The following is a 288,358-nucleotide window of genomic DNA, read 5'->3' as shown; positions in this document are numbered from 1 at the left end:
CACACACAGACAGACAGAGATGCATGCACACACACATACACAAACAGAAACAGACAGAGATGCATGTACACACACACACAGACAGACAGACAGACAGACAGACAGACACACACACACACTCACACAAACAGACACATGCAGACACACACAAACAGACAGACAGAGATGCATGCATGCATACACACGCACATACACAAACAGAAACATACAGACAGACACATTCACACGCACAAATGCACACACACAGAGACACACACACACACACACACACACACACACCTGATCCAATCACATGTCAAAGTTCAGGAGAAATGCTTGCATCCAAGTCTTTAACCCAATAAACTCTCCTCTTCGGGAATTGTGTGCTCGTTAACTGATTGATTGTCTACACTGGTTTTGCAAATTATATGAGTTTGTAAATTAAGATGAAAGAAAATAACACATTAATTCATCTCATGTTTAGGACTTATAGTTTAATGTAGGAGCAGGATAAAGTTTTAATTTGATTGCAAAAAAAAAAAAAAGATCTCTCTCTATATGTAATTTGTTTATTTTTAAATAAGTGCACACAAAATAAAACTAATATAAAGTATTAGAGGATAAAATTAAACTTGAAAAATAACAGCTAAATATAAACAAACTAGTTAAGATGCCAAAAGCACATAACAATTAGCAAAAAGGTAACTAAAATTCAATTTGAAAATAAAAGTCAACTCTAAATATTATCAACATGATAAAAATACAGCACATAAATAAACCACAAAACAGTTATACTGTATGTATCGCTCAAATAGATAGAAGAAAAAAGAAAAAAGCAAAGAAAGAAAAAAACACTTCCAGAAGCACAAATCACTCCATTTTTGCATGAATATATATTTTTTTCTTTTATTCTGCTATTTATTTTGCATGGTTTCTTTTTCTGTCTCATGGTGTGTTCTGCTTTTAGAAATAATCCAATTCATTTTTAGGACTCGTTTAGTAAAAAAACAAACAATATTAATGTGTCACTCAAATCAGAGACTTGATAAGCGTGAAATAACATGTGAAATGTGTGAGACGACAGAAGTGTTAAAGACCCACTAAACTCCCCTCTCGTGCCATAAACAGGTTTAAAAGAGCTTTGTTCTGTGAGTCTGCAGTTTGAGTGAAAGCTAATCGACAGAAAGATGATTGACACTGAAAAACCAGATCAAGCTTTGAACTCCTGTGAGAAAAAACTGCATCAAAGAACCTCACAAAGTTTACCGTTTTCTTGCAGTCAACAGGAAGATTAATCGGCTATCAATCATCAGCACATGAGAAAAAAAGACAACTGTTATAAAAGTGAATAAAAGAAAAGTGGAGCATCAGCGTGATGAGAGATGGACAGACCTGGACGAGCCGTGGCTTTGGTCAGAGGTTTGATCAGATCCACGAGTCTGTTCCCCGCTGCGATGTCCACACCGCTGTCCTTATACGACAGTCCCCTGACGACAGATATTATAAACACTGCACTTCAAGCTCGCTGAAATAACATACGTTCAAGTTGAAGAACTAAATACACGAAAAAACACGATGCCTAAAACTTTCAAAATGAATAGCTAAAATTCATGCAAAATTTACATATAACAAGTAATTTATCATAAAAAATGAAGTATTAAATCTAAATATTAGTAATAATGAAAAAACCAGCATGCAAAAATAAAAGTATTAATTATGTATGAAGGATAAAAGAAAAAACAATCACTCATTAAAAAAAAAATAGCATATATAAAAAAAACTATGGATTTTAATAAAGTATTAAAATTATATTAAAATTGATAGGTAAAACCTGATAGCCTGAATGCACTGTAAGTCGCTTTGGATAAAAGTGTCTGCTAAATGCATGAATTTAATTTTAAATTAAATTAAATTAAATTAAATTAAATTAAATTAAATTAAATTAAATTAAATTAAATTAAATTAAATTTAAAGAAGAATATAAGTAATTAAAATATTTTTTTATATTAGAATAAAAGTGTGGAATTTCAATAAGTACTAAATAAAAATATCAGTAATTAAAATAAAGAAATGAGCATATACAATATAAGTATTAAATTAAAATGTTAGAAATTATAATAAAAAATACATAAGGTAGGGTGTTCTATGCAGTTGCTATGGAAGGGTGTGCCGGGTGGTTGCTATGGTGGAGTGTTCTGGGCGGTTGCTAGGGTAGTGAGTTCTATGTAGTTGCTAGGGTAGGGCGTTATGAGCGGTTGCTAGGGTGGTGTGTTCTATGTAGTTGCTAGGGTAGGGTGTTCTGGGCAGTTGCTAGGGTAGTGTGTTCTATGTAGTTGCTATGGTAGGGTGTGCCGGGTGGTTGCTATGGTGGAGTGTTCTGGGCAGTTGCTAGGGTAGTGTGTTCTATGTAGTTGCTAGGGTAGGGCGTTATGAGCGTTTGCTAGGGTGGTGTGTTCTATGTAGTTGCTAGGGTAGGGTGTTCTGGGCAGTTTCTAGGGTAGCGTGTTTATGTAGTTGCTAGGGTAGGGTGTTCTTTGTAGTTGTTAGAGTAGGGTGTTCTGGGCAGTTGCTAGGGTGGTGTGTTCTATGTAGTTGCTAGGGTAGGGTGTTATGAGCGGTTGCTAGGGTGGTGTGTTCTATGTAGTTGTTAGGGTAGGGTGTTCTGGGCAGTTTCTAGGGTAGCGTGTTCTATGTAGTTGCTAGGGTAGGATGTTCTATGTAGTTGCTAGGGTAGGGCGTTATGAGCAGTTGCTAGGGTGGTGTGTTCTATGTAGTTGCTAGGGTAGGATGTTCTATGTAGTTGCTAGGGTAGGGCGTTATGAGCAGTTGCTAGGGTGGTGTGTTCTATGTAGTTGTTAGGGTAGGGTGTTCTGGGCAGTTTCTAGGGTAGCGTGTTCTATGTAGTTGCTAGGGTAGGATGTTCTATGTAGTTGCTAGGGTAGGGCGTTATGAGCAGTTGCTAGGGTGGTGTGTTCTATGTAGTTGCTAGGGTAGGGCGTTATGAGCAGTTGCTAGGGTGGTGTGTTCTATGTAGTTGCTAGGGTAGGGCGTTATGAGCAGTTGCTAGGGTGGTGTGTTCTATGTAGTTGCTAGGGTAGGGTGTTATGAACAGTTGCTAGGGTGTTGTGTTCTTGGTGATTGTGAGACAAAAGTTATCTGAACAAACTCCTAACTCTAAACCAGAGCAGTAGTACTAGAGATGCTTGACTCGCAGACAGTGCTACTACATGAAGCCAGAATACTGTATATATGACTTTGTTAGAAATATAAAAAAAAAAATCAGAAATAACACTGATATCAAAGGTGAATTGTTTAGTAAACATCAGCATTCAAATTATATAGTTAATTGGTGTTCTGTGGTGTTAGCGCTAACACACCTGCTGCAGCTCACTCCTTCATTAGTGATACGTAAGGCACTCTCGAGGGTGGGCCGGACAGCAGTCACTCTCAGGACACGCCCACCACTCGTCATAACCCCGCCCCTTCCTTCAGCACAGTGCCAGCGTGAAACACCTGAATGCCCATCTCTGACACCTGAGACAAATATATATATATATAATAAATGCTGGATTTTTAAATAGCAATGCTTTATTTCGAGCTGCTCATTCAAAGAAATGATAATTACAATTTTGTTATACCATTCATTATACTCAAGACTATTTGTAACCTTAAAATTTATGAAGCTGATATATTTATATTTATGTAGATATATTTCTAATGTGAATGCACCGGTGATCTCCAGACCCTTCTCATATGAGGCCGGATACCCTGCGCTGACCACAACCACCGTCACAGCAGCTCTGTCACACACTCAGCTCCGTCAGCAGCATCTTCATCAACACCTCGTACAAACCAGACTCCAGCAGCAGCATCAGCACCTGAGAGACACACAGCCACCTGAGAACTGATCCGGATCACCGAGTCAAACCCAGAACTGAATCAGTGAATCAATCCTGCTTTTGAATCAGTTCAGTACAACGAACAGCAGATTCAGATTCAGCGTCTCAGGGTTTTCAGTCTGGTCTTCACAATATATTTTTGAAAATAATTATAATAAATTGTAAAATATTTACACACACACACACACACACACACACACACACACACACACACACACACACACACACACACATATATATATATATATATATATATATATAATTTAAATACAATATTTTGGAATACATTTTATTTTAATTAATTTTTTTTTAAATATTTTTTTAACAAAAAAAGAAAACATAATATATTATATAAACGTATCTTAAATCTTAAAATTATAACTATTTGACAAAAAATACAAATAAATAAATAATAATAATATTTATATATATAGAAATATATAGCATAAATAGCATTGTTTAAAATAGAAATATTTTGTAACAAATATAAAATATGCAGAAGCTTAGGGTCAATATTCTCCCCCTTTTTTTTCTGAAATAAATGAATACTTTTAATTAGCAGGGATGTGTTAAATTGATAAAAATGCTAGAAAATACTTCTATTGTTAGAATATATTTCAATTTTGAATATTTTGAATAAATGCTGCTCATTTTAACTTTTTGTATTCATCAAAGAATCCGATCACAGGGATTAAAATATTTGACATTGAAAAAAAAAAAATCTGAATTTTACTGTTTTTATTTTTTATTTGCTTAATTTTTTTGAATTTTTGTTTTTAATTTAATGCAGCTCTGGTGAGCAGAAGAGACTTTTTTTTAAAAGCATTAAAAATCATCCCGTTCCCAAACTTTTGAACACCGGTGTATATACATAACTAAGTTACGTTATATAATTATTTATTTTAAATTATTATTATTTTATACATTTTTTTTTTTTGCCTTGGTGTTTGAAAAAAAATAAAGTCAATAATTTCACATGATTATTATAAAAATAACTAAACAGCTGAACTGAACCCCTTTGATCGAGTTGTTTTCTCGTACAGCATGTCATTAAATCTGTCGCTGTGTAATTTTCTGATCAAATTTCATCCGGTGTGAATGTGCCTCAAGGATCAACAGACATTATCAGATCAAACAGAGGATTTCCACAGAACTGATCTCACCTTACACTCGGGGTCACCAGTTAAAACTCCAGGACCTTGGCTCCCTCTGTAGCCAACATCAGCCCCTGAGACACAACACCGGCGATGACTGACTGACATTCACTTCTCTAACAGTTCTCATTCTCTTCTCTAGGAATACGTGACTGATCAAATTCACGTCAATCACTCAAACACAGGAACTGATGACTGATAAATGCCTGTCTTTTGTCTGTCACTCAACCACTGGATGATTTCTGAAGATAATATGGAATATAGGGCATGAGATGCGTGCACGGTTTTAATATTTTCATGATGCTTGTTAACTGAAATTACATGGAAAGTTTTTAAAATTTCTTTATTTATGTTCCACAGAAATCAATCACATGAAGGTGATACAGTTATGATGACAATATATTTTTTTTTTATGTTTTAATATGTTTTATAATAATTATACACACACCCACACACACTTTTTTTTGTGTGGATCTCCTGCAGAACTTCCTCTGAAACCTTCACACATCGTTCACTGTTTAACACTTCTGAAAAAAACTATTCTTTTTATTTTATTGATTTTTTTGGTGGATTATGTTTTAATATTTAAATTAAATAAAAAAGCATGTCAAATTAGTTTGGATTACGACAATTATATGACAAAAATGTCATTATTATGGCCCTATAAAGCCCTTTTTTTCCTAATTCCAAATTATTTTCTGCTTTTATTATTTTTAATATTTCTGGATAACATTAAAATTTAAATAATGAATGTATTATATATATATAAAAAAAAGATTTAACAATTGCCTTTATTTTTTAGTAAATAACCTTTTAAAATAAAATAAGTTATATTACTTAAAAAATAACTTTATTAATAAAGTTAAATTAATTAAACTTTCTTTTCTTCTAAACTGGATTCATAAATTAATATATTGATTCAGCTCGTCTGCTGTTTCTGTTTTGTTCAGATATGTTTTATGTATAGTTTTACAAAACTAAAATCAGACCATTCTGTTTTTGCTTCAGATTTCGAAACTATACAATCTGATGTAGATTAGAAACTGCTCGTGTTGCGTGTGTGCAGCATCTTTGTTTGGATCGTGAGTAAAATGCAGTGGTTGCCGCTAATGTTAAATGGAAAGAGCACAGATCATTTAGTATTGTTATATTTCAATTTCATAAAGAAACGTGCAGCAATAGCTTAATAAAAAGACACCTTCTCATTTACCGTATAATGTCTAAATAATCTTTGTAAAAATTAAATTGTGAAATCAAAATCGTGAATTGAATTTTGAGTTTTTGCATCTTTACATCTATTAAATAGATGTCATCCATTAGCAAACATTATTTAAATCAACATTTAGAAGATGTTTTCACTAAATATGGTTATTACATACAGTTATAGTCACTATAGAAATTATAACTAACTAAATCAACATTTAACAATTTTTTTTAATGTTTTATTATAAAGTTATTTATACATTTATGATGCATAGTATCTTTTTAAAAACATTTTTTAATATATTTAATTTTGTTCTATTACTTATAATTTATTTTATTTTATTTATTTTACAGACACCTCTGGAAAAAGGAGATGAATATTAATAATAAATATTATAACACGCCTTCATGCACACACAAGGTCTGTATTTTTAAATGCATACTGTTCACTTATTTTTATTCGTAAGGAAAGTGCAACTAGCGCTCTCACCGGAATTGGAGATCTTCCCGTTGTTCCCGTAGCTCCACGCTAGCGCACGTTCCCGTCCATCGCCGTAGATGACTAGCACGCGCTCCGCCATCACGTCTGCTAAACAAACGCTGGCGTCAAAACTGAGACATCAAGATAAACATACACAACAACACACTTAACACCCTGTGCACAACTACTTACTTCAACATGAAACAAATGCCACAATTTAATCAAGTGATATAATGTCAAAAAATCTATTTATCCATTCTAGTAAATTAAAAACTTTAAAGTAATCATTTTAAATAATAACATTTTCTGAAAAATAAAATGAGAGTGGCAATTGGTAGAGTGACACTAGTGCATTTGTATTTGGTTGCTAGGGTGTTGATAGCAGTTGCTAGGTGCAAGAGTATTTTGGGTTGTTTGCTAGATCATTGCTAACTGGTCGCTAAGCTGTTTTGGGTAGTTGCTAGGGTGGTTACTTTGCCGTTAGTGCTAGGGTATTGCTAGGCAATTGCAAGTGTTTTGCTAGGTAGTTGCTAGGGCATTGCTATGTGGTTCCTAGGCAGTTGCTCTGTGGTTGCTAGGGAACTGTATTCGGTTGCTAGGGTATTGACAGGCATTTGCCAGGGTTTTGCTAGACAGTTGCTAGAGTTTTGCTAGGGCATTGCTATATGGTTGCTAGGCAGTTTTGGGTAGTTGCTAACTTGTGTTCCTAGGCAGTTGCTAGGTCACTGCTTTGTGATTGCCAGCGAGTTTTGGGTAGTTGCAATGTATTTGGTTGCTAGGGTGTTGACAGGTAGTTGCTAGGGTATTGCTATCTGGTTTCTAGGCAGCTGCTAGAGTGTTCTGGGTGGTTGCTAGAGCATTGCTACTGTAGATTAGTAGTTTGGGGCAGTTGCTAGGGTGTTTCTAGGCAGTTTTCACAGCATTGCTTTGTGGTTGCCAGGCAGTTTCTGTGGTGTTCTGGGTGGTTGCCAGGGGCAGTTTTGGGTGAAGTTGGAAGTTGCTAAGTTGTTGCTAGTGTGGATGTTCTGGGGGTTGCTAGGTTAATAAATAAAAAATACAACTGTAAATACAACTGTTCATTTTTAGCCACTAAATAATATTAGGTACAGATACAGATTGTATCTTTAATGTGGATATTTAATGTAGAAATCAAAATGAAGGTTAATAAATGCTTCAGAAATATAATTTCAAATAATTTTAATAATAATAAATAAATAAATAAATAACTCTTCTGCAGAGCTAACTGTTGACTAATAATATATTATCCTCTATCCTACAGAATGTCACTCTCTGTATGAGAAACTGTTTTTATTTCTTCTAAAGAGGTGGTCTGATTGCATGAAGTGTTTGACCTATAGGATGCAGTGATGCAAGTTTGATCTCATCTATTAGCGCTGACCTCTCAGTGCTGCTGTAAGACCTTAAATCCCAACACACATGAACTTCCAGCAGCATCAGGCAGCACATCCATAAACAACCACAGAAGCACTGCAACACTGACATCCTGAATCATGTGCTCAGTGCATTACATCTGCATGAAACATAACATTAAATGAACATATATAAACATCGAAACACCATGCATTCGAAGTGAAAAAAAAAAAAACTTTCCTTTGCACGGAAAAATACCATAAATAAGACTGAGATTATATTTTTAGTTTAACTTTGCTTTCTAAATAAAATGATCAAATTAATCAAACACACACAATCACAGTCAGAATGTTAACAAGCATCACATGAGTGACCCACATCACGAGATTCAGGGTCTGTTGCTCATTTACTTCTACTGTGAAATTATGTAATGGCATCGTCTGAACAGCAAATACAACATATACTATGCATGCATAATAATGATGCATTAAATCTCTATATTCATGTGCCTGATTGTGAGTAATTAACATGCATAACCATGATTGTCAGGCAAAACCTTTATAAAAGAAATGGTACTTTGATATGGTTGTAAGATTCAGATGTGCATGCTATTGGAAGGTAATATCAAAGTGCATATGCAATAATATTATAAACAAGTCCACAACTAGTAGCTACTTCAATGGTATTGACCATAAAGACAAAATAATAACAAGGTACAACTGCAACATCATCCAGATAGCAAAAACTGCAAGTTTGATAAACTTCATGGGAATAACCCTTCAAGTGTTTCATGCAACTAACCTGACCATTCATTTCTATAGGTATAATTGCTGACTTACGTGATTTCTGATGAACAGCGGGATACAGTGGGGATCCTGTGGTGTTCTGAATGTGTGATGGACAGAAGACCAGCGTTTGTTTGCCACCACAAACCACGTGCACTCACTGAAAATTCACATGCTACATGTTCGATTCGCCAAATGATTCATTGGGTTGAATCGGTTCCTTTCATGTTTGGTCAAATTTAATTGCAAAATGAGGTGGAATCATAAAACCAGCAATAGCTCGTACAATATGTGTACTTTAAACAAAAACATACATATAAACAGCAGTATAAAATAAACATTTCACTTAAACTGAAGCGAAGTGTTCGAATGAATCGATTCGCTCGAAGTGAGTCGGACTCGTTGACGCTATACTTTTTTAATGGAAAAAAAAAAAAAAAAAAAATCATAGTTCATAGAGGAAATTGTTAAGTAAATATATAATATAGAGTTTGGGTGTTTTGTTTTCTCAACTTCCTTTCGTAGGTCGTGGAGAATTATGGTAAATGTAATTTCTTAGTATAACAGAATCCTTGAGGAATTTCCTACTTTAGTTTTTAATCACAATAAATCCTTAAGCATTAATGGAAACAACAGAATACAGGAAACTGGATCTTTGAAACTTAGCTCCCGATTCTTATAGGAATTTTTAAATGCATGTCCAATAAATTAGCATTCATGAAGCGTCCAATAAGAAGACATTATTCCAATGTATATAAAGTACAAAAATGCTAAAGTATGAGATCCTTAACATGTAAAAGTCAACATATTTATAGTTTTTAGAGGGGGAAAAAGAGATGAAGACTTAACTTTACTTATTATATTGACAGATAAAAATAAACAGCGAACATGTACATTTCTTGCTTTTTTTATTTGATAAACATGATGCTGTCGACCATTAAGCTCTCGAATGAGACAAAACACAGCAGGATGACAACATCTATTTACAATCCCAAGAATAAATACTGATCCGACATCAAGAATATCTTAATTAAGCACTGATTTGATGATGACGAAATCACAGCGGAGGCAGCTCTGGGCTGCTGAGAAGCTCCTGAGCAACATCTGAGTCTCTAAGAGCGAAGAAAGTCACTCCAGAGCTGTACGCCGCGGGAATCACGAGATGCGTTTTCATGGGATGCTCTTCCTCGCTGATCATCTGTCTGACCTGATCTATAAAGGAAAGAAGCTCACGGTCAGCTCAGTGTAGGACACGTCAGCTCAAGTCATTATAAAGAAGAGAGGCTCGCACCCTCCACGTTTAATGTTTTCCAGCGCAGGTCGGGATGCTGATCTGAGATCTGTGATAGATGAGCGTCCGGCGTCAGTCTCTTCAGGACGTCTTCACGGCGAACGAGCAGAACAGACTCGCTGCACAGACGCTCGTGAACCTCCTCTTCACTCACTGAAGACACAATAACAAGCTTAGCATCTGAGAAGAAACTGATGTGTCTATATTTATATCTATAGTTTAATCGGAGTATTTTAATGGTGCTACTGTATAACAGCACAGTGTATACTAATATATATATATATATATATATATATATATATATATATATATATATATATATATATATATATATAAGTAGCTTTTATTTGTGTATTTTCAGTTTTCTTTTCATTTTAGTTACATTTTAGTTTCTTTATTTTACCTTTTTTATGTTTTTAAAAATTACTTGGGTTTCCTTCTTTTTTTATATTACTTTAAATATTGTTTTATTAATCTCAGTTGGTAAAATCAGTGCTTCAATTTCAACTCTTCTAATTTTGTTTTAAATGGTTTTATAATATATCATAATATATAAATATACACACTGCATAAGTTACAAAATATTTAAAAAAATAAAATAAACAACTACTATATATTAAAAATAACTTAACAATATATAATAGTACCATGTTATAGAATTAATCTTTATTTAAAAAAATAAGTAATTTACGCTAATTAATAAAAATATATGCAAAAATTGACAAATGAGCAGATTAAATATATATATATATATATATATATATATATATATATATATATATATATATATATATTCAATATATATTCACAGAATTTTTTTAATCATCTATTTTATATATATATATATATATATATATATATATATATATATATATATATATATATATGTATATATATATTAGATGATTAAAAAAAACTTTCTGTTGAATAAAAACACAATAAAATAAGATTTTACTGTTATCAAAGTGAAGTGTTAATTAATATTTAGCATTTGTTTTTATTTCATATTTTATGTGTCCAATTTATTTTATAGTTATCGAGTAACTTTTATAGTTTAGTTAATTCGTTTTGTTTTGTTTGTTTTTAAATGTCTACATGACATTTACATTTACATTGAGTCATATAGCAGATGCTTTTATTCAAAGCGACTTACAAATAAGGAGAATGGAAGCAATCAAAAGTCTCAGTTAGCTTAATGCATTACACACAGCAAGGGCTTTTTCAAATTCTAAAATAAAAAATAAAACAAAAAGAACAAAAAAAGAAGAAAGCAAGTATTTTGTAAATGAACAGAGTGAAAGTCTAAAAGGGGAACGTTTTTTTTAAGAACAGAATTAGAATAGAGTGCTAGAGTTAGAGGGTCAAATATAGATAGAATGAACTTTTATTAGTATTTCATTTTTAGTTATTTTAGAACATCAAATTAAACTAAACGAAAATGAGAAATGTTGCTTTGACAACTAGCTGAAATAAAATTATTATTAAAAAGGTTTTACTTGTGGTTTTATATGTGGTGCTCATTATAAAGACCCTGGTGGTGTGCGAGTTGGGACACACCCACGTCCAGCGGGTTGGTCATGAACACAGCACCGGGTGCGACTCCGAAGATGAGCTGGTGATGCCAGGCGTCAGGAATCTCTTCTCCTTCAGGAACGGCCTGCTGCATGTTCATGGTGGCGATGGGAACCGCTCCACGCCGAATCCAGTGCGCCAACCACGGCACCAGCTTCAGCCTCCGCCGAGGATACAGGCCAAAGAACCGTCCCACAACACGGCCCCCGCTGGCCTGCTCGGCCCCGGAGACCAGCTGCAGGTGTGTGGCCCCTGGAGGAGCACGAGAGCACTGGTTTAGACAAGCATTTGCTAAGCGGGTGAGGAAAAGCTCATAATTAAAGTATATTTTAAATAAACTATAAATAAAATTATGATATTTTAAAACTGAATTATTTGTTTACTAATACTTTTAAATCATTTAAATATAAAGAAAATAATAAATTAAGGAAATTCATATAATCATAGTATTTAGACTGCTCTAATTAGAGTTACAAATGACCTGCTCTTATCATCTGATCGTGGTTGCATCTTTCTATTAATTCTATTGGAGCTTAGAGCTGCATTCTTTTGTATAGACTAGAACAGTTTGTTGGCATTAATGGAAGTGTATTAGCCTTGTTTAAATCGTACTTATATGACCGCCATCAGTTTGTAGCAGTGAATGAAGAGGTCGATCACAAGTGCAGTATGGGGTACCTCAAGGCTCAGTACTAGGGCCGCTACTCTTCACGCTTTACATTTTACCCTTGGGAGATATCATCAGGAAACATGGTGTTAGCTTTCACTGTTATGCTGATGATACTCAGCTCTATATTTCTTCGTGGCCTGGTGAAACACACCAATTTGAAAAACGAACAGAATGCATAGTCGATGTAAAAAACTGGATGACGAGTAATTTCTTACTGATAAATTCTGAAAAAAAAATGAGGTGTTAAATATAGGACCTAAAAACTCTGCATGTAACAACCTAGAACACTACACTGTCAACACTGCACTGGCTCCCTATCAAACATCATATAGATTTTAAAATCTTGCTTATTACTTATAAAGCCCCGAATGGTTTAGCTCCTCAGTATTTGAATGAGCTCTTGTTACATTATAGTCCTTTACGTCCGCTGCGTTCTCAAAACTCAGGCAATTTGATAATACCTACAATATGGTGCCTAAACTCTGGAATAACCAACCTAACATGTAACATAAATGGTCAGAGGAGAACTGGTCCCCCAACTGAGCCTGGTTTCTCCCAAGGTTTTTTCTCCATTCTGTCACCGATGGAGTTTCGGTTACTTCTCTGGCTTGTTTAGTTGGGGACACTCATATACCGTCTCGATATCGTTGACTTGATTGCAAATGATTGCACAGACATTATTTAAACTGAACTGAGATGATGACATCACTGAAATCAATTATGAACTGCATTTTGCTTTATTCACGCACTGTTTTTCTAATTAATGTTGTTCACCAGGGGGTATGCTACTGTAAAATTTTGAGAAGAACTGGTTTAAAGCATCTGTACCGGCCTTGCTGCGAGAGTGCAGGTAATCATGCAGCGGCGCCTCGTTCCTCCTCAGACTCGTCCTGACGCAGTGATCGACCGTCTCTGGAGTCACCGTGATGCCCAGCGCCTGCAGGACGTCCACCACCGCTGTGGCTCCACACGCCGAGGCCCCGATCTGCAGCGTCTGCCTCTGAACGGCCTCCTGGATGCTCCACAGCATGGCCGTGTGGTTCTGTGCCTCCTCAGCTTCGGCTCCGGATCCGGATCCCATCGCCTCCATCTCTTCTGGATGCTGTCGTGCTGGAAACACACGCAAAAGAGCTGCATTTATAAGTGCTGTGCTAAGCCACGCCCCTCTTTCCAAAGCCCCACCCACAAACACATGCAAATATACCAATACAAGAAAAATCTAATATGTGAAGTGAATCATTCATGCCAAAAATCATTAGGATATTAAGTAAAGATCATGTTCCATGAAGATGTTTGAAGTAAATTTCCTACCGTAATATATATATTTCCTACCATGAATCAAGAACTTCATTTGGACAACTTAATTTGGATTTTCTCAATATTTTATTTTGTTTTGCACTCTCAGATTTTCAAATAGTTGTATTTCACAATGTCATTTTCAGAAGAATCTTTGCATATCCATATTACAATTTCATGACAACGAACAATTATAATTTTGTTAATTGTAATCAATGCATTATATATATATATATATATATATATATATATATATATATATATATATATATATATATATATATATACACACATATGTGTGTGTGTGTGTGCGTATTCTTATTAAATTAAATATCATATCACTTGGGAATTTAGATTCTATTTCTATAATTAAACAAGTAATATAATTATTTATCTTATAAGTTTGCCCAGCAACATGACTGTCAGGAACACAACACATTTCATGTTTAATTAATGATGCAGAACCCAGTAATATTACACATTAAAAAGCCATCTTACATTTGTAATCAAGTTTATGTAAAAAAATATATATATATTCTAATCTTTTGCCATTTTTAATTGTTACCGATTATTACAGTGATTTTGGTGTATTTTTTTATTGCTGTTTGTAAAATGCAGAGGTAACGTTAAAGCACTGGAGGACGTTGAGTTGCACGTTTCACCATAGGAGGGTTTGGGTAGCATTTTACCCTGGTAAATCACTGAGAGTGATATTTTTAGAGTGTTCTGGAGAACATAAATCATTTCAACACTGCTGCATTCATTCATCACAACAGGAGCGTTTTAGTTTAACGTTAACGTAGCATTCATCACGACGCTAGCTCAGTGTTTACAGGCTGTTATAACGCGGATCCCAGCTTCTAAGATATAGTGAGTTAGCTATGCCGACACAACAAGGATAAAACATCAAAACGAAGCATCTGGTTCGATACAAACCACTTCACCGTGAGAAACTCGACAGAGCAAAACAATCCTTCACACATCTTCCATTCCCCGCTTGACGGGGTTGTTTTTATTCCTCGATTAGCTCTCGTGACTCCGCTGAGTGTGTTCTGATTGGCTGTTTGGTCTCAGCAACTGTGCTGTGATTGGTCTATCAAATGTGACAGGATTTGCGCATGATACTAAAGTGAGTTACAAACTGAAACGACAGGATTTTCTTAAAGTGCCCCCTATTTTATGGATTTTTGAAAATGATCTTATTCTGTAATGTTGAAGTCTGAAAGTGCACCGTGTATAAAGTTATTTTTTTCATTAAAAGAAAGATTGGAGTCTGAGTCATTGAAATATGTCGTTTTTAAAAACTGATCCCAAGCGTTTCATGTTGATGAAAAAATAAAATCGGTAAAAATGGCGGTAAAAAAAATAAATAAAAAATAGCGGTTTCCTCGGTAACAAATGATTAAATGAAAATGAGACCAAAATGACCAATCACCGCAGATTAGCGTCACACAAAAATAAAAGCAAATCCTTTGGGAGTCCTTGAGCAAGTGAGGTAGAAAATAAATGCATATTGTAAGACAATGAAGGTATTTTTTGACCTTGCATGCATGTCAACCTGTTGTTGGGGACTCCCAAAACCAAAATATAACTACTCATAATACTCATAATAGGTGCACTTTAATGCAATTAAAATTAATTTGTAAAAAAAAAAAAAAAAAAAAAAACATAAATTATGCTTTCATTAATTGTACATACAGTCATTTAAAGTAATTTGAATTTGATTTCATTCATTCATTTTATGTTCAACCCAACAAGAAACATTCTCAGAATATTATTGGTTATGAACAGACATTCTGGTAACATTAATTTAACAGTATGCTGCAGTTTAAGTTAACAAAGTGTAGTAAACACTATACTTTACTATACTACAGTATGCTATAAATACTAAAGTTTAATACAGTATTTACTACAGTTTATGAACTCATATAGTTAATACTAGAGTATGCTGTAGTTTAAATTAACAAGTGTAGTAAATACTAATATAATAGTGTACAATTTACAAATTACTACAGTTTAATGGATTCTTCGGGCATAATATATAGTTATTTATTTATTTAGCTATTGAAGCATTTAAGAGATCCGTTTGTGCTGGATATACTAATATACTACAAGTGTACTAGAGTTTACTACAGTTTATGAACTCACTATGGTCAATAGGTATGCTGTAGTTTAAGTTAACAAAGTGTAGTAAATACCATAATATACTACAGTGTTTATTTATTACAGATTATGGACTCATATAGTTAATATGCTATAGTTTAAATTAACAAACGGTATTAAATACTAATATACTATAGTGTACTACAGTTTAATATGGTAAATACTACTGTTTACTACAGTACTACAGTTTATGAACTCACTATATATAGTCAATACTAGAGTATGCTGCAGTCATATATACTACAGTTTTTATTTTTTACGGTTTATGAACCCACTAGTATGCTGTATTATAAGTTAAAAAAATTTTGTAAATACTATAAAATACTACAGTTTACTATAATTTACTACAGTTTAATGCATACCTCGGGCATAAAATATAGTTTATTTATTTTATTATTATATTTATTTTGCTATTGCAGCATTTAAGAGATTATTCCGTGCTGGATATATTTGTTCCGGGTCGCTATTGTGAAAAATTCACACATTTAAGGGTTAACATTGTAAATACTATTTTTTTTAACTAAAATATTTCGTGACGTGTGTTTAATGTCTGCGCGCGGCCACTGGGCGGATGTCACAGCAGTGAGTGTAGTGTAGTGTGGTGTAATGTAGTGTAGTGTAGTGTAGTGTAGTGTGGTGTAATGTAGTGTAGTGTAGTTATGAAGTCGTTGGTTTGGAAATAGCTTTCGCTTTCGAGCGCGTTTTCTGCGCCAGTGAAAGTGTGCGGGGGGCGAGTCAGTGAAAGTGTGCTGCTGATGAACAACGTCTCTGAGAGGAGTAATGCAGACACCAGCTCGAGCTGATAGGCTACTGGAGATATAGATTTAGTTTCGTTAGGAACACATGGAGCTGGTGAAATGCGAGAGGACTGAATGAAAAGCGCCGAGATGACTTTAGCTCCTGGAGTTCGCTCTGTTTGCTTCAGAGGATTTTCACTTGCGTTAATGCTGTTATCGACATGCACGCGCAGCGGTGAGTGTCGTTACATAATCAGATGGGCATTATTAGCCAAATTGTTATGTAAAATATCACTATAAAATATAAGTGTGTGTGTGTGTGTGTGTGTCTAATGTATATATAATAGTATATATACAACGCAATAATAAAACATAACAATTTATTATTATGATTTATTTTTTATAATGTATTTGTTTATTTAATGATACAAATGTATTCCTAAATTTCAAAATCAACAAAAAATGAAATATATAGATAGTTTGAAAGATAGATCAATAGATATCTTTCTGAAAAAAAAAATAAATTAAAAAAAAAAAAAAAAAAAATATATATATATATATATATATATATATATATATATATATATATATATATATATATATATATATTTTTTTTTTTTTTTTTCATAGCATGCTATTTTCAGAGAGCTGATATTAAATAGTATTCATAAAGGTGTTCATATGCATTTTTAATATATATATAAAAAAAACTTTGTACATTATAAGGTTTTTATTTTATTTTATTTTTACACAAATGAGTGCCAACAAATGAGGAGGTTTTAGACAGATTTATTTCACATCTGAGTGCAAATATGTGCCTGGCTGGTACACACCCACACACAAACACACATACACAACACACTAACAAAAAAGTACCTAAAAGTACCACTGTCTGAACATGTACCTCAGTAGTATGTTATTATCTGAGGAATCGTTCATGCCATAAATCTCAAAGCACCTAGTAGCTGATATCGTTAGCATAGTATTTTTAAAACGTGTTAATTCAGATCGGGGTGTGAGATGTTTACCTCCTCCACAGACCTTGCTGATACTACTGTTATGGGCACGGATGGAGAAGCAGCATCTCTTCCCTGCAAGTGTCCTCCAGACTGGCCTCCATATCTGGTCTGGCAGAAGGTTTCCGGTAAACAGCAGCTCGTGGTTAATTACTACAAAGACAACGACCAAGAAGACAATGACCAAGAAGACAACGTCACGGCATCTGAGTTCAGGAACAGAACGGAGCTGAAGCTGAGAGGAAACTGTTCTCTGGTGTTTCACAGAGTGACTCTGTCAGACCAGGGACTGTACGAGTGCTTCTATAAGATAACACCATTAAGTCTTGAAAGAATCTATCTGGTCGTCACAGGTCAGTATAGGTGCATTTATTTTGCACTAAAAAGGTGAATTTTATATGTTTTTTTTTTTTTTTGCTCACTTGTTCATTTTAACGGTACTGTGGTTTAAAATTAAAATACATTCTCTTTAAAATTAAGTTGCATTCAGAATAAGATCATGATGCTGAGGAAATCAACTTCCAAATACATTTTGTGTTAACTACTCATTAAATAATTTAATTTAATTAATTCCAAAAGGAATAACCAGACCTAGTGTTTGTATGTATTTTTTTTTATTGTTTGTTTTTTATGTTCATTCTTACGTTTATATCTCACAATTCTAAATTAATATCTCACAATTCTGACTTATAGCATCTCTTAATTCTGACTTTATATAGCTCATAATTATGAATTTATATCTCATAATTCTGACTTTATAATATCTCATAATTCTGACTTTATATAGCTCATAATTATGAATTTATATCTCATAATTCTGACTTTATAATATCTCATAATTCTGACTTTATATAGCTCATAATTATGAATTTATATCTCATAATTCTTATTTTATAATATCTCATAATTCTGACTTTATATAGCTCATAATTATTACTTTATGTCTCACAATTCTAAATTTATATCTCACAATACTGACTTCATAAGATCTCATAATTCTGACTTTATAATGTCTCATAATTATGATTTTATATCTCATAATTCTTATTTTATGTCTCATAATTCTGAATTTATTTCATGCAATTATGATTTAATATCTAATAATTCTTATTTTATAATGTCTCATAATTCTGAATTTATATCATGCAATTATGATTTTATATCTCACAATTCTTATTTTATAATGTCTTATAATTCAGATTTTATAGTGTCTCATATTTCAGTCTTTATATCTCATAATTCTAAATTTATATCTCTTAATTTTGAGTTTACATCTCATAATTCTGACTTTATAATGTCTCTTAATTCTGACTATAATATCTCAATTCTGACTTCCACTCGCTAATCCTGAATTGTCAAAATTGTTAGATTTAGACTCACCTTTTTCTTAATTCCATGGCAGAATACACTATTCCATAACTCACAGACCTCAGAGATTACACAGTAAACTCATTCAGCCTTATAAAGCTAAATGTGAGCTCTCCGAGTTCTTGTGTGCGAAATAAGGAAATGTGTCAAGATTTTTATCTTTGTCTATTATTAGAAAGCATTCTATGAAGATTTAAGACTATAAGAAACACCCTTTCACTACTCCGTTGTTTCCATAGAAAAACCTGAACAAATGACAAGTGAGAAGGTCCAGAGCACCATTGTGAGTTCTTCAGTTTCTGTGGTTCTCATCATTGTGATCGCAATTGCTGCTGTATACGTGGGGATTACATGCAGGAATAGACAAAGAAGAGAAATAGAAGTAGAAGAGGAGTAAGTACATTTTTTTTCTCCATTCATTGCAATGAAGAAATGGAAGCTTACAGTAAGAAGATCTTAGATGTAGTTTGTGAACTCTTGATGTTAGTTTAAAAGCTCTGTAAAAGTCACATTAAGATGACACCTGAGCTTATAATCAGCAGTGTTCGTGTGATTTATGATGTTTTTCTTCCTTTGCAGGAACATTTATTGATGTTGCAATGAGGAGCATTTAAGAGCTGTCAATTCAGAGCAAGAACTAGATCTGTAGCTACTTTCGAGTGGCTTTTCATGGATGATAGCAAATGCAACAAACAAAACAACAAACTGCACAAGCTCATACACGTCGTGCAGTTCTTATGTGGGTGACCCATTTCACGTTAACCCTCCGCAAACATTTTCTGCTTTTTCTCCATCTGTTAAAGGGGTAAATCACCACTGACAAGATGGGCTTTTAATTAAAGCTGGCTGCCTATGCAATAAAAAACGCTTAAAAAAAAAAACTAACAAAATAAAATGGTGCTACATGACTAGATGATAGAAAAATGTGCAAGTATAATCTGCAGTTTTCAGACTTTTGCTAACAAATAAATGTGCATTTATTGTACAGTGATAAAGAAGACATATTATGCATTTACTTATACTACTGAAATTGTAACAATACAAAGTTGGTTGAAAATCAGCAAACTTATCCTTTAAAGGTTAATGGTCCATAACAATAATGTAACTGTGAATGACTTATAATTTCACTTAAGCTTTAACATGGTTATTATTGCTTTTTGCTGCTTAAAACACCTCATTTCAAGAGTTTGGAAGTAAAAGAGGCTGATGTTCAATTAAAATGTAACGTTTTTTCAAATGTTTCTTTTAACAGATACTTTCTGTCCAGTTACATTTTACATTCTTATGTTCGACTTTTATACGCTAAAAAAAAAAAAAAAAAACTCATACCGTGCGTGTAAACCGTGTTCTTATGAATATATAGAGAATACATAACCAACGCAAAGGTGTACATTAAACATATGTACAGATTAAAAACTAAATCCATAGTTTATGTTTGTGTTTTAAGAACAGTGTTGTTTCTGTCTCAATAACATCATTATTATGACTGCAGTGAAACTCATAATTCGGTTTTTGTCATAAATCAGGGAAAACCAAAAATGACAGAAAAGATTATAGGACATCCTATAAATTTATTATGAATTTGAGTTTATAATGAATCTCTGCTGCATGCATGTAAACGTAGTGTTGAAATCCTGGATGTTGAAGATTTCGAACCATATGATGAATGTTCTAAGAAACATTTTTGTTACATTTAAAAAATGTTCAAATCACGACAAGAAAACTAGATGTTAAAGGTTTAAAGAATATTAAAGACCATTTGTATAATGTTATTTTTTGGGTGGAAATAAGAGTTAGGAGAATGTTGTAAGAAACCTTTTTGTAACCTTTAAATAGCATTCGATAAGTTAAAAGAGTATTTTTTGAAACAATGTTCTTATAATGTTTTTATAACCTACATTTGTTACTTAAGTATAGCTTTAAAGAACATTCAAAATAATGTTCCCATAATGTTTGCAAAATTATAGAATTAAATGTTTCCTTCATGATTTCTATAACGATCAGATTCAAAAAAAAAAAAAAAAAAAATGTAAACCTTTAAACAAATCACATTTTCATTACTTAAGAAGAACTTTATCAGAATGTTCTTAAAACATATTAAAGTTTCTTAGGATTGTGCTTTGAACTTCAAAATAAGATTTTATCTGTGCTGTTATTTTACCCTCGGTCACTTCTTGCATGTAGATTATCAACGAGATTGATTTTCAACATTGCACTGATACTGATCACAATATTTCGCTTTTTTTGCTTTCCGAAATTCAGTTTCATTCTGACCAGGAGTCACTGGGTGTGTTTGTGAAGGCATTAGGGATGTAATGACTGACCCAGATTCTTGTGTGTTTGTGTCAGCGCTCTCACAGTCTTGCTTTTATTGTTTTTTAAAGCAGTTTTGTACAATGACATTGACGTAATGTTTAAGATCCATCTGTTTGCTTACTGGAATGAACACTGTTTCTTGGCAATATAAACGTGCGTGTGTTTTACAAAGAACAAGTTTGTATATTCTGTTCTCATATATATAAAAAGCCAGATTAGTCTGAGGTTACATATTAGTTCTGAACCTGTTTGATTTAATATGTTTTGCCGTGTATAAAGTATCCCGGCTAACAAGGAACTTTCCCAGAACTTTCCCTAACATTCTTCCAGAAAGGTAAATAGAAAGTTCATTTAAAGTTTTCTGCTGTTTAATAATGCTCTCCAAACGTTAACGCAAAATTCATGCATCTTTCATGGAATTATTTTTATCTCCAAAACGTTTTAGTCGGACGTACGATTTTTTTTAATGTTACTTGTTTCGAAACATTCCGAGAACATTCAAAAGGAAATGATAAAATGGAATGTTTGCATAACCAAAAAAACAAAAAAACATTTTTAAAACATTTGAAAACATTCGGGAATGTTAAACAATGCCTCCACACCAGATAATTAAGCTCCAGATCATATTGGCTGGTAAAAGAACAACTATTCAGCAAAATTGCCTAATACCCAAAACCTGTTTATAGAAGAATCTTAGTTGCGTATGTTTCAATGCTCTGACTTCGTCTAAACAGGAAAAATTCAACAAGTGCTGCAATACCAAACAACATCCCATTAACCTTGAGTTTCTATAAACATTCCCTCGCATCTCTTATTCATGAAGACAAAACAGCCCTTTAAACCTACATTCAGAAGACTAAACAACACTGGAAAACAACACATTAATTACTAATCAATTAATGAATCAATGAAATTAGTTTAGAGATGATAAAATTATTATATGCTGAAATTTAAAACTACAATGACTATATGATGAATGATCAATGTGTGGTCGTTCTCTTGAAGCAGAACACACACAGCTTGCATTTGAGGGTCCTCGGATCCTTCCTGTTTTCACAACATGTCAGGAATGTTAGCAAAACCTTCTTAAAACACATCTTTGTTAGCTGGGATGTTACCAATAAAATGTCTGAAATCCTTCCGAACATATACTGAGAAATGTGACAATAAAAACTTTATACCAAACTGAAAATTTGGTGTGTTTATGAATGTTCACTCAATTTAAAGTTCACTTCCAGAATAAATGTTCATGTATGTGTTTCTTCAGTCCAGAGAAAGTGTTTTAAGGAAAACATTCCAGTATTTCATTATGTCCCATTGACTTCAATGGGGATCATTGGGTTGAAAGTTCAAATTGGAGTTTCAATGCAGCTTCAAAGGGATCTGCAAAATCCCAGCTGAGGAATAAAGGTCTTATGCAGCCAAACATTTTCTAACTTTTTGATTAGTAATATGCATTGCTAAGAACTACATTTGTACAACTTTAAAGATGATTTTCTCAATGTTTTGATTTCTTTGCACCCTCAGATTCCAGATTTTTCAATACATAATTCATACATCAATAAAAAGCTTATTTATTCAGCTTAATAAATAAATCTACATTTGGAAAAAATTACCCTTATGACTGGTTTTGTGGTCCATTTGAACACTCTTTAACAGCAAATGCTCATCTTGCACTTCATTTGGATATAAGTCCACTATATGGAGTAAAAACCTGAAATGTTTTCTTCAAAATTTTCATTCCCTTTTCGACTGAAGAAATTAAGACATAAACATGACATGGGGGTGAATAAATTATAAGGACATTTTCATTCTGGAAGTGAACTAATCCTTTAACACTTGTTTTTAGAGCTCAATCCAACACTAGTGTTGAGTGAAGAGTGTCTGATATCGTGTCACATTTCTGCTTGACACCTGAATCTTCGGTGATTAGTGAACTCTGAGGCACTCGTGCATGACATGAGTGTGAAACGCAAGATTGAGTGTCAACACTGGTGCCAAAATTCTAACACAAATAAAAAAGTTCTGACAGGCGACCTGAAAAAAGTGTTTCATCTTAACGAACAAGTTTTATTCAGGTTGGAAGTTTAAATTAAGTTGAGTAAATCAAGTTGATAGACATTGTGTTTATCTTATTGTGGGTCTAGTTGACACAGACTCAATTTTCAAACAGCTCAAAATACTGGAAGAAATTTTGTGAATGTTTTTTTTATTTAGGTCATGGATATGCATGCAAAGTTTTGACACATAGATGTGTTTTGGAAAGGCTGTACAAACCCTACTGACCACCACTGTTTTCCATTAAATTGACCAAAAATCTACATTTTGAAAAACTCTAAAGAATAAACACACACACACACACACACACACATATATATATAGCTACAAGCATTGATTACAAGGTATTTAAACATATGAGGAAGAATACATTACACATTATTTGGCAAGGATGTATCTACGCAAATCAATGATTAAAAAAAGCATTTTTGGCAAATCCAGGTAATTTACCAAAGAATTATGATGTTTTATAATGTTTATGACTGTAATTGACTGTAAATTTCAGAGTGAGCAAAAAACCCAGGACTAGTTTGCAAAAGTTAAAAGTTTATAAAATAAATGCAAAGGAAACTATTCAAGACTAGGCTAGACAGGAAGAGGAACAGGAACAGGAACAAGCTCAGACAACAGAGACAAGAGCCAGGTTAACTCAGCAGAGCAGAGAGACAATCTGGCACAAAACAGAAAACAATCATTAAAAAAATCATTTAAATAATTTAAAAAAAATAATTGGATTGACAGCAGTGGTTCTAGAGGCAAAGCTGTCCGGAATGAGCAGTTATATCACATGATACTTATATTTTTCTTTCAGATTTCTCTCAGACCGTTTGGGCCATGAGTTGAACAGGCACACCAAGTTTCATTCTGATCATGTTTTTTGAGATACGCAAATGTCCTAGTAGACACTTGTGGCACATTGGACCAAGACCATGCACACCAATTTTCATGTTGATAGGACAAATGGTAGCACAGTTATAGCCATTTTTATGTTTTTTTTTCCCCCTCTTATTGCGCCACCAAGTGGCCAAGCTCCATGATTTTTTCCCCCTGTGACCTCAGATTGATTTCTTACTGTACACACAGTACCCTCCACTATTATTGGCACCCTTAGTAAATAGGTGCACAGTTGGCTGTGAAAATAAATCTGCATTGTTTATCCTTTTGAACTTTCATTAAAAAATACCCAAAATTCTAAACTTTCATTGAAGTAAAAAATTGAAAATGACAACACCCTTTCCCAAGATAAGAGCTTTCTCTTGTAGTGCCTGAAGATGGAGAACACCTGATAAGAGATAAGAGACCATTCCGTCCTACAGAATCTCTCCAGATCCTCTTCAGTTCACACTCATTCTCTACAGGGTTCAGGTCAGAGGACTGGGACAGCTTCATTTTGTGCTCAGTGACCCATTTGTGTGATGTTTTTAATACCAGTGTCATTTGAAGTTCCAGTCGTGTCTGAACTGAATATGCTGGAGTTCGTTTCTGGAAACCCTCCCGAACAACATGTGGTGATGAAGGGGCTCTTTGATTATTTGTTTTTTTAGGCGTTCTGACCCCAAGGTTCAATGAATCTCTGCAATTCTCCAGCTGTGATCCTCGGAGAGTCTTTGTCCACTCAAACTCTCCTCCTCATTGTGTATTAGGACGATTTCGACACACATCTTCTTCCGGGCAGAATTGTGGCATCTTTGGTTGATTGGAAACCCTTAATTATTGCCCTTACGGTGATGAAATGCAGATTTGCGATGCTTTCCATACAGCCACTTTCTATTTTATGAAGCTCAATAATCTTGTTGTGCACATCTGAACTCTATTCTTTGGTTTTATTCCTTGTGATGGATGATTAAGGGGTATTTGGTCTTTGCGTTCCTCATATTTATAATCCATGGCTGGCCAATTTCATGCTCCTAGTCACACTGGTGTACTAAAAAAAATGTAAATATCAATGGTAATATACTTCAGATGTACTCATTATTTTACTAAAAATAATTTCCTAGGGGTGCCAATACTTGTGGCCAAAATTCATTGGAGAAAAACAATTATTTCACAACGAGATTTCCACCCCACTTTCAATTGTTTTACTTTAATAATACGTTATAAATTTGTGAATTCTTTAAATGAAAGATCAAAAGGATAAACAATTCAGATTTATTTTCACAGTCGCTTTTGCTCATATTTTCCAAGGGTGCCAATTATATGCTCCTATATACCTTTTTGGCACCTCTTTGTGACGGTGAGTCAAAAGTAAAAAACAATTTTTTCGATAATTATTGATATTCACTCTCCAGAGAATCTTGCTGCACTTGTTTGCTTCCAATCAGGCGAAAAACCTAGGACTAGTTCACAAAAATCGTTTTTTTTTTAAAAAATGCAGTAACTGAGGGTTTGGGAGTTATGAATGCTTTTATACTTTTCTCAGGCAGATTGGGACGAGTCTTGGTCATGTTGTAGGTGGTGTTCGTTTCAAGTCTCGATGACTTAGGGTTTGGTCGGCATGAACAGTTTTACATGAAGATCGCTGATCCGTGACCATTCGAACAATTACAACAGGGTTTCAGTTAAACCCCTTAAACAACACACAAACAAGTAATTAAAAGTTAATAAATGACTTTCTACAAGGATGAAATTCCTTCATGCTGAGTCATTCTCTTACAGTAATGTTCAAGCACTAAACTATTTAATGAAAACATTTTTGTCAGGGCAGTTTCGATGTGTGTGACTAAACGCAGTGAATACCCCCCAGACATTCAATAAGTCTCAAATCCATGAGACTCCTACGAAATTAAAAGGATAGTGTTACTTTAACATTTGCTTCTCCGCCTTCAGCATTTCATCAAATACTGATGTTATAATTTTGTGCGCCTCCATCATTCACAGTCTCGTAACGTTCCCGGATGAGTCATACGAATCCCTGGAGAGCTTAATGACTCATTATGTTTCATATTTGATCTGTTCCTTGTGAATGTCGCAGTAATATTCAGGAGACACACAGAAGCGCTCTCCAAACTGTCATTTTATTAGTCATCAAACTGCCAGTTATGTGTCATTAACAGACATGGTTACTCACTTTCTGACGATTTTATTGTTCGATTGACAGACAGCTCTGCTCAGACTAAACACACAGGCAAAGCGGTTCATCTCGACCAACAAGACTCGATGAAGAGCTCTGCGTTCTGCTTCAAAAAGAACAAAGAGCTGCAGAACTGGTTTTTGGATCATGATAGCAGGGTTAATTCAGGTTAACTCTAACCAGCTCCTTCAAGAAAATCCTTAAAATCAGACATTTCCACATGTTCAGAACTGTTGTGCAATCCATTGCATGTCATCATATCCCAAATCAGCATTTTTTCACCTCCTCATGCTGTAAAACAAACTCTGTGTACATGCACAACACTCGTGCTGTATATGCAACTCAGTTCCCCAAACACACAGGATTTATAAAGTCTTTCTAAAGAGACCAAATTCTCAGTGTATGAGAACATTGTGGTTCAGAAGTGACCCAGATTACAGAGACCCGAGAAGATGTGAGCAGATTGAGTAATGAAGAGAGAGTTTATTGAACAATCCTAGTTTTTAAAGAACTACATATACATTTCTGTCCCTTTAAACAAACAAATAAATGCATTACAAAACAAATTTTTGCAAATATTTGTCAGTCATACATTAATAAAACAGGTCGTATTTACATAATCGTAATTTTAACAATAACAATAACCATTAGAACTAAATGAATATTGCTCGTTCCACAGCTAAGCATATTTTAATCATACTTTTAACTGAATAAAAGTAATTGTTTTCACAGTGAACAGATGTATGCTGAATAAATGCATTTTTAAAATATTCTTATTAGAGTTTTTTTTAATGAATATTATGATGACTATTTTAATACTTTTAACAATTTTTCTAAACTCTTAACACAGTTAGCACAACATCCGTCTGTGTAGGGCATACCATTAACACATTTCTTGCTGCTTTGACATAAAATGCAAAGAGTTAACACAAATTAAACTTCATTTACACAAAAGATCAACCAAGATTTTACCGGCAACATTTAAAATGCTTTCAATCAGATAACATCACTTTCTAAAACTAACTTATAGGCTGAAGTCAAAGTGAACAGCTGTTCATATTGTGAATTGCAACACAAATATGACCCCTGTATTTTATTCCATTGCTAATGAGAAAAAGATGATTGCAATTTTGCAAATATATAAATAAGAGCTTATTCCCATCTAGAAAACACACTTTTTAATTGCATGGTTCTTTAAATGGCATGATCATATGATATACAGTAAGGAGGACCTCTTTGGGCTGATCTTGTGTGGAAAAGGATTATTCTAAACACAGTTAACACAACATCAGTCTGTTGTGACCATACCTTTAACACAATTCATGTCACAATATTCTGTAAATTAACACATTTATAAAATGCCTAAAATGTATTTCCACACAAGCTTACCCCACACTAAAGTCAAACATCTTTATTATTTATTTATTATTATTATTTTTTATTTTTATTATTATTATTATTTTTTTTTACAAATGCTTAAACACAGTATGACAGAAAAAAAGTAAAGAAGACTTTCTTTCATCTCGCAGTTCTGACTTTTATTTCTTGTAATTATGAATCTGATAAAGTCTGAACTGCAAGATGTAAACTCGCAATTCCAAGAATATATTCAGTAAAAAGTATAAATGCATTTACTAGACCCAAAAAGAAAAAGAAACTGTAGTATAAAACACAATTTATGATTAATGCATCATACTGTCTATTGGATGAGTTCAGACCTGACACCTAAAATAATGCAGTTTCTGTAATTCCATTTGATGTTAGTGATTTGATGATATTGTGGAATAATCTGTTAGTGTTTGGTTAAATTAGTGTTGGAGTTTAGTTTGCAATGTGTGACTCTGAGCTTGAAATTAACAGTTTTGTCAATTGTGTGTTGTAGGTGTGCTGGTGCATTAAGATTTTAGGAAAATTGTTAGAAGTATTGAAAAAAAAAATTCATAGCAATCGTAAAATAAATAAAATAAAATAAATGCAAATAGTTAATAATAGACTACACTGTTATTTTTAAATGAAGAAATCTGGTCTGTTTGACCGACAGATGTGCATGAAATTAAGTTTATTAGTTTGTTTATAATAAAGCTGTCCAAATAACCAAAATTTTATATACATTTCACATTTATCAACCTTATATTTAGGTGCGAGTCTGAGTCATATTCAGTGATATTATGATAAACGAAATAATATTATTGAATAATAATAATAAAAAATGATTTTATCATTTTATCCAGTGTATTAAGAAATACCTGACGAGATGATAAAAATGTGGATAAGAGGGATGAAGTGTGTGTGAAATACATCCATTGACCGCTGGGTGTCAGTGTTGCTCCATCAGTGTGAAGTTTCCAACAGCGTCATATTCTGTGAATTTAAGAAGAGAAATAAACCTCAGAAAGCAGCAGATGACCAAGAAGATGTACTGATACCACTCCAGAATTCTCTCTCTCTCTCTCTCTCTCTCTCTCTCTCTCTGCGCCGGAATGTCTTCTGCATCAAATCTCCAATTAAGCATTTTTCTTGATAACTCTGCATGGTGCAAACAACACATTTTAAAAATATATATATTTCACAGCTGGTATAATCTATCTTAAAACATAATATAACTTAAAAACACCCGCTTAAATACCATATTCACAACTTTTGCATATTAAAAAAAAAATAATAATATAAAATAATTCAACCCTTGGGCATAAAAGAGATACTAATTAATGCAGCTGCATGATTAATGTATGTGAGAATTAAAGCTACTTTTTTCTCTTGAATTATATCCTCCGTCAAGGAGCTGTGTAACACCTGTAGAGATCTGACAGCCAGCATTCACATTACTCTCAATAACAGCTGCTGAAGAACACGAGCAAGTCTCATGGGGATTTAGTTCTGCTGCTGGCACGTCTTCACTTTCCAGCTGTAAACCTCTTCTGACTGTGGCTGCTTGCTTTTTTACAATTGTGAGATATAAAGTCAGAACTGCAAGATACAAAGTCGGAATTGTTGAAATCGTGTCAAAATTGTGTTGGAAATGTTGGAATTTCAAGATATAAAATTGGAATTGTAAGGTATACATTTGGGAATTGTGAGATGCAAAGTCAAAATTGTGAGATATGAAGTCAGAATTTCAAGGTATAGTTGGAATTGAGAGATGTAAAGTAAGAAGTTGTGAGATGTCAGGTCAGAAATGCAACATATAAAGTCTAAATTGTGTAATATGAAGTTGAAATTTCAAGGTATAAAGTTGTAATTGTTGAAATTGTATTAGAATTGTGTGGAAATGTCAGAATTGCAAGTTATTAAGTCAGAATTGCTGAATGTAAAGTTGGAATTTTGACGTAAAGTTGGAATTGTGATATGTAAAGTCGAAATTGAGAGATGTAAAGTCCAAATTGTGAGATATGAAGTCGGAATTGAAAGTTATTAAGTCAGAATTACTGAATGTAAAGTTGGAATTGTGACGTTAAGTCAAAATTGAGAGATACAAAGTTGGAATTGCAAGGTATAAATTCAGAATTGTGATGTAAAGTCGGAACTTAGAGATGTAAAGTCGGAATTGCAAGTTATTAAGTCAGAATCGCGAAATTTAAAGTTGGATTGTGACGTAAAGTTGGAATTGTGAGAGCTAAAGTCTAAATTTTAAGATATCAAGTCAGAATCGTGAGATATGACGTCAGAGTTGTGAGACTGAATGCATGTTTTAAGGAGATTTAAATTATTCTGCCAGGTTGTTGAAAATTACACAGACACAACTAAAAAAAAAAAAAATAATAATAAAAATAATAATAATAAAAAACAAGATACAAATCAAGATGCAGATACATTTCCAAGACATATAAACAAAATTTCTATGTAGTTTCCACCATTAAAATTTCCTTTACATAATGCTATTCATGCAATAATAATCATGTGAGATTGAAAATGTGGGAATTTCATAACTTCCAGAAGGGGAAAAAATGAGAGATTTCTCCTGTGGTGTAGTATAATGTTCAGTGAACAGTAAAAACACTTGTGTTTGAAACACTCCATCATTAAATGGGAGGTTCGACCCGTTACTGAAGCACTGAGTCTGGATGACTATAATCACTCAGATAACCAGGTACATCTGATCAACCAGTCTTCCCACATCCAGAAACCCTCTGAAATCTGCCAAATGTCAAGGGTTGACGTCTAAATTGGTACAGAGGCGCAGGTCTGCGGGGGCCGAGAAACTCAGCGAAGAAAATGACATTTGAAGCCCAAACTAAGGAGGCAGTCATCTGTGCAGACAGCCTTCATCGGCTCCATCATGAGACGGGATCGTGAGACTGTAGATATACTCTTCAGACAAACATCAAGCTCAAACCTACCTGTGAACGTCCTCTTTAACCCAGATCACAGCTTAGCTGGGCAGAACTGCACTAGAATAATGCGTCTGTTTCCAGTTTCCATGTTCTAGAGATCAGTCACATATTAAAGCGTTCTCCTGCTTATAAAAAAAAAAGATAATTGCAACATTGTATCTTACAATTCTGACTTTTCTTTCTGCCAATTTCTTTTTTTTCTTCTTTTATTTGTTTTGTTTTGAGTTTATATCTCACAATTCTAAGTTTATGTCACATAGTTTCTATTTTTATATCTTGCAATTCTGTTTTTTTTTTTTTTTGGTTTTTATGGAATAAAAAAAATAGTTGTAACTTACAAGAAATGAGGAAAGCTTATATAAACAAGTTAATTTTTTGCAATTCTGACTTTATATCTTTTTGATTAATGTTTGAGTTTCTATCCCATAATTCAGACTTTATATCTTGCCATTCTGAGTTTATATCACACATCCCTGAGTTTTTATTTAGCAATTCTGAGTTTATATTGTGGCATTATTATGAGTTTCTTTATTTCACAATTCGATTTTTTTACAGCTCACAATGTCGACTTTACGTCTTGAGTATTTTTCTCACCACTTGCACATTTACATCTCGCATTTCTGACTTTATAATATCTTGCAACTTTGAATTTATTTCTTGCAATCCCGACTTTTTGTCTCACAGTTCTGATATTATAATATCTTGCAATATTGATTGTGTATCTCATGAGTTTTCTTTCTTTCTTTTTTCTTTTTTGTCTCACAATTCTGATTTCTTACCTCTCAATTCTAACATTCTGATTCTGACTTTATATTTCAAAATGATACGCTTTTTTCACAATGGTGAAAAAGATGACAAGAAGCAGATGCTGGCAGAAAAACGAAACGGGAGGAACGTGTTCATCTCATATTTCTGACATTCATTATTTCCCAACATGATGTTCTTAATGCATCAAATGCTTGAAATGCTCACCTGATAATAACCTGGGTTGACATAAAGAATATTAATTATCTTGGTCCAAAGATCTGACAGCAAAGACTGCAGATGAGAAGAGAGAAAACTGTTTTAATGCTTTTAAGAGGCTGTAAAAAGATAAACAGTCACTGGTCAATAATCCACTGTAGCATAATGAAACAACTGTGATTATTACATCCATTTTGATTAACCAGTTATGGAGAAAGATGCTCTTTTACAACAGAATGGTGCAGTTATGACAGTCAAACCAAATAACTACTGTAGCACGTGAGCATCATCCTGGGTTAAAAAAGTCTGTAATCATATTTATGAGTGATGCACTAAAATTAATTTCTACTGTACAAAACCTAAATAAAAATGTGTCATTTTATTTAGAACAAAAAATAACATTTTAATACATTTTACAAATATGTTTCTACTCCAAATTTGTGTCGATTTAATAACATTTAAAAAAAACAAAAACAGGCAGATTTATTTACACATTAAATAGGACATGTTTAAAATGTTAAGTAAAATAATAATAATAATAATAATAATAATAATAATAATAATAATAATAATAATAATAATAATAATGCAATACAAATAATATTTAAAATTATATTCAAAACATTTAAATATAATATAGAATTTTATTTTCTGCATTTCAATTTGTTTTTATTTTTATTTTTTTGCTTTTTGAAGATATCTAGTAAATTACACAAATAATTGCAAAGAAACAGTAAGTGACACACTGAATGAAACGTGCAATTTTTCGACCTGCTGTTGACTCATTTGTGTTTATTTCTTCTAAGGAATTGTTATGTCAGGTCAGCTTTATCAAAGCGTTCTTCACAATACAACACCCCACTCAGCAAAGCAAAGGAGAAAAACTGCAGCTCTTCTGATAATTGAGATTTCTCCCAGCAGTTTATTCTTCAAGACAAGCCAAACACCAGTATTTGAGATCCATTTTCCTCCACAAATACGCTCCAGAGCATCTTACGCTCAAGTGTTTATTATGTCGGAGTGTTTGGACCTCAGAGAGACACTCCTGTTCAAGCCGACTGGCAACATATTCTCCCGGATGGAGAGCTCGTCTCCAGATCTACAGCTCATTTCCATGCAAATCATCTCCACAAGCTTTCAAACTCTGCGACGGCCCACAAATACGCTGGAGTACAAAGTGGGCAAAAATACAAGCAAGTTTTCACGAGTTTCTCATCGTTTACAGTAACCTCTTGATTGTTGCGAAAGTTTCATTTTTGAATCTTCTTTTAAATGTTTAAAAAAAGTAACATGAGAATGATAAAAGTAGAAACAAGTAAAACACTTTAGATGAACATTCAAATTAATCGTTTTTTTTGTTTTTTTTTAAATTAATCTTTTGTAACATTTTGAGAACATTGTTATAGATAAAACATTCACCAGCGAACAGAGAAAGTTTTAATAACTTTGGATAATTTTTTAAAGGGTTCTTTTAAATTTATAAACAAACAGTCTTCCAGTAATGTCAATAGAATGTTTGTTCAAAGTTATTCACATTTTAGTTGGACATTTCTAACATTTTTGAGATGTTACAACTTGATTCAGAATGTTTGGAGAACATTCCAAATTAATATTCCCATAATGATAAAATGTAACATTTCCATAATGATTTCTATAATGCTCTGAGATCCATGAAAATATATTTTAAGCATTTAAAACCTTTGATGTTTTGAATGTTAGTAGTCACAAATAATGTTTTCATAACTTAGGAATATTAGCAAAACACTCTTAAAACAGTTTTTGTTGGTAGGGATTTATTATATATATATATATATATATATATATATATATATATATATATATATATACATATTTTAATGTTACTTTTCATTTTAGAATGTTCAAAGAACTGTAAAAAATGATGTTATTTCTAACAATACAACGGAATGTTTTTTTTTTTTTTTTTTTTTTTTTTTTTTACATTGCAATGACCAAATCAGATTATTCAGAGAACATAATCTAAAGGGAATGTTAGAAAAACATTCTCAGGATTATTTTTTTTAGCATATTATTGTTGCCAAGAAAGAGAGTGTGCATTCTGACAAATTGAAAATTTGCAAGCATCTAACATAAAACACAAACATTTTAATAGAACTTAGACAATGTTTTAGCAGTGAGGCATGTTTAGTTTTTTTCTAGAAGTGTTTTACTTTTTTTTTTTTACTGTTTCTGATACATTAAGAAAAACAGACACACCATATAATCTAAAAGCTTTGGTTTCGAAGCTACAGAATCTCTCACATATCAGCATACAACAAAACACACTGACCCTGGCCTGGAGGAAGAAATTCCTTACATGTATGAGGATGATGAACGGCTGTGAGGCCGGAACGCTTCCTCTGGAGGGGATAGAGATGCCAGAGTAATGGAAGACCGCGGCCAGAGCTTCTCCTTCAGGCTAATGGGCCAGAAAGCAACAGTCTCATTTTTAACAGACCTTTTGTCCCCTCGCTTCGGGCTCCTTGGGGAAACAAATACTCCTTGGCTCACCCTAACCATCCACATCAACGGATCTGGAACGTTTCTTCACATGTAAAGCTGATCGCAAGAGCACTTTGTGACTGATTCAGTCAAACTGTAGTGTTTTATAGCACTGGAGGATATGATGTGCATGAACAAAAGATGAAAATATTTCACATTAAAGATGTTTCACAGCTTATTCACATTTCATGGGAAGCTACACTGTGAGCAGCTTGATGCGGAACTGATGTGAAGTTTAGTTTGAATAAATCACACACACACACACACACACACATGTCTGGTCAGCTATCCTTGTGGGGACTCTCCATAGGTGTAATGGTTTTTATACTGTACAGACCGTATTTTCTATCGCCCTACACCAACCCTACCCCTAAACCTAACCCTCACAGGAAACTTTCTGCATTTTTAGATTTTCAAGAAACTTCATTCTGTGTAATTTATTAGCTTGTTTACCCGTGGGGACCTCAATTTAGGTACCCACCGTGACACGAGTCCCCACGAGTCTTTGTGTATTCAGGTTTAAGTCCCCACCAGAATAGAAAAACAAGTACACACACACACACACACACACACACACACACACACACACACACACACACACACACACACACACACACACACACACACACACACACACACACACACAAATGTTTGTTTTTGTGTAAAGTGTGTTCATCCCATAGGTGTAATGGTTTTTATTCTGTACAAACTGTATATTCTATGTCCCTTCACCAACCCTACACCTAACCCTAACCCTCACAGGAAACTTTCTGCATTTTTACTTTCTCAAAAAAAACTCATTCTGTATGATTTATAAGTGTTTTGAAAAATGGGGACATGGGTTATGTGCTCATAAGTCACCCTCTCCTTGTAATACCTGTGTCATACCCATGACATTATACACACACTCACACACACACACACACACACACACACACACACACACACACACACACACACACACACACACACACACACGTTTATTTCTGTGAATTGTGGGGACTTTCCACAGACTTCTATTACTTTTATACCAACCAAACTATATTTTATACCCCTAAACCTAAACCTACACCTTACAGAAAACCTGTTTGCATTATTACACTTTCAGATAAACATCATTTACTATTTTTAATTATTTTTTTTCCCTCATGAAGAACGCAGGCCAGTCCCCACAATGTAAATAAATTAACGTTTTACTATCCTTATTAATATACTAAACAAGTACACACACATACACACACACACACACACACACACACACACACACTTGAATCCTCCAGTGTTTGGTTGGTGTGCGGTCGCCTTCATGACCCTCATTTAACATATACTTCTGTGCAGAACTTCAAAAAGGTAAAGGGGAGAAGTACCATGGTGCCTGCGGCAGAAACAAGCCCAAAATCCTGCATAATTTCTCTTTGATGTGCAACTTTGATCAGAACCAGATACTTATACTGCAGCCGGGCCATTCTCCGTTTGCAATAAATAACGAACTGGCACCGAGATGAACGGGAATGCTAACAGAGGGATTACTGATTGAGTCTGAAGCTACCTTCAAGTCCCAGCTAACAGGGAACATTCCCAAAAGTTTCATAAATGGTAAGAAAAAATGACCCGATCTTATGAATGTGCATTTCATTGAAACACAATTGGTAGGCTTAGGGTTTTGGGGTAGGTGCATATTATATGTATGCCAACAAAACGGCTATTCTATATATGCACGTCACATTATATACATTATATGCACAAACACATAGCTATCGTATGCATGCTGAGGTCAGTTTATGTGTATAAACAGCACTTAAAAATTATTTAAAAAATCGTGCTACTGATATGCATTTTCATGCAAAATGTCCTTTTGATGTTATTTGCACTTGATGGATTTTCCAACACACACACACACACACACACATATACATAAGTTTTGTAATCTTTAAATCACATTCTAATCATGTCAAGAAACACACCCCAACTCTTTTTTTTTGCACCTTCTTTCCAACCCTTAGATGGGGGAAAATTTTTACAATTGGGGGCTCGTCCGGGATTTGAACATAGAAAATTTTCCTTAAAATGTTCAAAATAAAAATTCAATAATTATATATTTTGGTAAGACAAATAGTACAATGTTTGAAGATCAATTTTAGGAACCTTTAAAGAAACCCATAGCACACATTGTAAAAAAAAGTTTTTGTAACCTGTTAATAACAATTAAATCATGACAAGAAAACGATTTCTAATTCAATTTATTTATTTACTATATATAAAGCAGCCTCTCAGTGACTTACATTTTGTTGTCTATAATAAAGCCTTAATATTATGAAAATACCCCAGCTAATAAAATAAGATAATCGTAAAACATTCTATTATTGTTTTGATTCAGTTTTTGGATTTTTCATTTTGTGGCTGAACTACCTATTTAAGTAATGAAGTATAAATAAAAAAAAATAAAAAGTCTAAACAGAAAAATACTTTGAAATTAAATCAATCAATCACATGACGGTAACAGGCAACTGTTTTGTGATCGGCATGTTTCACATCGGCTCACACTGATCTCAGCAACTCTGAGTTTCCAGCTTGTACTGTAAACACAACTTTGCTTGGTTATTCATGCGGTCGAACCTCATAAATACAATATTTCGGACTCCACACCAGTCTGCATCAGTATTCATTAAAACAGCAAGTCAGAAACCTGTCGAGTAATTTTGCTTGACTTATTCCTGCTTACCAGACGTCCATCTATTCTCTTTTAATGAAAGCCCCCAAATATTATTGCCTCAGCATTTGTGATTATCCGTGTCGAGCTCTGTGACAGATATCTAATGATCAGTGAGTATAATCTTCACAGAGCTGCTGTTATCTCAGGAATGGTTCGCTTCACGTCACCGCGCACATTATACTGACGGTTTGCAACACAAATCTTTCAGGATTCTGGGCTAATGGGGCATCTGGTATATTACAAACCAGCAGACATACAGTCATCATCTCTGTCAGTCATGCAAAGCTCCACAGGTGATGGAAAATCCAATCAGGCTCTCAACAGCGATATAAGAGGCATCTGTGAAATGAATAAGTTCAAAATGCAGTGCCTGTGGGAGATCTCTTATTAATCGTAATGAAAGTTCAAGCCCTGCATCTAATATGTTTAAGCAGCCAGCGTCTTTCTATGTGTATGCGTATAAGTATCACCATGCGTATAAGATGCCAGTGGCCTACTATTAATGAGTTACAAACCCGATTCCTAAACAGTTGGGACACTGTACAATTGTGAATAAAAACAGAATGCAATGATGTGGACGTTTCAAATTTCAATATTTTATTCAGAATACAATAGATGACATATCAAATGTTTAAACTGAGAAATTTTATAATTTTAAGGGAAAAATAAGTTGATTTTAAATTTCATGGCATCAACACATCTCAAACAAGTTTGGACAAGGCCATGTTTACCGCTGTGTGACATCCCCTCTTCTTTTTATAACAGTCTGCAAACGTCTGGGGACTGAGAAGATAAATTTCTCAAGTTCAGGAATAGGAATGTTGTCCCATTCTTGTCTAATACAGGCTTCTAGTTGCTCATCTGTCTTAGGTCTTCTTTGTCGCATCTTTCTCTTTATGATGCACCAAATGTTTTCTGTGGGTGAAAGATCTGGACTGCAGGCTGGTCATTTCAGTACCCGGATCCTTCTTCTACACAGCCATGATGCTGTAATTGATGCGGTTTGTGGTCTGGGATTGTCATGATGGAAAATGCAAGGTCTTCCCTGAAAGACACGACGTCTGGATGGGAGCATATGTTGTTCTAGAACTTGGATATACCTTTCAGCATTGATGGTGCTCATCTTTCCAGATGTATAAGCTGCCCATGCCACACACACTCATGTAACCCCATACTATCAGAGATGCAGGCTTCTGAACCGAGCGCTGATAACAACTTGGGTTGTCCTTGTCCTCTTTAGTCCGGATGACATGGCGTCCCAGTTTTCCAAAAAGAACTTCAAATTTTGATTCGTCTGACCACAGAACAGTTTTCCACTTTGCCACAGTCCATTTTAAATGAGCCTTGTTCCAGAGAAAACACTGCGCTTCTGGATCATGTTTGGATATGTCTTTTTTGATCTATAGACCTTTAGCCTGCAGCGACGAATTTCACAGTGTATTGTATTCACCGACAATGTTTTCTGGAAGTATTCCTGAGCTCATGTTGTGATCTCCATTCCAGTAGCGTTCCTGTATGTGATGCAGTGCCGTCTAAGAGCTGAAGATCACGGGCATCCAGTATGGTTTTCCAGCCTTGACCCTTAGAGATTTTTCCAGATTATCTGAATCTTTGGATGATATTATGCACCGTAGATGATGATAACTTTAAGCTCTTTACAATTTTTCTTTGAGAAACTACTTTCTGATATTGCCTCCACTATTTTTCGCCGCAGCATTGGGGGAATTGGTGATCCTCTGCCCATCTTGACTTCTGTGAGACACTGCCACTCTGAGAGGCTCTTTTTATACCCAATCATGTTCCCAATTGACCTAATAAGTTGCAAATTGGTCCTCCAGCTGTTCCTTATCTGTACATTTAACTTTTCCGGCCTCTTATTGCTACCTGCCCCACCTTTTTTGGAACATTTAGCTCTCATGAAATACAAAATGAGCCAATATTTGGCATGACATTTCAAAATGTCTCACTTTCGACATTTGATATGTTATCTATATTAAATTGTGAATAAAATAAGTTTATGGGATTTGTAAATTATTCCATTTCTTTTTTACTCACAAAAAGTGTCCCAACTTTTTTGGAATCGGGTTTGTAGTTACCAGTGTCCCTGTGTTAACGTAGTGGTTATTTTCCTTATATTTCTGTTAAAAACAAACCAAAATATATCAGTACTGGATATGTCAGTAAATATGTTAATAGATTTAAACTATACTTGTTATGAAATAAATAATATAAATATATGATTTTTTGGTAGAGCACCCTTTTAAAATCTGGTGATAAATCTGTCAACTTTGGGTTAAAATGTGAAATTTTTGTGGATAATCTTGGCAATCCTTGTTTTTTGAGGAAAATAAAAACATTACTTGTGGATATTTTGGCAAGCTCAGATAAATGAAACCTATGATTAATCCATAAAAAAAGAAAGTAAAGAAATGCAAAACCTGCATGTACTAACTGTTGACAAAAATATTGAATTTAATATTTGGTAATAATATAGCATTTTTACAGGTCATTTTTGATCAGTAACACCACAAATATAACCAGGTGGGGAAAAAACTAAAAAACTAATGAATTGGAACTTTTCTATGCCCTGTCTTGTACATGTGAAAACATTAACTAAAATTTGGGGGAAAAGAAAATCCTCTCCATGTCAAAATGACTGAACACAACATGATGGTTAAATAAGGTTTAGGGCAGTGTTATAATGTAATGAAGTAAAAGTACTTTGTTTCTGTACTCAAGTATATTTTGGGACTATTTGTACTTTACTTGAGTTTTTATATTTCAGGCAACTTTTACTTTTAGTCTACTACATTTCCTAAATAAAAAGTCAACTTTTACTCCAATACATTTCCCCTAAGTATATTCATTACTTACTACAAAATAGTCAGAAGAACACAGACTACAGAAAAGCAGGTTTGACGAATCAGTGGTCTGGCTTTTGCCAGTTAGACTCCTAAACCCCTTTTGCTCACGTGTAAACAAGTGCGTTAACAATCAGGCTATATCACCGAATCATACACATAGTGCACACACTTGCATGAGCACATTTAATACTAATTTTATACAAGTTCAGTAAAACAATAAGTGACTTACATTTTAGACATAATATTGCTTGTTTTTGCTTGTCATTTTGCCAACGAAAATAGTTCCAAACAAAGATCACAGCACTGTTTTGCATTTCTCAGCAATGGACAGTGCGTACTTACTTAGCATTTTGAATTAATCGGTTGAATAAATGATTCAGTGATTCACTCATTAACACAGTCAAATGCTTGGTTTCTAAATGAATAAGCTGTTTGAATGATTCGATTAAATCTCATTGACTCGCTCATTAACATTCACTTGCTGTCACCGACTGGCAGTTTGAATTTCACATTTCAAATTTTTTTCCCATGTTTAAAATTATTTCAAATATCAGTTATTCAATTTATCATTTAGCATTCAGCCTATTTATGCATCTGTAACTACAGTTTAAATGAATTCATGTCCTAATGCTATTTCAGATGCAGATTCCAGAAATGTTTTCTTATGCTGGAATTAAAGATACTAAGTACCGGAGGAAGTAAATACAAAAATACAAAATGTAAAAAATAGTTAAAACTGAACACAATCTTGCTACTCAAGCTGTGTATGAACATTTATTTATTTGCTTTTCCATTTTGCATTTACTTGTACTTTTAATTTCAGTACTTAAGATTTAAAAAAAAAATACTTTTCGTACTTAAGTACAGTAAATATCAAATACTTTAAGATTTATTCTAAAGAAATATTCTAAATGAGGACTTCTACCAAAGTCATTTTCTGGTAAGATATCTGTACTTTTACTTGAGTATGAGTTTCAGGTACTTTATACACCACTGGTGTAGGGTGAACTAGGTGCTTTCCAGGCTAGCCAGTTTAATCCAGTTTCTGGTCATCTAAGGTCAGCCAACCTCTAAACATTTCCTCAGATGATTAAAATGTTCTTCACACTAAAAAAAAACAAAAAAAAAACACATGCATTTCACTCAAAAAATAAGGCTCCATGAAGAAATATTAACATACATTGAATGTTTTCATTGAACATGCTTTAGTGGTTCTTTAGGATAGATTATGTTGTCATGTTATTCACAGAAAGAAAAGATTGTTCATTTAAGAACTGATCAATGAAAGGTTCTTTGGGGAACCAAAAATGGTTCTCTTACTGCATCGCTGCATTCCCTTAATCTTTATTTTTTATGCATTTCACGAGTTCACCCTTACATCTAATCTGAAGGCAAATAGTAGGCATATTTTGGCGTGCTGTCCTGGGGGAGGGGTCCGGGCCCGGAGCATAGCCCGAACCCAAATAACTCCCCCTATCACAATTTGGGATAAATAGATTAGAAGTGAGGAGTTGGGGTGGAGGAGGGTTGCCGAAAAACTGTCGTGGGACAGGAGGTAGGAAGACTGGATATATATACGCGTGCGTGCTATAAGATGATTAGCTAAACGAGATGCACCTGTACCAAATTGGATGATTATCTGATCGTGCTTCTCCCGAACTTTGTTAATAAAACCACATTTTAAGGCAGTAGATCAGAAGCAATCTGGACAGGAATCACTGATCTAGACACTGACTGTGTACAGTATACCCTTACGAAACGAAAATATATTTACCAATATATATTTCTTAAAATATATTGTGATATATTGTAATATATTATTTACCCTTTTTATTTTCTAATATTTTATATTTTTGAATACATTTAATAATATATTGATGATGCATATATTATATAATATATTGCAAAATATACAAATGATTGCTGCTTTCAATATATTGCAATATATTGGAAAAAAATAAATATATATAACAATATATGCTAATATATTACATTATATTTTCCAATATACTGCAATATATTTTGGTTTCATAAGGGTATCAGTGAAACTGTTCTGCTGTTTTGTGCAAAAACTCTTTCTGACATGTTTTCCTTCACCAAGAGACTATGCAGTAAATTAGTCTTGTGCCTGGAACCATGCTGATTATCCCCGACCTCATAAAAAAAATAAAAAATAAAAAAAACACATACATTTTTTCACATTTGAAGCACTATTGGATCCGTCTTCAATTAATTTACAATGCATTTTAAAGTGAGTAGTCCTGATGCTCTGCCATTATCAAACTTCTCAGTATTATAGCAGACAATATTTTCTTTCAGTTATTATCTATAACATTAAACTAGCTGTGTTAGTATTCAGGTCACTGGTATAAACATGTAAACAGTTAATGAACTCTCTCTCTTGAACTGTTGCTCCACATGACAATTATTGAAGTGAAGGAGATGATTCGTTTACTGTCACTGGTGGAAGCATTATGAATTGCATCCTCACACATCTAGAGTGCACTTAAATGCTGTACTTTTGATGTGTAGATAGCATGTTATAGTGGAAAGAACGTTGCCAATTTAACTGTTATGTAGTTTAGGAAACCACTGGGATGGATAAGGGGAGCAGAGAGACACCGTGTTCCAAAATAGCAAAGAACGGAACATTCTAGTGCTACAAACTCACCGAATAACATCTAAATAGTTGTTTACTGTCTTTTTTAGTGGCATTTGAATGTCAAACTCGTCTGGGGTTTACTGGAGAAAGTTGAGTTTTCTGTGTTTCATGCTGCATCCAGTTCAAAAGGTTCGGGTTTAGTAAGATTGTTTTCAAAGAAATTAATACTTTTATTCATTTAGGATGCATTAAATTGATCAAAAGTGCCAGTAAAGACATTTATAATGATACAGCAGATTTATATTTCAAATAAATGCTGTTCTTTTGAACTTTTTATTCATCTGTGAATCCTGAAAAAAAAAATGCATCACAGTTTCCACAAATATATTGAGCAGCACAACTGTGTTCAACACTGATAATAATCAGAACTGTTTCTTGAGCAGTAAATCATCATATTATTCTGATTTCTGAAGATCATGTGACACTGAAGACTGGAGGAATGATGCTGAAAATACAGCGGAGCATCACAGAAATACATTTCAGCTATTTGAAATTATGGTCCCACTTTATATTAAGTGGCCTTAACTACTATGTACTTCAATAAAAAAAATAAGTACAACGTACTTATTGTGTACATATTTTATTGTAAAACACTTTTGCTGCTGTTGAGGTGGGATAGGGGTAAGGTTAGGGAGAGGGTTGGAGGTATGGGTAAGTTTAAGGGTGGGTTAAGGTGTAAAGTATGGGTCAACAGTGTAATTATAAATGTAATTACAGAAATTAAATACATATGTAATTACATGTCGTTTTTTTTAAATATAAGTACAATGTAAAAACATGTTTGTACACAATAAGTACATTGTACTAAATCATTAATTAAAATGTAAGTACATAGTAGTTAAGGCCACTTAATATAAAGTGGGTCCGAAATTATAATAATATTTCACATTTACTACAGTATTTTTGATCAAATAAATGCAGCTTTGGTGAGCACGAGAGACTTTTGGTCATTATGTATTAGTTTAATCAAATACAAATAACAAACAGCAACCCAAGACCATTTTCTAATTAATTTGCCACACATTCCCAGCCTCTCCTTCTTAATTAATCTTAAAACAAAATTAGTTTTTATTGAGCATTTGATCCATCATGCTTCAATGGCTCATATAGTCAGATAAAGTGAGAATATGGAGAACAAAAAGCTGTTTAATCTCATTCAGAGACAAATATGAATTTGGATGCAGATGCTTTATATGTATTTATATGATGAACTTCTGATGCTTGTAATGTAAATCAATGAGATCTTTACAATAGTAGAGCAGTTGTTGACATGAAAAAAAAATGTAAACATCAGTCGTCGCTCTATATCTCCAATAACATTCTTAGTAAGATGAGATCGAAATGATCCAAACATATAATGCAATGATTGAGAGCTGAAGAAATAAATGAAGAAATCATTCCTCCGCTGAGGAACAGTGAAAGTAAAGGTTCTGGAAACAATGTTCCTCGAACGATCCTGATTATTTCTGTGATGCTCCTCTGTATTTTCAGCATCATTCCTCCAGTCTTCAGTGTCACATGATCTTCAGAAATCATGAAAATATGATGATTTACTGCTCAAGAAACATTTCTGAATATTAGCAATGTTGAACACAATTCTGCTGCCCTTTTTTTTTTTTTGGAAACCTTCATACATTTATTTTTGTCACAGATGAATAGAAAGTAAAAAAGAAAAAAGAAAACAGCATTTATTTGAGAAAAAAAGTGATATTATTAGTGTCACTTTTGATCAATTTAATGCATTCTAGATGAATTTCTTTACTAAATCAAAACATTTAAACAACAGTGTGATGTCAAAAAAGCTAAAAATGACCTACACTCCTGATATTATTGGAAATATACAATATTTAGACTCCTGTGGGCGTATGAAGGCAATATCAACATGAAAAATGAAAGTAAAATACAGAACGCATGTCTCCTGAGGAAAACTAAAACTAATAAAACACACACACACACACACACACACACACACACGCATGAAAACTAAAACTTGAAAATGAAAAAAGAAAATACAAAAACAGAAACATTTAAAATATTAACCAAAACTATATTAGTAAAATAACAAAGCTGTAAGAGTTTCTGACTGCTTTATCATGTCAGTGTCAGATGATTAACCTCGCTGAAATGTCTTAAAGTGCTTTAATATCACTATCTTCCTCCGGGTGTGTGTTAATGGAAATTCTTGTTCTTGATTTGGAATTAATAAAATGCTGATCATGTTGCTGTATGATCGGACAGATGGTGGCGGTCTCGTGGATGCTGTACACGTCTGACGGAAAATAAACATTGCCCGAGAAAAACAAAGACAACATTATCTGTCCTGTAAACAAACATGAAATCAAGACAATTTGCTCTTGTCTCATTCTATTCATGCAACAATTCAGTGTTTTTCTCGTCTGTCTTCCAGTCCTTGAGGGACTCTGCTGTGTGTGTTTTCTGAGGGGTTTTGTCATTAACGGACAGAAACTGAATGTTTTCTGCCAGTTTCTTCTCTCTGGAACACAAAAGGAGATGGTATGAATATGCAGAAGCGTGAATATGATTTGATAGATACAAATATGCATTCCTGTATCAAACTGCAATGGCGTTAGCAACGCCAAGGTCGTGGGTTTGATTCCCAGAGAATGCATGGACTGATTCGGTGCAATTCAAGCCACTTTAAATAAAAGCATCTGCCAAATGCACAAATGTAAATGTAAATGCAAAAATTATAATTATAATAGCATGGCTTTGCTGTATTTAAATCAGTACTGTCAAATGATTAATCACATCCAAAATAATATGTATATTTATAAATACACACTCATACAGTATATATTTTAAAGATATTTACATGCATATATTTATTAATTTGCATTATATATAAATATATTTAATATACAACAAAATATGTCTAAAATACAGGCCTCCGGAGAGACAATCTCCTGTTGTCTCTCAGATCAAAATCAAGGTGTTTAAAGATTGCTTGATCTGTGCAGATTTCTCTCCTGATTCAGACCAGAACATGTTTTTACTGGAGGAAGTGTTATTATGGATCTCCTTACGAAAGAGAAGTTTATTCAAGGGTTCTATTAGTATACTTCTTTTGAACTAAAAAAAAAAGGAAAGTATGCTTTTAGTTACATTCTTATGTACTCCTCAGAAATATACTTAAAATGACATTTAAGTAAACTTGACTTATACTTAAATAAAGTCTAAATGTATTTGAGCTATACTCCTAGAATCTGCGTTTTCATTATTATACCATAGAGGGCGCTAGAACACATCTTCTGCACAGAATTTCCAAAAAAACACAAGTGAAGAAGAAAAAAAGAAAAACTAAACTAACAGGAGCATCTGACATGAAATAGGATCAAGACTGATGAAGAGATAATAATAACGGTCAAGCTTTGGGGTGTTGATCAACTCCATGTTCATTTTGATTATCATTCTAAATCCAATTCATAGTCTTTTTTTCCAGCTTTTTGTTCTAAATGTTCTTTAATTATTATTATTATTAATATTAATAATAATAATAATATATATATATATATATATATATATATATATATATATATATATATATATATATATATATATATATATATATATATATATATATATATATATATATTCTGCTGCGTTCAGAGACCGGAGAATAAGTTCAGCATCCTTCAGTGACGTCTCTGATGTTTCTCCTGAAATGAAGGAAAATAAAAACAGTCCTGAGTAGAGAGATGTAAAATCAATGCATCTGATGAGAAATATTTGAGATCTCTGACTTTTGAGTCTAAATGGTTGAGATGAGAAATTATGACTTTTTTGAGTTGATATCTCATTAATATTACCTTTTCCCTCTGAATTTGGTTTATATCTCACAGTATTAACTCTTGAATTGAACTCTTTGAACTGAATTCTCACAGTTTTAACTCTTTCTCTGAATTGTATACAGTTTATCTTGCAATTGTGACTTTTTTGTCTGAATTATGAGTTTATGTCTTGCAATTTAATTGTAACTATTTTCTAAGAATTTTTGGATTCACGGTTTTGACTTTCTTCTCAGGTTTCTCAAATGTATCTTTTTTTTTTTTTTCCTCAAGGTCACAAGATAAAAATCAGGGTAAAAAAAATAAATAAAAATGTTGTGGTAGCATTATTTGGAAATGTTTCTTAGATGACAGATCCAGTTTTATTAGATCTTAAAGCATTTCCTAGAACGATCATCAAGTACAAATAAAATCCTCAGGGTTAACAATTCTACTAATAGATCATACATGCTTAAAAAAATGTCATGTTTAAATATGCAAATGCTCAAATTAAATACTGTATGTGATCATTTGCATACAGTTCCAAAACACACACTGGAAAAAGCCAAGTTCATAATTCTGCTTTGATTTGTTTTCACATATTAGAGTTAAAGGTTTTCACCACGTTTTTAGGAATACAATATTTTATAAATCAGTGTGAATTAGATATGAACAAACCTTCAGATGAAATCCTTCAGAATATATATATATATATATATATATATATATATATATATATATATATATATATATATATATATAAACCTGTAAATTGTGGTGTATGTAAACGTAAACAACATTTTTTAAAGATACGATTTGAAAGCTGCAGATGAAAATTCAATAACAAAGTCAAGAGAATTATTAATGGACAAACCCCTCAGTAGAATCGGTCAGAATATAAATGTGAAGTCTTTTAACTCTTTAAAGATATGTACAGACATGGACATGTTTTGGGCTGTAAAGAATAAGTGTCTGACTTGTTGATTATAATTATATTTCAGAACTAAAAATGCAAGCTGAAAATAAACTGCACAAGGCCAGTTTCATCCAATTTCTGTGTGTTTTTTCCCCCAAATCAGGTCAGTCATGCCATCTAAGCAGGGATCGGCCTCTGTAGGCATCTCGCTGGGGTTTGTCTCTTTCTGGTCTCCTCACATCAGTCCCTGTGGATAAGTGGCAGGACAATTTCAACCTTTGTGCAACTCACACGTCCTGCTGTGAATAATGACCCGTTCGCTCAGTGACTCTTTGTCACCATCCACTTTGTCCTTGACCTGCCATTTTCCAAAAGAGAGGACGCGTGGGAAATTACTAAAGCGCAACAGGCTGTCAGGACGTGACAAAAGACTATTACCCTTTGAGCAGAAATGGATGTTTCTCCATCCGTGCGCTAGCAGGAGGTCCACAGCGTGAATTATACGACCCTGACCTCTTACAGACACCAGGGGTCAGTCTCAATCAAACTCTTAGCGCTAATTGATTTAACAACCATAATGGATATTAAAGCACCTATTGCAGAACCACAGCACTTCTTATGTAAGAGTGTTAAAGGAAGTACATACTCAGCCGTTCTGAGAGTAGATCCACCTTAGAGACATTTTCAGGAAACTTTCCAAAGGTCCCTGGAATATTCCCCCCAAAACATCCTGGAAAGTTTCCCAAAAAAATTCTGAAATTTATTTTTTGCATCGCTAGTTCCAGCACACATGTATTTCTTCTGGATGCACACTGACACATGCAACACCCATGTTTTATACAAACCCATATAAATGTTTTCACAAGTTGGGAAATATATAATACATGTGTGATAAAATATATTTTCATTCATTCTGCACTTCAACTACTGCCATTAAAAGAACACAGCATTTTACTTTATTTTAATCCTTTTTTGTTAAATTATCTTAAATTTTTTCATTTTTATGTATAAATGAATTTACCTTTTAAAAGCGTTTATGATCCTACAGCAATTTCAAAGATCTGACTCATAAAGTAACATTTCCACAATCACAGATACAGAAAAACATTAGAAAAGATTCAAAAACTAATTTTTCCAAATAATTTCAAGTCGTATTCCAGTAACAGCCCATACAGGAATGCAACAATATATCATGAGTGATATTGCCATACATGTTACCTGTAAAGTCTTACTGTATATTAATTCCACTTATAAACATACAGTTTATAACAATTATACAATCAGCTTAGTGTGTTAGTTTGTATATGTACACATTAATCTCTATATGATGATTTTTGTTACATATAAAGTATATTTTATGCAATGACATCAAATATATATATTTTTTTGGTATACAGTATATATACTTAATGTCAACATGTTGAACAGGTTTTAGGAAGAATAAACAGTAAATGTCCAAAAATGCATTGCATACATACATAAACATAACACTTGCGTATCATTTCTCTTTTGTTGGTTTTGATTGTTTCCATTGTCTTAGGATAAAAGCGTCTGCTAAATGACTAAATGTAAATGAAAATGCATAAATCACACAGACTACTGTCATCATATATACATCATATATATCAAATATATGACATTAAAGTAAGTAAATGTGTGAACTATCACTTTGAGAGAGAGATAATAATCCATGGTTTTGGTTTGACTAGTCTTGGTTCATGTCCCGAACCTTGAATCAAATCGTCCAGCGGTTGAGCGTTCACATTTGTGTCACAATCTCCAGAGCTGGATGTATTCGGAACATTTATAACAAGAAATGTCAAATGTATTTTCTCCTTTATTCTCCTGTCTGCGTCCAGAAGTGTCCCAGCGCTGAGCTTTACCAGTACATACCGCAGTAAACGGCCTCACAGCCAGAAATAAACGGCAGGGTTTGAAATGCACACTGCAGCCATAGCGGCATACTGGAGGAAAATTGCTAAAATTCACGCATGGAGGAGATGAAAGCAGGCGTTCTTCTGCCCTGGATTGCGGCGACTGCTCGTCGTCTCTCAGCGGAGCCGTGTTCATCCAACAACATCAAAGACCAGATGTTCAGCCCAGAAAACTCTTCGGAGAAATCAGTCGCCTTCCAGCGTGCCAAGCGAGGCAAAAATGGAAATAAATAAATGCAGAGATGTAAACATAACGTTATCCTTTCATACTCCCTTTAATGTTCACTGGACTTGCAGCCAAGAAGAAAAATAATGTACTATCAGCTCTACACGGAGGTTTCTGATGTTTAGCAGAAATATCTTTCCAGCTTACATGAGCCAGTGTTGAATTACCAAAACTAAACTTTCACACATGCATTCTTAACAAAATGTGAGTTTTGTGCTTAGAAGTACAGTAGAAATAGTTAAGCCAAAAATGAAAATGTGCTGAAAATGTGTTCGCCATCAGCCCATCCAAGATGTAGATGAGTTTGTGTCTTCATCAGGTTTGTAGAAATGTAGCATTGCATCAGTGTCTCATCAATGGATGCTCTGCAGTGAATGGGTGCCGTCAGAATGAGAGTCTGATAAAAACATCACAATAATCCACAGCGCTCCAGTCCATCAGTGAACATCTGGAGAAGACAAAATATAAAGTTATATAAATATAAAGAGCTGTTTAAATGGTGCTTGATCTGTGCAGATTTCTCTCCTGATTCAGACCATAACACTTTTTTTTTTACTGGAAGAAGAATTATTATGGATTATAGACTAGTGGAAAAAATGTTTTAATGCTGGATTTGTCTCATCTTTTGTCTTCTCCAGATGTTCACTGATGGACTGGAGTGCTGTGGATTATTGTGATGTTATTATCAGACTCTCATTCTGACGGCACCCATTCACTGCAGAGCATCCATTGATGAGACACTGATACAGTGCTACATTTCTCCAAACTTGATGAAGAAACAAACTCATATATATCTCGAATGGGCCACCATTTTTATCTTGGATGAACTATTGCTTCAGGGAGCACTCCTCTCCTCAACAAGACAATGACTTGAGGAATCTGTTGTGTTTTCTTGCACACATGCAACTTTAATACAAGTGGTAAAGTGATCTGAGCCTGAGCGTCGACATTCCCAGCATGCTCCGGTTAGCTCTCAAGAGGTAACAGACTAGTTTCCATGGTGACTCAGAAAGTGGATGATATTTTGCTGAGGTTAGTTTATCCTTGACTATCAGCGGCAGAGACACATGGAGCATTTCTAACTTCCTCGTCCCTAGATTTATTTCTCACCTGACTGCAGTTGTATTAAACGTGAAGGATTTAAACTTAGAAAGTCAATCGGTGAATCGTTCTGATCTGAAATTGCATCTCTGAAATTGGTCCCAACCAATGGTAAATTGTTAGCGATAAAGCAAACTCTTCTGCGCTTGGTTATATTTTAACTCTTTTCCAAACATCTTCAAAGATAAACTGAGTTCTGCGCTGAGAGGAGATTAAATTAAAAATTAAATCTCATGAGACCAAATTAAGCACATTGGCTCTTTTCAGAACAAATGAGGTTATGCAAATTCACAATTTAGAATAGTTTTCATAGTTAATACATGTTGTAAAACATTAATCTATATAAAACTTTTAATAAGTTCATTAGGGAGTCAGTTTTGTTTCTGTGTGTGTTTGTACATATATATAATTTTATATACAGACACAAATAACAACTAGTGGATACAGACATGTTCCTTGCAAAAGGTAATATTTTAACGGGTATGTGTAATACTTTCACAGTGGTGTTATCAGTGTCACCACATGAATTGAGGTGCATATTCCACATGACCAGTTTTTTTAGACATATACAGTGAACTGTCATCTGCTAGCGGATTCTGCAAATGTTTATTAAGCCCTTCGGTGACCCGACTAATAGCAGACAGCTCCAGTTAAACATGACAGAACACACGCCGTTCCAACGAGAACATGTCAATCAAAGTCACATGCAATTCTAATGGAATCCTCACCTCATGAATGTTTGAACACATTCACACAGAAAGACAGCAGTTTGACATGAGTTCGTATGTCAGATATGACAAAGTAAAAATAAAACCCTGCTTTAAAACTATCAAACAGTAAGTGTTTACACACACACACACACACACACTGCAGATGATTGTTTTGTTTGTTGGCAACTGCATTGAAACACAGAAGACATTAGCTACCACATAGCAACAATCAGAACACTTTAGCAACTCCATAGCTACTCAAAACACCTTAATAACTTCATAGCAACACTCACAACACCTTAAAAATCACATAGCAATCCATAGAACAACTTAGCAACTGCATAGCAACACTCAAAGAACATTAACAACTTCATAGCAACACAGCATAGCAACACTCAAAACAACTTAGTTACCGCATATCATAGCAACTCACAACAAATTAGTAACCACATAGCAACACTCAAAACACGGTAGCGACGGCATATAAACACTTAAAACACCTTAGCGACATCACAGCAACACTCCAAATACCTTAGCAATTATAAAGCAACACTGCATTGCAACCCTAAGAACACCTTAACAACCACATAGCAACAATCGGAACATCTTAGCAACACTCAATACATCTTAGTAACCACATAGCAACCATAAGAACACCTTAACAACCACATAGCAACACTCGAAACATCTTAGCAATACTAAATACACCTTAGTAACCAAATAACAAACCTAAGAACACCTTAACAACCACATAGCAACACTCAGAACATCTTGGCAACACTCAATACACCTTAGTAACCACATAGCAACCATAAGAACACCTTAACAACCACATAGCAACACTCGGAACATCTTAGCAACACTCAATACATCTTAGTAACTACATACCAAACCTAAGAACACCTTAACAACCAGATAGCAACACTCAGAACATCTTAGCAATACTAAATACACCTTAGTAACCAAATAACAAACCTAAGAACACCTTAACAACCACATAGCAACACTCAGAACATCTCAGCAACACTCAATACACCTTAGTAACCACATAGCAACCATAAGAACACCTTAACAACCACATAGCAACACTCGGAACATCTTAGCGACACTCAATACACCTTAGTAACCACATAGCAACCATACGAACACCTTAACAACCACATAGCAACACTCGGAACATCTTAGCGACACTCAATACACCTTAGTAACCACATAGCAACCATACGAACACCTTAACAACCACATAGCAACACTCGGAACATCTTAGCAACACTCAGAATATCTTAGCAGCTACATATCGACACTCAAAACACCTTAGCGGCAGGGCGGCAGTGGCTCAGTGGTTCATGTAGGTTGTCTACCAACCGGAAGGTTGGTGGTTCGATCCCCGGCTCCACCTGACCAAGTGTCGAGGTGTCCTTGAGCAAGACACCTAACCCCAGCTGCTCCCTACGAGCCGGATGGCGCCTTGTATGGCAGACACCGCCGTGTGTGTGTGAATGGGTGAATGTGAGGCAAATTGTAAAGCGCTTTGGATGGCCATGTGGTCTGTTGAAAGCGCTATATAAATGCAGTCCATTTACCATTTACTTAGCAACCACATAGCAACACCTTATAGATGTGGCAGTCGGGTTCTGCACTACAAAAACAAAAGATTTTGCTCTTAATTGATCTCAGATAATTCTGGGCACTACTAAAAATTACACTAAACACTACAAATGATTGTATAAAATAAATAAATAAGTAAATAAATAAAAAAATACCACCATACTGCAAGACACAAAATATTACTCGTACACATTCACAATTTATTCTCAGATGTCATGCTCTTATCAAAAGCCCAAATCACAAATTCTTTCATCCTGTTGATAAGCAGGAGCGTCTCGCTGAGGAACATCTCCATGGAGATGCTGATGAAACTCTGCGAGAGCTCAGAAACCCATTCAGTTATTATTCGGTGTGATCACAGATTTCAGTGCATAATTATCAGTGCAGTTTGGTGGTGAAATAAAAACGTATACAAATGGCTTTGAAGAGATACTGTATGATTCCACACGTCACTTTAAGTGTTGCCTCATTGCTTGGCAGAATTGTTTACTATAATCATCACTATTAATAGATCTAATCATATTGTGAGCACCCTAGCAAAAGCCTAACAACTCAACCTGTATTTATAAAGCATTAATCATTAAAAACTACCTAGGTAGACCAAAGACTTTACAGAAAAACACCCAGAGCACCCTAGCAACTGTCTAGTAATGACCAAGCAACCGCATATCAGTGCCCTGGCAACCACCTAACAACATAGCAAACCCCTGTAATCACCCAAAACATAATATCAATAGAAGCCACTCCCAACACTAGCTTACAACAACCTAAACAAGGACTAGCATCCAAACTAGTCCTAAAGCATTCTAGCAGCTGTCTAGAAAGCACATAGCAACGCCCTAGCAACCACCCATTATACCATAACATCCTTGTAATCACCCAGAACACATATCAACAAACAAACACCAGAGCAATAACCGATCGACCACAGACAACCCCAAAGTGACTTTCTAGCAACCACACAACAACACCCTAGCAACCATCCACAACATCCTAACAACCTCCTGCAGGTCTGTCCGTTTTTTATTTTTTTATTTTTTTATATGTTTTATTGAAATGTTTAGTTTATTTAAAGTTAATTTAGAACTTCAACTTTAACTAAATGTAAATAGGAAATGTATAGCTATAATGGTTTTAGTTATAGTTAACAATAATAACCCTTGTCCCAGGTCCTACTTTCTATTGATTTAAACATAAGTAAAAAATAATAATAATAATAATTGTGGTTTGTTTGTAAAGTGTGCTTATGTTTATTTTAGTATGACTGTGATAATACTATAATTTACAAACCCGATTCCAAAAAAGTTGGGACACTGTACAAATTGTGTTTAAACAAGAAATGGAATAATTCGCAAATCTCATAAACATATATTTTATTCACAATATAATGTAGATAACATATCAAATGTTAAAAGTGAAACATTTTGAAATATCATGCCAAATATTGGCTCATTTTGGATTTCATGAGAGCTACACATTCCAAAAAAAGTTGGGACAGGTAGCAATAAGAGGCCGGAAAAGTTAAATGTACCTATAAGGAACAGCTGGAGGACCAATTTGCAACTTATTAGGTCAATTGGGAAAATGATCGGGTATAAAAAGAGCCTCTCAGAGTGGCAGTGTCTCACAGAAGTCAAGATGGGCAGAGGATCACCAATTCCCCCAATGCTGCGGCGAACAATAGTGGAGCAATATCAGAAAGGAGTTTCTCAGAGAAAAATTGCAAAGAGTTTGAAGTTATCATCATCTACGGTGCATAATATTACATTTTTATATCTTCCATCTTTTAACTAAAGCTTTGGTAATTTTGTTCTTCTTTTGTAATTTTTATGTTTTATTAAAAACATCAAACAAAGTTAAACTATATTAAAATGAGAAGCTGTGTATATATATATATATATATATATATATATATATATATATATATATATATATATATATATATATATATCAAATCCTGTAATTGATTTTAATATAACAAAAATAGAAATGTATGTGACATCGATGATTTAAAATTTGATAGGAAAATAGACCTTTTTATTCCTAAATGGGCTATACTCCTTTCTAATATATAAATAAGTAGTAATAACACACACCAGTCACAAAAATGAATATTACTGATGCATCAGCAGTAACATATTAAGTACACTGGCTTTCAAAAAGTGATTATTGTGCTTCTAAATCTGTGATATCAGATTGAAATAGAATAAAATACTATTTAGTTCAAATCATCTTTAATCGTCAATTTTTTTTGTGTATAAATAGTACGATAAATATACAGAAAACCGAAATGCATATTTATGAGATTTGGTTACAATTAACACTAAATGATAAAACGGGTCATCATGAAGTTAGACTTTATAATGTAACACATCCATCAGAGTGCATAGATCTGTGGATGTCTGATAAATCTCCGCCGAGTTGGAGTTTCTCGGTGGTAAACACGTTATTAATATTCTTCTGTGTTAACCACATGAGAGTTCGGCTTTAATTCGGCTCCACTCTCTATTTCCATGCATTCGGTCTATTTAGTGAAACGTTTGGTGTGTTTGTGTTGGAATGGGAACATGAGATTGGATTGAGCTCAGAGGGAACGCCACACTATTACACCAACAAAATCAATTAAGCTGAACGCTCTTATTAGCGTCAGCAATTTGGCCAACTTCGTCTGTCTATTGATCAGCGTATAATTCCATGACTTCAAAGGAGCTACGGTTCTTCACATGCAGTTCCCAATAACATGATTAGCATCCGATTCATGAACACATCTCTACAGGAAAACCAGAGCAGAAATAGAACAAAACCATCCGATCTGCTTTCCTGCGAGCTCTAATGAGTTTTATTGAATGTAGTCGGTGAGTCAGACCGAATGTGTGTCATTTATAACGATACGAACAAAAGAGAAGTTCAAAGCCGCAGGTCGCTCGAGGCCTCTCGTGTCGTCCGGACAGAGAAGTTCAATCTCCTTCAGTTTTTCGTTGCTCCTTTTCTTCATCTTCATGGGGAATGGGCTTCTCTTCTGGTTAACGATGATCTCTATGAGTTTTCTGTATATATTACTGGAGTTTGATAAACATTCGAATACACTATTGTTTAAAAAATTGAAGCCAATATGATTTTTTTTTTTATGTTTTTGAAACTGCAGTAAAAGTGGTGAAATAATATAACAATTAAAAAAAAAAAAGTTTTCTATGTGAGTATATTGTAAAATGTAGTTCATTCCTGTGATCAGTGAATTTTAAAATAAAATAATAAATAAATTGTACTATAGTGACAAAATAAATAGCAATGCAATGCAATAACATAATTAACAAATTAAACTGAATTAAATAATGTGATGGCAAAGCTTTTTCATACAAAATCAATGACAGAAAATTGCAAAAAAAAAATTGCAAAAATAATTGCAATATATATATATATATATATATATATATATATATATATATATATATATATATATATATATATATATATATATATATATATTCCAAAGCAATGCAGTGAAATGCAATGCAATGCAATGCAATGCAATGCAAAAAAAAAAAAAAAAAAAATTACAATTCAATAAATAACAAAATAGATATTGAAATGAAAAATAACAGAAATTGCTATGCACTGCAATAAAACATGATTAAATTAAATTAATAATCAAAGCTGAATTTTCAGCATCATTACACCAGTCTTCAGTGTCACATGATCTTCAGAAATCATGAAAATATGATGATTTACTGCTCAAGAAACATTTCTGATTATTATCAATGTTGGAAATATTTTTCTGGAAAGTGTGATGCATTTTATTTTTCAGGATTCACAGATGAATAGAGAGTTCAAAAGAGCAGCATTTATTTGAAATAAAATTTTAATCATCCTCACTGAATAATAATATACATTTCTTAAAGACTCCACATTTTTAAACAACAGTGTATACATTATTAAATAAAAAAAAACTTAGTATTAAATGAGTGTTGGCTCTTGTGCTAAAGCATGTTAGCAATGTTGACATTTCTGCTGTTCATCCGTCATCAGAGCTGAATGATGAGGCTGTGTGGAGCAGCAGAATGACAGCTAGGTCCCGGTCACAGCTGGCTGAAGGCACTGTCCGCTGCGCAGCAGATGGGTCTGTCACATCCAGCCCGACGGGCGTCTGACCCTCGGCCCTCGCCGGTCCTTGACCCCTCATATGAGCCAGCAGGGTCTTAAAGAGACGGCAGTAAGGATAGTGTTAGAGAGGAGTCTGGTTATTGCCTCTGATCTGAGACTAGTTTGGATGCAAGGAATACTGGCAAAGCATCAATACAAAACACAAAAACAAGGACAGAAAAAAAAATGGTACTGGTGTAAAAATAACAGAATTTACAATACAATGTAATAAAATATTGGCAAAGCATCAATACAAAAACAAAGAGTGTTAATAATGGCAGAATTTGCAATGCAATAAAATTAAAACAAAACAAAAAATTAGCAAAGCATCGAGGCATCAATACAAAAACAATGACAGAAATAGTACACATAGATGCAAAATAATAGAATTTGCAATACAATGAAATACATTGCAACTGGCAAATTGTCAATACAAAATGCAAAAAAAAAAAAAAAAAAAAAAACAGAATAAAAAAATGGTACTGATGCCAAAACAATATGCAGTTCAATGCAACGCAGTAAAATATTGGCAAAGCATTCATACGAAATACTAAAACAGAAAGTGTAACTAGTGGCAAAACGACATAATTTGAAATGCAATCCAATGCAATAAAATAAAATGTATAAAAAAAGACAACAACAACAAAATAGTTGCAAAAAAACAGCATTTCAAATATAACGCAAAACACTGAAACTCGTAAAGCATCAATACAATATAGAAAAACTGAGATCACAATGCAATAATATATTAGCAAAGTGTAAATACAAAAAAAATAAAAATAAAATAAAATAAAGTGGCAAACCAATCTAAAAACAATTAAAAAAATATATATTAATAAATTTAATTATACAATGCAATGCATTGTAATGAATAACAACAAGAAACGAAAAGAAAAGAAAAGAAAAGAAAAATGGAATAATAAAAGATAACTTATATACAATACAACAATAACTTATATTAGGACTAATGTTGTTAGACTTGTGTTTTTGGGCTCTATTTCAAGGTCTTCCTCTTCAAGCTGATTCTTGTGTTTCAGAGGATGTTCATCTGTTGCTGCAGAATAACAAGAGAAAGCACTGTGAATGAGTGAGACTGATGTGCTTATTCTAATTCGTTTGTTTGTGTACAGACACACAGAAGTACAAAACGAACCCTAAAAAAACATAATGATCAATCACAATGATGTGAATGTGACTGTCGGATCAATAACATCTCTGGCTTCTGCTCCATGATGTCCTGTAAACGCTCCAAGCTTTAAAAATGGGATATAAAATCATAATCAAAGACACAAACATAATCTGAAAACATTAAAGCACGTTTGTCCTGATGGACCGCAGTCATTTTTCAGAAAAAAAAGAGAAAATAAAGGACAAATAAATACATCAGTGATTAAGATCATCCTGGGACATACATTTTAACAAATTTAATTCATTAAAACAGCAGGACACAGAATATTAAATCTCCATAATGAGTCTGCAGTATGAAACAATGATAATTTTTTGTCTGTATGATTCTCTAAAAATGAAAAGCACTCTCCTAATTTCCAGCAATTAGCTCTGTTCATAATCCCCAAAGTGGCCAATTAAATCTGCATAAATCTAAAGAGAAAATAATACGGGCTCTTTTCAGCCAAACGTCTGGTTTCGGTCCATCAGGAGGCTTCAGTCTTAAGTCTTCATGAGCATCTCAGCCGGCCATGGATTCACTAAACAGCAATTATCCATCCTCATGGCTTTTGATTTTTGTTTACTTTTTCAATTATTTGTATTTATTTTTGTATCAGTTAATAAAGCTTTGCATATCTTAAAAGCATGTTTCAGGTCTTGCACATTTGCCCTTCAGTGCGTGATTTTTGACAAACAGAGGAAATTGTGAGCGGCGTTTTCTACTGGATGAGAACGTTCAGCTGTATTACAAACGAAATAATCACAACACAGGAATAACTATTGAAAAAAATCTAAAGAAAGCTGAGAAAAATGTGTGTTGGAAAACTAGGACATTGCTAAGGTGCCCTAAAAATGAGCAGTTAAAGGAAACTTTAACCATCAATATTTAATCAAACATATAGCAAAACGAGCTTACATAATGCAGACAGGCTATAAACTTTCATTGTAAACCCCTTGGGGTCGAACAACGACGGCGAACATTTAACATTCAAACATTTGGAGCGTATTTGTTCTGAGGGCTTTTCAGCTCGTGATGAGGTCATAATTCCTGTGTAATGGCCCCGTCTCCAATGTTCTGTGATTGATGGACCCTCTTCAGGAGCTCCAGTGGGCTTAATGGACACGTCTCAGTCCAAATTGCACTCGAAAGCTTTAGGAGGAGACCAAATGTACCGTGGATCGCCGCCAAACTGCAGCAGGTCTGGAGGCTCACTAGAGCTTTACTGGACGGCACACTTGATAAATACTGTGAACTGAGGTTACGTTTGACCGCGAGCGATCTCTTTTTCAGCAGAATGAGGTGATACAGCAGACTATGCAGATGTACAACGCTGATCCCGAGGTCTTTCACTTCATAAATCAGGGCAGAATCGCTGTGACCCTCTCAATGTCTTCAGAAAATGGAAAAGGAAAAAACACTTACTTTGAATCTTTTGCTAACATCTCATAGAACATTATTTTAGCACAAATCCAGCTGTCACTTCGTCAGTCTTCATTAAATTGAGATGTTTACAAATTTCTGTGAACATGTGATGCTGCATTAAAGCCAGACTAAATTATTCCTTCTCTGACCCTCCTCATATAAGAAAAGTATTCAGTTATAATTGCTAATTGTAAATGTGCCTATGCAGAAACGGTATGTGTAAACACCAAAATGCAGCTTCAAAAGCATTTCTGTGCCACCTCTGCAGTGTAAATTTAGTATTAAACAGAAAAAGCGAAACAACCCCCTCACAACTATGTTAAACAACACTGAAAACACCTTAATAACCACGTAGCAACATCCTGGCCACCATCCAAAACACCTTAGCAACTAAATAGCAATGCCCTGGCAACCACACAACACATTTCGTTTATTTAGCAGATGCATTTACATTACATTTACATTTAGTTAATTAGCAGACGCTTTTATCCAAAGCAAATGAGGACAAAAAAAGCAATCAAAGCCAACAAAAGAGCAATAAAAGGCAAGTGCTATAAGTTAGCTTAATGCAATACATATAGCATATACTAAATTTAAATAATAAAAATTATTGAATAGGGAAAGAATAGAGCAAGCTAATGTTAGATGTTTTTGTTGTTGTTTTGTTGTTGTTGCTAAACAAATAGATAAGAACCTAGTCATGCCATGTAGACAGAGAAGAGAAGTGGTCCAAGAACTGAGCCCTGAGGCACCCCAGTGGTAAGATGTTGTGACTTGGACACTTCACCTCTCCAAGATACTTTGAAGGACCTATCTGAGAGGTAAGTCTCAAACCACTGGAGTGCAGATCCTGAGATGCTCTTTGCCAGTAGGGTTGTCAGGAGGATCTGGGGGCAACCATGTCAAAAGCAGAGGACAGATCCAGTAAGATAAGTATTGAAGATTCGGAAGTCGCTCTTGCCAGAAAGCAAGGCAGTCTCGGTTGAATGTCCACTTCTGAAACCAGATTGGTTGCTGTCAAGAAGGTTGTTCTGTGTGAGAAAGGCAGGGACTTTGTTGAACACAGCTCGTTCAAGCGTTTTTTTGCAATTAAAGGAAGAAGGGAAACCAGTCTGTAGTTCTCTAAAAGAGATGAGTTAAGGGGTGGGTTAAACGAGCCTGTCTAAATGATGATGGAAAAACACCAGTCTATAAGTATGTGTTAATGATGTGAATGCAGGGACAACTCCAGGAGAAATGGCTTGAAGGAGATTAGACGGAATAGGATCAAGCAGACAAGTATTAGGATGATTAGAATGGATCAGTTTGGAGATTCGGTCTCAGAGAGTGAAGAGAAGGATGTGAACAAATAGATGTTCCTGACAGATTGTGGTGAGATGCTTTCAGATGCTTTCATCCAAAGTGACTTATGAATGAAGGCAACGGGTGTGAATCATGATTTGCAACATGTAAAAATCTGTAAACATAAATATCATAAAGGTTTAGCTGTTAATTTGCTTTGATTTTTAGCAGTCAGTCCATTGCTCTCTGAATGCTTCTCAAAAACACATCATTTGCATGTGCTCATGCAGAGTTAATGAGTTATTGTTAAATAGAATCTCTGTGAACAGATTCAGTCGCACACACTATTGCCATCCTCTGTTTGTTCTCTGTATTTATTAGATCTTCTCATGTGGGTTTATGTGTTATTTTCCCCAGATCTTTCAGATGGTGCACTTCTTGTTTAGTCAAAGTGACACAATTAAAGCTGACACAAATGAACCCGAGTCTTTTGCATTAAATATAACCATGCAAAAATGTCAGATCTGCACTTTAAATAAAAAAAAAAAATATACAAGATGCAATACTCACCATTTAACAAAGATCTGGCAACCCAAGTGTCTGAGCTTCTGGTGTCCAGATCACTGTAACATCCATCCAGACTGAAGCGTGTGGCGCTGACCCGTGAAAGCCCAGCATGAGGATTACACAACATATCTGCGCTCTCACAACCCTCAAGGTCTCGGCTAAAGGGATTCAGTCTTCCTCCCTCGGTGTTCCTCACTAACAGTACAGTTCAAACAGTGGGAACGCACCTCTCTAATCCATTTACTGGCCTTTGCTGGGATCAAACCGAGGATCATGCTTTGAGAAGTCAGCCTGGGCCTCTCCAAAGGGGATTTATGGTTCGACATTTGGGATTTTGATCCAAAAAAAAGAAAGAAAAAGGAATGCATCCACTTGCTGGCTACTGAGAATGAATTCATAATTAATTTGCATCTGATTTAAGACTTTTAGTGCATCAGTGTGAAGCTGTTTATGAAGCGAAAATACAGTGAATCCAACCTTTCAAGCATGCATTCTAGAAGACTTTTCATTTTGAATATGAACAGCCAAACATATTTACAATGGATAATATTCCTTGACTTGGAAAAAAAAAAAAATTATGTTAATGCTACAGTGTAAATTGCATTTAGAGCTAGGAAAGTAAAAGCATTACATTTCAAGAATACATTCAAGAAAACTTTCCATTTTGTATGTGAACCGCCAAAAGGGGTGTTTTATGATGGGTATTCATCAAGTTTTAATGCTTATACATGTGCAATGCCTTACTGACATACTTTTTAATTTAATTGAATAAATCAGTGTAATGCTGTCTAAGGAGAAAAGCCAGTGAAATATATCTGCAGCTCAAGAATGCATTTAAGAAAACTTTCCATTTGGATTGTAAACAGCCAAACAGGCATATTTACGACAAATAAATTGTTCTTAATTTAATTGAATACATCAGTGTAGTGAATGAAATCCATCCAAATTTCAAGAATGCATTGAAGAAAACATGACAATTTGATTGTGGACAGCCAAACAGCCGTTATGATGGATATTCACCAGGATCCAACAACAACAACAAAACACTAGCATTATTAATTTAATTTAACAAATCATTGTAATGCAGTTTATGAGGAAAAAAGTCAATGAAATCCATTGAAATTTCAAGAATGCATTGGAGAAAAGTTTCAATTTTAAAGCAAGCATGTTCCAAAGCATGTGCAATACTTACAAATCTTGTTTAATTAATTCTAACATCCAGTAGGGAATTACAACCAGTCCTTCATCTAGAAACAACCTTTAGCTTTATTATCAGGAGAATCCAGCGGTTTATTAATCTATTGCTTTTTTATTACAAATGACCTTTCATAGTAATATCTTAATTTCTTAATTAAGTTGGCCTATAAACCTGCAAAAGTAAGCAATATTATTAAAGAGCAGCCTTTTTCTGGCACACAATATTCTCTCTTTTCTTTCCTTTTCTTTTTTAGGCTTAAGCAGACGCTGTCAAGCTTCGCCCCAGGAGCTGATGAGCTCTCGCGTGCAAAATCTGGAGTGACTTAAAGCTCTCGACTAGATTATAATATTGTATAAGAACTCAAACTTTCAGAGTCTCCCTTCTAGTGCAGTTTCTCACAGGAATCGATCAATAAATCAACAAGAGGAAAAACTTTATAAAGAGATTTGACTTCTACGACCTCTAGATGATTTATTCACAATCTGCTCTAGAATAACTAATACACACCATCACAACAAAAGCCTATTTATAACATCTGCTTTATTTGTTCAAATATAATCATACAAACAATGCATGATGTGTAGAAACAAGATGATGACCCATAATGCACCACTAAAAGTGTCACCTTCAGATGGTTTCACGACTCAGTGGAACAATTACGTGCTAATCGCTGTGTGTTTAGGTAATTGATTGTTTTAAAGCCCGAAGGCTCTTGAGTTACTGACGCTGTGCGATTTAATAGAGAATCCGCAGCGGCCCGAAACGCTACACAAACACAATCGAACGCCACACGACGCTTCAGGAATAAGTTAGTCAGTAAGTCAACTGAAGAAAGCATGGCTGCATTTTTGGAGGGAAAAACATTTCAAATGTATCGTCACAAATTCCTAGAGAGTTCTCTCAGGAGTAACAAGTAAAGATCTCAGCTTGACTGCATTAGGAGAAACATTCAAGATATTAGAGATACAATGAATGAATTTTATTAAGTACTTCATTCCAGCTACACAATTATATATATATATATATATATATATATATATATATATATATATATATATATATATATATATATATATATATATATATATATATATATATATATATAAAAAGATGTTTAAACACTTTTAGAAAGATTGATGCTGGGTTTCAGTAAATGCAGGTCATGAATTTGTAAGTGTATCATTTACAACATGACACGAAAACTAAATTGATTGTGACTAATTTGAATTTTGTTGTGAATTTCTTGTATGTTCTGTAAGTTAAAACAAACAAACAAACAAACAAATAAATGAATGTTGCCTTAGCAATGAAATAAAATAAAATAAGTTTAAGCTGAAGTACTAAAATCAAAATTTTAGATTTCACTTTGAAATAAATCAAAGTGAAATCTAAAAAAAAAAAATAATTACATTGCAATAGCACATTACAAATACAATTAAATTAAAATCAGAAAATGTTAAAAATAGAAGCTTATTCAAAATATTAATAAATTTTGTTACGTTAAAAATATTTAAAATTTTAACTTATAAAAACCTAAAAATAACAAATTTTATAAACTATATATATCAATCAATATCAATATCAAATGCTTTCATTAAAATCCTCATAATGTCTTACTTTCTGACTCATTTGAGTCTATTTTTATTTCTCCATAGGAATATTATGAGAAACATCTGTTAACGCTGAAATAACACATAACTAAGAAACCAATTAAATTTTGGGAGCTATGAAAGAGCAACCTTTAAGCAATAAAATGTTCCTCCTGTTCAGTTTCATTTGTACCTGCAATTAGCAGCTGTTCTGCTCCATCTGGGAAATTAACGAGGATTGTGTATCTCAGCTTACAAGCCACTTCTGCTATGAATATAAATGAAATTTAATTCATACAATCAGTTCAAATGTACTAGGAAGATTAATGTATTTTAAATTTTTTTTGATAGAAGTCTCACCAGGGCTGCAGTTATTCGATCAAAAATACAGTAAAATCAGCAATTGAGAAATATTACGGCAATTAAAAGTAATAGTGAATATAAGTTGAATTGTAATATAAGTTGAAGCAAAATTACTCCGGTCTTTACATTAATTAAAAAAATAAAACAGGAAAAAAACGATTTTCAAAGTTGATGATAAATAATAAATTAGATACTGTATATCCACATATAAATTGCAGAAATATTTAATCATTTTACTGAAGTTTTGATCAAATAAATACAGCATTGGTTAGCGTTAGAGACTAAAACATAAGTAATCGTAATTATTCTAAACCTGATGGAAATAAATGGACGCTGACAGAATGTTTTACAAGCACTGTCTTATACTAGTACACATTTATTTACAGCGGTAAATTACAGTTTTAACAGGTGTTCCAGTGGTAAGTTCAGATGTTCTCCATCAGCTAAAGACCTGCGACAAACACGGAAGAAAAGAGCTTCAATCACCCAGAACAACAAAGCAAAAGACTTTTCTGTTATGCATAGAGTATTTGAACACGAACTCATCCGAATGAGAGAAGCAGCTGGAAACTGTTCATGATTTATGTAACATTTTTCAGTTTTTTTTTTTCATTTCTGGATTAAATGCAATGAACACAGTACTTCACATATGCAGAGTTCTGGAGAACGAAAGAAAGAAAAAAGATCCAGATGGTTTGCATGTCACTAAAAAGGCAAAAGTACAAATGCTTGGTTCTTTTTCGCGACTTCATAAGCAGGTGTGAGTGGTTGCATTGACATCATACAGGCTTTACAAACACTTTACAGAACAGATTTGGTAAATAATGCCCTGCTGCTTCATTAATGAGACTCATTTCATTCCTGATGTTCTGGGAACACGTGTTATACAGGAACATTACATCAAACGTCATACTCATGTATGTACAAACACCTGTGAATCATAGTAAAATATATCAAATATAATAAGAACTAAAGTGGCTCGAGGGGCAAAACGTTGCCTTTATCAGCAACATCGGCCAGAATCTCACGTTACACATATATACAGACGCAAATGACTGACATGTGCATACAATTAATGTGTTCTTGTGCCAATAAATTCTATAAATTATATTAGATTTTTCGTTAATTGAAATAAAGCAATATCAGATTCATAAAAAAAAAAAATATAATGTGGCCTTTACTAAAAAATCAAACTTAAAATAAATAATACATAAAAAAATGTATATATATTTTTATATATATATTACTATTTTGTCTTGTTTTGTATGAATATCTACAAATTCTGGAATTAAGATGCATTTACTCGACAAGTAATATTAGTCTTGTTTTCTGAAAAAAAAAAAAAAAAAAAAAAAATCAGTTTTTGCTTAAAATAAGTAAAAATATCTGCTGATGGAGTAAGAAAAAATATATGGTTTAATTCTTAAATTAAGATGATTTTTCTTCTATTCTATTAGCAGATATTTTTGCTTGTTTAAAGTAAAAGCTAACACAAATTTGAGTAATATATATATATATATAAAAAAGTAAATTTCAAGTAAATGCATCTCGATTCAAGAAATTATTGATATTTAAACTAGAAACCAAAACATAAATACTAAGGAAGAAAATATTTTTTTGTAGTGTATATACAATGCAAAATATAAATAAGCATAAAATAAAAGCACATAATAAATTACAAAAAAAAGAAAAAAACAAAACAAAACAAAAAAACAATTGCATCATATTAAATGTCATTAAATTGGATTTAAATTAAAACATTATATTACAATGACAAAAACTAACTGAATTAGCAATATAGTTTTAAAAACAATAAGTGAAATAAAATAAGTTTAAGCAAAACTAATAAAAATGACAAAATCAAAATTACATTAATCAATTAGAAACAATGTAACTAAAATGAAAAGGAAAACTTACATTTATGTATACACATATTTATTAATATTATAACTTTTCAAGTACTAGTCATGATGGACTAACTGTTGGAAGATAATCCTCCTTGAGCAAATTAATTAAACTGTTGTCATGTTCACAGAAGTTTCCTGAATAACGAACTAAAGCGAACTCTAGCAAAAAAGCATCTGGCAAACATTCGCATCTTTGTTTTTTGTATTTGTGTACACACTCTCACATACAATCACACATGCACACATTAACCAACATGAATTAATAAGAGCATTTCATCTGGCATCATGGCAGTTGAGCAAATCCGAACTACAAAGTCACTTTACAACAACGTGTTTTCCGGTTTCTTTTGCGAAGTGACCCTTGCTTTTAAAACTGATGGCGACGAAATGGAAAACAAGCTTCAGAATTCGACATACATAAAACACACCACCTAGTTCTCGTCGGACATGCCCAGGAAAAATAGAAGAAATCAAATCCATCTGGATTTTCCCCATGGAAAAGTTCTACCAAAGCATCGAAAAAGCCCAAAACCGACGAAGTCTCTAACACGTTTAGATGAGAAGCCCAGAATCTGACATCATTTAGACTATAGACACAACACAACGTCCTGCTGGGCAGAATACAATCAGACTCATGCCTGGAAAGTAGAAGAAAGGTCTGGAAATTAATTTCTGGGATCCTCCATAGCCCAACCAGAAAAAATCAGGATGCAAACGCCAACGGAAAAGTAGCGATCAAAGTAGTTTTTTATCACAAAAACGCAGTCTCTGTTTGCGTTTGAACATATTTACACACCCTTTTATCTTCACTTGTCATATCTCCGTCATGATTTTTTCTGCTTTCTACATTTGGTCTGAGTTTGTTCGGGCTGGGATCGTCTCCGGGCTCCATTACGCTTTGCTGTCGTCCTGTTTTGTGTGGATGCTGTTGTCCGTGTGGACCTTGATCTCGATCAAGTCCGGCTTCAGCACCTCCTTGCCGTTCTCCTCCTTCAGCGGGAGCTTCCTGCAGTCAGAATCAGTGTCATTTAATCATCATTCGACATGCTTTGTGACACAAACGAGGCCGAACGGCTGACAACGAAAGGAAAAGTCATGCATCTCATTAGCATGCAAATGTTCTACGACGACAAACTGAAAATGTAAGTGGCGTCTATATATCAGCAGATTATGTTGACGCAAAAAAAACAGAGGCTCAAACTAACATTTTGCTACAACTGTTAATAGCTGGTGACTTATAGATGACCCTTCGCAGGGAGTTTGATTGACAGGTGATTTGACCAATCATAACGCAGAATCTGGCTTTGTTTTGTCCGACAAATAAACCAGATAGGAGAGTAGATTAACATCTGTTGACAATGTGGTATTGACATCTGTGCATGGTAGAAATGAAGTATTTTGATGTTCATTCATGTTTATTTTGTGCTATAACTTGTAGTAAGAGATTATCGGTTTGCATGCCGCTTGAACCGATCTGTCACGACACATTAAAGAGCCACAAAATGGTATTTATTGTTTGAATTTCTTAAAAAATATATTACATTTGAAAGCTGAGTCCTTGTTTTATAACAGAAGTTCTGCTGTGTTTTGTCTGTCAGTGCATTTTAAGTTTGTAAAATGCATTCAAATGTTGTCTTGTCCAAATAAACAAATAAGAGAGTAGAAAAAAAATTGTGTATTGATGTCTTTAAACGGTTGAAAAAAAAGTTCTGATGTTCATTCATGTTTATTTCATGCTTCAAAATCTCATGAAAATAAATGGTTAAAATCAGTTTCAGAACTTTTTTATTGGCTGATAAAAAAAAAAAAAAAAAAAAAAAACCTTGACAGCCAATCAGAATCCACTAAATGTAAACAGCTTGAGTATTTAAATGAAATGCGAACTTATAATTAATAAAACATTATTGTTCGCTGGTGTGGACAGTAATATATAGTATGATAGTTATTGTTATAGTTATCAATTAATGGGCCTTTAATATAGAGAGTAAAAAACATTAGTGAATAAAAACATAAGACTAAATCCTACTAAAAGTAGCACTAAAGTAAACATATCTTTGAAAAGTTTCGCATTCAGATTCCACGAAAATAACTGATGCGTTTTTTTACACAGAGATGATAAATGTATCGTTTTCAAAAACGTGCACTTTTATCAAATTTTTATCAAATCTTTTGGGGTTGTACTTGGTAATTAGTGTTTATGAATTAAGGCACTTCACCTCATCAAGGCTGCGTTTATTTCAAAGAAATACAGTAAAAATTTTGACATTATTACAACTTCAAATATCTGTTTTCTGTGTGAATCTGTGTTAAAGTGTAATTTATTTCTGTGATGCTCCGCTGTATTTTCAGCATCATTCCTCCAGTCTTCAGTGTTACATGATCTTCAGAAATCAGAATAATATGATGATTTACTGCTCGAGAAACATTTCTGATTATTGTCAATGTTCAACACACGTCGTGCTGCACAATAGTTTTGTGGAAACTGTGATTTTTCAGGATTCACAGATAAATAGAACGTTTTTTTTAAACCATATAAACATCTTTATTGTTACTTTTGTAACAGTTTAATGCGTCATTGATGAATAAAAGTACTAATGTCTTTTTAAAAAATCTTACTTACTACCAAAATGTTTGAAAGGTTAACTGATTAAGCGTCAGCTGTAATGCTGTAACTGTCTCTGACGCACTTCACATTTGAGCTCTAACTCTTACTCTGGCTCTGTCAGAGGAGTCGTCTCATTGGGTTCGTGCACTTGACTGCTGTCCTCCTGGTTAGTTATTCTGTCTTCTTCAGTTCGCATCTCCACGATGGGCTCCTTCGAGCCATCAACCCTACTCACACAAACACACATGCAGGTGTCCATCACACTAAACACAAGTGCACACTGGGAAGGTTCAGAATGGCACACTGATAAACAGCTCAACTATATTTCAACATACTTACTGTTTACCATTGCATAATGGTCTACATACTAATCTTACTTAGTATATAGGAAAAGTTCAGCTAAAAATGAAAACGTGCTCACCCTTCAGACCATCCAAGATGTAAATGAGTTTGTTTCTTCATCAGGTTTGGAGAAATGCAGCATTGCATCAGTGTGTCTGCAGTGAATGGGTGCCGTCAGAATGAGAATCCGAACAGCTGATAAAAACATCACAATAATTCACAAATAATCACTGGAGGAAGCGTTATTATTGATTATAGAAAAAACTCATGAAAAAACATATTGTTTCATCTTTTGTCTTCTCCAGATGTTCACTGATGGACTGGAGTGCTGTGGATTATTGTGATGTTTTTATCAGCTGTTTGGACTCTCATTCTGACGGCACCCATTCACTGCAATGCTAAATTTCTCAAAACCTGATGAAGACACAATCTTGAATCGATGGTATAAGGGTGAGCACATTTTCAGCCAATGCAACTATTAATAAAACATTGTATTCCATTCTGAACACAATCGTCTACATGTATAGATCTATTAGAGATGCTAAGGCATGCTATAATGTCCTTACTTCTTCCTGCACTGTTAGACCGATCTAAATCTCAATCTCCAGAGGTTTTATTTTGACTTCTGTCTCGGTGCTAATCATACTAGAGCGAGTAATTGTGTATGTGAGCAATATTATCTGAAAGAATCTTCCATTATGACAGTAAACCCACCGGCGCTGGACTTAATGCGCCGCTAATGCAAACAGATCAATAGACCCAGTCTTTTATTAGCAAATGAATCTCATGAGGTCTGTCTAATGCTAAAGCGATTCTGATCATTTACTGAAGACACTCAGCAGAACGCTATTAAACGAGCCCATTACTGCATATCTATATGTGCATATTATTAATAGCGTTTAATGGTAATGGGAACGTATTATGAAATAATTTACTGTAAGTTGAGGGTGGAATTCAACCCTCATTAATAGATAATGACTGTCAGTTTTTATCAATCATCAGATTCAGAGGAGACAGATTATTACTTCATTAGCAGGCTTTCAAATGTAAATGTGAAAATGATTATAAAATCATTGAAATTATGCTAAACACAGTCTCACGAAGGCAACGTTGTTCCAACCAAACGACTGTTCAAATGTTTCATGTCGGTAAATAGTTACCTAGTCTCTTCTGCGCAACAAGGCTGCATGAATTTGATTAAAAATACAGTAAAAATTGTGAAATATTATTGCAATGTAAAATAACTGATTTCAATGTGAATGCAATTTTGAAATGTAATTTATTCCCGTGATCTAAGCTGAATTTCTCCAGTCCTGCTATCCTTCAGAAATCATCCTAATATGCTGATTTGCGAATCAAGTTCAATGTTGAAAACAGTTGTGCTGCACGATATTATTGTGGATTCACAGACGAATAATACATAAATTCAAAAGGACAGCATTTGTTTGAAACATAAATCTATCATGCATCATGCATTCACGATGAATAAAAATGCAATTTCAGGACATGAAATCCTTCGAAACACATTTGATGTTGATTGAGAAAACAATGTTAGCGCAAAATTTTTACTGTAAGACAAAAACAACCTAACATCTCCTAAGACCCAGTAGCCGTTCTTCTGGTCTGACCAGCTGCCACATCCTCACAAGTAATCATCCATCACCCCAAACGAACGATCCAGTGCAACGACGAGCGCACGAGAACGACGGACGGACCGAGAAGCGACGGCACCCATGCACACGAACGCTGATGAACTCACAGATACGCAGCTTTGCCCTCCTCCAGCTCCTTGCTCTTGCCGCTGGTGGAGGTTTTCTTGCTGCAGAGCTTGCGGGTGATGCACATGAGCAGGCCACACTGACGCAGGAAGAAGCAGCTGATGTCCACCAGCACCAGCAGCAGAAGAAGAGCCGCCACGCTAAGCCCCACCACCGCGCCGAGGCCCAGACCGCTGAACAGGGAGTCTGCTGAGACCGGGAGCAAAAAACACACACACGCTCAGAAGACATGACTGAAAACACACCGATGGATGGAGATCTTCAGAGGTTTCTTCATGATCATGCTCTGTTTGTGTCTGAGAGAGACGACAGGGGTGTTAACATCTCGGTGTCGTTCAGGGCCTCTTACATGTCATTTATTTTTTTATAACATGCATCAACGTCTAAATGTTACGCTCTTTCTATTTTTCTATCTATGAATAAGAATAAATGCAAAGCACAACACACTGCTGTCAGATTTGTTTTGCTATATATTCCCAGTATGCATTTATTTATTTGCCAGGGTCAAACATTACATTACTAAATTCATTCAACATTTATTAATTTATTGTCATATTTTTTTATATATATATATATAAAAAAAAAACACAGTAAAAGTTCACATGTTAAAACACTAACATTTGCTGATGGCTGTCCATGTTGCCAGTAGTGTTATTTTTTTATTATTTAAATATTATTATAGCCTTTATTAATGTTTTAAATTTGAATTTGAATTATTTTGTTCTGTGCTTTTTGTCTTCCATATTTATATTTAGCATTATTTTTATTTTAGTTCTAATTTGGTTAATCTTAGTAAAAACATAGTTTAGTTTTCACCCTAATACTATTATTACATTATTTCAATAAACAATAAATTTTTTATAGTTTTATTTAACAATGAAACTGTTCAGTAAACATAACATACATCAAACATCCTACATTTCTCTCTCTGTAAAATAATAATAAAAAATGTCATATTATTTGTGCAATTTTATATGCTTTTGACTTTTTTAATTTTTTGAATATGTTAATATTTAGCTTTATTTTATTCAAGTTTTAGTAACGTCGATACTTTAAAACCACCTGCTTTCATTTTTTATAGTCATATATAGTTATATTTTTTATAGTTTTTTTAATAGTTTTATATATATATATATATATAGTCTATTGGATCTGTTTTCATATATTTTTGCAGTAGTCAAATGTTACCTCATTGGCTAACAGTCATATGTTTGAAAAGTGCGTCACTCCTTTATGATAAAACAAAGACAAAAAAGTTAATCTACAAGAAACATGACAGTTTACAATGCATTGAAATGCTTAAAGATGCAATCCAGTAGTTCTTTATTCTTCCTCTGAAAGCATGTACTAATTGTATCTAGACAGAAAACAATCCTTTTAGATGATTTCTCAGTAATCACAGGCTCAGAGATACGACTGTTTCTGATGTGTTTAGTCCACAGCTCTTCCCATATTGATCTGAAGTTAGTCAAAGCTTTAGGACAAGTTTCAAGCTGTTTTGATGCGTTATGGATGAAGGCATCAAAGATTCACACAAAGAACCAGCTGAGACTGACATTTACCGTCATATTAGGAATACATGGACTGCCCCGCAGCGTAAACACCATCTGAGAGCATCTAAACGTCTGTTAATGTCCTGCACACACCTGAAGCACTGATCAGAAGAAAACTCTTCAAACCTCGAGTCAACATCAGTGCCCTGAACATCTTCAGAGAGTTTCATTGATTCTTATCAGAGAGAGAAACGCAGAGAGCATCAGTCACACAAACACTCGCTTTTGCCGTTTCAAGTTAAAGCAATAGTTCAGTCAGAAATGAAATTAGCTGGCCATCCAAGATTAGGAGGAGTTTGCTTCTTCATCAGGTTTGTAGAGATGTAGCATTGCATCAGTGTCTCATCAGTGGATGCTCTGCAGTGAATGGGTGCCGTCAGAATGAGAGTCTGATAAAACATCACAATAATCCACAGCACTCCAGTCCATCAGTGAACATCTGATAATGTTTAAAATATGAGTCCATAATCCATAATAACACTTCCTCCAGTGAAAAAGTGTTCTGAATCAGGAGAGAAATCTGCACAGATCAAGCACTATTTAAATCATCTTAATACTGGATTTGTTTCATCTTTTGTCTTCTCCAGATGTTAACTGATGGACTGCTGTGGATTATTATGATGTTTTTATCAGCTGTTTGGACTCTCATTCTGACGGCACCCATTCACATCCATTGGTGAGAAAGTGATGCAATGTTAAATTTCTCCAAATCTGATGAAGAAACAAACTCTACGTCTCGGATGGCCTGAAGCTGAGCACATTTCCAGCACATTGTGATTTTTGAGTGAACTATTCCTTCACTGACTTCATATTAAAGGGAAGTCAATGGCTGCCGTCAACTGTTCGGTTCCCAACATTATTCAAAACATGTCCACAGAAGAAAGAAACTCAGTTTTGAGGGAGAGTAAACAATGACAGAATTTCCATTTTTGGGTGAACTGTCCCTTTAAACACTGACTAATCGATCAACAACTAACGATCGGTTATTAAAACACTAGTGATTCAACTTAAGACGTTCAAAACTAATTAAAACTATAAGTAAACCACCAAAAAGAGGAGTTTTAATGTAATAAAACTCACTATGGGGAACAAAAACAGACGCACACCTATAACATCAATGCAAAGTTATTTTCTTGTCTTTTTAATAATACCAAACTGTAAAAACTACCCTATGAAACTTAAAACAACAAAACATTCATATTCTGATCTGTATGTGTAGCAGAGTTATTTCTATTTCAGGTTTCAGATTGTTAGTGAGATCCTGAACACTTTCTGTGAGAAATACACGTAAGTTGCACTAACATTATCTGCCAATAGAGCACCAAATGACTCACAAAACTGGCCCTGAGCGCCGCTGAAGTCACTGTCCTGTATGAAGCATCGCTATCACATTATTACACAGAGCCGAATGTCTTTATCATCATATTCATGCCCACGCAGCGTTTTACAGCCGCTGTCTGCTGACCTGAAACCAGCGATCTGTTCCCTAACCAGTGAACCGCCTGCTGTCTGCTGCTGACTACTAAGGGCTCGTCTTACGAGGCACTTTTCCTCAGATTTCAACCTCAAATCTGAAAATCTGGAATCAGAGGGTGCAAAGAAATCTAAACATTAAGAAAATCATGTTTAAAGTTGTACAAATTTTGTTCTTAGCAATGCATGTTACTATTTATGTTAGGCAGTTTACAAAATATCTTCATGGATCTTTACTTAATATCCGTAATGATTTTTTGGCATAAAAGAAAAATATATAATTCTGACCCATGCAATTTATTGTTGTCTATTCATACAAATATCCCCCAGAGACTCAAGACTCTGTGCCAGACTCGGGATGATAAAAGCGAATAGATTCTGCACTAATCTGACACCGTTCAGCTCTAGGTGCACGGAGGATGTACCTGTGATGTTGGGTTTCTGCGGCATGAGGAACTGGAAGAGGGTGGGCTCTGACAGACCCTTGACGTTGCGTGCCGTGATCTCCACGTTGTAGCGTGTGTTCCACTGCAGCGGCTGAAGCAGAGCGAAATCATTCACACCGGGAACCAGCTTCGTCATCCACTGCTCCTCTTTATCCTGCACACACACACACACGTTTGTTTTTGTGAAAAGTGTGTTCATCCCATAGGTGTAATGGTGTTTATACTGTAGAAACTGTATATTCTATGGCCCTTCACCAACCCTACACCTAACCCTAACCCTCACAGGAAACTTTGTGCATTTTTACTTTCTCAAAAAAACTCATTCTGTATGATTTATAAGTGTTTTGAAAAATGGGGACATGGGTTATGTCCTCATAAGTCACCCTCTCCTTGTAATACCTGTGTCATACCCATGTCATTATACACACACACACACACACACACACACACACACACACGTTTATTTCTTTGAATTGTGGGGACTTTCCACAGACTTCTATAACTTTTATACCAACCAAACTATATTTTCTAGCCCTAACTCTAAACCTTACACCTTACAGAAAACCTGTTTGCATTCTTACACTTTCAGTATTAAATATTCAAATATTATACATATATATTTGTATATTTATTGAATAAAAGTTTATAAAAGTTTATTTTTAAGTATTCACATTTTTTATATTTTATATTATTTATTTACATTGATTTCACAATTACATTTAGTTTTTAGTTTACTTTTACAAAGACTCCGTTTAAATATTTAAATATATTTATACATATATTTAAATAAATATTAATAATTAAATATAAATACACCCTTTACTTAATATGTATGCATTAATTAATTGGACACTACCTTTTAAAGGTTTAGGGTTATTATTAATTTTTAATTTCATGCCAGTTAATACTTAGTTTAACAATTATTATATATTTTATTGGTTCACAATAATAACACTGCTTGAGATGACTTGGAAATAGTGCCTTAATGGTGTTTTATTTTCATTTTCAGATGTTTGGATCATCATCAGAGTCTGATGGACCGCATCAAAAACGATATAAAATGAGACAGAAAATAAACAAAAAGATCTAAAGGAGGAATAACGAATGGTTTAGACTCATCCGGACCTGATACGTCTGGAAGTATCTTGTCTGGAGGAATCATGTATTTCAGTAAAGCACTTTAAAGAGATTTCACTTCCCATGATGCTTTGCAGGCTTCACTGAGAGCTTCTCACGTGATCGACATAAACACGTTTTCATTGGCTGACGGAGATAACAGTGTCCTTTAATTTCTCTTTTGAGTGTCTTTTAAAGTCAACCTGAAACGAAGTAAATCTATTTTTATATTTTTATCTCTCTTAAAATAGATTTAACATTGTGAAATTAATTGCATTTCCCCCAGACTATTCAGTGTTCACAAAACAATTTATTTATTTATTTATTTATTAATACTACTACTAATAATAATAATTATATTACAGTTAAACAAATATCACCATGACATGTTGCTGATATTTATTTATTCATATATGTTCCATAGTTTAATGTCAATAATAGTTTAATGTATACATTAATTCACTAAGTATACATGATCCAAGATATTTCACACAAAATTAAATGAAAAAAAAAATGTATGGGAAAAAGCAAACAAAAAAACAATGCAAATAAATAAATAAATAAATAACATACTATTAATTATTATTATTATTTAGTGTTTTTACATTGTGCTATTAATCACATTTCCCCAAAAAATTGCCATTACTGTAATAAAAAGATTACTGTTAATAATAATAATAATAATAATAATAATAATAATAATAATAATAATAATTGATATTCAGTTAAATTAATATTACCATTACATTTAATGGTTTCATATGCTAATATTATTCATTATATTACTTTACACAACAGTTCAATCGTTTGGTTTCAAGAAGTAATTTTTCTCTTTCTTTCTTTCTTTCTTTCTTAATAAATCTCAATAATTAAAAATTAATACAGAAATTAATACATTAAAGTGATCAAACTGATCCACAATATTTTCACAGTGAATACAAGTGATATATTTAGTCATTTATTTTTACTGTGCATTGTAATTTTCGATGAAAAAAGTTTTTTACATTGTGCAATTAATCACATTTTTCCCCAAAACAAAACTGGAGGAATGATGCTGAAAATACAGCTGTGCATCACAGAAATAAATTATATTTTAACAGATATTTACATAGAAAACAGATTTTTAAATTCCAATAATATTTCAAAATTGTTACTGTATTTTTAATCAAATAAATGCATCCTCTGTGGCAAAAGGAGTTTAATTTAATGTTAATTAGTGTGGCTTCTGAATCTGAGATTGCTCTGAGAGCAGGACGCAGCGCAGGTCAGTGTAGGTGGAAGTGTGTAAGTGTTAGTATTGAGCGCTTGGCTCTTTTTGTTCCTTATATCCGTGACGGAGAGGAATCGCCTCCTGCTGCTCCTCTGTGGAGAACGAAAGGACTTCAAAGCTTTCAAAGCTGTATTCTTTAAGCAAATGAGGCCACGGCGAGAGCAGGATTCTTCAGACGACCCATCAGAAACACGATAACTTCAGCTCAGACTAACACAGTGTGTGCAAACATGCAACAGACCTACAGTTTCTCTCAAGCGTCTGTGATATTAAAGCACAAGTGTTGTTGTTTAGCTTGCAGCTGTAAAAAAGTTTGTTTATGATTTCACCTGACTGAGAAGACTAAAAGCCTCTCGTGGAAACAGAGAACACAACATGGACTTGCATTTACAATGAATTCATGCATGCAAACACTGCCTATAGCAAGTGTGATGGTCACAAGACCGAAATGATTACAATTTTAATGCCTTTGAAAAATCCTCTTCTGCTCATACTTATCTAAATTTATCTTGCGTTATACATTGAAACTTATTCATTTAGCAGATAAATGAAATACAGATACTAACACACACTATATATATATATATATATATATATATATATATATATATATATATATATATATATATATATATATAATAGCAATAACAAACATATTGTTATTTCGCTGCTAGTGCTGTTAATGATAACTAAAAATAGAATGATTCCATTTTCACTAATTCTTTCAAATGAAGGTAAAATTAATTTAAAAACAAATATTAATGATAATTAATAATTAATTAACATTTCAAAAAATTAAATGAGAAATACAAATGTCACCTTAGCAACTAATTAAATAAATTATTAAAATTAAAGGGTTACTCCACCCCAAAAAGTCATTATTTTAGTTTTCTTGGTGTACAAACAGTATGATCGTTGTTTTATAATGTTACGGTTGAATCACTGACGACAGATGGAGTATTCTGATGATGTCTTTCATACTCTCCTGGACCTTGACACTGTTATTTATTTACTTGACAGTCTATGGGACAAATATCTTAAATTGTGTTTCCGAAGTCGAACGAAGCTTTAATGGGTTTGGAACGACATGAGTAAGTAATAAAATGACAACATTTTCATTTTTGGGTGGAGTAACCCTTTAAGTTACTTAAACCAAAACAAAAAAATAATTAATGTTAAAAGCAAATATTTAAAAAGGTTATTTTAGTATTATTGAGATATTATTATAGTTTTTTTGTTAATATTTTGAATCAGGTTTTATTTTTATATTTTCAATTAAATTTTTAGTCAAAGTCTAATTAATTTTTTTTTTTTTTCAGGTTATTTATGTCTATACAGTTTTTTTTTAATTTGAATATCAGTTTTTATTTATTTATTTATTTTTGTCCAAGTTAAAATGAAAAATGTTGCTTTGGCAATTTGCATTAAAACAAAAATAGTTATTATTTTATTTTATTTCACTTCATGTTTATTTTATTTTGTTTTAATTTCATATAATTTCAGTTGATGTTAATTTAACATTGGCAACTCGCATTCAGTTTTTTAAAATAATTTTATATTGTGTTTATTTTATTTCAATTAATATATATTTTTTTTATTTTATTTCAGTTAATGTTTATCGAGCTTTGGCAAATTGTACAAAAATATATATTATTTTATTTTGTTTATTTTATTTTTTGTTTTATTTCAGACAATGTTTATTTTTTTATTTATTTCAAGTCAGTTTATGTTTATTGAACTTTGGCAACTTGCATATTTTTTTTATAATTTCATTTTATGTTTATTTTATTTTATTTTATTTTTATTCCAAGTCAGTAGATTTTTCCTGAGGTATGGTACGCACAGTTTTATACTTGACGATGTACTCCACGATGGGCATCCCGCCGTCGTCTTGTTTGATCAGTCCGAGTCTGTAGGTCTTCCCAACGCCTCTCTGACCGTGAACCGTGGGAGGACTCGGCTCGCCTGAAGAAACCAGACATCAGACACCACTCAAGATCTCACAGACACACTATCATCTGAAATCTGGAGAACGTGACTGTACAGCAGAGAAAGATCTCATTGTGCTTGCTGTCAAACACTCGAACCCAACCCAAGAGTTAAAACACTGATACACTACCAGTCACAAGATTTTGAACAGTAAGATATTTAATGTTTTGGAGTAGTCTCTTCTGCTCACCAAGCCTGGATTTATTTGATTAAAAAATACAGTAAAAATTGTTAATATTATTATAATTTAAAACAGCTGTTTTCTATGTAAATATCTGTTGAAATGTAATTTATTTCTGTGATGCTCCGCTTTATTTTAGCATCATTCCTCCAGTCTTCAGTGTCACATGATCTTCAGAAATCATTCTGATATGATGATTTACTGCTAAAAATAAACAAATAAATAAATAAATAAAATAAAAATATTATTATGCTGAAAACAACTGAGTAGATTTTTTCCCCAGGTTTCTTTATTGTACAGAAAGTTCAGAAGAACAGCATTTATTTAAAGGATATTATAGTATAGTATATATATTTTAAGCCATGTCAGCATCCAAGGCTATTTATATGACAAAAAATAAATAAAATAAAAATACAACAAATACAATAAAAAATTTGCAAACAAACAAACACAACTTATATCACACGATACTTTTTTGCATTAACATGTGATAAAAATTCTAAAACTAAGAAAATGTTGCATTAATTTAAAATAGAAATCTGTTGTTATATTATAAATGTCAATTTAAAGCTTAATGCTTTCTGACTGGTATAGATCTTCCTATATACATAAGAGATTCCTGAAAAAACTTGGCTTACTTGGCTGTTTTCAACATAATAATAATGTTTTTTGGTTTTTGTTTGTCGGGCATCAAATCAGCTTATTAGAATCATTTCTGAAGATCATGATGCTGGAAATTACATTTTGACATTTTAAAATATATTCAAATAGAAAAGTAATTGTACATAATAATAGGTGTTTTTGCTTGTATGAAATGAGTGGAGGCGTGCTGCGCAGAAGGCACTGGCTGGTGGTGTATGTGACGGACAGAGAAGGACTCACGGATGGGTAACGTCTGGAAGGTTTCCGTGCGGCTGAAATCCCCCTGACCCTTTCCGTTGACCGCTGCCACACGCACCTCGTACGTCGTGTTGGGCTCCAGGTGAGTCAGAACCACTGAGAGAGAAAGAGAATAAACTCTTCTACATCTCAACTGCTGCTAAAAGCCAAGACTATTCACATACTGTTACAGCGGAGGACGAAATCATCACAACACTAGTATTTCCAGCAGCTTGAAGTCAGTTATTTCTGTCTTTTACTGTAGTGTGTCAGTAGGAAATGTGAGTTTAGATTTCCAAACATTCATATTTCCATTAATTGTAAAGATTCAGTGTGATTTTTGTTTGCTCCACACACACAGAGATCTGATCTGATCATCATAAGTGTGTCTGAAGAAACAGAACAAACTGAGACTCAATCAAACAAAAATAACAAGCAAGAGAAAATAACAAAACATATTTTAGCTTAAAATAAAATTAAAAAGAAAACTTAAAATATTAAAAATAAATGCTGATTCGGAAAATTTATACTTTAACATTATCATATACTTACATAATATTTACAGTAAATACTAAATGTAAAATGTGAGGTTATTTTCAATTTTAGAGATTTATCTTGCATTTTTTTATTATATATTAATTATTGAATATTGCTATTGTTAAGTGAAACTATAAAAAAAATCATTTAAATTAATCTAAAATAAAATAAAATAAAAGATGAATATTTGATGAAAATATTAAAGTAAAATATTATTATTAAAAATAAATTCAAGTTATTATAAATATTTACAAAAAATAGCAAAAAACTAAAATTGCTAATGTTAAAATATTGTTTTCATTTACAGAAATTAAACTGAAGTACAATTAAATATTTTAGATGAAAAAGATGTTCATGTGCAATAAGAAGAAATTAAGATTTTTTTTTAGTTCATTGGAATTAATCTAAAATATGAATATTATATGAAAAGGTTAAAAAATTACTTAAAAGGAAGTTTTAAATACTTCCTTATCAACTAAAAAATTAAACTGGATTAAAAATAAATTCAAGCTGTTATTAATATTTACAAAAAAGCAATTGTTAATGTAAAAACATTGTTTTAATTTACTGAACTTAAACTGAAGTATAATTAAACATAAATATAAGATGAAAAAGATGTTCATATGCAACAAGCAGAAATGAAACAAGTTTAGACCACAGTAAAATTACACATTAAAAAGAAAGCTAAATAGAAATATCTAGGAAATAAAAAATCACCATTCATTCAATCATTCAATATATCTAACACTAAATATGTATTTCAGATTAAAGCACCACTTCAGCAAATCTAAGACATTGGCCAGTGATTGCAGTCATTCACTTCCACGAGAAAGCACTAATAAAAGAGAAGCAGCTCAATGAACACTTAATCAAAGAACAATGAGGTCTTAATTAAAAATCCACAAAGAGTGTGTGGATGTAATTGAAGTAATTACACCCTAAATTTGAGTTTGAGTCCGTAACCAGGATGCTTTTAGACCAACGTCTCATTGAATTTCCCTCGTTGCTCGGATCTTGAACTCATTGTTTTCCATTTTCTGTGAAACATGAAGCTCTTCAGGACTGAGGCACGGAGTTGAGGAATATAACTACGAGCACTTAAAAGTTTTTTATTTGTTTTAAGTGTTTTACATCACACTTAGCACAATAAACGTTATTTGAAGGCGTAATGCTAAGAAAATTCTTGGCAGAAAGTAAAGTAGTTTAATGAACAAACAGCTTGAAGTCATTATCGCTGCTGCGAATGCAAATGTGTTTAGATGCTCCAAACCTAATGGAACGACTGTCGACATCCTGATCCTGCAAAAACACTCGCTTTGAGAAGTGATAATGACTTTTAGGAAAAATATCAGACTGTAAACATGCACTTCTTTCGGTTAAATGCTGTTTTTACTTGCATAGCTTTGCACTTTTGCTCTGAGGATAGAAATATCTGTCACGAGATCTGTTTGATATAAATATAGTTTCTTCTATCCTTAATTCTATTCTGAAACATTAAATACTTCAATTTCTAAATGAAAGCAAGAATTGTATTTACAGTAAGTACTGAACTAAATTTAAACTTAAGAACTAAAATTACTAAAACTGACATAAAAATAAATTAAAGCTAAAAATATATATATATTTTTAAATACTATAATAAAATGAAAAAAAAAAAACTTACAAATTTACAAAAATTTAAAATGTAAAAATCCATGCTACTTTATGTGTATTGTTAATTAAAACTAAAACTAATTTAAAAAGTGTGTTGAATGAAATCTGAAATGAAGCTCAAATAAAATTAAATGTAAATATTAGATAAATAACTTAAAAACTAACTGATATAAGTGCACTAAAATTACTAAAACTTAAATAAAATTAAAAAAATAATAAAAACCCTGAAATATTGAATAATAAAAAGTATATAATACATAAAGACAAAAGCATGAAATAAAAATGACTTTAACCTAAGCTTAAATTAAAATGATAAATGTATAAAATATAAAATTAAAAGCTGAAATAAACTAAATATTTATTAAATAATACATGAAAACAAAAAAAAAGATAAATATTGCATTGGCAACTAACCAAAATAAAGTATGTTTCAGCAAAAAAAAAAAAAAAAAAAATCTAAATATGAAAAATATCACATAATTTCAGCAGTAATGTCTATTGAAAAGTCTGTTTTATGTTAGCTAGTGCTATTTTTAACAAAAATGGAAACTATTAAAAAAAAATCATAAATTTAAAAAAAAATAAAATTAAGGATAAAATGATAAGAAAAATGTCCAAAAAATACAGTTAAAAAAATGTACAATTAAAAATTAAGTTTAAACATATTGAAGTTAAATAGAAAAATTATCGGGGTTTTTTATGTTATTTTTTTGTTTTACAAAAGAACATTGCAAAAATAATTTATATGGAAAACCTAGAATTACATTCTTCTTAAAATACTTTAATAGTATATAAACAGTTATATTTGTGTCTCTGGAGCACAAATGCAGTCTTAAGTCTCGAGTATATTTGTAGCAATAAGCCAAAAAATAAAATTGGTCAAAATGATAAATTTTTCTTTAATGCCAAAAATCATTAGGATATTAAGTAAAGATCATGTTCCATAAAGATATTTTGTACATTTTCTACCATATTTTCTAGGAATTTTTTATTAGTAATATGCATTCCTAAGAACTTAATTTGGACAACTTTAAAGATGATTTCCTTAGTATTTAGTTTTTTTTTTTTGCTCCCTCAGATTCCAGATTTTCAAATAGTTGTATCTCATTATTATCCTTTTAATTATATTATCCTACTAACAAACCATACATCAATGGAAAGCTTATTTACTCTGCTTTCAGATGATGAGCAAATCACAATTTTAGAGAATTGACTGTTATGACTGGCCTCGTGCTTCAGGGTCACCTATAACAGTAAGAGTAACTCTAAATCTAATAGTAATGTGATGGTGTCTCACTCTGAACTGCGTGTGATCTGACGCTCCTCCAGTCCTGTGCGCTCGTGTCTCTGTAGCTGATGATGTAGTAGCTGATGGGAACGCCGCCGTGAGAGTCGGGCTTCATGAAGGAGACGGTGGCTAGACGTTGGGAGACGGCGGAGAGCCGAACGGAGTACGGGTGCGACGGGACGTCTGTGAAGAAACCCAAACATGATGATGCTTTTCAATTAACATCTGCTCGAGAAACAACACAAGTGAAGGTCACATGTCAACTCAAATTTATCCTAAACATTGTCAGCTCTGAGGTTTATCTGTATTACAGATGGAACATGTGCAGTGCAATAAAAAGTCCGAAAGGCATTTAATCCTGTGATAAAGCGCAGATGTGAAATAAACAGGTGACAGAGCATCAGGTAAACTGCAGACTGGAGAAACTCAAAATGCATCATCATTTGTGCTGCTGCCGTGTTAGTGAGGGACGAGAGCGAAGAGCCATCGCTCAACAGGAAGCAGGCCGCAGATCAACTTCCTGTTGAAGAAGAATCACTCTGATCATGAAAGACATTCGTCATTGTAAGTGCAAAGCCTCAGACTCGACCATTTCTGTCATCTTTAAAGTCTGAAGAGTCTTCAGAATGAAACTTTTAAAATATTCTAGTGCTGTCAAACAATTGATCATGATTAATCAACTCCAAAATAAAGGTTTTTGTTTATATAATATATAAAACATTTAATTAAATGTATGCATTTAGCAGACACTTTTATCTAAAGCGACTTACAGTGCATTCAGGCTATACATTTTTACCTATCATGTGTGTATTATTTATATATAAATACACACACATGCATGCATATATTTAAGAACATTTGTATGTTTATATATTACATATATTTATATATGATATAATTTAAATTAATATAACTATATAATGCTAATATTTTCCAAATGTATGCTGTATGTGCATCTTTATATATACAAAATAAATGTACACAGTGCACACTCACATATATTATGCAAACAAAAATTATTTTGAATGCGATTAATCACTTGACAGCACTATACACTACTGCTCAAATGTATCTTGTGCTCGCAGCATTTATTTGATCAAAAGCACAGTAAAAAAAATTGAAATATTATTTCTATTTAAAACACCTGTTTTCTATGTTAATATCTGTTAAAGTGTAATTTATTCCTGAGGTGCACAGCTGAATATTCAGCATCATTCCTCCAGTCTTCAGTGTCACGTGATATTCAGAAAACATTCGAATATGATGATTTCTGAAACATTTCTGATTATTATTAATGTTGAAAAAAGTTGTTTTATCATTTTAAAAATACTTCAAAATTTTTACTGTATTTTAATTAATTAATTTATTTATTAATTTATTTATTTTTAATAAATGCAGCCTTGATGACCAGAAGAGATTTGCTTCAGTAACATAAAAAAAAAAAAAAAAAAGTTTTGGAAATGCAGTTTATATAAAAGCAGAGATTTGTAATGTGTCTTTACCCACTGAAATATGCAAGCTATTCATCACTGGATTAAATATGCACACATTTGCATATTAGCATATTTAAAACCGAACACAGACCTGAAAGAAAACATCCCAACTGGTTTGCGGTTGGTAACTGGCAGCATTTTGTTTATTTAATAAAACACTCTGTGCATGTGAATGAAGATGTTTTTGCCCTTTTTAAGATGAGAAGGCCCACAAAATGTCAAAGATAAATGAATTTCAAAAACTACTGAGAAATTAACAGAAATATCAAATGTCACTTTTAGAAAATGGCATTTAAAGTATATAAAAGAGGTATAAAATAGATATCTATAAACATTTCTATTTCTTTTAAATATATATATATATATATATATATATATATATATATATATATATATATATATATATATATATATATATATTTGTGTGCATGCATGTTTTTGTGTGTGTGTGCATGCACGTTTGTGTGTGTGTGTGCATGCATGTTTTTGAGTGTGTGTGAATGCATGTTTTTGTTTGTGTGGGTGAATGCATGTTTTTGTTTGTGTGTGTGTGCATGCACGTTTTTGTGTGTGTGTGCATGCACGTTTTTGTGTGTGTGTGCATGCACGTTTTTGTGTGTGTGTGCATGCACGTTTTTGTGTGTGTGCATGCATGTTTTTGAGTGTGTGTTAATGCATGTTTTTGTTTGTGTGTGTGAATGCATGTTTTTGTTTGTGTGTGTGTGAATGCATGTTTTTGTTTGTGTGTGATGCATGCATGTTTTTGTGTGTGTATGCATGCACGTTTTTGTGTGTGTGTGCATGCACGTTTTTGTGTGTGTGTGCATGCATGTTTTTGAGTGTGTGTGTGCATGCACGTTTTTGTGTGTGTGTGCATGCATGTTTTTGAGTGTGTGTATGCATGCACGTTTTTGTGTGTGTGTGCATGCACGTTTTTGTGTGTGTGTGCATGCATGTTTTCGAATGTGTGTGATTGTGTATGTGTGTGTTCTCTCGGGCTGGATGAAGTCCTCTCTGAAGTGAACTGCAGCTCTTCGTGGCATATTAAGCAGGTCTACAGTACAGTACTCTGGTATATTAGCGAGCTCTCTAGTAAATCACACAGCACTACACAAGATTAGCTTCAGTTAAATTAGCAGCAGCCAGATGGGAAGGACATAACTGTCATGGAAAATTTCTATAATACATCAGTGCACTGCACATGACAACAGGTTTAAATCAAACGCAAAGCAGTTTCTCAGGTCGACGTGTCGCCTCGTCTCAAACCAAACACACTATGATGATTTCAATAACTGAGAAAATGAGATCTAGAAACATCCTTAAAGGCAACATGAAATGCCTACAAACAGTAACCTGGGTAACAAATGTAATGTTTTGAAAATGCTGTAAACTAGCAATCTTTTCACAGTTAGAGTTACATACATAGAGTTCTGTTGGTGGATATCTAGTTTACTTCCTTACAAAACTGAAGATGTCTTTCAAAAACCAGGATTAAAAATGAAAAAGGTGTATTTTGATCAAGTGAAGTGTGGTGTTACTGGTAAACACTGACCTGCCTGAGCTAATATAAACTCCTGGTATCGAGCGCCGATGTTGTTTCTGGCTGTGCAGTTGTAGCGCCCAAAATCCCTGTCGGACACCGGAGTGACCTGTGGATCAACACAAACCAGAGGGAGGAGAATGAGAAAATGATGGCTAGGGATTGTTTTGGGTAGTGAAGGTATGTGTTAACCTGCACCTTTTGTTTAGTATGTTTTTATTTATTTATTTTAGAAAGACTTCCCTGGTGAACCTGGTGAATTACACAGAGATATTTACAGTAAAAGAAACAAATATATTTTTATGTTTTTTTTTTTTTTTTTTTTTTTTTTTTTTTTTACAGCAGTTTCTTCTGCTAATCAAAGCTGCATTTAAAAAACAAAACAAAAACAAATCTAGAATATAGGAAAAATGTAATATTGTCAAATATTATGTTGATGTAAAATTATGTTTTTCTATTTTAATATACATTAAAATCCAATTTATTTCTGTGATGTGCAGCTGTATTTTAAGCATCATTACTCCAGTCTTCAGAGTAACAAGATCTTCAGAAATCAGTCTAATATGCTGATTTATTATCAGTGCTGGAAATTTAATATCTTTTTGGAAACGGCAATACTTTTTGCAGGACTCTTTGATGAATGAAAAGTTAAAAAGAAGAGCATTTATTTAAAATATAAATCTTTTCTAAGAATATAAACTACAGTTCAAAAATTTGGGGTCAGTACATTTTTATTATTTCTTTATTTTTGAGAGAGATACAAATTAATTAATAATTGACAATTCGACAACATTGATAATTCTAATAATAAATCAGTATATTAGAAAGATTTCTGAAGATCATGTGACACTTTATACTGGAGTAATGATGATGGAAATTCATCTTTCCATCAAAGAAATTAATTATATTTTAAAGGATATCAAAATTGAAACCATTATTTTTATATCGCAATAACATTTGAAAGATTACAATTTTTTTCTGTATTTTTGATTAAATAAATTCAGCCTTTAAAAATGATTACAAGTCTTACTTATACGGCAGTGTAAATAAATAAATAAATAAATAACAAAAACACATAACTTTAACTAAAAACATAAAATCTAAAAATAAAACCAAAAAAAATGTAAATGTAAAATGCAAATCAAAAATATAAATAAAATAAGCTATAACAGTACCTCAGTGATTCTAAAATAAAACTAGTTCTACACAAGCACCAAACTAGAACCAAAGACTTGAAATTCTAATTTTAAATTACATTTTACACATGAATTAACTCAATTTTATGCATTCATAAAATTTAATGCATCATATTAGGTCAATTAATACACAATAATGCAACATAAACCACTTTTTACGGTTAGTAGTTAAGGTCAACTACTGACATGGCCGAGCAAAGCAGTTTGAAAAGAATTCAATAAGTGCAATGTAAAAAAAGCACTGAAACCTCTAGAAGCGATCGTCCGTCTGCGGTGTGAATGTGGATGTTGCTGGTTCCTTGACTGGAGATGGTGAAGCGGTCTCGTCTCCACAGCATGCTCGCCGGGGGGTTGGACTTCACATCACAGCTGATGTTCACCGGGTTTCCCTCCCACGAGTAGAAGATGGTTTGATTGGTCTGGAACTTCGGTGCATCTGGTGAGCGAAAGACAGAGACCGAGCAAATTAAAACTGGAGGCTGGCAATGTTATCCTAAAGAATTAAATTTCCACAAAGAATTAAAAACAGGATTTTGGACCATTTCACCCTATACATTATGCGTCTGATCAACCACATACAAAAGACCACCTAAAGATTGAACATAAAACTAAGATTACTGAAGTAGAAAGAAGTTTCCCAGGCTTTTTCAATTAAGCGCTACTCAATTCGTTCAAGCTTGTTATGAAATTAAAAATAAAGGCCCATTCAAATGTTTTCCAACAGGGCTTCAACACAAGCATAATAAATATGGTTATCATGATTTTGAATAAAATGTAATGTACAGTAAATGTAAAATAAATAATTTTAAAAAATCTATTTTTTTTATTTACCTGAAACAGTTTTCATTTTCTTTTAGTTTAACTTGGTGTATTAAAATACAAATGAATAAAAACTATATTGACTAAAATAAATAAAAAAATAAATAAAGGCAAAAACATAAAAAAAATACTCACACTTTACCTAAAATTAAAACAAAAACTAATTCAAAATATGAAGTAAAAACTATAATAGTGCTGTTGTATTCCTCAAAAGTCGCTTTGGATAAAAGCATCTGCTAAATGAATACATGTACATTTAACGATAGAATTATAATAAAATAATAAAAAAATAACACCGGCCTGTACTACATGCTGACTGGTGATTTTTTGTTTTTGTTGTCATGTATGTTGTTTCAACTAAAAAAAAAAAAAAAAAAAAAGATTAATACAAAATAATAATAATGGCAAAACCACAACTTACTAAATTACTAAAATAAAACAAATTAAATAAAATATTTTAAAAAATATATAAAATCTATAATAAAATAACACCAGCCATGACGCGACTCAATAGCTTGAATTTATTTCCATGCAAGGGGGATGTCGATGTGAATCATGCACACTGAACAGCCTTTAGAGAAGAGTAGTATTGATTGCAACAAGGAAAGATGTTACAGTCTCACTCCATTATCAGACGCGTCTACAGTAAACAGAGTCATAAAGACCAAATGCATTTTTCACAGAAGCTTCAGTTTTAAGCACCGAGGGCGTCTGCATTCATATGGCATTATTCCTGCTTTACTCCGACTAGAAGGCTTCCATTAGAGAGACTGATGAAGGTTCGTCCTTCACATCTGAGGAGCAGCGCAGAGACGAGGCTGTGCTAAATAAATGAGTTCATTAGCGTCCGGTAACGCTCGGCTGCCTCCTGCCAAGCTTATTCACAACCTCTTTCTTCACACGCTGGCCGTGAACCTCTAAACGCACGACATGAAGACACTCCCTCCGCGAGCCGATGTCAAGGTCAGCGTGCGTTCGGGGAAACGAAGAGCTTTATTAGCATCTCATCGCATTTAACATGAGTGACATAAATGTGCAATGTCTTCCTAATGAAGGAAATGCAGACAAAAAAATTTGAAGCAATAAAAAGAGATGCAGAAAAACAAGTGACCTCAACAACGTGTTGGTATTTCAGGAGACAGACCTGGAAATTAATAACAACCTGAGGAATAAATTACTTGGGAAGAATTCGTTCCCTAATTTGCTCGTTTAGGTTTTTTTTTAAGGGCAATTAAGAAAAACTTTGGGGTTAAATAATTATGAGAGCAAGAGGGATTTTGAAAAGGCCACAGAGACAAAGAGTAATTACCAAATAATTAGTTACTGTAATTGGATTACTTTTTTGGATTACTTAAATATTTTCCGGCATTTAATTCGTGTTACTTCTGATTTAATTGATGCAATACTGCAAAGACTATACGATAATTCTATGCAAAATGTATTTTTAATTTAACGTTATGTTTTTAATGCAGCCTTGACCCTTTATAAACTTTCTTATGTTTAAGAATAATTTATGTGATTTTATATTATTTATTCGAAAAAATTAAAGAGTAGTTCATGTCTAGATATACATGCATTGCTAGATATAAAACTTCTACTTTTTATAAAGAGTCATTTGTGATCTAATTTCACTGCTAAGAAAGTAATTAATAGCTCGTAATGAAATATTTTATTAGAGTAACTTAAACTGAAAACTGAAAATAATGCTACGGTGTATTTGTAGTCGGTGCGAATGTGTGCATTTTGTGCATCTTACACTCGATATCCAGGAACATGCTCTTCTGATGGCCCCCGATCCTGCTGAGGGCTTCACAGTCGAATCGCCCCCAGTCTGAGAGTCGAACGCCGCTGATGGTCAGCATGGACTTTCCGTGACGCCCGCGCACTTCCACACGGCCGTCCTGACTCTACGAAAACACAAACACATCAGTGAAACAAACCCGTTATTTTTTTTTATTTTTTATTTTTTTGGTCTATATAATTTGCATTGATTTTTATTTTGGTTATAGTTTACGTTATTTTATTTAAGCATGTTCCAGGTGTTTGCTACAGCATTTCTATATGGTTATTATAGAGTGCTACATAGTTGCCAGGATGTTACTATGTGGTAGCTAGTGTTCTGCTGGATCATATGTTACTAATGTGTTCTGAATAGTTGCTAGGGTGTTGCTTTGCAGTTGCTAAGAAGTTATAAGAGGGTTTTCGAGTGCTGCCATTAAGTTTTGAAGATGTTAAAAATGGCTATTTGCTATAAGGTGTAAAAATACACAATTTACACGAACACACAACCAGCGTTGAATAGAATCTCACACAAAAATCCTTGCATAAAAAAACAACAACATCATAAATAAATACAAACAAATAAATACATTAAAAACAAACACAGTTTTAGTTATTTTAGTACAGCGGGACAAATTTATGAAAACGAGAAATGTTGCCTTGGCAATTAGATGAAAAAAGTTTGCTTTTATTTCAAATAGCAAATACATTTTTATGTTTTTTTTTTTTTAGTTAACTACACTAGCCCAGAATCATATTAGCAATCCAAGGAAAACAGCAAACTGAGTTTGCGTTAATCAGGTAATGCATCGGTACACAAGAGCAAACGAGCTACGATGAATATAAATGCAGCACTTTCCGACTGTAATGTGGTCACACGGCCGTCCTGACTCTACGAAAACACAAACACATCAGTGAAACAAACCCGTTATTTTTTATTTTTTTAATTTTTTGGTCTATATAATTTGCATTGATTTTTATTCTGGTTATAGTTTACGTTAGGGGTGCTCCGATCACGATCGGCCGATCGTTAATGCGCATTTCGTCAGTAAAGCCGGTTTTCTAATCAGTGGTTAATTCCATCAGGTGCGTGATTTCACATAGAGCAGCTGTTACTACACAGAGCCGTTGTTAACTGAGAAGATGGGCCAATAAACGCTGAAAATTAACGTGATTTGCGCATCTTCTCTATTAACAACGGCGCTGTGTAGTAACAGCTGCTCTATGTGAAATCACGCACCTGATGGAATTAACCGCTGATTAGAAAACCGGCTTTACTGAGGAGATACGCATAACGATCGGCCGATCGTGATCGGAGCACCTCTAGTTTACGTTATTTTATTTAAGCATGTTCCAGGTGTTTGCTACAGCATTTCTATATGGTTATTATAAGAGGGTTTTCGAGTGCTGCCATTACGTTTTTAAGATGTTAAAAGTGTTTTCTCGAGTGTTGCCACGCGGTTGTCCTAGATGTTTGCTAGAGCATATCTATATGGCTATTTGCTATAAGGCGTAAAAATACACAATTTACACGAACACACAACCAGCGTTGAATAGAATCTCACACAAAAATCCTTGCATAAAAAAACAACATCATCATAAATAAACAAACAAATAAATACATTAAAAACAAACACAGTTTTAGTTATTTTAGTACATCGGGATACATTTATGAAAACTAAAAATGTTGCCTTGGCAATTAGATGAAAAAAGTTAGCTTTTATTTCAAATAGCAAATTGTTTTTTTTATGGTTTTATCTTTAGTTAACTACACTAACCAAGAAAGAATCATATTAGCAATCCAAGGAAAACAGCAAACTGAGTTTGCGTTAATCAAGTAATGCATCAGTACACAAGAGCAAACGAGCTACGAGGAATATAAATGCAGCACTTTCCGACTGTAATGTGGTCACACTATCTGTGCTTGCGGTGAGATAGGGAACTTTGAATATAAAAGGATTAGATGGAGTCCATCCCCCAACGCCCACTTTAACGATCAGTGTTCTTCGCCTTCCCTGAAAAATCGATATGTGTCCACCTTCTGCTTGATGCCTTGCGGTCTAGAGTGCAGCACTAGCTTCATCGCCTGACAGTCCTGCAACAGCTGTGTGTTTTATTTGACAGGGGCCGTTATTGTAGGCTAGCAGATGACCCGCAGGCTTTCCTCCCTTCACACTAATGCATGAGGTTTATTTTTACACGGACAGCGAGAGCTGACGCACCTGTGCCTGGTGTTTCACGCCTGGAGAACATGACGCAAACACATGCACACGTGTAAACACACAAAAACAGGTTTACTGAAGAAAATATGACTGGAGTTTGACTGTGTTACGAATGTGTTTCATTGTGTTGCTATGTGGTCCTTTGTAGATGTTGGTTATGGAAAATCTATATGGTAACTAAAATGTTATAAGTGATTGTAAGAGAATGTTGGTATGTGGTTGCTAGGGTTTTGTAAGTATTTTTATAGTGTGTTGTTCTGCAGCTGTTAGGGTGTTCTGCCAGGGGGTGGTTACTAAGGTGAATAGTTACTAGGCTGTTGTTAGGTGGTTGTCAGGGTGTTTTTGAAGTGTCTGCAAAGGGTCATCTATATGGTTACTAAGTTGTTCTGGATACTAGCTAAGGTTTTGTTAGGTGGTTGCTAGGGTGTTCTAGGTGTCTGCAAGAGGATTTATGTATGTATGTGTGTGTGTGTTGCTAGGGTGTTATGAGTGTTTTTATAGTGTGTTGCTAATGGTTGCTAGGGTGATGTACGTGCCTGCAAGGGAATTTGTTGAAATATGTTATATATATGGATTTTTTACTTATTATATTTTATATGGTTATTAAGGTGCCTTAAGGTGGTTGCTAGGGTGTTGTGGGTCGTTGTTAGGTATTTTTTATAGTGTGTTGCTAAACGGTTTGCCATGTTAAGGTGTTCTGCACAGTTACTATGTTTTGTGTCTAGAGTGTTATGAGTGTGTTTTTCATTATGTGTTGCTATGCTGTATCTAGGGTGTTTTCTAGGGCATATCTATTCAATTACTAAGGGTTTCTGAGTAGTTGCAAGGATTTTGTTAAGTGGTTACTAGGGGTGCTCTAGATGTCTGTAAGAGGATATATATATTGTTGATGGGGTGTAACAAGTGGTTTTTATAGTGTGTTGCTAAGCAGTTGCTAGGTTCTTTAAGGAGTTTCCCAGAAAATATAAAATATATGCGGTTGGTAGAGTGTTCTACAGTAGGTGTCTGCAAGGGCATCTTGTTATGGTTATTAAAGTGTTCTGAGTAATTGCTAGGGTCTTGCTATGTGGTTTTTACTGTTCTCCATGTTTGCTAGAGTAAAGTGTATGGTTGCTAAGGTGTGAGTTTTGATACACTGCTCTGCAGTTGCTACAGTAGGTATGAGGTATAAGCACTACTGCTAGTAATGACTGAATTAGTAAACAATATAGCATGTATTTTTTTTACTAAAAACACATACACACTAACACGCAACCAACCGGGCGTGTGAACTCAAACACATGAATATAAACTACAGAATCTCTCACAAACATCCCTGCATAAAAATGACAATGCAACGTGAAAAACCACCTTTCTGACTGAATGTATGTAATAAAAAACTAATAAAATCAGCTGCCAGAATCATATTTCTCATTCTGTGGTGTTATGACCTCCAAATACAAATTATATCAGAGAGCTGGCCTGTAAGCAGATACTAGAAACTGATCAGTGAGTAAAAAACGCATACACACACGGTCTTTCTGTTTGTATGTGCGCGTCTGACACCATCTCGCCTTGGGCAGACGCTTGCTGAGTGTTTGATATGCAACTGAGATCTCTGTGAGACGACACAAGCACAGCATACTGAGAGAGAAAATGGACAGACAGACAGACAGACAGAGGGACAGAGGGAAAGACAGACAGACGGACAGACAGACGGAAAAACAGACAGAGAGACAGACGGACAGACAGACGGAAAAACAGACAGAGAGACAGACGGACAGAGGGAAAGACAGACAGACAGACAGACAGACAGACAGACAGAGGGAAAGACGGAAAGACAGACAGACAGAAAGACAGACAGAGGGAAAGATGGAAAGACGGAAAGACAGACAGACAGACAGACAGACAGACGGACAGATAGACGGATGGACAGACAGGCAAAGGGACAGACAGACAGACAGACAGAGGGAAAGACGGAAAGACAGACAGACAGACAGACAGACAGAAAAACAGATATATGGACAGACAGACGGACAGACGGACAGTCCGACGGACAGACAGAAAGATGGACAGGGAGACAGACAGAACGACAGACGGATGAACAGACAGACAGACAGAAGAACAGACAGACAGACAGATGGACGGACAGACAGACGGATGGACAGAAGGACAGACAGATGAACAGACAGACAGACAGATGAACAGACAGACAGACAGATGGACCAACAGACAGACAGACAGACAGACAGATGGATGGACGGATGGACAGACAGACAGAAGAGCAGACAGATGGACAGACAGACAGACGGACAGACAGACAGATGGACCAACAGACGGACAGACAGACAGAGTGACAGACGGACAGACAGTTGAACAGACACACAGACAGACAGACAGACAGACAGACGAACAGACAGACAGACGGACAGATGAACAGACAGACAGACAGACGGAATGACGAACAGACAGATGGACAGACAGACAGATGGCCGAACAGACAGACAGACAGACAGACAGACGAACAGACAGACAGACGGACAGATGGACGAACAGACAGATGGACAGACAGACAGATGGCCGAACAGACAGACAGATGGATAGATAGACAGACAGACGGATAGATAGACAGACAGATGGATAGATAGATAGACTGTAGATAGATAGAGTGAGTGAGACAGACAGACAGACAGGCAGACAAATGGATAGATGGATAGACAGACGGACAGACAGACAGACAGACAGACAGACAGACAGGCAGACAGATAGATAGACAGACAGACAGAATCCTGTTGTACTCCTGCTGTACAGTGTGTGTTCATCATCAGCTGCTGCAGGATGCTGTTCTGCTGGAGGGAAACGAGTGGAAACAGGAGGCGTGGCCGACACAGACGACTGAACACCAGTGATTATCTACACTACACTGAACAGGACTTTGAGTAGCTGTCATGTACCCAAGTCCTGTAATGATGAAATCATTAGTAATGCTGCCTATGCTAATGATTATGAAACAGGAAGAGCTACACGATCACTGTACTGCATCAATACTGCAGGTGAGATTTTTAAGGCATAGTTCACCCAAAAGTGAACAGTTGCTGTTAGTTTACTCTCCCTCAGGCCATCCAAGATTTAGGTGACAGTAGAACAATAAGGAAGATTTTTAACCGTTTATCTGAGGCTCTGGATTACAATAATGTTGTCAATAATATCCCTTTAAAAGGCTAGTTCAGCTAAAAACAATAACTCTGTCATTATTTACTCACTCTAATGTTGTTTCAAACCTGAGTGAATCATGAGAGATCTTCAGTTTGGGTTGAGTTGCATCACATCTGTGTGTATTCACCTTATCTTTATCTGTGAACGTCTGTCCATCACTGGCTCTCCTCCATGAGATCTCGGGCAGCGGTTCTCCCTCCGCTGTACAGGAGATCATAGCCGCGCTTCCCTCCACAGCCGTCACGTTCCTCAGCTGAGTGATGTGCGGCTGGACTGAACAGACAGACAGACAGAAGAGCGAACAGCTTTGAGTCACTGGAGACGTTTCTGTGAGTTTATTTTAGAGTAATTGCTTTCCATTATATATATATATATATATGCGATAAACGGCATGAAAAAAATACAATTAAATTTGACGCAAAATGCAATATTCACAGAGTTATTAGGTCATGTTTTCTCCCTTTTTCCCAAACCGTGACAAACGCCCGTCCCCCTTTTTTGCAAAATGCAATATATCCTCTCAACCATGCATGTGGATTTCCTCATCTACTTTGTATTTTGTGATCAACATACAACGGCTGCACGATAAACTTCATGTGAATGTTATCCGCATCTCGTCACTTAAGCCGGTTCTGTGATCACGTGCTCTCAGATGGAAATTATTTAGATACATTTAACACACAGAGCCGTAGATCAGTGACAAGCTGCGCTATATTGTATTCATAAAATGAATCACATTTATTATGAACGCGATATTGCGTAGCTTGTCAGTGTTAATGTTTTCATTAATGCCATTTATGTTTTTGTTAATACAGCACATAGCACGAGTCAAATAAATTAATGTAACATAGAAAAGATGAATTTTGGAAGTTGATTGTCATTTAGGAATTACTGTGGTTTAATGTGATATTGTTCCTGTTCTTGTTCAGGATGAAATTTATTTTATTGCTGTAATTAATTTAATGCATTAGCAAGATGACCCGCTGAATTAATTTCGGAAGCGATGACTGATGAATGTATTTTTAGACCAGTGCCTGTATATAAGTATTGATTATGCTATTATATAATTAGTATTGACCAAGTTCAGAGCCTGTCATATGTGGATCAACTTACTATGTAGTGTACTTTTAACAGTTTAAATCTGAAAAATAACTTTCAAATTTATGCAATGCATTTATTTCTGCATTTTGAGAAAAAAAAAAAAAAAAGATTGATTTAATGCATTTTGGGAAAATAATTATTTGTTTCTAAAGATGTATAATAAATCTTTGAAAATCAAAACCTGGATTTAAAATCTTAATGTATAGCAAGGTGAGCAATAAATTATACAAATTAAGTCACAAATAAGTTTTTTTTTTTTTTGCACAGTTAAGCATCACAATTAATTATATTTATTATTTATTTCACATCTCCTTTTTGTAGTTGAATGGTGCAATTCACCATGTCAGAAACAGAAAAGATTTACACCTTTGGTACTAGCGTGAATTTAGCTGTCTGTCTAGTGATTAAAAAATACAAATAAATTAAAAAAAGACTGCAGTAATGCAATTTTAATGTCAATTTTTTGCAAATAATGAGATTTGCAAAAAAACTGAACATAATTTCTTAAGATATTTGGTAGAGTTGTTCCGATTCCGATACTAGTATCGGAAATATCTCCGATACCACAACAAATTCTGGCATCGGCATCGGCGAGTACATGAACCCATATACCGATCCGATACCATTTTCTTAAAAAAGACCTAGTTATGACCGCAAGCTTTGCCTAACCGCTGCACGGTTCTTCTTCGCTGCTCAAAATGCATTGAAAACACAGGAAGTTGTGCTGTGTTGCCACAAGCAACCCCTGTTTAGAGCAGCGAAGAAGAAATGAAAACGCGTTAGCAGCCCTTATCTATATATGACTGGATCACTCATCACATTCTAAACTGCCAAAAGACAGTGAAGCCGCTACTATATTATAGATCAGTGGTTAGCAGTATGTCTCTGTAGTACCGGTAGTTACAGACTCTCGAGTATATTCAGTACCGGCAACTGCGTTCAGTCGCTTCCGTGTAAGTCAAAACGCAGGGCTCCAGACAGTAGCCGAATATATACTAGTGTCTGTGAATATTAAACTGCAAAATACTATTTAAATATTACTCCCGCAAAATCTACATCTCTGTGGGTGACTGGCACAGATGCGCGAGAGCTCGCTGTTTTGTAGTCTCTGCTGTGTGTCATGAGGACACGAACGCATAAACCGTCACTTCATGAGAATTTACCGTTTCATTTGAGAATACTGTCATATCATAAACACAGACACTCAAAGATCTTCATGGCAGCCCATTAAAATAAATGTTTGGTTTACATGAGTAAATTGACAATATATAAAGCTACTGTTGTAGCCTACAGTTATAATAATACATCTCTATAATAATAATAATTATGCCTAGATGGTTGCTTGTTTTTTACTTGTTTTTTACTTGTTAGAGATTATCTGATTAATAGATCTTTTTTTATATTCCTAGACTTATTTGTTGCAGTTTTTTTATACAGTTATATTGTAAAACTTAAATACCTTTTTTAGTTTGCGGTGTTAGATTTTTGGCTGCATTTGAAGTTCTTTTTTGCATAAGAAAATAAATAATACTGTCAAATTCATGTTAGATAATAAAAATACTGTAATAAATACAGTAGTTCACCATGTATTTGTTCATGTTTTATTGAGGGATCTGTCTGAAGCACACCATAAAAAAATTCTAGCAATTTACACAGGGCTAGTAGTATATACAGCTGTATATACAGATATACACCCAGGTATCGGATCAGTACTCGGTATCGGTCGATACCCTGAGCCCAGGTATCGGAATCGGTATCGGGAAGAGAAAAAGGGTATCGGAACATCTCTAATATTTGGAGGTACTTAATGATTAGTAATAACATATTTTTGCATAATAATAATAATTTTCTTTAAGAAATAATATGTTTTTATATAAAATTTAAATAATAGTTTAAATATTATATAACGTATTATAGGCACCCCCCCCCCTCCCCATTTTATTAATAAAACCTTCTTTATACAAAATCTTTTTTTTTTTTTATATAAAAACCTTTATTTTCATTATGCAAACATTTTTCTTCCAATATATAATGAAAAACAACTTTCTTTAAGCATTTCATTTTTCTTTCATAATAATAAAAAAATAAAAAAACAATTGTTCTCCTCGATTTTTACTAATAATAAAAATGTAAAAAAACTTTGTTTACTTTATGCAAACCTCCCATCCCCCCCAAATATCTTCTTCCGCATGAACTCCCTTTAGTTGGTGAGTTTTAGAGGCACATGTTCACATCGGGAAGGTCTTGTTTAATGCTGAACTCATCAGTAAACCCTGTAAGAAGTCTGTGTGTGTCCCACAGATAAGCTGCTCTATGAATCTTTCTTGGTTTTGCTTTAAATGCCAGCAGAGTTGAGGGCAAACAAGTTTCATGCATAAGAGCCGTTTCTGCTCTCGCATGGAGCGCCGCTGAATAAATCCATGCTGGAGTGAATGAAAGCCAGCAGAAACAGCTCTTCACAGCATGGGCCTTTGAACAGCATCTGCAGAGATCAAGGAGTTATCTGTAGCAGGAGATGCATCAGAAACGCCCAGAGGCTGCGGAGAACGAAACATGCGTCTGCTACACACACACACACACACACACTCCGCTGGAGACGCACGAGCCGGGAAACACTCCAGGAAACATCAACGATGTATCGCTGTTCACACAGTGAAGATGGCACGTAAGAAACTCTGCAAAAGAGGATGCCAGAGTGTTGCTAATATGTTCTGGACGGGAAAACCACACACAACACCCTAGCAACTGCTAAATACACCCTAGCAACCAATTAGAACCACTGTGACATCATTCAAGAACATTATTTTGGTTAAAAATGGACAATGGTTGATGACACTTTAACGGTTGACAAGTTAAGCATTACAGTCAGTTTATAAACACTAATATTTGTATTAATTTGTGATTATATAATGTCATGAAAATAATTGTATTGAACATGATTAAATAATATTCAGTATAAATAAACAGTTTTTTTTATATAATGCTGTATATTAATCAGTGATGTTTATTTTGTGTGATTTGTGTGTATATACTACACTGAAATTTGAATGACTTTTTCTTGAATTAGGCTAAAATAATTGATTTAAAATTGATGTATTGTGCAAATGCAGTGGTTGTGTATTTTACACATTTTGACAGGAATTAAGTTGATATGAAAATATTAAAAAGAGCATATAAAAAGTTTTGGTATTTAATCATTTCAGTTGAAAAACAATAAAAGCAATTTTAACTAGCTTTAATCATGAATCAAAATAGACATTCAAAATTCAATGCAGTATATTCACAAGAAATAAAATATTATTAGAAATAAAAATATAAAAAACAAAACTATTATTGTTAATCGAAGTAAACAATAAACATTCACTAATTGAAATAAAATAAAATATAAATTAATTAACAGAAACATTGCAAGTAATTGGCAACTAGTTGAAATAAGTTGAAGTTGAAGTGTTACAATTACAAACTTAAAATGGTAAAATAATAATAAAAAATAAAAGTAAAAGTCAATACTAAATCAAAAATTAATTCAACCTAAATTGTTATATTTAAAAATAATAAATAAACACATATTATTATTTTTTATTATTATTAATTATATTATAACAATTTCTTCTTAATAATAATAATGCAATACAATTAATAATTATATATTTATAATTAAATATATACCAGCATATATAAACTGATAAACTGTCTATTTTTTTAACCTATATTAAAGTTTTAGTTTATATATTTTTATTTCCATCTGAGGATTCCTCAATTTAGCTGTGTTTTAATCAGGTTTTTGAGGGGTAAAGCACTAATATCTAGAAGTGCCTGACATCTTTATCCTCTTCAGCTGTTTGTGTTTTGTTATGTGGTTTTTGTTTCTCATCTCTCCTGTTAGTGAAACATCACGTGCTATACGTATCTCCGTACATTTTAAATCGACAGACAGGAGGTCCAATCAGAATAATCAGTTTGTAAATATGCACAGCAGCTTCACGAAAACAGAAATTGAATGTGGGTGCCATAAAGAACCTGCTGGAGTTTTTCATGATAATTGAACAGTCTTTCATTTTTCTGAAATGAAATTCGAGATAGCAGCACATTAACGTCCGAAGATGCATCGCTTCATTTTCTTCAAGAGAATCTGTGTGGAAAGCAACTAAATGGAAAAAGAAAAGAAGAATGGTCTGTACTGCCGTCACGAGGAAAGACGCTCTCTGAGATGCCACAACAAAACACCTTATAAAAATCAATCAACGTACAAATGCTTCCTCACCGAACACTTTGAGGAAGAGCTGGCTCTCGGAGCTCCCGGCCTTGTTGCTCGCGCGGCATGTGTACAGCCCACCGTCGCCCTGCCGGATGTTTTTGATGGTCAGCGTGCTTTTGCCCCCATCCAGTGTGTTAAGCACGTACTGCTCCGATGGCTCGATCACGTGATCCTTCCTGTGGACACAAACCATCAGATGAGATGAATGACTGCAGCTGGGAACACATCTGTCATTGAGTTAAGAATAAGAATCTCTTCCCAGTTCAATTAGTGTGTGTAAATTAATTTGGAAGAAGAAAGCTTATCTATCCATGAGGTAATTAATCAGCAAATTCTACATGATGACTCTTAATGGAAAAACAAGCATCTTATATTAAGATAAAGAGTAATTTTATGGTAACAACATACAGTAACTTAAAAACACATGTTGTATTTTAGCTTATTTGAAATAAAATGAATAAATATATATTACAAATATAAATATGCCCAATATAGTGTTTGTTGTGACCATGTGATTAAGACTAGAGATCTCTTCTACTCACCAAGGCTGAATTTATTTAATTAAAATACAGTATATTATAAAAAGAAAATCAATATTATTACAATTTAAAACAGCTGCTTTATATGTTAGAATGTATTTTATTCCTGTGATCGAAGCTGTAATTTCAGCAATATTACTCCAGTCTTCAGTGTCAAATTATCCTTCAGAAATAATTATAATATGCAGATTTGCTGCTCAAGAAACATTTCTGATGATAATCAATGTTTAAAAAAAAAAGTTGTGCTGCCCAATATTTTTCTGGAAACTGGGGAATCAATGAAATGAATACCTGTAAAGTGTGGAGTGCCACAAGGATCTGTCTTAGGCCCTCTGCAATTTTCATTATACATGTTGCCCCTTGGTAATATAAAACTATGGGATTAGTTACCATTGCTATGCTGATGATACTCAACTATATATTTTGTTTTCTGATGCAGAAAAAAAAATATATTTATGACCCCAAGATTGGACTATTGTAATGTACTGGTAGTTGGTTGTCATTCATCTTTAATAAACAAGCTACAGTTAGTCCAAAATGCAGCGGCTAGAGTCCTTACCAGGTCAAGAAAATATGATCATATTACGCCAGTTTTACAATCTCTACACTGGGGACCTATCAGTTACAGACTATTACTAGTTACTTATAAGGCACTAAATGGTCTAGCTCTGCCCACCTAACTAGTCTTCTATCACGCTATGCAATCCATCATTTAATGCATCCTTGCTGAATAAAATAATTAATTAAAATAACCCTGCTTGCTAATTAAACTAAGAGTTTCTGAGTTTAATCTACAAAAAGTGCAGAGACAAAAGAAGACTAACTATAGAAATGAAGATTCACATTGCTAACGATTCAATCACAACAACAAGATCACAATTAAGGGAAGTGAGCGCAGGTCTCTGTTCAGAGACACAATTAGCCACTGCACCATCAGGAAAAACAGAGGAACACGGACCCAATTAGAATTTAACAAGCTAACGAAGCAGTCGTAAAGTTCAGAGACTCGATGAAAACACATTGAGCAAAGAGTTCAGAGGAATGATATGCAGTGTTGAAAATGACAATTCTGTCATGATTTACTCATTTTTCAGTGAAAATGAAGAGAGCATCTGCTCAACACCTCCTTTTGTGTTGCACAGATGCAAATGTCATAAATCGACATGGAGGCAAGTAAATGATGACAAAATGTAATAAAATATGTCTTTTCGAAAACAAAACAGAGCGACAATCCATGCATTTATAAGAAAATGACTTTTTTTATTTATTGTGCATTAAATACAAAACAACTTGATTATAGCACAATTTATAGAAGCTTACTAATCAAATTAACAAATTAAACTAACTGTTAAATTAAACAGCATTTAAATATATAATTAATTTGCATCTACACAGTATCTTCAGCAAACTTATTCGACATGACTCATATAACACACTTTTACATCTCTGTTATTAATAACTGTAATTTTGAAGTTTGAGTGAACTAAAGAGAACTTTGTTCTGTAAAAATACGTCAGATTTAATGCACTTTAATTTCATCAATTTAGAAAACTATCGTGCCAATCATAAATCGGTGAAGACTAATTGTGCTGCAATTTGTGCTTGTAATAATCAGACTGATGGTTTCAGAAGTTATAACTAATTCCTACTAAAGAAAGACCTCTGGACCTTCTCGTTCACCCTGATTCAATCCCATCAGTGAAAAACACAAAAGTCTTTATTATGGCTGTCAATTTAACACAATAATTTGGCTCAGACCTGTCCGTCATCTTACGCTGATGCAGGATGAGTGAAGAAGCCTATTAGAATGCAGTTATATCAGCCTAAAATTCAAGATGTGAGGGCAAAAAATTCATTTTTTTTATTTATATCATATGATGTCATATAGCTAATCACAACAACAAAAAAGCTGCTTTTCGTCAATATCTGCACCACTGATTTTATACAAAATACATTTGTATTGTCAATATTGGCTGTCTTGCTCTATTTTGCTAATAAACAATTGATAAAACAGTTGTGCCTTTCTGAACGACATGAATGAATACATGCTTTTGAATCAACTGAGTGACACAGTGATTCATTGATTCAGTCACTGAACGAATCGGTTGAATGAATGATTCAATGACTCACTCATTAAGACAGGGATTTGTTGCCACCTACTGGTGGTTTTAGTTTAATATTTAGTCTATTTAATTTATTTTTTTAATATTGAGAGCTTTCCTTTCTTATAAATTAATATTTCAATATAACTTTTTTAAACGCCAATTAAAAATAATTTCTGAGAATTATTTATGTGATGCTGAATCTAAATATTTTCTTCATAAGCTATGTTTTGTAATGTTTATTCAGTGTTATGTTTATTCAAAATATGGTTGTGTTTATGTTTTAATGCACTTATTGACTAAACATTACTAAATAGAACCATGACTTATGACAAAATAAAATATTAAAACATGAGCAAAAACCAAAACCCAAAAACAGGCATGACAATGTAATTATATGTTTATATAAAGCTACGCTTTCTTTTTTTTTCTTCTCATTTTTCACATTCATTTAATTTTGGGGGTTATTTCTCAAAATTGTTTTATAACAATTTAATCGCTTGACAGCCCTAGACTTCATATCTCCAGACTGCAATGAGACTATATGGAAAATAACTTTTCACATTTTCACAAACATCCACTCTCAGACTTCCACAAAGATCTCCACAACAAAATGTTGAAATCTGCAATGCAACTTCTTCTTCCCTCCACGCAGGTCAGCCTGCAAACATTTCACCCAGACAAATTCAATGTCTCCCTCACACAATAGAAAGATCTCAGAGTTTGAACATTTCCGGCCCTCACCTCGGTTATCATGGAAGGCTTTGAACGTCTGATCAAAGCACATATCAGCTCTTCACGGCCCGACGCCACAGAGCCGTAACCATTTGCATACAGATAGAATAGATGAATCGAGGACACTGTGCCCTACATCCTAGCTGTGATGTCCAGCGCCCTACATAGTGCACTACACATCGCTGCATCTTCAGGGTTTGGACCAAGCAGCAACAGAGCGTCTCTGGACAAACATTAATATTACCCACCATTTCCAGGTCACCTGAGGGTCGGGGGAGCCAGACGTGATGCAGGTGAACGTCACTGACTCCTGGTAGTCGGCGGTGGCGTTGAAAGACTGCTGCGGCACTGACAGAACCGGAGGAACTGAAACGATACCACACACGCACATTTAACACTTGTTTCCAGGTCTCTCTCTAAACAGGTGAAGTCAGATGCATGTTTGAATTCAAACTCCGTCATACCATCTAATTTATTCCAATGCATATGTGACTATATACGTCTGAAAACGTGCACATGAGACAACAAAAGAAGTATGCAAGTGGCTCTTTACATTTTTTTTTTTGCACTTAATAAAAAGTGTTTAAATAAACAATATTTTTAGTATTTAATAAAATATAAATATATATCGTCATATCTAAAATAATATTTAAATACATAAATGTGTAAACGTGTACTAAAGTTAAAAGTGATAAAGTCAAAAGTGCTATAAACTAATTTTTAAATTATTACTGCAAAACATATATAAAAAAATACAAATTAAAAAATAAATTAATAAATATATATAATGTACACAGACACACATTTTTTTCACACATTATACATTATCTATCTTTCTATCTATAAGAAAAATAATAAATAATATATTAAATAATGTGGATTAATACTTAATATTTCTGAGAGATTTAGTAAAACAAAAAACAAGCTAAATATATAAATGTATACAAATATTACATATAATACAATTTAAGTACCAGTATTTCCTGGCAGGGAGACACAGAAACACAGAAATCAACGTAACATATTTAATACAAAAGCACAATCTTTCAATGCATTGCACTTTTGCGTTATTGAGCAATGAGAGTATGTTTCTGGTTTTCAGTTTTTTTTGAGGGGTAAACACTGAATTATTAATAAATCAATCAATCAGCTGTTGCTATTGTTGTTTTAAGCTCCAGTTCCTATTTAATTATTTATTTTTTTGACCAAATTATGTTTTTTTTTTATGTTCCTATACTTTGTCTCAGGGCTGTAATGAAAATGATTTAACCGTCAAACAGTATTTCAGCAAACCACGTCCCAGAATAACGTCCTTATTTCAAAACAACTTTGTGTGGTGACGAGCTCAATCCATCTGATACGAAGCTTTAAGAGAATCAAACAGCCCCTAAAATGTCTCTCCAGCACAATCATTAAACATTCGCCTCCTGTTAGGATTCAAAGAGGCTGAAATGACTCGGTTTTTTTGGTGATGTGTATCAGCGAAGGACGACGCAAATGAGACACCCTCTATCTCGCTGACATTTCCTTTAAAAGGATCGAGCAGATGCAGACAGAAGTTGGCGATTCGGTCCCTGTCTGTGTTCAAACCGCTCCTCTGATGATGAAAGTCTGGGTTAAGGGCACTGAAAGAGCATGCTAGCACACGTCTGCATGCTAATAATCGACGTAAATGCATCAATGCACAGAGATGTACAGGACAGATAGAAGAAACACAGAAGGGCAAACAAAGACCAGGCGCTTCTCAAGTCATCGCTCAGTAATGTGAAGGACTTGAATGACCATTAAAGTCTCTATTAATGAGCTGATGAGTTTAAATCAGGTTCATTTTGTTCCTAATGTGATTCTTATACATATTATATGCATGCACATTTTTAAGGGAAATTTAACCGTCTTTTTGGTAACTTCATGACTTAACTGACCATGCACATATTTAATTCGCGCTTTAATATGCAAATAATTCATTTACTTTTTGAAAGCAATGAATTTGAAGTTAAACAGACATTGTTCATTTAAAATTTAGATGCACTTACTAAATGTCCAAATCTTTGACTTTTTTTAAATGGGAATTGCACATGAGATATATGTGTTTTTTTGTGTTTTGCTGGTTAAGATGTTTGTGCTGGTAAAGTCCCAGTTGACCAATATAAACCAGCTTGAAGAGACGAGTTCAGACTAAAATGCTAGTCTTATCACATTCAAACTAAAATGAAAAACATGCAGTTTATCAACTCAGCATCTTTGCACTCAATTTTCTGCTGACTAGACTTGTGACTAAATGTTTCAATTAACATAAGCTTCAAGCTTCTGTGACTCACAAGCAAACGGCGACCTTATCTTCACTAACGCTTCACGAAACGCCGACCGTCTTTTCAACGCATTCATTTACCGTGTTCTGCAGAATGAGCCGTCGTCAGGATTTGATAGCGCCGAGCTCTGCCTGAACGGACACAATAGTATTTGCACAACTCATACTTCTTTAAACTGATGTAATAACATGCATAGACTAATAAAAGTGCATTGCATTCAATTTAGCATCACCACTTATAGCTTTCAGGAAGATCCAATAAGCTTGCTCAATGAGGCACGTCCTATTATCCCCAAGACATGGCAAGTGCCGTCTGCCTCGGAACAGAACAACCTGCTGCTTAAATCACTTAGTGAGGACTGACTAGCAAGCGATGATGCCTGGGTCTCGTGTCCAAGACTGGAGATGGCATCCAGAATTTTCCCCTAGATTTATTCCCAGCCTTGGCTGAGCTGCCGCGGATCATAACGGTGTGTTGGAACGCCATCCGCTGCTGTAATGAAACGCCTCGTTCTGCTTTGACCTTCCTTCTTGAGTTAACACGGTCATGTTGCATATGTGCGCCATCTGTTTGAGGCTCGTTTGGATCACTGTTCTTCTAGTAAGGACACAGATTCTAGAGGCCTTCTGAGAGAATTATGATTGGCAATTGAGTTATTCAAGTGATGTGCTTTGTTTGACAACAGGATTTACAGATACAGCTCCTCAGATGGGTTTTTGAATTCATTTAAATTCATTTAAACTAAATTCATTTACAGCACCAGCAACTGATAAAAAAAAAAAAAAAATAAATAGCCTGTGTGGTAAATAAAAATGTTAAAAAACAAAATTTAAGAATAGTTAAACAAAAGGTTAAATAAAAAATACATAAAAAATTGGAAAGAAATGTGATTTAAAAAGAGTAAAAAAACTTTTTACATTTTTAAAATGTAGTAAAAACTTTTTTTAAATGGTTACATTTTAAAATAGTAAAAAATAAATAAATTTTAATTAAAAAAGTTACATTTAAATGTAAAAACAATTACAATTAAAATTAGTAAAAATGTAAAATGATCTAAATGTTCAACTGAAAATTGTAAAAAAATAAATAAATAAACATATATATATATATATATATATATATATATATATATATATATATATATATATATATAATGCTAGATAAATGGATGGATGGATGGATGGATGGATGGATGGATGGATGGATGGATGGATGGATGGATGGATGGATGGCTGGTTGGATGGATGGTGGATGGTTGTTGGATGATGGATGGATGATTGGATGATTGGATGGATGGATGGATGGATGGATGGTTGGATGGATGGCTGGTTGGATGGATGGTGGATGGTTGTTGGATGATGGATGGATGGATGGATGGATGATTGGATGGATGGATGGATGGCTGGTTGGATGGATGGTGGATGGATGGTTGGATGATGGATGGATGGATGGATGGATGATTGGATGGGTGGATGGTTGGATGGATGATTGGATGGATGGATGGATGGATGGTTGGATGGATGATTGGATGGATGGATGGATGGATGGTTGGTTGGATGGATGATTGGATGGATGGATGGTGGATGTATGGTAGGATGATGGATGGATGGATGGATGGATGGATGGATGGATGGATGGATGGATGGATGGATGGATGGAAGGATGGCTGGTTTGATGGATGGTTGGATGGAAGGGTGGATGGATCCCATGGATACCATGAGAAAACTCATCTTATTCTTTCAGTGTTTTGATATTTAATCTCATTGTTATGAAGTGAGTTGGTAAAGGGCTGGCTGGTCAGTGGGTGACAGTGGAGTGCTGTACACTTTCAGAGATCAATGAGGAAGTGTGTGAAGAACAGCTCTCACCGTTGACCAGCACCACGATGTCCCTGAAGTCGATTTCTCCTCGGGCCTCCACACGCGCCTCACAGCGGTACACTCCCTCGTCATCTTTACTCACTCGCAGGATCTGCAGGTTGTTGCTGGGAAGCACCTGAAGTCTGCCTTCAGGAAGACACACAAACACAGACATCACAGCAGTGTGAGACTGTGCTTTGCTATTCTACAGTTGCTAGGGAGTTCCAAATTGCTATTCCGTAACTAGGATATTCCGAGTGTTCTGCAGTTGCTACAGAAGGTGTTCCGAGCGTTCGGAGTGGTTTGAGTGCTGTTGCTAGGCTGTTCTATATTCTGAGACAGACTGAGAGGCAGATAAATACCTACATGACACAAACTGCACAGTTTAATCAAGCAAGTAATGTTACAAATGCAGTGCCCCAAAGATGCAATGTAACGCTGTAATAGTGACACTGATATTTGCTTTATCAAATGTCAGCAGTAACAAATGGATTTGTGTCCTTGCCAAGGAACATTTCAGACGGCGCAGTCCTGGACTCTTTGGATTGATCACTAAACTAAACCACCAGGAAGAGGTTTCTAAGTCATTGTGTTACATTTAAAGCATTTGACAGAAATATAGTCTTGTGTGCTGTGAGAAAGAAGAAAGATGAGGGTTTAATCAACAGACTCCTTTTCCATCTGTGCGCAATAATAGGAAAATATCACCATCAATCCTCAAAACTACTTCTGCTTTCATTTCAAGGACATTCGCTAAATGAAACACCTTTCAGATTACCGCCTTTCTTTGGCTTTTGCCGTCCCTCGCTGATAAACACACACCTTTTCTCCTCTCGTTCAGGAAAGATATTTATAACCGACTCCTTAATTAGAATAGAAATAATCAAAATCTCCATCTTTTAATCTCTCAGGCTGGAAAGTGCAGATAGCTTGTCAAATTTCTGCCTTTGAATTCTAATTAATGGTTTGACAGAAGTTTTTATTCCCTCAGCAGAGAACTTTAATGAATTTAGACACTTAATGTGGTTTAATTCAAACCGCATAAAAAAAAAAAAAAAAAATATATATATATATATATATATATATATATATATATATATATATATATATATATATATATGGGGTCAAAAGTCCCCTGCTGCTGAGGTTAAAAGCACAATAATTAACATGTCTAACATATTTAATTTACATAAATAGCTGGATGACTTTTCCATTTACTGATAATACATGGTTAGATGCTAATATGATAATACATGCTTGGAGATAATCATCATATTTATAATCAAACTATCATATTTAAAAATCTGATAATAATCATATAATGTATTTATCATGTCAAGTAATAAAATTTAATAATTTTTTATATATATATTTTAAATCATGAAATATATTAAATTACGTTACACACTATTTTACAATATTTTACAATATTTTCTCTCTTTTGTTATACATATTTTTTGCTTCTGAATTTTTTTAATAAATGGAAGCAAGTTATAAAATCCAATTCTGATGGGGAAAAAATAATATTTTCTTACAAAAGCAAGTTTGTATCTCACAATTATGATTTTATAACTAATTGTGCATTACAAAATCAGAGTTGTGAGATAAAAAGTCAGAATTGTCTTATTTATTTATTTATTTTTTATTCAGTGGCGGGCACACGCTTCCATAAAAATGTACATATTTTAAATGACAATATATTTATTGAACAACAATAAAATATTTTATTTATCAAAATAAGTAGAAAATAGCAAATTTTGCCTAATCTTTATTGTAATTTACTAATGCAAAAATCACAAGAGATGAGCTGAAATACAATATCAAGACTGCAATTACAAAATATCAATAATTAAAAACAAAACGGCATCAAAAAATATCACAAATAATTAAATTAAATTAAAATTCCACTTCAACTGAAAAAAGTAAGGTTTGTGTCCTATTATTAATATTTTTTATAATATATATATAAAATATATATATATATATATATTTTTTTTTTTTTTTTTTTTTTTTTTACATGTATCACAGTAACCATACAGCAATGGAAAGATTATTTATTCAGCTTTCAGATGATGCATAAGTCAAAATTCTGACAAACTGACCCTAATGACTGGTGTTGTGGTCCAGGAACATATACGAGTGTGTATATGAATAGTGAGTGTTCTTACTGTTGGGTTCAGACGTGATTTCTCGGTTCTTGTAGAACCAGGACACAGCTGGCACCGGGGAACTGATGACATCACAGACGACCTCTGCGTCCTCGCTCTTACGAAACTCCTGCGGCGTCTTCACCTCGAGGAACGTCAGCTTCTCTGAGAGCAAACACACACAGCGTCATCAAGAGATCATCAGAGATCTCAGTCAGGGCTATTCGAGTTCTTGTATGTGTGTGTGTGTGTGTGTGTGTGTGTGTGTGTGAGTACAAGTAGACAAACTTAAATTTTTGAGTGAACTAACCTTTTAACTAAAACAACAACAACAAACACTTTACACTTTAACTACATCAGTTAAAATGATGGTAATTACTTCTGCTGCATTTAATCATCTTTGTTAATGTTAATCATCTGATTTTAAAATCAAGTTGTATCCGTTCATATTATTGAACTAAATAACATGAACTAACAAAGAACTAAAATACAAAAATAATAAAAACTGTTAAAATATAACAGTATCTAAATACTAAAATAAGACATCTCCATATGAACTGAAATAGTTTTGATTAAATTTGAACTTTGCTATGCTATTTTAACACTCCATACTCTTATTGATGTATTTATGTTTACACTTTCTTTCAGTATTTTACTGTAGACATTCTGCTGACTATAAGTAACTTTGTAACTAACTTAACCCACTCTCATTAGAAAATTAATAGACTGTAAGGTTACAGTTCGGGTCAGTAGATAAAGTATTTACTTACAGTACTTACATACTATCAGTATAGTCAAAAAATGGCTAGTCAAAATGATTATTTTTCTCCCTTGACTTGTCATGGCACTTGCATACTGTTGTTGTTGTTCTCTTGTTGGTCTGATTCCTTCTATTGTTCTCATTTGTAAGTCGCTTTGGATAAAAGCGTCTGCTAAATGATTAAATGTAAATGTAAATATAATATTATAAATATATATTAATAATAAAAATAATCAGCACAAAAAAAATAAAAATAAAAAACTATTTTTAGGTAAATTGTCATTTTCCATGTGAATGCATTTGAAAAGATTGATTGAATTGATAAACTTTTATGAATTAGTTTGATTACATTTGTAAATCATACAATCGCAGAATAGAGAACAAATACAATATGCGAATAAAACCAAATAGAATTTCTACTGCTACAAATAAAAAATAACAATGAAGGGAATTTTTTTTTAAGTTAAAGTTCCAGAGAGCTACTTTTTGCAATAATTCCACAATGTGCAAAATGCATATGACTTTCAGCGAGCTGATAACTACTGCTGTGCACTCTTGAATGAAATCTTAAGTGAAAATATGACTATTCTGATGTTATGTAACCTCACAGCTCTTGACTGATTGTGCTCTATTTCAGATGAAAAGGTGCTTTGAAGAAGAGCTGCGTACAAGGACGGTGTGAGACTTTGTTTCTGCCGGATCTGAATTATCAGTGTCAATGTGACAAGCCGCTAATTTGCATCAATATTAATGAAATCTACATAAAAGTCTCTTGTTGTAAGGATAAGACGCTCAACTCATGGACCACAGTACTCATGGAAGACTTGAGCATCATGACACATTCATCGTTTTAGAGACTCTTATCATTATTACACCAAGTGAAAAACACTCAGAGGTCCTCAAGGAAAGTGTCCAGACTCACGGTAAATCTCCAGCACCACCGTGGCCTCCTGGCTTTGTCCCTTGGCGTCCACAGCCTGGCATCTGTAGATCCCAGCGTCCTCGATGATGGCGTTGTAGATGGTCAGCCTGGACCGCACGCCCTCCGTATGCACCACGACTCTCTGATTCGAGATGATGCGCTCGCCTTGAGGACTGAACCAGTTTATGCTCACCGGATCGCCAATGGCTGAAACAAATCAACATACAGGCATTTAAAACCTACATGCATAGTCAATTCTTGCATGAAAAATCTCATGCATCTGAGCGAACGTCTCATTTGCGATCTGGTTTACGCTGTAATTTGCTGCAGCTCTTTAGCTCTTAGCACCAGATGCAGACTCCAGGTGCTCCGCTCTGTAAAGCTGCTCGGCTGAAGGTCATAAAGCAGCCGTGTGGGAGTCTGTTTTTCTGCCCCTCTGCAATCAGAAAGGGCTTGAACTCTCTAACCTCTCCATGAGAGCGCTGGAGCCCAGGGACGGGTTACAGAGTAAAAAAGATGAGGAAAGAGAGTCGAGGAAACATTGCATGGACAAAACAGCGGAGCTTCAATCTGCTGGATTAACCGAGGTGATGTTTTTCCATTGGCTTCCATGATGCAACACCAGAAGTCACCATTCGTGATTTTTGCATGTTCTTTTTAAAATAATTTTGATTGGGTTTTAAGTGACCGAAAAGAGTGCAAAACGTACTTTACATAAGAAATGTTTCTTGAGCATCAAATCGGCATATTTTCATGATTTCTGAAGATCATGTGACACTGAAGACTGGAGGAATGATGTTGAAAATACAGCTGTGCATGACATAAATAAATTACATTTCAACAGATATTCACATAGAAAACAGTTGTTTTAAATTATAATAATATTTTACAATTTTACTGTATTTTTGATCAAATAAATGCAGACCTGATGAGCAGAAGAGACGTAGGGTACAGTATTTACTTTTAAGGCACAATGCAAAAGTTAGTCCATGTTCATCTGAAACATTCAGATCCTGTTGTGATGATTATTGAGATATACACGTACGTTTGAAAACCACAAACATGTGATTAAGTCTGTTCATACGTCAGCAGGTGTCGTTCTTACCTGTGCATGTGAAGAATTTCGACTCTCCGACACTCAGTTCCACTTTATTCAGTGATATTGACACCTGAAGCACCGCTGTGACAGAACGAGAGAAACAGAGATATTCATCATAATCGAGCGCTTTAAACATTACAGATCGTTGTCCAAATTCATCAGTATCTTTAAAGTCTGAACGTAGGATGCAACGTAACGTTAAATGCAGCTTCAGATATTTCTGGTGAGAAGACGAGGTCAGTAATCTCACATTGGTCTCCTCTTGAGAACCAGATGTCAACCGCGTCTCCAGCTGAGCTCAGATTTACACACAACATGAGCTGCTCCACATTCATTTCACAGCTCCGCATGACAGAAAGAGTCTCATGTGCTATTTTTACTCTACACAAACATCTGAGACAAACATTTTGTGTATTAAATGCAATTTGCTATCATTTCGGAAATACAAAAAATACAAATAAAAATGCATAACACAACTGCATGATTTGCTGAATTAAACCCAGTGCTGGTTTTGTTTGCTAAAAAGTTTTCACGTAACAGAAGATAAAACACCACAAACACAGCACTCCTGTCTGAATCTGAACCGACGATTTGTTCAACTCTCAGCCCATTTACACATGCATGAACGATTCTAAGATATTATATATTTTATACCTAACTTTATTCTGATTGCATCCAGACAGACAAAAAGAGCTTATTTAGGTGAAGTGTAAACTGAATTAAATTGAGTGTTTGTCATTGAAACATAAACTTCTGACATCTTCTTTATTTGAATTGTTATAACATATATACACACAGTACAGACCAAAAGTTTGGAAACATTACTATTTTTAATGTTTTTCAAAGAAGTTTCTCGTGTTCACCAAGCCTGCATTTATTTGATCAAAAATACAGAAACAAATGTAATATTGTGATATATTATTACAATTTAAAATAATTGTTTTTAAATTTATTATGCTTTAAATTATCATTTATTTCTGTGATGCAAAGCTGAATTCTTCGGATCATTATCACATGATCCTTTAGAAATTATTCTAATAATATGATTTATTATCAAAGTTGGAAACAGTTCTGCTGCTTAATATTTTTTTTCAGAACATGTGATGCTTTTTTAGGATACTTTGATGATTAAAAAAAGAAGCTATGTTTCTAATATATAAATATTTTGTAATAACAATATACACTACTGGTCAGTAATTTGGAGTCAGTAATTTTTTTTCTTTCTTTTAAAAAAAATAAAATAAAATCAATACTTTTATTCAGCAAGGATGTGTTAAATTGATAAAAAGTGATAGTAAAGAAAATATATTATTAGAATTTTTATTTTTTATTTTGAATAAATTTAGTTCTTTTTAACCTTTTATTGATCAAATATATTCGACAGCAGAACTGTTTCCAACACTCATAATAAATCAGAATATTAGAATGATTTCTAAATGATCATGTGATCAACTGGATATTACTAATGATGCTGAAAATTCAGCTTTGCATCACAGGAATAAATTATTTTTAAAAGTATATTCAAATAGAAAACTATTATTTTAAGTTGTAATAATATTTCACAATATTAATGTTTTTTTTCTTCTGTATTTTTGATCAAATAAATGCAGGCTTGATGAGCAGAAGAAACTTCTTTCAAAAATATTAAAAAGTACATATATTAAAAAGAATTAAAAAGAACAAATATATATATATATATATATATTGTTCAGCCACATGCATTTTAAGATTTCTGTAATTTTACGAATAAACTGACTGTCTCAATAACCCAATAACCAGGTTTATATATCATCCGATTTGTTTCTGTCTCATATATTTGATCTCATTGAATGTTACTTTCATCACAGCATTTATACAATATTTAACCATGCTTTTTCTAATGAATGCAATTTTTCTCAGAACGAACAGATTCATGCAGATTTCTTTTTTTTTTTTTCAGCATGCATGTATAAAACCAGTTTTAATCTTTCAAATGTTGTGTTCAGTTTATTATTAAGCTTTTACAGAAGAGTCCAGCATGCATCAGCATGACAGAAAGCCTCCTACAGATGGCAGCAGCCTGTCCTCTTACTGTTGGCCTGTTGTAGTTTTCTGCGTTCATCTCCTCGGACTCGTCTGTCGAGGATGTCTAATTTGGGAAGCTAAGGGCTGATTAATGACCACAGCACAGCCCTGAACTCTGCAATTAGAGACTACGGCTGGCTCAGGCCTGACTCTGATGGTGGGAAGCAAATGTCACTCGAGCTGTTCGAGGCAAACGTGGCCTAGCTTTAGAGCCACCGAGCTCGTTTTGCATTTTAAAGCTGGAAATTAAAATCCTGTCATCATTTATTCACCCGCAGGTCGTTCCAAACCAAACCACGGAGCACAAAAGAAGACGTGGGCGGTGACACACTAAAAGTATTTGGAGTGCCACTGAAGACTTGAAGTGAATTAATGATCCAGATGCTGTTGGGAGACAATAAAAACCGACACGGACGGAGCTTGTTTGTGGACCTAATCGGATTAGAGCGCTCGTTCATTCACGGCCGTTTGGCAGGTGTGGAAATTAATCTGAAATCGTGCCCACGCAAAATAATAAAACACAGACCTGTGCAAGTGATTAAACTCTTGAAGGCTTACAGCGGCATAATGCACATAAACAACGTTTCTAACAAGCTCAAGACAGCTTAGCAGAACAAACTCACAAATAAATGAGTGTTTGCCGTTTTAGAGCTCTGTAATTGCTGTTACACAACAAAAGAGGCTGCATTTATTTGAGTAAAGAAATCCTAAAATATTTTTACTATTTAAAATAGCTGTCTGCTATGTGAATATATGTTTATTTGTAATTTATTTCTGTGATCAAATCTGTATTTCCAGCATCATTCCTCCAGTCTTCAGTGTCACATGATCTTCAGAAATCAGAATAATATGCTGCTAATTTGCTGCTCGAGAAACAGTGTACATAAGCATGTAAACTTGGTTGAGAAGGATGGATATTTTCATTTAAGAAATATTGCAAAAATAAAACAACTTTACCCTGTTTTTGCAATAACCTGCTCCTATAAATCAGATGTTGTATGACACTGGGTCTTGTGTAAAAGCCCATCTATTTGCCCAAGCTTTTGGTTTGAGCTTGTTGTTGAATCTCTTGCTTTGTCTTGAGTTTTAAATGTTTTATGTCAATGTCCTTGGTTTTTGTTTTCTTGTGTTTCTGAATGTTGGAAAGCACTTTGGCCGACCTAAGTTGTTTTTAAATGTGGTATGCAAATAAACAAACAAACAAACAAACATCAAGGATTTATTATTTTGATCAAAAGTGACAGGGAAGAGATTTTTAATCTTACAAAATAAGATTTCAGTTTTAAATAAATCCTGTTCTTTTGAGCTTTCTATTCATTCTGTGAATCCTGAAGAAAATAAAAATGCACCAAAAATATCAATATATTTAATATACATTGAGAAAAAAAAATACTAATTGAATTTATTAAATGTATTTAAGCAGTTGCAATCAATTTATTTTAGTTACATTATTTTTTTTTTAAATTTTTTATTTTTTATGTAGCTAAAATAAATAGTTTGCAACCACTTACCTTAAAAACTGTTTTAAACATTGATAATAATCATAAATGTTTTTTTCCGGCAGCAATTATTTTGATTTCTGAAGATCATGTGACACTGGAGACTGGAGGAATGATGCTGAAAATACAGCGGAGCATCACAGAAATAAATTACACTTTAATAGATATTCACACAGAAAACAGCTACTTAAAATTGCAATAATATTTCACATTTTTACAGTATTTTTGATCAAATAAATACAGTCTAGTTGAGCAGGAGAGACTAATTTTTATCAAAAGTGTTTAACCTTCACTGACTGATTATGATGCAGAACAGCCTCACCTTGTATTAACTGTAATTAAACACACAGAAAGGACATGCCGGGGGCGAGCAGCACTAATTGACTGTGATTTGACAGAGGAATCCAGGCGGTGTGAGAGTCTCTGTGGACGTACGGCGGGTTGAGCACAACAGTGGCACTAAATGCATGCCACAATGCATGCTGGGATGCGTTTGTGTGACACAGACACACGCTGAGAAGCCCTCGGGCGTAAATACTGCTGCTGCTTCCCACCTGAGACTGCAGAGAAGGAGGTTTGTGTCAGCCATCCTCTTCTAAAGTCTTTCTAAAGTCCCACACGCACCTGTGAGAATCCAGCTGTAGCTTTACCCTGTTTACCGCGGTACTCTTGCCTGAAGACATGCTGCTCCTGTGTGAACGTTCACAGAATCTGAGGACTGAGTCAGTACAGTACAGTATTAAACAGCACTATATGCTTCACGGCTGGGAATCACAAGGAATTGAGAGCTTCTGGTTACAAATAATGATGTAATAATGATGACTTTTGAAGTAGAACATGCATCGAGCAATAATGACTTGCATTTCAAAGAACCAGTCCATTGATTATATTGTAAAAATTTACTAATTTGTTAAAATAACTGTCTTTGAAGAGACAATTGTTGCTAAATCAGTCATTTTTATTTTATTTGTTGAATTTTTTTGCCATTTTATTAATATATATATATATATATATATATATATATATATATATATATATATATATATATATATATATATAGCTTTAATCAATTATATATAAATATGTTATTCATTTTAAATATCTTTACATTACAGACAGATAACTGAATTATAATTTCACACACACACACACACACACACACACACACACACACACACACACATATATATAATTTTTATTATTATTATATATTATTGTATATTATTTGTTTTATAAACAGACAGTTATTGTAATATAAAAATATACATTATATAAAAAATATTAACATTAGTTTGTAAAATTTTAGTAATTGTGTTTTGGCCAAATGTATTTATTTTTTAAATATTTATACATTGCTCTAATTAAATTTTATATCATTTTTTATTTTTTATTTTTTTATTACAGACGGATGTTTTTTTTTTTTTTTTTTTTTTAGTTTGTTGCCAAAGCTCTAAACTGTATAAAAAAATAAATACAATTTTTAATTTTGTTAATTCAAGTTCAATTAAGCTCTAATACAATTTATGAAATAAAAAAAAGGCAAGAAACATATTTAGGAACAAATTAAATGTGACAATTTGAAGTAGAAAGACTAAAATAAAAATTACACATACCTTAATCATTTTTGATTTATTTAAAAAACTTCAAAGCATCATTCTTACAGTGTAGATTATTAATGTTAACAAGTAAACCTGTAAAGTGTGACTGAAAAACCTCAATCTTTTTGTATGAATGATTAAATAAATAACACTGATCTGAAAAATCAACTGGCTTTAATATCGCTGCTCAAAAACACAGAGGACATGCATGAGTGAATCAATGCAATTAAACTCGTTTCGGATAAATGCATAAATATAAAATGCAAATGAGGCCAGCGACCCTTTACCACTGATCCTGACAGTAAAGGGTTAATATTCCTCACATATAAAACCGAAGCATATAAAGTCATAATGCTTAAATGCACTTTATGGCTGGTAATACTGCTTCTGTTTAGTCGTCGCTTTGAGCAAGTGAGAAATAAAGCATGCTTATCATACCAAGAGCCATCAGAATCAAGTGTGTGCACAGGATCCAATCGATAATTGATGGCTTGTTATATTTCTAGTCATGTCTCGTCTCGTCGGGTTAATTAAACGAGCCGTATGTTCTCAGCGTGACAGTATTCGGCCCTTCAGGTGCTCAGGTGAGTCTCACACAGAGCTAAAAATACAGAACGGAGGAGACACATCAGTGCAGAGACACTAACTTTACAACTTACTAAGAGCACTAGAGCACATCTCACTAGCAAACACGATTTCAGATCGAACTCCTTAACGTGTTACTTGCTTGGCATCTACATATAAAGCCTGATGACCTGCAAATGCGAACAAAACACTCCAACAAAGACCCACAGTCTCAGCATGTTCTTGTGCATGCTCCCTTGTATCTCTGTGTAAATAGCACGCTCTGACACTGTCTCTAAAGACTCGTGTGATGCTGTTTGTCTTTCCATCAGTCTGATTCCTCGAGACGTCAAACACGTGAGACCGTGCGTCGGTTTATTATCAGTTCATCCGATCCAGATCCCAGCAGATATTGTGAAGACGCCTTTAGTGAAAGGTCTCCTGTTATCTCTGAGCTCCGTCTGTGTGTCATCTCTGTCCTATTTCACTGACAGCACAGCAGCGTCTCACTAAATCTGCTCTGAAAGCCTTTGAAATGCTTCCTTCGCAGCTGATTCTGAAGACGTGGACGGATTCAGGCGTAGGGACAGCTAGAATGAATATGAATAGTAAATGAAGAGGAGCTCAGAGAATAACACGCTCGGACTGATGCTCGTGAGATGAGACATGAGCCAGAATGCAATTTAAAGTGCAATGCAATCCGTTGCCACAAGAGGCGCTGCATTGATTATTATAGCATTCACCGATTATTAGTTGAAAATAAAAATCTAAACTTGCATTTGGGAGAAAATGTTCTATTTAAAAGTGTGATTTGTAAAATGTTTCCTAAAAAAAAAAAAAATTATATATATATATATATTAGTTTTTGTTTATATTAAAATTTAGAATATTATAGTAATTAATAATTTCAAACCAAAAAAGTATATATATATATATATATATATATATATATATATATATATATATATATATATATATATATATATATATATTTTTTTTTTTTTTTTTTTTTTTTTTTTTTTTTTGTAAATTAGTAATTTTATCACATTGTAATTTTTATTACAAGTAACACGTTGAATTTGTGCCTCTCGACTCGGTGACTGATTCAGTTTGTTCCTTCCTCCTGTAATGATGTTTACAGTAATTAGATGCTGTTCTGCCATTTCTAATCAAACTGAGAAATAATTACAGGCCTTTACATCAGTTCCTGTAATCGAAGTCTTTTGTTTCAGGACATTACTGGAGTAAACAAGAGTCCAGCGGAGCGCAGCGAGAGGAATTACTGTTCAGTTATAGATTCACTCCTGTTTCATTATGCTTTACTTTTATCTCAGACGTCTCTTCTGAAATTCTCTCAGAGGAAGAGAAAATAGATATAAAACAAATGTGGAGCAGTTAGTATCAGGGTTATTACCGTCATCTACAATTAAAACTAGATTTTCCATTATGAACTGAAATCAGATAAAATAGAAATTAAATAAAAAAAATATTAACAAAAAAAAGAATTTAGATTATTATTAAATATATTTTCTTTGATGAGTTTTATTTAGATATGATATAAAAATGACAAAAACTTAAAATAAGATAAATAATTTAAACTACAGAGACATGCTAAAAAAAACTATTAATAAATAGATAAATTATAGGCATGCTTAAAAAAACAAAACAAAAAAAAACAATGAAATTACAAAAAAAAACCTTTTAAATGGATATATAATTAAAGACACATTAATATATATATATATATATATATATATATATATATATATATATATATATATAAAACACACACAACATAAAAAAACTAAATTTAAATCATTAAAACAAATAGACATGATTAAAAATAATAAAACATTAACACAAATAATTTAGAAAATGTAAAACTATATAGACATACATTAAAAATGACTAATAAAAAAAATCACGAAAACTAAAAAAAATAGAAAATTAAAAACTATATAGACAGATATTTATTTTCAGATAGAAAAAATAAATTTATTTAAATTATTATTAAAGATGCTTTTTAGATGAGTTTTATTTAGATTTAATATAAAAATGTCAAAAACTTAAATTAAGATAAATAATAAAAAATACATAAATATAAAAAGGGGCAAAACAATAAATAAATATACATCAAAGGCATGCTCAAAAATAATTAAAACAATACAATGAAATTACAAAAACCTTTAAATTCAGAAAAAATATTTTTAACTTGGATACATAATTAAACTAATTAAAATATATTAAAAACACAACAAAATTACAAAAACTAAAATTAGATAATTAAAAATTATAGACATGCTTAAAAAAATATTAGCACCATAAAATCACACACACAAAAAAATAATAATAAAAACTATATAGACATACTAAAACAATATTAAAAAGGAAAACAAAATCACAAAAAAGAAAACTATATACACAATTTGTTTCAATTACAAAAGAAAAGAAAAGAAAGAAAAAAAAAACATTTAAAATTAATTTATATATAGTATAATAAAAATGAATATATATGATAGCATTGCTGCATTCTGTGATCTTTTATATCTGAGCAGTTTGAGACTCTGTTGAGTCTAACACAGAGAGTTTGTGTTTGATTTCTCAAGCCTTCATAGACCCAATCTAAGCTTGCTTTCACATTTATTAGATGCACAAGTCTCCACACACACTCACAGTTCAGAGCTCAAGAGCTTTCTCTGAATCTTTTTGTTAGTATTGATCTGAATGAAATGGATGTGAACGCTGCCCTTCTGCTTCAGTGTAAGTGACCATTCCTTCCTGAAATCAATAGTCGGCCGGTGTCTACAACCCTAAACATCCACTGATGCTGGACATTACACGGGTGGGATTGAGCAGAGAGTCAAATCCAAGTGACCAAACTGTCTCGAAACACGTCTTCGCTCATTACCTTCAACATCTCAATGATCTCATTGACGAGTCTCGAATTGTCCTTCTTCTCCAATGCATGCTCCTCAATGCGTGACCCAACGACGCATCAATGAAGTCGACTGAAGATCTCATCAGAACTGGTCTTTAAAGCAGGTTTTGCTCGGCTAGTGCTTGGATGTTCAGATCTTTCAATAAGAAATGTTTGAGTTCACAGTGAGATCTTTTGACGGCACAATTTAGTATCCGAGCAAATCCAAACCAAATGTTAGACTGCGTGGAGATCTGAAACTCTGAAAGAGACACTTATGAGATTACTGGGGTCTTTTACTTACAGGAGAAACATCTCAAAACCTGTTTTTCTCACTGCTGTCTAGGAGAAACAATTAAAAATATTTAATAAAAGTTTGTATAAATATTACATTTTTATATTTTCTGTTTTCCTATTCATTCTTTAGTTATATTATTTGTTTTTGTAAATAAATAAGCAATAATAGTCTAACTAGATTTTTTTTTTTTTTTTTTTTTTTTTAAGTAAGGGTTACGGTATAACCTTAGCTTGAGTTTATTTTACTGTTTAATCTTAAACTTAAGCAAAAAAAAAAAAAAAAAAAAAAAAAATGTTTGCAAATTAGCTGAAATAAAATTTTAAAGTTTTAAAAGTTTATCTTTGATTAATTTTCAGTTAAAAAAGTGATTTGGTTTTGATTTTTGGTTATTTATTTATTTTTAACGGTTCAGCACAATGGAAATGTTACTGTAACTGTATTGTGTCATCCTTAACAAGAAGGTTGTAACAGTGAATTGATACATTTTGTGTTAAATAAACTCAGTTAACATTTTAAGTCAGCTTTATTCAAGTTAAAATGACTTCAATGAAACCTCAGTTTTTTACGATGAAGTAGGTTTTTTACAATTTAGTTTTAATAACCCTGCTAGCTGTCCGAGTTTTGTTTAAGTGATTACGTTCTTCACCTTTGAGAAGTTACGATAAAGTCAGATCAGCAACAGAGATTAGTAATAAAGTTTGTTTTTTCATAAAATGCATTTAGTTTGTTCACTGCCAGCTAAAATAAACAGACAATTACTATTTAGAGCACATTCCTACTATCCCCAGTGTGTTAACAGTACTGATGACATTTACTGCACAATAAATCAGTCATTTCTAAGATTGATGCGGAGTGTGTTTGCGTCCAGCTCTGGTTATAATCACCTGTGACAGAAGCAGCAGATCTGACCCATTTGTGACAGAGGTGTGTATTTAACACAGGGAAGACGCCTAAATTGGGTTTAGATTGCTTGAGAAGCCTTAAGCATTTGGGGGGGGGGGGGGGTTGCCATGGAAACAAGAAAGTTGAAGGCAAAGGCGCTGCTAATGAGTCTTTGAGAAAACGATGGGCATACATTCACAAACGCTCCGGCTCTTACATAACAGACAGAGGATTTCAACAACACGTCTAGGTCACATTTCACCCTTAAAATTATGTTCAGCGTAAAATGTTGAATTATATTTTGACTGACAACACTAGAAAGCAGAGTGAAGTATTTCATTTATGGCCGAAGTTTTTTACAGAAGCCTGTTCTGCTGATTAAAGCTCTCGCATTTGCCAATATTTAAATTAAAAAAAAAAAAAAAAAACATGTAAATGAAAAACAAAATGCAATTATGAATTAACATAAAATATTTAATAATTCATTGCTAAATAAAATAGCAGGAATGTTTATGAACAGCTTTTTATTTTTGTGGAAATAAAATTGAAACAGTAAACCATTTAGAAAATTTAAGGGGAAAAATAAAACAATAATTAATTAAAATTGATAAAATAAAAACTATTTAAATTACAAAAGCACATAACAATTTTTTTTATAAATAAAAACTAACTTAATTAAATTGTAAATTCGAAAAATGCTAATAAAACTATATTATTATATATTATATATAAATAAAAATTGTGTTATTTCAGTATTTAAAAAATATATATATAAAGCATGGTCTCACTTGTAAATATATATACACATGCATACACATACACACACACACACACACGCACACACACACACACACTAGTTCTGAATTATACATCAATTGTTACTAAATAAAACAACAATTACATAAATTTTTCTGTAATAAATAATCATACAATAAATAATTTTAAAAGCAAAACCTATTAAAAATAAAAGTACCACTAAATCTAAAATGAAAACTGAAAATATAAATTAATTATATATTATATTTTAATTATTATAATAATAAAGACTACAATAGTATACAAATAATATCACACAACTAAATAAATAAACCCAATCACCAAAGATTTGTGCTCTAAATGTGGTAATGCAATGAGAATTATGATGTGAATCAAACACTATTGTATTAATACCACAGCGTTTCAGAGAGCATCGCTAATAACAACAACCTCAAAACACATTCATGTTCAGTGCAGCCGTTAGCAACATCAATAATGAAGACACAATTATGATCCTGACTCACGGATGCATTAGTGCTGTTATTCCAGCAAACAGGAAGTTCCCAGTGGCACCAGCTGACAATCACCATTAAATGAAAGGCCACATTAAACGAATGGAGTGTAACGCACCTCCACAAACTAGTAAACAGCACTGGCCAAGTTTGAAACGCTGATGCTTCACTTGGCACCGTGTGCTGCTCGCTTCAGTCTGCTTTGGGCTCTTCACAAAGGGCTCTTATTGAAAGTGTGGGCACCCAGCCAGCGGCCCGACAGAACGCCACGTTTAACAAGGGATGTAAATAATAATAATGCACCATCCTACGACAGATGAGAACACATGTGGAATATCAATGCGTTTCTAAAGGATCTTGGCACTTTTTGCATTGGGATTGGACCTCTAAACAGCACACGGCTCCGGGAATAGAGTGGGATTTAGAGGAAACGCCTCATGCACACCGTGACACGCTGAACTCATGTTTCTAATGTATTTACTCGCCTTGCAGTCCTAGCCCACAGGGAACGTTCTCAGAATGTTCTACCAGTAACGTTACTAGAACATTAGTTTATCCCTCAATAGTTTACAATTTTTTTTTTTTTTTTTTTTTTTTTACCGAAAATGTTACTTATACAAAATTCATGGCACTTTTTGTGAGATATATATATTTTTTTTAAATAAAATAAAAATGTTGCCATTGAATATGTGACCCTGGGGCACAAAAACCATTCATAAGTGTATTTTTTTTTAAATTGAGATTTACATCATCTGAAAGCTGAATAAATAAAAATAAAACAAACTGTAGAAGAAGACAGTTTACACTTATTCAATTATTCACACTATAGCGCCCCTTGTGGCAACACTGAGAATTAATGAATTGCATTGAAGACATATTTTTGTTGGTCAAAAAAACTAAAACAAGTTGCATTTTAGCACTTCCTGTTCCATTGTCCTGAAGTCAATGAGTTTTTGAATGCCTAAAATGTATGCTAATGGTTTGCTATTGTTCATATTATTTGAATGATTTCCTAAAGTGCAAAACATTCAGTTGTTAATTTTTTTATCGTTTGCAAACGTTAAAGGAATGTTCCATTTTATTATTTTGGAAACATTATCGGAATGTTCCATTCTAAAGTTTTCCAAACATTCTGAAACAAGTAGCCTAGCATTAAATAATAATAATAATAATAATAATAATAATAATAATAATAATAATAATAATAATAAATTAGAGAAACATCCAATTAAAATATTTCTGAAAAAATTAAAGACCATATAACCTGAATTAATGTTCTATTTGCATCACTGGAACAATATTTGCCAGAACATCAGTTAAAGTTCTGAGGATGTTCTATGTCAGCCAGGATGATGAAAGAAGCATGCAAGAACATAAATGTTTGACATTTGTTAGTCACAGAGCTTAATTTCTGCAATAATCCAAAAGCCAATGGAAAATCCTATTGGGTTTATGGGTCGGACTACAAAAACACACAATCACTGCAGCGCTCAACTGCATTCTAATCTAAACCTTCAGTAAGCGAGTCAGATCATTAACCACAACACCACACCATATAACACAGTATGTGCGGACAGAAATCAGCACCTGCTTATCCATTTAGCAGCCGTTTTGCATTGACTAGCATGTCATATAAAGCTAATGAACAGAGCTCCAGTGAGGCGTGATACGAGACACTCATAAATTCAAAAGTATTTGATGATGTTTAAAACACAGCGAGCTAATAAAGATCTCATAAATATATCAGCCCCAAAGCTATTATTCCAGTTAGATTCATTTCCGTTATCAAATAAAGCTGCGTTTTGCTGATGTGAACATTATCATGATGCTAATCAACCCTACATGTCCGGCTATAAACAAAATGCAATTTTTATTACATTTGCTGTAAGCAATATATATACATATATGTTTTTTTTTTTACAAAATAAGCTTACAAAAAATGGCCAGGCTCTTACTGACACGATCTGAAACGTTATTAAACAAAGTTCATCCAGTCTTTCCGAATGCTAGGATCAGAAACAAGGCAATGCAAAGATTGTGTTTTTTCACTGCTAAAGATGCAAAGTAGGTGTTGATCTTCTTCTGAGGAGGCGGGGTTTCGTCACACTATGACATCATAATCAGCACTAGAGAACGTTACTTTCAAAAGTGATGCATTACAATATTGTGTTACTCCCTACAAACTAACAACGCATTACAATAGTTACTTTTTATGGAATGTAATGTGCTACATTTGTGTTACTTTTGAAATCTGGTCTGGGCTTATTTGTTTTCAATATAAAAAAAGTACTATTTATAGCAAATGTAAAAGTTCTTTCAAATCAGAAGTGATGTTTTTGTATAAAAAAAGTAATGTTTTAGTTTTCTATATGCTTGAAAAAAGTAATCTGATTACATACATTACTCTCAAAACTGGTTATAATGTGACACATTCAAAAATGCTTGGCTTCAATATAAGATGCTTTTAGACTAACAAGAAAGAATTGAGTTGTGAAACAAACAGGATGCTTTTATATAGTACAATGAGCTTTTATATGTCAACAGATCCAGGGAGATTTCGAGCCCAGCTTCTGTATATGAGACACTTTTACGGACCTTCTGCTGGTTAATTTACTGCGGGAGGTTTGTTAGCGGCACTGTTTCTGCACTTCATTAAACCGCACTGTATGCTCCATCCGCATTTCAGGATTCGCTCCATATTACAGCAAATGAAAACTTGTCACGAGCGGCGAGACGGATATCACAGGAACTGAGAGATGTGAGGCTCGCCGGAAAAACTGTAGGAATGGAAAACGCTGCGTGAGAAGCGATGCGTCTATTAAACAGGTTCCTGCATCCCTGAACATAATAAAATGCTTTATTAAAACCACACGGAGAAGAAGGGGAAGTGATGAATGCATTTGTCTGTTTTCTAAGGTGAGTAATGTAACTTTATTGCTGATATGCCTCTAGTACATTCTTGAATATTGAATATAAAAAGTATGTGAATATAAAAAGTGTCTCTCTGAATGAGAGTCAAATTCAAATATCTTCACTGAACCCTCGTGTTCTTTGCAATCCATTGCACGAAGCAACAACAACAACAAAAAACCTAGCAACCATCCAAAAAACCATAGTAACCACCCAAAACAGCCTAGCAACCATCCAAAACACCATAGCAACCATATAATAAACCTTAGAAACCATCCAAAATACCTTAGTAACCACCCAAAACACCCCAGCTACCAAAAAAACACACCCTAGCAACCATATAAAACACCTTAGCAACCATCCAAAATACCCTAGTAAGCATAAAAAAACCCTTAGGAACCATCCAAAATACCCTAGTAACCACCCAAAACAGCGTAGCAACCACCCAAAGCACCCTAGCAAACATCCAAAATACCTTATTAACCACCAAAAACACCCCAGCTACCAACAAAAACACCCTAGCAACCATATAAAACACTTCAGCACCATCCAAAATACCCTAGTAACCATATAAAGCACCTTAGCAACCATCCAAAATACACTAGTAACCATCCAAAATAGCGTAGCAACCATCCAAAGCACCCTAGCAACCATCCAAAATACCTTAGTAACCACCCAAAAGACCCCAGCTACAAACAAAAAACGCCTTTGCAACCAGCCAAAACACCCTAGCAACAATATAAAACACCTTAGCAACCATCCAAAACACCCTAGCAACCATCTGAGCCCATAAACCACCCAGGATAGCTTTTGAAGATATTTCAAATTTCAAATTTAAAAAAAAAAAAAAACCTTTGTAAAATTATGACTTTTTAACTACTTGTGACAAATAAATGTCATTTATGAATACAATTATTAATTTCTTTAAAAAAAAAAGAAAAAACTACTAACACGAACTATATATAATAATATAATATAAAGATGCCTCAATTGTTTGATGCAATGAATTAATTATTAAATACATTTTTTTTAATATTAATTTCAAATGGAATTACTACTACACACCCTAGCAACCCCCAAACAGCCTAACAACTAATTGGAAAACCATAGCAACCCCAAAAATACCTTAACGACCTCCAAAACCGTCTAACAACTACTAAACACACCAGAGAAACCACCAAAAACACCATAACTACTTAGAAAATCCTACCAACAATCTACTGCTGTCCTAGCAACTACCCCAAACATCCTGGCAACCACAGAGCAACGCCCTAGCAACCAACCAGAAAACCCTAGCAACTACTCAAATGTACTACTTTCTTATGACTTCAAAAGGCTTTAAATAGTCACAAACACGACTGTACTGATACTTTCACACATGCACCTCCTCTTGACTCTTCCTTCTGAGCTCCTCGTGTGTTTCTTCACCTTCTGTCTGTATGAAGTTCACCGTATCAGTAACGAGCCCGTGATGTCAGCGACAGACGTTAATGAAGAACAGAGGATGCAGACGAGGGAAACGAGACCTGTGGAGCTGTAACGAGATGAAACACCTGATAACGAGAGCAACTCGACTGTGTAGTTGTGAGGGATTCCGAGTTATTCCTCCGTTAGTCGCACCTCTAACGAGCGAGGCCGATCCAAACAGGTCAAACTAAGAAACAAGCTCTCCGTTTCCGTTAGACCTTGTTTTCTGATAACCTTTCGAAGGTGACGATGACTTAACGACTCTCCTCTTATTAACACAAGACTGATCGTCTGCAGCTACCTTCATCATGTTTGATGTTCATTTAAATGTATACAGTTCTGACATTTCTACTCGATTTTGTAATTAAACTCAAGTGACTTGCAAATTTCACTAGTTTTTTTCATGCAACAATTAATTAATGTTTTCAGTTTTAGCCAATTGATTTATTTATTTTTGTCTACATTCATTTTGTATCATTTATAACTTTTTTTATTAAAAAAAATTGTGTCCTTTAGTAATTTTTTATTGTTTTTTTTTTTGTTTTGTTTTTTTGTTTGTGTCTATATAGATTTTATTTATTTTTTTATTTTTTTTGAGAAGCATTGCCTTGGCAACTAGTTGATTTTTTTTAATGTATTTCAGTTCAGTTAACATTCATTCATTCATTTATACATTCATACAGATTTTGTTTTGTTACTTGTCATCAGTGTTGTGGGTAACGCGTTACAAAGTAACGCGTTAGAGTACTCTAATTACTTTTTTCCTGAAATTTGTAACTTAACGCGTTAGTTTCGTGCGTAAGTAATCAGTAACTTCGTTATTTAAAAAAAAAAGTAATCCGTTATTTTAAGGAAAGGAAAATCCCGACTGCAGCCTGCTTTTTGTCAGACAGTAGTCCCAGGTCTACTGTGCCACCTGCGGATGTACAGTATCAGCGGAGCCGAAGCTCTGTGATCGTAAAGTCAATGGCTGTGATGCGTCTGTGCCCTGCGCCTGTGTGTGTGTGGGTCTTTTTTTTTTTTTTTTTGAACTCCCGGCAAGATAGCAGAGAGGACAGCGTTTGGTTTATGGAAGTACGCACATTATTTTCAATTTGTCAACGAAAAAGAAAAGAACATAACGGTAAAATGCACACTCTGCTTTGGTGAAAAGCTTCTGTCGACCGCCAAAAATTCTACCTCAAATTTAACGCTACGTTTTAATCACTACTTTGAAGAGTAAATGTAAGAGGACTGTGTTAAAGCGAATTTAGGCTTGTGACTGTGGGTGACACTTTAATAATAATTAGTTTGGCTATTAAGCGATTTGTCATTTGCCTGTGTGGCAGTAAAGGATTTAATTCGGTTTGTTATCATTTTTGTTTGACAGTTAGCTGTTAATTTCTGTTAGATCATTGGCTGGCTGGTTGTTCATCATTTCTAAATGGATTTAAATCTGCAAGCCTGTTTAAGGTTGTGTTTACAAGTAAGCATACTTGTACTTTGATAACTGTATTATTTAAAGTTAAAGAAAAATCAGGAGTTATCTTGTGGTGCTCATAATATACAGTAGCCTAGGCTACCCGGGCTGGGTAGGTGCGAATTTTATATATATAATATTTATATAATTAATAATATGTTCTGTGATAATAAATAAATAAAACGCCATGTGGAATAGCCTATTGCTGACTGTCTTTCCTGTTATTGTTATCCTGCAGTGTTAATTTAGTCGGATGACTGACGTTATTCATTGTCGGGAGTCACGACTTCTAGGTGCATTTAAAGGGGCCGGGGGCTGTGTCTGTCATGTGTGAGCCGCTGCAAACGGCTTTTAATTTTTGGTAACGCATGAGTACTCTAACGCGTTACTTTTATGAATAGGTAACGCTGTATCATAACTGATTACTTTTAATTGATGGTAACGTTGTAACCTAACTAACTACTTTCCAAAGTAACTATACCCAACACTGCTTGTCATAGCCCTGGTGTTTATTTATATATTTATTTATGTACTTTATTGGATTATTTTTTAATGCACTGCTGTTCATAAGTTCAGGAGTTTTTTGTTTTTATTTTATTTGCATTTTTTTAATTTTAATTATTATTTTTATTCTGCAAGAACACATTACATTGATCAAGTGAACATAACAACATATAATAATGCTACAAAAGATTTATATTTCAAATAAATGCTGTTCTTTTGAACTTTCTGTATCTGTGAATCCAGATTTTTTTTTTGTTTTGTTTTTTTTTTTCACAAAAAAAAAAAAAAAAAATCCGAAGATCACGTGACATTGAAGACTGGAGGAATGATGCTGAAAATACAGCAGAGCATCACAGAAATAAATTACATTTGAACATATATTTACATAGAAAACAGATGTTTTAACTTAATAATATAAAAAAGATGATGCTTTATTGTCAGTCAAGTCTTTAACACCAACAAATTTAATCTAAATAACACAGCCACTATAAATTGCAGTCTTTCTGAGCAGAAGAGATGTCTAAATGTACATTTGACATTGTAAATGCAACATGTGGCTTTTCTCTAGCATTTTTGTGGTTTAAACACTCATTTGGAACTTCAACTTTAAATTAAAGAGGGTTAGGGTTAGGTTTAGAGTTATGGTTAGGGTTAGGGTTAGGGTTAAGGTTAGGGTTAGAGGGTTAGGGTATGAACAGCTCTTTGCATTTTACAAGTTAAAACATCAGAGCGCGTCACACACTGGCGCAGATCTGCAGATCTGTGATTCACATACAGCACGACTCTGATTCTCACATTCACACGTAGACGCTTCCCAAAGATCCAGCGGCTGGACAGAGATGAAGGGGCGAGTGGCGGCGAGGAACCAGACGCCCTCAGAGACACAGACAATACGCTCATATTTCTTCTTCTCTAAACCTGACAGGTTTTTGGCTGTCATGGCACACAGAGCACTTTCAGGACACTGTCTCAGAGGCAGAAAAAGCTGATCTGAAACGCGCTGCTTTTGTCCCGCTCCCGCAGCAGAATTTCCCCTTTCAAAGCCATTATAAAGGCTGTGTTCATGCAAAATGAACACCCTGTCATCGTTTGTGTGACCCACATTCAGCGCTCGGATCTGGCAGCGCTCAAAACTCATCTGCAAACGCACACATTCATGCACGCTTGACGTCAATGATGCCAAACCATTCCTCGTGTCTCAGATCATGACATTTGGGAAAGACACTGCAGACAAAAACACTGTGTTCATGCACTGGTTAATTCTGATAAATTGGGTTTAATAAAGTTTTTGTGTGTGTGTATGTGTTTGTGTTTTATAAAAAGAAGTGTTTATTATTTTACTTATTATTTATAAAAAAAATTAAATAAATGTATCTCTTTGCATTAAACGAATTGTTTATTATAATATAATATATAAAAAAAAGAAAATAAAAAACTATTATAACATAAAAAATATATAAAATCAGAACTGTTTGTGCTCATATCTTCACAAACCCTAAATAGAATAGAATAGAATAGAATAGAATAATGAAAAAAATAAATTTAAAATATATTAAACGAAAACTGTTTGGTTTTTATATCACTAGGAGATCAATAAATGTAATATAATATAATATAAAAATAGTAAATGTACATATAAAAAATATAAAATAAAATAATAAGTGATAGGCTAATAAATACATTAAAATATTTAATAAATAATATAAACATATGAAACAAAAAGTCGTTGGTTTCATATCTTTACCAAACAACAACATCAACAATAATAATAATAATAATAATAATAATAATAATAATATGAGCCAAATTTTTAAACCTGACCTTATCCAGTGTTCATATTTCAAATCAATGCATATTTACGTATATAATATTTCATTTGCATATTAAAAGATCACTTAAATAAAAATGTTTGAAAACTTGTAAAAACAAAAAAAATAAATAAATAAATTGATTAATTAATAAAAAAAAATAATTAACTGGGAAAGTGGAGATAGATTAGTTAAAATGTTAACCTGTGATTTCTCACTCAAACCTCTCTTAACTCTTTGAATATAAAATAAAAAGATGAAGTTATTTTAGCTGTGCATCTCCTTTTGTTCTCAAGTAAGAGAGAAAGAAATGATGGTAGAGGTGAACGATTCCTTTATAATAAACTCTCAGATGCTCAGATAGTGTTCTACTGTATTTGCCAAGGAATAAACCTCCTCAAACTCATCATTTAAAGCACATCCGAACCTTCATCTGCTTGGCAGCGAGGAGCCCTTATTTCTTATTGATTCGTCCATCTCCCTCGGCAAGAACTAACACTTAATTCACATTTGACTTCGACTCTTAATCTGGTTTGAGTGATAATGTGTCTGCTCTGGTTTCTGAGAAGGTCAAGCAGAACACGGCTGAACTGTACGAGTACTGAACTGACCATATGGTAAAAATATCATATCACGGTTTTATCACGATTCTTTGTCATGTTGGCTTGACGTTTTGCAAGTTGTCTGAGCATTACAGCCGAACTAATTACCCTATTATAAAGTAAAAAATAATAAAGTGTTCTTATTTTTTTAGTAACAAAGATAAAAGAAAGTCAAAGATACACATCACAACTACACATAATACACAAATAAAACAAACAGTGATTTATTTCCAGGTACAACAGGTGTATTTAGCAGGAGCATTCAATAAATTTAATGAACAAATATAAAAATAAAACACTATATAAACTGATTCCTGTCCAGTTTCTTCAATCGAGAGCAGTGAATGATATTTCTCTGTGTTTTATTAATGTTAAAGGAATAGAGTCTGGATCAGTTTAATGGGGTTAGTAAAGCACTCAGTAGCTCCGCCCACAGTAGTCCCGCCCACAGTAGCTAGGCCCACAGTGGAATCCTATTGGTCTGCCAACAGCACGCTGAACATGAGATATTTCATGAGTTACACTGTCGAGTGTGTTTCTGCTGTATATCATCACCTGTCTGACTGCTGCCGGAGTAACCGAGGTCTGTGTGTTCATCCTATCAGAGTTAATTAGCCACAGAAAGAGCCCTGACCGCCGTAAACCACACTGCACACACGAGACCAGATCTAATAACGCTGCTCTGCTGATTTCTGTGCTCTTTCAGACTTTCTGTGCTGACTGATTCACAGTGTCACAGCTTTATTTTATTATACAATCTGGATACCAGTGTTAAAATGAAGGCTGCACACACACACACACACACACACACATACATATATATAAGATATGAAACCAAATGGACCAAATATTGAATATGTTTCGATTTTTAAACAAATCATCCCTGATTTTAATAATGCTTCCTAAATAAATCAAACTAAATAGACACAAAGTTCAGTTTTATTAGAGTTAGAGAATAGTCATTTAAACCAGATACATGAAATAAAACCATTTCCTATCATTCTGTGTGGCAGCACAAGAGACAAAACACACAAATGCATCACAGGTTGTCTCTTATAATGCTCATTTTTGCTATTCATCGGGTTCCACAAGTGTTTTTTGTGTTTATCTAGGAGATGAAAAGATAGAAGCATGAAAGTGTCCATTTCATTCAAACCAAATCATTATCATGTCTTTTCGAAGGAACTTTCCAACAGCAAAACAACATTCATTATCTGTGTCTGGATGATCTTAAAGACGACACTAAAACAGATTTCTGTGCAATCCTTCATCTGCGTCTCAGTGAGATGCATCACATATTAAAGTGACTTTAAGACACTAAATAGTGTCAATTATGACTTTGCTTTGTTTCTCAGGTCTGATAGTGATGGCCCTCGTCACATTTCATCATAACAGTGAAGTTTTCAGAGAGCCACACAGACGACGAAGCCGTCCTGAATCTCAGCACATCATTGCTATAATCATCAGCTTCAGGTTTGAGTGAGAAAAGCCTGTGGGCTGTAAACAGAGACCTTATTACATTATATTATTGAAGAGATATATCAGTCCTAAACCTCACCCAATCCTAACCACAATCAATATTATATATATATATATACTTTTTTTTGCTTAAGACCATCTGCAAATGTTAATTCATAAAATAAAATGTTAGGGTTAACCTTGCATCTTTCTGGGGGGAAAAAGCAGCGATTTATATGTAGCTTATTTATAGCTATTTCCCAAAGTTTCAATTGCTTAATTAATTCTTCCAAATTATTTCTTAAAACTAACCAAAATGTTAAATATTTTACTTATAATTCCTGCACTGGAGAGACTTAGTGTTGCTTTAAAAAAAAATAAAAAAAAATAAATAAATAATAAAAATATCGGTATCGGCCATAATGAGTTGAAAAAATATCGGCATTTCCGATATCGTAAATTTTTTTACTATTGTATATAATGTATATAATTGTATATAATATACTATTATATAAATACATATTGAATATCTTAATATTTTTATATAAAATTATATATAAATGTTCATTGGATTTCACATCATTAAATTAAAAAAAAACATATTTATATATATAAATATGAATGTAAATATAATAATATAATATAAATCATATATATACACACACACACACACACACACACAGCTTTTCACTTGATTCAAAATGATTTAAAAAAATCACTTCAATACTAAGTATTTTTTATATATGGTTAAATTGTTATAAAACAATAATAATAACATTATTAAATATTATATTTAATATAATAATTTAATATCAACAAGTATGAAATAATACAAAGAAATCCTTAATTATTTAGCAAAACTGTGAAGAACATTTCTTGATTGTTTTAAGCTTTCTAACAAACTGACTGAAAAAAGATCAGACTGTTTTTTGAGCAAATACATACTAAAGCAATAATTTACAAGTGGCCACGCGATTACTTATTATGAATACAGTCAATCTTTGCAAACTTTGAGTGCCTTATTACTTTTATGGGTAAAAAACCAAACAATATTATGAAAACAACATTTGATTAGGACATTATTTGAAGCAGCAACCTTGAAATTAATAAGAAGAACCATCTTTAGCAATAAAACCATCTATGACCAGCTCTATCCTCCAGTTTACAGTCTGTTGAATGAATCTGATCTGATTCCTGCATATGTGTCTGTGCATCGCTTGATTGTGAAGATTTCACAGACACGTCTCTAGTGAAAAACTCCGCCATGATCCTTTAGCAGCTTCTCATTGTGTAATTTTGATTAAGAAACTAATTCGGCAGACCGCTTCGGCTTTGTCAGATTGTCAGTCTTGGCAACAACCCAACACAGATCCAATCTGATCCAAACAATGCATGCTGGGTAACGCTAGTTATTCCCAGAACGAGACACTCACAGCAATAAAATGCAGTTTGAAAGCCAATATTTACTCTTTATAATCTATAAAGTAGCACTGAGCAAATACAAAACGTTCCAAAGTAACAAGCAATAATGACAAATTTAATAAACAAAGTTTTTCTAATTAAAAATGCACTATACTATATGCATTGTTATACAGGTTTATAAAGCTAAATTGAGAACTTTAAGACCGTGTAAAAGAAATAAGTAATTTTTAGAAATAAACTGAAGCAATACATCAATATGGTCTCTAAATATACATAAAAAATGTTGCATTAGCAAAAGCTTGAAAACACATTTTTTCTATTATTTTTAAGTAATTTTACATTAAACAATGCTTAACTAGAATAATGAAATAACTTTTACTGTACCTTCTGACAACACTGTTAAAACTGATGCTCTTCCTCAGTATATTTTGTCCTGTTTTTCCAGCGCAAATGTCTTACGATTTCAAAATCAAGATACATTTACATGAGAATTAGAAGTAGTAAAATTTTAGTAAATAGTAGTATACATTTTAGGTTTTTCCGTGAAATGTATTAAAGTGAGTTTATGATTGAAACAAGAACAAATATCGGCCAATATTATTCCACCATTTAGGTTTTTGTTCCCCACTGACAGATATTTGTTATTGTTTTAAGAATAAATACATTTTATTTTGTTTAATTTCTAAAAAAAAAAAAAAAAAAAATATATATATATATATACATTTTTAAGCGTTTTAATATATTTGTCAATATGTGGATAAATATGTTCATGGAACATGATCTTTACTTAATGTCCTAATGATTTTTGGCATAAAAGAAAAATCTATAATTTTGACCTACTGTATACAATGCTTTTTGGCTATAACTACAAATATACACTCCAGTGACTTAAGACGGTTTTTGTGCTCCAGGTTCAAATATTGTTTCATTTTTATTATTATTAAGAAAGCGCGAGAGAGTATATATATATATATATATATATATATATATATTCAAGTCTATATTTGTACTCTTGTGTTTGACTTCAGTTCACCTGCTGTTGAACATCTGTCTGCTTCATGCACTGTTTCTTGCTCTTGCATATATTTCATGACTAGCTGCTTATCCTTGGTCATTTACCCTGGCCTGCGGCACGGACTGAAGTGCTGTCACGGGCCGCTGCTTCACTGGGACACTTATTATCACTGCCAAACCGAGTGTGTCTGCTGGACGTCCTGTGTTGGCGCCTGTATTCACTCAGGTCCTGATAAAATACTGTAGTGCAGTGTAGTGCACTTCTGAGGTGATGAAACACATATATACTGCATATATCTCTAAGAAATGAAACATTCTTCTCTCTGAACTTTATGCAACTTAATGGCCAATTTGGAGAGCATTAAAATCTTCACAGTATTTACAATGTCGCCTGTATATTGCATATTAGTAGACAAATCATAACACATGAATATTCAATACATTGCCTATAGCCTAAGCAATAAGTAACAGTTTCTTTTGTCTTGTATATTTAAATTAATTTAAAATGCAAAACTATATTTTAACTAAACACTTCTGTTAATCTTAGTTTTTGCATTGTTCTGCTTTAGCCCTGCCCACTATGACATCTCATTGGCAGAAAGTACTGATATATGGTAAACAAAAAATAGCCCCGCCCACTATGCAGTCTCATTGGCCCAAAGTCCTGCTATATGTTAAATAACAAATAGCCCCACCCACTATGACATCTCATTGGCCGAAAGTACTGCTACTGCTACATATTAAACATCAAATCCCGTCCGAATGGCTGTTATTGAGTGGCTTTAAAATATTCAAGCAGCTTCACCTTCTGAAGGACCTTTATGCACGGACAGATGGATGGATGGCGGCACATAAACAGTATTCCAGATGATAAATTTCACTGGTCAACCATCTGCAGCTCATTTATCTTTCTCTGCAAGTTGTTTACCTACACCTGTGGGATGTCGCCTGCTTTGAAATGCAGGTCATATCTGAATGTGTGTTCCTCTCATACCAGCGTTGACTTCCTCTCTGTGTCTAATTCACACGATTGAGTTTGAGTTACTTCATTAAGTCCTGTTGTTTCTCTGTTTCTCTGACTGTGAGTCTGTTTGCAGCATGATTTGACCTCTGTGCCAAGGTTCCTCTTTAATTTTAGATGAGTGCGTAGGAGACGACGGGTTTCTGTGAGGATTAGAGTCTCACGGGAGACAAATGCACCAAAATACCTTCATGCGGTAAATATTACCTGGTTTGTGCTTGCGTAATATGCTAAAATCCCATTGGATTAGCTGTAAAGAACATATAATGGGATCCAAGGTAACACATTAAGGTTAGAAAAAAACATTTGTGGGAACAATGTTTTGAAATATTTCTTAAATGTCCAGTCCAGTTTTTTAAGGTTAAAAAAATGCTTCTTATTTGGACCGAATATTCAAACTTTTAATATTCTAAGAACACTAAAATGTCTAGTTTTCTTGTTGCGATTAGAATTTTATTCTAAAGTTACAAAAAAAAAAAAAAGTTTCTTAGAATATGCCACAAACTTTATTTTCTCCCAATATTTAAGGTTATCTGAATGTTTATTTTTAGTATTCTATAAATGTTAAAATGTCCAGTTTTATTATTATGACTAAAATGTTTAAGGTTACAAAATCGATTCATACAACATTCTACTAACTTTTTTTTAAACTTAAAATGTATTGTTATTCGATTTTTAAAAAATATATAATCTAAGGACATTGAAATGTTCAGTTTTCTTGTTTCTTCTGGAGTGAGGTATATTATGATTGGCTGATTTGAAGGCTCACATCTGATTGGCTAAAGGGAACCCACACAAATGACAATTTGCAAATACGGATTCAACAATCAATCTAGATAGTAAAGATTGACAAGTCAAATTTGATATTTGGCTTGAGAAAGCTGGACCAGAACGAAAAATAGTATGCTTCTATCATGATTACAATGTTGCTAGCATGTTTCTAGCATTATTAGCATGTTGATTGCATGTTTTTAAAAAGTTAATATCGGTAAATTTTATTCCAAATCTGCACCATTGATTTGTGGAGTTCCTCAAGGTTCAATTCTTGGACCAATCCTGTTCTTACTGTATATGCTATCCTTTTGGTCTATCTTTAAAAATGTATTTTCATTGTTTTGCTGAGGATACTCAGGTGTACTTTTATGAAAACAGGACAAGAGGTCAAATATGTCTTTACTAAATTGTCTACTTGAAGTTGACCTATGGATGTCAGCAATTTTGTTTTTTTACATTTAAAAAGAAAGTAAGACAGAGATATTTTGATTTAGGAACTCTGATTCCCAAGGTCTCTCTGATTTGGGGAACTTTTCTCCTTTCTGTAAATCCATTGTTAAGAATATTGGGATTCAGTCTGATATCTTTCTGAAATTTGATAAACAGATCAACTCAGTGATTAAATCCTGTTTCTTTCATTTGAGATTAATAGCTATCTAGAATCCATCTAGCAATTTTAAGAAGCTTATTCATGCCTTTATTTCTGTATGATTTAATGTGTTGCTAGTGATTTAGCACACCACTAACATGTTTCTAGAATTAATTAGCACATTGCTAGCATTAATAACATGCTGTTAGCATGACTTTGTACACTGATAGCATGTCCTAGGCTAGTCGCTAAATTTGGCTAGTGATAGATATTTTTTTTCTCAATGTTATGACAACGTATATCCAACATTAATAAAGACTAATGAGAACATTCCATGAAAATAACTTTAAGAACATTTTGTCCAATAACTTTTGAAAAACATTTCTTGTTAGCTGGGATCTCCTGATGCATTATGGGAAGAATGATTCTCCAGTGACTGTGTGAACTTTCAACTTGTCCTGATGTTATTTTCTAAGTCTTCTGTTTAATTCTTTGACTCTGAAATGAGACAATCGGCGTCAGCGATCCCATTCAGTGCGATATCCGCCCTGAGCGTCCATTATAGTGCTAAGCTTTCCATGTGGGAAAATTGGATTTAATGCAAATAGGCTTTGATAGAAAGACAAAAAATGGGGAAAATGAGCTTGCGTGTGTTTGCTTGGCCCAGATCCACAAAGTCTCATTTCACGCTGGGGCATATGGATTAGCACAGCACTAATAAGCTACCAAAAGCTTTCCTGATTAGAAATAACTAAACTTGGGCTGGAGAAGGACAAATAAATGGCTAGACTGTTGTCTCCATTAGCATTCACGTCCAGATTTGACATTTAAGACGCTTCCGGAAAGATGCTTTCTATTAATTGCCAAACCTCTTGGACCGTGGAGTCAAATGTGAGCGAGATGATGGATGATGCAAAGCGCCGCGTGTTAAAGTCTGTTTTACAGGCGACGTCTCGAAGGGCTTTGATGAGAGCCGGAGATTGGTCAGGCTTTTGATCTTACAATAACCGCGAGAAACAACTAAGACTTCAAGGCGATGGGAGACAGAAAGGGTCATGGCTCTAGTCGCTTTTCATATTCAATATTTAATCATTTATGCTCAGAACTTACAGTATGCTTCTGGAGTGAGGCGTATTATGATTGGCTGGTTTGAAGACTCGCATCTGATTGGGTAAAGGGAACATTAGAAACATTCAGATGTGTGCTAATATACCTCTGTGTATAACTTGTGTTTTGCATTAGTGAATGTAAGTGTGGTCATGCATCATATGAATTAAGTTTCAAGTGAATTTCTGTATGTGAATACACACTAGTGTTCAAAAGATTTGGGTTAGTAATATTAATCTTACTTTAAAAAAAAAAAAAAAGTGTGAATCCTGTATAAAGGTGCATTTAATAGATAAATTTCCATGATTTTTGTCATTATATAGATGACTTTTCACAATCATTTTTCAGTGGTTTATTTATCAAACCTTACAATTATTTTAATTATTTAAGTTTTTGAAATAAACTAATACTTTAAATCATCAAGGATGCATTAAATTGATCAAAAATGGCATTGAAAAAAATGTATAATGTTACAAAAGATTTATATTTCTAACAAATGCTGTTCTTTTTCAATTTCTATTCATCAAATAATCCTAAAAAAATTAAGATGTTTCACAGTTTCCACAAAAATATTGGGCAGCACAACAGATTTATTTCTGAAGATCATGTGACACTGAAGACTGGTGCTGAAAATATAGATTTGATCACAGAAATAAATTACAGATTTAACAAATATTCGTATAGAAAACAGTTATTTTAAATTGTAATAATATTTCAAAATTTTTACTGTACATTGGATCAATAAATGCAGCCTTGGTGAGCAGAAGAGACTTCTTTCAAAAACATTAAAACTGCATTGACTTAAAACTCATCACTTTGTCGAATCGTGTCTGGTACGGATAGAAGTCTTGATCTTTGGTCACTACTGAATTAAATCTCAGATAAAAACATGAAGGAACAATGTGAAGAACATTGTAATTCTCTTTTTGAAGTTCCACAGTAATTGCTTTTGTCAGTCACTGCTACGGCTATTAGTGCAGCTCTGACATCTCAAGCCTTGAGTGTAAATAGAGCCAGAGCCCAAAGCGAGGAAACGCAAATGATCATTTGAAGACAGCGAGAGCCGAGTGAAGAGGAGACGGCCTTCTAGACATTGCTTTGTTAAATAACAGAAGAGGAGGAGACGCACATCAAAGTCTGCAAGAACAAATTGAGAAGGGAGTTTATAACGTGCCATCACTGCTGGAGTGCAGGGGATCGGTGGAGAGCAAGAGAGGGAGACCCATGTCTTGTTACTGCGCCAGATAAATATTAGGTCTTAATTAGCTCTAGAAAAGACTAGTTAAGAAGAGATTTTTTTGTTCTTGATTAATGTGATTATTCACTATAGCAGAGCTCATGTAACCACTAAAGTCATGATTACATTCTAAATATAAAGCAGGTGAAATAACAGTTAAAAATTAATTTAAACAATTGTAGTATCAGGGTGCAACATAACAAACCTGGAAAAAGTGAAGGAGGTCAACACTACATATATATATTTGGGTAGAAAAAAAAAAAATAAATAAATTTGAATTTATCCATGCAGAACAGCATTGTTTTAATATTATGCAGATACTGTTAAAGTTATTATTATTATTATTATTTAATAACAATATTATTATTTAGTTTTTTTTGGGAGCCTTTTCATTTTAGTATAGAGAAATGTTGCCTGTTTTTAATTTATATCAGCTAAAGTAAATTATTGCAAGTAATGTGCAATTTATATTTCGACCACAGATGGCGATAGAGAGATCAAAGTTCTATAGCGCGGCTTTATTTCGATCTATAAAGACTAGAAGATCTAGTCCTGATGAAGTCCTGAAACTGTTTGGAGCCTCAGAAGGGAGTGATTCAGAGCGCACTACATATACCGCACTCACAATACACATCAGTAAACAGCAGTCAGTTCTGATTGCATTGTGTGAGCCTCACACAACAGAAACAACATCACTAATCTGTTATCGTTTCATCAGCACCGCACATGTGGAAGTGTGCAGTAAAGCTCCAGCTCTCATAAAGCACTCGATGCTCTGTTAAATGATTATCTGCTGGATTAGACGTGTGTATTCAACAGCAGCTCAAAGATCCCGCTCCGCTGCAGATATTTTTGTGTTAAAGCGTGTTTATGTAGAACAGGATTACAGATAAGAAGATTTGTAGTTTCTAGAGTTTCTTATGGCAAACATGTACAATTTATTTTCCTAAGACTCCCAAATGAAATCTATGACTCGCCGTCGTCTCAGTTCAACTCGCTTTGAATTTCCCTTTTTAAAGCGGTGGTAAATCTCCCCGATAGCTTTCATTCTTGCAATGTGGAATAGAATAAATTACACCTACCAGCACAGCATTGAAAGCACCATGAAAACCTGACATGTTTGCAGAACGTCGTAATTACCAGGTAGGTTCACTTCATTTCTTCAATTTCAGTTTGCATTCATGCCTATACACACATGAAAGGCAGATGTGTGTATAAATATAAAACCACACCGGCGTTTATACTATGAACGCCACAGTTACCAAAGCAATAAAAGCATTTTCCAGAGGAATCAAGTCTGTGATCTGTACAACGCCACATCTTCAAGCTGTCAGATCTTTCATGAGGATGAAACATGAAAACAACACTGACTACATTCACAAGCCCTCAAATCACATTTACATCATTTATCTAACTGTATTTAACTATACTTTCAATATCGTATGTTCTTAAGAAATGTATCTTTTAACACAGTAAGTATTGATTTTGTGCAAAGTGATGCATGTTTGGTTTTCAACCAATAAAAATGGGTAAAAATCAACAATTGAACATTGAGTCATATTGGGCACCCCATATCTCTGGGATGAAACCATATAGAGCTTAAAAAATTACATTACAAAATAAAAGTTAAGAACCAGAATCTAAAAGGATATTACGATACCTTAAACCCGCCTTGAGTTACAAGCACGCAAACTTTGGAAAAATATAAGTATGGCACACAAAGGGGTATGTTCAATGCAATTGTTTTGATAGAAGGAAACACTATACATTTTTAATTTTAACATTATTTGTTCTTCAGACATTCCACTTTAAAATATATATATATTTTTTTTTAATTCGTTTTTTCACGGTGTACAATTTAAAAATGTATTCATGGTGGCACATTGACATCCCAATATCTCTGGAAATTAACCACACAGAGCCTTAAAAATTAAGAAAGCCAAAGGAAAGTTTGAAAAGAACTAGAATATAAAAGGGTATTAATATATCTTTAATACTTCTTGAATTACAGGCATGCAAACTTCAGGAAAAAGCACACAAAAAGTGCTTTTCCCCCATTTTCGGACTGCCACCACTGACATATAACACAATAAAGATTTCAAGAAGTCAACAGATACTTACAGACAAAAACAATCTCTTTGTAAAAAAAAAAATAATAATAATAATACAATGATGCTTTCTAAAGTTTATCCTCCTGTATTTTGGCTCCGAATCTCATGTGAAATGGCATTTTTTACAAAATAGTGAATTATGCAGTAAATATCACAATTAATATCTTGACTTTTTCTTATCCACTTAAGCTTTTCTAAACTGAAATATTCTGTTTTTCGATAGCAGTCATCACGTCAGAATCAGAAAATCAAATTTACCCCAAAATCGATGCTGTTTGTGAAGCTTTGAATGTCGAGACATTTGTGTAAATAACAAGCAAGTAAACGTGTTGTTTCTGTCTAATAGTATTTCTCTCTCTCTCTCTCTCTCTCTCTCAAACACACACACACACACACACACCTGTACCCGTGATGCAGAAGCACTGGTGTTTATGAGACGCTGCCCTCGGCGCTCGTTCACTTCAAACCACTTAACACCCGAGCAAGAGTCACAGACCCTCGAGTAATCGCTGACAAACAGCCTCTCGTTCTGTTTGTTTCTGGAGAAGAGCTCGTCAGACGGAGCAAACGAGCCACAATAAAACACGCCAGACATCTGAAACAAGATTAGCTGATGATGCAACCAAACGCTTAAACGACAAACTAGAAAATCAACAACATCTCCAACCTGCGGATTCACGCTTTACACTCCCTTTAACTCAATCACACAGCCTGGCTTATTGCTTTCATAAAACAATATGATAGAACACACCGATTAAGCAGAAGGCGCGTTTTTTATTCATATTTCATAACTGCTCATTTAGCAGATGCTGCTATCCAAAGAAACGAACAAATGAGGAACAACTGAAGGGAGCAACTGATCACATTAGAGGCAATAAACCACTGCTAATGTAAACACTCAGAACACTAGCCCCGCCCCCAGACTAATCCGATTGGCCCACTCTTTCATAACTGACATAAAGTGGAACAGCAGTAAAAACCCATTCATTTTCTTCATAGGGGAACTGATTTGAACAATAACTGTTAGACAGGCTTACTGTGAGCCACGTGGCTGTTAACCGATGGCCTTTGCTTTTGTTGAAGCCACCAAACTGCATTATTTGAACTTAGTGTAAATTAACAGCTGAAAAAACTACATTACCCATAATTCCGCTGCAAAATCTCCACCAATCAAATAATCCAAATCAGGGATACAGCATACAATATAGAATGATGTTTCTGTATTTTGTCTGAAAATTCAGTATATAATCAATAGTTTTATTTAAATGCCATTCACAATGTTTCAAAGGGATTGTCTGATATTCAAATATTTTTTGGAAAACCCAGTGCAGCTGAACGTTCGTCAAATCCTATCATTTATCAAATACTGAAGTGTTTTAGCATGACATGGATCTTAAAAAGCTAAATGAGTCATGTATCTGTCACATGCTTATGAAGAACAAACTTGAAGAAAGTGCAAATGGAACATAAAATAATTGGGGATTTATCGGTCGACCACTATAATATAATATATAATGCTATTTGATTGATTGATGGATTGACCAATCATTATATTGACATACAAGGAAATGTGTCGACCAATTAATCAACCAATACATAAATAAATACACCTGATTCAAATAGATTTTCCATACTTTTTCCTTCATTGACCTTGACAGTTTAAACCTCCTGTTTAATACAGATATCATACTATAAAAATGTTTTGATAATTAAGCTTTAATTATGATTCTGACAGATGAAAATCTGATTCTATTGAACTGAGGAAAAAAAAAAAACAGTTAGAGAACAGTGAGTTAAAAATACAAGCAGAAAGTAAAGGTCATCGGCGGGTGGCTTTATAACACAGATAACAAGCTCTGTCTTTGAAGACTTGAGCGCATACGCAAAGCTCAGAAGATGAGAAGGACGCTGATTAACCTGCAGCCAATCGCAGAAGAAGATCGTGTACAGAGTCGCAGATCTGTCAAATGTGCAAGTTACTCAAATGAAGGCAAAAGCCACTTTTAATATCCGTGTGGAATGGCTTTTCTTGTGCAGGTGTTGCAGAAGTGGTTTACTTCGCTGTTTCTACCAGTGAAGCTGACAAACACTGAGCTCTTACACTCTTTACTGTCACAGTAAACCCTGAGATTCTTAAAAACAAGATATAAACAGTCAAAAAATGTCTAGGAAAAAAATTAATCATTATTGTTGCAATCAATCAATCAATTACATAATTGTGGGGAAAAAATGTATGGGAACAAGCCATTATTGTTATAAAATGTAATAAAATTAAATTAAATAATTATTTAAAAATATCTTTAAATAAAATATAATTAAAAAAAAAAATTTACAACTTTTTTCATAAAATAGCTATCGTATATACCAAAAAAAAAAAAAAAAACACTTTAAGTTCAGTTGCTGCCTTGAGTTTTTATGATTTAATCGAAAACATCACAAGTAATTTTAACTTTCATTATATTATAGGATTAAAAAAATTGAGTTAAATTCTGTACAAGTTACAGTAATGGAAAAACATGTTATCATGGTTATCATTATTACAGTTATTAATGATGTTGGCTAAATAATGATAGTATACTTTCAAACAAATTTACTGTAAAATGACACATATCTCTGACTGCTAAAGAAAAACAGCAGATATGAAGATCCATATGAGAAGATGAACGCATGCTAAAATAATTATTGATTGACAAGCATCTGTTGGTAAACAGCATTTCCCCAAAAAGAGTCTGAACCAGGAGCAATCCTACAAAATGTTGATTCATATTCATGTTTTCATGCGTATTTGCTAAAAAAAAAAATAAAAAAAAAAAAAAAAAAATTTGAGAACAAAGAGTCTTTAATCCACTTCCGGGCCGTCATTCTTTGCGGTATTTGGGCCGAGAGAAAAGTCATCGTGTGGCCCGGATCTGGGCCAGAAGACATTTGCTATGTGGGAATATGCTGATTTATTATTATAATTATCTATATTTGCAACAACTGTGCTGCCAATTATTTTTTTGTAAGCTGTGATACTTTTTTCAGGATTCTTTGATTAATAAAAAGTTAAAAAGAACTGTATTTATTCAAAATAGAAATCACTTCTTAACAACTGAACACATCCTTTCTGAATAAAGGATTCTTTCTTAAAGAAAAGAATACAAATTTACTGACCCCAAACTTTATAGTAGTGTATATATATTCATATTTCATATTCATATACTATATATGAAACCTACCTGCAGTTTTAGTCACTGTAAAATGAGGATGCTGTCAAAAATAATCACTGAAATGCAGCATAAACTCCAGCAGCTTCACACAAACAGTGTGGCAGTAATAAGTCTGCTAGTGTCTCCGCAGCTCAAGGCTCTGTCAGTGAATGTGTGTCATAAAGCTTCATTTAGTGCGTGAGCAAACATTTAGTCCCAGCAATTTACTGCAGGCTTTTCATAGCTGTCAATTACAGCATCCAGCAGGTGAGAGAAAACCGGACAGTCACATGCTCATTGTGCTAAATTCAATTATTCCCATCGAATGCGATCCTGAGGCTGTGTCTCGATGAATAATGATGTCACGCCCGAGAACCGGACGGACGGGCCCCGAGTCTCCGTTAATGACCGTGACTGGAATAATCAGCCTGCGATGTTGCACGACGAGCGCATGATAAATGCATCAGTTTGCATGAGCGTGATGCTTCGACTGGAGCTGCCGAGTTGAACTTAAGCTCTGGACTGTAAATTATAGATTTAGTATCACAGACTGTATACTGTATACTGCCTCCTTTACATGGAGTTTCTGAACAAATATCAAGTGAACTACTCTAAACGAGCATCAAAACATTCTGCACATATGAGCGTGTTCCTCTATTGATGCACAGTACAACTGCACAGCAATCATTTATTATCTTATCTTTATTATCTATTGTCTTGTCTTGCACACACACACACACACACACACATGGAAGATGGTGCAACTCACTAGCATGGACGACATTCGTCGATTTTACCGTTTAATTTGACAAAACTACCGTCATATCACACACAGCAGCTGCAAGTTCCTCATGGCAAACCGTCAAAATAAAAGTTTAGTTTAACATGAAGAAACTGTTAAAAATATTTTACTAATTAGCAGTTTTAAGACTCAATGTAACAACAATGCTACTACTAATACTACTACTTCTAAATATTAATAAATCTTTATTTTTAAAGGAATAATCACACTTTATTATTTTTTTTTTGTTTGCCAAAAAATATATATTTTTTTTTCATTTCATTAGAATAAATGAAATAGTTTTATGCTTTCATCTAATTACCAGAAAAATGTAAAACACTTTATATATAGCTTTATTATTGTTTAAAAAAGATTTTAAAATATGGTTTAAAATACAGGTCTGTGGCTATTAATTTCTTTATTAATTCACCATTTGTAATCTGATGTTTCCTATAATTTTTTTTAGACATATCAATGGCATTTGTATTAAAACTATATACATTGAATGTAGTAAAAAAAGGGAATCGAATCACTTTTACAAGCAATACAAGCTTGACATTTCTGCTTGTAAATCCTTCAGAATGCACCAGACACACACACATTTCTGAACGTTACACCTTATATATATTACACTCTCTCGCCCAAACCCTGCCATGTCTGCTGACTCAAAGGAACGGAGCGGTCGATGCCCAAATCCTGCCGAAAACACTGGACTTTACTCACGAGAGCGAACACAGCCTTGAGCGACACTGACGACTGATAAAGAGTCTGTCAGCGTACAGGAGCCGCGTACATTTCACTTCACTTCAATACAAACACACCGTCATCTGTTCACACCTCCAGCAGTTAAACTCTTTATCATTCTCCACCGGTTCCTGATAACTGTTCAGAAGCAGCTGTCAGTCACTGGGGTTTATATGTACACTATATAAACACACGCCAGTGAGGAACGAATAAAGCTGTCATGAAGGATGTACAGCGCTGTCTCACTGAATGAATAACACTCCAGTGAATGAATGGCATGTACGGCATGAGGACACTTGAACACTTTGGTTAATATAAATCAATCAATGCATCTTTATAAACAACCATTAGTGGATGCTTTAGAAGTGAGATGAAATGGAGATAGAAAACATCATCATATTTTCTTCATAAGGCAACACTAAAGCATATACCGCTATATGGCTGTAAAAACAGACCGATGACATCATCTCGTTAATGACATCATTGCAGGCTCTTGAGGAAGAGGAAGCTGCTCCTCCTAACACATAAATACATGCTGTCATTTAGACAATAAGAAATACAAGGGTATATGAGGAGCAAATCCTTCAGCCGTTATGAACTGTGCGGCTGCTTTCATACTGAAGGTGATAGACATGTTAACTGGATTACTGTTTGTCTGCAGGCGTCCGTTTGTCATTTGTTCTGTGCTTGAGGGACGAGCTGATTACAAACCGGACTGTTTCATAATACGCCTGGAGCCACAAACACAAAAACCTGCGGCTGCATGCTAACACCTCTCCAAGCACAGCTCAGATTGGGCTTTATTCATTCATCTGTTATCGGCCCTCGTCCGTCTCACCTGCAGTCGCTCAGAGAAAAACACAAGCTTCATTCATCTGCTCAACTCTCTTATTTACTGCAGGAGAAGCAACCCTGAACTGACCCTTTAATAATGCATACATTTTTATGAAAAAAATAATGTGATTGAAATATTTTAACGCAGTTAACGCACTGGCTCCACCCCCAGAGATTTCATATAGTTGAATGCTGACGAATATGATGTAGGGCAGCAACTCCATAAATGCAGCTAAGCTCAAAAATGTAAGATATTGGTGCAAAAAAAAAAAAAAAAATGCCCGTTTGAGTTTTTGTCTCATTTATATCATGCGATAACACACAAGCAAGGAGAGCAATATCACGCGAGTGCTGATTTTATACAACAGTTCAGTAAATAAGAAGTTGATATTGTGTTATATATAAAATGTGTTTGTGCACAACTTTGCAAAGAAGATATTACCTGTAAAGCTGCAGCAGAATTGTTGTGTGTCTCTTAGATTCTGAATGTTTCCTCGTTTTAAACAAATCATGTGAAACAATGATTCAAAGATTCTTTCATAAAGTGAGCATATCGTTTATCGCATTTATCGCCACCTGCTGGTAGATTATAGCATTGTAATATAATTTAATTGATATTAACCATAATAATAATTATAAAAATAAAAACATTAGAGATAGTTCACAGTCAAACTTAATTAATCAACACATCATGTAATTCATGTATATAATAATTGGTCAAATATGAGCCATATGTGAACTATAAGATAACACATTGTTTTTCGTCATCAAACCTGTCGGGTGCAATTTTCCCCCACACTTCAGTCATTGATTTCGTGGTTTTGATTGAGTTTTTGTTTTCTACTCAAGGTCTCATTGTTCTGTCTCCTCTGAATACAGCGAGCGCTGAAAGCTGAGCAACTTCCCGCACAGAGATAATTGTGTCGTCAGATACTAAAGCAATTTCCAAACAATAGAAGAGCGCCAGGCTGATTGAAGAGAGCGGCCACACGTTCCTCCGAGGAGCGCCGTCCCATCAGCCCCGTTAATTCTGCACTTCTGACGTGAACCTTCACCGCGGAGAGACTTCATTACAGATCTCACAAATAACACATATTGACTTGAAAGCTGAGTTCCAGAGTAATGCATACTGATGCTCCTCTAGTCTCCAGGAGAGAATCGAGCGTCTGTCCAGAGACGGTTATTTCCGTCTGTTCCTCTGAATAACAGTCTGATGGATCTGTTTGATTGAGTTTGATATTTTATTACAGGCAGCACAGTAAGAAACGATTCTGTCATCATGAACTCTCACTTACGTTTCAGATGACTTTCCTTCTTCAGTGAACAACACGAGCAGAATGTTTTGAGGAGAGGAAACGGCGATTAAATTCAGATTTTCAAGGCTTCTGTTGAATGAGTGTCAGATGTTGTAGATGTGAGAGAAACAGCAGATCTTCATGACTGTAAAATCTTAAAATATACAATCTACACCTGTGTAAATCCTACAGCGTACTTCTTAGTTAAAGTTCTTGTCAGTTTTAGGAAGAAAAAAAAAAAAACCCGCTTTGGTCCCAATGCAAAATATTTTTGTTTAATTGAAGTAGAAGTATTAAATAAACATATAATAAATAGCTATACAGACAACACATAGTATGTATATATATATATATATATATATATATATATATATATATATATATATATATATATATATATATATATATATATATATATATATATATATGTACATGTATGTATGTATGTATGTGTATATATATATATATATATATATATATATATATATATATATATATATATATATATATATGTACATGTATGTATGTATGTATGTGTATATATATATATATATATATATATATATATATATATATATATATACACATACTATATATTTGTTGTATATATATAAATATATATATATATATATATATATATATATATATATATATATATATATATATATATATATATACAAAATTACAGTTTAAATAAAATAAAAAAAAAAAAAAAAAATATTCAAAATATAAATAAAACAAATACCATATTTTGATATAAAAAACTCAAAAATTAAAATATAAAAAAGAAAAATGCTAAAAATTAAAAAGGAAAAAGGGGAGAAATAATACATTTTAAAATACAATTACAATTAAAATATACAATTATAAAAAAGTCAAAATATTAAAAAAAAACAAAAAAAAACAAACAAATGACTAACTGTTTAATTAAGATTAAAATGAAAACGGTGAATATGAAAATACAAATTCTAAATATTAATAAAAACTATAGGGTTTTAATGTTATTAAAGTAACACTGGTGAGTTTATTATTATTTCTCAGATGAGAAACCCCGAGCTTCAGATGAGATGAGGATTCTTATTATATTCTCAGAAACTCAATCTCCAGCCGTATGAATGGAGCAAATGAAGCACAAATCTATTACGACCAGCCAAAAAAGTCAACATGAAATCAAAACTCACTCTATTTAATCTTAATTCATATTCCTGTGATGATTCTTCAGCGATTCCATGCAAACAATAAAATCCAGTCCTACATTTTCCCCTAATTCCAATCCAGTTTCACTCTGAAATACTTTGCGCAACTGAATCAAAACAGGTTGCAAATGATGTTGCATGTCAACAGAAACACATAATCAGACAATTGCAATCTCTCACAATAAACAAATCCATAACTATTCCAAGAAAGCACAATGCAAATAACTTGACATGCACACACTGTCATTAGATAATGCACACGACACCAAACCTTCCTCATGCAACATTAAGATAATGAGTGAGAGAAGTGCTGCAGAAACACAGCATTACAGACGAGCTCCCTCATAGTGTTAGGGTTGGATTTGAGGACTGATCTCTCTCTCTCATGACATTATCCCCGTAGCAGGAATTATGGGATTGAGCTGTGTGCTAATTACGCCGTTGGGCCTCAGTTAAGCGCTGTAACGTCCCGCTGGATCGCTGCTTACTGGGCCGTAGCGCCGCTCCTCTACTGAGAACACAGACGCTCACGGCAATGTCACTGATGTTTCCCTCTGATAATGAGCACACATGCAGCACTGTAATATCATGGTGTTTTTCTGATGCATGAATATCATTCAGTATCGTGGAATTCTGTACAACGATGTATCATCTCACACTTTTGCTACCAAAAAAATAAGAAAATAATTTAGAAACTGCAATAACGCAGTTTGACCAGTGTGGCGCTGTAGCGCAAGACTGTAATTCAGCCCTCCTTGATGCAATTCAAAAGAAGAAGAGATACAGCACTCAGCGCTGCTTCAGGAAAACTAATTAAAATATATGATGCACGCTTCTTCTCAACAGCCAAATAAACAACAACAACAACAAATCTCAGCAGTGTGAAAGCAGCAGTTAAAAAATGCATCGTATTACACCGATGTGGATGTTTGCACGAGCTCAGTAAAACATTCACGTCACGCCTATAGTATTTTATGCAATACCTTAAATCAAGCAGCTTTATGGTATTAACCCCTTACTAGTAACCCCCCTTTTTTGGCATGGAGACCGAAATTACATACCCAAAATAAAAAGGTTTCTGCTCATGATTCTTTCTGACTAGATACATAATCAACCTTTGTTCACAAAGCTGACACTTTAAAGTTTACTGGTCAGGAATCAGAATCACTCAGACTGTTATGATAATAGAGATATATAAGCTCAAACATAAAAACAAAAATAAAAATATTAAAAACATATGTTTTAAATGTATTTAAAAAAATGTTGATGTAGGAAATGAGTTTGAAAACACAGTGTAGCTAAGGCCACAAGTCTTCCAAGACTTCATAAAAAATTTCATAATCGAATCTGTAAAACTGTGAATTTTATGAAATATTTTCTAAGGCCATGTCATGTGTGTTTTTAGAGAAGGCTAATCAGATTGATTTATGGCCCTTGTCATCTCTGTAAGATCTCACATGTAGGCTAAACATGTGTATGTTTCACTGTTGAAAACTGCCCGAATCATGATTGTATTGTTCTCACCAAACGGTTCTTTCACACCTCCGCCAAGTATGACACATTATCCGCATTATTCTTTTATCATTATTCTTTTGTTTTTATTCCACCTTTATTAGCCTTGATTGTGGTTTTTCAGGCTTTACAAAGCAACAAAGCAGCGATCTCACTTCAGTCTCTCTTTGCATTTAGCCCTTATTTATCAAAAGTCTTACTATAAAAATACAACAAAACATTTTCTTACGACCTTACGTGAATTATTGAGACAAAAATGCATTATGAAGAAGAAAAGCACCTGCTATTAGTAGCATTGGTGCTAACGTTAGCATCAAGCTACATCTGACAATTTATGAAATTATTAGTACACTTTTACTAAAAACTCACTTTAAACCCCGATCGAGTGTTTATAATAACTTCCTTTAGCGATCAGGGGTGGAATTTGGTCGTTTACTGTTGTAAAAATATGTTATTTGTAGCCTTTTTCATCGCTGCACAAGTTAGCATTTCCGATGTACATTTTCGATTTTTTTTATAAAAACGCCCCAGATCTCAAGAAATTCTCATACCAAGCTTTACTATCGTAATCGCGGGTTTATTATTCGGATATTTTGTGTGTACAGAGGTGTTTCAGTGTTGTTTTGGCCAGATAACTACCAGGAAGTGTGCAGGAAGCATGTGACACGATGGGGCGGTGTCCAGATATGAAACTCTAAGATTGACGTTTGAAAGACCCAATCAGAGTCTGAGTCACACACCGCACGAGCTGTGACTACTGCACGCACACACAGATCGCTGGGAGAGGCTGTTTATCATCTGATCGCGTAAATCCGTGGAAAATGAATAGAAATGACGATTCTGTCTGAAGAAATATGAAGTAAACATCAGTAAATATATCCATATATCTCCGCAGATATGCATCTTTGGTCTATAAATCCTTATTGACGCTGTTCAGTGAGTCTATGTGAACACAAATAAACCGCTCTTGACGTGACTGAATATGAGTGAGTTGTGAATTTCTATTCAAAATGTGGCATAATACGGATTTATTATTTTGCACTCCTGACATAAATCACTAAATATCTGTCACTGCAACAATGTTTTATCAAAATATTGGTCAAATATCGAAGCTTGAGTCTTTAAACTTTCCATTGATGCACAGTTTGTCCAGATGAAGTAAGACAGTGATGTTTAATGTGCTGTGAAAGTGAAACAATAATAAACTGGGGCCGTCAGCGATGTTTGCACGCAAAGGGGTTAAACATTATTATTACATATTTGAAGAAAGTGATAGTTTGGTTTGTACAGATCAAAGCTTAATCTAGCTCAGGACTGTTTTGATGATCATAACCCAGTAAGGTATTTTAAGAGAGATTACTCTACCAGTCAATATATATATCAAATGTTGTAAAATTAATCAATTGTTAAACCAATTCAATTACAGTTTTAAACCAGCTCTGCCGAACACAAGGTGTGTCAACATATTAAATTAATAGACCATAATTATTTAAGTGATGCCATCATTTTTAAGAACTGCACACTCTTTAATAAAACAGTATTTATATAATAATAACAATTATTAATAAATAATAAAATAATATATCTAAAATGTTTCAGTTATAATAAAAATATAATTAAAATTAACATATAATTAACATTATATAAAAAAGTTTTTTTTTAGCATTTTAAGCAAGACACATTTATTTCATTATTTATTCATTTTTACAAAGCAGATAATTTCAAAGCATTCTTAAATTAAAAAAATAAATAAAAAAATAATAATAACAGTGTTAACTTTCAATTTCATCGGTAAAGCAGCTCTTCAGAAGACAAAAGTGCTATTATTCAGCTCTATTTAGTTCAAACGTTGTTATCATCTAAAAGCATCAGTGCAGTTTTTAAATTATATTACTGAATATTAATCATCTTTTAAAATCCAATTCAATGAACTTATCCTGGATGAGAACCATCAAAGTGTTGTTAACCGAATAGAAACCCACTTTACAATCAGGTTTGTTCAGTCTGAAATGATAACAATAGATCTAGCACTGAAAATAAAGACACTTGAGCTACTTAAAGACGTTCACACGTTTATGAGTGTGATGCAACTGAACAAACAAGCTAAGTTGTGCATCTGCCACACATCTCATTTGCATATGTAAATATGAGCTCACAGCAGATGTTTCCACGCGTCTCCACACTATATTTTTCTAAGCATAGATGCTAAATGTAGTAATAATGTACAAAGTGAGGAAGCTGATTGTTGGCTGAATGTGAATCAGCTGCAGAGGGTCAAAGGTCGTCTAGCAGGAACACAATCGACTGCCAGCGCATCTTTGAGGAGCTCGTTCTCCCCTCTGAAGACAAAGTGAACGTCTTGGTCTTCACTTAAATGGCAGACAGAAAGGCTAATTTGAGATTATAAAAGGTCAGTGTCTGTGCCACGTCTCGGTCTCAGTGACCCACAGTCCTCGCAGGATGAGAGAGTGAATATCTACAGCCGTAATGAGACGACAGACTCACATCCGTCAGAAAACAAACCATGCTGCTTTCCATTTTTTAACAAATAGAGTAACACCTGATCCCCTTGAATGTGAACTAATGTAAATAATTACATGCATAAACAAAATAATGCATTAGTATATAATTAAGCCATATAATTATATTATATTATATTTAGGGCTGGTAAGTGATTAACATTTTTTATTCTAATTAATTACATGATGTGGTGATTAATTAATCGAATTAATCGCACATCAAATTCGGAGAAATTACTCTGAAAAGATCATTTAAAGTCATTCTTGTGCAAAGCATCAAACAGAGATCACAAAAAGTAGGTTCAGCAAGAAATATTTTGTTTGATAAAATGTATTACATGCAGTCTTACATGTGAGTGAATGATGACAGATTTTTTTCATTTTTGGTTTGGTGAACTATAACTTAAATAATTTATTTTCTTAATTTTATTATTATTACTTTGAAAATATTAAATTATTTCTTTAATTAAATAATTTCTTCTAAATAATAAACTAAAACTGACAGTAGGTGATGGTAAATGTCTTAATGATTAAGTCATCGAGTCATTTATTCATTCAATTCGTTCAAAAGGCTGATTCATTCAGGAGTGAAGTAAATGGTTCTTTATGAATGGTTCATTGCATTATTAGGCTTGTTCGACTTGAAGAGAATCATCACCATCAGATCGATCGGTGTGTGATCAAAGAACCGCAAGAGATTTAGAGAGCAGACGACTCCTTGTGCTCTTGAATCGCTCTCGCGGTACTTTAATGTTATACACTGATCGGTCTGTGCAGCGCTGCTTCAAAACAAACGCATATGCCAAATGGTTCACCTATTTCGCTTAAAATGTGGATTAAGAAATGAAATGCCTCTGTGTGTTGCTCAGGGATGAACAGTTCTGCTTTGTCTTTATATTTTGGTTGGCAAAATTGAGCAAAACAGACAACATTATTAACTGTTGTATAAGATGAGTATCTGCATATAGATGTCTTAACTCTCACTTTTAATCAATTAAATGCATCCTTGATGAATACAAATTAGATAGATAGATGGATGGAAGTATGGATGTTGGAAAACCTCCACACTAAGGTGTGGATGCGAGCCGAGTGAATTAAAGCAGAACAGATAAACGGACAATAGCTCCAGCAGTCTCGTAACAGGATTAGCCAGCGTGACGTCTTCAAACATCAGCCTGGGGCAAAGAGAGAGCTTCTGGGGCCAGACGTGAACACACCGTGCTCGCTTTAAACCGTCAGATGCATTAGCCCCAAACAATCAGTGAACGCCCATTCCACACAGAGATTTGAGGAACAATGTTGCTTTCTAATCCGGGAGGGGAAAGATGTTGTGTTGCGTGAATCTGAGCAACATAATTCATTTGGAAGTGAGAGGACCGATCTGAATGTTCAATTTGTGCCACGACAAGCATTGGGAATTACAGCCCAAACGAAAGTGTTAGCGTAGGTGCGTCTGCGTTTCTCAGCTGAGAATAATCAGATCGACACTTACCTGATGACGAGGAGAAGAGTTGAGAGAGTCGTAGTGGATGGAATGATTATTTTATGAAGAGTCGCCCATCATCGACACATGAAAAGAAGCACAAACAAACAAAAGAAAACATAATTGGCATGATGAATAATGTGCAATGTGTGTTTTTTTAATAACACAGATAGAGTATTCAGGAAAGATGCAATTAATGGTGGACCCTTTAATTTTGAATTTATAAATATGGAATTTACTGCATAATCCCAAATGTCACAAAATTTGAGAAATTTTGGATGGATAAATCAAAAGTGGGTCGGTACACTTAGCCAAGTGCCTGTGAATATTCGACCACAAAAAGACCAGTGTTGGTAAACATTTCAAAATTTCAAAATTCGGTAGCAATACCATTCGACGGTTCCCTATATAAATTTTCGGTGCCAAAGCAAAACACAAAAACATGCTAATCAAAAATTGTTCCATACTTTAATTTAATTTAAACTGTGTGCATAAATATCCTAGAACTGCTTCTTCCACTGATATGACACAATGTTAATTGTTTCTATATTCTCTAACACGTACATTTTCGATTCACAAGTGTGTAAAAAAACAGTAAATATCATCATGTCCTCCTTTTTTTTTACTTTATTAAAATTAAAGGAGCATTAACTAGTTAATAAAGAAACTTAATTCTAATGTTCATTGCGTTAGCTTATGCTAACGATTAACTACTCTAATAACAGCGTTCATTTCAATCTGACATTCAAATTCAAATATTTAATAATATTCATAACAGAACGGTGTTTCCAGTCTTGCTCTCTATTTGTGACATCATATATATTCAAATTCATTCTCTGCCTGCAGGAGGCGCTTGTAGAGCGGGAGAAAGAGAGAGGTTTCCCAGTAACGGCTGTAATCAAATAAACGGTGCGCTCACAAATGCTGCTCAAATGCATTTTCTTCAGAAATACAGTGATATAAAACACATGCACCACGTTTCGACTGACACATGCAGTGCTTATGTTTATTCAACAAAGTCAAAGCCTTTTGGAAAATCTATTTGTGGTGGGCCGACACAAATAAATCAACGTACCTGCTTCAACTCTTTCATTTGATTTAGGTGTCTGTCTTTAAAGTATTTTGTTAGTTTGGTGTGTTTCCTCTTCCTGATGTCGCCATGTCTCAGTGCTTTTATAAAGAGAGCGCATCTGTGCATTAATAACTGGGTAGACTGGGTACTCACTGCCATCGCTACTTTATCGCTACTGTAGTATTTTTAATTTTTTAGTACTGAATTGGTACCGAAGTACCGGATCTTTTTACAACAATAAATGGCACAGACACGCAGTTTCACCTTCAGCACTCACTATATAAAGAGTTCAAATGCAAAAACCAACAATAGGCACTTATTTTTATTTTATTTTATGATTCTCCACATATAGAGTGATCCGAACCCTTAAACATGTTTTTGTAAAAAAAAAAAAAAAAAAAAAGCTGGATTTGTCCACTTTCAAGGCATTCTGAGTTCACGTTTTATGAACGTATGCGATAAATCAATTTTAGCGAATCAGCGCGCTGTGTTCAGGTCAGGTGACAAGGCTATTTTCACTTTGAAAAGACTCAGTGCTAGCTGAGAGGAGTTTCATCAATGCTGACTAAAAGTGATTGAGGATGGATAATTTTGAAGAACTTGATGATCCTGTGATATCTTCTTCAGGACGAAAAATGTAAATAAAAAAAAAAAGTTGAAAGGTTTTCACAGAACCTTGCAAAAGTAGCACGTCGATACAGTTAATAATCACAACAACAACGACGACGTTTGTCAGGCGTCTACATTGTCATATGAGGAGATTACAAAGATTAAACAAGAATTATTATTTATTTATTTTTTCATCTAAAACACGAAATGTAGACTTTTGGAGTTATCTGCTTTTGCTATAAAACTTTTATTATGAAAAAAAAAGATAAATACTTTCTATGAACTTTAATTTTGTAAATTACCTGTATATGTTTAAGTTATTATTACTCAATCAAAATAACCCAACTGCAGTTTGATTCATATTACTTGGAATGCACATAAAAAAAGTGATTTCTGAAAAAAAAAAAATGTTATTTTTAAAAATGGACTCTTCATATAAAGATAATCTCCAGAACTGCTATGAGATTCATTTCATGAGCATTTTTCAGTTGCTTACAAAAAAAAATAAAAAATAGATCATATCATAAACACACACAATGAAAGCCCTTACAGAAACGCATCAAAATAAAAGTTTGGTTTAACTTGAAGAAATTGTGACAGAAATATTCTGCACATCTCATTATAATCGTAATAATAATGAAACATGATAATTTCTTCAGTCATTGTTTCATGGTTTACTTTTTATAGTAAACACAGCACTTTATTTTCCTACCTGAAAACGTAGTAGTCAGATTATATTACCTAAAATGTGTAATGCAATGGATTTTTGTCGTATAATTTGGAATCAGTGCTGGATTAGAATTTGTAAGTAAGGCACCGGCCTGGAAGGTGTTTTAATGGACTCTGTGTGTGTGTGTGTGTGTGTGTGTGTGTGTGTGTGTGACGGTGGTTAACAGTGTCAAACTAACCCGTCCTCGTCTCAGACTCCCTCTCACTCTGAACAGAGCGTTTAGAGGACGCTGTGCTTCAATGGATGCCGGTAATGAGTGAGGAATGACATTTGTACGGCGCGGTGGCATTTAGTTGAACTTATCGACATGTGTGACATTTGTATTTCCTCATTCATCTCCCGTTCAGCCGCCGAAAGGATGGAAAAAGCGGGAAAACAAGGTTGACCTTGTGTTGTTGTTTACATATTTCGCCAGCGGTCCTGAAGACACGAGCCTCTGACTTCTCTGATTCCCTTATCTCTTTGAAGCTCGTACAAGAGAGGAACACACTACTGCTCTTTCAGAGTCTTATTTATGCCTAAAATAAACTATCATCTGCTGAAATTACTGCGGAGGAATTAAAAAACAGACCCAAATGAGTCACTAGTTACCATCCAGTAGGGAAGTATCACATAGATCTCATATCTCAGATTTAGCTTATAGACAATTTATCAATAAATATTTATTTATTTATATATTAATGCATCTTGTTAATATAATTAATTAATAATATATTATTTTATAATATGATACAAGATTATTATTATTTTTACATTTTGTATTTTTATTAAAAATAATTGATATGACAATTGTAATATTTATTTATTTGTTGTTTTTTATTTGTATACGTTTTTTATTTCAATTACAAATAATAATTTATAGGATAATAACTGTATGATATTTCTAATAACTGTAAAATATTTCTATAGAAACTATTTATATCCTTATATCATTTATTTATTTAAAATTGTTTGTGGTTAGTGAAAATCAAACAAAAATACACTACATACGTCCCATACTTCTGTTTCTATTATTTTATTATTATGTTTTTTTTTTTTTTTTTTTTTGTTTTGTAATTTTAAAGACTTTATTCTTATTCTGAAGAGGTCACACAAGTGTGTAATCGCTCTGTAGTTTTATGGATCTGAGGTTTTCATATACGTATACCCCCTTGAATGCATTAATAAACAGCAATAATAATAATTAGCTAGTTTCTGCAGCTCGCTGACCTCTTGACACACAGTTTGTTTATGTGTAAGGAACAGACATAATGAAATGAAACTGTTCTGTATTTTTTAAAGCACCAGTGTGATAAAACCAACCTCGTAATTAACCTTACAAAAGATCCGTCTGCGTGAGATGAAACTAGATTTCATCAAATCCACATGGTCAGAACTCATGAGGCCAGAAATAAAGAGAATAATAAATAAATAAATAAATAATGAGAAATACAAAAAAAAAAAAAAAAAATCTGTTATATTATCAGCACTCTGCAAAGAATTTATATATATATATATATATGAAACATGAAAAACAATTCTTCAATTTCCTTCAATCATTTCAGTTACACTTACAACTTTCAACTGTAAAGTAAAAGACAGTTTAGTGTGATTTATTCACCTCAATTTAATTCGTTTATACAGTGATCTCATTCTGCAGTTTTAAGCACAGCCAAATTAATGCACTTCACTGAATATTAATTGCCTTTTCAGTTAACTTGACAACAGCACTGCTGGCTGGACGTGACATCACCTCATTAATATTCATGAGCTCAGCTGATGTTTCTCCGCCCCTCACTGGACCGGAAAAGTGCAGGTTTCACTTTCTCCTTCGTGTTGCATTATTCTTTTTATTCGTCTGAAAGTTTTTGTTCTCTGATTTGACTTTGGGGGACGCGGGGGTTTTGTCATGCCATGTTTCTCCTTGACTTTCACCATCATCTCCAGGGTCATTCTGTAAGCAGGAACGTCTGATCACTGACCTGTGTCTCATCCACTGCTCTCTTCTGTCACGCCGGGCTCATTTCTGCCTCTCGCTGCCCCACATTGTTCAAATCACACTTTTAAACAGCTCGTGAAATGGAGAATCTCAATATTTACACACAATAAGAACTAGAGTTCAGCAGATTGCCAGTTGATGCAATGTTGAAATGTTGAGAAATGACTGAAAACTTAAATGATTTTTGTAAATCCAATGGTCAAATGATTTGTAGCTTCTCGACAGTTGACTTTCTGAATGTATATAATCATGAATAATGTATTGCCACTGTTTAAATAGTATATAAACAGTAAGAAAAATAACTGTAGTCTGATTACAAGTATTTAAAAATGTAACCTAATCAAATTACAAGTAGCTACACATGTAAGAGATCTATATATAAAGCTAATTTCATATTTAAATATGTCAGCCAATCACATCAGGGGGCGTGTCTTGCTGTGATTCAATGTACACGCCCCTTCCAACACACAGCCTTCAAACTTAAAATCAGAGCTAAAAATCCTCATTTATATCTAAATGATAGCCATTTTTGATATGAAAGATTATAAGTGCATCTCAGAAAACATTATATAATAATAATAATAATAATAATAATAATAATAATAATAATAATAGATGCATTTAATGACCTCTTTTAACAGAGGTCTATACATCCGTCTGTCTGTTTCAGTAATTATAGGCTGCTGTAAAAATATAATTATAATAAATAATTCATATTATAATTTAAATTTATAATTATAGCTTCAGAAAAAAACACTGTACTACATGCAATAAATAAATACTTAACAAGTACTTACATAAAATAATTTTAAAAATTAATAAATAAAGTTTAGAAATAGGAGAAATATTATCATAATATAAATCAATGATTTAAATAAAAATGTAAAAATGTAATTGTTATAAATAATTGGTACTATTGAAACAATCATGATTATAACTTCTAAAACAAGATTGTTAACAACAAAAAAAAATTGTTTAAGGTTAAAAGATGGCATAAAGTTTACTAATTAACATCAGTTTACTACATTAGCTAAAATTAAATAACAATTAAATACTTTAAAGTATTTATTAATCTTAATTACAGTTAACTTAAAAATTTACTAATATATTATTAAAATCAAAAATTAAAACTTTAACATTATTTAATGCCCTGTGAACTATTTTTATTATTATTAATATTTGTGAATATTTTTTTATTAACTAACATTAACAATATTTAATAAATGCTGGACTCATGTATTGTTCATGTTACTTAATGCATTAACTAATGCTAACAAATGAGACCTTAATTTACAGAGAATCATGCAGCAAAACTTTGACATAAACAAACAAACTAATAAATAAATGAAGCTGCTTTAAATCATTAAATGGCTAAATATTAATGCTAAATGCAACCTAAAATGGCCTTTTGTGAGCGAATATCATGCTTTTGGTTTAAATAGTGATGTAAATGTAAACTGCGATCAGAAATGTATCATTAGTGCGTCTTCAGAGGCTTCTAGAGAAACGTTTATGCGACTGAACACCTTCATAACATGAGATTAGACACAACATGGAGCTCTCAGATCTACATACTGATGAATAGCTTTGTTTTATATGTTAAATAGCACTTTTTAAATGATGAATCATGATTAATTGCATACAACATAAAAGTTTTTGATTGCAAAATATATGTGTTCTGTATGTGTGTGTGTGTGTGTACAGTATATATTTTGAAAGTATTTACAATTTACATTCATTCGTTAGAAAATGACTAATATTTTATGGTTAGGGTATAATTATATAACTCTAATAATTATCATAATTTTCTACGAATTATTAAAGAATATCTTAATATATATATATTTTTTAAATGTATGTAAATGGATGTCGAAGTGGTTTAAGAAAAGCAGTCAAAGTGTATTTAATCTAAATATACTACTTTTACTATTCCTATTACAACAATTAACAAAAAATAAAATAAATAAATAAATAAAATAATAATAATAATAATAATAATAATAATAATAATAATAATAATAATAATAATAATAATAATATATAAATTAAAATTGTATTTTCTATGAAATGTTTACTTATTTATTTATTTACTTTTATTTTATTTTTCCTAAATAAAAGTCAAGTCAGAAAATGTAGATAGCGTAAATAATTAATTTGATGAGAAGCATCTGAACGAATATTTAGATTTTGATACACTTTGAGACAAAACTAAACGGTTAACTTTCACAGTTAGTTCAATGCGTTGCGTTATTTTGATTTAAACTTCATCTTAAATCATGTTCTTTTCAGCACAGGAGAATTATTTGAGATATTAAAGAGATCTTTCCTGTGATTTTCTTTCCTGCAGGGCGTTAAATATAATCAGTCTGAATGCATTTGATTATAAAGTGCTGTAATGAGTTAGTCTGATGTCTTTAAAAGCCAATAAACTCAATATGAACTGCAATCATCCATAATTCTGTATAAGCTGTATATTCCTCACTGCATCACATTATAGTCACTGCATTAATTTCCAATCAGATCAAAGTGGTGCTAATGAAGCGCTGTTTAAAAGAAGCGCCTCTAGAGGATCTATCCCACACAGCTTCCTCCAAACATCTCTGCAGACAAATGAAGCCGGCCGATGGGGAACCACGATCAAACACTGAGCATCCTTATCAAGAACAGACAAACAAGACAAACCTGCTGAGACTCGATCAATAACTCTCTCCAGAGATCCTTTCAGGAGAATAACATAATGAAAGAAGTTCTGCATCAACTCGTAACGAGTCGTGAAACTCTGAATCTGTTTAAACAGACGGACGCTGAAAACTGTAAAAGCCTTAGCAACAAATTCTCAGCAGGATTCTTGAAATGAGCTGCAAAATAAATGAATGAAGATGGATTGCAGTCCTATTTACTTTAATCTTTCTATTAAAAATAATAATAAATAAATATAATAAAATAAATGAATAAATTGAAATTAGAGAATTAGAAAATGTAAATTAGAAATTATTAAATTTATGTAGTAAATAAATAAAAGGTTTTTTTAATCATTCAATCAATCAATCAGTAAGATAAAGATTTAGAAAATTGATAAAAAATAAAACATGTTTTATTAAAATTAATTTATATTACATTTATATTAATACATTGTTTTAAAATATAATACATTAAAGTAGTTAATTATTTAAAATACATAATTAAAAGTTAAACAAAAAAACTACAGAAAACTAAAGAAAAGAAAAAAGAAAACAGAAAAGAAGAGTAAATAAAACAAAAGACAATAAAAAAAAAAAAATTTAAGAAAAAAAGAAAAGAAAAAAGTACAATTATGAAAACAGAAAAGAAAACATTAAAGAAAAGAAAATTAAAAATTTTTGAAAAAAGAAAAAAGAAAAGAAAAACAGAAAAATTATGAAAACAGAAAAAGTTAATAAAACAAAGGAAAAGAAAAAAAAAGAAAATTTAAGAAAAAAGAAAAGAAAAAAGTACAATTAAGAAAACAGAATAGAAAAAAGAAAAGTAAATAAAACAGAAAAAAAAGAAAAAAGAAAAAATAAGAAAAACAGAAAAAAGAGAAAAGAAAAGAAAAGAAAGAGAAAAGAAACTAAAAGAAAAGAAAAGAAGAAAGAAAAATTAAGAAAAACAGAAAACAAAACAAAAGAAAAAATATTAAGAAAAAAGAAAAAAAGAGAAAAAGAAAAGAGAAGAGAAGAAAGAGAAAAGAAAAGAAACGAAAAGAAAAGAAAAAAGAAAAATTAAGAAAAACAGAAAAGAAAACAAAAGAAAAATATTAAGAAAAAAGAAAAAAAGAGAAAAAGAAAAGAGAAAAACGAGAAAAGAAAAGAAAAGAAAAAATAAGAAAAACAGAAAAGAAAAGAAAAGAAAAGAAAAGAAAAGAAGAGAGAGCTTGTTGTGATGTTTGCTGTAAGCTGCAGGGAGTTGTTCCGTGGATCATTATTGGCATTGTGTTTACTTCATCAACACAGCGGCCATTCATCTCTATCAGACAGAACACAGTCTAATTAAAGCAATTAAACGTGCGCTGAGAGAAACATCACGTACACCGTCTGAGACACGATCGATTCCAGCTCCTAATGAAGAGCTGGGGTGTTTTACTACAGTACAGGAGAGAAGAGGATCACACACACACACACACGTCTACAGCCGTCAATGACAAACACCACCAACATCATCTGTGAATTCAGAAGAGACGATCCATAACAGCATTTCTACAGCTCTCAGAAACAAAAGAGATTGATTATGTTGCTCAGAAGAGAAAAAAACTGCATTATTAACAGATTTCTGTCATTTAAATGAAACAAAACAAGAAGTACAGGTCAGAAGTTGAAAATAATTAACTGTTTTTAACACTCAAAGGCTGCATTTATTTGAACAAAAATACAGTAATGTTTTTTTAAATATATTAAAATTCAAACAACTGTTTTCTGTGTGAATCTCTGTTCATCTTTAATTTATTTATCTGTATTTTCAGCATCATTCCTCCAGTCTTCAGTGTCACATGATCTTCAGAAATCATGAAAATATGATTTCTGACTATTATCAATGATAAAAACAATGACACTTGGGGTAAAATATTCAGAAAAAAAAAAACAATAAATAAATGAATTATTTTAATTTGCCAAGGATGTATTAAAATGGTCAAAAGATACAGTGAAGCAGCAAATCATCATATTTTCATGATTTCTGAAGATCATGTGACACTGAAGACTGGAGGAATGATGCTGAAAATACAGATAAATAAATTAAAGATGAACAGAGATTCACACAGAAAACAATTGTTTGAATTTTAATAATATTTCTAAATTTTTACTGTATTTTTGATCCAAAGTCTTGGCGCGTCATGCGTCTGTGAAGCAGGTCGGATGTGGACTCGGCGCGTCTGAAGGCAAATCAGAGGGAATTACAGTCATTAGTTCTGGGGCTGTTTCATGTTCCACTTCTGTGCTTCAGAGGAGCGCCGTGTCCTCATGCACGAGTCCTGCTCTTATCAGCAAACACCTCCACAAAACCAGCTCTGCTTGGGAGTCTGCAGCAAGAAAACTCAACTTTTGAGCACTTTTCCAAGCTGTTTGGAGCAGGCGATGGACAAAGCTCTCCACAAAAACATCAAGCGTTCAGGTGCAAGAGGTTTTAGTCAAGCATTTCATTCAGAAGTTGCATGGAATACACCTTGCATCGTAACATTCTTGGTTAAATCTCTTAAAGCTGAAATTCTGGAAATCATTGGGAAAACTAGTTTTAGAGGCCAATTTAAGAATATTAAATATGGTATTTTTTGATGTTTTTATACTTTTAGTTTAAGATGAATTAATATAAATCAGCTTTGTTATTGTTAAAACAAATGAAAATTATAAATAGGTTCTCTTAGCTAAAATAAAATAAATGATAATATGTTAAAATATAGATATTATAATATTTATTTGGTAATTAGAAATGTCTCCTTAACAAAGCCAATGGAATTACTAAAGGTGAAATAGAAATAAATTAAATGACAAAGGCACATTAAAATATAAATATATCAATAAAAGCTTATTTAAAACATCATAAATATTAATTCAAAATATTTTAATACAGTGTAAATGATACTAAAATGATTAGATGAATATCAAAAGTATCAGATGAAAGACCTGTAGAACATAAACTATAAATGTTGCCTTGGCAACAAAGTGGAACAAAACAAAACAAAACAAACAACTGAAAAAAAGAAAAGTTGTAAAAATACTAAAACTGGAGAAAACTGGAGGAAAAACACACTGCAATTATTTTCAAAAGTCTTAAAAAAAACTTAAAAGTCTTATAAAAAATTTAATAAAATATGATTTTTTTTAATTATAAATTTTAAGATATGTTATATTGTATACTATTCCAGGTTTTTTTCAAAAATAGATTTTTAAACTGATTGTCCAAACCATTTTAAGCAGGTAATAATCAAAACATTTCACAGATACTGATATATATATATGACCCTGGACCACAAAACCAGTCTTAAGTGTCAATTTTTCTGAATTTAGATTTATACTCTACATCATCTGAAGCTGAATAAATCATCTTTCCGTTGATGTCTGGTTTGTTCGGAGGAAAGTATTTGAAAAGCCGGAATCTGAGGGAGCAAAAACAACTAAATACTGAGAAAATCATCTTTAAAGTCGTTCAAATGAAGTTCTTAGAAATGCATATTACTAATCAAAAATTAAGTTTTGATATATTTACAGTAGGACATTTACAAAATATCTTCATGAACATGATCGTTACTTAATATCCTAATGATTTTCGGCATAAAAGTATAATTCTGACCTCATGACCCTTGCTACAAACATCCCCCAGAGACTTCAGACTGGTTTTGTGCTCCAGAGACACATAAATGCAAGCAATCCTGAATCTGACATCTCTGTCGCAGCGCATGCGAGAACAGCAGTGATTTCTACAGTAAGTGTGGGAGTCTGAAGATGATTGTACATTAATGACGCCGACTCAGTCGAAATGGAAGAGCAAATTGCCTCAGAAGAGCCTTTCGGTGTTCCTCTCCAAATGAAAAGAACCGGCCGTCGTTTGGACGTCTATCATCAAACCATAATGATCTCTGCAGAGCTCACAGACGGACGATTTAAACACCGCTTTCAATAATGAAACACTAACTATCAGAATCACTGCCACCGTCTCGTTTCATCTGTCTTTTGTGAATATTATGTGACAGAACGCTCACCTTTATCCAGAAGAGAATCACCTCTGGAGATCTGACAGAGCGATTGATTCCCGTCATGTGAAGGCGGACGGACGAGTCTCGTATATACTTGTGAAAGCACAGCGCTAGTGTTTGCATGCTCAGATATGTTTCATCAAAATAATAATAATATTATTCCTTTGCCACTGACATCAAATCCTCTTAGAGGCACTTTTCAACATCTGCTCAATTCCTCACGGATGAAATCAAGTCCTAGAACTGATTTCCTCAATCAATATCTTGCTCTGTTCAGAAGAAGGAGCCTGTTTTAAAGCCTCACACACGTCTATATGAGAGCAACTCTCATAATCACAGACACTGCACATGATCCATTAAAGATGGACAGTAATCCACTCATCCAATAAACACACATGATGATTCAGACACTTTACATGATTATACTGTACACACATGTGTTAAACAGCGACGATAGAAGAAGAAGAAGAAGAAGAAGAAGAAGAAGAAGAAGAAGAAGAAGAAGAAGAAGAAGAAGAAGAAGAAGTGACAATGGAACAAAAAATTATAGACCAAAAAAATAAATAAAAAACCCTCAAAATCATTTGAAAACTGATTTTACTAAAGAAATGTGAGGCTTAATGTGCATACATATATATATATACATCAGGTAAAGCATATATATACAAAAACAGAAAATGATTATAATGCAAGTGCGTTGTTTTATTTGAAATGACTCTTCAGTAAACTATTAGTTTAAAAACACAAACAAATAAATGAATAAACCCAAAAATGCGGGAAAATGATTACGAAAAATGAGACGTCTTCAAGAATTGGCTAAAAACACATGTCTTTTCCATCTTTATTTGACCCTCTAACTCTAGCATTCTCTATTCTAATTCTATTCTTAAAAATAAAAAAAATAAAACACTTGTTCCTTTAAGACTTTTTTCTTTTTCTTTTTTAAATAATCGCTTTCCAATCGTTTTAATTCCGGCTGTTTTTTTTTTTTTTCATTTACTAGCTTGCTTTATTCTTTTTCTAATCTGTATGTTTTCTTTATTTTTTATTTTTTATACTTGTTATAGCACTTGCGTATCGTTGCTCTTTTGTTGGTTTTTATTGCTTCTATTCTCATGATTTTTTGTAAGTCGCTTTGCATCTGCTAAATGACAAAATGTAAAGTCAATAAGGCAAAATCTAAATATCTGTGGTTTTAAATAATACAAAATTGCACGCATACTGTCTGGAATTCTCAATATTCAAAATGTTTTCTGAATGTTTTAAAAATTTAAATCTACTTTTTTTTTTTTTCTTGCGAATGCAAACATTAGTGAAAACATCGCTGGAATGTTCCATTTTAGAATTGTGCGAGCATTATGGGATGTTAGTTTTGACTGTTCTGCGAAAGTTCCGAAACAAGCAGTTACATTTAAAAATTCAAAAAAACATCAAACTAAAATGTATCAGAAATAGTGTTCCATGGTTGATGTATAAACTGTGTTTTGAGCACATTACTAAAAACCAGATATTACTAAGACTGTGTGTTTATAACTGGGAGAATCTTCTTCTCAGAAAGTGGTGAAGGCTCCCTGTTGGCTGTGTTTTCTCACAGGTGCAGCTTTCTTCACACTACATCTAGATGAGGAATATTCCAGCAGGAACTCCAGCTGCTTCTATCGTTATGAAAGCAGCTGTAACAGCTGAGTAAACGTGCATAGGAAAATTACAGCAATTAAAATGTTAATTAAGGCACAGTGGTTTTCTTTCGTCACCTCCTCCTTCAGGAGCAGCACCGCAGGTCTGCCTTCAAACGCTCAGCTGAGACTCGCTTTATCTTTAACTCGTCAGAGATAAACAGATTCAGACGGATTACACAAAACAAGAAAAGAAAAGAAGACGTAAACCTGAAAAGAAAAGAAGGAGAGCTAATAAACACTTCACTGCAGCGACACATCAGAGTTTCAAAAATTATACCGGAGAAAAATATCATCGATTTCATAGTTTCAAGTTCATAGACTTTTTATAAATTGCTGTTAAATTGTATAAAATGTGTGTTTTTGATTAATTAGACATGTTTTTGTTTACTAAAATTCAACCATTAAAATAGAATAGAGTTTTGGATTGCTTAATTGTATACTAAATTAAAATAATCCAGTTTTAGCAGTTTTAACTCAGTCTTTAAGTCATGATTGGCTGTAAAAGAGCTAAAAGATGTTTTGCAAAATGCATTTAAAAAACACAGGAAGTCTGGGAAAATATGATCAAATCTAGTTTTTTTATTAGTTTATTTAAAAGAACCAATTTGTGGAAATGAATCAGATTTCTAACACTATTGTAGCTATTTTAGGCTGCAATATCTTTTTGGAATGAAATGTTTTATTAAATAGTTTGCTCCAAAATAAGGAAGTTTTTTTTTTTTTTTAGGAAGTTTTGTTCTGTTTCTGTTTTATATATAAGTTAGTACATCAAAACTGAAGTAAAAAAAAAAAAAAAAAAAAAAAAAAAAAAAAAAAAAACTGACACTGGACCACACATTTCTATTTAATTTGTCGTTAACTTCTTCTGTAAAGTCTTGAATTTATATATATTTTTTTTTCTGGTTTTACAAATGGTTTTATGAATAATTACATTAACTGTTGCATCTAAAGCGGAGACAGTTTTGCTTGAATTTAATTTGGCAATAAACCTGTAACAGTGTAATATAAAAACAGGAGCTATGCTGCTCTTTGTTAAAAAAAGGGAAAAAAAAATAAGCTTGTTATGAAATGTTTTAAACCAAATGAGCTAAAAGTGAAAATACCAGTGTGGTTGCTCTAGTTTTTAACTCTGATTCAGACACAAAACATGGAGATTGTTATTTGTCCAGGTTTCTGCTGACCCTCTCAACCACAAACTGAGGGAAACGAATGAAGAATAAAAGAACAAACAAAAAGCTGCAGTTTCCACAAACACATGCAATTATGTCTGTGAGCACAACACACACACACACACACACACACACACACACACACATGATCATCCCACACACATCACCACACTGATTATTCCCTGGCATTTGCATGGAAACCAGATTTAATAAAACCTTATCAGTCGGTACAAAATTAGCGCTCACAGCAACCGCTAACGCTAATTAGTGAGCAACAGCGATGGTTTATTTCATCAGAAAACAACCATTCATACGGCCAGAGAGTAAAGTCTTCCCACTGACTATTATTGGTGAACATCGGCCAAACTCTGCGGCCACCGGCCTACGGGAAGAAACACACATCAGCCGTTACTGAACACATCATTAACACACATGTGATTACAGCTACACTGATGACCGCAGAGAAGGAGAATTAAACGAGCTTTTGGAGATTTCAGAGATGCACACACACACACACACACACAAGCACACGTACACACACGCACACACATACACATAAACACACACACACACACTCAAACACTCACACGCACACACAAACAAACACACACACCTGGCTGAAACACATGCACACACATACACATAAACACACACACACACACACACGCATGCACACACACACTCACACACACACACAAGCACACATAAACACAAGTAGACGCACGCATACACACACATGCACACACACACACATAACACACACACACACACACACACACACTCACTTGCATGCACACACAAACACACACATACACATAAGCACACACACACACACACACACTATTAAACACTCACATGCACACACATACACTCTGTTTCACGGACAAACACACAAGCACACACACACACACTATTAAACACTCACATGTACACACACACACACACACACACACACACACACACACATACACTCTCTTTCACGGACAAACACACAAGCACACACACACACACACACAAACAAACAACAGCGATGCAGAAACATCCATCCATCATTAAACGTCTCCACGTCTCTCCTGTGATTGTGTATTTCATATTTTGTCTTATTTGATGATGCTTTCAGCGTCCAGTAGAAGTGTTCAATTACCCTCAGCTCAACTGAACACATTTCAACATCTTTACAGCCGTTCTGCAGGAAATCCACCGGGACCTGCTCATCAGTCAGATCCCTCACACCTACACAACACATGCTTGATGTCTTTCTTTTCTTTCATACTGCGTGATACTGTATTCACAACCACAAATCCTTAAAAGTTCGGTTTTTGCATCTTTTTGTCAATTACTTTCAATCTTGTACAGAGAAGTACATAGAATTATGATTCATATGTCAAAGGTGTTTGCACCTTTTTTTTTTTTTTTTTTTTTTTTTTTGGATGATAGCTTTTATGCAACTTTTTTATGCAAATTGTTTCAGAATGTTCAGATAAACATTTAAAAGTAACATTCTCAAATTCTCAAAATATTTTTTAAATAATAACATGGAATAACATTCGCAAAATCAAGGACAAATAAATAAATATAAAAAAAACTGGGCATTTTTAATGTTCATGAAAAAAAAAAAAACTGTTTAATTAATGTTCCTTAATGAAACACTGGTAAAATATTCTTAGAACATTTATATTGGCATCTTAGTGACCAAGTGTATGTTTTTGGATTTTGTTTGCAATATTCATTCAATTAATTAATTATGCATTTACTTCATGGCGGGAACAACAAGTGAAGAATAATAATAATAAAAATAAAAATAAACATTTAATATTAATTCAAGACAAAACTTCTGAAAAGCATTACTTTAAGTGCTTTAAATATTTTTCGCAGAGGTGCTTTTAAAGTCTAAAACTTTATTAGACTCATATTTGTCTTCCTGACATACAGACAGTACACTAAACCCTCTTTAACCATTTATTAGTCTGTAAATGTATTTGTTATACAGAAGCTGCATCACTAAACTAACTTCATCCACCGTCGTCAATAATACATCTCAACACAGTTACTGCTGTGAGCGCAGCTGTCTGCATTACTATTAATGCTAGTCTAGTGCAATGAAAGGTTACAGACATAGAGTCTCTGTCAGAGAAGAGCTACACGTCTGCTTTCTTTAACACCAACTAGTTGAATTGAAAGGATCTGGTATCTAGTGAAAGGCTTTTGAGCTGTGTTTGAGCTCTAGAGATGAGAGCAGAATACAGAAGGAGGATAACAGATGACAGAACGCTGTAAGTGTGTGTAAATCTGTTATCTAAACTAACTAGCCCGGGGCTCCGCGTATAATCGGGTGGATTCAGAGCAATGCTAATCACATCACACACAACTGAGACGTATTGATGCATCTGACTTTATCTGGATGTCACATCGCTTGCGTTGCATGAGACAACAGCACAGCTGTGTTTGGAAAAGATTCCTTGTTTGCTGCACGGGTTTTAGATGATGCATCAACTTTATCACTCATTTCTGGAAGTGATATCAAGTAATGTCTTATTCTTAACTCGTTATCTGTCCAAACAAAAGTACGAATTATCAGATATAAGCTTTGTTTACTCAAGAGATGACTTTTTTTACAGCAATCTTAAAGATTGGACTGATGAAGGCTAGTTTATTCACTTTGGACTGTAAAACATCTGCATTTCTTTGGTGTGTTAATAATACAACTGTGTATACACCATTGTGTGATTGTCTAAGCAATTGATTCAATGAAATGATGATTCAGTTCACAGAACAGAATCAGGTTTCCCAGTCTGGATTACAGGTAATAATGTTTAGTTTCTTGCACAGACTGATCGTTTCTCTTCATAAGACCTCAATATATCATCAGGAGCCATGAGTATTCATTTAGGACAAACACACAGCCTCAAACATTTTCTATTAATCTTTCTACAACAACACAAACACAAGAAGCAGATCATCACACACACCAAAGCCTGGGCTTTCACAGGAGCAGACGTACACACATCATGATCAAACTCATAACCTCTCCATCTGTTATCGCTGTCAGATACAAGACAAGGAGGAAATTAATGCGACCCGTGGCTCATATGATAGAAACACACACATATACTGGGTCTAAAGTCAACTTATTACCTGAAGATTGTGATATAAATATTACATTAGAAACTACAGATCGTCTTGAACATGTATTTGATGTTGCAGTTTCTGATTAAACTCCTAATGAACGGTTTTAAATTGCATTTGGTATTAAGGTGAGTGTTAATTTTGAATACTTCCTCCCTCAAGACAAAACGACAACAATAGTGATAAATAAAACAGGTCATACTGGAGAGAAAGTTTGCACTGGCGCTCTCAAACTTCTCTGAATGCATTAGACGTAATGAAATGATCCGGAGGGTTAGTCATTAGTTAAAGAGAGAGCCGTGAAATCAGTTTAGAGCTCAAGCTGAAATCAGGGGAAATATACTGCTGTATAATTACACTTCTGAAGTTTTGAAATGCATTTTTGGTCATTAAAACCACCAACATCCTACTTGTTTTCCTGCTTCAAAATGTAATTTGGCTGTTATACAAGTCTCCCGAACTTTTCAGGACTTCCCATTTGTTTATGATTAAAGTAAAAAAAAAAAAAAGAAAAAAAAAAGGATTACACACAAAAGAGCGACTTCTACCAAAATGATTTATTTTTTTAAGTCAAACATAACTAGAAAAAATATATAATTAATAATATATAAAAGAATGTATTACTATCATTATTATTATTATTATTATAGTTGTTGCTACATGCTTCAAAATATAATTTAGCTGTTAAACAAGTTTTCACCATTGAATTTCCAAGAGTTTTTCCCAATACGGTTGGTTTGTTAAAGATTATATATATATATATATATATATATATATATATATATATATATATATATATATATATATATAATTATTATTATTATTATTATTATTATTATTATTATTATTATTATTATTATTATTATTGATTTTAAAGGATTTAACCTATAAAGTAGATCAATTATTGTTGATGTGCAAAACAGTTGTGCAGTAGTTTTGGTTTGAGGTCTTAATGACGTTTTTTTTTTTAAGGTATAGTAATTCTCTCATTAGGTGAAAACAAATGAACATATTTGGACAACTTGTCTAGAAACAAGCTGTGATTCAGTTTGGTGTCACTTAGTGGCTACACATCACACACTCACAGTCACTTCTGAACAGCAGCTGTAGCAGTAAAGTGTGTGTGTGCTTGTCTGGTCCGTCTGTGATCACAGGTGCATGTAAAGCAGGTGTGACCCGTGCAGATCCGCCACCGAGTGACTGCGGGACAGATGCACGCTCCTCGCTTCGCTGTACTCTAACTCTCCCGTGTCTATTAGCGGCCTGAGACGTCTGCGGTCAGTGACACCTGCTGCTACAGATGTTCTGCATCCTCAGCGTCTGTGATCACCAGCGGTCATCAGAGGGGCTTACAGTGACTCAGACACTACACATCATGGTCATTACTTCTGTGTTCAGACACATACAGCCAATCACAGCAGACAAAAGCTCCTTATCAGACCAAAAACGGCAATAACAAACTAAAATGTGTTAGTGTAAAGCAGTTTACACTCAGAAATAGGCTGTGAATTTCACCTATTAAATCTGATTATTATTGTTATTGTTTTTTTTATTTTGAAACACCAATATAATTTTTAACTTTGTGTCTAGTTACAGTGGTCTAGTGAGTTTAGTTAATTAAACAATTTTCCAAACAGTGTTGTTTTAATATTTTGATAATTTAATTAGATTTTTTTGTTTTGTCAATCATTTGAATTTTCAATTTTCTTGTGTGTTTTTATTATTTTAATTTATTTAAAAATATAGTTTATAGTCTATATAGGTTTGCTTATTTTTTAAGCAATTTAAATGCATCAAGCTGAATTAAATGCAAACTACCTAAAATTAAAATAAATACATCATAATAATAATATTTTCAGGTAGGGTTTTTTAGGCAAATACAACTGGTTAGTGCTAAATATCACTACAAATAATTTCATTTCAGTTAAGGTTTATTTCAAATAATAGATAGGACACATGTGGCTACATTTGTATGTTTGTACGTTTTTTTTATGTCTGCTTGTTGCCATTGGAGCCAGTATTTCATTCAACATTTTTACAAGCCACATTTGCATTTGTGTTTATCACACATTAAAGCATGATACATTTATGGCACAACTATCTGTGCTAATGAGATGCAGAACGTAAACCAGGACCAGAACAGAGACGCTAAATAAAAACAAACAAATCATCACTGTTATCACGTCAAAAACAGTGTGCTGCATCATGGGAAATATTGGCTGGGATTATTCAGAGTCTCACTAAAAGAGCACTTGAGATGGTTTTGACTCTACATAAATAAACATTACTACAAAAAAATAACTATAAAAAAATTGGTAAGTGACACATCAGTAAAATCATCACTAAACAGCACTAGAAAAATAGAAAGTAAGAAAAAAACACTTGGTTAGTGGCAACAGTACTAGAAAGAAAATGTATTATTGACACATCATTAAAAAAATGGTTATTGTCCAACACTAAACAGCATAATTAGTGAAACATCACCTAAAAAGCAATAGACAAAAACAAAACTGGTTAGTGGCATCACTAAACAGCACAACAACTAGTTGTTTTTTTTTCTAGTGCCATTTGGTGACGTCACTAACCAGATGTTTCATTCTAGCTCTGTTGAGTGATATCACTAACCAGTTGTTTATTTTGTTTTTCTAGTACTGTTTGGTGTAGTCACTAACTAGTCATTTTTTTCTAGTGGCATTTAGTGATATCACTAACCAATTTTTCTAGTGCTGTTTGGTGAAGTCACCAACCAGTTGTTGTTTTTCTAGTTTTGTTTAGTGATATCACTAACCAGTTTTTTTTCTTCTAGTTCTGTTTAGTGATATAACTAACCATTTTTTTCTAGTGCTGTTTAGTGATGTCGCTAACCAGTTGTTTTTTTCTTGTGCTGTTTAGTGATGTCACTAACCAGTTGTTTTTTTCTAGTGCTGTTTAGTGATGTCACTAACCAGTTGTTTTTTTCTAGTGCTGTTTAGTGATGTCACTAACCAGTTGTTTTTTTCTAGTGCTGTTTAGTGATGTCACTAACCAGTTGTTTTTTTCTAGTGCTGTTTAGTGATGTCACTAACCAGTTGTTTTTTTCTAGTTCTGTTTAGTGATGTCACTAACCAGTTGTTATTTCTAGTTCTGTTTAGTGATGTCACTAACCAGTTGTTTTTTTCTAGTGCTGTTTAGTGATGTCACTAACCAGTTGTTTTTTTCTTGTGCTGTTTAGTGATGTCACTAACCAGTTGTTTGTTTCTAGTGCTGTTTAGTGATGTCACTAACCAGTTGTTTTTTTCTAGTTCTGTTTAGTGATGTCACTAACCAGTTGTTATTTCTAGTTCTGTTTAGTGATGTCACTAACCAGTTGTTTTTTCTAGTGCTGTTTAGTGATGTCACTAACCAGTTGTTATTTCTAGTTCTGTTTAGTGATGTCACTAACCAGTTGTTTTTTTCTTGTGCTGTTCAGTGATGTCACTAACCAGTTGTTTGTTTCTGGTGCTGTTTAGTGATGCCGCTAACAAGTTGTTTTTTCTAGTTCTGTTTAGTGATGTCGCTAACCAGTTGTTTTTTTCTTGTGCTGTTTAGTGATGTCACTAACCAGTTGTTATTTCTAGTTCTGTTTAGTGATGTCACTAACCAGTTGTTTTTTTCTATTTCTGTTTAGTGATGTCGCTAACCAGTTGTTATTTCTAGTTCTGTTTAGTGATGTCACTAACTAGTTGTTATTTCTAGTTCTGTTTAGTGATGTCACTAACCAGTGTTTTTTTTAGTGCTGTTTAGAGATGTCAGGCTCCTATTGTGTAAGTGGACAGTTCTTGAACTGAATAAGGCACAATGACACTAAACTAGCACAAACGTTCACACAGACTAGTTGTTTTTGATAGTATGTATCTGCACTGGATCTGTAGTTTGGGATGAGTCTGAAACGCTTCCATCCTCCACACCAGAGGAATGCAGGCAGTAAAAGCACGAGTTAGTACAGAAGGTTTGAGCTTTCAGACCATCAGCGCAGCAGATTAAAGCAATAGTGGACGTCCATGAGACAGAACAACAACGACAGAAAGATCTAGAAGAGCTAACACAAGCGCAGCACAATGCTTTCGTTCGGCCGGTGTAATAAACGTGCCGCTGTCCCCGCTCTGCTTTATCCCGCCTGACGTGGTTTGTTTGTGAGCGTCTCTACAAGAGCCGTAATAAAGCTGGATGGCTTTTAATCATCTCCCAGCATGAGCTTCTCACAATCACTCCCATCTCACTACAGACCTCCTCCAGAGAGACGCACAGAGCCAGAGACCAGGGAAAGATGGGCACTCAGGATCCAGACAGAAAAATCAATGTGAATGAATAACAACTTAAAGATCTTTGCAGCAACCCACCAAAATTAAAGTTTGGTTTAATGTAACGCATTTGTGGCAAACATATAATACCATTGTACAATACAATGTCTGTCTTAATGTTATAATAATAATAATAATAATAATAATAATAATAATAATAATAATAATAATAATAATAATAATAATAATGCAATTGCAATAATATAACAATAAAAATAATAATAACTTTATGAATTTTTTTTAACTTCATAATAACTTTATGAATTATCGATATCTAATTTTAACAGTAAACCTGATGTGCAGCACTTTGTTTGCAAAAAAGATATGTTTATTTCCATCATATCAAATTATTAATTATGTTTATGTTTTTTTCCTTCACTTAATTATCACAAAACACATGTAATTTCACAGCACAGAGAAGGAAAAATACAAACAAACAAACAATATTTTAATGGGCACCTATTATTTAAATAAATAAAGTAACAAATTAAGTTGTTTTTATAAATGTAACGAATTAACCATGCTTTTTGATTACATGTATAATATATAAAATGTATACATTTATCTAAAAAAAAAAAAAAATATATATATATATATATATATATATATATAAAATCAATCAATCAAAAAGCAAAGAGAAACAAAGCTTTGGGAGGTTTTGGTTGAGCAAGGGAAGATGTTTGTTGAGATGTTTTGCCGTGAGACACAGGTTTGTGGATGTGATAAGATCGAAAGGCTTCAATAATCCAAATGAATGTGGTCACAAACTGTGAGAGAGCAGAGAGAATCTGCTTATTACACTAAGAAAACAGCGCTGGCACTCATTAGATTACACACACATCTGTCATGCTGATCGTCGATCCAGCGCCTCGATTAAAACCACAGCAAACAGAGGATATGAGAATCTCACTCTTCTTTACTGCACTAAAGGGAATTACTGTGTGGAGGAAGCAGACGGCAGCGAGGACGTCTCATTTCCTCATCTGCCCATTCATCGAGAGTGATCTCCAAAAGAAGCTGTTCTCTTTCATGAGCGTGGGACACAGGCGGAGGTTAATGTAGCATAGCGCTGCTATTGTTACTGATGCATGAGATTGGCTCGTTTCCACCCAATTAATGAGCAGATCTGCCCACTGAGCAACGCCTGAGAAGATGAGAGAAGAAAGACAAGAAGGAGAAGGACCACAGAAGTGACGGACATTTATAATGTAATAGAATTTTTCTATTTGAAATAAATGCTGTTTTCTTTTTTTTTTTTTTTTTACCTTTCTATTTATCTCTGGATCTTGACAAATAAAATATATCATGGTTTTCACAAAAAATATTGTGCAGCACAAATATTTTCATCATTGATAATAATCAGAAATGTTTCTTGAGCAGTAAATCATCATATTTTCATGATTTCTGAAGATCATGTGACACTGAAGACTGGAGGAATGATGCTGAAAATACAGCGGAGCATCACAGAAATAAATTACACTTTAACACAGATTCACACAGAAAACAGTTTTTTAAAATTGTAAAACTATTAAACAATATTTGTATATTTTAGGTCAAATAAATGCAGTCTTATTTAGCAGAAGAATAAAATCTAATACATATTTTCACTGTTATTCAATTGTTATGCACCGACCACAGAGCAAAGATTATATGAGGAGATATTTAAAGAAATCATCAATCTATCATCACAGGGTCACCTTTACAACCCCATTACACACAAAACAAGCATCTAATGTTTCTCCGCTCTTCCTCTGAGACTAAAGGAAGTGAATATTTATTGACTTCCAAAAATAAGAGGGAAAAAATAGGGTTTTCCATAAACATCATTAGTCAGTTTGGGGTCGCCTTCAATTACACGAGCGGAGGAGCTTCTTGAGCTCGTTGCGTTCGACAAAATGTTTTCAACAGCCATTATATAAATGCAGAAGACTGAAAAGAAACCAATGACCTCCTCATCACTCAAGACTTCTGCAAACTCCTGGATGGAAACATGACGCAGCAGATGTTGTGCTAAAGCGGGACGTTAGTGTGAGATCAAGAACACAAAACACACCCCTCGAAGATGTTAGGAGGAACATCTCTGCTGCTGCTGTTGGATGGGAAGTTCTTCATCAGTTTGCTAATTTCTCAACATCAGATGGACTGTAATGAAACACGTGCTATTAAAACTCACTTCTAAGACTAATCATTTCTTGCTATTTCATTTTTGCCGCTGGGTGAATCTCACCAAACCTGGCAATCTGGCATGCCGTTTTCCACCAAAAAAAAAAATGTACAAATAAAAATTGTCTGACATTTTTTGATTGCATTATTACCTTTCACTATATTTTAATTACTGTTATTTCGTGCACACACTTGATTTGATTATCGCTTTGGATTACACAGTTGTAACAAACTAATACACTTATTATTTATTACATTTAATTAAATGTGTTTTGTTTTGTAACCCTGATTTATAACTGTAATGTATATTATGATGTATATAAATTCAGAGTAGCAGATGTTGTCTGAATTTTATTTATTTATTTATTTTATTTATTTTTGACAATTATCAGGGAGATGTGAAAAGATCCAAATTGGACAAAGGCTACAAATCATTTTTTGAGCAATTTATTTTTGATTATCAAGGTATGTATAATGAACCATTTGTATTGGCACTGCTTTTTTAAACTGATTACTTTTATGGTTTTATGGATGTTTTTCAAAGCCGTTTATTAAAAACTAATTTCTTGTTGACAGTGTGTGTGTGTGTGTGTGTGTGTGTGTGTGTGTGTGTGTGTGTGTTAGACACTTAGGTAATTAGGGTCACATGTTATAGTTCATTAAGTAAGCACGAGGAACCACATGAGCTTGGGGTAAATACACACAGGATTTAGTTCATGTTGAACTGCAACTTTTTTGATTAAAATAAAAAAGGTTTTCAACAGGTCCTATTGGTTATCTCACAGTCTGTAGCAACTGAATAATTTAGTAAGGAAGCACCTTCAGCGGTTGATGAGATTTAAAATGCTTTTCTGTGCTTAATGACATTATTTATTTATGAAGTAATGGTCATTTTAACCTCTGTGCAGTCTTCAGGGTACTTCAGAACGACAAATGACATTTGCTTGAATAAAAAAAAAAAAAAAAAAGAATTGTTCTAAATCTAAATCTAAATGACTTGACATTTGATGACTTTTTTTAACACTTGCTGTTATTCATCTACACAGAAAATAAACATTTCATATAAATGTAATACTTTTTCTATTTCATGCTTGTCAGTTGCTTTGTCACAATCTTTGTTGTTAAAAGCGCTATATAAGTGAAGGTGACTTGACTTAACATACCAACTCTACAGTAAAAAACATTAAAGGGTTAGTTCACCCAATAATCAAAATTATGTCATTAAAGGGGGGGTGAAATGCTATTTCATGCATACTGAGTTTTTTACACTGTTAAAGAGTTGGATTCCCATGCTAAACATGGACAAAATTTCAATAATTAAGTTCTGTTCCAAAAATACTCCTTCCGGTTTGTCACAAGTTTCGGAAAGGTTTTTTCGAGTATGGCTCTGTGTGACGTTAGATGGAGCGGAATTTCCTTATATGGGTCCTGAGGCACTTCTGCCGGAAGAGCGCGCTCCCGTATAGCAGAGCACTGAGAGCACAACACACTTCACTGATCAGAGCGAGAGCGTCGCCAAATGTCACAAAAGAAGTGTGTTTTTGGTTGCCAGGGCAAGACAACCCTGCACAGATTACCAAAAGAGAAACAGCATTAAGGGACCAGTGGATGGAGTTTATTTTTACAGAGCATCAACGGAGTTGTGCAAGTGTTTGTGTTTGTTCCCTGCATTTCGAAGATGCTTGTTTTACAAACAAGGCCCAGTTTGACGCTGGATTTGCACATCGTTTATTTCTTAAGGATGATGCAATCCCAACGAAAAAGGGTCACGATCGTGTGTTGGAATCGCAGGCGGTGAGTAAAACTGCTTCAAATATCTCTGTGTTGTTAACTTAGCTATCGGCGCGTAAGCACATCAACTAAACAACATGCGATGTTGTCATCAAACTGCACTTTCCACATGTACAGCTTAAAAAAAAAAGACGTCATAAAGTGGAACTTAGTCATTTTCCAAAACTGCTAAGCAAATATATACAGTTTCAGTACATACCACATAGAGAAGCCTTTGCTGATGCTGCTCTTGATAAATTTCAGCCTCTGGATCTGTGTCACAGCTTCCAAACGCTCTCAACGCAAAAGCCTACTGGCGCTCGTGATTCTTTAGCTCCGCCCACACGTCACGCCTCCAGACGCTCGTGTTTTTCCGGGAAAAATCGGTACAGACTATCTTTCTCTTATGAATATAATAAAACCAAAGACTTTTTGGAGTTATGAAGGATGCAGTACTACTCTATAGGTACTCAAGATTAACAGGAGATTGAGTGAAAACCAGCATTTCACCCCCCCTTTAATAACTCCAAACCCGTGAGACCTCCGTTCATCTTCACCGTTCATCTTCAGACTTACCTTTCTGGACATGGACAGTATACCGTACACACAGCTTCAATGGAGGGACTGACAGCTCTCGAACTAAATCTAAAATATCTTAAACTTTGTTCCGAAGATGAACGGAGGTCTTCTTGGTTTGGAACAACTTGAGGGTAAGTTATTAATTACATAATTTTGCCATTTGGGTGAACTAATGTGTGTGTGTGTTTCTATCACTTTCTTCAGATCACACTTGAAGCTAACACTCCACCTCAAGTGACACTTGTGCTGTTGGAAGACGTTTGTGCAACTATTAGTTGCATTACTTTACCAAAACAGCACATTTTAGTACAGGTTGGAACCCAAAATGTTCCAGCTGCCCTTGCATACACAAGCAAACAGCAGGCCTGGCATGGGCCCCGATCACAGGTAAATATAAATAAATAAAGACAGAAACCTCATTTCAACAATTTAAATTTGCCAACCATTAACGAATCAAATTAATTTAAAATGCATGATGTGGAAAGCAGAGTGCAATCTAGTGCAAGATATAAATGTTTTGTCATGGCATCACCAAAATGTGCGCAAACCAAAAGCCTCTGGTATGACGTGCCTGCAGTCCACTCTGTACAAAGCATATGGAGGTGATATCCAAATACTAATAATCAATCCAAAAACCCACTATGGGTTAGCATGCATTGCCCTTGACTTACAGCAGCCAAGTTCAATGAAGCAGCTCATTTGAGGTCCGAATCCACTGCATTGACACTGGCTAGCCGAATCAGTAAAGGTGTGCGAATGCATCGTTTCTGCAAACATGTAGAACTTTCTTCTTTTGATATTTTATAGAATGCGTGTAACCAACCAGTTCCATGTTTCCATAGTATTCCACAGTATTTTCTTCACACTGTGGAAGTGAATGGGAACGAGCAATTTTCTGGCTACACACATTCTTTAAAACATCTTTTTACCTTCAACAGAACAAATTCGAAACAACTTTAGTGTGAATAAATGACAAATACAAATGTTGGGTGAACTATCCCTATAAGTCATGGTTCATTGAATTTCATTGAAAGTAAATAATGTTCACTGTAGACTCTGGGATTTTCTTGTAACCATTTGATTTAGATTAAGCTTTATGATAGGGTTTACTCAGATCTTTATTTCCGAATACTCAAAATATATTGTTGGAACATACCTATCCCAAACTGGATTGATGACATGTCAGGAGGGGTGTCAATATTTACGACGTCACCTGAACATGTTACTTGACAACTAAATTGTAGATAAAATGTAAAAAAAATGAAACTTTGCTCACTTTCTTTGAAAATGTTCATATCATGCTGGAAAGTAAAAGTTCAAAGTGCATCTTGACAAAATTTCCCTATTGCCTATGTTAATAATATAATTGTCTTTGATTCTTTTGTTTATCATTAGTATTAATAAATGTGTCAAGCATTATTAATATTATATGAAGGATTAATACTTTTAATATTTTTAATATTTTATTATTAAAATTGTACACAAAAAAGAAGAAAGAAAGAGCAAGTAATGCAAACTTAATTTGTTACATTTTCTTGCAACTTGTCTTTATTTTGTGAGACTCTGAATTTTAGTTTCTTTGAATTTTTCTCAGTAACATTTCAATAGAAATGTCAACATTCAAATTTCAAAATTAGTTAATTTAAATAGAGTTAATTTCAGTTAATATTGGTGAACACAGGGAATCTGTGAGTCATCTCACAAGACGTGAGATACAAAGCTCTGATGCTCAGAAAAGTCAGACAGCTTTGTCGGACTGCGATCAGAGAAGGAAGAAAAAAGGAACAACTCTGCATGGATGAGCATCTAACATTTTTCAGAAAATGCATTGCAAAGCAGCTCCAGAAATCACATGAGGACTTTGAAAGTGTGTGAAAGACATGAGAAGCATACTTCATTAGGAAAGCATCCATAATAACTGAGCAAAACACATCAGAAACTACCTAGTAATGACATAGCAACTACCCAGAACACCCTAAAAACGTACCTAGAAAACATCACGTTCACATCAGCCATTGCATAGTAACCACACAGAACTAATACCATAGAATCTACCCATCAATCACCCAATACATGCTTTACAGTCAGTTATAACAATACAACATTATTTGCACCAATTAATTTAATGAAAAAAGGGTCCATTCTATGATCATCTTAATTTGGATTGAAATTGGGCTTGTTAGGAATTCAATGGTAAAACTAAATCTATACACCAGACCTTGGTGAAACACGCAAGCATCACTGCCAGCAATTCTACATCTGAAAACACAAAACTGACATGTGTGTTTGCACACCATAGTAAAACTGGTAGAAAAAAAGATGTGCGTAAATGAGGTGAGAACGAGCAGATGAGGAGCGACGGAGTCTGGCAGCAGGACTAGCGGGAGAACAGTGTGTCGTCCCGAGGAGTCCCTCAAGGGTCTGTCATCATCTCACACTGCCACCGAACATACCATCTGCTTCCCTCCGCTACCCACAATGCACTGTTCTCCACGCTGTATATGTGCACTCACTTTAAAGTGTACTCCCGCGGCCCAACGCCACATCTTCACTATTACCGGCGACAGAAACTCTGTCGGGAACTGGCATGAGTGCTCGGATATAATTACAGCGGCCCGTTAAACTCTGAATACGGTGAGTCGCGCTGAAAACCATTACCGCTCTATCACGGCTCCAGAGATTTAAAGAACATTTCTGTTTTCTCATTTCAGTCTCGTGTGTTTCTTCTCAAACTTCAGAGGAGAAACCGAAGGAGGGAACTGCACACGACTTCTATATTTACGATGTTTTTGATGCCGCCCACAAATAAATGCAATTAAACCGTGAACGTAAATTCCTTAGACCTTTAACACCCTGCTGATTCAGTGAGACTAGGTAGAAACTACACAGCAATCAAGCTAATGAAAACGAATGCTATGCACTTGCACAGTAGCGGTTTCTTGCTAAGGTAGTATACAACGATTTACACGCACTCCTGGAGGCTTTAACTAATGAGAGTCTAAAGGCAGCGATTACAGCCTTAATTCAACCAGCAATTGACATGCTACAAATCAAAACAGCTAACATAATGAGCCTGGAATGGAGCCTTGATCTGAGAGCCAGCGTCTGTACCGAACACTACATCAGCTAGAGTATTAGCAGCATGGATACGGAAAGTATTCTTGTGTCTATATTTGTAGAAACGAAGTGCATGTTACTCAAACGTTCATGAACATGCAATAGAGTTCAAACATTTAATTACATGTTTGTGGCTTTCTGTTAGAATTAAACTCATTTATGTGCAAGTGTGCAAGGTGTAAATAAATAAGTTCATCCTATATCAAAACAAATCAGGATTTATTAAAAAATAGAGCATGTGTACAAACATGTCACACTCAACAATAATTTAAATAATGTACAGATAAACAAAAAAAAATATTGCATAATGTTATTCTATGAACAAAATTGACATCACTGAAATTGCTAATACTTAAAAAAAAAAAAAAAAAAACATGAGACGCTGAAAAATTATTGTACCAAGTCATAATTATGAGATTTTGTCAAATGTATGAGATACTAAGTCATAAGTATAGCTATTTAGTTATTATTATGAGATAAAGGCCGAAATTATGATACAAATAAAAAAAATATTAGATAAAAAGTTAAATATAAGATTCTAAGCATTAATTATGAGATAAAAAAGGTCTAAATTAAAAGATACTTAGCCATTATTATCCAATAAAAAATAAAAATCACAATTACAAAAAGCCAAAATTATGAGATATTAAATTATAATTATGAGATAAAGTCAAAATAATGAAACTGTCAATTAGGACTGGACAATACAGCTAAAAAATGTATCTGTTATCAGTATCGATAATTATTGAAGTTTTTTATAACCTTTTTTTTTTTAGACAGAGCAAAAAAATTAAATAAAAATAATAATAATAATAAACCAGTGTATTTTGAATTTACCCAATTTAAGACAAACGACAAATATATATATATATATTTTTGTTGTTGTTTTAACAGTTAAACACAAAATAAAATGTAAACAAATATCTGATTTGCAATGTTGAATATGCAGATTAAATAACAACAGGAGGGTGCAATGAGCAAAAAAATGCAACACATTAAACAGTTTATATAACACAAGTAAAATAAGTCTAGAAAAAACGTGTACAACATCTAAATCAAATCAAATATAATTTCGTAAATTGCATAAACAATTTTTAACAAAACAATCATGTATTTATATACAGCTTAATTAAAATAGCAGAAGCGCCGATCACACAGATTGCTTTTAAACAAATTTGCAGCGTGTTTTCTAAAAGTTTAAACTCTTTTAACTTTGCATGGCTTTCTATACATCTCTTGCGTGACACGCGAGTGCAAAAGTCATAGTAACATGCGCCTATATTGTGCACTATATAAAAATTATTTTCTGTTGTTATAGATGAAAGTGTACTGTCGATAAATACCGATATCGTTTTATTTTATCGTTTTATTTAATATTTTGATATTAAGTCTTAAGAGATAAAAAGTCTAAATTATGAGACACTAAGTAATAATTATGAGATAAACTCAAGATTGAGATCATTAATCAATAATGAGATAAAAAGTCACATTTATGAGATAAAAACTGTGGTATGTTTACATTTAGAATTATACTATGCATGTCTTTAAAAATCTGGCCCTTGTCCGTAGACACGCATGACACGATTTCCATAAATAAAGCGATCGTCACGCCCAAGACTTCCAGTGTGTCTGTGGCCATTAAAATTAGATGCATTTGTTCAGATGTGTGTGCATTCAGGTTTATAAACATCTGTGTGTTTTGTTCAAATATGTGTTTTTGTGTGCATCCTGCAGCCCTGATGAGAATCAGCCGAAACAAGGCCACAGTGTGTGTTTGTGTGCCGATGCTATCAGGAGTGTGTGACGGCCCATCAATAACTCAAGACCTCTGAGGATGAAGATGTGCTGCTGCTGGAAGCAGGAAAATGGATGTTAACTATTTATTCCTGAGCTTTCTCTCCGCTGCTTCCCTCTTTATCTCACTGCAGGATCCTGAGCCATTTCTCTCGCTTTCTCTCTCTGTCTGACTTAATTTAGACCATTTGTTTCTGTTGCATTCTCTCCGGAAGTATATTCATCGCATAACTGTCTAAATTTCACCAAACCTAACAAAAACACATCCAGGTTGTTAAATATTTTTATCAACATCAACCCACATTCTCATTACTGTAATGAAATATATACACCTACCCACACAAACATAGATAGATAGATAGATAGATAGATAGATAGATAGATAGATAGATAGATAGATAGATAGATAGATAGATAGATAGATAGATAGATAGATAGATAGATAGATAGATATGCACGATCTTTTATGTTGGTGAACTTTCAGTGACTGCATGGTTAGTAGTTTGTACGCAGACATCAGTGTTATTCTTCAGAGGCAAGGTTCAAAGTTAGACATTTTTTTAGATTCCCAATAAAAAGTTACAATTACCCCCCGAGTCTTTTGTGATGCAATACTCCTCAAAGACGCTGTGGCTCGTCCCATTTCATTATCTCCAGGGACGGATCTCTCTTCAGGTGAACGCTGCACAAAGCGACTGAGTCCCTGAAAAGAGGTAAAAGCCTGGCGCTGGAACTGATCTTCCCCATTTATCTCCTATTCTCTTTAAACGACAGGAAAAATCTTCTCTGCGGCTGTAATCGCTCTCAGCACACTGAGAACAAAAAGATCACAACCAGAGCTCTCAACACATTAATACTGGCTGACCGCGAGTGCACAGGGAGATCTGGGTAAAATCTCTTCTTTAACACCGACAGAAAACCAACATGCTCTTCTTAAATCTCACAGAACCCCACACAGTCAACTACTGGCTTACTGCTCACTATCCTGCACAGTTTACACCCCAACACTGCTATTTTACTCACGGAATTAAAGTTAAATTTATGCATTTAGCAGACACTTTTATCCAAAGCGACTTACTTTGCATTCAGTCTAACAATTTTCCTAACATGTGTTCCTTGGGATTCGAACCCCAAACCTTGCGCTTGCAAAAGTAATGCTCTACCACTTGAGCTTGATATTTTTGTTTCAATTTTAGTTTTTCGTAAAGTGTATGTATTTGGACTTTTAATTAAAAAAATGAACGTTTACTTTTAATTCAAGTAAAAATGCTTTTAGTTTTACTTAACTATAATATTGCACTGTTCACAGACTACTAGGGCTGGGCGATATATCGAATATTACCGATTTTAAATAAAAAACTTATCCAAGGTGCATAGCTTAAATTGTGAATTGCATGCATAAAAAAGTTGACCGAATGCACTTTCTGTACTTGTTTTGCACTACTTCAGTTACATACAGGCCTACATGTGTTCATTTAATAAAAAGCAGCAAGTGATCACTTGGTCTAGATTTTTTTAACTGCTTAAATTAGCTGTTTAATCTAATATATATATACATATATATATATATATATATATATATATATATATATATATATATATATATATATATATTATGGGCAAAATAAAATCATGTTTTTTTTTTTTTTTTTTTACTATTTGAATGCAAATGTAAACACATCGAGGCGACAATATCGATATATATATATTTTATATATCGCCCAGTCCTACTGACTACTGTTTTATTACATAGTAAACAGTATGCATTATGCATACAAAAACATTATAATATATTAAATATTGTTTTTAACACATATAATTATGTTGCATGTGAGTTGGCAAGTTATCATTTAGGAAACATCTTGATTTGATGTTTTTAAACTTCACTTTCAGTGTTCTGTAAAAAAATTATGAATAAAGAAAGGTTTTCCAATTTTACCAATTCATCAACAAATAAAATGTTTCTCTTCAGTCATAACATTAATAACATAAACATATATAGATTTAAAAAAGTATGCATCTAATCATTTTTATTTAAGTTCATAAAATATATTAAAACTCGAGTAGTATGCTTCAGTAACAGCGCTGACTGAGCCGCTGTGCATTATTGATGAATTAATGGCCATTTGATGGCGTTGTGAGGTTTTAGAGAGACTAAGTGATTCATTCAGGCCCGTGGCAGTGCAGTGAGAGACTGATGTGAGTTTGCCATCTCTTCACTCAGCAGTCGTGTCGACTCGAGGGGACGGTAATGTCCCAGATCACTGAAAACCTCTCGTTAACCTCCAGATGCTTCTGCTGCATGGGGAGGACTTTTACCGCCTTTCAAGTTTTTACTCCACCTGAAGTTTTCCCGTGCACGCCCACAGTCCTGCATTTTTAATGCTGTTGATTATGTTCGATGAGAAACGTATAAGAGGAAAAAAGGCAATTTGCAAAAAAACAACCAATTGCACGGTGCATTTGTTTAACGAAACACCATAAATCCGGTCTCAATGCTGCCTTTGTTGCTTAACGGTCAACAAAAATAACTGAAATAAGTAACTATTTAGTGCAAAATTCCGATTTTTAAAATTTGAATTCTACAAAGCAACTGTTATTAATATCATCTAACTTTTCTAGAAAAAGCCTGACTAATGTGACAAAATAATTAAATTACTATATTATTGTATATGCAATTTGTTTATGTTTATATTTTAGAAAAAATACAACATAAGTTTACATTATATTACAGTACCTAATATATTTATTACATATAAATTAAATACACGTTTATTAGGTGGCATTTCAAACACTGGTAATTACTATCAATTTTTTTTTTTTTTTTTTTTTTTTTTGTGAATGAAAACATTCATGTGTAAAATTTCAAAAAATATTATTAGACATCACTTTTTATTTATTTTAGAATATTATGTTTATGTCAGATTTCCTGCGGGAAGCCCAGAGTTAGATTCGGTCACGGCTAACACAGCGCCGTCAATATTTCAGCACATATGTGAGTTTAATTAGATGAGAATGTAATTGGATTCGCTCCAATGTACTACTCAGATGAACATATCAAAGATTTAAGCACATAAAAAACCCCTCGGCTTCAGCTTTGCTACGGCTGTTTCCATTATCGCCCCAATTCTGTTGTGAAAAAGTAATGAAGCATTGAAAATCATCCTCTATTCTATTGAAACCGAAGCCTCATGGGATCCTCGGTCCTTGAAGTGTCCTTCCTTTCTGGACGAAGCCGTTTCCTTATCGCCACCCGTCTTCTTATCAGCCTTCGATTCTGAATCAATGAGTCGCGATCATTATTATCTCCTGAAAGACTCGATCCAAAACTCTGCAGGAGAATATTGTTTTGAAACAACCTGAAACCGATTTTATGACAAGGACAAGTGGATGTGTCCCTATATTCTTTCATGAACCCATTAGAGCAAACCAAAGGGAAAAGTCAAGGACGTTTATTTATTCCAATCAGCTATATACTTTACTAGAAGTTATTAAATCAGATAACCAGAGCTTGAATGCATGTGTGCAGTTTGTGTAATTTGATTCGCGGAAGAATTCTGCTTTCATTTATGCATCTAAAACACAAGCTTTTATGAAAAAGGAGAAGTGGATGTATATTCTTTCATGAAGCCATTAGAGAGAACATCAAAGGGAAAAGACAAGTCCAACCAGAAAAGTACCTTTTCTAGAAGTTATTAAATCAATTAAATCGAATAAACGGAGCTGAACATTATAAAGTAAAAAAAAAAAAAAACAGTCGCAAATAACCACGAAAAAATAAATAAAAAAGCTGCCTGAAACACAAAAGATGGAATAATGTATTTTTACGATATACAGAAAATATATTATATAATAATTTATATATAATAGCTTCTTACCTAGCTGTGAGATGCATTTATTAATATTTTAAACAATTTATTTACTCGTGAAAAATACTATAATAAAATAAAAGAATCAAAAAGTGTCTATTTTATTTTTAAAATCAAGTTCAAGTTTTTTTTTTTTTTTTCAATACAATATTTATTAAATATTCAATTACGTAGCTAACATTACGTAAAATAAATATACTGTAAGTTGAATTTGAGCAATTGTTATCAAAGATAATATCTCGAAGATATCTGCCAACAAATAAATTCAATGTTGGTCATTTTTTGTCCATTTGTGCTGGAAGCAGATATAAGTTATGTCCGATCAATGCAGGTCTGTCGGAAAGCAACGGAGCGCTCTGCAAACGTCAGAAAGTGGCCTGCCAACACTTCCATCAAAGCTGAGCAGACTTCCCTTCTGCCAAACACACTTTCATTTCCCACCTTCCCTAATATCCATGTTAAAGAACTCTTTACCATATAAAGTTGGCATCGTTAAGGTCCAGGGACCACACTGTAGAGTCGGTCGAACGGTCGAGGCTATTATCAGAGCCTTCAAAACGCCCGGACACTTAAAGAGCCTTTTTATACATCTACTGCAAAGTTTAAGCCCAAATGATGAAGGGAAGCAGTAAAAAAGGCACTTAACAGGGTAATGTGCAATCTTTGGGGATAAAAGCTAACCTTTCTTACTCCGGTGAAGCAAAATTAGAGTGGAGGAGTATAAATTATTGACAGGAAATGGTATTAAAGTCTGTACAGACATCTTGTTGACCACTTGATAGATTGAATTATTAAAAGCCATCGTCAATGTCTTCACTGCTCCTTTATTAACCCCGAATGTATTTCACTTTCAATTCATGGGTTTGAATTTTAATTGAATTATGCTCTACCACAATGGTACCCATTGGTATAATAAATACCATTCCAAAAAAAAAATACAATAATTTTTTTTTTTTTTCATGAAATGATATACAATATTTTCATTAAATATGAAATAAAAATAGCACTATTTTATATATATATATATATATATATATATATATATATATATATATATATATATATATATATATATATATATATATATATATATATATATATATATATATATATATATATAATGTATTCATTATTTCACTATTTTATATATATTTATATAATGTATAAAAAAATACAACATTTTAATCAGTGGCATTTAAAATATGGATTATTAATAGCATCTATTAACAATATTAAATATTTTCATTAAATATTAAAGAACAATACAAATTGTAATACAATATAATACAAATTCAATTATGGATGAATACAATGTCTTGAAAATATGAAAATTAAAAACTCAAAATTATAATTCAAATTAAATTCAAACTCAGGAATTGAATACATTTTCAATCAAATTCTAAATTAGGCACAAACCTGATGCTGAAATAAAAAATTAATATATATATATATATATTTTTTTTTTATAAAATAAAATTCTGTAGGGACAATCTTGTTGACTGCTTCCTGGATTCAATTATTAAAACCATCATTAATCAAATCACCAAATCGAAACAAGTTGAACTCGAATCCTGAAACAAACTTTCAATAAACTGACAGCCTTAATTCAGTCTGAAACAACCAGAAAACATTGATTTTGACACTTTTGCAGACATTCCATGCACTTTTAAATTAAATATTTGCATTAAGAAAGATTACAAAGGCAAACATGCTTTAGAATAATCTGCAACAATGAATTGATCATATTTATGAGTCAAATATGCAGTACATGAAAATTTGTTTTGATTTATTTATGATGATTCAGTTCATTTTTATAGCGCTTTTGAAGATGCAAAAAAAGGGTAAAGATTTAAGGAAAAGAAATTCAAAATAAATCCTACCAAAGCACAGGTCAGTAAAAGATCTTCAGCACTTTCAGTGATACGGGGATACAGTTAAATCTTCTCAAAAGAGATGTGACCTCTTTTCAAAAGTTATTTCTCAAATCCAATTTACGGCACACTATAAACTAACCCACTTTCACTTCTGCTTTGTATCTCACACTTACAGCCAGAGATGCAGTTATTCACAGACAACATGAAGCTGGAAGCAAGCAGAAACACACACACACCAGAATGTAAAGATGTGCATTGATTTATACTCGTTAGTTTCTTTCTTTCTTTCTTTCCAGGCTATAAGCCACGACTGCTCGAGTTCTCCGATCAGTGAACATGGATGTCTCTCACATCTCTCACTTATAACCCTCGATGATTTATGAACAACCAAATCACTCAAAGTCATCACATCTTAAACACATTATCTCAGATCCCACACATTCATCTTCATTTTTCACTGGCTCATTTTATACCCAGTTCACTCAACACATCGTCAACAAGAGATGAGAGTCAATGTTGTTCTGGAAGTCATCATTAGGCCATGTTATGACGTGAATAATAAGAGAACAAGCGCTGACTTACCTATGACAGAAATTAAAACGAGCACCGAACATGAAAGAGAAAGAGAAAAGAGAGAATTAGTGTTAGACATTCAAGTCCCAACTCGTTTATCTTGTATCAGTCTTCCTGAAATTATTCCCAATAACAGACAAAGGCAGCTGAAGATCGAGACATAAAAACGTTCTCAGAATGTTCTGGCAAGGTTATAAACAAACGTTTTTCCAGTAATGTTGATGGAACGCTTGTTTGAAGTTATCTGGTACTTAATGTTCTCAAAACATTGCCACAAAAACACTTTGTTCATGGAACGTTTTTTTCTTGATACTTTTTGTTGGACATTCATCTATCATCTAGGTTACAAAGGGTCACCAAGTTTAATCTGTTTTAGGGTTACAAATATAGATGAAACAGTAACAGTTTGATGATAAATCAAGACAAAATTTCAGACGGTTATTATAGCTGCCAAATATTTTAAGCTATCAATAAAACATGTTTGATTCCTGGGATTTGGAAAAACTACTGTAAATACTGTTTAACATTAAGCTCTTTTTGATGGCAATTTCTTTATTCCCCCCCCCTCTTTGGTTACACCTGTGATTCTGCTGTTTCATGAGCGCCACCTGCTGCCACATTTATTTTAATTTACATTTTCATTCAGCCTGTCTGTCGTTTTTGTTCAGAACAATGCAAAAATTAGAATGCAAAGTTGTACATTTAATTTTAAAAATCTACATGATTCAGATAAGGTATAGAATTATGAACCAACTAAAAAAAAAAAAAAAAAAAAAAAAAAAAAAAAAAAAATATATATATATATATATATATATATATATATATATATATATATATATATTACATGCGTTTCACAAAACTTTATTTTAAAATATAATGCATGTAATTAAATTTAATTCTATATAATACTGGTAAATTTTGTAAATTTGCATATATATGCAATCAATGGTTCTCATAACAAAACTGTATTTCTTAATAAAATGTATTATAATAACTTATGTTTCAACTACAGGTCATGTAGGTTTCTGATGGATTCACTAAATATAATATAATATAATATAATATAATATAATATAATATAATATAATATAATATAATATAATATAATATAATATGTAACACAATGCATATATTTATCAAAATTAGGTAAATCAATGTGACATTGTTTGCAGTTTTACTGATTTTTTTTTTTTTTTCGTGGTGGAAAATCGAGAATCCAGCCCTATTTAAAACATATTATTGTTAGCTATGCTTTAGATAATTTTAAGTACACCTAAACCAGATTAAGTATTAAATGCTAACATCTCTAATTAGAACAGCACCATGCCATGAACTCTTCTAAATGAATGACAAAGTTTAGTAGCTTATCCTCCAAATACAGTCTACATTTATCACCACAAAGAGCCCAGGAACAGTCCACTAAATCGCAAGCATTAAAACACAAGGGAAAATGTTTTAATGCATGTTTATGTATCATCTCTTAAGAGTCTCTTAAGTTCATTCTCATTCTCCAGATTCTCAGAACAATTAACTATGGCATTAACTTAAGGACATACATTACAGAATGCATGTACTGTATTTATTGACACACATTAAGCATTTCCTAAAATAACTGCAATCTAGCTGGATATCTGAAGGAAATGCATATATCATTTAGTCTAATATTATAGTATTTCACATAAAAGGCTGTATTAGTTTACATATAATTTGTACAAATGAATGTATGACTCCTTAAATTTCACATAAAATGTCATTTATCTGCTTACTAAAAGTGAGTTAGCTTAAATTTCATAACTGCTTTTGAAAAAAAACATACACACATAAACCACAGTACACAAAGCATCATCGAATCTCTAATAAACAAAAATCCACATGAAATATTGATATGAGAAATTATTGTATTATATGACAGAAACAGAGTGCCGTGAACTCAATCTCTGCTTCACATCGAGATCCTGATCAATCTGTTTGTATTTATTTTGTGATAATGACGTCTGTCTGTGCAGTATCCCGGTTGTTGCATGACTGTTTATCACATAAATAAATACAAGGGCATGAAATATTGATCTGTGTTGAGTCTGAGCTCACTTGATTCTGCTCTGCATTCAGTTATTTTCTATTTATTTGCAAATCACATATATTTTGTATTAAACATTAGGTATGTAATGATTAACCCCCAGGTCGGTTGAAAATAGATTCAAATATGTGACGATTCAATTCGGTTGAGATGCTAAACAATAAAGATTTAATTAGGGGCATGAGTTTATATAAATGCATGTCTGACTATCTTTAGAAAGTTTAGATGGTATTTTTTTCTTTTCATCTTGCCTATGTATAATGCATATTAAAGTTCATAGACCAACGCTACTTTTGCGTCATCGAAGGTTAACGCCCCTTTTTGGGGGAAAACAAACGGATTGCCCTGATACAGAACTCGCTCTAGTTTCTTGATAGCAAAAAATGGCAGAAACATACACACTCTCTTTGCCGGCCGAGGACCGTGAGAGGTATTTAATGAAGTTACTGGATACGGTGTTTACAGAGGTTTCCCTTTGAAATGGTCGAAAACTGGATTAATAACCCCACGCAGTGGCCAAATATGGACATCTAACGTTACCATTATCTCGTGGAATCAACAAGTAGCCTATTTTTGTCATTAACACACTCACAGTATGATAAACTAGACGATGAGGCCATGCCAAGAGGAGTCGGTGGTTTACTTGGATCATATTTCACTTGATTTAAGATATTGACAGTTTTGTTGTAGTTAGAAATACGAAGCTGCTAGTAGCTAACTTAAGTGATTAACGTTAGCTCTCATTAGGCATGCTACCTTGGCTGTTAACTGATTTTAAGTTTGAAATATTCGCAGGCTAGGACTAAACAATATAAATAGTATACAATATCTGTTTGTAATTGTGCCTGACAGGCCTGTACACATCAGAAACAATGAAAAACAAAAGGTCCCTTGGAGCGAGTTCTGTATCAGGAATCCGTTTGTTTTCCCCCCAAAAGGGGCGTTACCCTTCGATGACGCAAAAGTAGCGTTGGTCTATAAATGCAACTCTTCTTTGTTTACAGCGGTAACCAAGGAAACGCTGTATCACTGCTGTTCACAAGTGCAGCTCTGCTTTGTTTACAGCGGTAACCAAGGAAACGCTGTATCACTGCTGTTCACAAATGCAGCTCTTCTTTGTTTACAGCGGGAACCAAGGAAACGCTGTATCACTGCTGTTCATAAGCGCAGCTCTGCTTTGTTTACAGCGGTAACCAAGGAAACGCTGTATCACTGCTGTTCACAAGCGCAGCTCTGCTTTGTTTACAGCGTTAACCAAGGAAACGCTGTATCACTGCTGTTCACAAATGCAACTCTTCTTTGTTTACAGCGGGAACCAAGGAAACGCTGTATCACTGCTGTTCACAAGCGCAGTTCTGCTTTGTTTACAGCGGTAACCAAGGAAACGCTGTATCACTGCTGTTCACAAATGCAACTCTTCTTTGTTTACAGCGGTAACCAAGGAAACGCTGTATCACTGCTGTTCACAAGCGCAGCTCTGCTTTGTTTACAGCGGTAACCAAGGAAACGCTGTATCACTGCTGTTCACAAATGCAACTCTTCTTTGTTTACAGCGGTAACCAAGGAAACGCTGTATCACTGCTGTTCATAAGCGCAGCTCTGCTTTGTTTACAGCGGTAACCAAGGAAACGCTTTAAGCTCCACCTGCTGGCAGAGAGTGGATCTGCGTCTCGTTCAGCTCGTCTGCTATTTCTGTTTCAAAAAGATATTCTTTTTATATATAGCAAACCATTCTGTTTTTGCTTCAAATTTCAGAGGTATACAATCTAATTTAGATTAAAAACTGCTAATGTTTCATGAATACAGAATTTTTGTCTGGATCCTGATTAAAGTGGAGTGTTTGCCTCTAATTTTAAATGGATAGAGCACAAAGCCAACAAAACAAGTTTTTTTTTATATGAATAGTTTTTTTTTTGTTTGTTTGTTTTTTCTGCTACTTATTTGATTCGAAGCTTGTTTTAAAATTTCAATTTAGTTTTTCATATTTACATATTGATCACATAGCAAACACTTTTATCTAAAGTGACTTACAAATGAGGACGATAGAAGCAATCAAAACCAACAAAAGAGCAATAATATGCAAGTGCTATGTTAGTATAGGGTTACATTTCAATTTCACAAAGAAGCATTCTGTCCAAGCAATAATAAAAGGACTTAATAAATGTCATCTATAATTGGTCTTAAATCTCATTTTGTTAAAATAAATAAATAAATTGTGAATCGAATCGTGAGTTGAGTGAATCATTACATCCCTATTATACATTAATATACAACAACAACAACATGTATAAAGATATTTTGGTGCATGCACATTAAACCTGCAGTACCTCAAGAGAAACAACACTGCATTAGAATCATCAAACATAGTTAACCACTCTACTCTCACTGCTTTTCACTCTATAAAAGCATTGCGTTTGCCCGCATTCTCCAGCACCTAATACCACTGTACCGTATGTCTGGTTTTATCTCCGAGACGAGGGCCGCACTTAAGCGAAGGGTTATTAGCACAATTTTCCAGCGAGTGCTATCTAACAGTCGGAAAGATCTAGAAAAGCCTTTCAGAAGCAAAAAAACATGAACTACTTTTGGTGAAGGCTGGCAGTAATCATACTTTAAGTGTTTAATGGAGTTTTAGCTTGAGTAACCGGTCAAGTGGCTATAAGGGGATCTCTCAGGAGAATGTCTTTAAAAATGCTTTGTCCACTGAGTGACAGAGACTTTTTTATTTTTGGTTAAATGGGTACATTTGTGACCCTGGACCACAAAACCAGGAATAAGGGTCAATTTTTCAAAATTGAGATTTATACATCTTCTAGAAGCTGAATAGATGAGCTTTCCATTGATGTATGGTTTGTTAGGATCGGACAATAGATGCAGCTATTTGAAAATCTGGAATCTGAGGGTGCAAACAATAATAATAATAATAATAATAATATTGACAAAAAAAAAAAAAAAAATCTAAATATTGCGAAAATCATCTTTAAAGTTGTCCAAATGAAGATTTTAGCAATGCATATTACTAATTTAAAATTACAATATGATATATTTATGGTAGAAAAAAAAAAACTTAATATCCTAATGATTCTTGGCATTAAAGATATTTTTTTTTTTTTTTTTGTGTGTGGCTATTGCTAAAAATGTACACCAGAGACGACTTAAGACTGCATTTGTAGTCCAGGGTCATATTTGTGTATAATTTGGCAGAGTTTCACTGAAGAGAAAATAATTAAATTGGAATTAATTAGCATCGCTAGGCTAGAATGTGATGCAACAGAAAAAAATAAATAAATAATAATGAACACAATTAAATGACCCATTTTTGTTCTGTAATGACAGCAGGTACCAGTGATAACAGGAACTAATTAAAAAGAGAGAGTTATTGATTGAATAATATGCTTGTACAGTATGTGTACAATTTCATCACTTCTTTGGATCTATATTGACAATTTTTATTTCATAAAAACTATAAATTTAAGTCTTACTATCTATATATGTAGCTTTAGTGTACTATCAGTATTCTAAAAGTTAACTTGTATTATAGTTGTAATACTAAAGAATAAAAGTTTACTACTGTTACACTTTAAAATAAACATAAATGTCTAGTTTTATAGAGTAAAATTAGTAAAATGTGGTATCAAAGCATTGAAATAATGCACATACAAGCTCAATACTAATACATAGCTATTAGTAGACTACAAACTTGGAAAATATACTTGATCTTGGCTTAAATTTACTTTTTATTTGTGTTTGTGATTTTCTGTCCCACACGTTGCTGTGTACTAGAATCCAAAGCACGACATTCAGGAAAAGATTCACTTTGGGATAATTTTAGTCACCTTCCACTCTACCGTCTAACGAAGCATGTTTAATGGATGCATGAAGCTAAAGAGACATGAAGAGTAGGTTTAGCTAGTCTGTGTTCCCCATCAGCTGTAGACAAATGGGGAAAAGTTGCATGAGGCATGAGCGCATCACCTCAGAGAAGCGACTCCCTGCGTCTCTGCCTCGCATGCAAATTACCAACACTGCCGCTATGCAAATAAAACAGCGCTGTATGCAAATGAAAAGTAGGGAGTGAGTGAATTATATTCCTTCTCAGGCGCAAACCTGATGGAGTGTTGTCTGAATGTTGTTTCAGAGCGCTTTGAACATCACGTTACGGCTTCTCGTAATAACTCAAGGGATGTTATGTTATCCAACAAATGCAAGCGTGTCTGAGTGAGTGTGTCTAGGAAAGAATCCAATAAGAGCGAGCGAGCGTTGATATGAGCATCTTCAGTCCATGCAGACTGACCTCATATAAGTGATGCTGATGCTGATGCTTTTAAGCAGATTTGAGAAGAACAAGCAACTACATAAAAAAAGAAGAAGCAATGCAGACTCGTTTCAAACAAGCAGCAAAATTGATTGAAGATTTAAAATGTGCTTTCCTAAAATAAAACTGAACACCAGGATTGCTGTCTCCGTTTTAAGTAAAAATATCTATGCATCCATAAAGGACTAGTTTAGTCACAAATGGAAATGTGCTGGGAATTTGCTCATTCTCAGGTCATCAAAGATGTAGATGTAGAGTTTGTTTCTTCATCAGGTTTGTAGAAATGTAGCATTGCATCAGTGTCTCATCAATGGATGCTCTGCAGTGAATGGGTGCCGTCAGAATGAGAGTCCAAACAGCTGATAATAACATCACAATAATCCACAAGTTAGAGCTGTTTTTGGCTTTATCTGTGCAGATTTCTCTCCTGATTCAGACCAGAACACTTTTTCACTGGATGAAGTGTTATTATGGATTATAGACTAAGATTTTAGTTAAAAACTGGCTTAATGCTATAGGTTTATTTCAGTTTTTGTCTTCTCCTGATGTTAACTGATGGACTGGAGTGCTGTGGATTATTGTGATGTTATTATAAGACTCTCATTCTGACGGCACCCATTCACTGCAGAGCATCTGATGCAATGCTACATTTCTCCAAACCTGATGAAGAAACAAACTGATCTTGAATAGCCAGAGGGAGTGTATGTTTTCAGATAATTTTCTTTTTTGGGTCAACCATTCCTTTAAATTGAGAGAAATTGAAAAGTGAAGCAAAACTGCATGAGACGTTGATACTTGCTATTAATAAAACTTGAAATTATTATTGTGCAATGTTGCATCCACAGACTTTATTTTATTTCTCAGTATGTCTTGAACGTCTTGAATGCATTATGTATTAAGTGCGTGTTATGTAATAGATTTATGCAAGACGTTGGCTTCAACAGTCTGCTTATTTGAATATCCCCACTGAAACTCCACAATAAATTATTCTGGATATAAGAGCGTAATCATCAAGGTCAAAGTTCAAATGCAGCTTTTCTCACAACTATGATCTCTGTGAAATCTCCCATGAAATATTAATGTGTGAAATGACTTGAAACAGATCATAAGCTTCCACATCTTCAGCGGAGGACACTTTCTCGTATCCCACGCTGCTCTTGTTCAGAGATGAGCTCTGGCTGCTTAATTACCGTAACGAGCTCATTCTGACAGCATCTTAAAATCACACGTTGCTAATTATCACAGTTCAGGTCTTCATTTGCACTAACATTATATGCATTCATTACTCTATTCTTATGTCACGGCCTCACATTTATAGCGTTTGTGTGTGTGTGTGTGTGTGTGTGTGTGTGTGTGTGTGTGTGTGTGTGTAATGTGTATGCATGTATATATATAATGTATAAATATATTTAAAAAAATATAAATTGCAAAAACTATAAATTAAAATAAACTAAAATGGACATGCAAATTGTAAGAATTAAAGCTCATTGAATCATTAATGAAAACTAAATTAGCATTTTTGCAAAGGGTCAGAAATATAAAGGGTAAATATGAATAATTAATTAAAATTAGTATTTTATTTTATTTGAACTACATTTTCTAAACATGTACACGACGTTTCGAAATTTTTGAAGTAGATCTGAATCATTTTACACAAAAATATACTTAAAATTGATGTCAAAAATATTTAAAAACAAGACATTTGCACTTGTAGGATACAGTTATTGGATTATGCTGATGGATACAATTTTAGTAAATGACTCATAATTTGATTCAGAAACACACTTGATATTTTTAAAACCATGCATTTATGTCAATAACAATCTCCAACGTAAAGTTATGCATCTTGACCTAAGCTCTTCATAATGCTATGCATGCTACTCACTGTACATCGAATTTTAACTGGCAAAACCCCATTATGTTTATGCATTGCCTAAATATGCCTAATCATGTCTCTCCTGTTCACGAGAGGTGATTAGATATCATTAAACGTGTCCCGTTCGCATCACCAGAGAAGCTAATGTGCTGCATTGCTCTAAACGGGCTAATGAGATTACAGCGAACCAAAAACAGCGATGAAGTGAAATTTGGGAAGCGATTGACACGCCTACTGAATTACTTTTACTTTTACTTTTACATTGTCCTCTCAGAAAACTAATTAGGATAGCATTCTACTAAACACAGTTATGAGTTTTATAAATAAAAATATGTCTGTGCCATAGATATATAAAAAGTTGCTGTTTATTAACTGCTTAGAATATGATGGAGTGAAACAACTCATGAAGAATCCTTCCAGCAAACATTTAGCATCAGTCGATGAACTATCATACTTTGATGTGGATTTCAGCCCTTAAGCTCACATCATTTTCATTGATTGCTTTGAACTTTGAAGATTAATGCAACGGTGGACTCCATAAAACACATCTGAACATCACGGAGCGAACAGAAATATGATTAGCCAGCGATTGATTCCCACAAGATACAGCTATTATTTGTGATGATATTTCTAAGTGAAAGGTCAGAACTGGAAAGAGGATAAAGCAGCTGTAATTGTCCTGAAACCAGCTGATGAAGATGAACGTGGATTCCTTCAGACGTGTCTCTTTATCAGCGAGAAATTCAACTCTTTTCCTGACAAGCTCTTTTAAGCTCATTTCAACAAGCTATGGACAATGTCCCAGAATGTTATCTTAAATAACAATAATAATAATATTTATTTATATTCATTTATTTATTTTTTTCCACAGGTTGCTCTTTCAAACATTTCATTAAAATTTATTAAAGTATAAACATTATCTACATTTTCTCATGAAATTCCTTATGAAAATTGATGACGATGATGATGATGATAATAATAATAATACATGTAAAATAATTATTAAAAATATAATTATTTTACTACTAATATTATTAACTATATATATATATATATAATTAATATCCTGTATTTTTTTTTAATTTTTTTTTCAGGAATCATTTTTCAAAAGTTGATCTTTTTATTTTTTTATGTATAAACAAAGATTCTTAAAAAAACACAGCTTAGTAGAAAAAAATAAAATAATAATAATAATAATAATAATAATAATAATAATAATAATAATAATAATGTTTTTATTATTTCAACTATTTTAAATGATAATAATTATGTTTTCTTATCAGGAAACCATTATTGCTCACATGTTACACTTCCCAGGCTCCATTATCAATATCTCAGCATTTCCTCTCCAAATACACAAGGAGAAATAAAATATTAATTACACTAACGCATGTTTCAGTTGCACAACTAGAAGCTGTTTCTCAACCTAGATTAGTCTCAGTTCCCAGAATTCATTGCATTAATTCCTGATAAACCACTAAAGACGCACCTGGCGTGAGCTTTGAGGCTGTTATTTGACTGGAAATGCTTTTGTTGAAGCCGTCTGTTTGTAGTTTTAACATAAGAAAGGAGAATAATCTGAGATGCTTCAGTGCGGGTTTCTAGTTCCCACAGAATTATGAATTTGCAATCAATTATGAATCAGTGATCAGAAAAACACCCTAAAACACTAGTTATTTCATGTTCTTGCAGCATGTTCACTTGTTCTGTTTAAAAAAAGTTGATGAATAATTAAATAAATTATTTTCTGTGTGAAAGTTAATGAACACATCAAAGGCGATATTTTTTAAATAATTAAATTAAATTAAATTAAATAATAATAAATAAAAAAAAATTATGCATCCAAAATAAGCTGAGAAAAAAACAGGCACAAAATAAATTCACTTTAGATTTTATTTTATTTTATTTTATTTTATTTTATTTTATTTTATTTTATTTTATTTTATTTTTAATTTAATTTAATTTAATTTAATTTAATTTAATTTAATTTAATTTAATTTAATTTAATTTAATTTAATTTAATTTAATTTAAAATAAAATAAAATAAATAAAATAAAATAAAATAAAATAAAATAAAAGTGTATGCATCCAAAATAAAGTGAGAAAAAAACAGGCACAAACTAATTTAACTTTAGATTCAATATGAAAATAGCACTAGATAGCAAAAGCACTAAACTGTGATGCGGAGAGATCCAACACTGTAAAACATTAATTAACAGTTAATTAACTTTTGCAGCCCTTAAAAATCACAAATAAAATCAGAAATTGAAGAAATCAGACGCTACAACTACACTGTCTCTTAAACAAAGTCTCCCATCAACTCCCATCATTATTCCCAGCAGTCTTTGCTGACATCCATCCAGTTGTTCTTCTCTCACACCCTTGAATGTGAGAGACGGTGCACAATCATTCATGTTTCCTAAAACACGTCCAGCTCAGGATCCGGTACGATCTGCCTTCACTTTGACATTTGCTCCAAAAACAGAAACAAAAAGCTGTTGTTACCCTGTTAAATCTTCTCATCCAATCCAACTCCATTTGATTCTTCTTCACGGTCTGGTTCGATTGAACCGCAAATTGATCGTCAAACTTTTTCACTTGTAAAAACTTTCCAGCAGTTCACTATAAACCAAACTACCACATTTTACGAGAAGAGGGGGGCATTTTATTATATTTATCATTTAACAAGGACAAACAGACTCCGCTTTCTTTTAAACTGGTTTTATGTGTCTGGTGCTGGTCACCGAGTTCATATTACAAAGGACATGGACTGCTGACATCCCATAATAATTGACAGGACATTGTTGTGATCAGTTACTGAATGTTTTGTTAACCCCCCCCCCCCCCCCCCAAAAAAAACACATGAAAATATTTATCATGAAAGGAGAGTTCACTTTTTTACTTCATTTTTGACCCAATTATAATGGTTAACAGTGGAGCCCACTGGCTTTCAATGCATGGACAAAATAAATACATAAATAAAATAAAATAGAAATTTTTACCAGTGCATAAAAAAAATAAAAAAAACGGACTTCACTGGATTTCAATGTAAGCAAGCAATCAATATAGTCTTTCTACATGATTTATTTTTATTTTTATTTATTCTTTTTATTTATTTGCCCTAAAGTCGACATGAAATGTAAAAAAAAAAAAAAATACAAAAAAAAACTTTTTAATGATGTTTTCTAAATTAAACAGACTTCCTTAACTCATTAACATTCTTCAGTCCATCATTATTCGAATGAAACCAGATCTGAATGCCAATCCAACTTTGCTTGTTGAATACCAAATATGTAGTTTTTCAATAGAATAACGAATTGCAAACAAGAGTAATTAAAGTCAATTTTGAGTCACGTTGACTTCATTCTTAACCATAATGCCACACAGATTGTCAAGTGTTTCTAAAGATGACTTCATCTGCCGTTATTTCAGACTAAAGTGAAGATGGGATAGAAACGGCTGTGATTGAATCATTGACGTGTGTTTTGTTCTCCTGTCGAGTGCTTGTGTGCCGGGCGTGTGATGCAGAAATATATCGCACACGCTGACGTTATGATAATGATGACAGTAAAAACAACACTGGCATAATAGAGGTCATTAACGGCGGTAAACACACTCGCAGGAGCCTCTCTGGCAGGCCTCAGAACCACCAGCGAACGCTCGGCGCTGAAATATTAATGTGTGAGTCTGTCTTCATCTCCATATGTAAATGAGCCTGACGAAGCTCAGGGGTGACGAGCTCCCCGCTGACCGGGTGAAGCGGATCATTTCTGACCGAGCTCGAGGACACGATGACTTCTGATGTTTCTTACGATCTCGAGGGATCAGAGCACAGTTTGACCTTACGTTTAGAGGATCGTCTGGTGTAAACACAACACTGCCTCACTACTGCGTCATTATCTGTGCCGAGAACTACATGAGAAATACAAGATAAAATAATGCTAAAATAGACAAGGATTCGTTTCAGCTAGTTCAGTTAGTTTTTGATATGTATGGTATATTATGAAATGTGTAGAAACCCAAAAAATGGCATTTAATAAAAAAAATGTAAATAAAAAAAAGTTTAACCATTAAAGAAAACGTTTAACATTTTAAATGATGCCAGTTGGTTCATCAACTCTGACTGACCTTATAATACAAAAAAGAAAAAAAAAAGAATATATATATATATATATATATATATATATATATATATATATATATATATATATATATATAAAAATAAAAAATATTATTATATATATATAATTATATATATATATATATTAATTACATAAACTATAATAAAAACTTAATTAAAATACATTTATTACTCAAAATCTGGGTATAATAAATGTTAATTGTTGACAAACTAAATTTAGTTTTATGATACGTGGTATAATCATGTAAGCTGAAACCTATTTTTTTTAAATATATGGTATATTATTAAATGTGTAGAAACCAAAAAATGCTTTGGCAAATGTAAAAAAAATAAATAATAAAAGTATAGAAATGTCTAAAGAAAACAAACACACACACACACATATATATATATATATATATATATATATATATATATATATATATAACATATATATTTTTAAAATGAAAAAAAAAAAAAAATAAACTAAAAGACATTTATCACTCAAAATCTAGGTAAAATAAATTTAGTTAAATGAATATACAGTATATGCATATAATATGCATATTGAATTTCAACACATAATATTTTATTTGGTATGTCATTAAACAAAAAGCCAGCGGAGAAATTTAACACTAAAATATTTTTCCATAAAACCAGTTAATTAATTCCCTCGTTCTTTCTGTGACACAACGTTCAAATGATTTTTAACCTTAGCTGTTGGGCCCAACTCGGATGGGTATCTAAATTATACTCAGATATTTTGATATTATATTGGGATTAAAATCTGATAATATTCATCCATCTCAACCTTCAGAAGGGTTAGTGAAGTTCACCTTCTGTCACAGAAACAACTGCAAGCTGCTTCACATTCAAGCCGACCCAAGCGATGGCTACTGAGCGGCTCATCAGATTCCAGCGTCCCGTCTGATTGTAATCACACACACAGCGTCTGAAGCGGTCTCTTGCTGAAATCCACCTCAAGAAGCAGATTAGCTCACGTGTGACGGTCCTGGAAGGACGCCACACTCTAGACGCAGCTCCACCACTAGATTTCAGTGCTGCATGGAAAGAAATTAGCGCTCGATCTGAGTTTTTCAGTATCTGGCCAAAAGAAAACATCTTAGAGGCTATAATCATCACGCTGCCTACCTTCAGCCTGCGCACATACTTATGTCTTAAATGCTGCCTACGTAGGCAGCGACTCAATTTGAACACCTCACTTTTCACCGTCTTTCTCCAGAAAAGTGGGACACTGAGATTATAGAGCTGACGATTGTTCTGAAGTGCACGGATTTCATGATATCAAAGAGAAAATACGATGCAGTACATTCAGTGTTCTTTAGAGATACTATAAAACTCTGTATTAAAGGGATAGGTCTCCCAAATATGAACATTTGCTGTTAATTTAACATTAAATATTTAACAAAGCATGCAAACAAACAGATGCTTTTATCATGTTCGTTTTGCGTTCACGTGACTTATTTCTTATTCGTTTTCTGATAACGTCTCTTTGCTGGTGAAATGATGGAGGCGTGTGTTTTAGTGAAGCGCACTGGCCCGACGGTGGAAAAGCGGTAATTTATTCCTGGTGAAGGTAAACGCCCCTCCTGTGTTTTCCGTTTCGTTTCTCAGTGTTTGTCTCCTGGGCTTCCTGTGCACTTTTACAGAGACGGAGCATCAGACATCTCACGCAGGCTTTCTGACATCTCCGCAGTGTTTGTAGATCACAACGTAGCGTGTTTTATCTTCAGAAACAAGTGTTTCACAGTGTGATGTTTTCTGCCGGAAAGAAGGTTCCTGACTCTGATTATCACACAATGGTTGTTTACTGCTGTGCAAATATTCAGAATAAAATACTAGTGTACTTCTTACTGTATGCATTGTAAAAAAATTGATTCTGACTTTTGGGGAGCTACCTTTGACTCGTTGGATATCATCATGAATATGATTAAAGGCTGAAGTGTATGGATAATCTCTATGGGCTGTTCCAGTCATCAGAAACACAGCCTGCTGGGTATTAAACGCACAGACAAACGCTGCGGCTAATTGAATCCGCTCTAGCCCCCCGTGAGGGCAGATGTCATTTACTGAGGTAATGAAATTACGCTAACGGTTTCGTTTTAGGAACAGCCTTGGAAGATTATGAATATGATGTTCTCCAGAGGAATTGCAACAATGGGTTTTACGAAGATAATAAGAGCTTGTAAACATCTTTGTCACTTATACGTAGCTTTAAACCATTTCGTTCTGTCACAATCCATAGCCACTTTTTGATGATTTTGTGTCCATTTATTGTTGTAGTTCCTGCATTGACCACTAGGGAATAATAATAATGAAATATTGCGTTTTATCTCGTGTATCTTTATTGCTTTGCTTCCTCTAGGTGGACTCATACTGCTAATTTAATGATGTACTATGCTAATGCTCAGGACACATTACTTAATTAACATTTTGAGCATTGTATCTCATTTCCCATCGATCCTGAAAAACTTTGTATTAATTAACACATTCTTTATCTGAATTTCTGGACGTCCGCCTACAGCGGAGAGATTCACTGTTCATTTACATCATCCTGCCTCTAATTAATCCAATTCTGTCTCCAAACCAATAAAAGCACGACACGTGACATGAGAACCATATATATATATATATATATATATATATATATATATATATATATATATATATATATATTTTTTTTTTTATTAAATATATATTTAAAAAAAAAAAAAAGTGATTAAACTGAAAAAAAACACAACAAATTTACTACAACTTTTCCATTTCTTTTAAACATAAATCTTTATTTTGTTATTTTGATGCTTAGATATTGGTTCAAGAAAATAAAATAAATGCAAAACTAAGGGGAAGTTTTCTTCTTTTCTTTTCTTTTCTTTTTTTGATTGTAAGCAACATTTAATGCCATGACTTTATGAATTTAAGAATTTCTGCTATGATTTAAGACCTTTTAGTGAAGAGTGAATTAAAACTTTATAATACATTTTTAAGGCTTTTAAAATGTATTTAAAATGTATTTATTAATTTATTCATTCAGTATATATTTTTATATTAATATTTAGGTTTAATTATTTTTATTATTTCGGTTTAGTCTAATCTTATTTTCATTTGGTTCCCTATGTTGTAATTGAATATATATATATATATATATATATATATATATATATATATATATATATATATATATATATATGCATTTAAAAAAATATATTTATAAATAGAAAATACAATCCAAATATTAACAACAACTATAATAGTATTTCCATGACACTGAAACAACACTGGTGTGAATACAGACACGTCCTTTATCTTGAAGAAGCCATATGTGGAGAAAAGCATGAGGAATATTGCCAGTGGTTTATTTTTCTCTCTGTATTTTCTCCAGGTCTTAAGCTCCCTTGTTCTCAATAAGCCTCGATTCGTTCTGCACATCAACACCTCCTCGACGCCCCGGCGCTGGACAAACTGCCTCACATTTGAACGAAATCTCTGAATGTTTACTTTTAATCCTCCTTTACTTCACTGCTCTGTAACTCTTTACAATAAGAGTTTACATTAATGCATTGACATTTTTACAGTGTTTGTTAACTTGTGCAGGTCCTTTTAAGTTGCACCAAACATCAAAGTGATTTCGATTCCATTGATGTTCAGTCCGACCCCAGAACAGTGCATCATGAAATAATGACTCAAAGCCTCTGAGAAGCCTCTTAAAGTCACCAGATAAGAGACGTTATGTAAGAACAAGAGTGTGATTCAGACACATTCAGACGGCAGGTCAATTACAAATGCATAATGCCATGAAAGATTCAATTTGCATAGATTCATAATTGCACGTCTGTGGTGATCGAGCTCTCATTTGACATGCTATGCCTCTTTTTATTTCAATTACCAAACTGGATAAAACTTCCTGTATGATACGAACGGAAACTAAATGTAGCATAGTTTTACACATTTTCATTTCAACATGATATCGAGCGCTTGTTTGACATTTACACCAGAGCACTGAATTGCAGTCGGTTTTAATGCTGGTTTTCATGTTTAATCTTCACATAAAGCTTCAAAAGAGACACGTAATAAAAACACTATAAATAAAAATAAATAAATGAAATCTAATCATATTAAACAAAAGCCAACTCTAAATATTAATAAAAATTATAACAGTAAATAAATAATACTAAAATAGACTGCTTAAGATTTTTCACTCCACTGTACATGAACTTCAACTTTCAGTCTGGACTGTGAAATAAAGTGTGGTGTGCATTAGTCAGCGTCTGCTTCAGTCAGATTACTGTGTGTTTGCATGTGACCTTCCCATGAGGCCTCGCTGTCACACGTCCAACAGCAGAAGCCAAATGTCTCTCTCGCTGCAATTACCCACAAGCCCCGGCGGCACGTCTCCGGACCCGTAAACACACATCGAGTTCAGCACCTCTGAAACACAGACACAAACACTGGGGCATGCTGGGATGCTGCGAGACGGCCACAGCGAGCGTGTGAAAACTCACAGGGATAAATGTGCCAGTCGGGACGTGTTTTCAGAGTCAGGTGCAAATGATTGTTACATGTCGCAACATCGCATGAGAGCTGCTTCTGTAGTCATCATGAACGACACTGTGAGACTTTATTAACTGCACTCTTCTCATCAGGGCTGCTTGTTAAAGTAAATTAGTGTTGCTGGTGTGAACGAGCCCATAGAACGAAGTAAACTTCTGTAAAGACGTCCAACAAAAACCTATTACTGAATACAAATAGAATTAAAACTAAAACTAAAACTGGAACCATGAAAAACACTTTGTGTTACGTGAAGCAAAGCTAAAATTAAATAACATTTTTAAAATAAAATGATACAATATATTTGTTTTAAAATACATTAAAACATTATTTTGTAAATTAATCTAAACTTAAGAAATTAAAAAAGACAAAAGAGCATAAGTTTACTAAAAACTAAAAAAAGTATATAAAATCTGATTAATTAAATGTAACTAATATACTTGAATCAAAAGCGGATTTTTTTTTAAAATCATTTAACTGTTATTAAATTGTATTATTAAATTAAATTAAATTAAATTAAATTAAATTAAATTAAATTAAATTAAATTAAATTAAATTAAATTAAATTCTTGGCAACTAGCTGAAATAAGTTGAAGCACTAAATCTACTTACTGAAAATAAGTTACAAATTAAATTGAATAAATATACAAACAAATAAACTATAACTATTAATATTCAAAAAATATGTATTTTTTATTAAAAATTAAACTAAAATAAAACATGCAAAAAAAAACAAAAAACACTTAGTTAATAGAGTAAAAGACAATGGCCTCGTCTCTTCTCAGTCCAGCACTGAACACAATCAAATGATGCAAGCTTGATGCAACATCCTCAGCTCCAGTAAGAAACACTACGTTTAGGAGCAACTACAGCTTTCCGACACAAATATGACACAAAAAACATGAACACAGACACATGCTATAGAAAGCTGTCCCATCTTACCAATTATTATCAATGCATATACTCTAAATATTGACATGGTCTATTGAAAAACTCACACTAATGGAGCTCTACAGTCATTTCTGAGATAGAAAGCCACTATGAGTCTCAGACGCTTTCATTTTAATCATTATTTCCCATTAAACCAAAGCCAGGGATTTGAAAAGAAAATCATTTAACTGGCTTCACGCTTTTCAAAGTGGTAGAAATGCTTCCTCGTTCAGTATTTTCTCAACTCGTCCTCCGCAGATCATTCATTCATTGGCTGTTTGTTTGAATCTGTCTGATTGCATTAGCTGCAGGTCAAAGCTAATGGCTGCTATGAATCTAACGCATCAATACAAACACTCGGCCTTCACATTACAATGAGACTGTGACATCACTGACAGGAGGCGGGGTTATGCAAATGGTACAGAGTCAGTCTCTTATGCATCTATGAGCACAGTGTGTTTATAAAATATAAAATATATATTTTTTTATTTTAGTGAAAGTGAAACATTATTACAATTTGAAAAAAACTGGATGTGTTCAGAGATAGCATTTGGAAACCCAAAATCAAAAAAAAAAAAAAAAAAAAAAAAAAAAATCTTTTATTTTTATTCATCCATTTATGTTTGATACAGATATGAAATGTGTATAATATGCTGATCTCTTTATTTAATTAATATTGAAAACAGTTTTGCTGCACAATATTTTTGTGGAAACTGTGACCGATTTAATTTTTCAGGATTCACAGATAAACAGAAAACACAAAAGAACAGCATTTATATGAAATATAACAATTTTGCAACATTTTAAATCTCTCCACATCACTTTTGAACAAAATTATGTGTCCTTGCTGAATAAAAGTATTAATTTCTTCCCAAAAAAATTAATAATAACCCCAAACGTTTCTATTATTACAATGAAAAGTGCAGTTTTTGAGTGCCATTATAATAAACCTACATTCAGGATGAGAACAGCCACAAAATAAACACTAACTTCTTTACGAGGACACCGAGTGCCATTTCCGATGTGAAAACTGGGCTGAATAACGTCCCGAGAACATGATAAAGTACATGCAAAGGCATATTTGAGATGATACGGTGTGATCCTGTGGTTTTACAGACTGAAATGTATCTCCTACAGCTGTAGATACAGCAGCCAGGTGCATCTGGAGATAAATATGTTTACGCTGGTGCACAACATGTGGCTTTATCTACCAACGCTTCCCATTCGCACGGACAGCGGGGGACCTGAGGCTAATTATCTAAGGTTATCACTAAAACCTCTCTAGAGGACCCAAAAGTAGGTCCTAACCTGTTTTTACCAAAGCTTCGCCACAGAACCGCCGTCCACAACAACAACAACATGACATCTGCTTCCCAGATACTGTACATCATAACAGGGTTTCTGTGGTCCAATCCTCTTCATCGAGGGTTAACCGCACGGGTTTGAGGTTAGACGGCTGGAGAATGAGCCGTGGTTTATTTTCTCTGCATGCAATGGGATATTTTATGGTCATGATACAAAGACTGGGGGATTAAATAATGAAGCGGCAGAATGTTTTCAATGTGTTTTTCTAAAGCTGGTCAAGGCCAAACTCCTTCTCTTGGTTTATCCAATCATTCCTAGTCTTTTTTTTTTTTAAAGTAATAGGACAGTCATGTTAATGCTGCATGAAATGAAAATGTACTGTTATCAGCTTCCGATAATGACAAAAAGTAGCATAAAATGCCATAAAAGTAGATACAATTTCAGATCAAAGTTTGTGCATATTCAAACTTGGTGCAAGTTTTTAAATATTTACAATAGGAAATTTACAAAATACATAAATGGAACATGATATTTACTTCATGTCCTAATGATTTTTGGAATTAAATAAAAATTGATAATTTTGACCCATACAATGTATTATTGTATATTGTTGGAAATATACCCCAGAGACTTAAGACTGCTTTTGTGCTCCAGGGACAAACACTGTGCATCTCGAGACAAAACAGGCACTGACATATTTTGAGATAGGATGAAAAAGATCAGACTTATACTTTAGTCTGGGACTATGCTTAAGCCTTGTCTGTGAAACTGGGGGTGAATGCATTTTATCAGCTCCACAAATAATTCTAGAGGTTGTTTTTCATCATCCAGTCAAAATTTACAGCAGGGCATCCGAATCCGGTCTGTTTTCTGCTGCACACAAGTCTCTGTAAATCCACTCTCTGACTGCAGGTGGCGCTTATGGAGCAGCAGAATTACAGCTGTTTCCCGCAACCTCCGAATCAAAACCAGATTGCGATTAAAACACTACTTTATTAGGTATTTCATGGAACAAAGACGAAAAAACTCCAGCAAATATTTTCTGAAGACAGTTTTAAAAAACACAGCATGGAGCTTTCTGCTAAACAGATTCTTCATCTTTAGCCGAACTACAGTATTCCCTTTACAAACCTAACTAGCAACAAGATTTAAATGTTTTAAAGATTCCTATCAAAGAAAACCCTTGAGAGAGATTCTTTAACTATCACTAGAACAAAACTCTCTGCCTCCTTAAAGCAAAGCTTTTAAACATTAGCACAAAGTTAAGACTTTTCTGGGAGTTACGCATATTCTCTCAGTAAGATTGCAGTCGCTTCCCAGCAGTGCGTCTGAGCTGATGAGCTGGAAGACAGAAGTAATGAGTGTTTCCAATCATATGTTGTGCTTTTTTCTTCAAAAGGGGCTGATGAGCGTGTGCCGCTCTTGTCTGCCTCTCATTTGAATATGAATGGGGCTGAAAAAGTGATTAGGGTATGATGACTATTGCCGTGATTATTCTTTTACTCTGATTACTCTCTTGAACGCCCGACCTCTTCAGATATCATCCACCCACCCATCCCTCATCCATACACTAGCTTCAGTATGAACGAGTGCTCAAACAATGCAGACGCGCATGCAAACAATCAACACTACTGGCAAATGCAATCTGTTCTTAGTACATTTTGTCCTACAGAACATGCTTTGAAAAAAAAAAATGTGAAAATGGTTTAGAAAAAAAAATCATAAAATATATATATATATATATATATATATATATATATATATATATATATATATATATATATATATATATATATATATATATACATAATTTTACAGCAGTAAAAAATTACTAATAAAAATGTAAATAATAATAAAATATGAAATGCATAAAAATATTGAACTATAAGATACACTATTTAAAAAATATATAAATTAAAATTGAAATACATTTACAAATAAAAAATTTAAATATACAAATGGTAAAATATAATGAAACATAAGATAAATTATTAAAATGTATATTTGTTTAATTAATATATCTAATACATTAATATAGCTTATATTTTAATATATTTAAATGTAATTAGAAATCATTTAAAAACATTTCTAATTAAAGAAAAAATATATATATAAAGATATATATTTTTATATTTAATTTAATATGATAGATAGATAGATAGATAGATAGATAGATAGATAGATAGATAGATAGATAGATAGATAGATAGATAGATAGATAGATAGATAGATAGATAAGGGAAATCTTCTCCTTCAGGAAAAAAGAAAATTGAACAAAAAAAAAATCTATTTCTAATGGTGAGTTATGCTCCACGTTATTTATTGTGTGAGTGCATAAGACGGTGGCATGTTCACAGCAAATAAAATATTAACCAAAGAGAATGATGGATTCATGGCTATGTATAGCGAATGAAGAGCAGATGAGATGTGGACGAATGGTGCTGTTCTACAAGCAGCAATGAGAAGTGGATAAATGAGGTTGTTTGGGGCTGGTGGCTGTTTTACATGCACTTCTGCTGAATCATCATGTGGCTCGTGAGCCGCAAACTTACAAAAGAGGAATTACAGCGCTGGCGAGCGGGAGGCTGAGGACTGTAAATGCACCAACCAAATCTGCTCCTCTAATGGAATTACCAAAAGCACCACTGCAGAAATTATCTTTAGCATTTGCGTACATTTTGATGAAAACTAAATCTTCCTGTGTGTAAAAATACACTAACATCATGCATCCCTAAACCCCTAAATCGCTTTTAAATCTCTTCTTAAAACATTCTATTTTAGGATTGCTTTTACTTGATTATTTATTTTATGTTTGCATTCTTTGCTATATATATTTTTTGTATCGAAATAGTTTTTCTTGTCAATGTTTGCCTGTAAATGTTGCGCTTTGAAAAGCCACTATTAAAGGCGGTATATAAAATAAACGTATTATTATTATTATTATTATTAAGTAAGCAGCATTTAATTAATAAAGTATGCACAGCTAAAAAAATACAATAAATGGTATTTAAACAAACAAACAAATCAATCAATCAAATAAATAGGTAAGACTGCAAAGACTATTTTATAAAACAACAATTCTCCGGTTCTAAATAAATCAGGAATGTGAAAATCATATACAGATTTTTGACTTCATTATGAGGGTTAAAAAAGGTATACAAACAAATAAATATGTTGATATAAAATGTTGGTCATGCCATTCATGCATAGGCAATGTGTAATGACTTTACTACAATGGGCACACGTTTACAATAGACTGCCTACTGTATGTGCCATATCTACAGTGCAGTGTTAAGAAGATCAAATGAATTGCATCGCTGCATCTGTGAGAGTTTTTATTTATCCACTTCACTGCAGAAATTCAGGTTATCAGAGCTCATAGTGAGGTGGAGTTCAAAGAACGTTGACACACGGATAAAGCAAATGCATTAAGGTTTATACAACGTAAGAATCCCAATGTAAGAATCTGCGGAAAGTGTTTTGACCTTCCGTGGCATTTTGAAGTGCGCTTTTATTGCCACGAAGTATCTGGAAGTGCCAATAAACCTCCCGCCTGCTTAATCCCAACACAACGGCCTGCCGCTGTTTGCCGATTATTGTTATTTGTCAAGCGTCTTGTGCAGATTTGATCCTCCTGTATCACGCAGGTGATTTGAGGCTTTAGAAAATGAAAGGCATGCTAATAGCATCTAATCTGATCAGCTGGGAATAAACGGAGAAACCACGGCAAAATCTTGGACACAGATTATTACTATTGTCAAGTCTTTTGTACTCAACTTCTCAAGCCTTTATCTCGTTCGGTTGTCCAGAAATCGAGTGTAAGCTGTCATCTGTGTGTGTGGCTGCTGTCTAAGGTAAAAAACACTCATCTGGGCACTTGAGAAGGGAGTTTAAAAACACACCCCAACACCCAGAGGTAGAGGCAACAAGTATTATTTGTAAACGAATAAATGAATAAACAGAGAATCAAATGAATGAATGAACAAATCAATCAGTCAATGAAAGAACAAATGCATCACAACACTCAAAACAGCAGCTATACTAAACCAAGTTGCAAGTATTTTCCGTAGAGACAACAACATTTTAAGATTGTATTTTCAAAGAGGTAATAAGTAATACATTTGAGTAGATCGAAGTAAATCAAGCAAGCAAGCAAAAAACTAAAATGACAGCTAATTAACAAATAAATGAATAAAGCAAACACTGAAAACAGTATCTAAACAAATGGAAGTATTTTTATCAGAAGCAACTAGTTAATAGGTAAAAAGTAGTTATGAATGAATGAATTAAACAAAGAGCAAACCAATGAAAGTATTTTAGCTGAGTCAACAAATATTGTATTGTATACAGCTATAGTTATAACAAATGAAATATTTTTAGAAGAGGCAGCAAGTATTTTATAAATAGGAAATAAGTAGGTAAAATAAATTTCAGTAGAGGCAACAAGTGGGTTATTTTAAATAGGTAGGATTTGTTATAAATACGTATTTAATTTAACAGTGAATGAATGCACAAATGAATTAATGAATGAGAAAAACTGCATCACTCAAAACATCAGATAAACAACTGAAGTATTGTTGGTAGTAGTGTTTTTGTGTATGCTATCATTTGTGTGTGTGCAGCTGCTGTCTAAAGTAAGAAATAAAAAACAACACTAATCTGACTAGTGGTGACTTATGAGAAAAGTTTGAAACGCACCTCAGAGTAAATCCTTGGGATAAAGGGACCGACGGAGGCTGATAAGCAAAGAAGAGAGAAAACAGAAAACGTCCCATAAACTGACCCCATAAAGGTGAGGAAAAACAAAGCAAGCACTGGCAAGAAGGACCTATTGTCCGTGGCGCGGTGGTTATTGAGGCTCCTGGGGATGCGAGTGTTATCCGCCAGCGATACCGTGTTATTTTGGGAGCGTGCTGGAGGTTGCTTCGGCCCTTGAGGGAACAGCTTGTTCATAGTGGAGTTTATGTAGCATGACTGCTCTAAATGAAGCCGCCGAGCGCCGCGGCTCGCACAATTAATCTGTGGATTGTGGCACCTTCCAGCTAGAGCTGCTTTCCCAGCGGCTACACCTGAGTTTATGGGTTTAGGAGAAGCCATGTTGAAGGATTTACTTTGCTTGATAACTCTACCCGAGGCCACACGACCTGTGCGGACACATCATCGCTCTTGTTTTTGTCTTGGAGGAGAACTTGAAGGGTTATTCAGTCGAGTCCAGCCAGCTCTGGTTACTCTTCGCTTTTATCCGATGCTAATAGGACGATCACCTACGTCGTCTTTCCTTTGACCTTAACCGAATATACCCAAATAAATAGTGACCCCAGGTTAGTTTACAGAGAGCTGGGACATCAACATGGATAGAGTTACATAGGGACACAAGCCGGAAACATCTAATGTCCCAGCTGTAAATACTTATATGAGAACAGGTTTAGTTATTCATACTGACAATGATTCACAGAGACAAAACACTGAAGCCATTCGAGAGCTCCTACAACAAGACTAGAACAATTAAAACAAATTATATTTTGTTGAAGAAACCAGTGTTGATTTAGTATCATTGGCATAGTTTTTAGATTAGATTTAGATTTACTGTAATTTTCTGTTTTGGAATTAATTTAATGGAATTTAATTAGAATTATTTTTTTTCCTTTTATTTAAATTATACTGAAATGTTTAGGTTTTTTGTTATTTTTATTAGTTTTTTAATATATTTCTATATATATAATCATGTTTATAAGTTCATTTTTTAGTTGTTGTTATTTAAAAATTTCAAGTTAAACTAAATTACAATTAAAAACAATGTTTTTTTATATTTTATTGATTTTATTGTATTTATAAGATAATATATTTTATTTTCAGTTAACATTTAGATTTTAATTAAATTAATTCAAATATTTCTCAAGATTTTTTATTTTTATTTTTTTTATTAAACCTGAAACAAACTTGAATTAAGTTCTGAAGTGCATGTTGGCATGCTAAATATATTCTCCAACAAAACTGAACATGAACCATTACAGCCTTTCCCTGTACTTGTCCTCATAACACATAAATTAACACTTAATTTTACCATTTATTCTCCCAATCTGGCTCAAAGAAAAGCATGCTGGGAAATAAAAATTACAAGTTTTTTTTTTATTGTAATATTTTCACATTAGTTATTTTTAGGGATTTGTGTGCTTTTGCCATTTTAAAACGTTTAGTGATTTTAAAACTTCAATTTTACAAATTCAAATCCACTGTTCAGTTTCAGTTAATACCAATAAAAGCATTTATGTAAAAAAAAAAAAAAAAACACATAAAGAACTGGGTTAACTTTGTTGGTTAAAGTTGACAAACATTAAGCGGAATAAAAGTAATTCTAAAAATGCGTTTAAGAACTATTTCTTTAGCTTAAGTGAGCATCCCGAACAAACGGAGTGTCAGAGATTTGAGTCAGTTGTTCTTAGCGAAGCAGCAAAGCTAAACTTCACTCAAATGCAGCAACTAGCCAAAGGATGGCGGACAGTAAAGCTTGTATATATAGTTGGATACAGAAATGACAAATTACGTTTTCCGGCAAATTAATCACTGTTTATGCATAGTCAAGCATGACATCACCTTCAATCTCTCTGATCGACAAGCACTGAACTACTCAACAACTAACAATTCCTAATAATTGCAATAATAATTCAAAATCTTTCTTTCTCATTTATAGTTATCCTCCCACTTGCGCCTTTGTATTTGAACGCTTTTCCTCTGCTCCCCTGAAGGCCAGGCCATCTCCTCAAAGTCCTTATTACACATCACTGCGTCTTCAAAGCAGCGTCCAAAAGTCCCAAACACACTGGATCTGCAGTCCTCCGGGAGCCACAGCCTAGCTACTCTCGTCCGTCTTTGCTTTCATTGTGTGATCTCTGGCTCTCTCCTCCGCTTTGGTGGCTGCTTGCATCACTTAGAGAGGCCGAGGAGAGCCATGCTCGCCTTTGAAACTGTAAACGGCTGGATTAGGATAGCAGAGATAGCAGAGATGTGTCCGTGGATCCTTATGAACAAGACCCCATGCAGTAAAGAGGAGGGTCAGCCGTGGGACTGAAATGGAGTGTTTTATCGCTTTGCACACATCTCATAAACATTTATACCTCATTATAAAACTATCAAGCATGCTACAAAAACACTGAAGATGCAATCTGACTTCTCATCTGTATAATCTAAAGTATAGAGAACATGGCTGTTTTAGAATAAGGCATGAGATAAAATTAGCTTATATTTATGATACGTGAGAAAGTCAGTGAAATACTACAGTTTCACCGCCATTTACGATCTGAAAAGCATGCATGGGTGATTAAATATCATGCAATTCAATATCAAGCATATTTTGGCTAATTATATCACAAAATATCACACTATCGTCATGCATCATTTAATCTACTCTTTTCTACATGAGTGTGACCATGGAAGCCATTTGATGCATGGCCACAATTGAGGATCTATCAAAAAATAAATAAATAGAGTAATTGTTGCACTGTTTTCGATGTCAATGCTCAGTGGACAAAGAGCCTGTAATCATGCAAAATACAAACTGATCATTTCGTTTCATTAAACAATTGCACGTTGCAGCTTCTGGGTGCAAAACTGCAGAGCCGCCAAAAAATTGTCAATTCACTAGTCATCTAGTTATTATTTCAACAAATTATTGACAGGAATGTTTAAAGGCCTAATCAAAAATAACCTTAAGTGGACTTAAACAGCAACCTTGACTAAATGAGATCACATAAATAGCATCTGCAACTTCAAAACTTACATCTTCAATCTCCATCTCACAGTTCCCACACTGTTGTGTTCCACTTATTTTAGCTAATTTGATTATGCTATTAGATTATAATTTACTATTTACCATAATAAGTAGATTCTTTAATGCCTTTGATGAAAACAGACAAACAAACAAGAAAAGGTCATTTGAACAATTACTTATTTGGATGATGGGAAATGTAGTTAAGTAATCAATGGTGTTTAATGCCAAGACATTTTACCGATGTGTTTGGTGTGCATGTGTGTGTGTGTGTGTGTGTGTGTGATGCTTCACCAGCGGCTGTGATAAATGAAGCCATTGAATGCTCCTGCGGTATCACAGCTCCGTCACAAACAAACACATTCTCTCATTCCTCCGCGTCTGATAACAAACACCATTACCTCTGTTTAGCCAACGCTACTTCACTGGAGAACGAATCAGACGCTTACGTTAACGCCGTCATTGCTTAATCATGAGCCGTAGCAAGGTAAACATGTGCGTCTGATATAAAGGAAGCATCATTACTCCTTCCTAGATAAACATCATTAACTTAGTTTACGCAAACACGTTGCATACGCTTCTGAACGTCTTGAATGAAAATGCATGAAACGCTCACAGCATTTACGACTGAATTTAGTGAATGTTTCATCAAAATTTGCAAAGGGCAATGACTTATAAAGTCAAAGCCAAAACAAAAGAAAGGTGATTTGAATGATAAAACTAGGAGAGGACAAAAGTGATCAAAACTGAAGACATTTTTTAAAGAATAATTGCTCCATTTTAATGGAATATTAGACAATAAATGCGTGCATTAATGGACAATTTAATTTAATTAATTATTATAAATGTTTACATGCCGTTTTATTTAATTACTATTGATTCAAATCACTGCACATTAAGTGCTTCAGTCCTCTGCAGAAAATTGCTTAATATAATTAAATCATACATTGATGTACGAGGATAATGGGATAGAATGGAATAAAAAGAGAAAGAAACAAAAGGAAACATCACAAATGAGATTCAATTCTCTTAGATAACCAGATTAGCCAGAGAGCAAATGGAGACAGTTCACCCAAAAAATGAAAATGTGCTGTTAATTGACTCTCCCTCAGGCCATCCAAGATGCAGATGACATGTTTTTCTTCAGTCGAACAGTAAACAACATTTTAAGCTGAAACCGTGGTCCTTGGTGATTCATAACATTTATGTAAGTCAATGCTATCGGGATTTTGCGAATCAAAGACAACAAATACAGGCAACAGAGAATTAATCCCAGTGCATCCTCCAGAAGTCTTATGAAGTGAAACGATCAGTATGTGCAAGAATATTTACAACATTATTACCTGTGATCCAGAGCCTCGGACAAATGGGGGAATCTGATTATTTTCTGTGAACTGATTCGTTTGAACGGTTTGCTTCAGTTCTTGTGTTTGTTTACAAATCCACACAAGGAATTATCAAATAAATGCACCCAATAATGATGTGAAACATGGATGTTTTTCATGTCTTAAGCATATAAAGTGAAGAAACTAGTCTTCATCAGCTCAACTTTTTTCATAAACCATGATAACCAATAAAAACATTAATCCGTCGCTTCATTTAAGTGTTTGGTTCACTCATGCTCGAATCAGCGGCTCATCGCTCTTCGGTCCAAGTCTTTTCTGAAGCATTGATCATTCATTCATCACAGGATCAGATGCTCCACTATTTCAGTTCATTCCAGTCCCAGTGACTGTCAGGCGTCTGAAAGTGAGTTTGATTGAGTAACTTGTAGATCTGTGCTGCTCGAGACGTGAACTGATTCAGATGAATCAGTCGGATTTAATGAACTGGTTCAATAAAGAGAATGGTTCAAAAGAATGATTCATTCACAAACTGGATTACGTAGGTAATAATGTTGTAAATAATGTGTTTCTTGCACAGACTGATCGTTTCTCTTCATAAAACATTTTTTTTTGGAATCACCAATGAGGAATTTTACTGTTTCTTACTAATTTCTACTTTTACTTCTCATATGCAATTTTTGACAACATTTGAGTCAAGCTGATAGTGAAACCTGAGAGAATCAATTCTTTTTTTTTATGCAAGTAAAAAATGTGACAATGTTTACATGTGCCAATCACAGAATCCCATGGGATCTCAGATCTCTAATAACTTCCTGTAAAGACCAGCATAGTCATGCATTTCTCCAGTTTAACTGTGAAGGTTGGCACAACTTGTGCAAGAATGATTTGCTGGGTAAAACGCTTCATATCCAAAACACAACATATGCTGGTCTTTTCATCAGGGAAATCTTTTGAGCTATGAAAGAGCAACTTCTGAGCAATAAAACCTGCTTCTGTGAAAAGAGACACAGAAAGGGAGACAGATGGAGAGAGATCCACATCCATGAGGAATGAGCGTGAACACTGAGTTTGCGTTTGAAGACCAGTCTCAGTCCGTGTCTCGTGAGATCGTCTTGTTTTGACGTGACGTCTCTGTCTTATGTGTCCCTTCATCCTCATGAAAGGCCACTCTACGCAGAACAACAACACATCCATGCTCTTTACCGCAGCGAAACACGAGCAATCAAGTGAAGCTCAAACTCCTAGAGGCACATTTCTGTTCATTTTAGAGTAAAAAGAGAAACATACATAAACCTTCACCACCATCAAAGAACGCCTCCCTTGTTTTTCACAGAATTGTGTTGTTCGGCTTGAAATCAAACAGGAATACGACTACTGAAATCAGATTTTACAACTGGACCTGCTTCTCAGAGATTTTCATGAGTCAACGGATGCAAATGCGAAAGTAAAAAAAAATAAAGAAACTGAAATGATTTTGAAAAAAAAACACATTGGATCTGTTTTAATCACTAATTCTATTTCTAATACTCTTACATTGATATCCATTTAAAAATTCTGAGCTTAAGATTTATATTATTACTATTTGTATTTTTTTTTGCATGCATGCATACTTCATAGGTGTCAAGTAAGTCATATGTTGATTATAGATTGCAAGGTCTTTTTTTCATGTCTAATTAAAAATGTTTGGGATTTTTAATTAGGCATGAAATCAAACTGGATTTTTATCACTTAATTGGATTTGAAATACTTCAATTTAAACATCTCAGTCAATATAAATCAAATTTCTATCCATTTGAAAGCAGTGTGTGGATCTGTTAGAAAGCTCAATTTTAGCGACGTTAGTTTTTGAATCTGACTACTATTTCAATCAGATTAAAAAAATGAATGACTGCATGAGAAAAATGCACCAGAAAAACTGATTTTATGTAAGATATGTAAGCGAGGTAAGAAAAAGATTCAAATTACTGTACATCCATTAGTGATATATTTGTGGACTTTGCAAATTAAATGAATTCATTTGGACTGATGAAATGATTGCAAAAACCTTCCCAGTGTTTGATGACAAGAAACACACGAATTGTTGCTGTCGATGGCATGCCATTTTTGCACAAAAACAAAAAACAAAACCTTTATGCAACACTGGTTCAAGCATCTTGAGGTCTAGTGAGGCCAAATGCAATTAATTTAATAACATGACAAGCTTTAATACAAGACATGAGCTGGCATTTCACGCTCAAGACAAACAGCAAATATCAAAGCTCAATAATGCATCACTAGAAAAAGGCAAATAAATATCCACGAAGCCCAATAATTAAACAAGCCAAATGTTCAGAATCAGACACCAAACATCGCACTAAAACCTCAACTGATTTTCATCGGCACTTTCATGAATGCACAGTAGGTGGCGATATGCAATGCCAATATAAATAACAAAACAACAGAAGAACAATTTCAGCACTCAATGGTTTTATTAGCTGCATGACATTTTGGTAATTCTGTCCATCTCAAAAGCAGAGGAAGCTATACAGATAAAGATGTTTATTTGAATGCATGTGTGTAATGGCGTTTCTAACAGATGGGATATATCGTATATGCGTGGCATTCATCTGCTGTTTCTAATATAATCCATTCTCACATGGCCACCTATGGAGCTCTAGCAGCATGATTAATTTCAGAGGTAATCAATGATTATTCTACAAAGGCCTCATTACTGTCGACCTACTGCAGTTATTGTTGTTATCACTGAGTCTCACTATTTATCTCCAGGATGAAACCCAATGAAGATGCTTCGTTTGACTAATGAAACACTTTAAGATAAATAAGCACTTTCAGATAAAAGAACCTAAAAAAGGTTTCAAACTAATAGCTTTGCATGACGTTAAGCACTTCTGGTAAATAACAAAAACAAACTTTTAGCTTCTTCCCTAAATTATCGCATCTACTTAACGCATCTATTTACTTTTGACTTTGTTATTGTCATAATGTGTTCATTTTTAGCATTTTTTTTATTTTACTACATTACAGTAAATTTAGAAAAAACAGCAAAAACAAGCAAAACAAACACAAATAAAATATCTAAATACAATTGAAATATGTACTTTTATTACATTACAATAAAGATAATTCATGCAAAGTGATTTTATTGATGAATTGATTGACTGACTTCATTTTAATGATGGCAATTGTCAAGAAAACAATGCCTTCATACAAGAAAAAAAAATAACTTAGACACATTTTCTTTGTGCAAAATAAGTAGTAGTAGTAGTAATTAATTTTAAAACATCTTTTGCTAAAAATAATAATAATGCATACATTGTTACTACTACTACTATTATTATTATTAATACCTTTTTAATACTTATTTTGATTTTGGAGTGAAATGTGACCCACAAATGTTGTCAACAGGTTTTTATGAGATTCATCTAATGCCTCTCTCTATACATTTAAGATTAAGCTTAAAAAATCTGATATTATTTCAGATATATATTATTATTATTGCATGAAGAATCAAACTGGGTCATCCAGAAGAGACTTTCAGCCTGAATGGAGTCACAGCATGTTCCTGAATTCACAATTCACTCACGCCTTGGACTCAGACTGATCTTATAACTCTGACTTTTGATTGCAGGTTACTGTAGCTTGGAGACACTGTCGAGATCTCTTCAGACTTCTGAGATTACAGAGGTTTTTCTTCTCAAGCTAAAGACTTGACGCTACTCAAACGCTCTCCAAATGACCGAAGCGCTGTCTGGGAGAAACAAGCGGAGATGGTGGAGAGATCTGATTAGTGATTGTTCTTTCCCGTGGGGAGTGACCGAGACGCAGCACGACTGAGGATGTGAGAAAAGTCTCGAGAGACTGACAGTCTGTGTTTCTCTGAAAGCTCGCTGGACGCCCACTCACAGCTGCCTGGCCACTGGCGAAGAGATTGTGTTTCCTCCTGCTCTCAGCGCCACGAGAGGAAACCGAAGCCTTGATGAGTCACTGGGATGGTGCACATGAAACGCAGGAGATAGCAACCATTCACAGCAGAGACGCTCATTGAGATAAAACACCATTCTGATTTCTAAATCCAAACATCGGTTCCTGTACGTTTAGGAAATTCACATCAGCTTTTATCCACAATCACACAGATTTTGTAAACTCGTTCTGAGTTCTGGTGTAGGACATGAACACAATGTACTGGATAAAAGGCATGAATGTACATGGGATTGAAAAGACAGCTAAATGATGATTTGCTCTGTATCAGGTTTGGAGAAATGTAGCATTGCATCAGTGTCTCTGCAGTGAATGGGTGCCGTCAGAACGAGAGTCTGATAAAAACATCACAATAATCCACAGCACTCCAGTCCATCAGTGAACATTCAGTGAAGCCAAAACTGAAACAAATTCATCAAGATGTTTTAAACTTAATTATGAGTCTGTAATCCATTTCCTACAATGAAAAAGTGCATCTCTTGTTGTCTCTAACAGCAAAATCCAGACACATATTTGTTTAGAGCTGTGTAAACGCTGCTTGATCTGTGCAGATTTCTCTCCTGATTCAGACCAGAACACTTTGTCACTGAAGGAAGTGTTATTCTGGATTATAGACTCTGTATTTTAGTTAAAAGCATTTTAATGCTGGATTTGTTTCATCTTTTGTCTTCTCCAGATGTTCACCGGTTTAGTGATGCTTTTATCAGCTGTTTGGACTCTCATTCTGACGGCACCCATTCACTGCACATACACAGATGCAGTGCTACATTTCTCCAAATCTGAGAAATCTTTTTTTTTCTTTGTTTCTTATTTTCTTTCTTTCTTTCAAATTCGACATGCTGATTCGACAACAAATCAGTAAATGTCATCCAACACAACAAATAAATTGTTGGCAAATTAGAAATGCATGGTCAGTGCATTCATACAGAACTGTTTTCTCCCATGGGTTTCTCCTAACATTCAACTTGAACATAGTTTGCCACTGTAAAGTGTTTTTTGCTTTAAATTAATTTGCGTTTGGTGTTTATAATAAATGTTGTTTATAACGAATGCTGCATATAATTTATTTATCTATTTATTTATTTATTTTCTCTTCTAGTTCTGCATACCATTACATTTGGGAAAGTAAAGTACATATTTATAATGTCTGTAAGCATTTTGTTTTATTTACCAGTATTATGCAATATATGGGAAATGTAATATTTCTGATTGTTGGCTTTGTTACTAAAGGTTTATGGCTCCTCCTTTATGGCTTCGGATAAATGCATCTGTTAAATGCATAAATGTAATAAGAAAATGCAACTTCTACACAAACATTGTATTTGAAGGATTTCATCTTTCATTTTTAGATGAAAAATCTCTTTATCTGGAAGTACTAGAAGTTGCTAGTCTTAAAAGCTGGGTGTTAACATGTGAACTGTTCTCAGGATTACCTGTATTTTATGAGCAGAATCTATGCAAATCTGCCCTGATTCTGTGGCTCGTGGGAATCAAAGTATATTATTATATGAATGCAGCATCTACATCATTGAAATTACCACTTTATGCAGCTCTGAAGCCTGCTGAATACAACTGCACTTTAAAATGATTTTTCTCATGTATATTTCCCCAGGGAGGGAGGAGCTTGATATAGTTCTGTTTTCAAGGGTTTATATCTATACGTCCTTTCTTCCGCTCATTAATCAAACGATGCTTTGACTTTTACAGAATACAGACCACATGCAGGATTCTGTACAAATGTTAGTGGTTCCACTAGTGTAATGGACAGTTATATCGATATTTATTAGTGTTGTTTGTGAAGTCAATTATCACGCGAAGTAATAACAACAAGGAAAGAAAATAATATTTTAGTCTTTCTACTTCAAGATTGAGTTCAATGTGTTACTTCATTTGTCTGTAATTATTTGTGAAATTAACTGACTAGACTACCTTAAAAATTCACTCAAAAAAAACTCAAAATTGCTGAAAATGTGCTCATCTGAGATTAGGATGAGTTTGAGGAAATGTAGCATTGCATCAGTGTCTCATCAATGGATGCTCTGCGGTGAATGGGTGCCGTCAGATCGAGAGTCCAAACAGCTGATTAAAACATTACAATAATCCACACCAATCCAGGTCATCAACTGAAATGAAACAAAAACTTTTTGCAAGAAAAAAAAAATCTAACTAAAATATGAGTCCATAATAGTGCTTACTCCAGTGAAAACAAACAAAAACATCTGTTGTCTCTTACCTCAAAATCCACCGACATATTTGTTTAGAGATGTTTTAGCTTTTAAACGGTGCTTGATCTGTGCAGATTTCTCTCCTGATTCAGACCAGAACACGTTTGGACTATTGTAAATGGAAGCAACGGTTCAAAGTTAAAAGCATCTTGATGGATTTGTTTCAGTTTTTGTCTTAACTGATGGACTGTCGATGTTTTTATCAGCTGTTTGGACTCTTATTCTAACGGCACCCATTCACTGCAGAGCATCCATTGGAGAGCAAGTGATGAATGTTACATTGTTCCAAAAAACATACTATTTTACAGTACATTTCTTATTCCTTTGAACAGTTTTGATGCTGGAGTGTGGCTACTTCCTCCAAACACAGAGGTAAATAAAGGTTACTCCGGTCTGCTTTCATATTGAGAGCATGCATGCATCTGCAAGTGTACGTGTTTGTACAAGCATGACCATTACTCCAGCTGTCTCTTTTTCCGTCCCCCAGTGTGCACGGATCTCAGTGGAGATGCACTTCAGACGTACACTCTCCACATAAATCTTTTAATACTCCCACCACTGAGATTCTTCACCGCAACTCAGAGAAATCTCTTAATTATGGCACTTAACATAGCACACGATAGCTGCATCCACGCCGCAGAGCGCATAATTCACTGCGCCGAGAGCCCAGACCTCAAAAACACTGAGCGTGAACACGCAATGAAGACACAATGTTTTTATATCCGTGATGTTGTGTGAGGAATCACAAAGAACGGCTCTTGAGGAAAGCCCTTAGGCAAACAGTAGCTGTTCCACAAAAGGACCAAATAATAATAAATGAATGACAATTTCAAGGGGCTCTCAAGCCTTAACGTTCAACCTGGAGTGCATGAATATGGGCATTATTGTATTTATTTACAAAATGTCACGGTCAGTATCTTACCATGACTTATCTGAACTTGTACATCAATAAAGGCTATAATATTATTGCACAATTCAGAGTCAAAATTTAGGGCAGCTCAGCTCAGGCTTCTTAAATTCACTTTTAAACGAGGATGAAAATCTGCTCATGAAGTGTTTTTGTGCCCTGTTTTCGATCATGAGGACACAATCCTTCAGCAGACAACTGCAGACTTCAATACTCAGTAAAAAGCAAGTATTTTTGACAGATGTACACTCTTGAAAATGTCAGTATTCTGTCAGTATTTCCCTATAATAACTGATATCCCATCTTACAGGGAACATTCTCTCAAAGTTATACAAAAATGTTCCAGTAAAAATGAATAGTGTTCATTCATTCAAGTTATCTGGACCTTTATTCATTGCTCATCTAACTTTTATTTCAGAAATATTTGATTTTGGACTTTTTTTTAAATGTTGCTACTTTTTCAGAATGTTCAGAGAAATGTAACATTCAAAAAGTAACATTCCCAGAATTTTTGCAAAATGGTAAAAGGACCGTTTGCATATCCAATAGAAAACATAACATTGTATTTATTTATTTTAATGGATGTTTAGAATGTTCAGCGAACATTGAGAAATACAATTATCACAACCTAATGGGAACGTTAGCAAAACGTTATTAGAACACATTTTGGTTAGCTGGGATGCCCCTGGTTTGTATTATCAAAATATTTTGTAGCCATAGCTGTAAATTAAAACGGGAAGATAACTTTATACTTGGTGATTCCCAACCGCTAGGGGGTCTCAACAAACTTACAAATGTCAAAAGAAAATATTTTAAAATACGCTATTGTTATAAGACTCCAGCTTAATTAAAAGCCAAATGTTGGCCATTCTCAGCCACAGAGAAGCCAAATGAGTCCTGAGGCCTTCAAGTATCATTTTGAACAATGGAGAGCATCACAAAGATCTCCGGAAAGTTGAAAAAAAAAAAAAAAAACACTGATCGTAGACTTTAAAGAGATGCATTTCATGTCATCTACTGAGCCAATGACCGTCTCGGCAGCTGGCATCTGTTCTGGACGCAGCCAATGTGTGTGATGGAATGAACTGACTACTTAAATCAACCTAGTGTTTAACATGGACATGATCACTGAAACAGCTGGTCAACCATTACAGTCCATAAAGACAGTCCAAACAAATCAACTGCTACACAATGCATTTCTGAAACGATCAATGCTATCATTTTAAAGGCATGGTAGTATTTTAAAAAACACTCTTCAAAAATAATCCAAGAAAGGAAAGATGTCCAATTAGTTTGGCAATGCACAAAAGAATGAAATGTGCATTTGAAATACACATCTTGAACACATCCAACAGATGAACTGAGATTTGCAGCATTAAAATAGCTTGCTTTAGGGGCCTAAACTACAGTGGTTTAATTTCATAGACAAGGCAAGCTATTCCATGCACTTAAAAAAGAACAAAGGTTGGTAAAACTCTTTATACTACAGCAAAACATTTAATTGTCACCCTTTCTAATAACTAGAACAAGACAAGCAGAAACCCCACGACTAATTTAAATCGCATCCCAATGCTTTTTCCCAATGATTTCCCCATAGTAAGATCTGGATGGGTGGTGAACAGAGAGATGCTTCTACACTCGAAGCGCAAAGGACTGGGGACTTTAACAGCACTCTACCTCCACCTGTCGTTCTGCCAAAGATACCGATCTAGAACCAACGCGTTACGATGAACGAAGCGTTCTACAAGAACACTCGTTATTTTAATAACGGGGGCGTTCCGTTATTAAAAGAGCGTTTCCATTGCTCTTTCTCAAGCGTTGAAACTCTCAGTCACAGTAGCACACCGTCCACAGAAACCAACAAACAGATTCTGGAATAAATCAGTGTCGCGTTGTAAATAAACGCGATGAAGTGTCACCTCCAAACGCGCGCGCCAGGATTTAATAAGCGTTCCTCGGACTTTACAACCGTTATAAAACATAGCGCACATTCTTATGAATAAATCCATCAGGTTACAAGAGACAGATAAAAACTGAGAACAAGCCGGACCAACAAATAAAAATCAATCAAACTATGAAGAGAACAACAATTGCGCGTCAATGTACTCCTTTAGAGCAGTGTTAAAGAAATAAATCATCCGATCACATACAAATCTGGTATCACATCACATCGATGACACACATCATGTGTCAATCATAAATGATCGCCAAGGCATCAACAGTAGCTACATTAACACCGTGACTCGCATTTATTCTCCTTACAGGATCTTCTGTCTGAAACAGAAGCACAAGTGTTGTCTTTAATCCAGTGTCCATCCAGATAACACCCAAACCAGTCAGACCGAGGACACACACTGCCCAACTTATCCCCGCTGTTTGACCGCCCAGTTAAATCTGCAAATGTTGGTTATTTACCTCGACAGCCGCAGAGCAGCAATCCCAGCAGACAGGTCAATTTGAGGATCATTTTCGGCAGGTGAGAGAGACGGACAGACAGAAGCTTGTGTCGCGAGCCGAAACCTCTGTGTGCAGAATGAAAGTAGCGAATACAGCGCTCTCTCTCTCTCTCTCTCTCTCTCTCTCTGCGCGCGCTCGTGTGTGTGTGTGTGTGTGTGTGTGTGTGTGTGTGTGGCTGGATCTCAGATGCGAATCACTGCGATCTGTCAAGAACATGTCACATTTAACCTCCAAAAATACTATGTTGTAAAAGAAACCAAAAAATAAATAAATATTCAATTAAGAGCTCTCTCTCTCTCTCTCTGTCTGTCTGTCTGTCTATCTATCTATCTATCTATCTATCTATCTATCTATCTATCTATCTATCTATCTATCTATCTATCTATCTATCTATCTATCTATTGATCGATCGATCTATCTATCTATCACAGTGGTTCTTGTAAAAACACTTAGGGTATAACAATTACCTTGCATGATGCAAATTATCTTCGAATTAAAAAAAAATATTATTTTTCGGACTATAAGTCGCACCTGAGATAAGTCGCATCAGTCCAAAAATACGTCATGATGATGAAAAAACATATAAATCGCACTGGACTGTAAGTCGCATTCATTTAGAACCAAGAACCAAGAGAAACATTACCGTCTCCAGCCACGAGAGGGCGCTCTGTGCTGCTCACTGTAGGCTACAGGAGCACTGAGCAGCATCTCTGGCAGTATAGAGCGCCCTCTCGCGGCTGGAGACGGTAATGTTTCCTCTTGGTTCATTTATCTCGGTTCATGTCAAATTAATTTTGATAAATATGTCGCACCTGACTATAAGTCGCAGGACCAGCCAAACTATGAAAAAAGTGTAACTTATAGTCCGGAAAATACGGGTATTCAAATTTAATTAAAATTTATTCTGGAATTATAGGCTGCCAACATTATTTTGATATTTTGACATCAAGTTATTTTTTTGCATAATAATGTTGATCGTTACATTTATCTAATATTATGTGTTATATTTGTTAATTGAAATATTTAAATTAATTGTTAAATTTTAGTAACTTGATAAAATTGTCTTGTTTATTTAGGAAATTAGGCAGTAGATTTCTTGCTTTTGCATATAACTGAGTAGTTTCTGGTGCATAGAAAGACCAAAATTTTTACATAAAAGTGAATTTTTTTATCAAAATGTTTTACACCAAATTAACTGTTTTACTTGTTAGCAAAGGCAATTCTAGCAACAATCAATATCTAAAGTTGACCACACGTTTGAAGATCTAAAGCCTGATTTGCACCCTGAACGATCAGGGGGTGTGACCTGATTTGAGGCTTGTCACAACTTTTTTTGTTTGTTTTTTACTGTGAAAAAAATGCATGGTAGGAGAGCCAGCTGAGGATGTTGATTGTACTTTATTTAAATAAGTAAAAAAAAAAAAAAAAATTAAATAAATAAGCTACATTTGGCGTGCCCTATGCTAGGTGTTGATTTTAACTGAAATAAGATTAATTTGTTCCAGGGCTACAACTGATTTAGTCAGTGCAAATCCAAAGTTCTGGCATGAAACTCTAGATGGCGCAGTCCGATAGTGATGATGACATCATCACATGGCGCAGCTGATTTGTTATTTTTGTATCAGCAGCCAATGAGCTTTCTCCTCAACTTTCGAATACTTCACTAGTTGCCTATCAGTCGCAGCACACTTCAGAAACCCTCCTCCTTCCCCAGCTCCACCTGTATCTGCTACAAAGTGATTCACACACTTTGAGTAATCAACTTGTGTTTAAAGGGGCACTAAGTAGGAATTACTCCCATCTAGTGGTGAAATTGTATTTTGCATTCAAACTAATTTTGCTCTCCAGCGACTCGCTTTTTCAAATGTGCATTGCATCTACGGTAGGCGATATGTACCAAAAAGCTTTGACAGGATGTCTTCTAATAGCACTTCGTCGAGTTTTCCTTCAGGTGAACAGGTGTGTTATTTCAAACAAACTGCAACATGACCATAAACAAACGAATGTTACAGTATGAATTACTGACTGTGGAAAACATGAAATATTGTAATTAGTAGTTATGTCTAATTTATTCGTTATATTTTCTGAATTATATGCATTGTTAGATATAAAAAAAATATTATAATATAGATTGTAACACAGAAAACTGGCCACTTCAGCGCCTCTTTTGAAATTTTTATCCAGCAATAGCTCTTTCCACCTAGAAAAAGCTTCCCGGACATTAACTCTTGTTTTCTGTAATCTACGGTCACGTTTCCTTTTACGTTCTATTTTTGACTGTTTTGGCGACGATGTTTTCTTCTCCTGTGGCGCGGCATATGTATGGTCCATAATAAGAATGCAATCCAGACTTTTAAACTTGCCGGTGCAGTTTCAAGCGCCTCTCACTGCTCTGCACCTGCGTTTCTGGCTCTGACCGAAAACGTGCTGTGGAAACGCGTTGGCTTAGTACTTTTTGTCCCTCTCTGCTATTATAGTTTTGCAAGATGGCGGAACTACATGGAAGCCTCCGTCGACCTACCCGTCCCATGTATATAAAGATAATAAATTCTTCATTTACAATTATTAGTTTAAACATTGGCATAGGTATTTGTACACCATTGAGGGCATATTTATGAATAAAAATATTGATTTTAGATAATAAAATACCTAAAAAGTTACTTATTGTCCCACAATTTGTGTTAATGCTACAACTCAAGTTCGTCTAACAGGGTTGAACATATTTGTATTAGAAGTTGTCGTAACTCTGTTGACACGAAAACAATCCCACAATGCAAAATGTTGTGTAGTCTGCTAAGAAATATGAAGATTTACTCATTCACGTGTCATATAAACCATTTTGGGAAGTGTGAGGAAATAATTATGTGCTATTCACTGAAAGCGTCCCCCTCTGCTGAAACTGTCAAATCTCATTTACTGCATCTAATGTACACTGCTTTGCTTCAACTTAAATCTCATCCCTGACTCTTGTCTTGTATTGTGGTTTCTCAGCCCACATATTGCAGGGATTTCTGTCAGGTACGAGTCACATTTTATCTGTGGTAAAATAATATTGCTCACAGCAGCTAGAACTCCTGAAAATAGGCTCCACATTTTGTGTTAAATATATAATTTTTCACCAAAATTAAAATGCACCATGGTATGACATTCTTTTAAGACATTTGCATTTTTGTTTATATTTAAATTCAGTTTTGATGTAAGATTCAACTGTGAAGATTTATGGTCTCAAAAGTATATCGAGGCATGGTGGAAAAAATGAGACCGGACACATTGTGTTTCCTTTTAGTTTAAAAAAATAATAATAATAAAAAAAAAAAAAAAAAAAAAATATATATATATATATATATATATATATATATATATATATATATATATATATATATATATGGTTTTCACCAACTGAAATAAACAATCGGCTGCAAAAAAAAACAAAAAAAAAAAACATATAAAAGCATGTGATAACTTGCCGCAACTGGCTATTTTGGGTAAAAATACTGTTTTTGATTCAAAACTCATGTCTCAGGTCTTCCTCATTATTCCGCCCAAATGACACATGGTCTTCATTTTGTATGCCGTGAATACGAGCGTAATTTGTTTGGTAAGGTGAGAGATGACAAAATAATTAAGCAGAGTTCAGCCCTCTGTGATGCGCATGCAGAATGAAACTAAATATCAAAGAACATCTATTAGAAATAAATCAAAACATGACTCAGTAGGTCACATTCACCTATAGTTACAAATCATCTCCTCCCAGTCACAGCAGCTCAAATTAGTATCATTGCATATTAATAATGGCATCTTTATGGCTATGATTATGTATATGCATGTCGCCCTGTGCTCTTGCTGAAATCATTTTATTGAATGCAATAACAGAATATTGTAGCAGCGTGGAAATTACTGTAATAACAGAAAAACAAGCACGCAGCTGCTATTAAATTATTCTGCTGCACACAACAGCGTTTCAATCGCCGGGATCATTTCAGGTGCGATGAGAAAAACACAGAAATCTGCCTCAGAAAACATTAAGATTGAAAATATATTGATGGAAATATTGGCGTGTACCTGTAATTTATGTAATAGATGTGCGTTTTCTAAAGGAAACAGCAGTTTTTGTAAGACAGAAGACTTGCATTTTAATTTCCTAATGCAATGTAAAGTAGAACTTCACTTATATAGCAGTAATATTAATAATAATAAATGTCATTTTATAAAACACCTTGAAAAGATGCTTGCAAGCTGCTTATAAACTCCTGTCACTGTATAGTATAATCTTCCAGCTAAATCTCCAGACTCCTAATAGAAATGGATCTTAAAGATGCAACAAATACTGAAACCAAAATGTTGAAAACCTGAATAAATGGAAATAATGGAATCAAAAAAGAAACTCCTGTCATTCTCATAATGATTTTCATAACATTGCTCAAATATACAGTATATGAAAAGAAAGAAGACATAAGTTTATTCTGGCTGTAGGATTGTTGTCATGGGGACGCTGTGTGTTTCCAAATATGGTAAGGGGCGTAACATTTCCATCACATGCTTGAGGTATTCAGCCAATCACAAGTCACTTGACAGCTGGCCAATCAAAGCACACCGTGCTTTTCAGAATGATGAGCTTTGTACAAATCAAAACATTTCGGAAAGTTAGGGCAGAGAGGAGCAACAATAATGTATGGTATGTGGAAAATAATGTTTTTTTTTTACCTTATTGTAATTGTACGTACTCTTAAATGACTTGACTTGTTGTTAGCTTGAATATTGAAGAAAAGATGGATGGTTTTCAAGCTAAAGTAAATGACTGCTTCTTAAACCAGAGAAGGTGAACATGTTGGTAGCATCAAGTTTAGTTTTACTTTTCTCTTTGTTTTCGTTTTGAAAAGCTTGTTATCTTTGCCGTTCACTTCATGTATGCTATGGAAGCTGTTTTATTTATTTTTGTAATTTTTATTCCTCAGTGTTTGCTAAATGTTCTGTAATTTATTAGTCGTTAAATAATACAGAATGTGTTGTATGCCTTATCTTATTCATGTTTTGTTAACTAGTTTGTCATTGCATCTTACCGTTTTATTGTTGTTGTGCTTTTTCCTGAAGGATAACAAAGAATCCATCTTTCATTTTAGTCTTAAAATATGAAATACTGTATGTATAGATGTAGAAGTTAGTCGCAAAAGAGCAACCAGTGGGAAGAGTCAGTCTGAAGCACTGAAATGTGTGTCCATCATGTCTCCTGCACTAAATGAATGGTGGGGATATTCTCTTATTGGCAGATGAATCCTGAAGTACAGCAGATGCTGGTCTATCAATTATAGGCAGCTGTCCAATCGAATCCGAGTCTGTCTCCATCTGCTCACAATGATGCAGGCATAAGATAACAGTGGAAACTCAACTGTTACAGAATATTTCCATCAGTTAGAGATGAAATCCGCTTGTTTTTAATATGCAACCGATTCATTTAAAAAGAAGAAGAATTGCATGCATAATGCATTGTTTATTGTCACTGCCGTGCATCATCTTCAATACAACCACGTGTTTTGAGCTCGATTTTACTGACAGGTGTAAATCAGGTCAGTACAAAAAGAAGCTGATGTTGCTTTCTCATCTCTCTGAAAAAAATGTTTCATCACAGGATCCTTCATCCTAAACAACAAAACAAAAAAACTTTGTCTTTCCCTTTTCTTATTCCTTATTTTTCTTATCTTGTACTTATTTGAACAAATGCCTGAAACGTGTTCTTGCAAGCACTTCCTGTGTCTGTTTGCCTCTTTAAGAAGAATCGCTTGATGTATTATTCCCCAATTGTAAGTTGTTAGGATAAAAGCATCTGCAAAAATGACTAAGTAGGTCCTGATGCTGCGAAACGCATTTTAGAAAAGAAACATACCGATGCATTGGTTATACAGTAAGAATAAGAATATAGAAGTGGAACAATTCCAGAGACTTTGATAATCAGGTTCATTTTAAGTATGATTTATGATGAGGAAAACAAACTCAGTTTCTTCAGTGGCTCGGTTCATGTGAATCTTTTAATTGGAAGCATCACTTAGTCAAGGAGTGGCTTCAAAATATCAAATTAAATGCAGAATGATTGATTATATATTAATTATATCAGATCAAATAACTTTATTGACACCAAAAGTCTTACAATTGGTGATTGTTGGATGTCTGTTTTCATAGAAATGCAAAAAAAATATATATATATATATATATATATATATATATATATATATATATATATATATATATATATATATATATATATATATATATATAATTTGTATTTATTTATTATTATTATTGTAGTATGGGATGAAAAAAAGTATTTTTACCAGTAAAATTAATAATACAACATTCACAAATTACATATTTTGCATACTTATTAAATAAACATTTATTATATTATGTCCACATAATATGATTCTGACAAAGATTAAACATCATAAAACTGTGATTTTTGGACTTTTGAGTTTTGAGTGATTTATTTGATCAAAAATACAGTAAACACTGTAATATTGTGAAACATTACTACAATTTAAAATCAGTTTTCTAAGTGAATGCATGTTAAACAGTAATTTATTTCTGTGATGCACATCTGTATTTCCAGCATCATTCCTCCAGTCTTCAGTGTCACGTGATCTTCAGAAATCATGAAAATATGATGATTTACTGCTCAAGAGTCATTTCTGATTATGATCAATGTTGGAAACAGTCGTGCTGCTCAATATTTGTGACATTTCAGATGAATAGAAAGAATCAATTTGAAATAGAAATCCTCTCTAACATTATAAATGTCTTTACAGGCGCTTCTAACCAATTTAAATGTCTTCACCGAACTTCACCGAAACCTCTAATAGTTTTCCAGAGCTCTGACAGAAGCTCGGAGCAGTAACGAGTGTCAGACTTGAGTGCGGTCGCACACCTGTGGATTTCTGTTTCTGCGATCACGGTGATGCTCAGAGGCTGAATGTGAAGCAGGATCTACTTCCCTGTGTCATCGTGACCCGTTCCCCAGATATCACCCCTCCAGCGGCGGCACAGATACTGAGTCCCGCTTACAGACTGTGATGAGACACCCGAAGCTAATAACACCTCATCAGAGCTCCCATAAAGCCACAGCGGCTCTCTGTTAGCGCTCAGGTTCACGGGGGATCTTATCACGGTTTAGGGGATGTTCATAAAAGGAGTGCTTTATATCTAACTTTAAAAGCGAGCTGCGATAGTTTAACACACACATGCACTCAATGCATACTTAAAATGTTGTTAGCTAAGATTCCAGCAATGCATTGAATTCAACAAGAAGAACTTTTTTCACAAACACAGACTTCTTTAAGATCTTCGTTTGCATTCCCCAGAAGGAGAAAAGTACTTCATACAGGTTTGGGATTGGGAATGATGACAGAACGTCCACTTTTTGGGGGTAATGAGGACGCCGAGTGCAGTTTCCGGTTACATATGAGGTGAATCTGTTTGTAGCGGTCAGATTAGATGAAAGACAAATTATTTAACATTTGGTCAAGCTGCTGGAAACGCTGTGGGACAGAGTCAAAGTCCTGGATCCATTTCTGACAGCTTCGAAAAGCAAGTGGAGAGCAACACACAAGCAAACAGAAAACCACTTCAAAAATCACCTTTTATACGTAAAGGCGAGCATATCATTAAACACATCGCTATCTGAAACTCTGATTGAACGAGTCACATTAAAACCCAAGTGACATCAACTTACTACAAGACTGATGGATTACTATAAGCAATATATTTATCGAACACTGACATTTTATGAATGCATAAACACACCATGCATTTTCAGTTCATGCACACTTCCGTCAGACTGAAAGAAATACATCTAAAATACATCTAAAACACAATTAAAACAAACGCAACTTTGACCATGATTACTAATGATGAGCATGATCACATTAACTGGGTTTACACGAGCTCCAGGGCAGACATCGCATTAGGAGACAGTGTGAGGGAAGAGTTTGTGCGTGAGTCGACGGAGAGCTGCTGCATGAAGTGGCTGGAGGCAGAATGCATGAGGACATGAGCTCCGGAGCCGACAGAAGCTCTGCAAACATCAAAGCGCTGAGACACGCTTGACACAGTGCATTACTGAGGCCACATCTGCAGCTGTAGATCAGAATAAAGACATGATGCACAGACTGCAGAGAAATCGAGAAACCGGCAAGGGTGCATTCAGAGTTACACATGTGCAATACATTAAATCTGATGCATCATCACCTTCATCGTCTAAAACTCAATGCACACTTTCAAGAGTTTGAAGAAATTAACACTTCTAGTCAAAAAGGATGCATTAAATTGATCAATAAATGTATAATGTTGCATAAGATTTTTATTCCAAATAAATGCTGTTCTTTGCAAAATTCTATTCATCTGTAAATCCTGATAAAAAAATTAATATTAATGGTTTTCAACATTGCTAATAATCAGAAATGTTTCTTGAGCAGTAAATCATCATATTTTCATGATTTCTGAAGATCATGTGACACTGAAGACTGGAGGAATGATGCTGAAAATACAGTATGGATCACAGAAATAAATTACTGTTTAACAGAGATTTACATAGAAAAAAGTTATTTTAAGTAGTAATAATATTTAACTATTTTTGGTGTATTTTAGATCCAAAAATACAAGTGAACAGGAAAGACTTCTTTCTACTGATCCTAAACATTTGTGTTGTAATGATTTAATGATTTTAAAGATCTGACAACTGCCAAGGACAGGCTAAAATCATGCATAATTCAATTTAAAAGCTATTAAAATTACTATTTTTACTTACTAGTCAACATGTGTCTGCTACCAAATTGCACAGTGATATTGCATTTAAAAGCTTTAATTGTTGCTCTCCTCCAAGCTTTTATATTCACACAGGAAGCCTAACAGATGACTTTCTGAACAGCATTTTTGACTCTCGTTTCCTAGCTTTCTAATGGCATTGTACAATATAAATATCTCTGCATTCCTCTATTGAAAGTCACTTAATATAAAAGCATCTGCTTAATGCGTAAACTCAAATATGCTCTTGATAAAAGCATCTGCTCGTGCACGAGGCCCTAGATCAGCAGATGATCTCCAAACCTTCGCGTGAAAACTTCTCTTACAGTATAAAAGCGATTGCAACTTCCTCGGCTGATGCTCCAGTGGGACGAAATCCAAAAGGTGGACAGATGACACAATTAAACTCAGGGGCTCAGATGTCATTCGATCTCATCCAACATCTCTGTGACCTTCGCTGTCTGTTCATCCCACCGCAGCTGACCTTTCTCAGCCGGCTCTCTGTCTCTTATCTTCTATATTACGTGATGAAACTAGGGTTTTTGCTCTTCCTCTCTGGCTGAACCGAGGTAAAAATGGGATCGTGGTATCAGCTGTAGTAGAGGGCGATGGGAAGAGGAGAGCTAGCGTTTCTGGAGTCAGGTGATAGATGATGTGTTCCCCATTGATACGCTGACAGTGATGGAGCTTAATGTCAGTGTGGCCCCATTGTGAGCGTGATAAAGAGCCGACGCATTGGCAGGCGTTCAGTGTGATCAGCACGTATCCTTCTCTGTCTGTCTCTGTTTCTCAGTGTCCTGTGCTAAAGAAGCCTTCCAAGCTTGTCGTTTTGAGACGGCGTCAGTGATTTTCATCGCATAGAGCTCTAGCAAATGCTTCAAGTTGAAGTGTGCAGCTTCTGCACTGATCAATCAATCAATCACCTTTATTTATATAGTGCTTTAAACAAAATACATTGCGTCAAAACACTGAACAACATTCATTAGGAAAACAGTGTCTCAATAATGCATCTTCTATTGGTTAGACAACAGACGTCTCTAAATTCATGCAATTTATGTTGCTGAATGGAGACCTATTTTGTGGCTTTCGCATGCAATTGCAACTTATTTCTCAGATTTTGTGCGATACGCGTCAGAACTGCGACATGCTTGTTTACACAAGGGATTCAAATAAGATAAATGTATTTGTGGCTTTTTATTTTGCACAATTCTGACTTTTCCCCCTCACTGTTGACTTGATTGCAAATAAATGCAAAAACACTATTTAAACTGAACAGAGATGACATCACTGATGAACTGCCTTTAACTATCATTTTGCATTATTGAGACACTGTTTTCCTAAAGAATGTTGTTTTGACGTATTTTGTTTAAAGCGCTATATAAATAAAGGTGACTTGACTTGACTGTTGCATGTTACTATTTCACAATTCAGACTTTCTTTTCTTAAATCTGGAAAGATATAGCCTAAACTCTGAATTCTGAGATATAAACTCAATAAATCTGAAGCAATGTCCAAATTGTGATCGCAATCACATGAAAGCTTGTTTCCGTCAAGGTCAATACCTTTATTATCTCACAACTCTGACTTTATCACAGATGTGAGATATCAACTCACACTTCTATGGAAGCCTGTTTCCACCAATGAATAAAACATAAAACAAGGAATTAGTTGTTTTTTTTTTTTTTTTTTTTTTGTAGAATGTAGATTTAAACTCACAATTTTGAGTAATAAAGTCCAATTTTGAGGAAAGAAAAAATAATTTTCTTGCAATTGTGAGTTTATCTCACGCAATTCTCCCCAAAAAAATGTCAGAAATACAAGATGCAATTGTGAGATAAAAAGTCGCAATTACTTTTTTAATTCTTTATTCAGTAAAGAAGAGGAGGGGATGATCACACTCACTCTTGATCCATGCTGTTTATATATTTATCTTTCGCAGAGTGCCAAAACGCCATTTATTGTCAGAATTTCCTGAATTTTATTATTCTTTTTTTATGATTTGTTTTTGTACACCTTCATACCAAACCAAATGACCCGTACTGAAAAATGCGTGTACCATTACACACCTATTTGCTATCATATGTGACCCTGGACCACAAAACCAGTCATAAGTGTATTTATTTATTTATTTATTTTTTTTTTTAGATTGATACATTATCTGAAAGCTTTCCATTGATGTGTGGTTTGTTAGGAGGACAATATTTGTCTGAGATACATCTATCTGAAAATCTGGAATCTAAGGGAGCAAAATAATCTAAATATTGAGAAAATCATCTTTAACCTGTTAAATGTCACCCCGTCCTGTATACGGGACGCCTACGTTGACTATACTATATTACAATCAAATCTAATCTAATCTCGCAAATATATATTTTACAAATTTTTTTTTTTTTTTTTTTATTATGTAGGAAAAGTAATAGATGAATTTATGACAAGAGTGCACCCCAGAAATCTACATTACAAAAGGAGTTTTGACCTTTGTTTAAAAAAAATACTTTCTCGTTGCCTTTTTCTCTATCACTTTTTAGAAATCATCAGAAGCTATATATCACTTGAAAACATAAAATCTCAAAATTCATCCTTTAAAACCCATTTTAAAATCAGATATTGCATTACCATGTAAATGGCACATCAAAATCATGTTACAAAATGTTTTCAGTCATGAATTATAAAAATTTAGGTTTGTATCATGCACATTCAAGTCTATCTTCAAAAACGTTAGTGACAGTTAACAGGTTAAAGTTGTTCAAACGAAGTTTTTAGCAATGCATATTACTAATCAAAAAAAGTAGTTTAATATATTTACAGTAGGGAATTTCCAAATATCTTCACGGAACATGATCTTTACTTAATATCCTAATGAAATTTGATATAAAAGAGAAATGTATAATTTTGACCCATACGATGTATCGTTGTCTATCGCTACAAATACACCGCAGAGACTAAAGACTGCTTCTGTGCTCCAGGTTCACATATTATTTATTATCATAAATATAAATACACTTGTTTGCAGTTTTACTGTTTACTACACTTTGTTATTCTTTGAGTTTTTTTTACCAGTAGTGTCTAATGAATCATAAGTATCACATATTCACAGAAAATAGCTGACTTTCACGTTGCAATATAATTCTTTTTTGTTTTCTGTCTCTGAAATTATCAGTGTTTATTATGGACAAAAATATTTTTTTGGCTAATATTTCCATTAAATTCTAAATATTCTCTTAATGTCCAATAAAAAAAAGGTGGTTATGCAAACTTAGAGCGGAACGTTCCTTTTTATAATTTTGCAAACAATGGCGAAGCTACTTTTGAATGTTTTCTGAACGTTCTTAAACTATTAGTAACATTTTTTAAAGTACTCCTATTATGGATTTTTGAAAATGGCCTTTCATGCAGTGTGCAACACAGCTCTAAGTGAATGAAAACATCCTGCAATGTTTTACTTCTGAAAGTGCACCTTTTATAAAGTTATTGTCTCTCAAAAGAAGGAGCCGATTTAGAGCCATTTAAATGAGTAGTTTTTATGATATCCCAAGCCATTTCATGTTGACGTCAACATTACATTTGGGAGTCGTTGAGCAAGTAAGGTAAACAATAAATGCCTATTATAAGACAATGAAAGGGTATTTTGACCTTGCATGCATGTCAACCTGTTGATGAGGACTCCCAAAACCAAATTATGAACTTTAATAATGCATAATAGTGGCACTTTAAACGTTTGACAACATTCCAAACAAAACATTTCAGGAAAAAGAGATCTATGAATGATGCATGAGTTTTTGTGCTAATGCTATGAGAACATTATTAAATACCAGAGAACTTCGAAGAACGAACGTTCCATTAATGTTACTAGAAGAACGTTTGTTCATAGCTTTGAGAAAATCTTGCCAGAACATTCTGAGAATGATCCCAGTTAGCTGGGCAGAAATTCTTCGAAAATGAGATTTGTACATCATCTGAAAGCTGAATAAACAAGGTTTCCATCGATGTGTGGTTTGACAAATATTTGTCTGAGATACAACTATTTGAAAATCTGCAATCTCAGGGTGCAAAAAAATCGAAACATTGAGAAAACTTCCTTTAAATTTGTCCAAATGAAGTAAAGTGCAATGCATATTACCAGTAAAAAAAAAATAATAATAAAGTTTATACATTTACGGTATGTATTACGCCTTTTGGCATAAAAGAAAAATCGATAATTTTGACACATGCAATGCAATGTTGTCTATTACTACAAATATACCTGTGCTACTGCCTTTGTGCTCCAGAATCACATATGCAAAATACATAATTTAACATTTTTAAACTACTTTTTTTGTTTACATGTATCTAGGTAGACAGCAAACTAGGTTTCAGAACATGCAAAGATGCAAATTTAACTCTGACTTGCAAAAAAGTAATCGTCTTTCTCAGAAATATTTAGACCGGCGACACAAATGCGGTTTTCCTGTATCATGCCATTCCCGGTGTAAGCCACCTGAACATCTGAAGCAGCGATTGAACAGCAGTATGTGAATGACAGAAGGCTGTTATATCATTAATCACTCATAAATCCCTTTGGAGTAGTACATCTTTCTAGCGTGAACGGCAGGTGACACCGAAGGAGTGTCGAGCGTTAATTTCACTGGCGGTTCACGCTGAAGTTCAGTGCCATTGAAAGCAGCGGTGAGATGCTCTTTTATAGCAGCAGAGCTCCGAGAGGCAGGACTGCGCTGATGAAAGTCAACAAGACTCATAGTTTTTGCCATTTCCATTCTTTCGTAAGGCAGCCAGCAGGGTATTACTTTTAAGTGCATTGCTGTATGGTTACTGTAGGTGCTTTCTTACTGTCTATGATATTCTATTTTCCAGATATCAGCTCCGATTCCTCCTTCAATGTAAATCTTTTACACATTTTCTCAACCAGTGAGCGAAAAGTGCAGTGTCCACCCAAAACCGCCGAGCAGACACAATAGAAGTAGTGATGCTTACCTTAGCACAAGCAGAAGGATTTCATGGAATTAAAGCGCTTTGGGAATCAAAGACCGTGGAAAGATGACGTCTCGGCGTCGATAATCTAGTTAGCATTGTAAGCACATACAGGCAGATATGCCATCTCGACTTTAGACCATCATTCAGGAGTTTAAGAGCAGATTTATGAGCTTTATCTAAACCTATTTGAGCCTGACTAGAAATAACATTCACACGTAAAAATTATTCAGTGTCTCTTAATACACACATCACAGGTGATTCATGAAAATACACCTCAATATTAAGAACAAACACATCCACTGTAAGTCAAAAAGAAACATTTATTCTATATTTTAGTAATTAGAGAAGATCAAAGTGTGAGTGTGTGCTTTATATATATATATATATATATATATATATATATATATATATATATATATATATATATATATATATATTAGTATTTTATTAATATTTATTTTTATATTTTATTATTTATTGTTTTATTGATTATTATTGATTATTTAATTGTTTTGTTTTAAATTTGCTTTGTCATTTTTAAAATGCATATTTAAAATTTCGGTTGTTTTTTTATTTTATTTTTTTTGCACATAAAGTTATGTTAAATAATGAAAAATTCAGATTTTTTTTTTTTACTTTAATTTATTTTATTTCAAGTAACAAAAATGGTTTTTTTTATGGTTCTACCCAGAAAAAATGCTATAGCTCTTTAAATATCCATTGGTGTTTTTGAAGCATGTTTTTTATTCTCAGTGAAATTAAATATCAAATGCATCATGTCAGAAAAGTGAAATCATGATTAATTTCCATCCACTCCGTGCATCTGAGGGTTTGTAATTCAGTAAAGCATTACCGAGAAGATCATACATAAATGACAGAACACATCAAACATGATATTTACTGCAAATATAATCTAGCATCCAAACAAAGACTGAGAAATAAGGTCAATAAGTCGTTCATGAGTTAGTTAACCAAGAAACACAATGTGCAGAGTTCTCAGTAAATTGCCAGGGACATTTGGAGACGTCAATGTCAGACTCACAAATTATGACGTGCCACTGATATTAGGGGCAATTTGACATGCAATATAATTAAAGGTTCCATTAGAGGTGGAAAATAACCACCTTTTCCTTCCTATCGCAGCTTGTCCTGACAGATGATTCTGACAAATTGAAAATTATACGAGGCTGGGGGAAATGAAAGGAATATGATTTGTAAAATAAACAATTCCTAATATTTATTGCTATTAATAAGTGACAGAATGATTTTATTTATTTATTTATTTTTTTTAAGATCGACTGTGTCAGTTTTTACTTCTCTGCAGGAGTTTCATGATAAATATCCAGTCATACATCGTCCTGGTGAGCCTTTTCTTCTCCATCGCTGCTGTGTGAGCATCAAGTATCCTGTACGGACGTCTGACCTATGGCTTTATCTAAAGAATCCTGCTGTCAGGCAATGAAGAAAACATGTTGTGATATCGATTGGCGGGCTGTTGTGTGGTCTGATGACAGCTGTTTCTTTCCTCTGTTAACACTGAGCTGGAGCAGAACCGACTGTTAGCCGAGACCAGCATTATTATTATAACTGCTCGTATGATGTTGATGAGTTACACACGTGAATGAATCTTCAGATGTGTCTTGTTGAGGAGACGTGTTATATTACGGTCTTAGGTGAACAATTTTCACCTGGTATAGACAAAAAGAAATAAAAATGTAGCCTTTACACAGGCTTAGAATATCAGACTCATATTCATTTAAAGAAATGTGATGACTGGGTGAAGGAGGAGCTGGTAGGAACAAGTGCAAGGCAACAATATAATGAGAATTAAACAAACAAACAAGAGTACAAAACAATGCTGGGAAGACGTCAATCCAAGATGGTGGAGAGACGCTGAGTAATCCGGATGGTGATGATGAGTTGGCAGCAGGAGACGATGGCACAGGAACTGCTGGGAATCGAGCCGAAGGTAAGTGGTGATGCTTGTGGAGGTGGGAAGAGTGGATGAGATTCCGGGGGAAGACACGGACATCCAACGCAGAACAACACAGAAGCATGAGATAGTTACCATACACGAAACAACGTTCTCACAAACACAAGACATGAGACAAGCCAATATATGGGGAGAGTGTAATGAGTGACAGCTGCTACTGATGACAATTTACGGAGACGCCCACAATCTAATCAGTGCAGACGCGAAACACACAGACTTCACCACAAAGTGCAAAACCCAGAGATCACGGTTTACCAACCGTGACAGTACACCCCCCCCCCCCCCTTAAGAACGCCTCTGGAGTTCCCAGAAGGGCATACCTGCTGATTGTAATCATCAATAAGGGAGTGATCCAATATGTCCCTAGCAGGTACCCAACTCCTCTCCTCTGGACCGTAACCTTCCCAGTACACCAGGTACTGGAATCCTTGTCCCCTCCGTCTCGAGTCCAGAATACGATTTACCAAATAAGTCGGTTCCCCATCTATGAAACGCGGCGGCGTGGGAACCGGAGTAGTCGGATTAATACGTGCATAAAACACGGGTTTAATTTTGGACACATGAAAGGCGGGGTGTATCTTCCTGTCCAATAAGGTAGTTTGAGGCGGACTGTCACCGGACTAATGATTTTGGTGAAAGTAAACGGGCCATGAAATTTGGGAGCTAACATGTTAAATACGGATCGCAGAGGAATGTTACTGGTAGAAAGCCACACTTTTTAACCCACGACAGGAGTCTTTGACCGGTGGTGATCGGCCTTGGCCTTAGTGCGCTCCCTCATCCGGAGCAGAGTCTCGCGGGCTCTGGTCCAGGTGCGGTGGCACCTCTGGACAAACGCGTGAGCGGAGGAGACCGCAAATTCAGATTCCAGACTGGGAAACGCTGGTGGCAGGTACCCTAAAAAGAAAGAAAGACCAGTGGCTGACACTTGTACCAATTGTGAGTGTACTCCGCCATAGAGAGTTGTTGACTCCAGGAAGAAGGATTCTTGGAAACCAAACATCGCAACGTCCTCTCTAAATCTTGGTTGGCTCACTCAGACTGTCCGTTACTTTGGGGATGATAACCCAAAGACAATCTAACTGACGCTCCTAGCCATTTACAAAACTCTTTCCAAAAGTGGATATAAATTGAGATCCCCTGTCAGAAACCACGTCTACCGGGAGGCCATGAAGCCGAAAGACGTGATCTAGGACAGTGACCGCTGTCTCCTTGGCTGTCGGTGATTTGGGCAAGGGATTGAAATGTGCCGCTTTCGAGAACCGGTCCACTATGGTCAAAACGACCATCATGCCATTAGAGGGCGGGAGGGCGGTAACAAAATCTAGTGAGATGTGGGACCAGGGTCTCGAAGGGACAGACAGCGGTTGGAGGAGCCCATCAGGAGGTCGGTTAGATGACTTACCACTGGCGCAAACGGATAAACAAAATCGTGGATAAACAAAAAAAGCCTAAACAAAATCGCGGACATCACGAGCCATACGTGGCCACCAGAATCGTTGTTTAACTAACCCATTAGTTCGACTTATCCCTGGATGACAAGCAACATTAGAGCAGTGACCCCACTGAATGACTTCAGACCTTAACTCCTCCGGCACAAATAAACGGTTCAGTGGACAACTGGGCGGAGGCGTTACCCCTTCTAAGGCCATCTTGACCTTCGACTCGACCTCCCATACGAGTGCCGAGACCACTACTTTCTCAGGTAAAATACACTCGGGAGTCACCGGGCGGGCGGAGGGATCAAAAGACGTGATAATGAATCGAGTTTGACATTCTTGGAACCCGGGCGGTATGATAAAGTAAAATCAAAGCGACCGAAAAAAAGTGCCCACCGAGCCTTCCTGGAATTGAGTCTTTTGGTAGTTCTAATGTATTCTAAATTCTTATGATAGGTCCAAACAATGAAAGGTACCCCTGAGCCTTCCAGCCAATGACGCCACTCCTCTAAAGCTAATTTGACGGCCAACATCTCTCCGTTACCAATGTCATAATTCCGTTCAGCAGGAGACAATCGATGGGGAAAAAAAACGTGCAAGGATGTACCTTATCGTCCGAGACAGCACGTTGGGACAACACTGCTCCTACCCCCACCTCAGTCTCAGCTGCGTCCGACCACCTGAACGGAGTACTGAGGGAGGTCAAGCCTGTCAGAGGTGAGGCTAGTTGGCTGAAATTGCGAATAAAATGGCGATATAAATTGGCGAACCCCAGAAACCGCTGTAGGGCCTTATGGGAATCTGGAGATGGCCAATCTATCACAGCCTTAACTTTGTCAGGGTCCATAAGTATTACCTCGGACGAGACTGTATACCCTAGGAAGGGAACAGACTGTGCATGGAATATGCATTTCTCCGCCTTGACAAAGATCCCATTCTCAAGCAACCTCTGGAGCATTTAGAAACCACCCACAATACACCACCAATGCCGAAAACTGATACACACGACGTACTGCATCAAAATGGACAAAAAAAAAAACGAACACAAAAAGCATTGCAGCACTCAAACTCTCTTTTTATTTATTTCTTTTTCTTGATATCCATTGAGATTTTCCCTTTTTTTTGGCGTGTTTACCTTTCAGCTTTACTTCATCGCTCATTGCGTCAGGGTTTTGCCAGAACATTATAAACCTCTCCTGGAATAAAACTAACACAAGTCCTGGTTTGAATTGATGAGGCTGAGCCAGCGCTTGTTAGGTTTTGTGTTTCCTCTGTTGGGCTGCTTCAGCAGGGCCTGAGCGTGTGATCTGTAACTGTGCAGGACAGCGAGGGTTTGTATGGGATTCTCCCGGGTCTTTACTGACAGCAGGAAGCGTCTCAGAACCGCAGCTCAGAAGGAAAGAGACCTGTCAGGCCCGAGGCGGCTCTCTTACTACAAACAACACACAGAACTCCATCCCAGCGGCTCGTCACATGTGCGATCAGACTCCAGAGCGGCTCACGGGGTCACACTGATGAATGCAGCGTTATACGACTGGAATACACAACGACCCAGCTAATTTCTCCAAAACTGACAAGCTGAACAGCTCGTATTTCACCCTAAAGTCAAAAGAAAAAAGATTTTGCTTAATGGCACTTTTACTATTATTATTATTTTTTATTAATATAAATATATAAAGAATATATAAATATATAAAGAATATATGTATATATTACATTTTGTTATGGTGACAATTAAAAACATTGAATGTGTCAAAATTCTATATTTTTCTTTTATGCCAAAAATCATTAGGATATTAAGTAAAGATCATGTTTCATGAAGATATTTAGTAAATGTCTTACCGTAAATATATCAAAACTTCTTTTGATTAGTCATCTGCATTGCTAAGAACTGCAGTGAGAGATGCAGTGAGAGGAGCAGGAGCAGTGAGAGAAGCAGGAGCAGTGAGAGGAGCAGTGAGAGGAGCAGTGAGAAGAGCAAGAGCAGTGAGAGGAGCAGTGAGAGGAGCAGGAGCAGTGAGAGATGCAGTGAGAGGAGCAGTGAGAGGAGCAGTGAGAGGAGCAGTGAGAGGAGCAGTGAGAGGAGCAGGAGCAGTGAGAGGAGCAGGATCAGTGAGAGGAGCAGTGAGAGGAGCAGTGAGAGGAGCAGGAGCAGTGAGAGGAGCAGGAGCAGTGAGAGGAGCAGTGAGAGGAGCAGTGAGAGGAGCAAGAGCAGTGAGAGGAGCAGTGAGAGGAGCAGGAGCAGTGAGAGGAGCAGGAGCAGTGAGAGATGCAGTGAGAGGAGCAGGAGCAGTGAGAGGAGCAGTGAGAGGAGCAGTGAGAGGAGCAGTGAGAGGAGCAGGAGCAGTGAGAGGAGCAGGAGCAGTGAGAGGAGCAGTGAGAGGAGCAGTGAGAGGAGCAGTGAGAGGAGCAAGAGCAGTGAGAGGAGCAGTGAGAGGAGCAGGAGCAGTGAGAGGAGCAGGAGCAGTGAGAGATGCAGTGAGAGGAGCAGGAGCAGTGAGAGGAGCAGTGAGAGGAGCAGGAGCAGTGAGAGGAGCAGGAGCAGTGAGAGGAGCAGGAGCAGTGAGAGATGCAGTGAGAGGAGCAGGAGCAGTGAGAGATGCAGTGAGAGGAGCAGTGAGAGGAGCAGGAGCAGTGAGAGGAGCAGGAGCAGTGAGAGATGCAGTGAGAGGAGCAGGAGCAGTGAGAGGAGCAGGAGCAGTGAGAGGAGCAGTGAGAGGAGCAGTGAGAGGAGCAGTGAGAGGAGCAGGAGCAGTGAGAGATGCAGTGAGAGGAGCAGGAGCAGTGAGAGAAGCAGGAGCAGTGAGAGGAGCAGTGAGAGGAGCAGGAGCAGTGAGAGAAGCAGGAGCAGTGAGAGATGCAGTGAGAGGAGCAGTGAGAGGAGCAGGAGCAGTGAGAGGAGCAGGAGCAGTGAGAGATGCAGTGAGAGGAGCAGGAGCAGTGAGAGGAGCAGGAGCAGTGAGAGGAGCAGTGAGAGGAGCAGTGAGAGGAGCAGTGAGAGGAGCAGGAGCAGTGAGAGGAGCAGTGAGAGATGCAGTGAGAGGAGCAGGAGCAGTGAGAGAAGCAGGAGCAGTGAGAGGAGCAGGAGCAGTGAGAGGAGCAGTGAGAGATGCAGTGAGAGGAGCAGGAGCAGTGAGAGAAGCAGGAGCAGTGAGAGGAGCAGTGAGAGGAGCAGTGAGAGGAGCAGTGAGAGGAGCAGTGAGAGGAGCAGGGCCAAGGAGAGGGCAAGGTAGAGGTGTAAGAATGCGTGGTGGTGGCATTCCAAGGGCTGCAAGAACAGTGGTCAGTGATGAAATTCGTGCCACTATCATTAAGCATGTAATCAACCATGGTCTTTCACTAAGAGAGGCTGGTGAAAGAGTGCAGCCCAATTTGAGGCGGTCAACGGTTGCCTCCATTATACGCATCTTTCAACAAACCAACAGGTAAGTATTACATTTTACATGGATTGTTTCTGTTCTCACTTGACTTGTCAATAAGGTCATACAGTAATGCATATGTTTTTTTGTTTTTTTTTGTCCCTCTAAAGAATGCAACGTCTTCCACCCTCTGGGGGAAGAGGAAAGCTCCTAAATAATGATCAAGAGCTTGCCATTGTAGAAATGGTTGTTGCAAATAATGCAATAAAACTGCATGAAATTCAAACTAGAATTGTAGAGGACCATGAGATATTTGACAATATCGATAGCATCAGCCTCACAACGATTACGCGGACATTGTCCAAACACAGAGTGCGGATGAAGCAGCTTTACACTGTTCCCTTTGAGAGGAACAGTGAGAGAGTCAAGGAGCTACGACAACAATATGTCCAGGTATACTGTATATTCAATTCGATGTCCAGTTCTATAAGCTTTGCACTTTGCAAGTAGGTAACCTTTACAGTAATAGGTTACAGTACAGTATGGTATATATTACGTAATGCCATGATTTACATAAACTTTGTTTCAGAGAGTTATGGAATCGGAGGCCAATCAGGCCCCTCATGAATTCATATACATAGATGAGGCAGGATTCAATCTGGCCAAAAGGCGTCGACGTGGACGAAATGTAATTGGGAAAAGGGCCACAGCTGATGTGCCAGGACAGAGAGGGGCAAACATTACCATGTGTGCAGCAATTGCAAATGCAGGATTACTCCTTCACAGATGTCAGGTTGGACCCTATAATACAGAGCGCCTCCTTGTCTTTCTCAATGATCTCCACCAGCACCTGGTTTCAGAGCATGATCAGGAGGGTGAAAACATGAGGACCTTTGTAATTACCTGGGACAATGTGGCTTTCCATCATTCGCAAGCAATAACAACATGGTTTGAAGTCCACCCAAGACTGATATGTGTCTTCCTTCCACCCTATTCACCTTTCCTCAACCCCATAGAGGAGTTCTTTTCTGCATGGAGGTGGAAGGTTTATGACCATCAGCCACATGACCAGATGTCCCTCCTTGAAGCCATGGATGCTGGCTGCAGGGACATCACCATTCATGATTGCCAAGGGTGGATCCGACATACCAAGCGGTTTTATCCCAGGTGCATCGCCTTGGATAATATCAGATGTGATGTTGATGAAAATATGTGGCCTAACCCTGAAGATCGCAGAGATTAAATACAGTAATTTTGTGCCTGGGGTTTTTTTTTTTTATCTGGGCTTTTTGCTGTTGTTTTTTTTTTTTTTTTTTTGGTTCAGAATGCTCTAATGTGTTTCATGGATATTTTGTTCACTGTAAGCAATACTGTCAAACCTTTTCTGTTCTATCATACCGTATTTCTACTGTACCTACTGCAGTAAACAGTAAAGGAAAAAATTTGCTTTTTACTGGAATGCTTTTGAATGTGAGCATTACTGTACATTTTGACATACAGTTCCTAACCAAGAAATTTAGTGTAAAACAGTGAATTGCATGTTTTGCATGCAAATACCTGTAAAACCGAGACTGAAAAGTCTATGCAGTTTTTGTAATGTCAACAATAGCCAGTATTTTGAAACCTTGTGTACTTTGATTGACTGCATGTACCTTGTGAGGTGAAAACAAGTGTTATTCTTTGACAGAATAATTTAATTTTGAGTCAGATTTCCAGTGTTTTGGTAAAGTTGGTGTGTGCAGAGAAAGATGCGTTCTATTTTGAAATGAAGATTTAGTATATATTTAACAAAATGTGTTTTTGAGAAGAAAATTATCCATTTGGCCAATTGTGTTTTGTAGGTGTGAGTCTTTGTTAAGAGTTTAGAAAAAGTATCTGAAGTATGGTTAAGCGCTTGTTAGCGATTGAAAAAAACTGTAATTAATGTGCAAAACACATTTTAGGTTTGGGGGTTTAAATGTTTGGACAATATCAATGTACACACTCAAAAGAGCCGAGACTGTGTAAATAAACTTGAAACAGTTAAAGCATCAAGCAACAGTGGATATTAAGTACTAAATATGATCTTAACGTTTGCCTTAACGATATTTCAATAACAAATAGTGCATGCAATAGGATTTAAAATCGACCCATTACTGTGCAGTTTTTCATATCTATCAAAATCTGACAGGTGCCATTGGTCAAATGTGCTTCTCCAAATCATTTGCATGCTCTTATTAAAATGCACATTATGTGGCAAAAGAGGATAAATGCATCTCATGGCAACATGTTTGAGGCCAGTAGCACATTTAGCATCAAAAACAGTATCGTATTCATATGCAAGTAATTTGAAATGCTCTCACTAACTTGCGATCTTCATATGGACAAGGACAGATGTCTGTCCTGTTCCCAACAAATCTGAGCATTTAAAGAGCCATTGCTTGCTTTATTTCTGCTCGATGCACTGAAACTGCTGTCTGCTTTCATATTTCAAGATGATGATTAGAAATTAGCCAACTCATTTTAATTTCCTGGACAGAAAGACATCATTTTGTGTCCTCCGTCTGATTTGTTTGGTTTAATATTTTTAATCATCCTCAGACGAAAGGGGTCACATAATTAGGATCTCCAGCAATTTATTTTTCACAAATTATGGAGAAAAAAAGTTATTAGCGAATTAAAGAAATCAACACGCATTCGATGGGGTAAAACTTTATTAATTAAAAGTGCACGAGTACACTTTGCCAGCAATGCAAACTCGCAGGCAACATGACTAAATCTGTGAAGAATTATGAGACAGAGTTTAACGAGAAGACGCTCTTGGGACCAATCAGCGTGAACGTGCATCATACGCTCCTCGTGTATAAATAGAAATCTGCTGTAAGTGATTAATAGATCATTTAATAATAATAGAGTTTTACATGATTCTTGCTTGAAAAACAACTGATCAGCAGAAGTTACAACCATCTGCTGGTTACTTTATATATATATTTAGTGTCATTATGATAGTAAAAACACTATAGCCTATGCACTTGCACTTAATGCATATATTTGGTGTTTTATAGCCAAGCTATTAAATCCATTTTATATCCAATTATTGCATTAAATAATGTTAAACGGAAAGAAACTGGGATGCACATTTGTTAAAGAAGTTCCCATGATGCTTCACTTTCACCTCATACCATGCAAACATCATGCTTTTCTCAAAAAGTCTGTCTTTTATTTTACGCAACATGACGGTTGCTTTGAAATGTTATTATCTAAAGCAACAGAAAGCATGTAAATGAAGTTTCTGAATACTTTTCTTACCAGGAAACATGCATGCATCACACATCATGCGATGATAATCTGCTCCCACAAACCCCAGAACGTGGATTTTAAACTCTCTGGAGTTTGGAGATAACATGAAGTCAAACAGTGATTAATTAGACAATCACAATAAGTAACAAAACCCCCAGTTGGGCACGTTAAATACCAAACTGGCTCCGGGGAGTAATACGATAAACACACTTGCTGGAGATATATGAGCCACATACAAATAAGGTTTTTAACCATATTTATGATTGAATCCCATCAAGTTCTTGTTCTATACACACTGAAAATAAATGTTCTTTATTGGTATTGATTACTGAAGAACCATTAACATGCAAAGAGCCTTTAGGTTCTTTATAGTGGAGAAACCTTCTTTAGATTATTAGAAAGTTTTTTTAAAAAACAGAAACAAAAACACATTTAAGAACCTTGAAAGCTTTCCATTGCATAAAAGGTTCTACATGCTGGAAAAAACAGCTTAAAATAAATAAAAATGGTTCTTTTAAGACTTGTTTTCCCCAAACTCTATGTCTTTGAAGAGTGTAAGTGACTTGAACCTGTGACGGCATGAACTGCAATATGTCTGAAGTAAACAACAAACACGAATGCCAACGGTTTCATTAGTTTTAGCAATTTTTGACCAAACTAATATTAGCCACCACCTGTATATTACTCTTGGTAAACCACCTAATGACACGATCAACTGAAAATGTAAAATCTCTTCTAAATTTGAATTGCATGACAGTAATTGCAGCAGACAAACAGCCCTGGATTTTGTGAATTAATGCAATCCATTACAAGTCTACGTTACATGGAGAGTTGAAAAACTCACAGCACAGCACTAAAGCAGCACATTTAGCACCTGGTTGAATTAGATTGCATGTGTTTTGAGTTGCAATACCGCATATATTTCCTAAATTGTTTGGTGAATTCACTCCACACAAACACACACACTTTCTCGAAGGACCCAGTTCTTCTCTCTCTCTCTCTCTCACACACACACACACACACACACACACACACACAAGAGAAGAGATAGCAGTTAAACTTTAATTCCCCGGCTGCCCCTGTGTGGGATTAAAGCCGGCGCAGGTGAGAGTGTCTCTGAGGAATAATTACAAACGGATGTGTGGAGGTAGATTGAGAGAGAGAGAGAAAGAAAGAAAGAAAGAAAGGCCACAAATAACCGCTTCCAATGCCTGATCATATTTTACCTCCTCATTAGCAGAAAAGCAGAATGCTGCAATTACTTTGAAGGAGTGGCACGTCTCGACCGAGCCGTATGAGAAGATGTGTGCATTTCTACCCACTCACTGGCTGAATTTCATCTGATGAAAGAGCTGTGTGTGTGTGTGTGTGTGTGAGCAGAGACAGAGACAGGCAGGTTATTTCCACACTCATATAGGTTTCAAATAGCTTAAGGTTTGAGCTTGCATGTAGACTCACAAGCAACACAAATGCAGACACCACTGCTGCTGAGAATCCAAGAGCATTATGAACTGCAATGCATTTTAAAAGATTTTAAACAAGCGCATGAACCTGACCTCGTGTAGCAAGACGTTTATGCTTTTGCATACATTACATGTGTAGGGCAGGTTTCAAGACAAGACTTCACCGCCTTACAGCAGTGAAAATAAATAAATAAATAAATAATAATTATTATTATTATTATAAAATGTATCTTCAGTCAATTTTAGATATTTCAAAATATACAAAAGCATGCATTTTTTAAATAAAATAAATTAACAAATATTTTCTATAAATATATGTTTTGTATATATTTTTTTATATATTTTTAAAAGCTTTTAAAAATCAATTTTGCACTTCATATATTTCAATCTGAGAAAATACATTTACATAACAAATGCGTAGAAAATATTAAAATAAAAAACATATTTTTCAATATTGCAAAAATTTTATATATATATATATAATGATGATGATGATGATTTGTATTATTTTTTTATTTTAGTTAATGTTTTAGTAATTTGTTTTGTAATGTCATTTTTTTTTTACTATTTTATTGTAGTAGACATTAACATTTTTCAGTGTTATTTATTTTGTTACATGAAGTTAAACTTAATGAGAAATGTTGATTTGGCAACTAGTTTAAATAACAAATAAAAACAATAAATTCAGTTAACATTTAACTTTTTAGTTTCTAATTTTACTTTTAACATTTAAGTTTTAGTTTAGTTAACTATAAGTAACAGCCCTATTGTGCTTAGTATTCCTTTGAAATGGTGTCTAAATACACAACTCAGTACATTGAGTTCTGCATCATGTCCTTCAGAAGTGTCCTTGCGAGTTTGTCCTCCGATGGTTATTGTGCACAAGAAAGCATTGTTCTCAGTGGCACAGTTATGAGAGATCTCTGATATAAAGCAGTAATTAGATCAGTAACAGACGACAGCCACGGATCTGAGAGCGAGGTGTTTAAAGCACCAGAATATTCTGCCTTACACCAACGATAAGAGAAGAAACCCATCTCAGATCAGAGTGAAAATATTAAAGAACATGTCCCATTTTGGAAGAGTGCTTTCCTTTATCTGTCGTTCTGTTTCATCCCCAGCTATAATCACATGTGACGCAAAGATCTCGCATTGCACAATGGGTTGTAGTAGATAAAGGAAAGGAAAAATCTGTCATATGGACTCATTGTCATGACTTTATTTCTCTTGAAGAGATGTTAAGCAGAATCTAATGACGCTCTTTTATATCCAGCAAAAACACTAACTAAAGAAGACTGAGAAACAAAGCAAAACACTTTTCATAACCCTTTAACTTTCAAGCATTTGATATATAAAACACAAATTTAAACGTCCACAATGGCAAAGTTACATATTACCAAAATAGAACATGCATATTGTTCATAGACGGAGACAATGAGCGAGTGACTGAGCATATTTTTCTGTTAATTATCTCTCGGTTCTTGCATTCAGAGGAAATGATCCACTGGTGTTGTAATAATAGCCGTTTGTTCTGTCTGCTTTAATTATGCTCGTTTCACTGATATCACACTGCAGTCCCTTCACACGTGCTAACTGATCACGATGTGCTAAAATTATGTTATTATGAATGCATTTTTCTAGAATCTTTCATATTTATCTCAGCTCCGAAGCACTATAAAAAAATGAACAAATATTTTCTATAAATATATTTTTTCTATATATTTTTTATATATTTTTAAAAGCTTTTAAAAATCAATTTTGCATCATAAACAATAAGGAACTACCCTCCTCACAAAACAAATAGTTTTTACCATGGTTTATAAGACTTAAAAAAACATTGCATGGGTCAAAATTATACATTTTCCAAAAATCATTATGATTTTAAGTAAAGATCATGTTCTGTGAAGATATTTCGTAAACGTCCTGCTGTAAATATATCAAAACGTAATGTTTGATTAGTAATATGCATTGCTAAGAACTTCATCTGGACAACTTTAAAGATGATTTTCTCAATATTTCAATTTTTTTTTTTGGCTTCCTCAGATTCCAGATTTTCAAATAGTTGTATCTCGGCCAAATATTGTCCTCCGAACAAATCTTACATCAATGGAAAGATGATTTATTCGGCGTTCAGATGTTGCATAAATCTAAATTTCGAAAAATGTACACTTAGGTTTTGTGCTCCAGGGTCACAAATGGTTTTCACTCAGTCACTCAATTTTCATCTAATAACCTCAGTTGTGCTGAAAATCCTTTACCTAATTTGGTGTTCCTAAATACAAATATTTGCATAACAACAAGCAATTTTTAAAAAGCTGGTCATTTTTGCCCAGATGGCTAAATGTGATGGTTAAATAAGGGTTGAAGAAACAAAAATGTCTACTCTGTGAAACATAATATCCAATAAAATGCAAAAAGCTGCATCTTATCTGTAGGTCTCAGACTTTTGGACCCAGTGTGTGTAATTATGAGCAAGCGGTGGGACGCGAGGTTTCTTGATGAGCCGGTGTTTGACTACTGTATGACCTTCTGCTTGTAGACGTTTCATTATCTGCAAAATCAGCTCAGGAACCACCGGGCGGCTCCAACTTTCTCTCTCAAACTTTTCCAATCTCTTTCGACTTGTCAAGAGGCCTCGGCGTGCTCTCTGCAAATATTGTCTGGGCCGCACATGAGTTACTAGAGCCACCGACCGGCTGAACCAACTGTGAGACCAAATTGAAGAGCATTATAAAACATGCTCTGGGGTTATGTGCTGCCCTCATGGTTTTCTAATGGGTTTTCAATATAAGCAGACACACGGGTCTATTGGGTTAGGAATTATTCTGATTTAAAAGCAATTATGCATTTTTTTTGCCCATATGCCAGCTTTGGAAATAAAGGAAATAAACGGAGAAGCATATTAATCTTCAACATTTAAAGAAACAATAAGCAGCAACCATTGGAATTGGTGAGCGGTAATCCTACAAGCGTCTGCTTACCAATGTCTGCTTCTCAGCAAATCAATTACGATTACAAGCCGAACGTCATGTCGTATAATTAATATTCATGTGATGAGTACATTTCCTTCACTAGACGGCAAAGTTAATCAGTGAATTTCCAATGAAGAATGACAACCGTAATCCTGAAGAGAACAGTAATCACTTTCATGAAGCATTGCAAAGCATGTACTCCAATGCATGTTGCATCCAATCAAAGCATGTGCAATGGGATTGGTTTGGTTCCTCTTTAAAACATTGAATGCATTTAGAAACATATAACCAAATTGAAACTGATTGACAAGATGCTATAACTGACCATTTCAAGGGCAAAGATTTTATTGCATGCTTGAAAACATCACCAAAGCTCTCCAGAATGCTGCTTCCACTTACTGTATCTCACTTAATCGATGCAATGATCGTTTGTTACAACGACCTCCGAGACTCAAAATCCATGAAGTGCTTTTTTAAAGCTTTTAATCTTGTTGAACGGTTGACTGTAGAACGTGTTTGACGGCTCTCAGCTTGTTCTCGAGTTGCCAATTGACCTTGCAGTGTAAAGCGGCTGGAACGTGTTTGATTGTTTGCTCTCGTTTTCTCTTTACTTCTCAGTTAGCTTTATGCAATCAACTGATTCTGCGAGGACTCTGCCATACATTGAAACACCCCGGGACCATTCAGTGGAAGGACTGTCAAAAATGTTCTTAAGTAGTAAGAATAATTTCTTGAGATGTGTGCAATTCTTGAAAAAAAACAATGTTTTCAAATATGTTCATCTTTTTCTTCTTCTTCATTTATCAGTATTTACCTGATTGAATACATGGTGGTTTTTGCCAAAATAATTATCGATAAACTGATTAAAAACACTTTTTGTGTTGACCAGATTACCATAACAATATTAACAAGTATGCACACTATTTTTGTCATGACCATCTTGAAGTACACTTGGTTTCACTTTTTTACTGTACTGTGGACAGTTACTTTTAAAGAGCCTGTTTCACTCATTTTTGCACATCCCAGTTTTTTTTTTTTTTTTTTTTTGGTATATTTCTAACATTTTGGTCCCGGGATGCTAAAATGCAACTTACATTAAACACTCATAAAATGCCAGAGATTGCAGCAAGGACAACCTTCCTTTCCCCCAAAACTCTTGATATTTTGAATTGGTTGTGAGTGAAAATTCATCAAATCCATCCCTTGGTTTCAGAAGATACCATGAACGTGTTTGATTGTTTTCTCTTCACTTCTCAGTTAGGTTTATGCAATCAACTGATCCTGTGAGGACTCTGCCATACATTGAAACACCCCGGGACCATTCAGTGGAAGGATTGTCAAAAATGGTGGCTTTTTTGGGGTTAACCAGATTACCATAACAATATTAACAAGTATGCACACAGAGATTTGAGCCTGATCCTTGTGTTTTCTGTTCTTCCTTTCCCCCGAAACTCTTGAACAGCTTTTCTACTGCCTTTAAATCTAGGGTCGATCTTTTGAATTGTTTTTTGGTGAAAATTCATCAAATCCATCCCTTGGTTTCAGAAGATACCATGTCTTCTTGTTTTGTTTTAAGAATAATTGGAGTCCCCAGCTTTCTGAAATACAATATACTCACAAATGCAATCAACCTAAATTGAAACTAAATAGTAAAATAGTTTGGGGTAATTGCAAGACCTCAAAGACAAGCAATTTCAATGAGTTTTTCCAAATTTGAATTACATTTTCCCATCTCAATCCAAAATTCAATTGATTACCACATTAGCCATTTCTTAAATGACACATTAAAAATCTAGAAATTTTACGTTTTTTAAAAAATTTACTGGTGATATAGTTTACAAACATGCTCACAGACACTTTTTAATGTATTTTTTTATTGTATATCCCACCAGTGTCCATCACTCTCCAAGTCTGACAAACCCCAGGCCAATGGCAACCAAAAATAAGTGCTAATAAGGAGAATGATCAATGGAGCGATCTTCCTCCAGGCTCATGCATTATAAATGCTAATGTCTCCCTAAAGCATGGTCTCCCTTTGGTACTAATTGCTGTATGAATGCAAGAGGCAAAGAGAGAAAAATGTCAGAAGTTGTAGCTGTATTCACCATCTGCTCCCAAGGTCAATAGTCACCTAGCAAACCCATCCGTCAAGCCCCAAACCCAGTAAACAAGCACAAATTACAACACTGTTATTACACATTCAAAAGCGTCCCGCTGCTTTTCCTCCAGTCGCTGCGGGCTGCAGTCGAATCCACGGATGGGGACGACGCAGAACAACATTGTAACAAGTGGCTGTGAAATTATACGGTTTAGCAATGCAGCTACTCTTTTACTCTCAAACATTTTCAGACTCTAACGCTGTTCGTGTTTTTTAATGGACGCCTTGTATGTTTGTGCATTTAAAACTGTAGAGATGCTAGCACACATGGGTATATTTTACTGTTAGATGAAAGTGTATTGTTAGCTCTCCCTATGAGAACTCAGCATCAGCGAGATGTTTACCGTGAATGTTTTTACCCTGAAACTATCATTACCTTGACAACATAATGCAATTTGCATAATTACAGTACAAGTACAACTGATTCAGATTATAGCAATTGCGTATTGTGCAATTAAGTGCTTTTCCCTTGTGCTTGAAGTTTTGTTTCAGGATAATTCGTAGGCCAGACAAAGCCTTTTATTCAGTTTGATGCTATTAAACAATCACATCTGGCTGATGAGAAGTGTTTGTCAAGCTCTGTTCAAGACTCGCGTATGATCCTGAATGTGCATCTGGTCTTCAATGAGACTACATCAGTCTTCTCCTGATCTCAATCCACTGGCTCCCTGTAGCTTTTTTTACCTTTCGTTTCTTAATAAAAGGCTAGTATACCGTGCACACTGTTAGCTTCGACTGCTTTTTACATTTACCACCTGCAACTTGTTTTTTTAACTAAAACCGAATCCACTTTAGTTTAAAGCTTCAACTCTTTAACACCCTAAACAAATTTCTAATTTGTATTAATATAATTAATTAAAAATATATATTTTAGGGTTTGTAAAACAGCCTAAAAGAACCACCTTCTCGTACTGTGAAGAGCATTTTTAGGGATGCTTGCCAATATGCTGATATTTTTCCAAATCATTTTGGCCAATATATATTTTCTTTTGTTTTGGAACAACACCATGTCTCCTTGAGCAAAAACTATAAACTAATGATTTTTAACTTGGGTTAGATTTTAGCAAAAACGTATTGGTTATACCTAATAACCTTTTTTTAAAAAAAAAAGAAAAAGAGAACACATTGAAAATCCATTAAAAATAGATCTAATAAAATCAGTTTTCTTTTTTCAAAAAGATGAAGTGAAACCTGAACATTTTATTTGTAGATTTTAACAATGAACAATTTGACAATAAAAAAAATCCAAACAACCTTTTAAAGCTCCTCAAGTTTTCCATTAAAAAAAAAATAAAATATATATATATATATATATATATATATAATTAATCAATTTGATGAAATAAAATCTTTATTTAAAAAAATGTAAGAAGCTAAGGGTCTTATCAACAATAATAATAATAAAATAAATGGCCTATGCCAATGTTTACATTTTAATCAATCACCTTTATTTATATAGTGCTTTAAACAAAATACATTGCGTCAAAGCACTGAACAACATTCATTAGGAAAACAGTGTGTCAATAATGCAAAAAGATAGTTAAAGGCAGTTCATCATTGAATTCAGTGATTTCGTCTCTGTTCAGTTAAATAGTGTCTGTGCATTTATTTGCAATCAAGTCAACGATATCGCTGTAGATGAAGTGACCCCAACTAAGCAAGCCAGAGGCGACAGCGGCAAGGAACCGAAACTCCATCGGTGACAGAATGGAGAAAAAAACCTTGTGAGAAACCAGGCTCAGTTGGGGGGCCAGTTCTCCTCTGACCAGACGAAACCAGTAGTTCAATTCCAGACGGCAGCAAAGTCAGATTGTGCAGAAGAATCATCTGTTTCCTGTGGTCTTGTCCTGGTGGTCCTCTGAGACAAGGTCTTTACAGGGGATCTGTATCTGGGGCTCTAGTTGTCCTGGTCTCCGCTGTCTTTCAGGGCAGTAGAGGTCCTTTCTAGGTGCTGATCCACCATCTGGACTGGATACGTGCTGGATCCGGGCGACTGCAGTGACCCTCTGATCTGGATACAGACTGGATCTGGTGGCTACAGTGACCTCGGAACAAGAGAGAAACAGACAAATATTAGCGTAGATGCCATTCTTCTAATGATGTAGAAAGTACGGTGTTATGTGAAGTGTTCCGGTTCCAGTTTACCTAATTAATGCAGCCTAAAAATCCTTTAACGGATTTGGATATTAAAAGCATATTAGTATGTTATGTGTATGCCAGGTTAAAGAGATGAGTTTTTAATTCAGATTTAAACTGCAAGAGTGTGTCTGCCTCCCGAACAATGTTAGGAAGGTTATTCCAGAGTTTAGGCGCCAAATAGGAAAAGGATCTGCCGCCCGCAGTTGATTTTGATATTCTAGGTATTATCAATTTTAAGGCTTTATCAGCCGGTTCTAAACATTAACGTTCTGGTAATATCATGAATTCCTGCATTTTAATAAACTAAAACACCTTTTTCATTAAAGAAACCTTTTTTATAATAGAAAACCTCCATTCATGTTCCATTTACATTTATCGGACACTTTTATGCAAAACAACTTACACTACATTCAGGCTACACATTTTTTTTTTACCAGTATGTGTCTTCCCTGGGAATTAAACCCATGACCTTTTACACTTCTAACGCAATGCTCTACCACTGAACCACAGGAACACTGTGGCATAACGAAACTTTATTTTTTAAAAATGAACCCTAAATCCCTAATGCACAATAGCAATATAAAAGCTGATTACCTGGATTCTCATTAACAGATCCAACAGAAACAACACGCAAGTAAATAAGCACATGCTCCAGTTTAACCCTGACTCAAGAACAGTCCTTGTACATTTCCCAAATGAGTTGAGCTCCCCTCAGGCATCTGATACGGAATATAAACTCCTGCTTTACAAGCTCAACATCCACCTACGTTTCTTATAAAACAACTTATTTAATCTTGTGCCCTATGCACATTTGTGTCAGGGATGGTGAAATGTTACAGAGACCTTTAGCACCATTTAAGCATCATTACCCAAGGCAATCTCCCTCTCTTGTGGTTTACTCTTTCACCTTCTCTTTTTTAAACGACTCTTAACACATGTGGAGAGGATCTAGAATCAAATTCGTTTCCGGCCTTGTGTTACTAAAAAATAATGCAAAAGGATCTGAAAGATGATCGGAGCTCAAGTTTTTACATGTGCGATGATAATTATGACACTACACGCTTAAGTCAGTCGATCCAATAACCAACAAAGCACCTGTCAATAAATGTTACGTTATTAGCGGATCCAATTATGCAGCGTCATAAAACGATAACAATTAAACATGAAAAGCCATCTAACATCTACTTACCTGTGTGAAAATAAACTCCATTACCCACTCCCTGTCGTTTAGTGTGGTTTGTATTGTGATCCTTTAATAATTAGTATTTCAAAGATATTTGAAAAGTTGAACGTTTCTCCGCAGCTGTTGTCAAACAGGCTTGATGACGCAGTAAAGCGATACTCAAAGCTGATTGGCTAGATTGGTTACCTTCTGGACAATGATTGGATAGATGAAGTCGGCAAGTGTCATTTTGCAGCAAATGGCATGATTGGTTGGTGTTAATCACGCTTTTCAATTGTATTATTATTAATTTTTACACTAATACATCTACATTTTAAATAAATTCATTACAAACAAACCTTATCCTTTTTTATTTAATTTTCAGTGCATTTATAAGGATACTCAGACTCTTGCTTCCTCTGACAGACTTTACTATTGTTTATTGTAATTGGAAATCGCCTTTAGATTATACAGTAAATGTGCTAAATCATGGCCACTGTAAGAGGCTATTTTTCCTAAATTGTATATTTATCCATAACACTCAATATTCTGAGTATAAGAGGCACAACTGCAAATGCCATTAAAGCTACACTCAGTAATTATTTAATGTTGCATTCTCTGAAATGGCATTAAAATTGACATTATATATATATATATATATATATATATATATATATATATATATATATATTTTTTTTTTTTTATTTTTTTTTTTGTGTGTGTGTGTGTGTGTATTATCTGTATAGTAATAGAATGAGAACATTTTGTATTTGCAAATTTGTGTGAGGTAGCAGAAACGACCTTGGTCATGTTAAAAAATGTGCTTGGCATGTGTGTTCAACGGTTGAGGATCTGGTTGAGATTTGGTTAGAAGCTGTGCTGGTGTTTGTTTGTCTCAGTTAGGATCGCTTTGAAACATCTGCCAAAGAGAAGCTTTTGGAACAAGCGATGACCTGGTTATGATCCGTGGTCCATTTCACTGCCCTGGACACATAGAGCTCAGCCAGGAATGGACTCTTGCTTTCTGCCAAGTATTGCGTTGTTAGCTTAGCAACATGCTAACATCAAACTATATTTCTTCCTATTTACAGCAATGGCATATTTATCAGTGGTGCTGCTCTCAAAGAACTTCCTCTCTCCAGCCTTTCCTTCTTCTCTTTCTGCTGTTCTTGTAAGGCGTAACGTGGTTTTGTTGGCCCACCAATCTCCACTAGCACTTCTGGAAACATCATCCTATAGATCACAGTCAGAAAAGGCATATTTAATTCAGCGTGAATGAAAATGAGTGACCTGTTGGGTTTGTTCATATTGGTTTGCACTAGAAGTTTTGCATAATGTAATGTATTACTGACCTTTACAAACACCACATGCTGGTTTCAGGGAGTTACTAACTAAGAATAGTGAAACTGCTATCTATATTTATCAGTAGTGTGACAGTAGCAGGTTTTTTTGAGAGGGTCAGGGGTAATGTTTTCATTTCATCACTGGTTTTATGTCACATTGAGTTACACATGCAACTGGAATGTCTCTCACCATTGGGAAGCTGGGTTGATTAGTTTGGTTCAAAATGCTTATAAATGATTCTCTAGTTTACTAAAATTATCACCTAGTTGTGTTCTTCCTTTACAACCTTATACACATTCACTTCTTTATGGAAAAAAAAAAATCTTTAGAAAATTAGTGCTATTTAGCACTAAGTTTTCTGTTCAGTTATATAAATTAAAATAGTATGCAATTTAGTATGTGATTGTTTCATGCTATCACCCTTGTTAAGATTATATATTGTTTTTGTACCAGATGAATACTGCTATTTTAAGTCAGTTATAATAGCTTCAATGTAGTTAGCAGGTATTATTTTTAGATGTGTTTCTAACTTGCTCAAAGTAGCGTCGCCAAAAAAAAAAAAAAAACTTGTGTTTGGACATTTGAGATCCTTTAAACACATGCAGGTATTGGTATTTATGACTTTAATGAAATAATTCACCTGAAAAAGAAAATATACTCACATTTAAGCAATCCAAGATGAGGAATTAAGTATTGCATCAGTGTCTCTGCAGCAGTGAATGGGTGCCGTCAGAATGAAAGTCTGAACAGCTGATTAAAACATCACAATAATCCACAGCACTCCAGTCCATCAGTTAACATAAATGCTCCATAAACGATAAATCCGATGATGTGGATTGTTTTGGCTTTTAAACCGTCCTTGTGCAGATTTCACCGCTGATTCAGACCAGACCACTTTTTCACTAGGAGAAGCGTTATTATTGATTAAGCACTCCTATTTTATGTAAAAGTGTCTTGAAGGGTTGGTTTCAGCTGTTGAGAGTAGACTACTTGTGGATTATTGTGATGTTTTTATCAGCTGTTTGGACTCTCATTCTGACGGCACCCATTCACTATTAATGAGACACTGATGCAATGCTATATATCTCCAAACCTGATGAAGAAACAAACCCATCCTGATCTTTGCTGGCCTCAGAGTGAGCACATCTTCAGCGAATTTTAATTTTGGGTGAACGATTCTAAAGATGTGTCTGTGATGCTAAAAAGTAACTGTGAGCAGAGATTTCACATCAGATTAAAGCCATGTTAATGATAAAATGACACGTCCCAGCATTAGTCTTTTTGCACATGTTTCTCCATCGGAGCGTGAGCTGCGACCAACAGGTTATAGATGCACCTGTGCTGCAGAGCAAGACCTCCTGCGGTCACCTCATTGATTTACAGCGTCCACATGAGGCAGAATCACTGCTACACTCGGCCATGTCGCTCCGCTGTTGCTAAGCAACTGCTTAACAAGACAGGAATTTGGGCAATGATATGCCAAAAGATGGCAAAATACAACTTCAGGCCATATCTCAAGGGCGAAAAGAAATGTCTTGCACTAGCTGTGGTATGCATTTAAAAAGCATGTCAGATCAAAATAAATGTTGATATTATTAACCTCATCCAATGAGAAAAGAACCAAACAAAACAAGTCACATTTGTTCAAATGATATAATATATGTTTTTTTTTTTTTTTTTTTTTACAATGTTTAATTATAATAAATCATCATATGCATCATTATTATTATTATTATTATTAATAATAATAATAATAATAATAATAATAAATCAACAGTACTGTTCAAAAGTTTGAGATTTTATGGTTTAGAAACAATTCTGTTCTTCTCACCAAGGCTGCATGAAAACAGTAATATTGTGAAATATTTGTACAATTTAAAACATGTTTCCTACATTAATATCTGGTGAAGTGTAATGTATTTCTGTGATGCTCCGCTGTATTTTCAGCATCATTCCTCCAGTCTTCAGTGTCACATCATCTTCAGAAATCATGAAATTTATGATGATTTACTGCTCAAGACACATTTCTGATTATTATCACTGTTAAAAAGAGATGCGCAGCTCAATATTTTTGTGGAAACTGTGATTTATTTAATTTTTAAGGATTCACAGATGAATAGAAAAAAAACATAATAAAAGTCTTTACTGTCACTTTAATCAATGTAATGCATTCCAGCCGAATAAAAGTGATAAGCATACATATCTGTTTCTTGTAAAGTATTTGGAAAGCTGACTTAACTTTAAGGTTTTGTGGTTTTTAGTTCATGCCTGCATCATTACTTCATTACTATCTCTATGTATATGAGCAAACCAATGACTGTGACATAAACTAAAGACTACTCAAAAACCACACTCATCAAGCCAAGTGTAAATTAAGCTATGGTCACATTCCCGAATGCTTCATACACACACTCTTTTAATGTCCCATCAAAGGTCTGTTGTGTTCAAAGGCGCCAAGAATTCCCGAAACGTAATGGAGCGAGACAGATGGTGCTGAGGTGCTGATATGCATAGGAATATGTTCCATTACTGCAACCGGCTGTCCAGTTTACCCCACTGCCACCGTGTTGGCACCCATCGACGCCAGCCTGCCATTCTCCCCAAATCCGTCTAAATGACAACTGACCCGCTTTGGCTCGCCGTCCCGGTTCAAAAAGAACAGACACCAGTAACCTCCACCCAACAAGCTCCTTAATTATAATAAACCTGCCGGCACACGAGACGCCACTTTGCTTAATTAAATTAAGATCATTTTTATCGACTTAATTGTTTGAGACAAGTCATTTGTGGAGACTCAGACTGTGACACTGACAGCACAAATGATGGAGGATGAGTAATTAATGTGTTTTTTAATTGGAGTGGATGTCTGACGAAGGCTGGTTTATATGAAGCTGCTCTACTGAGCTACGAAACAGTCTGTGGCCCTCCGCTCTCTTCATCTTCAGAGTTTGATGTATAGCTATACTATATAAATATAATGACACGTCATCCGAGCGGGCAAAGCTGATTACCGCAGGAGGCCGGTTTGTCAAAGACCTTAGATGTGAGCGCAGACAGGTTTGACAGAAATGTTTTTGTGTGCCGGCACAAAACATTCATCACAAGTTGCAATTAACTAGGTCAATTTATAGCTCCGGTCGGGGAGATCTGATATAGAGAGGTGTGACAAAGCAGTGTGTGTCAGCAGGCTTTGAATTTCAGGGTTTGGAGGACTGATCCTCCAACATTGTGATTTTTAAAATAGAAGTATAATTGTCTGAATTCTGCACGACATTTAACTTAAAAAATGCACAGACAAATGAAAACTGGAAAATATGCTGCTCTCACTAATGGAATCGAAGATTAGGATTGGTTTGTTTCTTCATCAGGTTTGGAGAAATGTAGCATTGCATCAGTGTCTCTGCAGTGAATGGGTGCCGTCAGAATGAGAGTCTGATAAAAACATCTCAATAATCCACAGCACTCCAGTCCATCAGTGAACGTCTTGTGAATCCATTACAAATCCAAGACTGAAAAAGCGGATTCATTTCGTGAGAACATAGAAAATAACATATATACTGTACACAAAAATACCATTTTTATTTTTATTTTATTAAATAACTTTAATGGAATCGATCCATTGCACAAAAGGTTCTTTATCGCGGAAAATGTACTTTATTATTAAATAATTTACATTATTAAAATGTTCTTTACACTTACAAAAACCGTAACTAATATTTTGTATGTGTGTGTGTGTGTGTGTGTGTGAAATGATAGTTCATCGCAACAACTTTTTAATTTAATACATGTAAAAAAAATTGTCTTTCAATGTGTAAAAATGACCATTTCTGGGAGCTCATGTACAAGTCATTTGACCTCATCTGAAAGTCTTGTCTACTTGCATTTTGTTTAACCTAAAGCCAAATTGGTTAAATTATTTTGAAGTAAAGAAATGGATCATATATGTTGCCTGATCACAACTTTTTTTGTGTGTGTGCAATTGAGCTTGAATTCATACTTTACCACTAAATTACTAGAAAACACAATATTAGTTTGAGGTAGATCAAGTCAAGTCAAGTTAATCAAGAGAAATGATAAACTAAATGAGATTCGGTTCCTGAGATTCATTCACTGGTTTAGTTACAATTGTAATTTTCTTCAACAAATATAACAAACATGTCATTTCTAATGGTGCATTAGCACATCAGCAGTTTAGTTATTGACATTGTGACTTGTGTTATGAGGTTTTCACCTTTCACATTTAATTTCTGCATAAAAAATGCATTATAGTATAAAAAAAAATAAAAAAAAATAAAAAACATTATTTATTTATTTTTACGCAATTAAACCACCAACAAAAGGTTTCCAACTTTTTTTTTTTTTTTTTTTTGTCTCTAAAAAGTGTTTTCTCGTAAAAAAATGAAGCTGTACAGAAATGTCATTGTACCCAAGCTCAGTAAAAAGATTCAATTTGTGTAAATGCTAATTAATTCTCAAACATGTGAAGCCAGGCTCATTTTCTTTATATTTACTGACTCAAAGGTTGTAATAAAATGTGTGTGTTAATTTCTGTCCTAGAGAAACTCATTTAGAGCCTGAACTGTCCTTCACAGGCTGCTAATCAAATCTCAGAGGGACGTTCTGTGTCACAGGTGGTAATTCAATGGAGAAGACCATGTTCAGGTCAAACTATCAATAAACTTTAGCATGCACATCAAATGTGCCTATGACTATCATAATTTAATTGAAAAGGCCGTCAGAATGTAGCATTCAGAGAATTAAATGATCTCCATTGTACATTTCTGCAAGATAGTCTTCAGAAAGTTGTCAGGAAGAGTATCATCTTCATTCTCAAGGTTATCATGAGATAAATACATGTATTTCTATTTATTAATTCACTGCTGTTCTTCAGACACCCAGTTTTAAACATTTAACCCCTTCATTACAAACTATGAGATGAGGCTCCGCCCACAAGCAGTGACATCATACATGAGAGTCATGATGCATTCAAGTTCATATTTACAAGGAAGTCGTAATAATAATGACATAATGTGTGTTTAAATCAGAGCAAGATGACAATCCAACATTCAATTTAATATGATTTTTAAACAGCGTCTACAAAATTATGTGTATTATTATTTTTCCTGCATTTTTTTATGTTTTACTCAATTTATGAAGGTGCTGTAAATTGAATTGTTATAATTTATTTTGTTCTTTTACAAAACTATGTTGTTGTTGTTGTTGTTTTACATGCAACTTATTTACAAATGTTTTATTTTTTACAAATTTAACATGAATACAGACATCTGTCGTGGACATGAAATAATGAGAATTGATGTTAATTATTTTAGTCAGTATCTCTTCTTGGCCATGTTCTCCTCTGAATGTACGGCAAAAATTAAAAACAAAAGTGATGCACAGCAGAATTTCATTAAATATTTTGCGTGCAGACCTACAAGCAATTCTGTATTAAAGCTTATCCACCATAGGATAAAAAGAAAAATAACTAAATAATTAGCATTATTTCTCACAATAATGTCTCACAATTGTAACTTTTTCTCAGAATTTTGAGTTTATATCTTGCAGATCTTACTTTCGCAGAATTACAAGTTTGTGTCTAGCAATTCCAAAAAATTGTGGGCTTATATCTTGCGGTATTTATATTTTCATATCTCATAACTCTGACTTCAGAATTGTAGATATGTATCTTACAATTTCGGCCTTTTCTTGGAAATTTAAATATAAATCTCAGAATTTTGACACTTATAAGCTACTACTAAATATTGTAGAAATGTAATTTTCTGTAAAGTTGCTTTGTAATGTTTTTTATTGTAAAAAGCGCTATACAAATAAACTTGAATTGAATTGAACTTTCTGGGAATTCTGCGTTTATATCTCGGAATTCGTTTTTTTTTTTTTTTTTTTTTTTTGAATTGTGGGGAAAAAGCTAGAAATTTGAAATACAAATTTAGAGCTCTGAGAAAAGAAGTCAAAATTGGCAGATGTAAAGTCAAAATTTCTGAACGTTTCATTATGTCAAGAAGTCATGTCAGAACTTTTTTATTTTTATTTTTGGCAGGAATTGGCTTCCATATTTCTGCACACAGACTTCAATGAATTGGGTAATCAATGTTTTTTATATTTATCAAATCACATTAATAGACAACTGTCAATGCCCCAATTCTTTGACTTCAGATCCAGATGTGTGACATCTTGACCGTGTTCAACATTGCGTCAGAGGATTCGCGTGAAGACACTCGAAGATGCAGTGCAACATAATGACACAGATATTATGGTTAATTGGTTTTCATTATCTTCCTCCCAGGTGGCATTTATCTTTGCAGGAATCTATTGGCATCTGTCCTTGTAGTACACACCCGTACAGCGGTTTTAATTAAAACAATTACCATGAAGGGCATCTAAGGAGAGGAGTTTAATCACAGAGGGGAATTAGTTATTAAAATCCAATTGTTTTATAAATGGTGTAATGAGCCGGTCCAATTTCACCTGGCCAGCACTGACGATAAAGATCAAGCAGGCTTCTGGCTCATTAGCAGCGGCTCCTTAAGGAGTTTTAAGTAACTATATTGTTGTTTGACAAGGTACAGCGTTGAGGTAAGTTATGTTAATTCATTCGTTTAGTGTAACACAGGTTGGTAATTGGTGCTGTGCAACTTCAAGGCGAGAATATCCACCGTGCATGCATAAACAATTGTGTATAATTGCAGGTCTTCATGCTTTTGCATATAAACACCTGCTGATAGCTAAACCGATTGAGTTTTTGGTGTCCTTGACCTCATTAGATGCCGGACCTGGTAATTTCTGGACCGCGAGGCTAGGCCGTGTCTTTCCATGGAGCTGGAAAATAAATTAAACAGTAACTGGGGTTGAGGATTCAATCTCCTAATGGATAATGCCTGTATACGGTGCTCTGGAGAAGGGCACTCAACCTTAAATTGTTCCAGTGGCGCAGAAAAGCCTCTCTTAAAGCGCATCTAATTGGTGTTTCTAGAACGGAGCTAGCGAGCAGCCATAGAGACTCAACTAATAGACTTTCAGTTTGGATTGAGCCTCGACCGTTTCCGATGAGGACAATCACATCTGGCCTTCGGTGCACATCAGTGCTCATTTATTGTTTGGTGATGCACTTCAGTGAGAGCCAAAGAGCTACTTTAAAATTTAAAGAAAATAAGCCGAATGTTTCTGTAGAGCATTGAGATGGATGAATATTGCCATGAAGTGTACTGGATCAACAAAAATGCAAAATGATCACCATAGTACATTTATAAATGCATAAACAACAGCAGAAGAATGATTTTAATTATTAATTATTTTTATTTGGCCAAGAAAACAAACACTGGTCCGAATATTGTATTGGTTTGTGTCCAAATGATTAATTGGATGCACAAAACAAAGTGATGCAAAGTGTTTTCTTCTCCATTTTAAAAGTATTTGTTTTAGTATCCTAATTATGCACAATAATTGTGCGATTAGTTTCTGTGACAAGACAAAAGAAACGTCTGAAATTGTTACATTTTATTTATTAATTTATTTTGTACACATGGCCCTGAAGTTGCCTTAAAGTAAGTGTTTTTATTTTTGTAGATGTTGGGAAACTAATACAAATGACTTGTATTAGTCGTTAGTTAACAAATCTATCTAAACATTTTTCATGTTGTGTATATAAAATTAAAAATATATGTATTTACAGTAGCAATGCAGTCGTAGAAACACCATGTGTATCTCTGTGAGTATACGTGTGTGTGTGTGTGTGTGTGTGTATGTATATACTTCCTTTTAAAGATATATTGGGGGGCTTGAATTCTTAATCAGTGTGATCCAGTATCATGCAGGTCAAAGGTCACTCTGTAGTTACAGAAAACAGGTAAAATGTTCTTCTCCGCATCATAGATTATTCATAACTTCAGTAAACTCTTCCAGCTCATTCGTATCTGTAATACTAGAGATATTGCCATGGATCAATAAATATTGATGATGATATTGCAAAAGTAGTGTTCACATATCACTTGGTTATATTTCATTTTTGATACTTTTTTGGTTGATCACAATGATAGCTCTCTGTTTGACATAAAACACAGACTTATTAAAAAACGATATCCATTGTGTTCTAGTACAGAGCTTTTTTGCGATGCATGGTGAAAGTCTCGTCTTCTCGTTCTGTTAATAAAATGAGTTGGGGACATCTGAGGTTTGTCTTCACTCGGGGGCCTTGGATGATGTTTTTCCCTCTCTAAACTTTGGGTTATTCCTAACAATGAGTAATGACTGGTGCGACGGATCTGCCTTCGCTGGTGTAGAGCTTCGAGCGCTCTGTAAATGAGTCACCCTGTCATAATTGCTTTGACTCTTGTTTGAGGAATGAGCTCTTAATTTATGATGGCTGCAGGATTCAGGTTGAAGGGACAGTAGGTAAAAAATGTTGAAAAGTAGGTTTGACTCGGGGCACAGAGACTCCGTAATATGGACATTTTAACGTCTTAAAAGTGTTTCTGAGGTGAAACGTGAAGTCTGTTGAGCGGGTCAAATGAGGCCAACTAACCAGCTGTTTTCAGTTCAAACTCAATGTATGAAGATGATTTATTAACGAACAAATGGTTTTACAGTTAATATAGGCATTCAAGTACATGTTTTAAAGCTTACATTATTTAAAGCTTGAATACTGTATATACAAGTGTTGTGTACAGTTGTGGTCAAAAGTTTACATCCCCCTTTTAGAATCTGCAAAATGTAAATAATTTTAATTAAATAAGAGCGATCATTCAAAATGCGTGCTATTATTTATTTATTACTGACTTGAATAAGATATTTTGCACAAAAGATATTATCATATAGTCCACAAGAGAAAATAATAGTAGAATTCAAAATTTTCAAAAGTTTACACACCCCTTGATTCACCATTGGGGTCCGAAGGTGTTTTGGGGCCCTAGATAAGTTTTGACATGTCCTGACATTTGTGCTTTTTTTTTTTTTTAGTTACTAATAAACATTTTAATGGCTAAAGCTTAATAACGCTGTAATCAGCACAAACTGGGCTACTATAATATGCGAGCAGTGTGATTGTGTTTTGGCGAAAGCAATGTTTATGCGTGGTTGGTGAAAAACTAAAAGTCGCTGAAATAAGACCATAAAACATACACAGAATATTAATTTACAAGACTTTGGAGAACTGGATCTTGAAGTCTAGAGCTTTTGCTTCAAAATGATGGGACTATCTGATACCATTCATTATAATTAAACTCATGTGAATTCAAACATTCCATGACGGTTTGGATTTGAAAGTGTTCTATATTTAAATTTGTTCCAAAAATGACGCCAAATATGCTAATGATCTTGATGGTGAACCCCTTTCCGAACACAAGCGATGTCATTTTTTGGTTCCACGAAGAACCATTCAGTCAAAGGTTCTTTAAAGAACCATCTCTTTCTTACCTTTTTTATAATCTGAAGAACTTTTTTTCTGCCACAAAGAAGCTTTTGTGAAATGGAATGGTTCGTCAGATGCTAAAGGTTCTTTATGGAACTGTTTAGACAAAAAGGTTCACTCGTAAAAAAATAAAGGTTCTACACAGCAATCCCATAGAAGAACCTCTTTGTCTACATGGTTCCATAAAGAACCTTTCGGTTTCACTAAAAGCTTCCTTGTGGCGAAAGAAGGTTCTTCAGATTATAAAAAGGTAAGAAAGAGATGATTCTTTAAATCAAAGAACCTTTGACTGATTGGTTCTTTTTGGAACCAAAAATGGTTCTTCTATAGCATTGCTTGAAGAACCTTTTGAAGCACCTTTATTTTTTAGTGTTCTTTTACTACATGAATGAATGAATACATATTTATAAGTATACAATCAACAGAAATTGGATTTGCCTCCATCAGCATTCATTTCAACATCCTCCGGTGTGTGCAACTAATCTTGTGATAAGCGCTCGAGTCGACAAGAGGAAAAAGGAAGTGATATCTGGACAAATGAGAGATGAGGTGATGAGTTTGAGCTTTCAGCAGTGTGTGTTCTCGTCTGGTGGTGATTTCCACGCTATTGCCATGAAGCCCCTGTATCTGCGGCTGTTTGTACAGAGCGAGGCGTTCAGCTCTAATAAAAGCAGCTCGGGTCTCTATCAATATAATAATCCAGAAAACCAATGTTCATATCTCAGTCTGTGTTCATGAAGTTAGCTGTCGTTGGAAACAGAAGGAAACACTGGCGACTGGGACTTTGACACTATAATCGCAGAAGTGAAGATCTCGCACTAAAGAGCGTTTTCTGAACTGGACATGAAATCAATGTGAGATCATGCGCAACGTGAGGATCTGGTAAAAAAAAAAAAAAGGCTTTTTTACTCATATTTCACCTCATAAATGAAAAAAAAAAATCAATGTAGGTTAAAAAGGTGTGATGTTCTTTGTTACAACTTTTTTTTATCTTTTTTTAGCTAATATACATTTTACACATTTTGGCTCTAGGTTTTCAGAATGTGGAGTTCTTCATTTACTTTTATTTTATTTTTTTTAATAATGTGATATGTATATACATTTACAATTATTTTTATATATAACTTTTTTTTTTCATTTGCTAAATGGCTTCCAAAATACAAACCAAAGAAACTTTTAATAAAAACAAAGAATAATGAAATGAAACAATGAAGCCTTTTTTATCTATTTTTTTAATGCAATCAATTTTTCTCACCCTAAATTTACAGTTTTCCATTCGTGTTATTTCAGAATGTTCATTTTATTTGTGACCTACTTTTCACTTTTGATGCTACAAGTGATTAACTGCAATCAGTGTTATTTAATTGAGACACTATTATATTTTTATAAATTTGTAATCTTTTATTTTACATTTCTGTTTTAATTTTTCAAAAACATTTATGCCCAGTCCCAATTCTAATTCATATCCCCGTCCCCTTTCAGTGTCAAATTAAGAAAACTTAAATCAGAAAAAAGTCTCTGGACTCAACTCTCTTTTTATTTGCGATACATTGTCTCAATATAAATTACATTCACACTTGTGTTTTAGGAAGCCAAACACATTAGAATATAATAATAATAACCATATTTTGTAAAACAATTGCACTGTAATATAAAATATAATAATCTTTGTTTTTTTAATTGGCTTGAAAAAAGTTTGTCCTCGGCTTGGCACAAAGTAAAAAATAAGATTTATTTTATTTTGCAAATGTTGGGTGAATTTAAAACTAAGCCCCATAATTATTGTTTACGGGGCATTAGAAATCATGTTTACACAAAAGAAACTTTATTGATCTCTTTTCGTCACATATTTGATAATTGTGTCAGAAGCAGTATCAGAGTGCATCTTCATCTCTAAACCATGAAGAACTATCAAGATCTTTTTCATTTCGTCAGACACATATTCCCCACGGAGTACACTTTCACTCTTCTGGAGAGGAAAATGAAAAGTTTGTCTGAGACATTTCCCCGAATAAGAGCTGTTGTGTTTCACAGCGAGTAAAGGAAGTAGAAATGCATGTCAATCACACTGTGAAGTATACTTCACTATAGATTGCTTTGCTTGTTGTTTCTGGTTTGGGACTGATATCAGTGTTGATATGGTTTTAAAGTGTCGATATGTCAGCTAACGTAGCGCAGGACGTAATGAACCAATGAGATGAGCCAGATCCTCCCGAGAGCAGGGTGTGACTCTCAATAGGAAATCAATATTGATGTTCTCAATTACAGGAGCGCTTAAAAGCTAAACGAGCTCCCTAACGAGTCATTTAATCTAGGACGCTGTCAGGTCAGAGAAGAGTCAAAGAGTGGAAATGTTACGAGAGAGAAAAACAAGTCAAAGTGTGTCTGAGTCTGGATGTTCACTTCTGGAGATGCACAAACCGCTTCAGAGCACACGGTGTTATCAATCTAGACACAAACAGGAATATTTAATCTGAAAATCAAAAAAAGTATATATACTATACGTATATATGACATAAATATAAAGATATATGTAATTTGTATAACTATATACATACACATTAGTCAAAGGTTTTTGAACAATACGATTTTTATGTTTTGTTTATTATTATTTTTAAAGAATACTCTGCTGCTCCTCAAACCTGCATTTATTTGATAAAAATTACAGCAAAAGCAGTAAAATTGAGAAATATTTTTACTTTTTAAAATAACTGCTGTCTATGTGAATATCTGTTAAAGTGTAATTTATTTCTGTGATGTGCAGCTGTATTTTCTGCATCATTACTCTTTAAAAAAAACATTAAAAATCTTACTGTTAAAAAAAACGTTTGACTGTGTGATGATATTCATTTTATAATTTATATTTTAGTTCACCCTTATTTTAATGTGGTAAATTATTATTAATATGGTTATATTTAATAATTATATAAATTATAATTGTATATTTACACTTGTGTTAAATTGTATTAATTTAAATAATATAGCGTATATAATACATAATGTTTTAAAATTATTTTCTATACATTTATTTATAATTATTATCAATAAATTATGCACATGCATATTCAATTTTTATAATACATTTCTAAATATTCGTCAGTTTATTTTTGTTGCAGTAACTTACAGTAAAATGAGAAAATGTTGTGGAAAATGTCACAATACTGAAATATGTATCTTTTTTTAAAAGAGGGAAAATAATGCAATAATACAGTCGGGTCAGGGTTGCTAAACATTATGCTTTTGATAATCAAAGTGTGTTAATAATATGTTTAACACAACGAGTATCAATTCAACTGTGTGTGTGTGTATGTGTATGTGTGTGTGTGAGTGGAGCTGTTCAGATTAAGTGCACGAAATAAAGCCGTGGATACAGACGCCGGTCACACAGCGGGAAACAGAAGGGCTCCAGAAGCAAAACAATGGAAATCACCAAAGAGAAATGCAAAAGAAAAGGCCACGACGTCTCTGGAGAGCTCGGAGATGTTTAGACTCTAAGCTTCGCCGTCCAAGTCCGAACACGACAGTGTAACTCCAACACACTTGAACTTTTCCAATTTAAAGATTAGCATTTCTGGGAACTGTCCTTTCAAGACCGATGAGAGACACATACTGACTTTCTCTTTCTTTTTAGCCTTTGCTTTAGTCTGAGGAATTAGTAAAGAGGATCCGAGACTGGGATCTTTTTACAGGAGATATACTCTACACATGGGCCGCTTTCTCAAAGCAAAGTACCTTCAGTCCCTTCGGAGTGAAGATGTGAACGGGTGAGAAATACCACTCCGGTCTGTTTGCTGTCAACACATGGAGGATAAATAATGGTTTGTCACTTTAAAGGCTGTTTTGATGCGTTTATTGTATCAGATAATTGCAGATTGAACCCAGCGAGCCTCAGCTTCACTGTGAGGGAATGACAAAGTTGATCAGTAAAAGCAAAAATACCCACCAAAACGTGCTCCACCACAATTTGCTCCAAAGTATTGTAAAAAAGTCTCTTATGCTCACTAGGGCTGCATTTATTTGGTCAAAAATGGGATATATTATTACAATTTAAAATAGCTGTGTTTTATGTGAGTTTAAATTAAACTTTAATTTATTTCTGTGATGCTCCGCTGTATTTCCAGCATCCCAGTGTCCAGTGTCACATGATCTTCAGAAATCATTTGCTGCTCGAGAAACATTTCGAAAACGGTTGTGCTTTCGTGGAAACAGTGATTTAGTTTCTCCAGGATTCAAAGATGAATAGAAAGCGTTTATTTGAAATACAAATCTTTTTTTACATTATGCATTATTGTCACTTTTGATCCATTTAATGCATCCCTGCTAAATAAAGCATTAATTTCTTTAAATCCGACCCCTTTATATACACAGTTTATCAATGAACGTTTTTTTTTTATATAATTATTTAAACATTTAATCTAAATAAATGCATTAAAATACACACTTATTAATGTGTTTGTTTGTGCACTGATTTCTGTATTTATTTGTGTGCACAAAATGTTTACATGAAATCACTCCGCTCTTCAGAACTTTCCAAGTCTTCTGTCTGTAAACATAAGAGATGAATATGATACATGAGAGGTTAGATCTGCTCAGGATCTCTGTATGCACTTCTGATGAGTCTTGAATCCTCCGGTCTCTTCAATCCAATCAGTTTCATTCAGAACGAAGTGAGCGCACCGCATGACGCTCGTATTATCACCAATAGCGCTAATGAAAAGAGATCCCAGCGGAAGCCACTCGACATCTGAAGAGACTCGAACCAAGGACCGCTCTCTGAATAACGTCTGATTAACAAAGAGCAACGCTGGGGTTAACTTCTGACCCCTTCCCGAGCACTCGGCCCAAACTCGCATCTAAACAGTTCAAGAACTTTTCCTCCTCACCTCGACTTCCTCTTTCGATCGGTATTGATTTTTCTTGACTTTGAGTGATCGCTAATGACCTGCAATCACTTGAACCCGTGCAGGAAACCCAACTTTAACCCTTCAATACCCGTTCAGTGACACTTTCACTAAACTTGGTCTAGTTTTTGACATCTGTTTGTGATTAATAACAGAGCAGGCACTTCAGTGCCAACTTATCAAGTCAGCTATAATTGAAGATCTTAAAACAAACCCTATAAACCCCTGAAGGAAGTCTGCTTTATTGCATCTGTCTTCCTCTATGGTTCTTGCTTAAAGGAAGAGTTTTGTCCAAAAATAAACCCTGTCATCATTAATTCACCCTCATGTTGATCCAGACCCGACTTTTCTTTCTTCTTGTTTTTAGGACGATGCATTAAACTAAGAAGAAAGTGTTTTCGAAACTTTCAAAACATATCACATGACCCTGCATTATATTTGCTGAATAAAATCCAAACTACTCATTTCCAGGTGCTATTTTAGTCCAGCATGACACACTTTTTCTCTAAATACAGCATTCATTCTCTAGGTGAATTAGTCTTTATTAGTCTTTATTACTATATATATATATATATATACACACATGATTCCTGTCTGAATCTGAGCCAATGATTTCTTCATCTCTCAGCACATGTTTAGATGCATGAATGATTAGTTATTGCATGCATTATTTAATCATTTGATTGCATCTTTTTGTCATTAAACCCATGATGATACATAAATGCATAACAAGAATGTGAATGAAAAAAGGTAATTGCAACCCGACAACTTTTTTTCTTGCAATTCTCACTTTTTTTCAGAATTGCAATTTTTTTTTTTTTTTGATGCAGAAAAAAGGCAATAGGGTACAAGGTTAATTTCTTTTTTTCTTCTTCTTTTATTTTTTAAATATATATATTTTTTATACCTTGCAAATCAGATTTGCATTATCTTGCAATAAGACTTTGTCTCACAATTCTTTTTTCCCCTCACAATTCTGACTTTAAATAGTGATATTTTTTTATTTATTTATTTAAATGTATTGATTTATTGTTTTGTTTTTTTCTTGCGGTTTGATCTTGCATCAGATCCTGTGGCTCAGTAGTAGAGAATTGCCTAAGCAGCGCAAAAGGTTGTGGGTTCCATTCCCAGGGAACACGTACTGTTTGATAAAAAAGGTATATTTTAAAGTTTTGAATTTTTTTATAATTTTTTTTTTTTTTTTTCACTCCAGTCAGCAGTTTTCCACTGGCTTTATAAACCTCACACTCTTTTACGACTGCAACACAGATACTATTTTATGGCATCTATAATTCAAAAAGCACCAAACCAAAATTTTAGATCGATATGAACGTGCTAGTCAAAAACAAGAGCAGCCTTTCGGTTTATACACCTGAGAAGTAGAGAAAGAGACCGGATTTCATTTTCAGGATAGACTTCCAAATGAGTGAAGAGGCTGGAGACGGAGAGAAATGTCAGCAGAAGCGCTTCTCAAAGCCACCGGCTGACAAACATCCCTAAAATCATACAAACAGATGAGCAAAAGAGATGAATAAATGAGGCTCTTGGAGAAGTCCCGCAGACACTAAAGAGGGAACAGATTTCCTCGGGGTGAGACGTGTGCATCTCAAATCACAGGAGCGCTGTCACAAATATTCTGGCTGGCAGTTTTAGGGTCGATGGGGTCTGTCCGGATCGGAGAGAGATCTGAGATGATGTGATTAACCCCTCGCTGCCTGTCACAACTCTTCTGCTGTGTGTGTGTGTGTGTGTGTTTGTGTGTGTGATGATGTTGATGCTCCTGCATCTGTAATCGCATCATGTGCTAAATCATGCAATTTTTTTTATATTATTTAAGACTTTAGTCCATTACTGTAATAACAGAGATTTAATGCTGAAATAAGAAATCGTATCCCATCTTGTAATAATAATAGTTAATACCTAATTTAATAGTTATTAGGCTAATAAATAGTTAATACTTAATAATATGTCATTATGTACTTTCATGTCATTCTGTTTGTTGTTTTAATATTTGTTAGTTTTAAGTCTTCAGTATCACACCCACAAATATATATATATATATATATATATATATATATATATATATATATATATATATATATATATATATATATATATATATATATATATATATATATATATATATATATATTATTATTATTTTTATTTTTATTTTTATTTTTATTTTTTTTCAAGTCTTTTAAAGCTTTTATGTATTAAAATATATTTTTTTTGTTTTTTTTTATAAATGATTAATTTTTTTTTTTTTTCTTTACACTATTGTTATTTTTTATTTACAATTATTTAATAAATAAATAATAAAATACATTTCTGTATCAAACACCTTGAAATGGCAAACGAAACGGGAAGAAAAACCGTCTTGCAAAATGAATAAACAGATGTTAAAACAGTTAAAACTCATGACTTTTAAAATGTTATCTTCAATTATTTTTATTTATATGTATTTAATAAAATCATTAAATACTTTATAACATTATTGTTTGATTATATAAAATTTTATTTATTAAATTTGAGCTTAAAAATTACATATTTTAATTATATATATTATATACACAAACCACAAAATTACAAATGCACATTAAATACACATTTTTAATTTAAAAAAGCACTCATTCAAAATGAATAGAAAAATAGAATAGAAAAGTTACCCATTTTATAATATTAGATGCATCTCTGAGATCACACTGAACTGTTATGAAGTCACTCTGACGTCGCAGTAATTCTTGTAGAAAGGAAAAGCAGAGCGTTTGTATTTGTGCACACTGTAATGATGAATCTGAACACACAGCTGTATACTGTGCTGGAAACTGAGCGGCGGGGTCAGAGGTCATCGGTGGGCGTCTGAACACAGTTTAGACAACAGCTGCACCGAAGCGCTCTGCATAGATATCACACATTTACTCCGTCATCTAAACTATCATTTTCATTATCTCCCAAAGTCTCTGAAGTCACAAGCGCTCGGTGAATCTGTTGAAGAGGAGACGATCGCAGCAACAAATCAAATCAACACTCTCCCTACAGAACTCACAAAGGTTAATTCTGTTGTGCTACTACCCATAATGCAGCTGAACACCAAGCATTACTATCTCCATCTATCTATTAAAATAAAAGCAGAAAAAAGTAACTAAAATTAAAACATTAAAAATATTTTTTTTTTGTTATTATCCATTCTATTTAACTTTTATTACTTCGTATTTTATGTTTATATATATATATATATATATATATATATATATATATATATATATATAATATATATATATAAAACTTAAAATACAAATTAATAAAAGTTAAATAGAATGGATAATAACAATATATATATATATGTGTGTGTGTGTGTGTGTGTGTGTGTGTGTGCTGGTCATATAATTAAAAATAAAATAAATAAAGCTAAACAGAAAAACTTATTAAAATTTAAATGAAAACATTTAAAAAATATATTATTATTATTTAATTTATATAATAAATTCATATAATTATTTTTTAGATATCTGATTTCTTTAAATTGTTAGAATTTATTTATAGGAACTTTTTAAACATTTCTATTCAACTAGATTTAATTTGTATTTAACTTTTATTCATTCGTATTTATTCTATGTTATATATATATATTTTTTTAGTTTTAGTAATTTTATTTTATTTTATTTTATTTTATTTTATTTTATTTTATTTTATTTTATTTTATTTTATTTTATTTTATTTTAGCAATTTCAATTACCAAATTCATTTTTAATGTTTTAATTTTTAGTTGATGTTTTTTTCTGTTTAGCTTTTGTTTTTATTTCATGTAATATTATATTCTGTATTTATATAAAACTAGCTTAATTCTATTTAGCTTTTATTTATTTGTATAAAATTTTAATTATTAAATTATTGTCGTTCAATAGCCTTTTGAAAGTCAAGCATTATTATTATTATTATTATTATTATTATTATTATTATTATATTTCTCATACTTCTTGTTAAATAAGAACGACTCTTGTTTGACGTGAATGTGCGACGACGGAAGACGATTTTCTCCAGCATCACTTCTGTGTTTTCCAGCGTTATTTGATTCGTCTGAACTCTTCATTGTTCTTTAATGAGGGTTGTCACTGTGTTTCAATCTAGAGGAATAACGTCTGAATAATCTGTGAGATTCGTCTCATCTTCAGCAGAAGAGATCCTCCAGAGATTCACACATGATGAATGAGAGAATATCTGCATGCACGCTCATTAAGATTTTAATGCACTCATTTCGCTGCTTTATTATCATGTATTTGTGTGTCAAACTGGACGTTTCATCACATTTTGATGAAAGATGATAAAAACAATCCTGTTTTGCTTCAGAATAACCTCAATGCAAGTTAAGACTCCGTTTTAATTTCGTGTTGGCTTTAATGAACCTTACACACATTCAGATGCGAGCTGATCTCATTATGGAAATCACATCTTGAAATTAATTATTGCAAATGAATATCAAAATCCTCATGGCTCCATTTCATATGCAACCTTGCTGAAATCCTTTGCTGGGAGACTGAAGCGTGTTATTTACTGACCGCTGTCCTCTAAACCTGAAGAATCAGCTGTTAACCTCGCTAAACCTCGCTAAACCTCGTTAAACCTCGTTAAACCTCGTCAGAGATGAAAGATAGATCTGATTCTGTCGGCTAAATCTGCAGTTCAGATCTCAACACTTCAATCTGCTGATTGTAATTTGTATTGTTGTATTTTAAGGGCCCCGGTTTGATTTAATTAAAACAACAGATTGCTAATTAGTTTGCTAATGGCTTTCACACAGTGGTCCCTATGACTAATTCTCTAGATGACAGTAATTAGGGCATTTTTTTTTTCTGTTTCCACATGAATTCCTGTTCTCAAACGAACGCATGACATTCGGATTTTGCTCTTTATCATTGAAATGTACAGTGAATAGAAAACAGTGTAGGACTTACTTTAAATGACATTTCATTCAGTAACTAATAGGGGAAAAATACAAATAATCAATCAATCAATCAATAAAATAAAGAAAACCGTAATAAAGCATTTATGACCTTGGACCACAAAACCAGTCATAAGGGTCAATTTATTTAAACTTGAGATTCATACATCATCTGAAAGCTGGAAGAATAGCTTTCCATTGATTTATGATTTGTTATTATCGGACAATATTTGTCTGAGATACAACTTTATGAAAATCTAGAATCTGAGGGAGCAAGAAAATCCAAATATTGAGAAAATCATCTTTAAAGTTGGGCAAAGGAACTCTTAGCAATTCATGTTACTGATTAAAAAGTACGTTTTGATATATTTATTGTAGGAGATTTACAAAATATCTTCATGGAACATGATCTTTATTTAATATTCTAATGAGTTTTGGCATAAAAAAATCTATTATTTTGACTTATACAATGTATTTTTGGCTGTTGCTACAAATATACCTTTTGATACTGATATCTGCTTTATATACTGTATATATATATATATATATATATATATATATATATATATATATATATATATATATATATATATATAAATAAAATAATATAGTAGTATATAAAAAGTAGCCTACCAAAGCAACACACACACACTATATATGTCAACTGCCTTATTTTATTTTATTTTTTTCATTTTACATTAAATTTAGTTTTTTTTTTTTTTTTTTGATATTTTGTAATGTTTTATTTTATATATATATATATATATATATATATATATATATATATATATATATATATATATATATATATATATATATATATATATATATATATATATATATATATTTCAGTTTTCCATATTTTGTATTTTCAGTAGATAGTTTTTTATGTGTCTACATAGTTTTTTGTTGTTGTTGTTGTTGTCATTGTTTTTTTTTAGTTATTTCAGTTAGTTAGTTAATTAATTTAGTTATTTTGTTGTGTTATTATGCTTTTCATTTGAGCTTTAGTTGTAGTTAATAAACCTGCTTCAAATTAAACTTGATGTTTTTTTTGTTTAGTTATTTTTTTGTTTTTCATTTTATTTTTATTTTTTTATTTTTTTTAAATTGTTATTTTATTTATATACTGGCTCCAGCAGAGGTATAAAAACCTCAAGATTTGTCTTTAAACGGTCTGGTCAAAAGAGGCTAATTTGGCTCAAACTTTGCGAACCCAACTTCTCTGACCCGCTGGCCGCTCTCTGAAGCCCCGGGTCCCTCGAGCTCTTTCGCCCTTGAAAACGAAAGCGGCGACAGATATTTAAAGCAGTCGTATTAT

The 288,358-nt window shown here is 34.0% G+C and overlaps 3 protein-coding genes and 2 long non-coding RNA genes across 9 annotated transcripts; 1 reads left to right on the top strand and 4 right to left on the bottom strand.

Annotated features, from left to right (window-relative positions):
• Window positions 1–898: 898 nt before the first annotated feature.
• LOC113044824 (uncharacterized) lies at window positions 899–5,367 on the bottom strand. Its single transcript, XR_003275930.1, has 4 exons — window positions 5,042–5,367; window positions 3,709–3,857; window positions 3,357–3,513; window positions 899–1,466 (listed from the first exon to the last, which is right to left on the bottom strand). It is a non-coding gene; the product is annotated as an uncharacterized LOC113044824 (long non-coding RNA).
• A 1,387-nt stretch (window positions 5,368–6,754) lies between these two features.
• LOC113044823 (uncharacterized) lies at window positions 6,755–8,950 on the bottom strand. Its single transcript, XR_003275929.1, has 3 exons — window positions 8,927–8,950; window positions 8,116–8,247; window positions 6,755–6,821 (listed from the first exon to the last, which is right to left on the bottom strand). It is a non-coding gene; the product is annotated as an uncharacterized LOC113044823 (long non-coding RNA).
• An 813-nt stretch (window positions 8,951–9,763) lies between these two features.
• Window positions 9,764–14,760, bottom strand: LOC113044667 (uncharacterized). 2 transcript variants are annotated; one of them, XM_026204836.1, is made up of 5 exons: window positions 14,638–14,760; window positions 13,234–13,515; window positions 11,721–11,987; window positions 10,164–10,316; window positions 9,764–10,084 (listed from the first exon to the last, which is right to left on the bottom strand). In XM_026204836.1, the coding sequence occupies exons 2-5, from the start codon at window positions 13,493–13,495 to the stop codon at window positions 9,930–9,932; spliced, it is 837 nt and encodes a 278-aa protein (XP_026060621.1). In that variant the 5' UTR covers window positions 13,496–13,515; window positions 14,638–14,760; the 3' UTR covers window positions 9,764–9,929. The 2 variants fall into 2 exon arrangements, with proteins under 2 accessions (XP_026060621.1, XP_026060622.1); XM_026204837.1 differs by having other exon boundaries at window positions 9,764–10,079.
• Window positions 14,761–66,410: 51,650 nt separating this feature from the next.
• ncam2 (neural cell adhesion molecule 2) lies at window positions 66,411–232,767 on the bottom strand. Of its 4 annotated transcripts, none has more exons than XM_026204832.1 (17): window positions 232,660–232,767; window positions 113,589–113,663; window positions 112,484–112,690; window positions 110,823–110,966; window positions 108,664–108,801; window positions 104,735–104,852; window positions 101,117–101,286; window positions 95,879–96,024; window positions 90,312–90,462; window positions 87,985–88,172; window positions 86,553–86,649; window positions 83,517–83,690; window positions 80,033–80,146; window positions 78,824–78,945; window positions 74,574–74,748; window positions 71,104–71,311; window positions 66,411–67,403 (listed from the first exon to the last, which is right to left on the bottom strand). In XM_026204832.1, exons 1-17 carry the CDS (start codon window positions 232,709–232,711, stop codon window positions 67,289–67,291), a joined length of 2,394 nt encoding a protein of 797 aa, XP_026060617.1. In that variant the 5' UTR covers window positions 232,712–232,767; the 3' UTR covers window positions 66,411–67,288. The 4 variants fall into 4 exon arrangements, with proteins under 4 accessions (XP_026060617.1, XP_026060619.1, XP_026060616.1 ...); XM_026204834.1 differs by lacking the exon at window positions 232,660–232,767 and adding an exon at window positions 69,110–69,229 and having other exon boundaries at window positions 113,589–113,973; XM_026204831.1 differs by lacking the exon at window positions 232,660–232,767 and having other exon boundaries at window positions 113,589–113,970.
• A 20,321-nt stretch (window positions 232,768–253,088) lies between these two features.
• LOC113044822 (uncharacterized) lies at window positions 253,089–254,501 on the top strand. Its single transcript, XM_026204987.1, has 2 exons — window positions 253,089–253,706; window positions 253,843–254,501. The coding sequence occupies exons 1-2, from the start codon at window positions 253,425–253,427 to the stop codon at window positions 254,494–254,496; spliced, it is 936 nt and encodes a 311-aa protein (XP_026060772.1). The 5' UTR covers window positions 253,089–253,424; the 3' UTR covers window positions 254,497–254,501.
• Window positions 254,502–288,358: the final 33,857 nt, after the last annotated feature.

This window comes from Carassius auratus, chromosome 26 (assembly GCF_003368295.1).
Source record: "Carassius auratus strain Wakin chromosome 26, ASM336829v1, whole genome shotgun sequence".
NCBI classification, from domain to species: Eukaryota; Metazoa; Chordata; class Actinopteri; order Cypriniformes; family Cyprinidae; genus Carassius; species Carassius auratus.
This window is presented reverse-complemented; position numbering and strand designations above follow the sequence as displayed.

Bases quoted from the DNA above. Each gene is read 5' to 3' on its own strand.
- LOC113044822 (XM_026204987.1), top strand. From the start codon at position 253,425: ATGCAACGTCTTCCACCCTCTGGGGGAAGAGGAAAGCTCCTAAATAAT. The intron at 253,707-253,842 runs GTATACTGTATA...ACTTTGTTTCAG, and splicing joins TACGACAACAATATGTCCAG to AGAGTTATGGAATCGGAGGC.
- LOC113044667 (XM_026204836.1), bottom strand. From the start codon at position 13,495: ATGGAGGCGATGGGATCCGGATCCGGAGCCGAAGCTGAGGAGGCACAG. The intron at 11,988-13,233 runs GTACAGATGCTT...GTGCTCCTCCAG, and splicing joins GCACTCTCGCAGCAAGGCCG to GGGCCACACACCTGCAGCTG. The intron at 10,085-10,163 runs GTGCGAGCCTCT...TTTCCTTTATAG, and splicing joins GAAAACATTAAACGTGGAGG to ATCAGGTCAGACAGATGATC.
- ncam2 (XM_026204834.1), bottom strand. From the start codon at position 113,718: ATGTTTAAAGCGCTCGATTATGATGAATATCTCTGTTTCTCTCGTTCT. The intron at 88,173-90,311 runs GTAAGATGCACA...TTCGCTCACCAG, and splicing joins CATGTTCCTGGATATCGAGT to ATGCACCGAAGTTCCAGACC. The intron at 74,749-78,823 runs GTGCGTACCATA...GTGTGTGTGCAG, and splicing joins ACATCGTCAAGTATAAAACT to GATAAAGAGGAGCAGTGGAT.